The sequence below is a fragment of the Ambystoma mexicanum genome, chromosome 2p, assembly GCF_040938575.1.
Source record: "Ambystoma mexicanum isolate Mex_15411 chromosome 2p, UKY_AmexF1_1, whole genome shotgun sequence".
Classification (NCBI taxonomy): Eukaryota; Metazoa; Chordata; class Amphibia; order Caudata; family Ambystomatidae; genus Ambystoma; species Ambystoma mexicanum.
The window spans coordinates 1,473,248,774-1,473,537,131 of NC_090923.1; the positions used below are offsets into that span (position 1 = coordinate 1,473,248,774).

General features: G+C 47.6%; 1 protein-coding gene across 5 annotated transcripts; it reads left to right on the top strand.

Annotated features, from left to right (window-relative positions):
* Positions 1-15,764: 15,764 nt before the first annotated feature.
* LOC138567641 (zinc finger protein 182-like) lies at positions 15,765-234,344 on the top strand. Of its 5 annotated transcripts, XM_069646101.1 has the most exons (5): positions 15,775-15,903; positions 56,806-56,878; positions 147,233-147,390; positions 177,558-177,648; positions 231,374-234,344. In XM_069646101.1, exon 5 carries the CDS (start codon positions 231,790-231,792, stop codon positions 233,119-233,121), a length of 1,332 nt encoding a protein of 443 aa, XP_069502202.1. In that variant the 5' UTR covers positions 15,775-15,903; positions 56,806-56,878; positions 147,233-147,390; positions 177,558-177,648; positions 231,374-231,789; the 3' UTR covers positions 233,122-234,344. The 5 variants fall into 5 exon arrangements, with proteins under 5 accessions (XP_069502200.1, XP_069502201.1, XP_069502202.1 ...); XM_069646100.1 differs by lacking the exon at positions 56,806-56,878 and having other exon boundaries at positions 15,770-15,903; XM_069646103.1 differs by lacking the exon at positions 147,233-147,390.
* The last annotated feature ends 54,014 nt before the right edge of the window (positions 234,345-288,358 follow it).

Sequence of the window (288,358 nt, forward strand, 5' to 3'; positions counted from 1 at the left end):
TAACCCTCCTCTCCCCAGTGCTCCTCGTCCACTTCTTTCCCCCAGTGCTGTGGATTGCCCAGTGCACTAGCCACATGACTGGAACAGCCTGACTTCAGAGGCTTCCCCAGGGCAGCTTGACTGGGAAACCAGCTCACCGCCACGACAAAGGGCGCCTCCGTGGTGCACCTCCATCACCCATTTGCCTGTTCTCTCTTGGCGCCCTAGCCAGGCCCCCAAAAGCTGTCCGGAGACAACTCCAGAAAGGAATATTTTGGCAGAGTCACCACAAGGGAAGACACAGGAGGGGAACAAGTAACTCACAACAATGACAGCACGCCTTGTGGGGGGATCTAGATGGGAGCATAGAGAGAACCAGCAACAATGCCGCAGTTACCGGAATGCTTAACACCCAGAAGGGAGAAAAAAGGCACGTTTTTGAACACAGCACAATACAACACATCCAGATTCGACTTACCTTATCAGTCGCAGAAGGTCGATGGATGCAGGCTATGTGCTACCACGACAGACACTATATAAATGTCATATAGCCACTGTATACATTTCAGCTTTATTTTTTAGTATAGCCACTGAATTTAGCTGCATCTCCGAGTATAGTGTGATGAATCCCTCAATGTCGTCACTTCTCACCGGGAAAGGGATCTTCCCATGGGGCCAGGGAGGTGAGGCCGCTACCTGATAGTCCCCCTGGGGGTGCTACTCAGTGGGAGGATCCCATGGGTGGGGACCCCCTCTGTGGGAGGAGTGAAGACTGTCGAGGGAGAATGCGGTATACACACCATCATGCTGTTAGACATGAGGTATCCAGCTCTATATGTAGCACTCAGATAGCCCCATGCTCTCTATCTTCTCTTGCTTCCACTAATTTCCTTATACATAGTAATTGTGTTTATCAGGCAAATAACACTATGATGAGGAAGAGTGAAAGTACTGTCAGGAGTAAGAACAGGGCGATGCAGAGCCCTACGTGGATCCGATACAAGAATGCTAGCTATTGGAAGTTAGAAAGCAGTCAGCTAATAAACACGCACAAGCTTCCCCTATGGGGCCTGTCCTGCCCCAGAGCAGCTTCCCACCGGTGAGCCGAATGCCGAGGAGAGGTCCCTTGGCAGACCCGGCTGCCTGGAACAGAGAGGGGGAGAACCGCAAGGTGGGGAATCAACATGACTTACATGGTTGTGGGATCCGGGGTCCGGAGGCAGAAGCAAAGTTTCCCAAGTGGTCCAGGCAAGACCCAACGCGCGGAGAGAAACCAGCGTGATACAGCTGCCGAACACTGAACCAAGACTGCGAGAGCCCAGGGGAAGCTGTCTGGTGTTGCAGAGAAACAGAACCCTCGCAGACCAAGTACAAAGGTATGTGGAGGGGGACCGGGCAAGCACACAGATACCCCAGAGGCTGTGCTTGAGAGGAAGTGCACAGCCATCTTCCTTGTCTCAGTGGGACCAAAGAGAGACAAAAAAAGAGACTGAAAGTGAGGTTTGGCAGGTTAGTGAACCGGTCCTAGTTAAGACACATTACAAAATTGAAAAAGGGGTCTGTGACCCACAGAACAAGATGAGAAGTCCGGGGAAAGAGAACCTTTGGCATAAAGCATGAGAAGTCCAGGGGAAGAGAACCTTTGGCATAAAGCACAAGAAGTCCAGATGAAGAAAACATTTGGCATACGTTATGAGAAGACCAGGAGCAAAGAACCTTTGGCACAAGTTGCGAGAAGTCCAAAGGGAGAGACTCCTTAGCAAAAGTCACGGAAAGCCCAAGGGGGAAAGAAAGACCCCTTAGGCACAAATCACAAGAAGACCAGATGACGGGAATCATATCCTTTGGCAGAAGACAGAACTGTGATAAAGATAAAGAGACTATTGATAAAGAGAAGCTGAAGAACGCTTGTGGAAGGGAGACGCTCCGAAGAAGGAAGTCATCCTGTTCTAAGCAGGGTGTAGTTTAGTTATAAGTTTTCTGTTAAAGTGTAAGGGACGGAAATAGGTTTAGGACACAGGACAGTGGACTTTATACTTTTGACGGGCATTATGACATTATCCTTAGTTTTGGTTGAGGCAGGGAAAACCCTCTTAGTCATAGGGACAGGCAGGGTTCTTGCTCATTTTCAGTGCAATATAAGTCTATACCAACAAGCATGACACCTTTAAGTCCTGAGTCTACTTCTGCACCCTTACTATAGCCACTGTATAAAAAAAGTATCTGATTTTTAGTATAGCCACTGTGTTGAACATAGCTTCATTGAATTTAGCTGCACTTTAAATCTGCCACTGTGTTATTTCTAGTTGTCTTTGAATATAGCCCCTGCACTGAAGCTATCTGTAATTTGAGGGGAGCATCTGCTTTATTTCTAGCGGTGCTTGAACCACAGCACTGTGTTGAACCTAATTGCCACTGGGCTGCATTGGACCTAGCTGCATTCTGAGTGCAGTCACTGTTTAATTCTATCCGTACTTTAACTTCTCCAGTCCTACCTCGCTAGCAGTGCTTCGGAGTTCACTACTGTGTTACATCTAGTTGCATTCTCAGAATACCCATTGCATTGAACATCGCTGTACCCATACACTTGATTACAGCAGTGCCTCAAGCGTTGCCTCCTTCCCTAATCTAGCCTCCGAGGAGTACACTGATAGTGGGGCACCCCCTCCCCCCATTAGCCTTTCTAACCACCAGAGCAGAAGCAACATGCTATCCCCCATGAAAACCATCTCCCAGATCAGAGAGGCACTTTGGCGCACCAAAAATATGGCCAACTGCTCTGCGGACCCCTCCCCCCTGCAACCTCCACACATCCAGCCCTTGGGGAAGAACTGCCCACTCAGACACCACCCTCTGGCCCCTCAAAAACCTTAGCCCTAACCTTCCCATACTGCACTCTAACACCCTTGCGACCACCCTCCCCGACCCCTTCACTCTTCAGCCTTTGCATCCCTTAGCGCCACTCATGCTTCCCTTACCAACATACCTTCATTGGCTGCCCCGCTGACCTTCACACACACGCCACAGGTACCAAAGGACCCCCTCAAACACAGAATTTGAAACACTGGGACCCTCTCATCTCTGCGCACCCCTCCCTATCTCTTCCTTAGTTCGCTGTGTGCACCCCTCACCTACACCATTACGACTTCTGCCACCTCTCCCAACCCAGTGAAATCGATCTTCAACACTTCCTTCAACTTCTTCAGCACAAACACCCTTCAGCCCTCTCGACAATCCCCTGGAAACCAGCAACCCAGCTTCATGTAAGACCTTACACCCTTCTTCTTTCCAAACCCCTTTCATCAACAACCCCCTCCTGATGCCACACCTGCTTCCCCTCTTACACTCTCCCTTTACCCCCTCCCCCACTCCAATCCTCCTCCCTTGGAATTGTACATCACACGCCCTCCTTTCTGACCTTCAAAGAATACTCAGAGCCTCCCCATCCTGACATCAGAGACAGCTCACCCTCCCCTAAATACCTCTCTCCTTCTACTTACACCCTCTCTCCCATTCCCTGCACTCCCTACCCTCTCCCTTATTCACACTGCATCGCCCATTGGGGGCCCCACCAGGGGATCCCTTCCCTGCCCTCCACCACCACCACCACAAAGGCACTGCGTAGCCCGCCTTTCCGGGGGCAAACAACACCTGCCCCCGCTCCTTACTCTCATGCATCCTCATTAACACTAGATCTGTCACCAAAAAGCAACACAACATATACAACCTAATTTCCTCGGAAAGTCCAGACATCTCTTTCATCACAGAAACCTGTATCTCTGATGACTTCCGACCCATCGCACACAAGGCATTCCCCCCAGGCTGCACACTCATCGCCCATAACAGAAATTGCAGAGCAGGCGGGATCGTCATTCTCCATAAATCACACCTCTCCTTCTCACACTCTAAGCAACAAACCTGCAATGTAGAATGTGAATCCCTCCTTGTGAAATTTCTCATCAACCCATCTCTTACCCACAGCTTTTTACTCATCTACAGATCTCCCGGGAACTACCTCCTCCTCGACCCCAGTGCTGCATCCAATGCAGTAAAGAACCTGGGATGCACCATGGACACTGATCTGACACTCTCTCACCACATTAACTCTTTGCCCAAATCTTGCTATCTACACCTCTGCATTCTCAGACGTATCTTGTCTTACCTCTCGTAACCTCACAGAGTAACCGCGATCATAGCCATCATCCTCTTCAGCCTTGACTATACCAATTCCTGTTACCTGGGTGCCCCGCATATCAACGGAGAAAACTCCAACAGGTCCAAAACACTGCAGCTAGGTTCTTCCTGAACCTTTTTTCCAGAGAGCACATTACACCCACCCACCGTGTCCTCCACTGGCTCCCTGTTAGACGACGGGCCGCTTTCAAAGTCATGTGCATCACCCACCGTGCACTCCACAAGACAGGCCCAGAATACCTCCAACAGAAAGTACCCCATTACCAACACAACCAAAACCTTCCATCAGGCACCAAACCCATGCCTCACATTGGGTTATTCAAGCACCTCTCAGATAGGCCGGGGCAGCAATGAAACTGCAAATACAATGTACAGAGATCAGAGAAAATAAACTCCAGCAGACAACAGGACAGAATGCGCGCCAATTCTACAAAACCAGGAAACAAGCCAGAGAACACGGGTACATATTAAACTCCATGCTCATGAAAAATAAATGATGGCAAGGCCAACCACACATCTGCCATAAAAATAGAGCTATCCCCAATGACAAAAATTCAGTCTAGCTGGACACATATTGAACCTCAAGCATGCGCATACTATCGAGACGATCCTACAGCAGCCATCCACATGCCAGCTCGATATGGGTAGCTAGTAGAGACTTGGCCACCCATACCCTCCTTCGTATTGACCATAATTCATGTGGTGTCCCGAAGGGAACAGCGGGCCTAGGTGCACGAATGCCCTCTCCGCCCCGAACAGAGACACAAACACAGCATGTATGGTCTTCGATCCCGCTCGTGCGCTGCCCTGTGTGCGGACACGATGCTGTATTTATTGACATGGCGCAATGACGTACACCGTCTTCGCACTTTAAAGGAGACCACACCACAATGCACACACGTATTCTACAATCATCTGGCACATTTCTCATACCATGGACTTTAGTGCCCCAAGGGCATTCACCTACAGCATTTTGATTTAGCAACATTTGTAAATGGAAACCTTTTCATGAATCTGCATATACTCTGCAATATAAGTTATAAATGTTATCAGTAAGGGGGCGTGGCTTGTGTAAGGGTAGCCCAACTTACAGCGGTACCCCTTAATTATACAGGTACCCCTAATCACGCTCACACCAGAGTAAAGTACACCCCTCTAGGGAAGTAAGGCCAAGAGTTTATTTTACAAGGATAACAAATGTATTCTTTACAGAAATGAGGCTGGGGGCAAAGAACTCTGCTCCCTGAACAGCTTCTGTCCCTTCTTCTGTTCCTTGCTCCGCCAGACTGATGCTAGGCCGGAGGGTTTATACTCTTAGCTTGGCACTGGATATGGACATGGCTCCATCCAAAACCGTCCTTCTTCCCTACAAGGGGTGCTGCAAAGTGTTCCTTTCTTCATCATCTGCGATTTCTGTCAGCCATGCTACTTAACATATTGTCACCTTGCATAGACACACACTGCAGCCCTGCAGACTTTTATAAACCTTCAGGCCTAGCACCAGGAAAAACTAAACATTTCTATAACTAATTTTCATTCCTACTCCACTCATTGTACTCATATTTTTATGTGATCTTATAATTTCGTTTAAACCTTGTTTTCCATAATTCTGCATTGAGCATGTTAAAATCCCAATTTAGCATACATGGGTTTTTGACAGACAGCAGACAACTGGTGAGCCAATTTGTGTGCTCTGCCAGAGCTTAGCCTCAGTGATGCAACACCGCCTGAGCGCTGCGATCCATTTTTAGCGCAGACCACATTCCTTTTGTCAGAGAGCCTGCTTCCGTCGTGCATTGAGAAAAATTAAATAGGATTTAACATTTACCAATTTATTCAGCTAATAGTTATTTGCACCTTATATTTAAATAACTGCCTTATTTTAGTACCCACCCATATCTGTGTGTGGTGATTATTTTTGCATGAAAAAAATTTCTCAGTGCTCCTCCTTCCCCCTGGTCTCTTGTAGTGCCTAGAAACAGTCAAAAGAAGTCTTGCCTAATTCGAAAGCACTTGGGAATGAAGTAATGAGCCAGGTTCTTCCCAATACTTTGCAGCAATGCAGTAGGGACACTTTTTTCGGAACTCCTACAGATCCTGTGTGATCCTGGCCTGCAGCAGTGGCCTCAGTGTAAGCGTATCCCCTACAAACATATCACTAGCTGGGTGAACACCATTGGCATAATTGAGGAGAGGTAGAATGTTGACAGTGTGCCGGTTGCAGTAATATGGAAGTTTTTAAGAAGTGACTAGACCTGCCGCAGCAACAAGATGGCGGTTGCGAGGCTGTAGCCGAGGGTCGCAAAGAACAAAGCAGTCAAGGCCACGGTGGAAAGCGCAACACACCTACCGCGTCCCGGACCACGACTAAACCCATGGAGTGGCCCGGTGTACATGCGGGACGAGACAGCAGCCGTGGCACGTACCGCCACACAGAGCTGTGAAGAGAGGAGAAGCCCAGAAGTCGAGGGGGAACTAAACTGGCAGGGGCGATCAGTAAGGCTGCTGGAGGAGACACAGGTTGGACGGCGAGTCAGAGGCAGGAAGGTACATCTAAGGCACAAGTCGCCCATCACAGGGCAGAGAGAGTGAGAATTGGTATCTGTCATGATCCCTGCCCCTAACCCTCATAGGCAAGTCACTGGAGCCAGGCTACGATTCCCCATTATGGCCTTAAAGGTCTTGCCATCTCATCAAAGACTCTCCTGGAGTCAGTCCTGGCGCCTTTGGCTCCAGGATCATACTCAATGTGAGGATGACATGAGACATGGACTTGTTAATGAGCTTTTGTGCAACATTGAAGGGCCCACATAGCTCAGTTCCAAGAACTGTGCTATGCGGTCTAGTGTTTTCGGTGTGGTCAGGCCTTGGAATACCTGGGGCTATATAAGCCACGCCCAGGCAGAGGAACACGCTTTGCGTTACTCTGCGGTTAGCAGCGTGACGCTCACAGTGTTCAGCTCGGTCTCCTGGTTCCTTGCCTGCCTTCCTGGAGCCGCGTACCTGAAAGAACAAGAACATCTTTAGTACGACACTTACCTGTGAGTAGTATCCTGTTCGCAATCCATCGGTCACCCACAGCATCTCGGCACCGCATCCATCTCTGGAACACCACAACCTGGGAAGAAGAGAGCGAAAACAGCATTAGTAAGCGTTTCCATATTTTAATTTAGAAACAGCAAGAACCATCAGACGCTTACCTGAATTCGAGCCGCTCTTGGTCAGCATCCGTTCCGGAACCTCCCAACGACCTACAAAAGAGAAGAAACACAGGTTAGCAAATGAAAAGACAAGAAGGCTCCCCGTACTGTGCATTCACTCACCGCCTAGTGCTCTCTCGGTCAGCATCCATTCTGGGACATTAAAGCGGCCTACAAGAAAGAGGGGAGACACAGGTCAGCACAAGAACGAATAGCGCTGCGCATCGCGCATTCACTTAGTGCCTCGTGCTCAACCCCAATCAGCACGACAACACCAATAACCTCTTCCTATACCTAGAGTAAGAAACAGAGACATTATTAAGGGACAAGAGAAAGAAAGAAGGACAGATTATCAAGATTGTAAAAAAACAGCAAACCTACCTTAACGAACTGGAGTCACAGCAGGTCTGGACTCGAACAGGGTCCGCACCAGTGAAGCAACTAGGTCGTGACGCGCCCACACCAGTTACGCGCCCCTGCACTGAGAAGCAGGACGGAGAGCACATCATACAAAAAAGCAAGGTGAGGAGAAGGCTTAAGGGGAAGGTTTGGTTCTCAAGGGAGGCGGGAGCCAAGCAACAAGAGACAGTTAACGTTTAAATCCGATATTCCTGTATTAAAGGCCCAATCCTCGGCTGAACAAATTCCAAGGGAGGGGTTTGAGAGTGCAAGTGGTTCAACCAGGGCTGAGTGGCGTCCCCGTGGATATCAGGTGAGCGTTACAATATCACGCTGCGATAGCCCCAATGAACAGTTTCAGTGTGGCAGCCCCGGGCCCTTCCCCGACCGCCACACTCACCATTGGATTTCGGAAACCAGGAGGAGCGCAGCGGCGAGTGGCCCCAGCCCACACAAACAAGTGAGGGAACCCGCACCCGTGGAACAAACCGCTGAAGCGCACCATTCTAAGTAGTGAAACTGACATCAATGCAGACACGGCCAGGAGCAAGGGTGAAATGCGAGATACGCTTGAGGGCGATATGAGCATACTACAACAATACAATTAACGGTGGACTAATTCTGAATAAGCAGCAGAGCCACATAAGGCAATTCATCCCAGGGAGTAGGACGAGCAGCAAGTAAATACTGGCTATTGCAGTAAACGGGGACCAGGGAGGCACAAGGACTTGGCAGTGTGTGAGGACACAAGCACATAAGGCTGATACACGCAACCAGTATACAACAGCCTGGGGCAGAGCCAAAACAGTGGCATAAATACCAAGCTCAGAGCCAACAACTAGCCTCCATCAGAGAACGGAAACTCCAAAGAGGCCCCCAGTACTGACACACGTCCAGGAAAACACATGGTCAGGGGGAAACCTGCGTGCTGGGGCCAACCTACTGGTGGTAAAATACGACAGACAACATTGTGTGTAGGACACACGGGAGCACCATAATTACCTTCCGGAGTGGCATAATGCCACTAGTATTGCGGCAAGATAAGAGGTGCCACCAATAGCGAAACACATCAGAAGATCCTTGATGGCAGTTTTAGCCACCCACTAACACAGCACACAGCCCTCAGATGACACTAGCTGGTGCCAATTGGAAGAACTACAGGCAAGTGTGCAATTGACACAGAGCAAAACTATTGATTTCTGAATAACCACCCATGCCCACCAAAGCGCAAAAAAACAAGTCCGCCAGGTGCTCCCCCACGGCCCATAATAGCTAGGATACTTAATTACAAAGATAGACAGAAGATCCTTGAACACTTTCGCAAAAGCGGTACAATACAACAAGCATCGGCAAGTATCACTGCATATCCAGACTATACCTTACAGGTGCACAAACAAAGGATGCAAATCACAGCTGTCAAGAGGATGCTTCAAGGCGCAAACCTTAAGTACATGCTGCTATGTCCAGCGAGGCTGAAAGTGTTGAACAAGGGTAGGGCTTCTTTGACATCCCTGAGGACGCATGCACATGGATGGACACAGAAAAGTTGCCAACTGAAGACGTCCAACAGCAGTCAGGTAAAGGAGATACATGCTGAGAGGCCGGCTGCGATCCGCGGATGAGCGACCAGACAAGACTGGCAGATCACAAGGGACGCAGACCTTTGTACACAACACTGGCATGAATATTTAGGCACCACAGGAGCCGGCAGTGCGCACTCCACCCAAGGGCACGCTGCAGAGAAGTGTCCTTCCACTAAGTTTGGATTTGTTTTTGGATACCAACCGTTGAGTATCCGCCTGCCGCACCCCAGTCACTGGGACAGGTATCTGGGCAGGGGTAAGAAGCATGGATGCCTGAGCGCAATGAGGTGAGCTGGGCAATTGATGGGGATGGGGAGGGTACGGAAATTGGGGTAGTTGGTGGGGAGGTAGCCTATAGATCCACAAAGGGAATGTACACTATGCGCATCAGACTGTTGAAATATGTGAGACTGCTTATACGGGATGGTGGACCTTAGAATAGCCACATGGAACGTCAGGGGGCTCAATAGTTAAATTAAACGTAATAGAATAATGTCATATTTGAGACGCCAGAAAATTTATATTCCACTCCTCCAAGAGACACACCTCACAGAAGAAAGACAAATTGCCTTGGCTAGAAAGTGGAGTGGCACAACTCTAGAGTCACCATACTGCTCAGCATTTTCAAGAGGGGTGTTGACATGGGTGGTGCTGTCTTCTGTACCGTTTAAAGTCATTAGGACCCTAGAGGATGACGATGGTAGGATGTTGATCGTCCAAGTGCTTGTAGAATAAAGAGCTCTGTATCATTAATACATATGCACCGAATCACGATACTGCTGCCTATTTCCATTCGTTATACCGACAAATAGGCACATATAGGGATGGTACAGTAGTATTGGGGGGTGTTTTTAACTGCATGCTGAATTCAGACCTAGATAGATCAGATGAATAATCCATACATCCAGGTCTGCCAGCTAAAGCCTTGAATACGTTATTGCGAGCATTCAAATTGTCCGATGTATGGAACCGTAGAAATAGTCCCAGAGAATCCCTGCGTGTCAAGAGTTTTACCTGATAATGGAAAGTTCCCGTCCATAATGCATTATTTAATTGCACCTGAATCTACCATAAATATAAATAGCTTGTTTCATATCTCTGCCTCCACCAAGGGCTTCTCTTGCGGGTGTGTGGTTGTCAATAGGATTGGACATGCAAGTGCTCTCTGTGGGCTGTCCTAATGAGAATATGTATTTGCCCCAGGGAATGAAAAAGGGCCTGTTCCCCCTGCCATCCTGTTAAACTGTGTTACCTCACCCTGCTGTAGTTGTTGCCCACGTTGCCCCGGCCTGTCAGCCCCATTAGGGAACAATTTTTGACCCCCTCACCCAAATTGCTGTTGTCCCATTCCTTGAGACCCTTGGAATCCCTGCCCTGGAGGTTATGGCCCATAATTAAATCCCATCCCAGGCCTGTTCCTACACTCCCTTGTGAAATGCCCCCATCTAAATGCCCCAAAATAAAATAAATAAAAATCAAAAATCAATATCTCCCGCATACCAGCACTGTGATGTTCCCAATCCTCCTCCCCGGGGCCTATCCCTCCAAAGCCTTGTGCTCTTGTTCCTCGAAATCCTCCTCTTCCCCCTGGTCCTCCTTCATAATGCCACTGTGGCTTGGGGTACTGTCCCTCTCCACCCCATTGTCCCTGTCCTCCTTCGCCCCATAATGCCGCAATTGTGCCATTCACAATTTGTTGAGTGTCTCCTGTCCTTTCCCCCTGAGCCGGTTTTCGTCACTTGTGCTTGGACGACAACCTTATTTAGTTTCTTTTCCATTCGTTTTTGCCTTGTCTGTTTGCCACTTCTGGGCTGTCTCCCTGTCCAGCTAAAAAGATAGACATTTTGTCTAGCATGTTTCTGTTATGGGAGCCCTGCTCTGGCCAGCAGCAGGACATCCCCCTTCCTATGTTTCTACTATCTATTGTTTATTTATTCTATCACAGTACAGTGGCCGAACCCTATGCATGTGTTTTATTGGGGTTTCTTCTGCCATAATGTTGCGCACATCCATAATGCTTCACTTAGACCCTACTGCTATGATGCGTACGCTGCTACTTGTTACACAAAAATACAGATCAACCCACTTTTCCCCCACCCCCCTTATTCTTCTCCACTTTGATCCACATCTCGGATCCATGGCAGTTGCAGAAAGGCACCAGGCAGGGGTGCCTGTGGTCCCCCATGCTGTTTATACTGGCCTTTGAGCCGTTGGCAGTGTATCTTCGGAAGGAATACAAGGACGCAGGTATAGTTGAATGGGGCAGAAGTGATTTGAACGCACTATACACTGATGACATGCTATTATACCTGCTACACTCAGAAACAAACATACAGTACATCTTGGATGTGTTCGAGCATTATGCAGACTTATCTGGCATTACGATTAACGCACAGAAATCATGTTTGTTACCTCTACTGGCGTACAGGTGAAAATCTCCTAGCGCATTACCTGTGCTACCGATCAAAGGGGAGCTGGACACGTTCAGATACCTAGGGGTGGATTTTTCCATGACCCCAAGGCAGAGAACATTTACACAACACCCTGAAAGCAGTGGAGAAAGTAGAAAAGTCTATGGCATTCTGGGTTAGATTGCCACTCTTGCTGATGGGGAGAGGTGCGCTGTTTAAAATGGTGGTGCTCCCGAGGCTTCTCCGTTACTTTAGCAATGTCCCGTATGACATCCCCAAAGGCTTTTTTAATACGTTGGACACCATATGTCGTGCTTTCTTGTGGCACAACTAGAGATGCCGGGTGGAACTAACGAAATTGCAGAGACGGTACGAGCAGGGAGGAATAAGGGTGCCCACCTTTGAAGCGTATTTCATACCGAGCCAGCTACAATTTGTCAAAAACTGGCTTTCAGATGAGCAGACCCAGGACACCTCGATTGCTGCAGCCATCATGTACCCCATTTTATTTGAAGGAGGTGATATGGACAGGAGCACCGCGTGCCCCGAAACCCCTGCTGCTGCTGACGCTGGGTAAAATTATTTGGCACAGAGCCTGTCTCTTGTTCGTAAAACAGGCACCGTACTCCCCCAAGGTCCCATTAGTGACACTGAAGGCAGAGGAGGCACAACTCAAGTTGAACGTGAGGAAGTACTGGGAACCTATGTAGGTAGCGACAGTGGGGGACCTACTACGGGAAGGTAGACCGATGGACTTCAGCATACTCACCTCCGAAATAGGCATTCACGCAGGACAAAACATAACACACGCTGCACCCCTCACTAGATTAAAGCAAACGTGGCCTGAGACAGATGGATCGTGGCAGGAGGATGATATAATTGAAACACTACGATATTTCAGAGGGTGGACACACAGTGTCTAGAATATATGAGTTACTAATGTCACAGAAGGGGGATATGCTGATACAAACCAGGCGCAAGTGGGAGGCAGACCTATAAGAGCAACTATCAGATGCAGCCTGGGGTAGAATACTGGCCTATCACAAAAAGGTGTCTAGAAATGCAAAGCTCCAATTAATACAACTGTAGATAGTTCATAGGACATACCTAACTCTGAAGAAAATTGCAAAGTTTAACAAGGCAACAGAACAGACCTGCCCGAAATGCGGATCTGGTGCACATGTTTTGGGCTTGTACGAAGATCCGGGAATATTGGGAGGAAATAGCGCAAGCCTAAGCCAAGGGAGGTATAATTTTAGACACAAGTACTCTGGGGGACTGTATGCGTGGCATTTTTGCGTAACCGGAACAGGCTAAACATGTTAGTAAGCTGAAAGACCTAGCATACATAAGATACATACGAAACGTATGATAGCAATGGGGTGGAAATCACATAAGCGCCCTGGGTGCGACTATTGTGGAACGACCTACAAAAATGGATGCTGGCAGAAACCTCAGTATGGCAGGAAGCAGCCCGCCGAGGCCAAGGAGAACAAAACACAGTCCTTGACTCCTGGAGGCACACGGTGCAGGAGTTGATGGCTTCAGCATATAGTGGTACCTGTATAGAAATAAGTGTCCCGCACTATCAGTAGATTAAGGTGAACGCATATACCTAACGTTGATGTAAGATCCTCAAGAACCAAATAGATGACTTCAGCGACGCAGGCAAACCTGCCCTCTTACTACTTCTTGACCTATCCGCGGCCTTCGACCTGGTTGATCACAACACTCTCTGCCATCATCTCTCAACCGCAGGCAACTTCTCACCCAACGCCACAGCTTGGATCTTCTCCTTCCTTAGCGGGCGAGTAATGAAGGTTTTCTCAGACCAGGCCTGCACCCAACCACATCTAATCAAATGTGGAGTTCCTCAAGGGTCCTGCATTTCTCCCACATTGTACAACCTCTTCACAAGGTCCCTATTTATCTACCTAGACTCCATGGGCATCACGTACACCAATAACGCTGATGACAAGCAGATCCTCGTTCCTCTCTCGGGTGACTATGAAGCAGACCAAACAACCCTCAACACCATCTACGCCACCATCCAATCCTGGATGGCAGAAAACTGGCTCTGTTTGAACAGTGAAAAGACTGAACTCCTTATCATCGGCTCCCCGGGCACATTCAGAAAGTTGGGCTCTCAATACGACGCCTTTCTCATCGACAACACCCGCATTCCCACATCTCAGTCAGTCAAAACTCTGGGAATATACCTGGATTCAAACCTCACCATGACCAGACAGGTTAATGCAATATCATCAGCAGCTGCTTACCACTCAAAACTCATCATAGCCGTCAGACCGTTCCTAACACAACAAAACTCCCTCACCATCGCCAGAGCAATCATTGGATCTTGCCTCGACTATTGTAACGCGCTCCTTCTAGGCACATCAGTTAAGAACATCAGGAAACTACAAACAGTGCAAAACAATGCCCTCAGAGCAGCAACAGGCGTCTCCAGACGAGAGCATATCTCATCCACAAGGAAATCAGTCCACTGGCTTCCCGTTAAGGAACGTATCCTCTTTAAATCTTTGGCACTGACCCATAAATGCCTCCATGATACGGCACCACGGTACCTCTCTCAGAGATTCTCGGCGCCCCCCCTCGAACAGACCCACTCGTTCCAGTTACTCCAACCGCCTCGCCATCCCCAAAAGCCTCAAAGCCCGGGCAGGCGGCTCAAGCTTCCCGGTGCTAGGAGCCACCAACTGGAACCTACCCCCCACCCCCACAATCAGAAGCATCGAATCCCACACTGCCTTCAGAAAAGCAATCAAAACTAAACTGTTTGTATAACCTTACCTGGTATCTCACTGCTAGGCATTTGCTACCTGTAACCTTGGCATTGCATTTTTACCATTTGTACCTCACTGTAGACACTTGCTACATGTAACCCAGCAGTGCCGCCTACTTCTTGTAACTAAGTCACTTTCTTGAAACAGCGCCACGATGCCTCCGGGCTGCTAGGCGCTTTATAAATATAAATAAATAAATGTTAGAATAATGCATGTGGGATAGGCTGGGGAGAGGGAGGGAGGAGTTAAGGGGTGGAATATACATAGCTCTCAATTCACACGCTTTTGGCGGGTGTCACCCGCCTTGAAAACAGCTGACTCACCCGCCAAGCCTCCAGCACCCCCTATGTTTCAATGGGCCTCTCACCCGCCAAAACTAAAATCGGGTGTTTTCACCCGCCTTTGCAACACAAATGGTTGAGAGCTATGAATATACAGACTCATTCGACTGGACATTTTACGCAATGTATGTAAGAGTGTGTAAGTTACATATTGTTGCTAAAATAAATAAAAAAATGTTTAAAGAAATGCTATCAGTAAAATGTAGTTGTACTGTATTATCATACTTCATACAGTCAAGTGTAAAAAGTATGAATGAATCTATACACACACAAACACACACTACAATATTGTTACTATACTGTTTTGGAAAACATGTAAACAATACAATTGGACATTTTAGGCATTAGACAGTAACAGATTTTGTATGAAACTGTTCAGGGGACCACTACGGTGGTGAAAGAGTGCGGTATAAATATCCTTTAACATTAACATATTATAGAATATGATTTGTCGTCATACAGAAAAGGGACTAACATTGAAGCACTGCACATGACAGTGCACAAATGAAGTAGCTTTAAAAAAACAGACAGATTGCTTGCTGTAGCAAAGTGGTAGTTCAGTGGTTAAGGAAATCGGCAGGAGTTCGGGAACTCAGTTCGAGTACACGCAATGGATTTTCATATCAATTTTAAAACGATAGATCGAAGGATTGTTTTTTCTTTTATGACATTGTTTGGCATGTAGTGAGTGACATGCACATCTGAGTTTTTTTCTCAATTGTGAATTTATTTGGCATGGCATGTGACACGGCTGCCATGTTAGTAGTCATATGCAGTAGCAGTCACGTGTCATCTGCCATAGTCGGCTCTTACCCCTCCTGTCAATGTACGCGCATTCCCGGGGAGACGCACACTTGAGTAAAACCACACCCACTTGCCACGCTCACTAGAGAGACACTTCTCATCGGGCTGGCACAGAGCGACTCTGTCTGCAGGCTTTCGGTCCGGGCGACTCATTTGGCACTGGCACAACCTCCACAACGTTTTAGATGGTGAGGAAAGTTTTGGTGCTTAGACAGGCAAACTGGCAAACCTATTGTTATTGAGAAACACAACTTGTCGGGCATTTAGAAAATCAGAAAAAGAGGTGTTAATGTTCAACGTTTCAAAGGCTTTTGCGTTGCGCCATTTACAAAACAAATATTTTAATGCGGTACAGAATATGGCGGGGGTTTTTAATATCACGTTTTTTTGCAGCGCCTCGCGTACCTCTCAACACTTGAGTACCCAACTCCAGATGTTTTGACATGGTAGCCCGATAAGGTCAAATAGAATTTTTGCACATAACATGGCGGGCCGGGGTGCCGGTGTTATGTAATATGTGATACGCCATTCCTTTCTGGTATCCCACGGTCTTCGGCTGTGTTGGACCAGCCTTCTCATCGTTCCTGATTGGCTGCATTAAGCTAGAGCACCCCCTTTCCCTCCCTTCTCATTGCTGATTGGCTGCATTAAGCCTGTGCCGCTCCCTGCCCCCTTTCCCCAACCACCTCGTGAGTCTGAGCACCGGCCCCTCTTCCGAGCTGTCACAGACTAAAGCAGCAGATGACCGAGCTACCTCGTTGTATAGAAAAACACTGCATATTCTGGGAAAAGCGCACAATGATATACAGAAGCAGGATCATAGATGGTAACCATGCGAACCTTTTATTAACTGGGTGGCACTGTACACTTGACTGAGCACAAGCGCAGGAGGGGCTTAAGTCACAACATTCCATGCCAGGAGTATAAAATAAAAGAGAGGCAAACCCAACAAGACACACAATACATTATGTTAGGGAGAATTCTCTTATAAGGTTAATTTCCCAAACCTAGTGAGTCCCCCCAGCAGCTTTGCTGGATTTTTTGGGTTTGTTTTTTTTCTCCTGCTAAGAGTGAGACTCTTTTCCTCCCACTCTTAGGCATGATTTGAGGTATGTCTATGACTTTTTGTGTGCTTATGGGGTCTTTTACTCCCTAGGGTATCATCTGTTTTTTGTGTATGTGTTACACAGTGTAAAGATACAGGTGGGGGATGTATGTACTTCTGCTCTCTATATGGTAGAGGAGAGGCACAGAGGACCCCAGCCAAGATTCTCTATAAGGTAGCAATGGACGAGCAATCAAGGCCTAGCTTCTCAGGAGGTGATGCAGGATGGTTCTTAAGTACAGTGTAGTCCCCGAACCCCCACAAAGGAATGTCCACACACTGTATTACTGAAAACACAGTCTTTATATAATTAATATTCAAAGGTATGTACACGATCACAATAACACACTTTGTACTCGGAAATCAACAATGGTAAATATATGCAATTCTAAAGTGGTACCACCAATATTATCAGATCTCATTAAAGTGCATCAACTATACTGTTAGAATGTCACACAGATCAATAACAAGGACACCAGCAATAGAGATAGGGAAGAACGCAAGATGGTTGAAACAATAGGCAGATTTCTGGCCCCTACCACTAGACACAGTTCTGTGTGGAGATCCCCCCACCTGTGCAACCTGTAAAATAAAGATATATAGCACAAGCCCAGTCCATATATTGCTCAATAGTCTTGTTCTCTCCTATAATGTTTTTACCACCCCCCCCATGTACCTGGTGGAGTAGAGTTCTTTGAAGAAGCGTCGACGGATCCTTCTTGAGTGACTCCCTTTAAAGCAGGAGCCACGGATCGTCGAGAGGCGTCGAAGAAGGTGAACTTGGCGTCGACGGCGTCGATGAGAAGTTCGAGGGTGCCAAGACCACGACGTCGATCCAGGCGGTGCTTGTCAGCGACGACCTGCAAGGATGAGGTGTGCGGGGCACCTCGACGATTGTTTGTTCATAACCGGAAAGAGTTTCAGAAGAACTGTGGCCCAGCAAGGGCGTTGAGTCGTCGAAGTCTTTGTGGCCTTCAGGTGGCGGGAAACCCACCGGCGGATTCTCCTCAGCGCGTTGGTCGTCCTCGACTTTCTCCGGCGGGACAAAGCGGTCGATGTTGCAGACAAGGGAGTCCTTCGTTTCAAATGTTCTTAGGCAAAGGAGCGGGCGGCTCCGGTCGTCAGCGGCACAGCGTCAAGCGGTCCCTACGGCTGGGCAACACAACTTCGACAGGCCTCCAGCGGTTACACAAACCTGCAAACCCTGGTCGACGGCAGTAGACTTCGGCAGCGGCAAAGTCCGAGTGCTTTGCTTCGTTCTCCTCGGCAGTCTCGGGTCGGCAGCCTTTCGGGGTTCTGACTTCCAGGGAGCTTCGGCAAAGGTTAGCGGCCCTCGATGGTCCCTCGGAGCAGGGGGAGAGAGCGCCTTACCAGGTCCTCTCTCGGATCAGTCTTCGACGAATTCGGCAGCTTTCAGATCAGGTCGAAGCAAATGCAACAGCAAGTCTTCTTCTTCCAGCTGGGCGTCGAGGATCAGCAGTTCCAGTTACTCTTCAAGTGTAGACACAGCTTCTGAACAATTTCCAGTGATGAGAGGTCCCCTATCCTGTCTCTCATCCACACTGCTGGGTCACGCGCAGCAGCCAATCATACAGAAGGGCATTCATGCAGTCAGTCAGCCAATCAGGCACACAGTGCATTCAGGCCATCCTCCTCCCTCTCAGACACTCATAACAAGGAATGTGGATTGGGACAAGTACCCAGCCATTCAACACTACACACTGCATTCAGGCCAGTTTCGGGCAGGGCTGTCTCAGTCTTTGTCTCTCATACCAGAAACCAGACAGCCACAACAAGAAGTGCATATTTATTCACACACTCCATTCACCCAGGTCCCACCCACAGGGTGTACCCACAACATACAATCACTGGGAAGGCTCCAGCCAGTCTGGACTGGACTTCACAACAACACCGGTGTCCAGTCAATTGGTCGACAGACAAATGGTCGACACAATTTGGTCGAATTGCCATTTGGTCGACTGGTCAAAGGGTCGACATTCATTCCTTTTGGTTGAAATTGAGACAAGTATTCTTTTTTTGAAATAAACATTTCTTTATTTTAATTGTTTTGAAATAAACTTTTCTTTATTTAGGTATTGTTTATTTAGGTGATGTATTGTTTTTAATGTATTTGTCTATCAATTAAAACTTCTTATATTACTAAATAAATATTCTTTAAATAATATATTAAAACTTAATAAATAATTAAATTTAACAAACTGATTTTGTACATTGAAAAAAGTTTGTTGTACTGTATTTTGTTTTTCAACACTAGATGGTGTTATTGCACCATTTTTAAAATGTATAGTAACGTTAAATTGTTAAAAGTTTGAAACGTATGACGTGTTATGTGTTGTACATTGACGTGGACGCCATTTTTGAAGTTCCGTTTTTGCGTTCCGGATGCCTCTCGCTCGCGCTCCCCTTTTTCCGTGGATTTTTAAATGATTTTTTTCCTTCATGGATTTTTGGATGCATTTTATCGTGGATTTCTCCTGCGTGGATGCTCTTGGACTTTTGGGTGCATTTTATCCTGGATTTCGCCTGCGTCGATGCTCCGGAGCGAGTTTTGGATCGTTTTTCTTTGGATTATTTGTTCATGGATTTTGGTTTTTCGCTACTACGGATGGCTGGATGGCTTTTTTTAAAGGGTGGATTACTGTTTTTCCTGGATGGATTTTACTTTCTTGGACCTTTTTTTTGGCTTGGTGTACAATGTTTTTTGGGATTTGGGTTTTCTCTACCATGGATGGATTTTGGATGGAGCTGGCGTTTTTTTCTGGTGAGTTTTTTTTAAAATTTGTTATCAACATTTCAAATTGTAGGCTACCGTTTCTACAAATTGTAATGGTTCTGTGTTTTCAAAATTTTCGACAATGCTTGCAATTCTTTCTTCATAGTCTCTGTATTTTTTTTTGGTTGTTGGTCGGTTCTCCAGTGATAGTGTTTGGGATAGTTTTATTTCTTGTTTATTTTGTTCACTTTTGAGACTTTTGATAAAGTGCCATAGTGTTGGGTCGTTAGAGTTGAATTCTTTATTTATTTTGCTGTGCCAACCTTCTTGCACATTGTTTGTTCTCGGCCAGTTCTTTTTCACTGATTTATAGCAATTCCATATTTCAACCTCATTTTTTTCACTTTCGTCTTGTTCCATGTCTTGTAAGTTGCCCTATCCACGTGTTTTCCATATAGTCCATTAAATTACACAATTGTTCCTCATGATTGGTGTAGTAATCAGACGCAATCAAAGCGTCACAATATTTAATAACCATGTCCTCTTTCACAAATGCCAAAGCGTATAATCTCTATCTGGTGTTGAAATTCGGTGTCCTCTATGTACATTGTCCGTAATCCTAATTTTTTAATTTGTTTCCATATTGATTGACTAAAATGAAAAAAACATCCCTGAATATGAGTTTCTGTATACATTTTTGAAAATGCTTTTATTTGTCCCTGTTCAAAGTCCATGATTATTGTTTCTGATATTTTTTCCGGCAATGATTTGTGTATTAATTTGTATATACAGCTGGACATTTCTTCTGACTTTCTTGGCATTAAAACGAAAACTAGAGGTATCACTGTTGCATTTATTGTGCCATGTATGCTATAAAACTGTAGAAAAGGTGTAGGACAGGTTTTAAATGTTGCGTCTCCATGCCAAGTTTTAGAATTTCCCAAGTGTGTTATATTTTGAAAAGTAGTAAAAATTAACATTTTCTCACTCTTTATTTCTAATGATTTCCATAGAAATTGCTCTCCTTTTTCTGTTTTTTGTAATACTTCTGGTATAATCATGTTTAAATAATTTTGTGGTGCCATGGGTAAGTTTTCCTTTTGTTGTTTTTGCCTATTTATATTCCGTTGTTTTTGTATTCGGCATTTGCGCCGTTATATGTATTGGTAAACTTTCATATGCTTTGGCTACTAGCGAAGTTGATGCTTCATTTTTATTTATTTCCACATTTTCTTTCAACTCGTTAAGTGCTTTCTTTATCAAAACTGTCGTAGTGTCCGGCATATGGTTATGATCGCAAGTTAAACGTATGTTTTCTCCCTCCGTTATTGCTCTGCCGTTGCAGGCATTTTTTTTGTACTCCTTACACTTCCAATAGCTCTTTTCTTGTCGTGTGCATTCCTTGTTGTATATATATCCTTCATACGTTAATTGCGCTGCGTCTCTTTGCGATTTAATGAATTCAATTTTTTTCTAATCGATACGTATCTGAAATAGCACATTTTTAAAAATGAATCCACCCATTCGGTTATTATTTTTGGTAAATGAGTGTGCAGTTAAAGTTTTTTTTTCACTGAAATTATAATATGAAATTTCTAAATGGTTAAAAACGATCGAATCGTACTTTTGTTTCTGAGATAATTCGCATTTCTATAAAAAGATTTTTTTAAAAAAGATTGGAGGGTTGGGGGAGGAACCCCCCCCATTTCTAATATAAAACTGTGTGAACCACTCTTTCATTTGCTTATTTAGTGTTTTTCACTCACCTTTTTTTCAGTCACGTATACTCTTTTCACTTGCGTGTTTTGATCAGCTGCTCTCTCTGTCACTTTCCTGACGAATTGACAGTTTGTTTCTAACCGTCAGCTGTGATCATTGGTCTAATAGAAGGTGCTTTACTCTTTATTTAATGTCATCTCCTGCGACCTTTTTTTAATTCATGGTCATTTCAATTCGATTCCATTTCCTTTCGATCAAATGACCCGTGTATATTATGTATGTGTTTGTCGATCAATTGTCTTTCGATCTTTGTGTTTTGATCAAATCACCTGTTTACGTTTTCTTTATGGGTTGTCGACCATTTGTTTTTCGACTATTTGGTTTCGATCAATTTGTTTGTCGATCTTTTTTTTTGGCCATTTGACCTATAACAAACAACACCATATATGGAACTTCCCCCCAACAGCCAGTCAGGGGGAAGGGACACAGTCAGGGCTTCCCAGGACTTTAGGAAAACAAGGTAACAGGCAATAGAAAGCAAGAGGCCACAGGGGCCATCTTGTTTTCTATCAGGAATCAACTGATCCCAGTGGCAGGGCCTGGGTATCCCAAAATGGAGGATACTCAGAGCACCTGTCAAATTCAGCATGGAGCTGCCACCAGCCCATACCCTGCTCTGCGGGCCACCCACAGGTGCCCAAAAACATACACTAGGGGCACAGGGTTGTACCCCCCCACCCATGGGTGCCGTAAAGGTATCCCATGGGTCTGTTCAACAAACCAAAAGAGAGGGTGAGCTGCACCGCCAGGAGTCCCACATGAACTCCTCTGTGGAAAACACGACAGAACCCATGATAAAAAGGCAGTAAAGGACAAGGATACGGAGGCCCTGTCCCTCCGATGCATTTACAGCATCACACACAGCACCCTCAGTGCAGTAACACAGGGGTGTCATAGTGACCCCCAAACATAGACTCCATACCCTGGGACTGACTACTGTCTCCCAGGGCATGTAAAGTCACCATTGACTTTACTAGTCCAGTATTGTGAACAGAACCAGTACAAACCATCATATTGTGGAAGTACTGGAAGGGGTTAATTTGATTGCCCCTGGGTCTGTTTCCAATGGGACACTTTCCAGTCCCCCCTTGTCGAGTTTCTGGCTGGTGGCAGTAGTTACCACGCAAAATATTCCACCAGAATATTTCCTATGGGATTTTCACATTGATTTTAAACGCACCACTTTTTGGTGCAATGTTAAAGATACTGCCGGTTTATTTATTTAATATTAAATCAACGGTTGGGTCTTTTTGCCAGAACTCTTTTCTAAAATGGCGTTCGTGTCCGTCTCTGTAACTCCAACCAAGGTCGGGCCCTTTGTTCCACTTTTTGGCGGGCTTCTCCACAGAAGCCCTCCAACTGGTGCCACTCTGTCTGGGTTCCACATGTATGGGTGGGGGAATTGGCACCCTGGACTGTGTTGCCTTAGAAACTCAAGTCGCACTCTGTTCTGATTGGGCCAGTGGTGAGCCGCCCGGCTCACCACTTAGCATGTTTGAGTGACAGCTAGGCTGTTGAATGGGGGTTTTTCTGCATAAAAGCAGGGCTTTTGGGACTGGAACTTCAGAAGTCGCCACAGGACCTAAGAAATCCGAAGAGGGAAGAAGCTGAGCCATCTGCAACAACGACACCACCGGCGGAGCCCTGCTGCAACGACTTCACCACTTTCCCGCCGACAAGAGGAGATCTTCTGCTGGAAGAGTCTTCTTCCTCTGAGCTGGTAGGGATCAACCAGTTCGCCATTTCGCCTTCCAAGACGTCTCTTGGTCGAATCGCCTGTGCCAAGCACCCCGGCGACCGGATAGCCAAGTTTCACCACTGTGACCGCGAATACTAGGAACGCACCATTTCAGCGACAAACTCCGCGGCTGGTTTCTTCCCTGGGCAGTGCAACGACTCCAAGTTTCCTCCTCAACGAGATCCTCTCTTCCTCTGGTCGAAACCACGAACTGCACCCACTGCGAGGAACAACTGCCACCGCTGGAGCTTCCTCACTCTTTAAGGTACTGTGTTCGACCTGGCCTCCCTTTCTTCGGTTTGCCCAAGGTGACCCTTAAATCCTTGGCTTTCCAACTGGGTTGGCCCCCAGACCTTCTAACTTTGTCTTTTGAACCACCCCAACCGCTTTTGAATATTTCTACAAAGACTTGAATGCATTGCTAAACCGTGTGATCTTGGGCACATTTCACCTTACTCCATTCAAAGTGGGCCTGTCCTATGAACTTTGGCTCTACAGTATACCCTGCCTTCAGTAACTTGATTTTGTCTCTTAAAAGTGTTGGGAACTGTTTTATTTTTATGACCTGCCTTTTTCTCTCCCTTTAACCTAATTATTGGAGTGCCATCTAAGTTACGCCCTCACCTCTGTTTTGACAAAAAGTGGTGTTTTAACTTAGACTTGTCTAGTAATTGCTAAGGGAGGTGTAAATACTTTTCTGATTGTGTTGGAACTTGCTTTTGATTAGTAGTGCGAGTGTATTTTCTAAAGTGTGTGTTAAATAAATAATTATATACTTTTGATACAAAGCTCTGGTCAGTGTTTGCTTGTTCTACTTTGTTTTTGGCCCTATTGTGTATCCTCTCTATACTGCCTAACTCTTCTTGAGAGAAGTCTGACTGCTCAGCCACAGCTACCAGGTAAATCTGGGTGGTACAGACTGCTACCAATTGGGTTTACAGCTTACTCCTGTAGTTTTAATCGTTTTGCAGTGTTCCCTAAGGGAACTGCACAGGATTCTGCCTAACACTGGTGTACAGCGGTGGGATTTGTATTGAGGATACATTGTAGAGTGCTTCTAATACTTTAGTGCAACTAACCACAAAGCTTAGCACTAGAAAACGTTTATTTTTCTAACATGGAAACTTACAGCCAGGAGTCCCTTTCTGCAAAAACTGCTGATTGTTTAAAAGTCCTTTGTAGACATAAGGATCTTCCTGTAAAAGGCAAGAAAATGGGATTGTTAGAAAACCAAAGTCTGGGTAGTGGTTCAGAAGAGCCTACCTTCCCAGCAAATGTAACCAACAGTAATGGAGTTAACATGGATCAAAGTTTTGATAGTAATGTTATAGAGTTGGAAGAGGAAGGTGAGGCCAATGTAACTGTGCCCACTGGCCCTCTGCCCGCACTAGCACCTCAAGCTGTGTCTACTGGACCTTTGTCAGGTCCCACATTAAGCCCTGCATTCATTGAACTAGAAAAAATGAGACTTGAATTAGGGTTCAAAAGAATTAGTGCCCAATCTGAACAAAAGCACCAAGAACTAAGGCTCAGAGAAATGGAGCTCAAACATGAGCTAGAGATGAAGAAACGGTCTGTGGAAAATGCTTCTCTCCCCGGATCCTCTAGGAGTTCCAGTCCCAAAAGACCCTGGATGCCTAAAGAGATTGTGGATATGTATGAACCTAAATTGGATGTGTTGGGTAAGTTGAATTGGTTGGCTATGTTTGAGTATAATCATGGGCTCCAGGACATCACAGGGAATCAGTTGCTTCCTTGGTTGTTCTCTAGGCTCCCCCCAGTTGCATCTGATGTGGTAATGGAGTTGGGGGAGGTGGATAGGATGGACTATGAATGTGTGAAGCTAGCTTTAATAGCTAGATTTGGGAAGACCCCTTCCCAGTACCTTAAGAGGTTTAGGACCCTCAAAAAGCATGATGGTACCCCTTGGGCTACCTGGGTGAATGAAAGTTAGAAGAACTTAGAGGGATGGATTAAGGGTTACAGAGTGAACACTTATGAGGGAATGAGAAATCTTGTTATGTTGGAGTCAATTTATGATGCCTGCTCTCCTGAGCTCAGACAGCACTTGGCTGATTCAAAGGAAATATATCCTAGGAAGCTAGCTAAGGCTGCTGACTTGTGGGTTGCCAACAGGGCTACTCACACAGATTCAGGGGTCACTCAGAAAAAGGATGAGGGAAAGCAGCCACCAAAAGAGAATCCAGAGAATTCTAATACCTCCCATACCAAAGAGGGCCACAAACAACAAAATAACCAGGGTAAGCCACCAGGGAAACCCCATCAGGCTAGTGTACCCTCTGGTCCCCAACCAGAAGGAGGTCAGAACAAGCCACCATTCCAGAGAACATTTGGAATATGCTATGTCTGTAAGGCAACGGACCACCTCAAAGGAGATCCCAGATGTAAGGGTAGACCTACAGGGATCAGCACAGTCTCCTTAGACTTCACTCCTGAGGAGGAAGTACAAGTGGCTAGTGCTCACTTTGAAGTCTTTGCTGAAGACCCCTTGAGTCTTCAAGCAAGTGTATCATTAGAACCTATGGGTCTGGTTAGCAACCAGAATAGGGAAATCTATGACTCCCTACCAGCAAACTCTAAAATATATTACTTGGACAGTGTTCTTGTCAATGGCCAGGATACTCCTGCCAGGAGAGACAGTGGGGCCAGCAGAACAGTAGTGGATGAAAGCTTTTTCAAACCGGAGGATGTGGCTAAGGCACCCAAAGGTCCCACTAGAAATTCTGGAGGCCCTGTCCAGATGGTTCCTATTCTACCAGCCCTCATTCAGTGTAATAACATGACAGCGAGGATTCCTGTAGGTGTTAAGACTGAGGTGCCTGGGAGAGTCCTGTTGGGGAATGACCTAAGAACTTTAGGAGTAGTGTCCAGTACCCCCAGGCCTCCCAGTATGGAACAGCAGAACCTAACCAAATTGGCTAGAGAGGCCACCTTAAGGGACCACTCTAAGCCTGTGGGAACCTCTACAGAGAACCCCACTACAAGCCCTGGCGTTAGTGTGTTGACCTCTAACCCAGGCAAATTTCAGGCTAAAATGTTAGGGAAATGGGAGCCTGAACCAAGCTCCATCATTGTTCCCCCAGTTTTAGAGTCTCTGACTCCTCCTGCTTCTGAGGAAGAGGTGGATAGACGAACTGGACCCCAACTAGGCCTAAAAGAACTGGTAATTATCAGTGCTGGTGGAAAACCAGAAAAGAAAAGTCTAAGGCCAAAAACTTTCAGACTGTTGGATCTTCTACTGAAGACTCTAACTCAAATCCTAGTATTGGGAGGGAAACTCCTAAAGTAGGTGAGGTAAGATCTAAGAGGAATGGGAAGCAGGTGCATTGCCTAGCCCCAACCCCTCCAACCAAGAGGCCTGAGATCCAACCTGCTCCCAACAGAGAGGTGGTGAGAAACCTTGGAGGCCCCTCTAGATCTAAGGGAATCCTTTATAATGACCCCTTGAAAAAGCCTGAACACAGGTTCGGAAGTTGTACCAACTTCTGAGGGACTGGTCAACCAGATCCCCTATAGATTTAACAAGGAAGATGTTCCTCACAGGGTTTGGAGGTCATATAGCTTACAAAGGAAAACCTTTGATTTTTCCATTGAACACAGTTCAAGGTGTCACCACCAAAATGCTGATGGTCTCTCTAGGGTATTTGTAACCGACTACAGGTATGAGATTCATCCAGGAGTGGATTCAATCCTCCTGTCCCTTAGTCTGGGGGGGCGAGTGTTAGGGAGAATTCTCTTATAAGGCTAATTTCCCAAACCCAGTGAGTCCCCCAGCAGCTTTGCTGGATTTTTGGGGTTTGTGTTTTTCTCCTGCTAAGAGTGAGACTCTTTTCCTCCCACTCTTAGGCATGATTTGAGGTATGTCTCTGTACTTTTTGTGTGCTTATGGGCTATGGGGTCTTTTACTCCATAGGGTATCATCTGTTTTGTGTGTATGTGTTACACAGCACCCTCAGTGCAGTAACACAGGGGTGTCATAGTGACCCCCAAACATAGACTTCATACCCTGGGACTGACTACTGTCTCCCAGGGCATGGAAAGTCACCATTGACTTTACTAGTCCAAAATTGTGAACAGAACCAGTACAAACCATCATATTGTGGAAGTACTGGAAGGGGTTAATTGCCCCTGGGTCTGTTTGCAAGGGGGCACTATCCAGTCCTCTCTTGTCGAGTTTCTAGCTGGTGGCAGTGGTTACCACGCAAAATATTCCACCGAAATATTTCCTATGGGATTTTCCCATTGATTTTAAACGCACCACTTTTTGGTGCAATGTTAAAGATACTGCTGGTTTATTTATTAAAATTAAATCAACGGTTGGGTCTTTTTGCCAGAACTCTTTTCTAAAATGGCGTTCGTGTCCGTCTCTGTAACTCCAACCAAGGTCGGGCCCTTTGTTCCACTTTTTGGCGGGCTTCTCCACAGAAGCCCTCCAACTGGTGCCACTCTGTCTGGGTTCCCCAGGATGTGTGGGTGGGGTAATTGGCACCCTGGACTGCGTTGCCTTAGCAACTCAAGTCGCACTCTGTTCTGATTGGGCCAGTGGTGAGCCGCCCGGCTCACCACTTAGCATGTTTGAGTGACAGCTAGGCTGTTCAATAGGGGTTTTTCTGCATAAAAGCAGGCCTTTTGGGACTGGAACTTCAGAAGTCGCCACAGGACCTAAGAAATCCGAAGAGGGAAGAAGCTGAGCCATCTGCAACGACGAAACCACCGGTGGAGCCCTGCTGCAATGACCTCACCACTTTCCCGACGACAAGAGGATATCTTCTGCCTGAAGAGTCTTCTTCCTCTGAGCTGGTGGGATCAACTTGTTTGCCATTTCGCCTTCCAGGACGTCTCTTGGTCGAATTGCCCGTGCAAAGCACCCCGGCGGCCGGATAGCCAAGTTTCACCACTGTGACCGCGAATGCCAGGAACGCACCTTTTCACCGACGAGCTCCGTGGCTGGTTTCTTCCCTGGGCAGTGCAACGACTCCAAGTTTCCTCCTCGACGAGATCCTCTCTTCCCCTGGTCGAAACCACGAATTGCACCCGCTGCCAGGAACAACTGCCACCGCTGGAGCTTCCTCACTCTTTAAGGTACTGTGTTCTACCTGGCCTCCCTTTCTTCGGTTTGCCCAAGGTGACCCTTACATTCTTGGCTTTCCAACTGGGCTGGCCCCCAGACCTTCTAACTTTGTCTTTTGAACCGCCCCAATCTCTTTTGAACATTTCTACAAAGACTTGAATGCATTGCTAAACCGTGTGATCTTGGGCACATTTCGCCTTGCTCCATTCAAAGTGGGCCTGGCCTATGAACTTTGGCTCTACAGTATACCCTGCCTTTAGTAACTTGATTTTGTCTCTTGAAAGTGTTGGGAACTGTTTTATTTTTATGACCTGCCTTTTTCTCTCCCTTTAACCTAATTATTGGAGTGCCATCTAAGTTACGCCCTCACCTCTGTTTTGACAAAAAGTGGTGTTTTAACTTAGACTTGTCTAGTAATTGCTAAGGGAGGTGTAAATACTTTTCTGATTGTGTTGGAACTTGCTTTTGATTAGTAGTGCTAGTGTATTTTCTAAAGTGTCTGTTAAATAAATAATTACATACTTTTGATACAAATCTCTGGTCAGTGTTTGCTTATTCTACTGTGTTTTTAGCCCTATTCTGTAACCTCTGTATACTGCCTAACTCTCCTTGAGAGAAGTCTGACTGCCACAGCTACCACGTAAATCTGGGTGGTACAGACTGCTACCAATTGGGTTTACTGCTTACTCCTGTAGTCTTAATCTTTTTGCAGTGTTCCCTAAGGGAACTGCACAGGATTCTGCCTAACACATTATATAGCTACTTGGATGCGGACAAAAAGGTTTACTTTGGCTGCGTCCATTTTGACCCCATTAGACGGGCGGGGGCACAGCACCATTGTCCACCATTGTCCATTGGGGCCCTGGGAGACACAGTACGTTATATATTTACATATTACGGGGAGGTGGGCTTCAACTTGCCCTTTCTCTGAATCTATATGAAGCCCACTAGACTGGCAGGAGCACAGAATGAAGGGCACATAACTGTCAATTGGGAGACATACTTCGAGGGGTGACATTTTTATTACCCCTTGAACAGCATGTCCTTTGACCTCATGAAGGCAAAACTGTGCCGTGTTACCAGGGGCCACCTCTGCTCAGCAGTACCAGTCCTTGAATGGGTGTCTAGTCAAATGGTCGACAGGACAAATGGTCGAATTTTTTTTTAGTTATATATTTTTTTTAGGTTTTCGTTTAGGGAAAAAATGGGTTTTTAGCAAAAAAAAAGGGGGTTGGGTGAAATAACAACAAAAAAAAAAATTCGACCATTTGACCTGTCGACCTTTTGGTGTCGACCATTTGTCCTGTCGACCATTTAAATTCGACCAATTGACCTACAACCGATGTGATGTGGTGTCTAGTCAAATGGTCGACAGACAAATGGTCGACACAATTTGGTCCACAGGACAAATGGTCGAATTTTTTTTTAGTTATATATATTTTTTTAGGTTTTCGTTTAGGGAAAAAAAGTGGTTTTTAGCATAAAAAAGGGGGTTGGGGGGACCCCCCAAAAAAAGAAAAAAAATGTGAAAAAACAAAAAAAATTCGACCATTTGTCCTGTCGACCATTTAAATTCGACCAGTTGACCTACAACCCTTGAATGGCAGTAGTCCTGTCCACACAATGCCAGCAAGGTGTTGGAGCTGGCTGGTGGCAGCAACCGGGGGAGGCAATGAGCGCCTCCAGCAGGACTCTCAGCAGGGGAACAGTGACAAAATGACTGAGGCAGACCTGCTCCTGGTCCACCCTGTGCAGCAGGACTCGAGGATAAGCAAGGTCTAAGTGGTGATGGTGGGTATACTGACCTGCTACTGGTCCACGCTACGCAGTGGGGCCGCCAGGATGGGCAAGTCGATGGGCAATAATGCTCTGGACTCTCAGGCTGCATCAAACTTCCTTCAGGCAGGTCCTCGCTGGTATGTCCAGCGGTTGTCAGGCGGGCCTTGCAGTTGTGTTGGTCTTCGGTGAACGTGATAGTGAGATAGTGACAGCGGTCTATACCACTCCCCTCTTCTCCCCCAGGTTGGAGCAGTGTGCCAACCCTGCGGCAGCAGTCCTTGCCATGCCTCTCTCCCATAGGCAGGAGCAGCGTATGGTGCCTGAGCTGGCGGTCCTTGCCGCATCTCTCTCCCCCAGGCAGGAGCACACTACGGCAGCGATGGTCATGGCCGCGCCCATGTTGCCGGGCTGTGACTTCTTTGATGAGACAGCCCTCCACTTTCATTTGCAGCAGCCACTTTGTTCCCTACTTATTTGTAGAGATGCTCCGGGGTCTTTGGCAGCGCCAGCCCGCATGAGGCGGAACCTCGCTGGCGGCGCCGAAGGTTGTTGGCGTGTTTCCGACTCACGTTTATATATTTTCCTGTGTGTTTGCTGTGGCACGCACTGGGGACTCTTGTGGCGTGCGCCTGCTTCCTGTGGGACCTCGTCAGAATACTGATGGTTGTCGGGCTAGACACAACCAGCAACGCACACCACGAGGCGGGTGCATGCAGGGGCATGTTCCAGCATGAAAGGTTCAAACTCCTCTTCGCCAGTTGTTATGGCGGGCCAGGGGTGCCGGTCTGCGCTTGTAAAGGGCTCAGGTTACAGGCCCTCTGCCATGGCGATCTCGCTGGTGCAGCCCGCAATGATCTACAGAAGCAGGGTCATAGATGGTAATTGACTGGCGCACGGACGGCCGTGAGTACCTTTTATTAACTGAGTGACACGTGTGTGATGCTGGAATGCATTGGAGGGACAGGGCCTCCTTGTCCTGTACTGCCTTATCATGTGTGTTGTGTTGTCTTCTGCACAGGAGTCAATGTGGGACTTCTGGCGGTGCAGCTCTTCCTCTTTTTGGTTGTGGTGAACAGAGACCCTTGGGATACCCTTATGGCACCCAGGGGTGGGGCTACAACCCTTGGTGCCATAAGGGAATTTGACAGGTGCTCTGAGTATTCTCCATTTGGGATACCCAGGCCCTGCCATAGGAATCAGTTGATTCCTGATAGAAGGCAAGATGGCCCCTGTGGCCACTTGGTTTCTATGACCTGTTTCCTTGTTTTCCCAAAGACCTGGGGAGCCCTGTCTCTGTCCTTTCCCCTGACTGGCTGTTGGGTGGAAGAACCATATATGGTAGTGTGGGAAAGTCCAGGCTGGAGCCTTCCCAGTGACTGTATGTTGTGGGTACACCCTTTGGGTAGGACCAGGGTGAATGAAGTGTGTGACCAATATGCATTCCATGTTATGGGTTGTTAGGAAAGATTTCGTAATTGTAGGGAATTTTCCTTCCATGTGGCAACCCCTAAACTTTTTGCTATTGTTTTTAACCTTGTTCTTGACTTTGCCAGAGAAGTACAGCCTTCTGCTGCACTTCTCTGGGCTTTCGCTCCTTTCTTACGGGGAAACTGACATGCCCTTAAGACAGTCAGTACCGGGGAACGTGGTTTCCCGTAGTTTCTTTTATCGTGTCGCAGCTTTAGTGCAACACGACACAAGAGGGCACTGTAAGCTAAGTTACAGCTCTCTTGGGTCTCTAGCCTTCTACAGACCCTAGATACTCTTTTAGGATGGTATTTGATCGGTGCAAGTCATTCAGGGACTCGAATGGTGGCAGCGATCGTTTTGTTTATTTTGAGCTCCTTTTGGCGTTCTGAGCACGTTTTTGCCCTGAACCCAAAATGGTGGCCTGGCTCTCCAAAATGGCCAGACCACGAGGCTCCTTTGTCTTGTCCACTGACCGTCTTGCTCCCTTCACCTTCCCCAGGTCGGGCGACCCGGGGCCTTCCTTATTTGGGCATGTACTTTCCCGCGAAACGTGGTTGCTTTCGCGGGCTTCTACATGTCGTTTGTGTGCCTCCAGGGTGTGGGCTGGGATGTCTGGTCCCAATACACATCCTGGGTGCCAGAGAGTCTGGGGTGGTGTGAATGCCTGGGACCACCGTGGTCCGTGATTGGTCCACGTATGGTATGTGTTTTGATGAGCGGATCTCCCATTGGCTCCCCTCCGTTTTGGCGCGAAGGGAACCGTGGATAAGAGGGAGCTGGAAACACCACTACCAGGTCGATCTCCTGAGTTCTCACAAACGAAGGAATACAGGAGCCAAGTATCCTGCAACCCAGAGGCTGGACCGAGGAATCGCTGGTGACCCGCTGAAGGAATCCTCCTTTGCACTGCTGTCGTCCTGTGAAACCCTTTCCTCCTTGGATCGAACCAGAAGGCCTGTACTGGTGCTTCGACCTTTGGAATAGCAGGAACAGCTATTCCCGGCGACTTCATCATCTCCTGCCAAGTAAGCCTTCGGAAGTGTCTCTGGGCCATCCAGTTGACTGACCAGCTTACAAGGGAGTCCTGCTCTGTAACTGCCGCCAGGTTGTGTTGTATTTCGAGTCCTTGTCACTCTCCCACGCTTCGTACACTTGGCGTTCCCAAGTCTGAAGGGAGGAGTGTACATTTGGCTTGAATACACACGGCCGCTCCGTTGTCCTGCTGCGGCAACAAAACTGTGCTGGTTTCGTCGATTGGGACGTCTTTTTGCTCTACACGACTACAAGGCGTTCCCTGCTCTTCTGAACCTGCCAGCTGCTGAAACAAACGTGGAGAAGCCTGGGTCTGCTTGCTTCGGGGACCGGTGAGTAGTTTAGCTAGGATCTGGTCGCCCTCCTGCAGTATCCCATTGCTTTTCCCTGCTGCGTAAAAACAGCACCCTTTTGGCCGTACTCGCGCTCTGCTTCTGCAAGCTGTGGAGGCTGCGCTTGAGTTGCGGAACCTGTTCTCCTTCTGCTGTGCACTAACCCGAACTGCCTGACTTCCTCCGAAGAGCTTCCCCTTTTGCCCGTTGGCACCGGCGTGGCAGGTACTTTGAGCACAAGGCTCCACTCTTCGCAGGGCTCGGACTTCCATCTAGTTAGGTGCCTCTAAAGGCGAACTGAGTCTAAAGCGTTATCGCACTGCCTGTTTTCCTTCCCTGGCAGGTGGACTACATATTTCGTGCTTTAAACGCTTGCGACTGTGTATTTGTATGTATATTGTGTTGATTTGGTATGTGTTGGCTTAATACTGTGTTATTGTGATTTTCTCGCTACGGTCGTTGTTTTAAAGGCCTTAAAATAAATGTGTATCTATTTTTGATATAACAACTGTTTGGAGTAGTTTGTAAGCGCTCTTGCTTTGTGTGATCATTGCGGGCTTTCAGTCACCCTCACCCCTCTTGAGACCTAGTCTTGACCGCCGCGATCGCTACCTTGATTGGTCTGGCTTGTCCAGAGGTTACCCTGTTCCAAGTAATTAGGTTGGCCTTCTGAACTTCTGCGCCACCAGGACAGAGTTCAGAAATCCGTCTTAACATGGGTGTCTGGTTTCCGTGTGTTTGACACAATGAATGAGACAGCCCTGCCTGAAACTGACCGGAATGCAGTGTGGTGTGCTGAAAGGCTGGGTGCTTGCCCCAATCCACATTCCTTGTTATGGGTGTCTGGGTAGAAGTGAATGGCCTGAATGCACTGTGAGCCTGATTGACTGGGTGCTTGCCCCAATCCAAATTCCTTGTTATGGGTGTCTGGGTAGTATTGAATGGCCTGAATGGACTGTGAGCCTGATTGGCTGCCTGCATGAATCCCCTTCTGTCTGATTGGCTGACTGAGCTTGGCTCAGCAGTATGAATGAGGGACAGATGTTTATCTGGGGACATCTCACTTACCAATTTGTTCAGAAGCTGAAGTTTAAACTTGAAACTGCTGTTAAGAAGGATTTCTGAATTCTGACCTGGAGGGGCAGAGGTTCAGAAGGCCAGGCTAGTTTCTTAGAACAGGGTAACCTCTGGACAAGCCAGACCAATCAGGGTAGCTATGGCAGGCGGTCAAGACTAAGTCTCAAGCGGGGTGAGGGTGACTGAAAGACCTCAATGAGCATACAAAGCAAGGACACTTACCAATTACTCCAGAAAGGTGTTATATTAAAAATATATGCACATTTATTACAAGGCCTTTGTAAAATAGATATAGCAAAGAATCACAGTAACACTAGAATAAACCAATACATCAATATCAATACAATATATATACAAGTCCATTGGGGTCTAAGGGATTAAAAGCATGAAATATGTAGACCACCTAGATGGGAAGGAAAACAGGCAGTGCAAATAATATTTAGACCAAGTTCCACTCTGAGGATACACCTAACTTAAGAGGCAGTCCAAGCCCTACGAAGAGAGGAGCTTTATGCTCAATAGTACATGCACACACTTGTGCCAATTGACAAAATAGGGTCTCTTCAAGGGTCTCTAGCAGCTCAGGAAGGTGGATGAGGCGATGAAGAACATGTTCCCACTATTCAAACGGGACCTCCACTTGAGGGCAGAGGCAGGTGTAGAGTTCGGGATGGAGTTGCTATTTTACAATAGCTGTGGAAAGGAGAGGGGCCCTCAGGGGCCACTTCATGCGTAAAAAAGGGGCTCCATCGCTAGGGGCCACCGGTTTGGGTAAGGATTACTCCCCGGTCCCCGATGCAGGCAGACCCAAACCTCGCCAGTACAGTCCACTTCGCTGGCAGGTTCGAATGCAACAATCAGGACGTCTCGACACCGTGTAGTTCCCGAGATGCAGCGAGGATTCCCAAACGGGACAGTGGCGATTTGTCCGCTCAGGGTGGAAGAATAGGCCCAGTTCCACTGCAGCAGACTTCAGGGGCAAGGGGGTCACAAAAGCAGCAAACTTGCACAGGTCATTGCCACAGCAGGGCAACACGGCAACTGCGTTTACTCCGGTCCGGATACACTAGCCTCACTTCAGACCTGGGAACGCCAAGTGTACAAAATTCGGTGTGAGGGTGCCGTGGACATAGAGCTGGCAGTATGCCAAGTTTCGAGGGCCTCCTCGAAACGGCAGCAGTGACAGAGCAAGCGTCCCAGGTAAGCTGGTCAGCCCACTGGTTGGCCCAGGGACACTTCTGAAGAGGCTTACTTTCAGGGTTTGGTGAAGGTGCCGAGAATAGTTGGTCCCACTATTCCAATGGGTCGAAGCGCCTTCGCAGACCTTCTAGGACGACCAGATGCAGAGGGGTCTCACGGGACGACAGAGGGCTCAGGGTGCCAAACCTTCCAGCGGGTCCCCAGCGATTCCTTGACTCGGCTTCTGTTGCAGGATACTTGGCTCCTTATCCCTTGTTCCGTGTGAACTCAGGAAATCGACATGATAGTGGTGTTTTCAGCCTCCTCTTATCCAAAGTTCCCTTTGCGCCAACACGGAGAGGACCCAATGGGAGATCTGCTCACAAACACTCCCTCCATATGTGGACAAATCATGGACCACGGTGGTCCCAGGAATTCAAGACTCTCCAGACTCTCTGGCACCCAGGATGTGTATTGGGAACAGACATCCCAGCCCTCATCCTAGAGGCACACACACAAGGCATGCAGAAGCCTGCAAAAGCATTGGGTTTCGCGGGAAAGTGCATGACCAAACAAGGACTGACCCAGGTCGACTCGACCTGGGGAAGGTGAAGGGGCAAGATGGCCAAAGGACAGGACAAAGAACCTTGTGGCATGGCCATTTTGGAGCCAGGCCACCTATTCGTGCCAATCACAGTTAACACGGTTTAGCATGGCAAGAAAGGGTTAAAAATACATGTAAACGATAGCTGCCACCAGTCCTGTCCCTGACACATCTGCACAGTTCATATAAAGTCCAGCGAGAGTTTCTAGGGCCTTTGGAAAGACTAGAGACCCAAGTGCACTATAAGGTAAGTTACATGGTACACTTGTTACATGTTGCACAAAAGTTGCAACAGGAGGAAAGGACTAAGGGAAACAGTCTCCCAGTACTGACTGTCTTAAGGGCATGTCAGTTTCCCCATAAAAAGTGAGCGAAAGCCCAGAAGAGTGCAGCTGAGGGCTGTGCTTCAGTTTGGGGGTTGACACATGGAGGGAAAATTACATTCAAATATGAAATCTTTCCTAATAGCTGCTTATCCTTGAAGCCCAGTTGGAAGAAGGTTTACTGCTGCTTTCCGTCAACGAAATCTAAAAGCTGTCGAGTCTGTCAAGAACTGATCCAAGAGAGGACCTTGGTAAGAGACCTCTCCCCGAGCTACGAGGGAACTTCGTGCAGAAGCTGATCTTCATCGAGGCACCCTGGAAGCCAGTCCCGAAAGGCTGTCGACCGGGGACGGGGTCCACCGAGAAATCTTGAAGTAAAGCACCAGGACATCGAGGCCGTCAAAGTCCATAGTCATCGACCGGGGTTCGGAGGATTTCCGTATCCGCAGGAAGCCAGTCAAGTCATGTTGCCCAAAAACGGAGATAGCTTGTCGCTGTGCTGTTCGACGACTGGAGCCGCAACGCTCCACCTTGCCTAAGAAGATTGAACGAAGGGCTCCCTTGCCAACACTGCAGACCGCTTTGTCCCGCCGGAGAAAGTCAAGGTCATCGACGACCAAGGCGAATCCCCCGGTGGGTTTCCCGCCACCTGAAGTCAACAAAGATGCCGATGAGTGAAGATCCGAAATCCAACCATGGTCCAGTCCCGATCGTGACACCCGGCGCCCGCTGCCAGGCCTACGTTCTTCACTGAGTCCTCTTTGCGGCACCAAACTCTTTTCATCGAGGTGCTCCAGACGCCTCGTCTTTGCAGGGCATCCACGATTGATTGTCGACGAGCACTGTGAAGGTCGAAGCTGCTGTCTTGACAACAGTGTTCACATTTCTTCAAAAGAATCCCGACGCCCTGTGGCTCCTGCTTTAAAGGGAGTCCACTCATGAGGGATCCGTCGACGAGCCGTCAAAGAAACTCTTCTAACTCAGGTACATTGGGGTAGTTGAACATTTTAACCAGGAAACAAGACTATTTAAACATTAATGGACTGGGCTTGTTAATACTCTTTATTACAGGTTCGCAGGTGGGGGGATCCTCACACAGAACTGCGTCTTAGTAGCTAAAGTACTATTCTGACATTGTTTAACCCAACTTGTCTTCCTAACTATGTCCTATGCTGATCCACATTACTGTTTGATTTGTATGCCATTGGAACTGTCAGCAGTGGATGCATTTTGAAGGAATCAATAGCTAAGTGTGGTACCACATGAACATTGTATATATTTGCCATATTATAATTGCCAGAGTACAAAGTGTGTTATTAATTGATGTGTATATCTTGAAGTTTCTTTATATAAAGAACTGTGTTAGCACATATCATAGTGTGTGGACATTCCTTTGTGGGGGTTTGGGGACTACACTGTATTTAAGAACCAGCCTGCATCACTTCCTGAGAGTTTAAGCCTTGGTTGCTCGTCCACTGCTACCCTATAGAGAGCCTTGGTGTGGGTGCTCTGTGCTTCTACTCTGCCATATAGAGGACAGGAGTACAGATACCCCCCTCCAGTCTTTACAACATGTGCCACGTGTCACTGTACACATGACTGAGCACGAGCCCAGGAGGGGCTTAAGTTACAACAATAATCGTCTGAGGGTACAACTCCTGTGTCAGCAAGCTGGCTATGTCATGCTACAGCTAAGTGGTCAGTTTCGGTGCAATATAGCATGGCTGCTGTGACTCAACCGTTTTTACAGAGAGCATGAATTAGAATGCCATCTTGGCCAATGAAGAAACAGAGCCAGTAAATCAATGTACGACTTTTTGTTACATACATGTCGCATTCTAGTCGGAAGGTGCTTTTCCACAGCTGGATTTATTTATTTGCAGTCTGTGCTTTGATGGACTGGAGTTCCCATTATGAACCTAACACTATAAGTCCCAAAATAAAAGAAAAAACGGCTGGGAAGCACTTCATTGGGTCATGTTGGCAGGGATGTTATGGTGAGCTCAGACAGCATGCATTCATCTCCCTACCATATCTTGAACACTTCAACTGCTCCAGCTACAGTGGCCAACTTTGCAAAATGGTTTTGTTGGACACTTTAGACGTGGTAGCTTATCAGAAGGGCCCAGCATTGCGCATACAGTGTCATTCCCCCATCCACATTTTTGGTAACATTAGTGGCAGATGGCATTTTAACACATACACCACACACAAAAATAAAACTGTAGGACCATTATACATTGCGAACATTCATCTGTTATCTGTTAGAGCTCTCTCCAGACACTTTGGGGCAAAATGCACACAAACCTCCTAATTTGCATATGCGCTGACACCAACATAAGTGACTTCACAGAAAGGGCCCTGCAAGAAGCATTATCAGTCTTTGATACTTAAAGGCACCATGGGAAGTGGCTTTAGATAAGTTGCCATGAGTAAGTTGAGTGTCAAATAATGTGGAATGCATGACTGACACTATTATTACATATGAAGCAACTCTGTAATCATTAAACCACGAGTGTCATGAACCGTCGTCTGCGTCCCTTCTGGACTTCCTGGTCCCTGACCCATAGGGGATTGAATACAGTGATCCTTCCAACATGGCCGCTTGAAACGGAATGCTGCTGGCCAGTCTCTACGCTCCACGCTCTACGCTCTACAATACAGACACACCCCCGTGGCTCTGCGCGTCTCAACGCTACCACTTGCTGTAATTGGACGTGTGTTGCCGGAGTTCGCTCAGGGCTCTCTTCTGATTCCTCGTTCCCGGTTCCTTGAATCCCCCTTCCTTCCTCCCATTCCTCTACCTTATCTCCGATCTTCCAGGATTTTCTTCCGCGCTTGGGTCACGGCGTTCCGTGCCTCCGAGTGCGAACATCATTCCTTCCTGGTATCCACTCTGGACTTCTGAACGTTCCCGGAAGTTGGATAGCGAACCTCACGCTGGAATCCGAGGACTAGCGCTCTGGTTTGTACAAATCCCGCACCGTGAGAAAGAAGAAATCACAGAAGGTCGCAAGCAAACAACAAAAGCAGGTGAGAAGGGGAGAGACTTGTGACAGAAGATTGAGACGCCTAAAAAACGATACAGATACAGAGATGGAAGCCGCTGTTCAAGACCTCATGCGAGGCATGCAGGAACTAACCACGGAGGTACAGACCTTAAGGCTGAGAATGCTGCATTAAAACAGCTAGTTCTGTCACATGACTCTGCAACTATGGAAAGCGTGTTATTGGGAGGAGTAGTGGACAAATAAGATGGTTCTTCAAAGACTCTCCGTGCTTTCCTTGATTCATGTTTAGTGCACTTCACCTTCAAGCCCTACTACTTTTCCACTCCTAGAGCAAAGGTGGGCTTTATGATCTCACACCTCACTGGACATGCCCTGACCTGGGCGATCCCCCTAGTAAATTCGGGTGACGCCCCGCTGGATGATTATGATGGGTTTGTGGAAGCTCTAAAGGCCATGTTTGATCGCCCAGAACAGGTGTACAGTGCTCAAGAACGACTACTCGAATTTCAACAAGGATCCCAGGATATGCTCACCTATGTGACCCGTTTTAAAGAACTCGTGAAGGAAGCAGATTGGTCTCAAGAAGCCAGCTTCACCCTCTTCCGAAGAGGTCTGAATGAAGAAATAAAGGATGTGTTAGCTAGGGTAGCTCGCCCAAGCTCCTGCCAGTCTCTCATGGACCTTTCCTTGCAAATAGACTTCCGAATCCAAGAAAGAAGAGCAGAGAAAAAGAAGTCTAAATTGGCTTTCCTAAAGGCCGCCACAGAACACCCGTCTAGACCTGAGCCCACAGTTTCTCCAACCCCGGACCCAGAACCCATGCAACTGGGGGCCTTCCATGGACCCATTACCCCACAAGAAAGGATGTGACGGATTCACGCTGGTCTGTGCATGTATTGCGCCTCCGATAAACACCTCATGAGAGAATGCCCTATTGCTCCTCCACGGCGTTCGGGAAACGCCATCTCCCGATCCTAGACGCGGCACAGTTTTGGGAGAGAGATGTTTGCTCCACATCAATTTCATCCTTGAACTCTCCTGGACAAAATAATCTTGTGGTTCTACAGGCCTTTCTATCGCCTTCCAAGAAAGAATCTTACCCCATCCTGGCATTAGTAGATTGCAGAGCCATGGGCATATTCATAGATCATGATTGGGTCACTGCTCACAACATTCCACATGAAACTCGAGGAACTATGCAACCTGTAGAGGGTATTGATGGGAGTCTTCAGGACCCATAACCCTTCAGACTAAAGAGATCCTACTCTCTATAAACCACCATCACGAGAGGATCAAATTTGACATTATAAAATTAGCCCATTACCCAATGGTTCTGGGAATGCCCTGGTTACAAAAGCATAACCCCTACATCAATTGGGCAGCAGGCTCCTTGATCCTTGGTTCTGAACACTGTATGTCTCACTGCTTATCCCTAGATTCCTTACCAAAGTCTTCTGAAGACTCGCAAGAGAGTCAGTAAAATCCAATCACCGTCTCTAACATCATCCAGATTCCCAGGGCCTACCACTATCGACCGCTATAGTTCAAGCTCTCCCTCCTCACAGACCAGAGGATTGCTCCATCGATACTGAACCTTCAGCAGTGATTCCTTTCGGGAGGATGTTTATTTTATCAGAACCTGAAAAAAGGGCCCTCCGGGAATACCTGGATACTAACCTGGAAAATGGCACCATAATGACCATCTAAATCCCCAGCGGGTGCTTCGTTGTTTTTTGTTCCCAAGAAAGACACCAAGGAACTCAGACCATGTCTAGATTACGGTGGCCTTAACAAGTGCACTCTCAAGGACCGCTACCCGTTGTCTCTCATCTCGGATATCCTGGAAGCAGTCAGAGGTGCAGTAGTCTTCACAAAACTAGACCTAAGCGGTGCCTACCATCTCATTCGTATAAAGGAAGGTGACGAATTGAAAACAGCCTTTAGAACCCCCTTTGACCATTTTGAGTACCTGGTTATGCCCTTTGGACTTGCTAATGCCCCAGCGGTCTTCCAACGTTTTATGGACCAAGTGTTCTCTGATATGCTGGTCATCTTCGTCATTGTATATCTGGACGACATACTGATATACTCCAAGGACCATCTAAAACATGAAGAGCATGTGAAGGCAGTCTTACAACGTCTATGTGAACATAAGCTCCTGGCCAAGCCCGAGAAGTGCCTTTTCCATGTATCAACTGTTCACTACCTCGGATTTGTTCTCAGCCCAAAGGGAATTGGAATGGACTCCTCGAAGGTAGACTCCATTTTATCCTGGCCCGTTCCAACTACTGTAAAACAAATGCAATCCCTCCGCAATCCCTCCTGGGGCTTGCTAATTTCTATTGGAAATTTATACCAACTTTTTTTCGGAGATTGTGCATCCTATCGTTACATTGTTAAAGAAGGACACCCCCTCCCTGTGGACCTAAGCCCAAGATACGGCGTTCCAACGGTTGAAGTCGGCGTTCACACAAGCCCCCATTCTAGCTCAACCCGACATTGATCGATCCTTTCTTTTTGAAACTGATGCTTCCAACTACTCCATTGGGGCAGTCCTAAAACAAGAATTGGGTGACAAGTTAGAACACCCCATTGACTATCTTTCTCGCACCTTGACTCCCAGTGAAACTCATTACTCTGTTCTGGAAAAGGAATTACTAGCCATCCGTCAAGCCTTCACTGACTGGCGTCATCTCCTCCTGGGAGCCAAACACCCAGTGCAAGTTTGCACGGACCATCGGAATCTTCAAGTTCTACAATCTCTAGAATGTAGAAACAGTCGTCAAGCCCGTTGGGCCTTCTTTTTTGCTCAATACCAGTTTCAAATCCATCATGTCCCTGGAACACACAACATAATAGCCAATGCCTTATCCAGACGTCCTGCTTACGAACCCCTTGAAGATCGGACCTTTCCAAAGATGTTTCCCCACACAATATTTGTTGCCCAAGCACTTACCCTCCTGGAGAATATTCAAATTCAAACTCAATCCTCTGAAACCTGGAAGGAGTTTAATAGAAACAATTGATGGAATCTCAAAACAAAGGACGGATATCTATTCAAGGACAATCGGTTGGTCATTCCCACTCCTGGACTGAGACAAAAGATCACAAGCCTATGTCATGATACCTTTCATTCAGGACACCGTGGCATCACCAACACCCTCCATCTAATACAAAGACAGTTTTGGTGGCCGAAGATGAAGGATGATATCAGGATCCATATCCAGACATGTGCAGTCTGCAATCAGAACAAACATGATAATAAGAAACCAGCAGGTCTCCTGATCCAACCAGCAATACCAACAAGACCCTGGGAAATCATCGCCACAGATTTTATCGTGGAACTACCATCTTCCAGGGGCTACACAACTATCATGGTTACTATTGATTTGTTTACTCATATGGCTCATGTTACACCTTTATACAAACTGCCATCCTCATCTGAACTTGCCGGAATCTTCCTGGAACACATATTCCGGCTTCATGGGCTACCCTCCAAGATCATTTCAGACCGAGGACCCCAGTACATATCTCAGTTCTGGAAGCAATTATGTCGTATACTGGGAGTCCAACGTGCCTTGTCTTCTGGTTATCACCCACAGACCAATGGAGCCACTGAACGTGTAAACCAAACTCTGGAACAATACCTTTGTTGCTTCGCTACCAAGGTCCAAGATGATTGCTCACTCTTAATACCTGTGGCCGAATTCGCTTATAACAATTCGGATCATTCAGCTATCAAAATCAGTCCTTTCTTCTGTATTTGTATTTGTATTTTGTTTATTTATAAAGCGCAGCCAGGTGTAACGCTCACCTGACTCCCACGGAGGCGCTGGTTTAGACTGGGTTGCTGTGGCCTCTTCGAGCGTGATGCTCAGAACTCGGAACACCGACTGAACAGGACCCTCAAATCTTGCTTGTCTGGCCCGTAGGAATATCCTTCTGCAGATGAGAAAGGGGATTAACAGTCTGCAGAATAGTGTGCTTGCTCCCCCCCTTCTCCCCTTCGTTCTTCTCTAACTTCCTCCGAAATCCCCGGTTGAAGCTCACCTTATGGTTTGAAAGGATGAACTCTCCATCCTGCTTCTGGTGCAGGGGTGCGTGTTTGTCCAGTTACTTCACTGGTTTTCAGAATGGCGCTGGCAAAATCCACTTGACTTTTCCGAGCGGAACGCCGTAAGTATGAAGATTACAAAAGTTCAAGTGTTGAGCCTCCTTTTCTGTTGCCTTCCTAACCTGTGATCTGTCCTTTATTTCAGGTGCAGAATGAAGGCAATGCGTTGAGGGATTGAATTGCCGATGGTAAACTCAGGTGAGTTAGCGATGGGGGCGATCCCTCTTAATGTCTTTATATTCCCCCAGTAATGTCTTTTGTCCTTTCCCCATAGGGGCCGGGGTGCGGTACCTGCCAACGAAGCGGCGCGACCCGAAATGAGGAATGGTCCACCAACAGAAGACTGGTAAGTGTTATAGCGGAAAATTAGGCTTTGCTCATATGGTCCTTCTGCTCACCTTTTGTCTCTTCTTCTCACCCCTAGGCGCAGAGATGTGGCGACCGGTGCAGACAGTCGCGGTGGAGCCAGAAGAACTCCCGAGGACAGGTGAGTGAAGCGCGGCCCTGCAGCGAGCAACGCAGTGCTTTTAAATGAAAGTCTTTTCTCAGGAACGCTGGCGTGAAGGTTCCGGATGCAGGTAAGAAGTTTGATAAAATTCTTGGTTTTCACCTTTCTCTTCTCTTCTTTCCTTACAGGTGTTCCAGGATCGAGGTGGGCGTGGCTGGAGACCAGATGCAGGAGCAGACACGGTGAGCGTTCAGCTGCTTGGATGCAGAACAACGCGAAGCGTGAGCTACTATCTGGGCGTGGCTTAAATAGCCCCCAAAGTAGTTCCAGGTAAGTATCCTTCCCTGGCCACGCCCGAGTGGCAAAATAGTCCCAATGAAAAAATAGTCCCTTTCAGGTCTCAGGGAGGCCTGAATCTTGCAGCATGGTCTGCATCAGGTAAGTGCACAAAACACCTTCCTTTATGAGCCTGGCGCCAGGACTGATGTCCAACATGAGCCTGGCGCCAACGGCGCCAGGACAGAGTCCAAAGAGCCCCTATAAGGGGCCGCTGGGCTTTTACCCGGGGGCATGATGCCTGCTCCCGGGGGTGCTGGGCCTGGCCTGGTGCTCCGGGGGTAGGCATCATGACAGCACTCCCCCCCCCCCCCCCCCCAAGGCCCCTCCCAAGGTCGTTCCCTCTGGAGGTTTCGGTTTGTTTGGGAAATTCCGATGGAACCTTTTTACCAGCTGAGGTGCATGTACGTGGTCGCTGGGTTCCCAAGACCTTTCCTGAGGCCCGTACCCTTTCCAATCAATTAGATAGAAAAGTTTTGATTTTGAGATCTTAGAATCCAAAATGTTCTTCACCTCGAATTCAGGCTCCCCATCTATCTGGATTGGTTCTGGTGGCTTTATTAATCTGGTTCCTGGTTGCACTGGTTTCAAAAGTGACACATGAAAAACGGGGTGAATCCGCATGTTAGCTGGTAGATCGAGCTTGACTGCCAGTGGGTTAATTATAGCTTTGATTGAGTAAGGGCCCAAATACCTTGGATTAAAAGTTCGAGGTCCCTTGAGCAATAAGTGTTTGGTAGCCAAGCATACTTGATCCCCTATTTGGTATGGAGGCGCCTCACTCCGATGCAGGTACGCATTCTTTTTGTATTTCCCTTTCGCTTGTTGCAAATGTACAGTTGCATCCTTGAAGGCTTGAGTTATCGTTGAATGCAAATGGTCCACTGCGGGCATTTCAAGGCTCAGAGGTGAGTCCAGGTCTGAAGTACGAGGGTGATGTCCATATAGGGTATACAAGGGGCTTTGTCCAGTTCCAGAGTGTACCGAGTTATTGTATGCATATTCGGCCACCCATAAAATATCCTTCCAATTACCCTCCGATTGGTGCAACATACATCGTAGGTATTGTTCAAGGGTCTGGTTCGTTCTCTCCGACTGACCATCGGTCTGTGGGTGGTGGCTGGTTGAGAGTCTTACGTCGATTTGTGCCAGTTGACAACACTTTCTCCAAAAATGAGAAATAAACTGGCTTCCCCGGTCGGAGACTAGTATGGACGGGAATCCATGCAAACGGATGATATTTTTGAGGAATTCCTTGGCTAGGACAGAAGCTGAAGGTAATCCTTTCAACGGAATAAAATGGGCCATCTTGGAAAATCAATCCACCACAACCAGAATAGTATTGTATCCATTACAAGGGGGCAGGTCCGTGATAAAATCTAGTGACAAGGTGTGCCAAGGTGCTGGTGGAATGTCTGAAGGCTGAAGAAGACCGGCGGGTTTTGTCTTTTGGCCTTTGTTTTGGGCGCAAACTCCACAGGACATCACGAAAGATCTAATATCCTTTCACCAGGAAGGCCACCAGAATTGTCGTTTAATTTTTTCCTCTGTTTTGGCAATGCCAGGATGTCCTTCCATCAGGGTATCATGATGACGGGAAATAACCAGTTCTTGCAATTCCTTTTCTGGCAGAAATAAGCGTCCTTGGAAGTAAGGTAGGCCATCGTTGACCGAAAAGTAAGACCCCCTTTGGATCCAATCCTGCAAGGCTGTAGAGTCCAGGAGTTGTTTTACCCGTGCTTGAATGTCTTCAAGGGTTTGTAAAGAGATTATCCCCAAAATTCTTTGTTCGGGAATTATCGGCACAGGTTCTGAGTTTGTGTCTATTTCTCCCATTCGTATTCGGGATATCGCGTCCGCTTTGCCATTCTTACAGCCGGGGCGGTAAGTGATTACAAAATCGAACTCAGCAAAGAACAAAGCCCATCGGAGCTGACGTGACGATTGAGCCTTGGCAGTTTTTAAATATTGTAAGTTTTGGTGATCAGTGATCACGGTGATGGTATGCCTGGCGCCAAGAAGATAATGCCGCCAAGCCTTAAAGGCGGACTTAATGGCTAATAATTCCTTGTCGGTGATTGCATAATTTACCTCAGGCGGCGAGAACTTTCTGGACCAAAATGCTACGGGGTGCAGTTGGTTGGTTTCAGGGTCTCTCTGAGACAGGACAGCTCCCATGGCTAAGCTGGACGCGTCGGTTTCGACTATATATGGGAGATCGGGACGCGGGTGCTTCAAAATAGGTGCGGACGTGAATTTAGCTTTCAATTCCTGAAAGGCCTGTTCAGCTTCCTCGGTCCATTCGAAGCGTTTATTTTTTCGCAAGAGTGCAGTGATGGGTTGTACCACACATGAAAATTCCGGGATAAATCTGCGATAAAAATTAGCAAAACCAAGCATGCTTTGGACACCTTTCACCGAACTAGGTGATGGCCATTTGAGGATGGCATCCACTTTTCGTGAGTCCATTCGGACCCCTTTAAGTGTCAGGATGAATCCAAGAAACTCAACCTCGTTGGTATGGAAAACTCACTTTCCCAGCTTTGCAAACAGTTTGTGCTGGCGCAATTTCTCAAGGACGGCCCTGACATGCTTTCTGTGATCAGATTCCGAAGAGGAGTACACAAGAATGTCATCGATATATACGACAACACAAACATCGATGAGTTCCCGAAGGACATCGTTCATGAAGAATTGGAAGGCAGCAGGCGCGTTGCACAACCCGAAAGGCATCATCTGGTATTCGAATAATCCATATTTTGTACGGAAGGCCGTTTTCCATTCGTCGCCTTCTTTTACTCGCACCAGATAAGCCCCCCGGAGATCTAACTTGGTGTATACGCAAGCGTCCTTCACCTGGTCAAGGAGTTCAGGGATCAGAGGCAGAGGGTAACGGTTTTTAACAGTTATCTGGTTCAATGCGCGGTAGTCGATACAAGTTCTAAGGTCGCCTTCTTTTTTGGGCACGAAGAACAAAGCCGAGGGTGCCGGAGACTTTGACGGGCGAATGAAACCATTGGCTAGGTATTGATCTAAATATTGTCTCAAATGCAGATTCTCAGGTTCAGTAAGGGCATAAATCCTGCTACAAGGGGGTTGTGCACCGGGCACCAGATCGATTTGGCAATCGTACGATCTGTGGGGAGGTAACGTGTTGGCCTGTTCCTTTTTGGAAGACGTCCTGAAAGTCTTGGTAATCCGGAGATAGTTGCATGGAGACAGAGGTTACAGACGCTAGACTAATCTTCAGATTTTCTGGGTAGCAGGTTTGTGCACAATCCGGGAAGGTTATTCTCTTCGCTCGCCAATCAATTTGAGGATTATGTGTCTCTAACCAAGGGATTCCGAGAATAACCTGAAACTGTGGAGCCTTGATTACATCAAACACAACTGCCTCCCGATGGCCGTCCGGACCTATCAGTGTCACCTCAGCAGTGGAATGTGTTACCGGTCCAGAGGCAATTTCGGTTCCATCGACTGTGGTGATGACATCTTTGCTGGTTTTAGGACGCAGAGGGAGGTTAATCCTAGAGACCAATTCACGATCCACATAATTTCCTATAGCCCCACTATCGATGTATGCCTTTATTGCATGCAACCGCTTAGGCTGTTCCGGATCTACGAGGACCATTGGCACAATGAAATGCGAGGTCTGAGAGTTAGTTTTCAAGCTCGGCAAGTGGACCCCTACGCTTGTCGGGCATGGTCGTTTCCCGAAACAGAGTCTTCATGGTTTTTATCAGCGGCTCCTACCACCTTCTTGGGCGGTTTTGCCGGGCAATCTCGTAGAAAGTGTCCAGAGGACCCACAATAAAGACATAATTGCATCTGCCGTCTTCTTTCACGTTCATTTTGAGTTAAAGGTCCTTTAACCCCTCCGATTTGCATAGGCTCAGAGACATCAGCACCCTTGGGGTTAGCGTGGGTCTTGACCAACACCCGGGTCTCAAACTTGGACCGATCTGCTTTTCTGTTTTGAAGTCTGTGATCCAATTGGACCACTAAGTCTATATATTCTGTGCATTCTTGGGGCGGATTTCCAACTTGGGCCAGGACATCTTTAAGTTCTCCGCGTAGACCTCGATAAAATAACGTGATTCTTTTATCCTCTGGCCACCCAGTTTCCACAATTAGTCTATTAAAGGTTGCAATGTAGGTTAGGAGGTCCTGATTGCCCTGTCGCAGGGATAGGAGTTCGTCATCCAGAGCCTGCCCCTGAGAGTGTCGAGCAAATAACCTTTCCATGCTTGCTTGAAATCCTTGAAAATCACGGAGAATCGTCATCTTGAGTAACCAGTGGAACTGACCAATCGGCAGCACAGCCGCTGAGATATGACAATACAAAGGCTACCTTGGTCTGGTCATTAGGGAAGGCCCCAGGTCTGCATAGGAAGTGCAAACGACACTGATTCATGAATACGGCGAATCGTTTGGGATCCCCAGCAAAGCGTTCGGGTGGGGCCAGCGGCATGTTTTCATGTAGATTAATCTGCACAGGGTTACTGGGAACCACAGGAGCGGGGTTCCCCCCGGAACCGGGTAGAGGAGTGTGTCCAGCTTGACCTTGCAAAAACTGTCTAGCCAGGTCATCAGTTCTTTCCTTCGATACAATCACTTACCTCCTGAGAGCATTAGTCTCTTGACGAGCGGCGTGTACTTCGGCCCGTAATTCCCCCAGTAGTTGGGCCAACTGATCAGTCTCAGAAGTTTCCATAGCGCCTGGGTGGGAATTTGTAGGAAGGCTTCGCGTTCTGTAACGCTCACCTGACTCCCACGGAGGCGCTGGTCTAGTCTGGGTTGCTGTGGCCTCTTCGAGCGTGATGCGCAGAACTCGGAACACCGACTGAACATGACCCTCAAATCTTGCTTGTCTGGCCCGTAGGAATATCCTTCTGCAGATGAGAAAGGGGATTAACAGTCTGCAGAATAGTGTGCTTGCTCCCCCCTTCCCCCCTTCGTTCTTCTCTAACTTCCTCCGAAATCCCCGGTTGAAGCTCACCTTATGGTTTGAAAGGATGAACTCTCCATCCTGCTTCTGGTGCAGGGGCGCGTGTTTGTCCAGTTACTTCACTGGTTTTCAGAATGGCGCTGGCAAAATCCACTTGACTTTTCCAAGCGGAACGCCGTAAGTATGAAGATTACAAAAGTTCAAGTGTTGAGCCTTCTTTTCTGTTGCCTTCCTAACCTGTGATCTGTCCTTTATTTCAGGTGCAGAATGAAGGCGATGCGTTGAGGGATTGAATTGCCGATGGTAAACTCAGGTGAGTTAGCAATGGGGGTGATCCCTCTTAATGTCTTTATATTCCCCCAGTAATGTATTTTGTCCTTTCCCCATAGGGGCCGGGGTGCGGTACCTGCCAACGAAGCGGCACCGACCCGAAATGAGGAATGGTCCACCAACAGAAGACCGGTAAGTGTTATGGCGGAAAATTAGGCTTTCCTCATATGTTCCTTCTGCTCACCTTTTGTCTCTTCTTCTCTCCCCTAGGCGCAGAGATGTGGCGACCGGTGCAGACAGTCGCGGTGGAGCCAGAAGAACTCCCAAGGACAGGTGAGTGAAGCGCGGCCCTGCAGCGAGCAACGCAGTGCTTTTAAATGAAAGTCTTTTCTCAGGAACGCTGGCGTGAAGGTTCCGGATGCAGGTAAGAAGTTTGATAAAATTCTTGGTTTTCACCTTTCTCTTCTCTTCTTTCCTTACAGGTGTTCCAGGATCGAGGCGGGCGTGGCTGGAGACCAGATGCAGGAGCAGACACGGTGAGCGTTCAGCTGCTTGGATGCAGAACAACGTGAAGCGTGAGCTACTGTCTGGGCGTGGCTTAAATAGCCCCCAAAGTAGTTCCAGGTAAGTATCCTTCCCTGGCCACGCCCGAGTGGCAAATAGTCCCAATGAAAAAATAGTCCCTTTCAAGTCTCAGGGAGACCTGAATCTTGCAGCATGGTCTGCATCAGGTAAGTGCACAAAACACCTTCCTTTATGAGCAGGGCGCCTATGGCGCCAGGACTGATGTCCAACATGAGCCTGGCGCCAACGGCGCCAGGACAGAGTCCAAAGAGCCCCTATAAGGGGCCGCTGGGCTTTTACCCGGGGGCATGATGCCTGCTCCCGGGGGTGCTGGGCCTGGCCTGGTGCTCCGGGGGTAGGCATCATGACACCAGGACCAGGGGCATATGGGCGATTAAGTTTGGATCTGGTTACAGTTACATTTGAATGCGGTAAGCAAAGGTTACAATGGTTACAGTTGCAGATAAGTACAGACATTAGTAATACAGATACATACATACATGTTGCAGTTTTCATGTGGCAGGCAATGGAGGCTGCCGATAAAATATAGTATAAAATAAATTATTTACAGTACGTACAGTAGGCAGTCAGTAATTCAAGGATCTGGGAAGTTTAGGCTCTCATTGTGTCCAAGTCGTGAAGCCAACGCTTCGTGTTGCATTTCAATAGGTTAAAGGAAGGTTCAGACCTAAGGAGCGCGGGGAGTGTGTAGTCAAGGATTTCATCCTTCAGTTCTACCCTCTGTTCTCCCACACCCTACCCCAGTTCCTGTGGTAGATTCCTGGATTGAAACCCTTATTATGTACACAAAGAAGCAAAGGAACACTTAGAAAAGGCCCGAAGAGACGTTAAACATTATGCTGACTCCAAAAGACCTGGACCTTTCTACTCAGTAGGCGATAAAGTCTGGTTATCCTCAAAGCTCCTTCCTCGACATCTGCGCCCAAATAAATTGGCTCCCAGGTATTACGGGGCCTTTTCTATACAAGAAATCGTCAATCCAGTGGCCTTTCGACTCCAACTACCAGAATCATGGAAAAGGATCCATCCAGTGTTCCACACCTCACTGTTAAAACCGTATCTTCCGTCATCTCGAACAGCTCCAAAATCTACCCGTGATTGTCAATGACCAAGTCGAATACAAGGTTTTCAGAATCTGTGACTCTAGGTACCGACGTGGTCAACTACAGTATTTGGTCGAATGGAAAGGATACCCTCCCAGTGAGCGCACCTGGGAACCCATGTCAAACATGAATGCCCCCAGGCTGGTTCGAAGATACCATCTTATCCATCCGAGCAAGCCCGGAGGAGCTGGGCTTCAGAGGAGGCATACTGTCATGAACCGTCGTCTGCATCCCTTCTGGACTTCCTGGTCCCTGACCCATAGGGGATTGAATACAGTGATCCTTCCAACATGGCCGCTTGAAACGGAATGCTGCTGGCCAGTCTCTACGCTCCACGCTGTATGCTCTACCAAACAGACACGCCCCCGCGGCTCTGCGCGTCTCAACGCTACCGCTTGCTGTAGTCGGACATGTGTTGCCGGAGTTCGCTCGGGGCTCTCTTCTGATTCCTGGTTCCCAGTTCCTTGAATCCCCCTTCCTTCCAACCATTCCTCTACCTTACCTCTGATCTTCCTGGATTTTCTTCCGCGCTCGGGTCACGGCGTTCCGTGCCTCCGAGTGCGAACATCATTCCTTCCTGGTATCCACCCTGGACTTCTGAACGTTCCCGGAAGTTGGATAGCGAACCTCACGGTGGAATCCGAGGACCAGCGCTCGGGTTTGTACAAATCCCGGACCGTGAGACAGAAGACATCACAGAAGGTCGCAAGCAAACAACAAAAGCAGGTGAGAAGGGGAGAGACTTGTGACAACAAGTGAGGATTTCTTTTAAATAGTAGCTAATAATAATATGATGGCATACACTAACTATGCACTGTATCACTTAGAAGGATTCCAGAAAAGAATCAGTGGGGTTAAATGATTTTCCCAGGATCATACCCTTTGGTTAGGGGTAAAAACAGAATGTGGGCAATTTTAGCAGTTGTCCACATATCTTTCCAGGTTTAATTGATATAAATATTTCTTAAGGCTTTGTTTAAAGAAATGCCTTGAAAATAACGCACACAACATCATACACTAGCATATTGTAACAAACTAACCTTACACTATACAAATTGTCATGGAATTATGTTGAGAAATAAAAGTATGGCTTTAGTTGTATTTTATCCATACTGCATGGAAGGTCACAACAGCCAAAGTAATGTGAGACAAAACAAATCTCACTTTGATTTTAAAAACAGTCTTATTTCATACACAGAATGCTCCATTTCCCATCACCCCATTCACATTTATTAAGGGACAAATGTCCCTGCTAATAGTCCCTCCTCCCTCCATCACAGCCTAATTGCTCCCATTGCAATGATCTGTTGACACAGCAACGTGTTAAGCTGCTGCACCCAGGGAGAGCAATTCTGCTGCCCTGGGTTATCACACAGAAGTGTGAGCTCAGAGCAGAAAAGGCTTTCTTCAGACAGGGAAAAGGAAAGTCATGACTTTTTGCGTCCCGGAGAGGGTGCCTGGAAAACACGGGACAAAACCCCCAAAACAGGTAATCCAGCAAAATGCGGGACGGTTGGCCACCCTATCTCCAGCTCACCTCACTTTATGCATGTACACGTAACACATCTACCCTTACATGCACACATGTTATGTCGTGGAGGGCCACGTCCCGGTGCGGCCCCACTAATGCACAAATGAGACGCTGTAGCACTGTTAGTGTCTCAGGCTCTGACACTCACGATAACCCTTGGGGCGCGGACTGCCCCTTTTATTGTCTTAATGTGATGACGTGTTCCACCATCACTTTCTTAAAGGGGCATAAACCACACTCCTCCTTTTTCATAACCAAATAAACAACACATGATATACTTAACTCCACAACGGGTTGACATACCAACAATGATGGACCTCACTCTGGCCCTGCTCCTTGGGCCCCCCCTACACCTTCAACTGAAGCTAGAAACCTTGGAGTCCGCTTTGACTCCTCTCTATCCTTCCTCCCTTACACTCTGGACATTGCCAAGAATTCCAACTATCAGCTATTCCTTCTCAAAGGAATTCTACCCTTTCTCACTTTCCCTCCAGAGGCTTAATTTGACTCAAGCCCTGTTTCTCTCAAGACTTGACTACTGTAACAGCCATCTCCTGAATCTGCCTTCTTCCACTCTACGATCCCTTCAGCTTATCCAGAAGAGGGCATCAAGACTTATCCTTGGCCTTAAACCCAGGGACAGCATCTCTCCTGCACTAAAAGTCTTCACTGGCTCCTGGTTGCTGCAGGAATTACATTTGAATCCCTCTGCATCATCCACAAGGCTGTCTGGGCCAGAGGACCACGCTATCTCCAATCTTATCTCACTAAATACTCTCCCTCTAGACCACTTCGCTCCTCTGGCACCAACTCCTTGTGTGTAAAGCGTTTTTCTAAACAGAGTTGGCAGGGGGTCGCTCTCTTTCCTCTGCGGGCTCCCTCCTTTGTAATAGCCTCCCTCTCTCCCTGCGCCTTGAGCAGGATCTTCTTAAATTTTCCAGAAGCTCCTTAAGACTTTCCTCTTTTCCTCCTTCCCTCCTTCTCTCCTCTGCTAATCTCACAGGTGCTGTATTGGTGTCATTGGCCCTTATGCATCTTCAGGGCCTTGACGTCCCACACCAATTCTCCTCAGCTCCTGTCTTCCACAGCACTTTGCATCTGCACACCCTCCGCTCAGGAGACTTGCACTTACCCCTCCTGCGTCCCAGGCCGTGTAGCACTCGATCATTCCCAGCACTTCGTTCATGTGCCACCTGCGAGCTCGGACTTCCCATCATGTACCCCCTCTTCCTTCTTCCTTTCTGAACTTGCATGTTCTGAATACTCACAAGGCATAGTAGGTTTGTCCCTCCCCCTCTTCTCCCTCTGCTCTTAATATTGTGTTATAATTGTATTTCCCACCCTCCCGCCCTGCCTCATATGGCACGGTACCCCTGAAGTTTTAGAGGAATTTCTTCTCTGGCTCAATGCATGCAACTCTAATATACAGTTTACGATGTCATGGAGTCAAGTGAAATTTAACTTCCTTGACCTATCCATTTGGATTGATGAAGGATCACTGAAATGTACCGTTTTCAAGAAAACCACTGATCGTAATACATTGCTCCATTATTCAAGTCATCATCCTACCACTTTACGCAATAACTTACCATATGGACAATATTTATGCATACGACGCAACTGCACAGATACCCAGGATTATCAGGAACAAGCATTCAGACTCGATGATAGACTCAAGGCTAGAGGCTATCCTAAACATATAATTAGGAATGCACACAAGAGAGCAAGATGTACCCCACGGGAGACCCTCCTAGTACCTAAAATAAGGAAACAGCCAGAAAACAGTCTCATCTGTGTACACACATACAATAGACAGACTACCAAGATTAAGGCCACGATTAAGAAATTCTGGCCTCTTGTTCAAACAGTGCTACCTGATGAACCTACTCCACTGATGGCACTGAAAAGATCAAAAAATCAGAAAGAACACTTGACTTGAGCTGTTTTCAGCAGTCCGAGTGGGAGGAATACCCTATGGAATATGAGAACTATCCAGGGGCATTTCCCATGTGGCACCTGTAGTGTATGCAGGTACACCAAAAAATGCAGAGTTCTGAGACCAAAAAGAAAAACTGGATGTTTAAACATTTTTCAAATTGTAAAACACCCAATGTTTTATACTGTATTCAGTGCCCTTGTGGAAAAAGGTATGTCGGACAGACCAGCAGACCAGTCCACAAATGAATTATTATAGAACACAGGTCAAAAATCAGGTGCAAAACATTAACAGCACCAATGGTTGCACACTATGTCAGGAAGCAACACACACACGATGATATCTTCTGGTCTGAGGTGATCACTAACACTTCTAATATACGTGGCACACTGGACCACAAGGAGGGCTGGTGGATTCACCATTTGAACACGGAGAAGGACGGCCTAAATGAAATATATCTAGTGTTATGAATATACCATCTAGTGGCTTTTCTACCACTATGGGCCTCATTACACGGTAGGCGGTAAACCATGGCGCTATTAGCGCCATGGTTCATGCCGGTAATTTACCGGTACCGCCTTGGAGGAAAGGGGAATTACCGCCCTATTCCAAAGTTGGGAAGGCGGTAATTCCTCCTTCCTCCATTGCCCTTCCCCATTCCCATTTTTGCCCCATAGGGCATAATGGGAATGGGGAAGGCGCTAATTACGGTACCGCAAATTGCGGCACCGTAATTAGCTCCCTGGTCCCTTTGCGGGTTGAATTTTTAACGCCTGCAAAAAGCAGGCGTTAAATTCCCCAACCCGCAAAGGGACCTCGTAGTAAGGCGGTAAGAATTTACCGGTACCGGTAAAATACTGGTACCGGTAAACCCTTACCGCCTACCGTGTAATGAGGCCCTATCTCCTGTATATATCCTTCCCTCCTCCTCTTTGGGCAAAATTTTGCATGCTCACTGCATTTTTCCATTTGTCTGCATTGGTTTACATTGTTCCCATCCACTAGGCCACAATTACGGTCTAGTCTACCACTTTGCAGGGGGTTAGATTTTATCTCTGTTAGTGGTTAGTATGACAACTGGATTTAGTTATTTATTCCAGCTTGCGTTTGAGAACAGATTTGCCAGTTTGTCATTCATTACTACGTCTTCCCATTTGCTATTTCAGCATGACATTCTGGCAGGTTATCGCTGTTTTCACAGTGCTTCAAATATGGGTCTGCGCTTCTCTCACAACATGAGATTCACCTGGCTACACGGTTTACAAAATCTTATAATTTTTTTGTATTTATCACGATCTGAAGTATAGGATGTATGCTTCCGTGCCCGGATCAGTCCCCTTTCTATTTTTATCACATACACCTTGCTGGAGACTCTCTTTCTTTTTCCATCCGCGGCTTACTTGCTGTGACAGTCACCCCGCGGACAGTGGTTCTGCTAGGTGTTTGGGCGGCGCCACAACGCACAATTTGACGTTCCACCTTTTAGCAACACGACCATGGTGCTATAGCAACGCTCGCTATCCTCGGGTTTTCTATTACCAACACGCCAGCTGGGGACGCGTTCACGGCATTTTCACTGGCCCGCGAGGCACCGCTGCTTTTCCGTCTTCACGTGTAGTATACGGAGGAAACAACACTTATTTGGCTTTCAAGATGTAAGTGCCTTCCCGCATTTTGACCTTTATTTTATCTTCAATAGCGTAGCAGGCACGCACACCATATATGTCGTTTTAACGTATCAACGTGACTTTATTTCAAATCATGATCCCGTGGCTGTTGTAGCACTGGTTTCCGATTGATTTATTTATTAATTTTGTCTGCATCCACTCTATTTCTGTCAAATCGTGCATTATCAATGATGCCCCCGTTAGTACCTTCTCCATTTCTTCCCATGGTTTCTGCTTTTCTTTTACGTGTTCCTACTCCTGGCAATATTTGTTATTCGCTTTTTCTTTGGCTTTGCAAGCACCCTTTTTCTTGGCTGTTGAGGTACATCTGAGCCCAGAGGACATTGCTCTACGATCTGCAACAAGCATGATTTCATTATATCATGCCCCATAAACATCTTTGAATCCCCCCTTTCTCTAACGTGGACAAAGGGGGCCCCGTTGGGCTAGGACAGAGGGCAGTTTACACAATATCCTACTGCTGGACTTTTTTGACAACTATCCAGTTTTTTGGACTTATCCACCTAGTCCCAATCAGGTGCGGGTGAACTGTATTTCTTTACATTACTCATTTGTATCACTCACTCTCCTGGTGGGCGCAGGGCTCTTCATTAATCATTTTTAATTTTGTTCGTACAATCTTTTCAGCATTTTTAGTTCCTAGTTCACATAAAAAGACTGTATAATCTCTTACACTTCATGCAAACTCAGGCCTTCCTATCTATGGCTTACTGTTGTTTTGAAGCCTATCTGGCTCTTTTATATGGTCACTTTTAGCTCGATGTATTTATCTTAAGGAATTTTGAAGTCAGACTTACAGTCTGTTTGAACGAAAAACTTTTCCCATTCCTCTTTTTAATCTTTTGAAATTGTTATTTGTTTTGTATTTTATTGTAGTTGGAGTCGCTTACCTTTGGGTGTCTTTTGAAACCTTTTGTAAAGCTGCAGACCGGCTCCTTTATGTGCAAAGGTTAGTTTTTTGTTTGCTCACAGATTCTGCTCTAGTTTCTCGTTTTGTGCAGGGGTAGCCCTTTGAATGCTCTTTTGGGATCTCCTTTGAAATTGCAATTATTTTCATCAGGTTTTTGTACACTATCTAGTGGTGTTTTAATTTAGGTACATACATACTCATTAGCGGTTTATGTTTATATGCAGGGTCCTCGAAAAGAAATTTTTTTTGGGTCCTGAAGAAGGCTTTGGTCATCAAAATCTTAGACACCAGCCGAAATGTCAATCCATCTAATGAAGAAGTCGCCCAATATTCATATTGGTGGTCTAATACATGTATATAATAATATGATACTGTATTAGGATTTGTTATACTTCTTATATTGCCTGTAGTATAGGTCCTATTGACGTAGACCCGCAGTTAGATTTACATGTATGTTGGGCTGGCAAACGGTGGTCTTCAGTCCCACTCTTTGGTACAGTTTCAACTCTCTTAGAGTTCTTTAATTATGCAATCCATGTGATGAACTTATGATATTTCACAATCATTTCATGTTGGTGGGTGTACATGACTGTGTTCTTTTGTTCGTTTGATTTATTTTTGAACACGTATGTTATGTTTATTTTCCTCCACCGCCCCCTTTTCTTTGTGTGTACATTCTGGTTTTCAGTATTTAAAACTGATTTCATGTATCAATGTACGTATAATGATTAATCATTGATAACATGTCTATGTATGCAAAAATATTCGGATTAAATGCGAATATTGTTGTTTTAGAAAAAATTGCAATAGCAAAGACTGATTATTGATTTATTATTATTTTGTGTCAGCTATTTAATGGTTCAGACAATTGATATATCTCTGAAAAGTTTGTTATATAACCCAATTTAAATGTAGGTCTACAGTCTGTCCTGTTCTCTTTTGAAGGTAGAGGATGGGGCAATTGTCCACCTCAACCTTTTTTATTTCTTGTTTTGACTTTGAAGCATCTTTTTTGTAAGTTGCAGCTAGATGTTGGGAACTTCTCCTTGGTACATGAGTGGGCGCTTTGAAACAGTATATTCTTATTGTATAAGCGCTTAACAAGCAAACAATAAATAAATAAATGTGAACTGGTATATTGTTCTGGCCATGGGAGACCTACTTCAAAGTCCTGCAAGTAGCCTGACTGCCGGCAGCACTCCCGCATGGGGTAACGCATTTCTGCCTCATCAGCCGGACCTGGCACACCCATCAAGGCGCCTCCTCCTTGATCTGCTGGGCCATCCTCCTCTCTCGCTCGTCAGGGATTCTCCCTGATCCGACTCCTCACTGCCCATTCTTGGCCATTCGGCGGTGCCTTTGATTTCACCTCCCTGTTCACACTCAGCAAAGAAGACCTCGTTAACTTCCAAAAGAAACGCGGCTTTCTCGTGAACGTGGTTTGGCCACCCGAAACAGTAATCATGGACCCTTTTGCTTCTACAATGTTGAATGGGTGCGGTTCATGTGGGAGGGATAGTTTGCCTATAGTGTGTCTGGAATGGATCAAAATCTCATCCACCAGTTACAGAGGTTTGTCTTGCAGCCTTCTCCTTTCGTTCTCCCTCTCATTCGCCTTCTTCCTCCTACTGAATACTTCATCGTCGTCGATCACCCCGGGCTGTGAGGCATGTGGTCTGATATCAACCCTCTTGGACACCGTTGGAACATTGCTTCTGCTGGCAGCATGCCGGTTGAGCAATGGCGGTGGTGCAGTAATCCGACAGGAATTGGTACACTGCTTTTTTTTCACATTTGCCTTGCCCATGCTCAATCTGAAACACCTTGTTGAGCGTGCGCATCAACCTTTCAGCTTCCCCGTTCGCACTTGGCTGACAGGTGTCACCTTCCATTGTCGCACCCTGTGAGGGTGTAGGTACGCTGATAATCCCCCCACTTTGAAATGGCATTGTTGGTGCAGAGTTCAGTAGGGAGCATGTGGGTCGAAAAGATTTTCTCCAGCGTAGGGATCACGTCTTCCGGGAATGTGGACTCCACAAACTCCACTTCAGGATAGCGCAACCATTGATCCATGAGTACTAAGAAGTGTGTGTCGCCGCAGGTAGACCCAAAGTCCATGCGCACCACCTCCCACGTCAGGCAGCTCCGGTCCATGGTCTAAATGCGTGGCTCCTTCTGGTGGGGCATCGCTGCTTGGCATTATATGCAACTGCAAATAAACTCCTCTACTTTCTCTTAAGTCCTGGAAACCAGACCTTTAGGCGGAGACGCGCCTTGGTTTTGGCTACCGTTGGTGACCTTTATGGGCTAGCTCCAGCACACATGGTATTAAGCTCGCCGGGAGCACCATCTTCAACCCTCTTAGGACCAAACCGTCCTCCATGAATGTGAGTTCATCTTGTATGCGCCACATCTGATTGAGTGCGTAACGGGCCTCACATATGCATCAGTCTAGTTTCTCGAGCACCCTTTCCACTTGCCATTGTTTCTGGCAGTCTGCAATATGCAAAAAAATTTGTCTCCTGGCGATGGTTCTTTGATGTCTTCTATGGACATGGAGACGGGTGTCGCTGCTGTCGCGAGGCTGTGTAGAAACTCTTCTGTCTCCCCCTTTTCCAATCTCTTCATGCTGCCCCGAAAAAATGTAGGGTGTCGAGATAAATAATCAGCTGCATTGGCATTCCCTGGCCGCAACACCAATTCAATATCATACTCTTGGAGAGCGAGCATCCATTTCTGGATGCAAGCCAGTGGTTTGAAGGAGGATCCGGCCATTATTGAGATCAGGGCTTATGATCCGTGACGACTGTCATGGTCTTACCGAATACGTACAGATGGAAATGCTTGCAGCCCCATAGCACGGCCAGGGCCACTCTCTCTATCTGCGAGTACCTTTGTTCTGTCGCAGACAGGGCTGTGCTCGCTGTCATGGCCACTAACCAAGGGCCCTTATTTCCTCCTTCCAAAGGGTCCAAATTTACCCTGCCCTGATTCCTTTGGCACCAGGCACATAAGAAAGTGTGCTCTGCACACTTGGGGTCCAAGGCACGTGTATCCAGGCCGAGCGTGGCCATTAGAAAGCATTGGAAGGCACGTGCAATCATCTATGGGAGTGTCGAGGTGGGGCCACAAGGCGGAGCCAAAGGGGAGTGGCTATGGCTAGACTATTTAGGCCGGCCCCACTCGCATGTTGAGGCTTCGCGTTAATCTGCTGTATGCAGCGTAATGCTTACCACCATCTGAAGCTCTTACCTGTCTCCAGCTCTGCATCTTCTGATTCCAGCTTCACATCTTCGGCGCGCACCTACCTGATTCCAGCTGTACATCTTCAACTTGCACCTTACCTGGATCCAGCTATACCATTGCCCGGAGAGCATCCAATCTCGATCCGGCATTCCACAGCGCGCACCTTACCTGAAGCCAGCCATACCACCGCTTGAAGTACTACGAGTTTAACGCTAGTGTCTTCAGTGCGCACCTTACCTGTCTCCTCGAATCCATCTTCTGTTGGGCGCCTCTTCCTCACCTGTCGGAGTCTTCATTCACGCAGAAGTCTTCTTCTTGTCAGCCATCCTCGCGGGCCATCCTCGCGGCTCTTCCATCTCGCATCCGCGAACAGCTTCCCGGATAGCCGTTCTCCATCTTCTGACGCGAGGCCATCCCTGCAAGAAATAAAGACAGCACAAGGTTAGAAACCATATGAACATTTGAAGCTTGGCCGCGCAACACCTATGCTTTGCTTTTCATTTAGAAACACTACTTATCTTCTAGTGGGGTCTGCTCCATTCCTTTTTGACACTGCGTGGGTACACTGTCGTACTTAAGAATACGGACAATAATCATTGGGAAAGACTTTACAGAAGCATACGGACAATAATCATTGTTATCAACACTCGCCTCCCACAAGGATTGGTTGCAGCCGATCTGGGCCATTAAGCATACGGACCAGTGAAGCAACTGGGTCTGTCTATAGCGCTCCTGCTGAAGAGAAGCAGGACGGAGAGCTCACCTTTGCAAAATAACAGGTGTGAGCCTATGGGAAAACGCTTGCGCATCTCATTCTGGCACGAGGGGTTTGAGAGGGATCGCAATTCAGTCACAGCATTCTCACTGCCTCTTACTTTCCCCCAAGGGCATTGCCAGCAACCTGATCAGACCAAATCGCCGCAGCTGGGGGTAAAGCAAGATCCAGGGAAGACAAATCCAGGGAGGGTTCCACTATGTTCAAGGGTGGTGCATCTCCACGCACAGTTCTTCTTGGTTAGTGTTCGGATGGACTCGGACAGGGTGGCCAGGATCTTTATGATCCTGCTGCAATATGTAACCATCCCAAGAAAACTGCATATCTCGGACACGTTGTTGGGGACCCTTGCCTCCTGGATGTCTCTCACTTTTGCTGGGTCAGGAGAGATGCCTCCCTCCTGGAAGACAAAGCCGAAAAACTCTTATTTTCTTCTGTAGGAAAGAGTACTTGTGCTTGTACAGCCTCAACCACAGTTGCCGGATCCGCTTGAGGATGTTCCTTAGTCTGTCCAGGTGCTCCTGTTCAGATGTGGCAAACACCCGGATATCATCGCTGATGTTGATAGCGCCGCTAATCACTGCCAAGACCCCTGTGTTGGTTTTGGAAAACATCAGCGGCCGACAATATCCCGAAGTTCAGGCGCTTGTCTGGCGTATTCACAGGTACAGGGAAGTTGATTGCGGGATATAGGTGTCATGATCTCAGCTTCCAAAAGATCAGGACTTGCCCGACTCCCTTGGAAGCAGACCCATAACCCCGGTTCCGAGTGCCAGCCAGTCCCAATTGGGACCTTTTGGACCCTGTCCTGGCGCCAGTGGCACCAGGCTCATAAAGATGCCCAGTCCCAGCGCTGGAAGCGCCGGGCTCATAATGCTTGGGTGGACTTACCTGCAGCAGACCATGCTGCTTACTTACCTGCCAGTTGAACCCCGGATCCTCTTCTGTTTGGTACTACTTTTCCTGTTGGGTGGGGCAGGAGCCACTCCCTAGGTTCAGAACACTGGAACTCTTCTGGAAAGCAGGAACTCTTTTCTTACCTAGGCGTGGCTGTGGAAGGAGACACCTAAGCACTACATGAGGCTATTTAAACCACACCCGATGGATGAATCTTGCTTTGTGTTATTCTGCATTCTCTGCAGCAGAACGCTCATCGTGTCTTCTGCTTCTGATCCTGGGCCTAAGGAAACAAAGGCTTACTATCCTGGAATCCAGTCTTCAGCAGCACCTGTAAAGACAAAGAAAGAACAGGTTAGCACTACGGTCTTCAGTGGCAGCGCATCTCTTACCTGGTCCATCGGCTGTCACCAACGCCTCGCGCTGCATTCCGGCATCTGAAAGACAAAAGCTTACCAGCTCTTCGCACGCTCCGGAGGCCTTCGGCGCTGCATCCCGCATCTGAAAGACAAAAGAAGGTGCGTTTAAAGACATTGGGCAACTTTATTACTCACGTGCCATTACTCCTTCCCACGCCGAATCCAGTGGGTATTCCAGCACCCTTCAGCTTCTCTAAAGCTCCGAACTTGTACCTGCAAGATAAAAGGGACAGTTAGTGCGCATCGTGAAGCAGGCTACAAGCGCTTACCTACGTGCTTCCAGGCGCTTCTATTCCTCACGCAGGATCGATCCTCAACTCTCATCAGCCCGCCATCCGCCATCGCCGGAACTCTGCAAAACAAGAGATATCATTACAAAAGACTTTTAAGACATTTGAAGCGCCCAGAACTTACCGTTCGTGCAGTTAACGACGGACAGCAGTCCTCTGAGGTCAAGAGGCCTGCACCCTTATCCAGTGAAGGAACTGGTTACGGCACCCTGCCCCGAGGCAGATGGAGAGCTCGGCGTTCACTTACCTAAGACATCTTACTCTTCGAGTCAGACATACAGTGCACAGAGGTCCAGCCCAAAGAGCCAACCGTGTGTTACACATCACCTTTGAAGATACGGCATTCACCCAGTCAAGACCGGTGCCTCTGCGGGAATCAGGTGAGCGTTACAGAACACAAAGCCTACCACAAAACTCCCACCCAGGCGCTATGGAAACCTCGGATACCGACCAACTAGCCCAGTTACTTGGGGAACTAAGAGCAGAAGTGCATGCAGCCCGTCAGGAAACGAATGCTCTAAGAAGGGAACTGATTATTTCCAAGGAGCGAACAGACGATCTCGCTAGACAATTGCTACAGTCACAAGACGGACAAACTCCGTTACCCGCATCAGGGGCAAATCTTCCTTCAACATCCTCTACAAACCCAGTGCAGATCAACCTACCTGGGAATGTACCTCTGGCTCCGCCTGAACGATTTTCTGGTGACCCAAAGAGGTTTGCAGTATTCATTAATCAGTGCCGGTTGCACTTCTTATGCCGGCCAGCAGCCTTTCCAACTGATCAAGCTAAGGTAGCTTTCGTGCTTTCGTACCTTAGTGGCAATGCGGCAGACTGGTCGATCCCTCTAGTCAATCAAGATGATCCGGTTCTCCATGATTTTCAAGCTTTTCAGCTCAGTATGGAAAAACTGTTTGCAAGACATTCACAGGGGCAGGCCTTGGACAATGAGCTCCTTTCATTGCGACAGGGTAATGAAGACCTTTTGGCTTATATTGCGTCTTTCAACAGACTGATAGTGGAAACTCGATGGCCTGAGGACAAAAGGATTACGCTGTTTTATAGAGGTCTACGTGGAGAGCTCAAAGATGTGTTAGCCCAAGTAGTGAATCCCCCGCAAGACTGTTCGGACTATATTGACTTAGTCGTTCAAATTGACCACAGACTGCAGAACAGGAAGGCCGATCGTTCCAAGTTTGATGCTCGAGTATTTTCCAAACCACCAACTCCTACCAAAGTAGTAGACTCCGGGGAACCCATGCAAATAGGGGGCCTGAAAGGACCACTAACACAAAAGGAGCAGGAAAGGAGAAAACAGCTGCAATTATGCCTCTATTGCGGAAACTCGGGGCACTTTCTTCGAGACTGTCCGGTGAAACCAGCCAAGAAGGCAGTAGGAGCTGCAGTTACCAAAGTTACAAACTCTGAGCAGGGAAACGATCTCGCCCGACAAGAATAGAGGTCCTCTTGCCGAGCGTTAAAACCAGTTCCGTGACCTCGCATTTCGTGATACCTATGGTCCTCATTAGCCCTGAACATCCGGATCGATTACATGCGATTGAAGCTTACGTCGACAGCGGTGCCATTGGCAATTATGTGGATCATGAAATGGTTTTGAGGATGAATCTGACTCTTTGTCCAAAGGCTGTAAAGGACGTCATTACTACGGTGGATGGTACGGAGATAGCCTCCGGACCAGTAACGCATACCACCCAAGAAGTGACGCTAGTAAGTCAAGATGAACACCATGAGAAGATCGTGTTCGATGTGATCAAGGCCCCTCAGTTCCAGATTATTCTAGGAATTCCTTGGTTAGAGAAGCACAATCCTCAGATCGATTGGCGAGCAAGAACGGTTCAGTTTCCAGAATGTGTCTCTACTTGTCACCCTCGACCTGGTGTTGCACTGGCAGCAATTTCCTCGGAGGCTCCCCAGTTACCTCCTGAATACCTAGAATTCCAAGATGTTTTCCGGAAGGATCAGGCTAACTCTCTACCTCCTCATAGGTCTTATGACTGCCAGATAGACCTGATACCTGGATCTACTCCTCCTTGTAGTAGAATTTATGCCCTCACCGAGCCTGATATTCTTCACCTCCGACAATACCTGAATCAATACCTAGCGAATGGGTTTATTCGTCCTTCCAAGTCCCCTGCTTCCTCAGCTTTGTTCTTCGTTCCAAAAAAAGAAGGGGACCTTAGAACTTGTATAGATTATCGCGCCCTGAACCAGATCACCGTTAAGAATAGATATCCGTTACCTTTGATCCCTGAACTCCTGGACCAAGTCAGAAAAGCATGCATATATACAAAGCTGGATCTTAGAGGAGCCTACCACTTGGTACGAGTAAAAGAGGGCGATGAATGGAAGACGGCCTTCCGCACCAAGTATGGGCTATTTGAATATCAGGTCATGCCCTTCAGACTTTGCAATGCCCCGGCCGCCTTTCAATATTTTATGAACGATGTCCTCAGAGAGCTCATAGATGTGTCTGTTGTTGTTTACATTGACGACATCCTCGTTTATTCTTCATCGGAAACTGAACATCGGAAACACGTGAAAATGGTCCTCGAGAGATTGCGTCAACACAAACTTTTCGCTAAGTTGGAAAAATGTGTTTTCAACGTGATTGAAGTTGAATTCTTGGGATTCATATTATCACCTAGCGGAGTGCGTATGGATTCAAAGAAGGTCGATGCAATTCTCAAATGGCCATCGCCATCCTCCGTAAAAGGTGTTCAAAGCATGCTAGGCTTCGCTAACTTTTACCGCAGGTTTATCCCCAAATTCTCTCGAATAGTCCAGCCCATCACCGCCTTGTTAAAGAAAAACAAACGTTTTGAATGGTCTACCGAGGCGGAACAAGCTTTCCAGAATTTGAAGACTAGATTTATCTCTGCACCGATCTTAAAACATCCTCGCCCAGAACTCCCCTACATCATTGAAACTGATGCTTCGAGCCTTGCCATGGGGGCAGTTCTATCACAAAAGGACCCAGTAACCAATCAGTTGCATCCCATGGCATTTTGGTCCCGCAAATTCTCGCCTCCTGAAATCAATTACACTATTACTGATAAGGAACTTCTAGCTATCAAGTCCGCCTTTAAGGCTTGGCGGCATTATCTTCTGGGGGCCCGACACACCGTTACTGTGATTACAGATCACCGAAACCTGCAATATTTGAAAACCGCAAAAGCTCAATCCTCTAGGCAACTCCGTTGGGCACTATTCTTTGCCGAGTTTGACTTCATAATTACCTATCGACCTGGTACAAAAAACGGTAAAGCTGATGCCCTTTCTCGGATGGGAGTGGAAGAACATTTGATCAATCCTAAACCTGTACCTATCATTCCCGAACAAAGAATTCTAGGTGTAATCGCCACACAATCCATAGAGGAAGTTAAGGATAAAGCCAGGCTACTGGTAACTCCAGCAGACATACAGAATTGGCATCTGCAGGGAAAGGACTTTACGGTGAAGGACAACCTATTATATTTCCAAGAACGGTTATACCTGCCCAGCACAGATTTACAGAAAAAGGTAATCTCTTGTTATCACGATTCTTTAATGGAAGGACATCCCGGTATGACCAAGACCTCGGAAAAGATCAAGCGCTACTTCTGGTGGCCGTCTTGGAAAAAAGATATCAGAGACTTTATAATGTCCTGTGGAGTATGCGCCCAAAACAAGAGTCAAAAGGAAAAACCAGCCGGCCTCTTACGCCCTATTGACATCCCGCCTCGCCCTTGGCATACGCTTTCTATGGACTTCATCACCGATCTACCTCCATGCTCCGGATACAATACGATCCTAGTAATCGTGGACCTATTCTCCAAGATGGCGCATTTCATTCCACTCAAAGGCTTACCAACAGCAGCAACTCTGGCCTGAGAATTTCTCGAAAACATCGTCCGACTGCACGGTTTTCCTTCAGTTCTAATTTCGGATCGAGGTAGTCAATTTATTTCTCATTTTTGGCGAAGTTGCTGTCGGTCGGCTCAAATTGATGTGAGACTTTCGACCAGCCACCACCCTCAAACCGACGGACAAACCGAGAGGACCAATCAAACTCTGGAACAGTATTTGCGCTGCATGCTACAACAAACTGAAAAAACTTGGAAAGATATCCTTTGGATAGCCGAATATGCCTACAATAACTCTGTCCACTCGGGAACTGGGAAGACCCCGTTTTTTCTTTTATACGGTAGTCACCCTCGAACCTCGGAGATGGATCCATTCCAAGATCTTGGAACACCAGCAGTAGACCACCTGCATTCTACAATCACCCAAGCCTTTAAGGAAGCAGTTTCTCACCTTCAAAGGGCTAAAGAACAATACAAGAAAGGAGCAGACCAACATCGGAAGGAAGCCCCCCAATATCAAGTAGGAGATCAAGTCTGGTTATCCACCAAATATCTACCTCTAAAAGGACCACGCACATTCATCCCAAGATACCTTGGTCCCTATTCCATCACTACCATAGTAAATCCAGTAGCGGTCAAGTTGGACTTGCCCCCTCACATGAAGATACATCCGGTCTTCCACGTCTCTATTAAAACCCGTGCAACCTCAAACCCGACTAACTACATCTCCAAGACCTATTCTAGTTGATGGAGAACTCGAGTTTGAAGTCCAAAGCATCCTGGATTCCAAGATCTCCAAATCTAAACTATTTTACCTGATTGACTGGAAAGGCTACGGTCCCCAAGAAAGATCCTGGGAACCTGCAGAATATGTCCACGCGCCTCGTCTAATCAAAAGATTTCATCGAACATTTCCTAACAAGCCCAAACCCCCGGAGAAGCCCGGTTTGGGAGGGGCCTTGAGGGGGGGTGCTGTCATGATCTCTGCTTCCAAAAGATCAGGACTTGCCCGACTCCCTTGGAAGCAGACCCATAACCCCGGTTCCGAGTGCCAGCCAGTCCCAATTGGAACCTTTTGGACCCTGTCCTGGCGCCAGTGGCACCAGGCTCATAAAGATGCCCAGTCCCAGCGCTGGAAGCGCCGGGCTCATAATGCTTGGGTGGACTTACCTGCAGCAGACCATGCTGCTTACTTACCTGCCAGTTGAACCCCGGATCCTCTTCTGTTTGGGACTACTTTTCCTGTTGGGTGGGGCATGAGCCACTCCCTAGGTTCAGAACACTGGAACTCTACTGGAAAGCAGGAAGTCTTTTCTTACCTAGGCGAGGCCGTGGAAGGAGACACCTAAGCACTACAGGAGGCTATTTAAACCACACCCGATGGATGAATCTTGCTTTGCGTTATTCTGCATTCTCTGCAGCAGAACGCTCACCGTGTCTTCTGATCCTGTGCCTAAGGGAACAAAGGCTTACCATCCTGGAATCCAGTCTTCAGCAGCACCTTTAAAGACAAAGAAAGAACAGGTTAGCACTACGGTCTTCAGTGGCAGCGCATCTCTTACCTGGTCCATCGGCTGTCACCAACGCCTCGCGCTGCATTCCGGCATCTGAAAGACAAAAGCTTACCAGCTCTTCGCACGCTCCGGAGGCCTTCGGCGCTGCATCCCGCATCTGAAAGACAAAAGAAGGTGCGTTTAAAGACATTGGGCAACTTTATTACTCACGTGCCATTACTCCTTCCCACGCCGAATCCAGTGGGTATTCCAGCACCCTTCAGCTTCTCTAAAGCTCCGAACTTGTACCTGCAAGATAAAAGGGACAGTTAGTGCACATCGTGAAGCAGGCTACAAGCGCTTACCTACGTGCTTCCAGGCGCTTCTATTCCTCACGCGGGTTCGATCCTCAACTCTCATCAGCCCGCCATCCGCCATCGCCGGAACTCTGCAAAACAAGAGATATCATTACAAAAGACTTTTAAGACATTTGAAGCGCCCAGAACTTACCGTTCGTGCAGTTAACGACGGACAGCAGTCCTCTGAGGTCAAGAGGCCTGCACCCTTATCCAGTGAAGGAACTGGTTACGGCACCCTGCCCCGAGGCGGATGGAGAGCTCGGCGTTCACTTACGTAAGACATCTTACTCTTCGAGTCAGACATACAGTGCACAGAGGTCCAGCCCAAAGAGCCAACCGTGTGTTACACATCACCTTTGAAGATACGGCATTCACCCAGTCAAGACCGGCGCCTCTGCGGGAATCAGGTGAGCGTTACAATAGGCCTTTATGTGTGGTGAATGTTGTGATATAGGGATCCATTACTTGTTGGTGGTAGCCGGATCTGAGGTTGAGTTTTGAAAAGTACTTGGCACTTTGCAAATCTGCCAGGATGTCGTCTAGTGTCATTGTGATGTGCCTCTCCCTTCTGATGATGCGATTTAGAAGACACATGTCCACGTAGATACGGATTGACTCTGGCTGTTTGGGCTTTCTGGCAATGACTATCAGAGACACCCAGAGGGTTGGCCATTCCACTTCTTCAATTATGTCAATTTTTACTAGGTTGTCCAACTCTCGTTCTACTTTCTCCCACAGGTTGAAGAGAACACGCCTGTGTTTCAGCGCTATCGGCTGGACGGTCGAATTGATGTGGAGATGAATCAGAACCCGCAATCAACTCCCCTGTACCTGTGAATACGCCAGAGAAGCGGGTCAGTAGGGACTGGATGTTTTCCAGGTAGACGCCAAAGGCAAAGTTGACAATATGGAGTTCCTCTGCAGCGGCACAGCCTAGTAGCATTGCGCCACTCACTTTGGTAATGAAATACCTGGCTTTATGGTCACAACGTCATGCTGGACATGGGCCACAAAAACGCCCTCCAGTGGTCGTGGGTGCTTTCCACCAAAGTGTAGATGCAAACTTGCGTGTTCTTCAGGGGCAAGGCCTCCCTCAGCTTTCGGTAGTGATCATCTGCAGAGAAAACGGAAATTCAATGCCTCACTTCCAGGCAGCAGTGCCAATTAACCAATCCACTAACAATTTCAACTTTCTGCATACACGTCTCAAACTCTACCCAAACACAAGCCTACAACACAACAATCCGCACAAACTTCACTACACTGCAACAACAAAACAAGCCACACATAGACTCGCACAACAGCACACGCCGACAACCGACCGTAAAACACCCCAAGCCCAACCAACGGACCCACCGGGTTGAGGCCGCCAACAGCACATCACTGCTCTCTTCCACTTCTCCAGCTTACTCCCACTAACTCACCCCACCTTTTTTTAAGAGCCGCCAGAGCGCCAGGGGACCACTCCGGTGGTGATAGTGCACGGTACAAATATCTTTTAACATTAACATCTGCCATGATGCTCACTGACACCCCTGTGCCAATTAGCACAGGAATTGTTGATCCACAGATTTGGACCATGCACTTGAGCTGGTGCTTCCTGGACACTTGTAGTCTTTTCATGCTGGAGAAGAAGAGCACGTCTTCCTCATCATCTTCTTCTGGTTGGTCCATTTCACAAGGAGCCTGTTCGACCTGGGCGACCATGCGCGACGCTCTTTGGAACACCTGTCCTGTTGAGGCTTGTCCCCTGGATTGTGTGTGGATGGTGCTGGTGCACGGCAGACACTTTGAAAGTGATTCGAGATGCCGCATCTGCCACAGACATGGCCTTTCGCTGGGCAGTATTTTTAGAGTGAGGGAGGTCGTAGCCGCATTGGGGCATGGGGTAGCATAATTTCCCCGGAACTCTTTCTTGTTCCAGAAGGGTTTTCTGTCCGTCCTTCGGGTCCGTTGCCTCCCAAGAGAGAGCACAGGCATCCTTTAGCTTGACCGACTTCAGTGCAATGTACATCTCGTGCGAGCATCCTAGCTCATGGATGGGGGTTAGGGTAATGCCGGCTCGTGCAGTATCTGTCTCCTCATCTTTTTTGATGAACAACCTAGAATGAGCTGCTGTTGCACTCTGTGCTCATCATCGGGCCAGGCACATGTGAGTGCCATACGCCGCAGTCTATAATGGAAGACATCAAGGGATTCCCTTCCCTTTTGTGTGACTGACCTCATGAGAGAACTTTTATACTCTAGGTTCGCCATCGGCTTGAAGTACTCTTGTAGTGCATTTTTCGTAGCGTCAACCGTGCCGTCAATGCGTTGTCGGGTCTTGAAGATGTTGTGCACCGTGGGACCAGCCGAGTAAAGCATGATTGACGTTTTGGTGATGTCGTCGTCTTCACCCGTGGCTGCCAGGAACATCTCGAGACGCTTCACCCACGCGGTTCATCTTGGACCCATGGACACTGTGGCCCCCTCAACATCAAATTCTTGCAGCAGCCAGGGGAAACTTGTGGGCGTAGCACCGGGCCTCCAGCATTATTTGCCATATTACGTGTCCAGGGAGGGGGTGTTCTACACTGATAATTCTGCAAAGGAAGGCACAATTACATAAGTGCGGAACTTGAAGATGGCCCGACTCAGGGGTGGGTCAGCGTCACTCCTGCATTAATAGGGAACCCAAGTTGGGGCACACAAGCACTCGGGGCAGGAGCTGCAACCTCTCTGGTCTGTATGTTGCAGTGTCGTTATTTTCCTTTATTTTATATATATTCTTTTTATTTCACACGTACCTCGCACGTGGGGTGCTTTCAGGGTGGATATGAAGTCAGACTTTAGCCGGGCATAGGAGACTGGTTTCCAACGTCTCCTCCATCTGAACTTTTATCCTGTGTTTTCTACACTCATTGGCATGAAACATTTTTGCTCACAAACAAACTGCCAGTTAAAATGTACAAATGAATGCTTTACTTACCATGCCTTTTACTTTGGCCCTCATTACGACCCTGGCGGAGGACCATGGTGCAATTTGCACCATGGTCCATGGCGCAAAGCTGCCAACTCCGCCATGGGGGTTGGCGGACTTACCGCCCCATTCCGACCTTGGCGGGGCGGTAAGTCCCCAATCCCCATTTACCCTTCCCCATTCCCATTTTTGCCCCATAGGGTATAATGGGAGTGGGGAAGGCGTTAATTACGGCACCGTAAATTACGGTGGCGTAATTAACAACGAGTCCCGTAGCGCCATGGATTTTTCCGCCCGGAAAAACCAGGCGAAAAAAGCACCATGGCGCTACGGGAACTCGTAGTAAGGCGGAAAGGTACGCCATGCATTACGCTGGCGTAAACCCTTTTCCGCCAGGGTCGTAATGAGGCCCTTTGACTTTTACTTTCAGATTGATGTCATAGTGAATGTTTAACTATGCTTCTGTGTTCCACAATGCACATTATAGATTGTCATATATCAAAAAATGTACTAAAATGCTTTGCACAAAGAAAATAAGCATCAGCTAATCAATAAAAAGCTGCAATTGTGTATAAAAGAATTGGAATTTTGTACATGAATACTACATTAGAGATATCTGTTTGACAGCAGCAAGTATGCTGTTTCCTTCAACAGTTGCCCAAACTGCACGGGCACCCATAAGGGTCTAAAACCATTGTGCACTGAATTCACCCTGCGCACCCCTAAGATCCATAGAGGGTAGGACAACCCCCCTTGTTATAGCTTCAGGGTGGAGCCATCATTCATCTATCAGTTTGTTGCCCTTCACTCTGCGCAACGCGCTATTCTGGAGGTGTGTCTTCTTTTGAAAAGTTTCCTCGAGTCTGTGTACTCTCCTCGAGGGACTGTGCGTGTACAGAGTTCACCTTGTGAGGGCTTAAAGCCCAACACGATCCACAATTTCACCCGCGATAATCAGGGTGCCGGTGCAGCAGGCCACATGGAATGCCTGTGCAGCTTCTTACTCTTCCTCCGACGTCACACGGCAGCAGCTGACCATGATGGCAGGTCCCGGTGGCAGGCTGCGTCTACAGCGGGCTGTGCAGCGAGTGCTGCCGGTGACAGAGCGGGGTGTCGGCCGCACGCCGATGCGGCAACCCCCTCGTCACCAGTGTTATGTCGGGGAGGGCTACGTCCTGGTGCGGCCTCCCTGATGCAGAAATGAGATGCAGAGACACTGTTAGTGTCTCGGGCTCCGATGCTCACGATAACCTTTGTGGCGTGGACTGCCCCTTTTATTGCCTTCATGTGATAACGTGTTCTGCCATCACTTTGTTAAAGGGGCATACACCACAACACACACAATACACATTCCATGCATACTGACATGTTCATGAGCAGCAGTCACTACTTAGGCCACAAAGCTGCAGTGCGTTTTGAGTCCTATAGACATATAGGCCCTCATTACGACCTTGGCGGAGAACCATGGTGCAATTTGCACCATGGTCCATGGCGCTAAGCTGCCAACTCCGCCATGGTGGTTGGCGGACTTACCGCCCCATTCCGACCTTGGCGGGGCGGTAAGTCCCCAATCCCCATTTACCCTTCCCCATTCCCATTTTTGCCCCATAGGGTATAATGGGAGTGGGGAAGGCGTTAATTACGCCACCGTAAATTACGGTGGCGTAATTAACAACAAGGTCCCGTAGCGCCATGGTTTTTATCGCCTGCAAAAAGCAGGCGTAAAAATCACCATGGCGCTACGGGAACTCGTACTCAGGCGGAAAGGGGCGCCATGGTTTACGCCGGCGTAAACCCCTTTCCGCCAGGGTCGTAATGAGGGCCATAGTGTGTTAAAAATAATAAACTAAACACACCCTCTGCCCTTAACCACAAAATGTTTAATACTCACAATTCTGATGTAACCACCATAGGCTCATATAAGGTCCACCTTCCTCCGCTGCACAATATACACTGCTCTTTTTCCATGATAGTTGGTCAATGCTCCCGCCCACTAGTACCAGCTTCCTTTCCAAATCCATAGAATTATCCTCTGTACAGCTTGTATAATACTCGCTTCTTTGCAAACTTCAAAAATCCTATACTTCTCCACCTTGCTTCTGCAACCTTCAGAAAATCACGTTTGCTTTTACTTTCATGCAGCACTGGGCCTATTCAGTGGGCCTCGGACCACTTTATTAAGTTCAAAGGGAGTTAAAATTACAACGTCGCATAGAACAGCATAGGAAGATCAAGAACCAGGGGGTACGAAATTGAGGGGAGTGTTATATCCGCCTTGCGTCCCACCACGCGGTGACGCAAGGTGTCTAATAAAAGCCCCGCTCTGCGGAGGCAGTTCCGGGGTTTGGCATCGATCCAAGCATGTCTGCGCATCATTAGCTCCTGCCGGAGCTGCGCCAGCGAGGCCTTCCCAAGCGGGCCTGCTAATTCCTGTCTCCGGCTAATGCATACCTGTGACAGGATTTAACACTGGCGACGAGGGACGTGAGAACTACGGCACGTGTGCCAAAGCACTACAGCTGATCGTCACACTTAGCAACAGCGACATTTTTGGAAACCCTGTGGGGGGAGGGGGGACACGCAAAACCCCACCCACCCAAAATAAATATATATATATATTTTTTTTTTTTTGAGGGAATTCATCTTTCTTCACCGCGTGGCCACATAAACTCTTCCCTGATCCCCCGACAACGCTGGATCAGCACGAACAAGCAGCACAACGCTGGCTCAACGCCAAGAACCATCAACCCTGTGCAACAAGACCCCAGGAAGGGGAAGGCACTCAAGGTACGCCCTACACGTGAACACACAGACAAGGGAGACCACAAACCCCCGCAGGGTCACACCAAGGTGAGGCATCGGCCCCCGTACGTGGCAAAGTGAGGCCCAGCCATGGCGACCGGCACATCCACTTCCAGGCCCGGCACGCCTTCCAGACTGGCCGCAAACCTGTCGGTGTCCACGCCGCAAGCCCGCCCACCAAGTGGCTCTTCAGTAATGATCCATCCCTTTGATCCATACACTGATTCATCATCGGTTGGCCGAAGATGGCAACTATGGATTCAAAAATTTGAAATGCCAATGGAGTGTAAGGACATTACCACTGCGAAAAAAATGATATTGCACCTGTTGTTGAACGTGGGGGATGAAGTGCTACGTAATTTCAATTCTCTGACAATTGATGATGGCCTGGACATTTACCAGCAAGCGAAAGATGCCCTCACGGCCCATTTTCTCCCGCAGCTCAATCCAGATTACGAGACATTCATATTCTGTTCCACAATTCAGCTGGAAGAGGAGACATTAGATGCGTACCACACCAGACTAAGGAAGCTGGCGATATCGTGCGAATTCAGACATTGAGAAGGAGATCCGAAGACAGCTTATCAACGGTATCCAATCAGAGAAACTAAGAAGGATAGTACTGAGTGAGAAGGCCATTTTGCTCACCCGAATGCTTCAGCTGGGCCGCCAGAGGGAACTAGCTCACGCCAGAGTGGCACACATGGGCACAACTCTTCAAAAACTACAGCCAGCCCTCACAACAGCTATCATAGCCCAGATCACGAATCGCCAATCAACGAGGGATGAGACTGGCGGAAACTAAACGCACTCTAGATGGCAGTCTCGAACCCCGGGGCCCATGGAATGTGGATGGGGTGGAGGACCTCGCCACGGACGACGCAACTTCCCGGCACGGGACCACATGCGGCGCATGTGGCAGGAAGGACCACTATGCCAAGGTATGCCGATCGTCAGGCGCCCAACAACAAACACCGCAAACAACCCAAGAAAAGAGTGGGGGTAAGAAAAAGAAACAGGCCAGTGCCCGCAGAGTGGTGACCACGAACTCCTCCACGGAGGAGGAAGGTGATGACGCAGCAGGTGCCCAACAAGAGTCCGTGAATGACAAATGGAAGAAGGGCAGAAAAGTCTACCTGGTGTCTGCCCTTAACCATGGGAACACCACGCCAAGGAAGAAGCTCCGAAGACGTAAATGCCAAGTGGTAATCCAAAACCAGCAAGTATTAATGACCATAGACACCGGGGCATCTGTGAATATAATGCCAATTACCACATTTAGGACACTCCAGCCACAACCGGACCTAAAAACGACGGACACACTACTATTCGCATACGGGTGCAAGACCCCACTACCTGTGATTGGCAGATTCCGCACCACCATCAGCCACGGCGAAACCACATTACAATCCAAAATCTATGTGGTGAACGCGGGTATCGAATGCCTCCTGAGTGGAGATGCTGCAGAGGATTTAGGGCTGGTGAGTTTCATCGGCGAAGTGACAGACTCACAAGAGGTCGAGAGGGTCCTAGAAAAATACCCCAGCCTACTAAAAGGGATAGGTTGCCTAAAGGGGAAATCAATCAAGCTCCACATCGACGAATCGGTCCAACCAAGGGCAGTACGGCACAGAAGGACGCCTTTCCACGTGCGTGAACAGGTAGAACAGGAACTCGGGGCATTGGAGAAGGCTGGCATAATAGAAGAGGTGACGGGACCCACACCCTGGGTCTCCCCCATGGTAGTAACAAAAAAGCCAAAACAACCTGGCAAGGTTCGAATCTGCATAGACATGCACCTACCAAACGCTGCCATCAAGCGGGAGCGCCACATTACCCCGACACTGGACGAAATAGTGGCTGACCTCACAGGGTCCAAGATATTCTCCAAGGTGGACCTGAACGCGGGCTATCACCAGTTGAAGCTACACAGGGACTCCTGGTATATAACAACTTTCTCAACACACATTGGCCTGCGAAGGTACAAGCGCCTGAGTTTTGGAATCTCCTCGGCCACTGAGTTTTTCCAACAAATGATACAGGAAGTCATCCGCGGCATACCAGGGGTCCTAAATGTCAGTGACGACATCCTGATTCATGCCAGCAACAGAGAAGAACACATAAAAAGGCTTCACATGCTCCTCAACAGGCTAGAAGGCGCAGGACTAACCATTCACAAAGAAAAATGTGAATTCCTAAAGAACGAGATATCTTTTTTTGGCTATATCTTCAGCAGCACAGGCATCTCAGCGGACCCCTAGAAAGTCGCAGACATCCAAGCCGCTAACCCACCCACCACGCCAACTGAGGTGCGCAGCTTCTTGGGAATAGCCACTTACTGCGGGAGGTTCATCCCAAAACTGGCCACACTGTCAGAACCCCTTCGTGAACTCACCAAAACCAACACAAAATGGGAGTGGGGACATGCCTGCCAAGAAGCATTTGAGCACATAAAAGCATCACTGTCAGTGGACACCATGATGGCGTATTATGACACCACGCTCCCAACTGAACTGTATGTGGACGCTAGCCCAGTGGGCCTAGGGGCCATCCTCACACAAGTAACGAAGACGGGTGAACAGAGGCCGATTGCATATGCCTCCAGAGCGCTAACACTGATGGAGCAACGATATTCCCACATTGAAAAAGAGGCGATGGCTGTGCTATGGGGGTGCTGCCATTTCCACCTCTACCTGTTTGGCAGAAAATGTACAACCTACACGGACCACAAACCGTTGTTACCCATATTCATGGGCACGTCTTCTCACCCGCCGGCTAGGATCGCTAAATGGCTATTGCACCTCCAACAATACAACTTTGAGCTGGCATACCAGCCTGGCAGTGGGAACCCGGCGGACTTCCTGTCAAGGCACCCGAGAGCGGCAACACCCCAGGAAATCCATGGGGCAGAAGAGACAGAGGAGCATATCTGCCAGGTAGTACACACCATGAGGCCTCGGGCCATCAGCCTGGACGACATTGTGGATGAAACGCAAAAAGGACCCGTGTTGCAACTTGATAAAGGACACAATCATCTCGGGGCAAGGGAGGTAATTCCTGCGGAACACCCATAACAAGACGAGAGAGGCAAAGAACTTCCTCACGGGAACCTTCACGATCCGACAGGACCTCTCCATCACGGAACAAGGGCTACTACTCAGGGGAACCCGGATAATCATCCCACCAAGCTTCCAAGACAAAATAGTGGCATTAGCACATGAGGGCCACCAAGGGATGGTACGAACAAAAGCCCGAATCAGGCATCGGGTATGGTTTCCCCAGATAGACGACAAAGTCCAAAGGCTGATCAGCTCCTGCCTCCCATGCCAAATAACAGGGCCTCCACCCAACCCGTAGCCCATCCAATCGGCAGCTCGAGGGTCTGGCAGATGGGACGCGATAAGCATAGACTTTTGCAAACTTCAAGAAGGCATCTACCTACTGGTGGCCATAGACGACCACTCTCGGTACCCCGAGGTCGAGATTGTGAACTCCATGGCAGCGGAGGTGGTCATTCCCGCGATTGAAAAAATGTTCACGACGCACGGACTGCCGACGAGAATCAGGAGTGACAATGGCCCACCTTTCCAAGGGGAAGAGTTCAAACAATACCTCCAAGAGCTCACCATCCGGTACCACCACATTATGCCAAGATGGCCGCAGGCAAACGGTGATGTGGAACGATTTCTGAGGACACTCAACAAGGTCCTACGCCTGTCAAGGGTCAACGCTAGCCCCTGGCAAGTTGACCTTTATCGGTTCCTGCGAAACTACAGGGTCACACCGCACAGCACGACAGGCGTCCCGCCGGCAGACCTGATGTTTGGCACCATCATAAATTCCTCCATACCACATCACCCCAGCAGAAGCCCAGACACGATTGACAGCGAGCAAACAGAATCAAGAAGGACTGGAGCCAATGCACACATGAGTGCCAAGAGGCGTACCAAACAATCCAATCACCGAGTGGGCGATCAGGTGGTCATGATGCGGAATCCATCTAGATCCAAATTGGACACCCGCTATGAGGCAGCCCCGTGGACAATCGGCAAACGACAAGGAACAATGATAACCGTATAGAGAGGACAAAAACAAGTGACGAAAAATGCGTCATGGTTTAAGGCAGTGCCACGACAACTCTGGAAGACGGCGAGCGCCCCCAAGAGGAAGAGGATCATACACCGAGTGATGCGGAACCCGAGAACCCACAGGGCGGAGATTGTACAGACGAAGGAACCCAGGAACTGTTGAGTGAACCAGAAATGGGTGAGCCGGACATTGAAGGTGAGACACCCGAGGGGACAATGGGGCCCAGTTCCATGGGTGGGAGATATGGTTTGAGAACAGCCACCAGGCTTCCTGCCAGGCTCCGAGACTATGAGTGGTAGACAATCCCACAAGTAACTATAAGAGTGGGGGTAACCCGTTTGGTTTAAGAATTGAAAATGTATGTTATGTGTATTTGGTTCAAGTTAAAATAAAGGAGGAATGTTATTTCTGATGTTTGTTAATCTGCTTAGAATCACATGCTGTGCATAGGTCCGACATCCAGTGGTCACTGCGGAGTATTGCATTTTGTTTTTCGTAGTCGAAAAGGGGACGTCGACAAGGCGTGTCTGAAACACTATCCCTATAGTGACGTGCGTTGTACCCACAATCCCTCACGCGTCGAGGTCCCTCAGATTGTTTTTTTCCGCCCAGCTTCTGGTCGCCTTCACGCGGAGCTCCTCGAGAGACATTGCAACTCCTCGACCTTTGGTCGTTTTTTCTCTAATATTAATAATCCCTCCCTCGACGCAGTTGTAAGCTGTTCTCCGCCGAAAAGAATCTTCGACGGAGGGTCGAGCGGAAGAAATCCTTCGGCGCTGCCGAACACGTGGCCTGGCCTCGCAGGCCATATACAGTAGGGAGAGTGGGGTCGTGGGACATCTCTGGGTCTTTTCTGAGAATGCCTTTCCCTTTCCCCTTCCTTTCCCTTGGGGTGTTTATCGCGATTTATTGCCTCGGCTATGGAGAGGACACCGTTTAGGTTTTGCCCACTTTGTAAAGGCAAATTCACTTGGAAGGACAAGCACTCACGGTGTAACCGCTGCTTGCCCCTCGATCACAAGGAGGAAAGGTGCGCGGCTTGTCGGCTTCTTAAGCCTAAAACTCTAAAAGACCGAAGGGTTAAAAGGTGGGCGGCCTACGCGATGTCGAAGGCCGAAGGTTCACCCGCCGCTGCTACCACCGACAGTGACGAGGAACGCGATAACACGACCTCCGCTACGGAAGTCGAAACCCCCTCTAAGGAAAGGAGCGCTTACGCGCTTCGTCGTCTGTCCCCGGCCCCGACGGGCTCGGCTCACGCCCTGCTTATGGGGATGAACACCCCGGCGACACAGACGCACACAAAGATCCACATAAACACACAACCCACGGCTCTTCTTCGACTAAGTCGAAAAGACCTTCGGCGCCAAAGGAGACGCAGGTTCCACCGGCGGCCTCCTCGGACCGTTCGGGTTCGAAGCCCCTCTCGCAACCGCAGCCGCGACCTGCGACTGGGCTTTCGGCAAACAAGGGCGCTGCCACCAAACCATCGGCCGGTGCGCATCAACAGAAAGCGCAGACCGCCGTAGAGCGTTCGATACCCATAGCGTCGAAAACTCAAGCTTCCGCCGACAAACGAGTCGCCGACAAGCGAGTCGCCGATAGCTTAGCAAGGATCGCTGTAGCCGACGCCCAAAAGCGTACGCCGAAGATTTCGTCGAGCGTTACGCATAAGTTAAAGGATACGCCGAAAAAGCCCGAAGGGAAACAGGGACTACCCCCTTCAGGCAGGGAGTCTCCCGACACACCAGAAGGTTTTTCGGAGGGCGACGGGACACTTTCCTCGACGCTTTGGGAGAGGTCGAGCCATTTCGAGTTAGATAACCCTATGTTTCCCCCGCCAGACCGCTCTGGGGTACCCCATGAAACTATGGAAAGACTCCACCTCTGCATGGAGAGGATGGAAAAGTTCATGAGCACCCAGGCCTCTCAAACACACAAGAGGACCAGAGAAGGGCCTCAGGAGGACCCCAGGGCCAAAAATCCGAGGCTAGTCGATCCCCAGCAGGACACAGCCTCAGACTTCCAAGATGTATATGACCTCACTGGGGAGGAGCAAGACTTCGAGGAAGAAGATGATTTCATGGACAATGAAGAACAGAACCAGGAGGAATGTCTGGAAGACAGAACAGACATTATAGAAGAAGGCTTCGGGGTTAACCCAGAAGAGGGACCTTCACACCCCTGGCAATCACCATCAGTGTATTTCGACACTGATGTCCTAAACCTAACTCCTCCGGACAATTCTCCAGTTAGGAACACGTCTCCAATTGACGATCAGCCGACGTTCAATGCACTGTTGCGCAGAGCAGCAGCGCATTTCGAACTCGACACCGGGGAACTCTCTCCAGAATTGGACTTTGTAGAAAGAGTGATTAAGGAAAAACCCCCGGTCAGCCAGACCATTCCACTCCTCGCTTCAGTGAAGAGAAGGATCATACCTTCGCTGTCCACTCCCGCTATGATCAGAGGGGTCAATCCACGGATTGAAAAACTTTTCACTCCTTCACCCTCAGACCCCCTCTACATTAGGGGACATTCCATTCCTGATTCCCTAGTGGTTTCTAATACTAGAAAGAGGGCAGGGGTACCACTTTCCACCAGTGAGGCACCCCCTGACAAGGAGGGCAAGAGGCTATATGCCCTTGCAAAAAGAGTTACTTCCTCGGCTGCCTTCTCAGCAAGAATTGCCAACAACAATTCCTTGCTTGCAAGCTACGCAGACGCGCAGTGGGCCAAACTGCGAAAAGACGCCGAGGAAGCACCGGAGCCTTTACGTACGCGCCTACTGTCAACTATTGGCGAAGGAACCCAAGTGAACCAGAGCATTGTTAAAAACTCTCTGGACGCGGCAGAAACAGCAGGACGTTCCTTGGTACAAGGAATACTCCTAAAGCGCCATGTATGGCTGCGCAACTCAGGCTTTAAACCAGAGACACAGGCGTCTTTGATAAATAAACATGTCGAGGACGCTAACCTCTTCGGAAAAGCGGTAGATGAAGCCCTAGAGATGGCTAAAAAAGAGTTCGACACTATCAAGACTCTCGACCAGATCTCTAAGCCCACTACCAGGCGCGGCTATGGCAACAAACGCTTTTTTCGTGGCCAACGCCAACACCAACAACAAAATCAACATCAGCAATACCCTGCCACCAATTACCAAACCAATAGTGGGCAGTACAGCCAAAGAGGCCAACGCCGGGGCAAAGGGAGGGGTCGGGGATCCACCCCCAGAGGCTCCCAAGCCCCCAACAACTCCAAGTGACGCGAAGATTCGCGTCCCCTCCCATGCAACACCGGTCGGGGGCCGGATAACATCCTTTCTTCCTGCATGGGAGGAGATAACGTCAGACCGTTGGGTACTGTCCACCGTAGCCCACGGATACTGTATCGAATTCAACAGTTCCCCATCCTACAGACCCCTGAGGGGACGTCGCATGACACCGGAACATCTTGCCATCCTTCTCCAAGAAGTACAACAACTACTGGAAAAAGGAGCCATAGAGGTCGTGCCTCTATCTCAGGTAACGGAAGGTATTTATTCAGTGTACTTCCTTGTACCCAAAAAGGATCTAACCATGCGCCCTGTATTAGATCTGCGCCCAGCGAACAACTTTATCAAACCCCAAAAGTTTTGTATGGTAACCTTACAGGAAGTAATCCCACTGCTTTCTCAGGGAGATTACATGACAACATTGGACATGAAAGATGCATACTTTCATATTTTAATGTTGCCAGCGCACAGAAAATACCTCAGGTTCATGATAGAGGGCAAACACTACCAGTTCAAAGTGCTACCCTTCGGCATAGCATCAGCACCAAGGGTATTCACGAAGGTGCTGGCAGTGGCAGCGGCCCACCTGCGCAGGTTGTCCATCCCAGTTTACCCTTACCTCGACGACTGGCTCATAACAGGGGATTCTTACGAAACATGCTTCTCCAATACCCAAAACACAGTAGACCTTTAGTTCCAATTGGGCTTCTCCATCAACGAAAAGAAGTCCAGTTTAGACCCCAGTCAAATCAAACAATTCCTAGGGGCTCTAATTCAAACAAAGGACGGCCTCGTCTTCCCCTCCAAAGAGAGGGTCCAAAACATGCTGTTTCAAATCCCTCAATATGTAACCGGTCGAGAGGTGACGGTACGCAAAGCAATGCGCTTGCTAGGAATGATGGCGTTGTGTATTTATTTGGTACCTCACGCGCGCCTGCGCATGCGCCCAATGCAAGAGTGGCTCAACAGCCAGTGGTGTCAGGCCAGCGGACTATGGGAGGATCTAGTTGTGGTCTCGCAGGCCTTAGTTCTCTCGCTACGGTGGTGGACAAAGGAAAACATGGAAAAAGGGAACCCTTTGCCACACCCGCGGCGGAAGCCACTCTAACCACAGACGCATCCCTCACAGGATGGGGGGCGCACCTATCCCATCAGACTGCTCACGGAGTGTGGACTCCGAACGTAGCATCCAAACACATAAATCTACTGGAGCTACTAGCTGTGTTCAAGGCGCTAAGAGCCTTCCAGGAACACCTACAAGGCAAAACAGTAATGGTCCTTACAGACAGCACCACAGCCATGTACTACATCAACAAGCAAGGGGGCACCCACTCTCCAGGCCTGTCCAAGCTGGCCCAGAATATATGGAAGTGGGCTCTCAGACAGGACATGTTCCTACTATCACTACATGTACCCGGGGAACTCAATCTGCTAGCAGACAGTCTCAGCAGAGATTTCCCCCTGCCCAAAGAGTACGAATGGCGCCTGCACGAAGACATCGTCTTCGACGTCTTCACACAATGGGGATTCCCAGAAATAGACCTGTTCGCAACCCTGGAAAACTCACAATGCCTAAGTTACGCCTCCAGGTACCCCCAGAACCAATCCAAGGGGAACGGTCTGTCGATGCAATGGTCAGGGAAATTTGTTTACGCTTTTCCCCCGACTCCCCTTCTCAACAAAGTGGTGCACAAGATGCACCAGGAACAAGTGACCATGATACTAGTGGCCCCAATGTGGGCACGACAACCATGGTTCGCTCACTTGATGGAGATGTCTCTATCCCCACCAGTAAAACTCCCCTGCCCGTACAACATGCTGTCTCAGGACAAAGGCAGGACTCTGCATCCATGCCCCCAGAACATGAACTTAGCAGCTTGGCTCCTGAGATCATAGAGTTCGGACATCTACAACTCCCGCAAAGATGCATGGACATCCTCAGGGAAGCCCGAAAACCGAACACTCGCCACTGCTATTCTAGCAAGTGGAAAAGATTTGTCATCTGGTGCAGGAGTAAAAGCATCAACCCTATTGACTGCTCTCCCACACATGTGGTCCTATACCTGACCCACCTATTGGATTCAGGTCTAGTGTTTAACTCCATTAAAGTCCACCTAGCTGCACTTTCTGCATACACCACTTCCCAACTCAAAGTGTCGTGGTGGAGGATCCCTGTTATAAAGGCCTTCATGGAGGGAGTAAAGAGAATACACCCCCTGATAGCTGACCCAGCTCCCGGATGGGACCTTAATGTGGTACTTACCAGACTCATGGGCTCTCCATTCGAACCCATGCACAAAGCATCTCTTAAACACCTCACGCTTAAGACTGCTTTTTTAATAGCTATCACCTCCATCAGGAGAGTAAGTGAACTTCAGGCTCTTTCTATTCTAGACCCCTTCGTTACAGTTCACAAAGATAAAGTGGTTCTACGCACTCACCCTAGGTTTGCTCCGAAATTTATTTCTAAATTCCACGTAAACCAATCTATAGAACTACCAACGTTCTTTCAAAATCCTTCCAATTTGGGAGAAAGGACTCTGCACACACTAGATGTACGCAGAGCGGTCATGTTCTACATGGAAAGAACCAGACCACTGAGGAAGACTAATCAGTTCTTCGTCTCGGTGGCAGCAGGAAGAGAAGGAGATGCAGTTTCAAAATCCACTATTTCTAGATGGATTGTTCAATGCATCACTCTCTGCTATACTCTTGCTAAGAGAGAACTGCCCTTTAGGCCAAGAGCACACTCTACTCGAGGCACGGGGGCATCCATAGCATTCATTGCAAATGTTCCCCTTGAGTCCATCTGCAAAGCGGCTACCTGGAGTTCTGTGCACACCTTTACAAAACACTACTGTCTAGATACACACTCTAGATCTGACTCCCAGGTGGGACAGGCAGTATTACGACACCTTTTCTCTACTGTTCCTTCTCATAACCCACCGCCAACTCCGGGTACTGCTCGCTAGTCTATGCACAGCATGTGATTCTAAGCAGATTAACAAACATCAGAAGAGAATGCATTACTTACCGTAAAAGCATTTCTGATGATTGTATCTGCTTAGATTCACATGCGCCCGCCCTTCCTCCCCGCTCGGATGGAAGGAACATAGACTTCCTTTATATATCTCTCTCTTTTCTGTACTCACTCACGTCTAGAAGGCTCCCTCAGGGCAGAAAAATACAAACAGAGGGACCTCGACGCGTGAGGGATTGTGGGTACAACGCACGTCACTATAGGGATAGTGTTTCAGACACGCCTTGTCGACGTCCCCTTTTCGACTACGAAAAACAAAATGCAATACTCCGCAGTGACCACTGGATGTCGGACCTATGCACAGCATGTGAATCTAAGCAGATACAATCATCAGAAATGCTTTTACGGTAAGTAATGCATTCTCATCCGCCTTGCGTCCCGCTACGCGGTGACGCAAGGCGTCTAATAAAAGCCCTGCCCCCGCTCCACGGAGGCAGTTCCGGGCATGGCATCGATCCAAGCGTGTCTGCGTATCATTGGCTCCTGCCGGAGCTGCGCCAGCGAGGCCTTCCCACATGGGCCTGCTAATCCCTGTCTCCGGCTAATGCATAGCCGTGACAGGACTTAACAGGGAGGTGGGAGCTATTTAGCTCCTGCTTGCTGCTGAGAAGAGCCTGCTTACCCTGACACCAACAGCTACCAGCAGCCACTTTTGACTCCCCAGGCCAGGTGTTGCTGATCAAGCACACCTACGTGAACGTAACCCTCTGCATTTGGGACATTGTATACAAAATCAGGACAACTCTACACAACAGTTTAAGTATAGGGTCTCATAAATAATGGCCAAAATTATACATTTGCATCTTATGTGGAAGTTAGATTTATGGAACGCAGTTTGCTAGCTCCTCATTACCTAGTGGCAGCGTCTGGTCCCTAGTTAATGCTGGATACTGTAAGGAACTCACAGTGGCAACAGTAAAGACAGACACAAGTGATCACAGTTCAAGGGTGTTTATTGAACCTTATAATGGATGAGATAAACGCCTAATCTAAACCTAAATCTAAGATGGGAGCAAGCTATGACCATCAAATAATAATAAGGTAATCCTAGTGGCGTCTTGTCAAATAAAAAGGGCCTATACTAAGAAAAACCTATTGCCAATCCTTAGAAATAAATACAAAAAAGAGTGTGGGATAATGTTCGCCAGAAAGGAAAGACGTGTTCACAAAATGATAAATCAGCATGGTATGGCTGGGTCTCCCTTGCCCATGTTTTAAGCACGGGACAAGGTGGGACCTCTGAGTATAGCACACTCCTGGGCCTTGTCAGCACGAGGTTCACAGTTCAGTTCAATGATATAAAAAACCTTCATAGGTTAAGTCTCGTTCCAATCAAAGTCTCTTGCCTTAGAAGGCTTTCTGGTTCAAAACAACAAACAAACAAAAGTTCCTTAGGTAATCTTGTACCGTAGTCAATTGCTCTTCGCCCCTTGGGTCTCCCATCCTTCTTGCCACTTGGGCCTCCCTCCATCGGGTTCTCTATGGCCTTTTACTTCTAAACAATTTTCTCTGGTACATTTACTTGTCGTTTGGTGTTGGCTTTTCACCCTTGGATCCCCCTCTTCCGGGCTCAGACCGTTCTCGCCTGTTTGCCTCTTTTGGGTGATGATTCTTCACCCCTTGGTCCTCCTCTTCCGGGCTCACTCTTGTCGGCACACTGTTCACTGGTGTAATACTTTTGTTTTATTAACCATCTAACAAACAAAGGTTCTCTCAGTGGTCTTGTATTTCGGCCAATTGCTCTTCGCCCCTTGGATCTCCCTGTCCCGAGCTCGGATCCTCCTTGCACCTCGGGCCTTGTAACGCTTACCTGAACTCCGCAGGAGCGCCCTCGATGATTTTGGTGTTCACAATTCCTCACTAGATATGGTCAAGTAGATTCTGTAAAAACATGGAACGATGCCTTAATCTTACTACTGTGTTCACCTATTCACCTTGCAACAACATGGGCAGTACTGGAATAATTATTCTTGCAAAAAACATAGTAGGCTCACCTAAGCTTTTAGATTAGAGAGCTATCCATCCAGCTCTAATGTAGGGGCGCTTGTTCTGAAGAATGATGATGCTCTGGTGCGGAGGGGGAATCTTTTGAAAAGTATTTTAAGTCCAAATGCAGGAGCGTAATAACTTAGATATGATGAGTCTTGCATGAAAATATGGGAATGGAATGACTATGGAGTCTCTAGTGCAGGATCAACTTTTCTGTAATGAGTGGGACACTATAAAAGGTAATGGTATGGAAATAATTGGCCGTGAGTTTTAGGAATAGAAGGAAACCTTACTGAAATAACTCAAATGCCCCCTGTAAGAAATAACACAGACTACTGGTTATGTAATTTGAGTGAAACAAAATTAAACAAAAAATGTGAGGAGAACGGATGAATTCCCAATACTAAACTAGAAACAGAAGTGACTACTATATGTGCTACACAACTAATTCTAACAACGGAGCAACCACCACTAGCGGAAATAGCAACTCCATAATAAACAACTAGCAACCAACTGTACTTGTGTGAGCACTGGAAACTTGACTCTCCACACGAATCAGCCTGAGGGAAACTGTCTCCGTGACTGACAGGAATTAACGTGAGGAGAAATATCTTAAAAAACGGAACGGGAAACAGTAACTCGGAGGGCAAGGAAAGGGGAACTAAAATAGCTGGAAATAACTGGGAAGACAAAAGTAAATGGAAATTCTGTGACAGGGAATATGCTGAGGTGAACAAGGAGACCGTGGTAAGCGTTGCACTGCAGCTGCAGTCAACGAACGCAAAGCGCGGACCTCCAAGGGGGCGGGTCTAATAAGGGAGACTGAGCAGAATGCATAGATCTGCAAGGTTAGTTTTCCAAGGCACAAGCAGACGGCCATAATAGGGAACCAGGAAGTCCTATCTTAACAATGGGAAAAAACAGTCTCTACCTTATCTAAGCAGTTACCAATTCATGCCAAGCTAAAGACCACCCTATTCAAGGTTTTCTTTTGGGACTTTACACTTAGAGTCTTGCCCGTGGTCATGACAGGTCTCCCTCCATCGGGTTCAATACAGCCTTTCTTTAACACAGTTCATGTATTTCTAACACAGTTCATGTATTTCTCATTTCATCTGTTTTTTTTTTCCTTCTCCTAGCTTTCGTTCGGCATCCCTCCATCAGGTTCACACTTGCCTTTCTTTATAGTTTGCAACCTTGTCGGAAAGCAGAGTTCCCTTCCCCTAGCTTTCTCCTGACAATGGGTCATAGACTTTCGATTGTACAAGGGGTTTGACGTGACCCTTGTTGGACGACTCTGACGCTTCACACCACCCTTTCCTAGGGCCACCTGGATGACAGATCCCCGGGGACTAGTAAATTATACACCTTTGGGTTTCTCACAATACCCAGTAGCTGATTTTAGCTCCAGTTCATCCAATCTTAATTTTGATCCCTGCTGTGTCTGATTTGTACCAGGCAGGAGCAGATGAGGAGGTATTCCGTTTGGACGGGTTGAGTTTCAGTAAGTGGGTGGCTATCCAGGTGGTGATGGTAGAGTGTTTTGTGAGGGTGTTACGTTCTGAGGGATAGGAGTTCTTGAAGTATATTAGTGTATCTTCTGCGTATTGATGGACATGGATGATGTGTTAGCTAAGAATTTGTCCAAGGGTTCTGCCTATAGGTTTAACAGGAGGGGAGAATAGGAATGTCCGTGGGATATCCAGTACTTGACTGGAGTTGGATTTGATCAATAGTGGCATGGGGAAGAACTGTGTTCTATCAGTGAGGAAGAAGATCAATCACTCAAAAACGGTGTCTATAGTTTCAATCCTGGATGTTTAAGAGGATGGTGTGGTCACTGGTGTGGAAAGCGACTGGGAGGCCAAGGAGGACTGGAAGGGCTGTGTATCCCTTGTCAGGGATGTTGAGGGGGACGTTCAGGACATAAAGTGTTGCAGCCTTGGTACTGCGGCCGGATGGAAACCTGATTGGAATGGCTTGCGGAGGTTTTTTAGTAGTGATTTGTTGTTGCAGTTGGGATGTGGGAAAGCGTTGCATTAATATGGTGAAACATGGCAGGATTGTGGTGTGACTTATGTTCAGGGTGTGCAAAGGCAACAGATTGTCTCTTTAGTAGGGGGATTTATCATGTTTTTGATTGAGGGGTGGTGCCATGTGAGAGATGGGAGTTGATAAAGTTCACCCATTGTGGAGGCAGGGATGTGATGCAGTTAGATGCGGCCTGAGCTGTGCATGTGCATCAAGGAAGTGGGGTAGTTTTGTTTTGGCTGTGAGCGTAATAAGGGTGTTTTAGTCAATGTCCCATGTGTTGGAGGATTTGGGAGTAGGAAGTGGTGTTGTGCTCTGTGGAGGGCCTGTCTAATGTGCATTTCAGACTTAAAGTAGCCTATGAGGGAGTTGCATACAGATGTGGATTCGGGCTTGCTGGGGATGGAAGATGGTGCCAAGAAGGTGCTGCTGAATGACAAAGAACTGCAAAGACGGTGCTATTGACTGTTAACTACCCCTGCAGTCCATTTGTTGGGCCCTAGAGACTGGTTAGGTCATTTTGAACGTTTTTTGCTTGGAAGTACATATCCTTTTTCAAGAACATTGTTCCTTTTGCTTGCTTTTCACCCCTGATTCATTACCCAGAATACTGAATCTATTGTCTCTGATTATTCTGTGTTCTTTCCTCAGAGGTTGGTTTTGTGTAGTGTTTTTCTAGTATCTATCACACAGCCATGGTAGTGGCTGTGTAGTTATGGTTAAGTTGCTGTTTCCATAGGAAGAGCACTTTTTGGGCGGCTTATAACTTCGAATCTTCACCAATCTTTGCAAAAAAAGTATATGGCCCTCTTTGGTCCAGGGGGGGCAAAGTTATAGGGGGGTCCCAAAACTTCTGTTTTTCCCATAGACATAAAGCGTGCTTTTGTTAATTTGGTTTAAATCTGTCCAGTAGTTCTTTTTAAAATGACCAAAACGTAAGGCAACAAAATTAGTGATATCTATGTCCGCTTTGCGGACACACTTCCCTGTTCGCTCCGCGGACAGGACACGGATTGGCCAAGCGGCTTGCGTCATGTCCGTGGACATGTGACATGCTCGCCGATTGGCTGGGGTGAAGCGTGAAGTGCGTCAGATTTTTGGAGACGCCTGCCATCTTGGATTCTCGTCCGGTGTCCGCGGACATCGTGGCAAAACATATAAAAAAACACAACATTGCACTCATCAAACTGATCAAATCATGTTTGGGGAGGTGAGGGGTGGTGAGGATGGGATGGAATATGGCTGCAAGAAGCAAAAAAAGTGTTAAATAAAAAACATCCGAACACGAAGAAAGCACGTAGCGGTGTAGACCACGCTCACGCAGTAAAGCGCATGCGCACAACTACTTCACCCGCTCTTTGACATCTACCGCGCCAGTCAAAACGCACAGACACTTTCTTTTTCAAACTCGCACGCGCGCCTCATCCGAACACGGACACGCGTTGAAGAAAACATGCAGAAATGATGACCACGCACAGGAGTTAACGGAAAACACGTAGCGCTGTAGAAAACGCGTTGCTGCAAAGACTGCACACACGCAATGTAGATAACACATAGCTGCGAAGACCACGCATATGCGCTATAGATAACACGTAGCTGAGAAGACCATGTACACGCGTTGAATGAAGCACATAGCAGTGTATCTTTTTCAAACTCCCACACACGCTCTTAACAGATGAATCCGAGCTCACATGTGCCTCATCCGAACACACACACGCATTGAACAAAAACACGCAGAAATGATGACCATGCACAGGCATTAGCGGAAAACACGCAGCAGTGAAAACTGCACACACGCGCTGTGGAAAACACATTGCAGCGAAGAGCACGCACATGCGTTGTGGAAAACACGTAGCAGCGAAGAGCACGCACACGTGTTGTAGAAAACACATAGCTGCAAAGACCATGCACACGCGTTTCTGAGCTCACACGCGCCTTATCCGAACATGCTTTGAAGAAAACACGCAGAAATGATGACGGTGCACAGGAGTTAACGGAAAACACTTAGCTGTGAAGACCGCGCACCCGCGCTGTAGAAAACACGTAACAGCAAAGACTGTACACACGCGATGTAGATAACACGTAGCTGCAAAGAGCACGCACACGCGCTGTAGATAACACGTAGCTGAGAAGATCACGCACATGCATTGAATAAAGCACACACACACGTTGAAGGAAGCACGTAGCAGTGTATCTTTTTCACACTCGCACGCACGCTCTTAACAGATGAATCCGAGCTCATGCGTGCCTCATCCGAACATGCACACGCATTGAAGAAAAACACACAGAAATGATGACTGCGCACAGGCATTAACGGAAAACACGTAGCAGTGGAAAACACGTAGCTGCCAACACCACGCACATGCATTGTGGAAAACACGTAGCTGCGAAGACCGTGCACACGTGTTGTGAAGTGAAGAGGGGCCCTGTATGGAACCCCGCCTTCCCTTTACATGGTGGCCATCTTGGTAAAGGATTTTCATTCCTACACCGGGTTTGGGAAGAAACATTTTTTTTTAGCACCCCGGGTTCCCACTTTGGGAACCTAGGGTGCTAATGGTCTTCATCCATTTAAAAGGACGTTATGGTTAAGTTGCGCTAATAAAAACCTATGAAATTTAGTAAAAAACCTTTTTTGAAGGGACATTATGGTTAAATTGTGCTATTGTGCTACTAAAAACCTATGAAATTCAGTAAAAAAAACTTTGTTAAAGGGATGTTATGGTTAAGTTACGCTACTAAAAACCTATGAGCTACTAAAAACCTATGAAATTCAGTAAAAAAACTTTGTTAAAGGGACATTATGGTTAAGTTGCACTACTAAAAACCTATGAAATTCAGTAAAAAAACCTTTGTTAAACTGAAGTTATGGTTCCAAGTAAAACGGAAAAACCCTTGAAATTCGCCAGTTATGGTAAGCTAAGCAACCATAACTCGCGCCACCACCATGCACTGCTAAAACTAACACCCAGGACATCAAAGATGACATCACAAATATCATTGATATGGTTTGAGCCTCTTGGGAACTAGAATCTTGTCATGGTCAATGGGTGCGTTAGAGGTGATGAGCCTGGAGAATTTACAAGAAGGTCCAGTGTTTTCTCTACCCTGGATTCTTTATTTGTTTCAGTGTCCCATTTTTAAATCTAGTAAGAAGTTTAGCAATTAAAGCCAATGTGTGATCATTCTAGCTTAACTGCTAGGTTCACTTTGCCCTGGACAATGGAAATCTGTGCAAAATGGTGGGTGGCACATATGTCAATAAGGTAGGCAATCCTACTACTTGGCCAATAAAAAAATGTAAAAAATCAATGTGGCCCTGCTAAACATCAATGCAACTAAGTTATTTGTTTATTTATTTAATTAATTAAGTACTGTTTTGGACCATCAAAGGCTCCAAAGACCTTCTCTAGTTGGATCAAGAGAAGGATACATGAATTGGTTGTAATGTGACTCAAGGCATACATTAGTTTTCAAAAATTGATTTGCAGAGTTTGCTAATTAAATGCTTTTTGATTAGCAAACAGACCCATTTGATTAGCAATTTTGTACTGATATTGTTAATGGCACAAGATGTTATTTGTACCCATGACATGACATGAGCAAAAATACAGCAGTTATGCGTACCTCTGAAATAAGACATTAGTGATAGTAGTCAGGCCTTGCCAATTCTTTAAATTTCAGCTAGACCTGCAGGTCGGGTAACTTAGTTTACCTATTCAGTCTAAGAGAAATGCACTCAACCCATAGGAACGGAGGGCAACAAATTTAAAATGTGATTTCTGTCAAATGGTGCATGTTACTACAAACTCAGGTTATGTTTGGCACACTGCTGCCTCCCAGAGGCCAGCCATGCACAGTGAAACGTTTATTTGATATGTACCGCAAACAAAGATGTTAAATAAAAGTTTCAAACTTCAATTGTAAATGCTACTCGCCCATCATAAAATCTACTCGACTATGCGAGTGGGCGAAAAGACTTTGCGAGCCATGAATGAGTCTGTAAAATGTAAAAGGTAAGCTGCATGAATGGACACATAGATATGATCAAAAAGGCTCTGAAAACAGTTTGGACTGTTGTCTCCCACAGGTGGTAATATATAATGCAATCAAATAATACAATCATAAGCATAAAGCAAAGCGAGCTCTGGAGGCTAACTACAGTGTTTGGTATTGAAGTGGATCTGTAGATGTACATACTGGATGGAACTACTGAGCACTAATTTGCATAAGCATCTAGTTCGCTTTGTGTATTCATTATGTAAGAGGCACTGAGTAGCAGGTAGAGAACTGGGCAAACTAGGTGTAATATTGTAGTTTGTGGTCGTCTAACTTTCAGGGTACCTAGTATAAAGCAACAGGGTGATAATATATAATATCAAGGAGTATGGGTTCGCTCATGGTTTGAGCACCAGTTGCAAGCTGTATGCAACCTGCAGGTTACAGAACAAGGTTTGTCTTTGTCATCAAAAGCATTTGATTGTGATCATGTGTATTTTCAAAAGTGTTCACTCTCAATATGGTGCATCATTCCCAACAAAATGAAATATAGTGGACACTATGACATTTAGATACACTAAACTAACCATTGCTTTAAAGCATAGTGATGATGCAGTGTTTTACAGTATCAAGACTGTAATTATGCATTATGTAACAGCTTAATTTTTAGGAATGGAAGTGCATGACTATCTTTTAAAAAAAAATATATAAAGTTGACACATACATCTTTTTGCCAGACAGGATATAGAAAGCTTAATAAAAGTATCATCCTGATTACTTCTTGATTGCAATTATTTGAAAAAGAAATAAATTCCTGCCTCGCACTCTCACACAAGCCTTTGGCACGCACGAGTGGAGGAGACGATTACTGCTGCACTTTCTCTGCATTAGCACTTGAAGTGAACAGAGCAAAGAGGGTGAAGAGAGCACCGAGGGTAAGATGGGAATGCAGGGCGAGCTGCGCTTTCATTGAAGAGGGCAACTTAAATAGCTAACTTTGCTACACAAGTATCCATTTGATTAGCAAACCTACAGAATTGCATAGCAAATTGCTATCAACACTGCTTATTTTATGCCTTGTGACTACAAAGAGTACAAATCCCTATTAGGTATATGATGGAGAAATAACGAATCAGCAGCTTTAGGAGTCAGATAAGAGACATGGGATGTTATAATTGTGACAATATTAAAAGATTGAGGGAGGAAAAAGGAAACTGAAACAAAAGTATAAGAATAGGTCAAAAGCACACAGACAATGGGGTCTAGCCAAACATTTCCATAATGTCCGTCAGGTATTAAGGCCGACATTTAGTTACTAATTAATACTCAAAGATCTTAGTTGTTTCATATTAACCCTATTGGTGTGACAGTTTGGGAAAAGTATATGAAAGAAACCTAGTTCAGAAGATTACATTAAAACATGTCTAAGCTAATCTTTCTTTAGCTCTTCAGTTTTCTTCATTAATAAAGCAAGAAACCCACACAGTGCGAGAATCAAACACTGCTGTTGGCCTCCCATCAGGCCAGTCCACATGACGCCACTCACGATAGGAGTCCCAAGATGCTTATTTATTTTCTCCCCCAGTGCAGGACAGTTAGTCACTAGATGTTTAGTAATCTCCCTGACAGGACAGTTAATGCGAACCTACAAGTCTGGTTACCCAGATTCAAACTCCACTTGCTTGTTCTTTCGAGCGTAGGGATTTGGTTGAGTCTAAAACGTGCCCGCATTTTTGAACAGCTGAAGATAAGGATGTGTTTTGAAATCTCTTCCCTTTTTTGAGGAATTTGGCGTTTTCACCATACAAGATATAGGTACCCAACTGGTCTGTGGTTACTGCCCAATCATATTTTAAGAGCTTCTTCTTTACTGTGGCTGTGTTAATAGAGAACTCTCCTTTAGAGGATCCAATCACCAAGAGTGTTTTGGTCATCTGCGCCGTAAATTCTGTGATACTAGCACCTAACACTCTGGTCTGGTCTGTACCCCTACTCTGGTAAAGGGACATTTGTGGAAGATTTAATAGCTTAGCGAACTCAGCCAATTTCCATCACTTGGCTATAGTTGCCAGGGAGATTAGGCCAAGCTCATATCTAATGATTGAATTCGGGATTGAGTTTGCTAATCCCAATGTCTTTTTCCAGAGCATCCCTTGTACCGAGCTGAGGTATTCCCCCCCCAACTCACTTAGTGAGATCTAAGCCGTACAGCAAGGCAGGTTCGACACTTGACAAGTAGTACTGCACCAGGGGTTTTAGGGAGAAATGACACAACTGACAGTAGACCCCTTCATCTTTACCAACAGAGGGTGACATTTTTCCTTGATCATTTGTTTCCAGCCCTCCCCACAGCTCAAATTGGTAAGGTTGTATTCCAAATATCTCAAGGACTGAACCCTCTCTAGAGGGTTTCCTCCCAAGTGCTAAATCATGGTCTTAGGCCGCCTTTTGGTAGAAAAGATGATGACCTTAGATTTTTGACCATTCATCTTGAGATTTTTTTTCTACTGTGTAATTATAAAAAAAAGAGTTGACTTCCTCTGCAGCCCGATTGGTGTTAAATCAAACAGGACTATATAATCTGCAAAGGCAATCCAATCGAGGGATACAGAACCCAACTTGATTGAATTATTGGTACCTCCCTCCCAGACTTTTTTAAAGATCAGCCAAGTATAGATTGAACAGGGTTGGAGCCACGACACATCCCTGCCGCAAATGAACATAGGTAGCTCTAGGGTTTGTCGTGGCTCCTTGCATGCTCAGCCTCACCCTTAGTGTAGTATATGTATGCAATAGTGCCAGGAGCTGTACTAACCTAATTGGGATATTCATTGCTAGTAGTTTCTTCCACAACCTCCATCTGCTAACAGTGTAAAGGCATTTGACATGTCTATCAACGCCATATAGACTGTGCCCACTGCAAAGCTTTTTACAGATGTGACATTGTCGGGACGTTTAGAGTGGTCCCCATTCCTACTCAAAACCCTATCTGATATTGTGAAAACAGGTTTTGTGATGTATGTGCCTTACTGTCCCTTACAAGAATCACCATCATCAGGTGAGGATTCTGAGACCAGACCCAACAAGCCCAGATATCTTTTCACATGAGCAGCCCACTTTAAGGAGCCTTTCCCCTGCTGGGCCAAAACATCTGTGACTGCCTCTTTATATTTACAAAGGTGAGGATTAGACCAGAGGCGAGCCCACTGCTGATCCATCGCCGATTTGTCTAGCTTAGTTGACCCTCATCACTTTTGGGCAGAGAATATTTTGGGTTATGTAGTTAGCCCAATCTTGTGCCATGATGTCACACTCAGTACAGTCCTGCAGACCTTTAATGATTCCCCCCCATCTTTCTCCAGAAGGTAACACTGTTTTTCTGGATAGGGGATTTCACAACCTCCTGATTTTCTTTTATATGTATATCCTGACCAAGGCAGTTAAGGGTATGTTTATGCTTTTTTAACTAGTGGTTGTAGTGAATATTAGTCAGTGCGCCCTACCCATGTTGTTGTTAAAGACCTTATAGAATGAGTTCAATAAACTCCTTATAATCTAAGCAACAGAGCCTTTGCTGCATGGCTTCATAGAGACTGGTATCCACTAGCCAGTCAGTGGTAAACTAAATCGAAAAGCTGGGTTCCATGAAAGCCTCTGCGCATAGGTTTACTAAGTTCTAGTGCATCTACCGAATAAAAACCCAAGCAGTTAATCTTATAATCCAATTACTACTTTATTGTTAAAATGACATCAGTGTCTCATTGTGTACTCATTAGGGCCAACAATCTCCGCTAGGAGCCACTTGCATGCGTGTTGCCTTTACTTGGGCCTTTTCAAGGCACAGTTTTGATAATTCTTGCATTTTGAATATTTTGTATTATTCCAATGTCTATCTTACACGTTCCCTTAGTATTGCCCACATTTCATATTCAGCATAGTTTCAAAGATACATTCATTTAATCACATATTACATGTTCAAGTATAGGTTATGACAGAAACAATTGAATGCCTATGTTAGAGTTACTTGCTGAGTGGACAGGCTTGGTGGCTCTGATGTGGGAGAGGAATTGGAAGGAAATGGAAGGAAGGGGAGGATTGAAGTTCATCAGGTGAATCCATGTAATTACATAGATTAATTCCATCATTCTGGCTAGTCTTACCTTTGGATACAGTTATCTTATAGATTCAGCTAATTTTGAAAAATTTTTATCAAAATATTGAATTTATTAGGGGCATAAGGTCACAATGGATGTCTTATGGATTCAACTATTTTATTGAAGTTTGATCAATTAAGCTCTTATTGTTTTAATATATACAAGATTCGCACGGAATTGCTTCTGCACTGCACATTTCTTACTTGCTACAGAAAGTGATGCATCACATTGTCCCTGTTAAGACCCTCAGTTATTGGGTTATTCAACAAACTTGATATTTTGCTCATAAAATGCAAATAATCTAAATAATTTACCCAGTCACAAGATTTCTATCTCCAAATATGCCAAAAGTAAAAGCCCTTAATAAGGCTACTTATGTCTTCAAACTTTGTGTTTATACTCGTAAAATATAATACAATTATAGATATAATTGCATCATCCATGAAGATTATCTTCTCAAAATGAATACCCCATGTCAAAACATGGTAATGTCGGATCACGGAACAATGCGAACCATGATGACGTCATTACGCTCGCGCTATGCCGGCACACGCTGATAACAACTATATTTTCAGTTCTAAAGCTACCGCAACCCCGAACCGATTGTGGAGCAACGATACATTGAAAGAGGTCTATCGTAATTACGAAGGACACCAAACACACAGGTAATTACTACCCTAATGTAGAGATGAATGCTGAAGCAAGCTATTTGTAATTTTATATTGAGACAGGCATATTTGGGAGGACAACAAACTGCATAGTAGTCCAGAAATGACTGTAAACATACCTCGGATTACGTGTATTTAGGCTTAACAAATTATGGGACCTGGGGCCCATACCAAACAGACAACCAGGCTTTAAACCCTTTACAGTTTAGGAGCAGTATAAGCATTATGGCAGTTTTTAAAAAAACATATCTTTATTGATCGGTTCACATCATCAGCCACTCAGACCACCATAAGAAAACATACCATAAGACATATATTCATTAACAATTAACATGTTGCATATTCTCTACGATGATTGGGATGGGTTCATTGACCCACAAGAGCTGCTTCTCTCTGATCCCTAAAGATCTGTCGACGTCACAGACCAGTTCCCCTCTCTTATATGACCCCCTCAATTCAAAGCAGTGTCTCGGGTCAGCAAGTAGGCTGTTGGAGGATCCCAGATGTTTTTGGGTTTATTCTGGGGCCCGCAGAGCACTGCATAGTCCTTGTCCGTGTTACTTAGCCATATTAGACCTCTCAGCCATCTTGATGTTCCTGGCGGGGATGCATTTGACCACTTCAACTAACAACTCGGCTGAACTCTTTAAAATCTGCAAGGAACTGGCCAATCCTGCCGCAGTCTCTACCTCTCCTGTCCCTTCCCAGGCCCTCTGCACAGCACTGGCTTGTCACTTCATCTCTAAAACTCAGGACATCCTGTCCTCGCTCTCCTCATATCCCTCCCTCCCCCTACTCCCTGCTCTTCCTCTGGCCCTTCTGCAGCCACCTCTCCTCCCTCCTTCTCTGTCTTTCCCCTGTTCTCCGCTGACAAGGTTTCTAGACAAGTTCGATCTATGAAAGTCTCGTCGAAACAGGTTCACCCCTGTTCCTCCAAAACTATCAAGGACCACATCGACTCCCTGGCCCATGCCCTGGCTGACTTCTGCAATCACTCCTTCACCACTGGAGTCTTCCCAGCCCCCCCTGAAGCACTCCTTTGTGCACCCTCTTCTTGAGAAACCCTCTGCCGACCCCTCCTGCCCTGCTAACTATCGCCCAATTTCCATCACTCCCTTCCTGGGCATGCTCCTGGAGAAACTGGACATCTCCCAGCTTAATCTCCACACTGAATCAGTTGGTTGTCTTCATGACCATCAGTCTGGCTTCAGAGCTGCCAGATGCACAAACTGCTCTCCTGAACATCCGCGAAGACCTGCTTTCCAACCTTGACTCTAACACCCCTTGCATCCTCATCTTGCTTGATCTCTCTTCTGCCTTTGACACTGTCAACCAAGCTATCCTGCTCAACCGTCTCCATGATAACTTGGGTATCACTGGTCAGGCTCTGGCGTGGCTGACTTCTTTCCTCTCCGACCGACCCTCCCAAGTCCAACTTGGGTCCTCCCTCTCTGCTATCTTTTTCTCTACCTGTGGTGTCCCCCAGGGGTCTAATCTCTCTCCCTGGCTGTTCAACCAATACCTGGAACTCCTTGCCCACTGCATCGCTGCTCTCTGCCCCAACTTTCAGTGCTATGCGGATGACACCAAGCTCATCTTTAGGCTACCCTCGGCCTCCTCCTCTCCTTCCATCATCTCTGACTGTCTGCTGTCCATCCAGGAGTGGTGTGCGGCCAATGATATGATATGGCATTTGTAACGCGCCTATACACAAGTGTTTCAAGGCGCGAATGACCTCTGCCTTAATGCCAGTAAGACTGAGATTCTCCTCGTTGGCTCACGCACTCCCTCCTTCCCTGTAGCTCTCTGGCCAGCCTCTCTTGGCCCTCCCCCCTGCTCCCACCTGCAAGGCTAAAAACCTCAGGGTCATCTTTGACTCCACACTCTCTTTCTCTCCTCACATATCTAATGTCTCTAAGAAGTCGCACTACTAGCTGCACCTCCTCAGAGGTATTCTTCCTTTCCTCTCCTTCCCCTAGAAGCTCACTGTCTCCAGAGTTCTGGTTCTCTCCAGGCTGGACAACTGTAACACCTTTTTTCTAAATCTGCCTGCTTCTACTCTGTGCCCTCTGCAACCTATCCAGAGCAGGACTGCAAGTCTTGTCGTTGGCCTCAAGCCCAGGGATCGTATCTCTCCAGGACTGAAATCTCTGCACTGGCTCCCAGTGGCTGCGAGGATTAAGTTTAAAACCCTCTGCATCGTTCACAAGTTCTTCTGGGGCCTGGGTCCTCAATACCTTCAACTCTCTCTTACTAAATATCTTCCTTCTTGAGCTCTTCGCTCATCCGCCTCCAACTCCCTCAGGGTTAGTCGCTTCTCCAAGCAACAAGTTGGTGGTAGATCTCTTTCTTCGACTGTTGCCTCCCTCTGGAACAGCCTCCCTGCCTCCCTTAAACTTGAGGAGAACCATCTCCGGTTCCGGAAGCACCTCAAAACCTTTCTCTTTGCTTCTGCTTTTTCTCCTCCTCTCGTCTGCTGACCTCCTGGCTGTAACCGGAACTGCACTGGCTACCTGGATACCCTCTGACCTCGGGCCTAGGCCTTCCCCTGCCAGTGTCACACACCTGCACTGCCCGCCTAGCAACCCCTGCACTTGGGGACTGTTCTGTATCCCTACAGTCCTGATGATGCCCACACTTACCCATGCACTTGCTGGCCGTTTACTTAGTATTGTTATCATCTTTCTCATGTACCGCACTGCCCCTGACCCCTTCCCACAAACTTGCGCGATCTGAATCACACCTGGCCTAGTAGGATCGTTGTCCGTCCTCCCTTTGTTCCCTTCCCTTGCCTCGTCGCGCCTTGAAACACTTGTGTATAGGCGCGTTATAAATGCCATATCATATCATATCGTTCATCAGTATGCACCGTCTAGCAACTATCATGCATGCCATCAACAGTTTACAGTATCGCTTAGGTACCCCCGTAGACCATCCAAACATGCCACACGCCATTGTGCAGGGGATTGATAGCCCCAGCATTGTTGACATGATCTCTACCACCCCTTCCCAGTAGTCTCATAGCTTGTCACACTCCCATAGCATGTGGGCGATGCCTGCCGATTCTACATTGCACCTCGGGCACTTTGCCGGCTTGGTGTTGTCAAATTTGTGGACCTGAGCAGGGGAAATTCACGCCCTGTGTAAGGTTTTGAGTTGTATTAGCTGCAACCTGGAGCTGAGGGCACCCGTGTGTGTAACTCCACACAACGCCTTCCATTGTTTGTCGCTAAAGGCCACCCCGGTGTCCTCCTCCCACCTACTTTTGCATCGAAGGGGCTTGCGTTGTGTGTCTGCCAGGATAATTTTATAGATTGATGATAGCACTCCTCTGCAGTTCGGGGAGTTGCTAAGATACTGCAGTAACGGCGTTGTGTGTGGCATCTCAGGGAACGCCGGGAACCACTCTCTAAAAGCGGCTCGCATCCTAAAATATTGCATTCTTCGTTGGAGCCCGCTACCCATTCTATCAACGAATGTCTCTTGCGAGACAAACACCCCATCCGGATACATGTCTTCCAGCCGCTTGATCCCTGCCCCTTCCCAATCCCTTGCCAGGAATAAATCACAGGTCGGTGACAAAACATCTATATACCATGGTGCAATACCCGAATCAAAGGGATGTCCCACCGAGTCGTTTCATGGTCCTCCTCCATGCGTGTACTGTGCAAGCCACCAGGTCTATCTTGCATTTGTTGGCTACCCTCCCAGAAATTAACACTCCCTGTAGGGAGTGCGGCTTCACCGAGCCCCGTTCTATACGTACATGGGGTGCAGACAGCGCCCCCAGCATCCAGTACTGGGCGAACGATAACTGAGCTGCCAAAAAATAGGCTTCAATGTCCGGGGCTCCTATCCCCCCTTCCTCCCATGCCCGTGTGAGCACCTCCCATCTTATACGCAGGGTTTTGGGATACCAGGCCAGCCTAATTAGTTGAGCGTGCACTTCCTGGATGTAGCTCACCCCTGGCCATTCTGGTATGTTTTGGAACAATTAAAGGAGTTTAGGGACTACCACCATTTTGGCTACAGCTACCCTGCTCATGTGCGTAAGTGGTAATCTGCACCACCTGCCGACATTCCTCTTTCAGGTCTACAGGTATTTCAAGTGGTTGTCCCCTAGTAGTGAGTGGGCTTCCCCACTAACCTTTATTCCTAGATAAGTGACGGTGGACTGTTCCCATCCAAACCCTTCTGTGTTTAGTGGGCACGTAGTATTATTATTCAGGGGGAACAACAGGACTTAGTGCGGTTCAGTCTGAGTCCCAAGCTCCTCCAAAGTGTGCCACTTCTTGAGTTACTGGGGCCAGGTTCACCTCTGGGTTTTTGATATAGATCACAGCATCATCTGCATATAACTTTGTGGCCTCACGGCGGGAGAAAGCACCTTCACGGCGGGAGGATTCGAACGAAGGGGGATGTTGTTCTTGGTCATTAGGGTGACCAGGCCCTCCATTTTGGATTGGTCTGGTGCCGTGTGCTCGTAGCACGCTGGGGCTCCAAATGATAGAATGCTGGTGATTTTCTTGCTGAACAGCTGATCACGGGGCACTTGCAGCAGAGCTGGAAAGAGGAGTGAAACAACGCACATGACCCCGGCTGCAAAGTGAATACATAAGGCAGCCTTTGAGACCCCCACACAACAAGGGATTGCACACAAGCAGTATCCCATTTCTGCCAATTGCAGCACAAGCAGCTAGCCTTCTTAGCCACGGTAACGGATTTGTGGACAACAGCCATACTCGGCGCAGGGTCAGGAAGAGACCAGGACAGTAGCCCAAGTGTGCACACTTTGCGTTGTATGCCGCAGCAGACACGGCGGTTGGGTGGCTAAGGCATATGGGACATAAATAGCGACAGTGGTGGTATACGAGCCCCTACAGCTGGCACAAACAAGTGGAGCTCAGCTACAATTGTTATACAAATACCTATGCACAGGTACCCAAAGCAGGGGCTATGGGCGGAACGAGGACAGGACTGAGCACCAGGAATCCAGCAGGCTTGATGCCTCCTAAGTCAGCGAAGCTGAAATCAAGTCAACCTATGCTAGACGGCTTTGCCAAGGCTAAGCAACAGACTCCCGGTAGCGTAATGGAACCTACGCAGGAGAAAGGGTGCAAGACTATAGAGCTGCGTAAACAGATGATGCAGGCGATAGCAGACTTGAAAGCCTCCCTGGGCATGCAGATCGCCGTAGTGCAAGTAGACGTCAGACTGCTGCGCCCGGATGTGCAAAATTTAGCGGAGAGCACTGCCACCCTGGAGACCCAAGCGAAGGAGAACACGGGAGTGCTCCGCGAGATGCAGACAGATGTCCATATACTACAGCAGAAGGTCCGCCTCCTGGAAAACAGAGTGGAAGAAGCGGAAGGACTGTCACGAGACATAATATCCATATAGTAGGCTTGCCTGAAGGGGAGGAGGGCGCTGACCCCAAGTCTTATGTTGAGAAAATGCTACTTTAGGAGATTGGGCCTGGAAACCTCATGCAAGGTTTCACATTTGAAAGAGCACACAGAGCACTGACCAGACGCCCCCCTCCAGGAGCACCTCAGAGGCCAACCATCGCTAAGGTACTGAATTATAAGGACAGGGAGAAAATAATAGCATACTCCAGACAAGGGGGTGAATTGTAACGCTCACCTGATTCCCGCAGAGGCGCCGGTCTTGACTGGGTGAATGCCGTGTCTTCAAAGTTGATGTGTAACACACGGTTGGTTCCTCGGGCTGGACCTCTGTGCACTGTGTGTCTGACTCGGAGAGTAAGATGTCTTAGGTAGGTGAACGCCGAGCTCTCCATCTGCCTCGGGGGCAGGGTGCCGTAACCAGTTCCTTCACTGGATAAGGGTGCAGGCCTCTTGACCTCAGAGGACTGCTGTCCGTCGTTTACTGCACAAACGGTAAGTTCTGGGCACTTCAAATGTCTTAAAAGTCTTTAAGTGCGTAAGGCGTAGCTGCTGTGGAGCGGTGCCGAGGAGCACGTGAGTATGGCTTTTGACTTATGTAAAGTTCTTTTGTAATGATACCTCTTGTTTTGCAGGGTATCGGCGATGGCGGATGGCGGGCTGAAGAGAGTTGAGGATCGAACCCGCGTGAGGAATAGAAGCGCTTGGAAGCACGTAAGTGAGCGCTTGTTGCCTGCTTCACGATGCGCACTAACTGTCTCTTTTACCTTGCAGGTACAAGTTCGCAGCTTTAGAGAAGCTGAAGGGTGCTGGGATACCGCTGATTTCGGCGTGGGAAGGAGTGATGGCACGTGAGTAGTAAAGTTGCCTAATGTCTCTAAACGCACCTTCTTTTGTCTTTCAGATGCGGGATTGCAGCGCGAAGACCTCCGGAGCGTGCGAAGAGTCGGTAAGCCTTTGTCTTTCAGATGCAGGTATGCAGCGCGAGGCGTTGGTGACAGCCGTTGGACCAGGTAAGAGATGCGCTGCCACTGAAGACCGTAGTGCTAACCTGTTCTTTCTTTGTCTTTAAAGGTGCTGCTGAAGACTGGATTCCAGGATGGTAAGCCTTTGTTCCCTTAGGCACAGGATCAGAAGACACGGTGAGCGTTCTGCTGCAGAGAATGCAGAATAACGCAAAGCAAGATTCATCCATCGGGTGTGGTTTAAATAGCCTCCTGTAGTGCTTAGGTGTCTCCTTCCACGGCCTCGCCTAGGTAAGAAAAGAGTTCCTGCTTTCCAGTAGAGTTCCAGTGTTCTGAACCTAGGGAGTGGCTCCTGCCCCACCCAACAGGAAAAGTAGTCCCAAACAGAAGAGGATCAGGGGCTCAACTGGCAGGTAAGTAAGCAGCATGGTCTGCTGCAGGTAAGTCCACCCAAGCATTATGAGCCCGGCGCTTCCAGCGCTGGGACTGGGCATATTTATGAGCCTGGTGCCACTGGCGCCAGGACAGGGTCCAAAAGGTCCCAATTGGGACTGGCCGGCACCCGGAACCGGGGTTATGGGTCTGCTTCCAAGGGAGTTGGGTAAGTCCTGACCCCTTGGAAGCAGAGATCATGACAGCACCCCCCCTCAAGGCCCCTCCCAAACCGGGCTTCTCTGGGGGTTTGGGCTTGCTAGGAAATGTTCGATGAAATCTTTTGATTAGACGAGGCACGTGGACATGTTCTGCAGGTTCCCAGGACCTTTCTTGGGGGCCGTAACCTTTCCAGTCAATCAGGTAAAATAGTTTAGATTTGGAGATCTTAGAATCCAGGATACTTTTGACTTCAAACTCGAGTTCTCCATCAACTAGGATAGGTTTTGGAGATTTAGTTAGTCGGGTTTTAGGTTGCACGGGTTTTAGTAGAGAGACGTGGAAGACCGGGTGTATCTTCATGTGAGGGGGCAAGTCCAACTTGACCGCTACCGGATTTACTATGGTAGTGATTGAATAGGGACCAAGGTATCTTGGGTTGAATGTGCGTGGTCCTTTTAGAGGTAGATATTTGGTGGATAACCAGACTTGATCTCCTACTTGATATTGGGGGGCTTCCTTCCGATGTTGGTCTGCTCCTTTCTTGTATTGTTCTTTAGCCCTTTGAAGGTGAGAAACGGCTTCCTTAAAGGCTTGGGCGATAGTAGAATGCAGGTGGTCTACTGCTGGTGTTCCAAGATCTTGGAGTGGATCCAAATCCGAGGTTCGAGGGTGACTACCGTATAAAAGAAAGAACGGGGTCTTCCCGGTTCCCGAGTGGACAGAGTTATTGTAGGCATATTCGGCTATCCAAAGGATATCTTTCCAAGTTTTTTCAGTTTGTTGCAGCATGCAGCGTAAATACTGTTCCAGAGTTTAATTGGTCCTCTCGGTTTGTCCGTCGGTTTGGGGGTGGTGGCTGGTCGAAAGTCTCACATCAATTTGAGCCGACCGACAGCAACTTCGCCAAAAATGAGAAATAAATTGACTTCCTCGATCCGAAATTAGAACCGAAGGAAAACCGTGCAGTCGGACGATGTTTTCGAGAAATTCTCGGGCCAGAGTTGCTGCTGATGGTAAGCCTTTAAGTGGAATGAAGTGCGCCATCTTGGAGAGTAGGTCAACGATTAATAAGATCGTATTGTATCCGGAGCATGGAGGTAGATCGGTGATGAAGTCCATAGAAAGCGTATGCCAAGGGCGAGGTGGGATGTCAATAGGGCGTAAGAGGCCGGCTGGTTTTTCCTTTTGACTCTTGTTTTGGGCGCATACTCCACAGGCATTATAAAGTCTGATATCTTTTTTCCAAGACGGCCACCAGAAGTAGCGCTTGATCTTTTCCGAGGTTTTGGCCATACCGGGATGTCCTTCCATTAAAGAATCGTGATAACAGATTACCTTTTTCTGTAAATCTGTGCTGGGCAGGTATAACCGTCCTTGGAAATACAATAGATTGTCCTTCACCGTAAAGTCCTTTCCCTGCAGATGCCAATTCTGTATGTCTGCTGGAGTTACCAGTTGCCTGGCCTTATCCTTAACTTCTTCAATGGATTGTGTGAGGATTACACCCAGAATTCTTTGTTCGGGAATGATAGGTGCAGGTTTAGGATTGATCAAGTGTTCTTCCACTCCCATCCGAGAAAGGGCGTCCGCTTTACATTTTTCGTACCAGGTCGGTAGGTAATTATGAAGTCAAACTCGGCAAAGAATAGTGCCCAACGGAGTTGCCTAGAGGATTGAGCTTTCGCGGTTTTCAAATATTGCAGGTTACGGTGATCTGTGATCACAGTAACGGTGTGTCGGGCCCCCAGAAGATAATGCCGCCAAGCCTTAAAGGCGGACTTGATAGCCAGAAGTTCCTTATCAGTAATAGTGTAATTGATTTCAGGAGGCGAGAATTTGCGGGACCAAAATGCCACGGGATGCAACTGATTGGTTACTGGGTCCTTTTGTGATAAAACTGCTCCCATGGCAAGACTCGAAGCATCAGTTTCAACAATGTAGGGGAGTTCTGGGCGAGGATGTTTTAAGATCGGTGCAGAGATAAATTTAGTCTTCAAATTCTGGAAAGCTTGTTCCGCCTCGGTAGACCATTCAAAACGTTTGTTTTTCTTTAACAGGGTGGTGATGGGCTGGACTATTCGAGAGAATTCGGGGATAAACCTGCGGTAAAAGTTAGCGAAGCCTAACATGCTTTGAACACCTTTTACGGAGGATGGCGAAGGCCACTTGAGAATTGCATCGACCTTCTTTGAATCCATACGCACTCCGCTAGGTGATAATATGAATCCCAAGAATTCAACTTCAGTCACGTTGAAAACACATTTTTCCAATTTAGCGAAAAGTTTGTGTTGACGCAACCTCTCGAGGACCATTTTCACGTGTTTCCGATGTTCAGTTTCCGATGAAGAATAAACGAGGATGTCGTCAATATAGACAACAACACACACATCTATGAGCTCTCTGAGGACGTCGTTCATAAAATATTGAAAGGCGGCCGGGGCATTGCAAAGTCCGAAGGGCATGACCTGATATTCAAATAGCCCATACTTGGTGCGGAAGGCCGTCTTCCATTCATCGCCCTCTTTTACTCGTACCAAGTGGTAGGCTCCTCTAAGATCCAGCTTTGTATATATGCATGCTTTTCTGACTTGGTCCAGGAGTTCAGGGATCAAAGGTAACGGATATCTATTCTTAACGGTGATCTGGTTCAGGGCGCGATAATCTATACAAGTTCTAAGGTCCCCTTCTTTTTTTGGAACGAAGAACAAAGCTGAGGAAGCAGGGGACTTGGAAGGACGGATAAACCCATTCGCTAGGTATTGATCCAGGTATTGTCGGAGGTGAAGATTCTCAGGCTCGGTGAGGGCATAAATTCTACTACAAGGAGGGGTAGATCCAGGTATCAGGTCTATCTGACAGTCGTAAGACCTATGAGGAGGTAGAGAGTTAGCTTGATCCTTCCGGAAGATATCTTGGAATTCTAGGTATTCGGGAGGTAACTGGGGAACCTCCGAAGAAATTGCTGCCAGTGCAACATCAGATCGAGGGTAACAAATGGAGACACATTCTGGAAACTGAACCGTTCTTGCTCGCCAATCGATCTGAGGATTGTGCTTCTCTAACCAAGGAATTCCTAGAATAATCTGGAACTGAGGGGCCTTGATCACATCGAACACGATCTTCTCATAGTGTCCATCTTGACTTACTAACGTCACTTCTTGGGTGGTATGCGTTACTGTTCCGGAAGCTATCTCCGTACCATCCACCGTAGTAATGACGTCCTTTACAGCCTTTGGACAAAGAGTCAGATTCATCCTCAATACCATTTCATGATCCACATAATTGCCGATGGCACCGCTGTCGACGTAAGCTTCAATCGCATGTAATCGATCCGGATGTTCAGGGCTAATGAGGACCATAGGTATCACGAAATGCGAGGTCACGGAACTGGTTTTAACGCTCGGCAAGAGGACCTCTATTCTTGTCGGGCGAGGTTGTTTCCCTGCTCAGAGTTTGTGACCCTGGTAACTGCAGCTCCTACTGCCTTCTTGGCTGGTTTCACCGGACAGTCTCGAAGAAAGTGCCCGAGTTTCCGCAATAGAGGCATAATTGCAGCTGTTTTCTCCTTTCCTGCTCCTTTTGGGTTAGTGGTCCTTTCAGGCCCCCTATTTGCATGGGTTCCCCGGAGTCTGCTCCTTTGATAGGAGTTGGTGGTTTGGAAAACACTCGAGCATCAAACTTGGAACGATCGGCCTTCCTGTTCTGTAGCCTGTGGTCTATTTGAACGACTAAGTCAATATAGTCCGAGCAGTCTTGCGGGGGATTCACTACTTGGGCTAACACATCTTTGAGCTCTCCACGTAGACCTCTATAAAACAGCGTAATCCTTTTGTCCTCAGGCCATTGGGTTTCCACTATCAGTCTGTTGAAAGACGCAATATAAGCCAAAAGGTCTTGATTACCCTGTCGTAATGAAAGGAGCTCATTGTCCAAGGCCTGCCCCAGTGAATGTCTTGCGAACAGTTTTTCCATGCTGAGCTGAAAAGCTTGAAAATCATGGAGAACCGGATCATCCTGATTAACTAGAGGGATCGACCAATCTGCCGCACTGCCACTGAGGTACGAAAGCACGAAAGCTACCTTAGCTTGATCTGTTGGGAAGGCTGCTGGCCGGCATAAGAAGTGCAAGCGGCACTGATTAATGAATACTGCAAACCTTTTTGGGTCACCAGAAAATCGTTCGGGCGGAGCCAGAGGCACATTCCCGGGTAGGTTGATCTGCACTGGGTTCGTAGGGGATGTTGAAGGATGATTTGCCCCTGATGCGGGCAACTGAGTTTGTCCGGCTTGTGACTGTAGCAATTGTCTAGCGAGATCATCTGTTCGCTCCTTGGAAATAACCAGTTCCCTTCTTAGAGCATTCGTTTCCTGGCGGGCTGCATGCACTTCTGCTCTTAGTTCCCCATGTAACTGGGCTAGCTGGTCAGTATCTGAGGTTTCCATAGCGCCTGGGTGGGAGTTTTGCGGTGGGCTTTGCGTTCTGTAACGCTCACCTGATTCCCGCAGAGGCGCCGGTCTTGACTGGGTGAATGCCGTGTCTTCAAAGGCGATGTGTAACACACGGTTGGTTCCTCGGGCTGGACCTCTGTGCACTGTGTGTCTGACTCGGAGAGTAAGATGTCTTAGGTAGGTGAACGCCGAGCTCTCCATCTGCCTCGGGGGCAGGGTGCCGTAACCAGTTTCTTCACTGGATAAGGGTGCAGGCCTCTTGACCTCAGAGGACTGCTGTCCGTCGTTTACTGCACGAACGGTAAGTTCTGGGCACTTCAAATGTCTTAAAAGTCTTTAAGTGCGTAAGGCGTAGCTGCTGTGGAGCGGTGCCGAGGAGCACGTGAGTATGGCTTTTGACTTATGTAAAGTTCTTTTGTAATGATACCTCTTGTTTTGCAGGGTTCCGGCGATGGCGGATGCCGGGCTGAAGAGAGTTGAAGATCGAACCCGCGTGAGGAATAGAAGCGCTTGGAAGCACGTAAGTGAGCGCTTGTTGCCTGCTTCACGATGCGCACTAACTGTCTCTTTTACCTTGCAGGTACAAGTTCGGAGCTTTAGAGAAGCTGAAGGGTGCTGGGATACCCGCTGATTTCGGCGTGGGAAGGAGTGATGGCACGTGAGTAGTAAAGTTGCCCAATGTCTCTAAACGCACCTTCTTTTGTCTTTCAGATGCGGGAATGCAGCGCGAAGACCTCCGGAGCGTGCAAAGAGTCGGTAAGCCTTTGTCTTTCAGATGCAGGTATGCAGCGCGAGGCGTTGGTGACAGCCGCTGGACCAGGTAAGAGATGCGCTGCCACTGAAGACCGTAGTGCTAACCTGTTCTTTCTTTGTCTTTAAAGGTGCTGCTGAAGACTGGATTCCAGGATGGTAAGCCTTTGTTCCCTTAGGCACAGGATCAGAAGACACGGTGAGCGTTCTGCTGCAGAGAATGCAGAATAACGCAAAGCAAGATTCATCCATCGGGTGTGGTTTAAATAGCCTCCTGTAGTGCTTAGGTGTCTCCTTCCACGGCCTCGCCTAGGTAAGAAAAGAGTTCCTGCTTTCCAGAAGAGTTCCAGTGTTCTGAACCTAGGGAGTGGCTCCTGCCCCACCCAACAGGAAAAGTAGTCCCAAACAGAAGAGGATCAGGGGCTCAACTGGCAGGTAAGTAAGCAGCATGGTCTGCTGCAGGTAAGTCCACCCAAGCATTATGAGCCCGGCGCTTCCAGCGCTGGGACTGGGCATATTTATGAGCCTGGTGCCACTGGCGCCAGGACAGGGTCCAAAAGGTCCCAATTGGGACTGGCCGGCACCCGGAACCGGGGTTATGGGTCTGCTTCCAAGGGAGTTGGGTAAGTCCTGACCCTTTGGAAGCAGAGATCATGACATGAATTGAGAAGAGCTTCGTCAGATCTGGTGGTCTACCCTGACTATACTTTCCAAGTACAGAAAAACAGGGCGCAATTCTCAGCGGCCAAGTCGAGGCTCCGAGCGGCAGGCCTGAAGTATATGTTGATCTACCTTGCGCGGCTCAAAATCATACATAAAAACAAGTCCTGGTTCTTTGACCTCCCAGAGGACGCGCATGCATGGATGGACAGGGAGAAGATATGCGCTGTTGGTAAAGAGGGAGACGAAGCTGATGAGAGAGTAAAGGAAGTTCTATGCAACCAGTGACCAGGAGCATCTAGGATACTGGACTGGATCTAGGTGGGAGGCAGCGCCCCAGGGACTCTGATGCTGGGCAGACACTCTGAGGCAAGGGATCTTTTGCTGGAAGCTCGAGCCTCCCTGGAACAGACTATCTGCGCTTGCTAACTCTTTTCCTTTTTGGTACATGGCGGGGATTCGGCAAAGTATACCATGTTGAGGAAGTAGGTACTCACGGCTGCTGCCGCCACATCCCCTGAGTTCTTTTTATTCCTAGGGGAACTTGTTTCTGTGCCTATCCGCTGTGCACTAGCCTCAAGCAGGACAGCTTGGGGCGAACGGGAGGAGCGGACATGCCGGAGCAACGGGAACATAGCTGGGTATTTGGTTATGGTTGGGGAAGTTGGGAAGTTTTCTATGGGGAATGGGTTGCCTGCACGTATGTCAATAGAGGCTGTTAGCATAACATCTTTGTCTGGAACACCTCATAAGAAGAAAGTGGAGATGAATGTGAAATGGGAGCGGATTAGCCCGGGAGAGCGAGAGAAAAGCCAATGGCTGGATCTGCGTGTGTCCTCACATGGAATGTGAGGGGCTTGAACGCCTAAGTGAAAAGGAACAGGGCCTATTCGTACCATAGGAGATGCAAAGTGGACATAGCCATGCTGCAAGAAACTCACCTTACGGCGGAGAAGCAAACACTGTTGGCAAGGAAATGCTGGTGCAGGGGGGCGGGTCCTGGGTTCTACATATTCGGCTTACGCACGCGGAGCTCTAATATGGATTGCACTTTCAGTACCCTTTAAGGTAACCCATGTTAAAACGGATAATGAACAGGCGGATACATGTTTGATCAATATGTACGCCCCCAACCACGGGGCAGCTATGTTTTTCCAGACCCTGTACCCCAGTTTGGGCCCTTACAGGAATAGTAACATAATATGGGGAGGTGACTTTAATTGTACGCTAAACCCTCTCCTATACAGATCAGACACAAAATATACTAGACCGGCTCCGCCTGCTAGGCCCCTGCAGACACTTCTAGACTCCTTCGCCCTGGTGGATGCCTGGAGAGCCCTACAGGTGGATGCCAGACACTACTTGTGCTATTCGGCACCACATGTAGTGCACAAAACAATAGATTACTTTTTTACAGGCTGCGAATTAGCTCACCTTATCACAAGTGCATAGTACAAAGGTAGAGTGTTGTCGGATTATGCACTGCTTAGTCTGCAATGGCAGTATGTGCCCCTAGAGCTCCAATCCCTACGTGGCGGCTCAGAAGTGAGTCACTGCATGACCCCCCATTCTCTGATTGCATCAAAGACAGCATTACTGATTATGTTTTGCAAAATAAGGGAAGTGTCCTTAGTGAAGGGACCTTTTGGGAGGCACTGAAGGTAGTGATTAGAGGAATAGGCATAGCAGGGTCAAATGGTGTCCATGCAAGCATAAGCAGGGATTTGCCCTCCGCTGAAGAAAGCTTGAGACAATTAGAACAATCCCAAGAGTAGCTACAGGACAAGAATGCGAGGGTATTTGCGCTAAAACAGAAATGCATGGAATGTTGGGAGAGATTGGGTAAACACAGTTTTGCAAGATATACTGAGAGGCAACATGTAGAGGGGGATAAACCTGGCCGCCTGGTGGCATGGCTGTACAAAAAGGAGGATAAACATGGGCCCATACACTCAGTATAGACGAAACGGTGACTTGTATCATACCCAGCAGAGTGTCAATGACGCGTTCCTAGAATTTTACCAGAACCTTTATCGGGAGAGATCCCGGACACCAAGGGCCCATATAGTGGAAGCGCTGGGCGAGTAAACTCTTCTAGTGTTGAGTCAGGAGGCGCAAGATAGCTTAGAAGCACCTATCTCCCTAGAAGATATACTAAGCCAATGGGAAAGACACTGGGGTAAAATGGGCTCCCTAATGAATTTTATAAGGACTATGCCCAAAAATTGGCCCCTATTCGGATGAAAACAGTGATAAATAATTTGGTGCTGCCTGACCAAACAGGCTGTATACCAGGACGGAGTTATGTCCTGGAACTTGAGACGATTGTATCTTGTGATAGATAGCACAGCATTCTGGGACACACCGTGCGCCATAGCCACATTAGATGCAATTAAGGCGTTTGATTCAGTTAGATGGGACTTAATCTACGCAACTTTGCGCAGGATTGGTTTTGGGTAGAAGCATATCAAGTGGGTATGGTTAGTGTATAATAGACCGATGGCCAGGGTGAAAACGGGGAAACATATTGTCAAGACTGTCAGTAATATCTGCTTCTGAACCACTAAACCCTGCTGGATCCCCTTTCTCCTCGCCTGATTTTTCTGAAGAGGCCATGCACAGCATTTACCAATTCCTGGATCTGTTCTGCGGTTGCCTTGTTGGAGGTTACTGGGCATTGCAAACTGTCAGGGCTGAAATATCTGCTTCTGAACCACTAAACCATGTTAGATACCCTTCCTCCTCACCTGATTCTTCTGAAGAGGATTGTAGTTTCTTGCCCTTCTTTCTCCAATCCGACTTCTTCTTTGTGAAGCGATACGGCCTTCCTCGGATGGAAGCCACAATGTCGCCGTATAGGATATGGCAGACAATGGACCTCTGCACGAGAATGCCTCTGCAAGAGGAAAAAGCCGGTGGCAGAAAAAACCTCTTTTAGAGTTGGTCGTGTGTGGATGTCCGTAGAAAGGGTGAGCGGTGGAACAGGTGAGTGTTGATTTCCGTAGGAAGGGCGAGTGGTGGACCCGGTGACTCTCGTGGAACAGGAAGGCTGCGTGGTCTGAAGACCACTATCCAAGTAAGCGTGCAGTAGTAAAGGCTGCGTGGACAGAGGGATAGTACTCCAGGTAATCGTTATGCAGGTCCAAGGGAAGGGAGAAGTCAAAGAATGGTTGTTACGAGATCTTTGAACGAAGGTGGAAGGAAAGGTAGTGTACGCACCGGGAAGAGCAGAGACCGGCAGAATACCGCTAGAGGAAACAGAAAAGGAAAGGGTGAGGTGAGAAAAGAGCTAGCGGTTGCTGGAGGAGATGGCAGATAGCTAAAGAGAAGGAAACAAGCGGGCAGGAAGAACACAGAGAGCAACAGCGCGACGGAGCGAGATCTGTAAAGGGAACGAAGAGATAGCAAGGCACAGAACAAAGGCTAGGCAAAGGAAAGCCACAGGGGGAAAACAAAAGGGAAAGCTGCAAAGGCTGAAAGCGGAAAACTAGTGTCTCAGACCCAAAGCAAAGGTAACTTGCGGGTTGCAATGCGAAAGTGAAAGTAAGAGGCGGGACTAAGTACTGGAGAGAGAGAGAGGGAGGACCAAAAGACTAGTCAGACAAGTGGGCAGCGTGAACAACGTAATGGAGCATTCTAATGGCGGCGAAGCCTCCAAGTGTTCCATAAGTGCCAGGATGGCAATCGCATGACAGGATGCCCCCTTCCTAGTTGTGGTGCACCGGGTTTGCTTGGGTGCAAACGGTGGAACATGCGAAGCAGTCTGGGTGCGTGTACATGTGAAACAGGTTCCCAGCAGTCGTCAGAGTGGGAATATCCTTTCCAGTGTACCAAATACTCCATTATCTGAGTGACTTCGTATTCTGCTGGTGAGGTGTCCACGGGCAGCCGTGGGGAAAGAACAGAACGCTGGTACAGATCCCCTTGGAATTCTCTGAGCAATGAGGAATGAAACACCGGATGAATGCGTTTTAAGTGCTTGGGTAATTGCAGCCTATAGGCTAACGGGTTCATTTGTTTCAAAACAGGAAAGGGGCCCAGGAAGCGGGGCGACAACTTAGAGGGTCGCACCCAGCATGGCAGATACTTCGTAGAAAGCCAGACCAGTGTACCTTTGGACCAGTCAGGTGATTGTTGGTGATGAGGATTGGTTTGGGCTTGATAACAGGCTTGTCTGTCAAGTAGGCCTTCGCTGGCAATTTTGTGAGCCTCTGCTATGTTGGCTAGGATGTCATCTACTGATGGTACAGTAGTAGCTTTCAAATCTCTGGGTAAGATATTCGAAGGATGGAATCTGTAATTGCAGTAGAAAGGACTTAAACCGGTGGCCGTGTGCTTAGTGTTATTGTACGAAAACTCTGCAGTGGGTAGTAGAGACACACAATTGTCCTGTTAGTGGTTGGTAAAGCACCGCAGATACTGTTCCAGGGTGGTGTTTAAGCGCTCAGTTTGCCCATTGGTCTGCGGGTGGAACCCTGAGGACAATGTTCTCTCAATGTCCAACTTGTTGCATAAAGACTTCCAGTAGCGTGAAGTATACTGACTGCCCCTGTCTGAGACAATCTTAACTGGCAGTCCGTGCAGCTGGAAAATGTCTTTAGCAAATACGGCCGCCATGGTAAAAGCCGTAGGAACGCCTGGGAGGGGGGAAAAATTGGCCATCTTAGAAGTGACAGTGACCATGATGCAAGTGCAACCTTCTGAAGGGTGAAGATCTACGATGAAGTCTGTTGTGAGGTTACTCCACGGTCGTTTAGGGATCTGGTCTTGATGAAGTAACCCCAGAGGCCTTTGGGTGCAATGTTTGCTCCTACAACACGTAGGACACGTGGAGACGTATCTTCTGACCTCGGCAGAGAGACCCGGCCACCAAAACTGTCGCTGCAGGAGTTCCAAGGTGGAATCTATGCCCCTATGATCGGCGAGAGTGCTATTGTGACACCATTTGAGGGCAAACCGCCTAGAGGCAAAATCCGGGATATACAGACGGTCATTTAACAAACAATAGCCCGTCTCGCATGCAGAGTATCTTGAGAAGAAACCCGAGAATCGGTAGTAGCGTTTCCTGTAGCTTCTAGTATGGTCTGGAGAAAAGAAGAAACCTGGTACATGACCCTTTTTTGAGGAAGCATGTAATCTGGTTGGTGATCAGATGAGATGCCTGGCAAAGGAATCCAGGAGAGGGAATCGGCCAAGACGTTGTTATTACCAGGCAAGTATGTTATGTTAAAGTCATATTGAGCAAAAAATTAGGCCATCTGGCCTGCTGGGAGTTGACACATTCCATTTGTTTAAGTACTTTGAGGTTTTTGTGATCAGTTATCAGGAAAGGTGTACAGTTCCTTGCAGCAGATGGCGCCACTCCTCGCAGGCGATCTTCATGGCCAATAGCTCCTTTTCTATGACCGAGTAATTCAGTTCACTTGGGTTAAGGGTTCTCGAAAGGTAGGCCACCGGATGCTCCACTCCTTCATGCTCTTGTAGCAAGACTGCCCCAATAGCAGCTGCCGAAGCGTCTGTTTCCAGATGAAGGGAAGGTGCCGGTCTGTCTGGCGAAGGATCGGGGCAGAACAGAACAGCCTTTTTAAGTGGTTAAGTGCAACTTCAGCCCTGTTTGACCATGAAAATGGAGTAGCAGACTTTTTGAGGAGGGCTGTAATCGGAAGAACCAGGTCCGAGAACCGTGGTATGAACAGGCGGTAGAAGTTAGCTAGGCCCAAAAACCGCTGTACTTCCTTGACAGAGGTGGGAGATGGCCAGTTCAGTATCGCAGTCACCTTTTTTGGGATCCATTTCCACCCCATGCTCGGACAAGATGAAACCCAAAAATGGCACTGTGCATACCTCGAAAACACACTTCTCAGGATTGACCATCAAGTGATGTTCCTGGAGGCGTTGGAGGACCTGCTAAGGATGTCTCTGATGGTCTTGTAGGGACGATGAGAACACCAAGATGTCATCGAGGTAGACAATGACACTATGGCAGAGTAGGTCCGAAAAAATCTGGTCCATGAACTGCTGGAAAATAGCAGGAGCATTCACCAAGCCGAAATGCATCACCCGGTATTTGTAGTGTCCAAACAGGGTGCGCAAAGCGGTCTTCCATCTGTCCCCTCCTCGGACACATAGCAAGCGATAAGCCCGTCTCAGATCCAATGTGGAAAACAAAACTCCACCCTGTACAGCTTCCAGGATATCACGTATTAATGGCATAGGCTATCGGTCTCTGACCGTGACCCGATTGAGACCCCTGTAGTCAATACATGGTCTCAGCTCCTGTGTGTCTTTCTTGGGGATGCAAAATAGCGATGCTCCTGCCGGAGAACAGGAAGGCTGGATCAAACCGCTGTGAAGGTTGGCATTCAGATAGGTGCGGAGAGCTTCCTTTTCCTTGAGAGAAAGAAAGAACATGCAACCAAAGGGAATGAGGGCGTCAGGTAGCAGTTCAATGGCGCAGTCCCTGGGTTGGTGTGGGGGTAGCTCTTGATGGATCCTGATCCATGAAGACTTTGTTGAAACAGCCTAAATTGGTAGGTATCAGATGGACCCCCAGGGGCTTCGAGAAGGAGGAAGACGAGTCATCCATGGCCATCACTGTCTCGTAAGAACAACTGTTTAGACAGAATTTGCAGCACAATCCGGAGGTAAAGGCGATCTGGTTCTTTGACCAATCTATCGCTGGATTGTGCTTGCGTAGCCAAGACACTCCAAGAATTACCGGAAAGTGTGCAGCCCGTATGAGATCAAACTGGATTGACTCTGTGTGATGTAGTACTGTCATGCGCATCATGTCAGTGGAGTTGTTTATCAATCCGGAGCTAAGGGCGTTCCGTCGACGCCTTCAACCTTCTAGTCTTCTTCCTTCTCCACCTGTTTGATTTCCATCTTGTTGGCCCATAGGATTTCCATGAAACTGCCGGCTGCTCCGCAGTCTATGAGGGCAAGGGTATCTAAGGTCTTCCGGCCTACCAGCAACTGGATGGCCACCACCATCAACCAGTTATCCTCTGTAGGAATGGAAGAGGACACTGTCAAGAAAACATAGGGACTTAATGCAGTACATCAGAGACCCATCCCTGTTATTTCTGAGGTCGCCCGTTTCGCTGGTGACGAGGGGGCACCTCAGGACAGTCCCGAAGGAGGTGCAAGTTTGAGCCACAGTACATACAGAGGTTGTTGTCCTTCTGTCGCTTCCGTTCCTCCGGAGACAAAGGGCCTCTCGCGGCCCCGATCTGCACCGGTTCCTCTTTGGATATGTGAGGTGAGGAGGAGACGGGGATTGGAGACTCGGCTGAATTCATGGGAGAGCGTACCTTCCTTCTTACTGATCTTCGTTCCGAAAAAAAGGAAGTCGATCTGCAGTATGGTCGACAACAATTCGGAAAATGTTGCGGGACATGGTGAGCCGGCCTGAAAATGGTGATTTGCGCAGCTTTAGGCCACCCCGTGTCAGCAGCGATCCGTTTGAAGTGCGAAATGTAGGTTAGTAGATCTGAAGACCCCTGTCTGATGTCGAGTAGCTCTTCACTGGCTACCTGGGAGGATTCTTGTCTTTCAAAGTCCTGTTTAAACTGGGCCGTGAACGCCCCATAGTCTTGCAATAAGGGTTCTCCCCTGGTCACCATTGGAGTGGCCCACGCCAGGGCGTTGCCCGTCAAGTTTGACACCAGAAAGCCTATCCGTGCTTTATCCGAGGCATAAGTGTGGGGATGGAAAGTGAAGTAGACTATGCATGCCTCCATAAACTCCTTACATTTCTAGGGAGACCCATCATACTTGCCCGAGGCCAACGGCATGGGTGGTAAATCGGCATGTGGCTGTTCCCGCGTAGCTATCATCTGACGCAGGGTATTGTTCTCTGCCTTAGAGTCTGGACCTCCTGAGAAAGGCCATGCACAGCATTTACCAATTCCTGGATCTGTTCTGCGGTTGCCATGTTGGAGGTTACTGGGCATTGCAAACTGTCAGGGCTGAAATATCTGCTTCTGAACCACTAAACCATGTTAGATACCCTTCCTCCTCACCTGATTCTTCTGAAGAGGATTGTAGTTTCTTGCCCTTCTTTCTCCAATCCGACTTCTTCTTTGTGAAGCGATACGGCCTTCCTCGGATGGAAGCCACAATGTCGCCGTATAGGATATGGCAGACAATGGACCCCCGCTCGAGAATGCCTGTGCAAAAGGAAAAAGCCAGTGGCAGAAAAAGCCTCTTGTAGAGCTGGTCGTGTGTGGATGTCCGCAGGAAGGGTGAGCGGTGGAACAGGTGAGTGTTGATATCCGTAGGAAGGGCGAGTGGTGGACCCGGTGACTCTCGTGGAACAGGAAGGCTGCGTGGTCTGGAGACCACTATCCAAGTAAGCGTGCAGTAGTAAAGGCTGCGTGGACAGAGGGATAGTACTCCAGGTAATCGTTATGCAGGTCCAAGGGAAGGGAGAAGTCACAGAATGGTTGTTACAAGATCCTTGAACGAAGGTGGAAGGAAAGGCGGTGTATGCGCCGGGAAGAGCAGAGAGCGGCAGAATACCGCTAGAGGAAACAAAAATGAAAAGGAAAGGGTCAGGTGAGAAAAGAGCAAGCAGTTGCCGGAGGAGACGGCAGATAGCTAAAGAGAAGGCAACAAGCGGGCAGGAAGAACACAGAGAGCAACAGCGTGTTCCACAGGCAAAGGAAAGCCACAGGGGAAAAACAAAAGGGTGGAAAGCACCCAGAGGCTGAAAGTGGACAACTAGCATCTAAGACCCAAAGCAAAGGTAACTTGCGGGTTGCAACGTGAAAGTGAAAGTAAGAGGCGGGACTAAGTACTGGAGACCGAGAGCGAGGACCAAAAGACTAGTCAGTCAAGCGGGCAGCGTGAACAACGTAATGGAGCATTCTAATGGCGGCAAAGCCTCCAAGTGTTCCATAAGCGCCAGGATGGCAGGCGCATGACGCATATCTCTGAGCCATCTGAACTGGAGAAGGGGACAAGACAGAGTTGCCCGCTGTTGCCACAGTTCTATGTCCTAGCCATGGAACCTATTGCTCAGTATCTCAGGGTGGAATACACAGAGTCAGATATTGAAATAGACGGGACTAGGCATCTGATATCCCTGTATGCGGATGATACGCTGTTGTATATTCAGAACCCTCCAGATAATTTGGAATTGTTATTGGAAGCACTGGCACTCTTTGTGAAAAACTGTCAGGAATTACAATTAGCATGGACAAGTCGGCCTTGTTTCCCTTAGCGGGACTGCGCAGGTTAGACATAGGGGCAGTGCCGGTTCTTTCTCTACGATGGGAAGTGACCATGTTCAGGTATTTGGGAATCAATGTCTATCATGACCCTGCGGTGGAGCATGCACAGAACATGCTGAGGGCCTCGGAGGGTGTTAAGAGATCCATGAAGTTCTGGGCTAGACTGCCCCTTTCACTGATTGGAAGGGCAGCTCTGTTGAAGATGGTGGTACTGCCCTGGATGCTAAACTTTTTTGTAAATGTCACGTTCTACATACCTAGACTCTTTAAAACTTTGGATAGCATTTGTAGAGGTTTCCTGTGGCAAAATGGGCAGAATCGAATAGTGTTGTCACTATTGCACAGGCTGCATGCTGAGGGCAGCATCAAGGTTCTGCAGTTTGAACTATACCATGTAGCGGGGCAGGTACAGTTTGTGGTGGACTGGCTGGCAGATTACCGTACCCTGGAAACTTTGATGCTGCAGTCTACAGGGTCGCAGTACTACCTGAAAGAATTGGTGTGGATTAGGAAACCCCGGGGAGGCCACTGGCCGCATCCAGTGTTCCTAGGAGGGAAAATGTGGGACAGAGCTTTGGCGGCAATGGGCCTCACAGACCCAATTTCGGTGCAAATTACGCTGGTTTCGGTGGTAGCACTGTCAACACAAGACAGGAGGGGCATACGCTCTAAATGAGAAAATTGCAGAGTGTCCCCAAAAGGGGACCCGTTACATGATTTGTCTTTTGTACTCTTTTCAGAGCTGGCAGAACGCACTGGGCTACATAAAGGCCAATATCTGTTATATAGAACAATCGAGAGGGAGCTAGTACATAGATGGCCGGCATACAGTGAACTGATGGGAAGGCACGCAGTGGTTGATGTTCTATATGATATAGCTGAAGGAGACACACTATATCACAGCTATATGATCTTCTACTGATTAACGGCACCTTCCCCTCTCATGTCAAAGTGTAAATGGGAGGAAGATTTGGGAGTAGAGTTTACAGATGCACAATGGGGGCAGGTGCTAGGATACCACGAAGAGGGTAGTGGAACGCAAGACTACAGCTCATACAGCTGTTGGTGACGCATAGAGCATATATGACCCTTCAGAGGATCTTGTGGTTCCCAGGTGTATCGCGGGGGACGCTGGCATGTTGCATATGTTTTGGGCATGCCCTGTAGTGGGGCTATATTGGCAGGATGTGGCAGGCAGACTGCATAGGGGTGAAGGGTTGACCCTGGATGTGCTTTCCAAGGGAACATGCTTGCTGGGCCGCTTTCCATGCCCTATGGGCACAAAGCATGCCCATAAAATGAAGGATCTGGCATGTATCCTTGCCAAACGTAGAATAGCCATGGCATGGAAATCTACTCGTGGTCCGGTGATGGAAGTTGGTGGCGGGACCGGAGGCCATGGGCGATGGCAGAAACAGTGGCGTGGAAAAGGCTGGTATGGGGCAGTCAAGGCGAGGCCACAGTTGGCATTGCAGCATGGGAGGCCTGGTTAGATGCTCTGTTTGCGGAGGATGCCATAGAGGGTGGGAGGGCAGACTAAGCCCAGTGGCTCTAGGAGGAGTTCCATACGATATGGGTTTTCAGATCATTTATTTTTTTTCCTCTTTTTTGGCAGATATCATATGAGTGCTTAAGACATTTCGGAATGGGAATTGGGAGGGAGGGGAGGATTAAAAGGGAGGGAGTTAGTGGTAATGTTTAAGAAATGTTAATGCGACAGCTGTTGATCCTGTTTTTGTGATATGTTGTTGTTTGGCATATGTTGAAACCAATAAAATAAATTTAAAAAAACAAAAACAAAACGAAGAATTACAAAACTATGGATACTATTCTTAAAAAACACCAAGACAAGATCCAACTAAGGAAAGCATGTCAAACATCACGAGATGACGAGGACTACCGACAAGGCAGAGTTTATACTTTCCAACAAAAATATGATGACAGAAGAAAGCCAGCATCGCGCAATAGCACACCCAGAGTATCACCAACAAGCTCTAATACAGAGAGCGAGAATGAAACAACAAATAGGAACCAAATGGATACCATGGGACCGACCAAGTTGGTTTTTTTTAGAGCAAATAAAGCGCTATCATTGTGGCAACAGATTAAAAAATACAAAACAAGTAAGGCTTCAGGACCCACTGGTCCTAAATACACCATTGGTAAGACCAACACCAATGGTATGACCCACACCAGAGTATGTAGGAGAGGAGGAGGAAGAAGGGGGAGGAGGAGGAAACAAATCCGAGATGAGAACACGCTCGGAACACAGAAAGGAAACAGTGGAGCAGAGACAAACTTAGTATTCAACTTATCCACAAAATGACTGAATGATATTGAAATCAGTGGACTAAACAAGGGTTTATCTTTTGCACCCAGTATTGACCGAGACTATATCAATTTACAAATGGACACCTTCAAATTCATACGAAAGCTGAAATTGAAAACATTGTTTCGCAATTTAGAACCTATCGGGTAAGAGGAGATACGGGAAAATACGAAGAGCACATTATCTATACAAAATCTGACCAACACCAGATTACTTCTGTCGTTGGAAGACAATATAGAAGTACCTGAAACTGACTTGATCGACCAGTTGGGAATACATAGTATATACATGTATTAAGAGAAAGTCAGCTGAAACCAAAATCCAAATTCATCCCCATAATACAACAAGGGAATTGCATTGATGCTTTTCATAAGGCAGTGGCCAAGAAAATTGAACGAATAAGGGACAAACTTAATACCACCAGAAGAGGAATGAATAATAACCTGAGTGCCAGAGAGAAAATAGCTCTTAACAACTTGTAAGCAGATAAAGAAATAATTATCAAGGAGGCGGAAAAAGGAGGTTGCCTTGTAATTCTGAACACACCTGATTACCTCATGGTGGCAAATGATCGAGGATTCCGGAATGTTGGCCACGGAAGAAGCAGCTTAATCCTGCAGCTCATGGGGCCTCTCCTTCAAGATATATAATTGATAATAATGAACTCAAAGAAGAACATTGAAGTGGCAGAGAACCCAATCCCCAAGAAACCAAAGCAGTCCTCAGAGATGAGTGAGACTCCCAGCTCCCAGGACATCTATACTCTACTGTTGAAGGTGGCTCATGATGTTGATGAAGTTAAGACATCTATGGCTGAGCTTAACCTCAAAGTGTCCCAATTGGATAACAGGGTCACTGATTTGGGAAAGGCTCTATGTCCATGGGTACAGAAATTGCAGGTAGCTTCAGAGCCTATAACAATCTGAAGGAAGATCTACAAAAAGAGAAAGAGAAACGCTTGGAACTGGATTTAAAACTACGAGGTAGAAATCTGAGACTGGTGGCAATAGAAGAAAAGGCTGAGTCTGACAATATTGTCTCCTTTGTGCTTCAGATCTTTAGGGATTGCTTTAATTTTGAATCAGCTGTTATCAATGAAATTGACTCTGTTTGCAGAGTTGGGAAGATGTCAGGTTCAAGGGCTAAACAAATCCTAATTGCTTTTGTGAACACAAGGACAAAGGAAAACCTATTAAAAGTTGCCAGAATTAAAGGTAACACCAACTATAAAGGGAAACCAATATTTCTTTAACCGGATTACCCCAAAGAGACTCTGTCTCTTTGGGGTAAAGGATTTGGGCAGGGAACTGGAAATTAAATTATACCTGAACAGAGCTAACATCATGACTCTATGCCTGCCGGAGGGTGAGAAAACTACCTCTGAATCAAAAGAGGCACTGCAATGGTTAGAAATGATGACTCTGCCCACGGGGCAAGTATGATTTAATGGCTCCCGGTTCCTGGCTGATGTTTAGGATTTGAGTTTTTAATTTTTTCCATACTTTTTCTACATATGTTATCTTTATTGTTGGACAACAAATAGGTTGAAATTGCCATTAAAATGGAGCCAATCAGATCCGCCAGTTTAATGTTTCCTTCATTTGAATCATCACAACGCTATCTCAATAACTCTTTGTTATGATTATGATTCAGGGAAATGTTGCGTGCGATGCCCAGAGAAAAGGACCCTCAACGTGATCAACGTGCTCAAAATCAGCTGACCTGATGAGATCGGAAGTTCCGATACACGGAATTGCAGCTTGATTACTGTATGATCCGGTGCGGGTACCTGATAATGGCAGTGGGGATCGGATGATCTCTGAGCCTGAGGTAGAACTCCGGCGAACAGCTGACTGATACAACGAATCCTGACGATGTCATACGTAGCTCGGTTGATCCATGATGCCGTTGCATAGGTTATAAGGTAACCGAGTTGGGGTTTGGATGTTTCTTGTCACCAGTGATTAAGCGATTGGATGGCCTGTAATGGGATACCGTACGACAGCTGATTGATTGGATCGACGCTTTCGTATTCCATACGTAATCGCGGTGCATGACAGATGCGAACAGAGTTTGCGAGGCGATACATAATGCATGACGCCTTTTGAGGGTTGTTTTCAGCTCACGCAGTGATGATGGTGCAGCGATGAATAAGCACCCTTTAACTGGATTGCTCGACAAACGCACATAAACAGCTAAATATTGTGCAATATTCAGAAAATGGAAATACAACACTATTCAACAGGAAATGCTTGTGATTGACTATTCACAGGGATGTGCAGACAGTCAAATCCCTGCGCACCCAAACATGTAATCATAGTGCCTGCACTTAAAAAAAAAAAAGCTAGACGCTTTAGCTTTACATGATGCTCAGAAGCGAGAGCACTGTACCATGGCACTGTGGCCTGAAGATAAACTCAAAGCATTATTAATCAATCTGTTCTTCTGTAAAGCTCACCCCTAACCTCACTCAGCATTGCACACGTGGTGACAGCTAGGACCATTCGCTATCCCACCACTCCTCTTTGCCACCATGTGAGCGGGAATTTCCCCTGTGACTGCAGAAGACTAATTGGAGGGGGCCGTCACCACGAGTTGGTGACAGGCGTCTAACACCAATAGACAATTATTTTCAGCGAAAACATGAACCCCTCTATTCACCACAATTCATTAGAACAAACAAATCAGCACGCATTTACTTCAGTGAGGTCCCGATTGGGAATCAATTTTGGTTATGTCATGGTTCAGCTCTGACATTTGCAGTTGCAAGCCTCATTTACTACAGCGAGATACACTTGGAATCCACGCCCTCAGCTTAGACCCAAATAAGCAGACCTTATGGTTGCACAATGGGTTGTGACTCATGCTGTATTTTCTAAGAAAGGCTCGATTATTAATTTTGTTTTTCCTATCATTTCTCATGGATACAAATTCACACATGTGTTTCACTCTTAATGATACAGCCAAGATCAATGTGATATTTACAACATCTTGGATTGCCCATGCATTCACATATCATCACACTGCTTTAGCACACAGAAAACTGACATTAGAGAATGCATTAAAGCTTGCGAAGTAGTTAAGGTCCCCTGAAATCTCCTAACTCAGGGATATAATGATACCGTAATATAATTCTGACTGTTATGATATGTATTAACTTCAACTCGGACCAGTTTGATAGCTCAGTGAGTCAGATACTATTGCAGACAACTGGTTTCAATGTGCAACTCTAATATATTTTTGTCTTCATCCTTCATGCATTTATGATCAGCAACTTGAGTAATCAATTGCTGGTCAGAAGTGATGGATGTGAGTTTGGAAAGTGTTTGAATATGGAATTTCAAAGACTGCCTTTAAATGATAATAGGTCTCCTGCTTTTTCTAAATTTAGTATAACAGGGTATGGATTTTAGGACCATATATCTCTGGTTGGTGATGGGATAGGCTATGAAACACCTTCCTTTACCTTTTGAGAGCCTGACGTTATCCTGGCTGGCATAGACCTACTGTGATGGCAGTATCATGGATTAATGCATGACTAAACTAATTGTCCTTTTGGGTTTCACTTTGTGGGTTTGTTGAACTGGCCTGATACGTTGAATATATGGGGAGTGTTGATGTGATGTAATGAAACTGTCAGGATGCTTTTATTGATGATTGAGGCTTGATTCGATTATTAATAACTTGGCCGATAATATATTAACTTATTAAGATGTATTGATGAAGAAATATAACATTAATTGCAATATTAGAATATTAACCATCTTTGATAGCCTTGAGGAGTTTTTGTTTTTTCGACATTAATTACATGACGTGATTAATTGTATGCTTAATAGGACATGTATAGCATTTGTTTATGAATGGTCTGCTGTAAGTATCTATACTTCATCACCTACTTGAGTCATGAACATCAGGCATGTAATAATTGCTGTAAATCGGGAGAAATTATTGTGGGATTATATAGGGAAGTCCGATGCACAATTCGGAAGTTGCCGTCAGTTAATGTTTAATAGGTCCAACTATATCTGTTTGGTTTAGCTGTCTGCTCATTAACTTGAAGGTCACATAATGCTACAAGTCACTACTAATCCATCTTTTAGTGAGAAGCTATTGTTTTCATGTAATACTGTTCATGCTGCTACTACTTCAAACATTAATCTAAAGCGATGTTAGATCTTGATTACTTCTGACCGATGCTTAGGGAATCACATATTGGTAACAGAACTGATAGAAGTGTAGATATTCATCATTTACTTTGCAAAGTGGACAATGGGGATCAAAGAAAGTATAAGAGCTGTTAGTTCATTAATTTGTCCCAGTCTGGGCTAATATTTTAAAGGAATATCAAATAGAGTTGATACAATTGAGTTGGGTTTAATGACCCAAGTGTATTAGGATGTGTGTTAGAGATGAAACTTCATCTGATTGGTCTTAGGGGGGTTAATTTAAATTAAGGGTTGTTCCATCTATAGTTATCAGACAACAACAACTTTTGATTTGGTCCCTTAGTCCTTGGTACTACACTACCGGTGATACTTTTTTAATCATACTGCTAGTTGTGGGAGTAAGGCGAATGTTGTCTATGAATGAACTATATTATTTCAATATCTGATGGTGATTGACCTTTAGTTATTTAGACGTAGTAGTTGGGTATGTTTTGATTGCCAGCTAGGAACAAACTGAGGGAGATACGTGAAATGTAACTATTTTCAATGATATACGAGTTCAATAGTTATTTAGGAGAGGAGCCTGGAGTATAGGATCTTTTAGAATGTTAACTTTGTTAACAAGTGGAAGTTGCAGCGAATAGCTGGCATTTTCGTAAGAGGGTGGGTTACAGGTTTTTTTTAATTTTTCTCATAACACAGATACTAGTAAATTTCCATGATGGTTGGGAGAAGAGAGATAAGATGAGGAAAACAGGAGATGAAATTTGTGTGGTGACCTGGAATGTAAATGGAATCAGTAATCAATTGAAAAAGAAAAAAATCTTAATTATTTGGACGACGTGAAAGTTGACATTTGTTTCCTACAGGAGACTCATTTGATGCAAGATGAAATAGCCAATCTAAAAAAAGAATGGGTTGGAAAGGTATATGGTTCCTCGTTTAATTCGAGGTCAAGCGGTGTTGCGATTTTAATACGCAAAAACGCGCCACTACGAATATTGCAAGAACGTTCTGACAAAGAGGGCAGAATAATTGCTTTGTTGGTGAATATTCAAGGTGAAATTATGACATTATGCAACATCTATGCACCATCAGTAGATGATGGTTCGTTCTTTAGGTGGGTGGCTGAAATAATACAAGATTTGAAAACTTCTAATGTATTATTGTGTGGAGCTTTTAACTATGTTTTGGATCCTAATGTGGATAAGAGTAAGTGCAGATCGCAGCAAATAGAAACAACCATTACACGTCACTTCAAGCTCTGCTTGAGGAGCATCATCTAAAAGATAATTGGAGATTAGAGCATCCAACTATAAGGGAATACAGTTTCTACTCAAGTGCACATGATACCTTTTCAAGATTGGATATGTTACTAACGGCAGGTAAAATTACGGAAAATTATAAAACCGGGAAGATTGGAAACATACTACTAACAGACCATGCGCCGGTAGAAATGTATCTGAGTCTAGTTTTGAATTCAAATGAACTTTTACATGAAGAATGAATACATCGATCCTGAATGATGAGAAGATTCTGGAGAAAATAGTCTCTGAGGCTGAGCACTTTGTTGAAGAAAATCATACCGTGGAAGTAAAGACCGTGTGGGACGCATTCAAATGTACTATGAGAGGGTTGTTATTGAGTTTATCTAATGGAAAAAAAAAAGTATGGATAAGATAGAGCAACATTTAGATCAACAGATCAAGAGTATTTCTCGAGAGATGATGAATGGTCCAAAGCACTCAGAGAAAATAAAGGAACTGCAGAACTTGAAAACTAAAATGAATAAGATACTAACAGAAAGAGCTGAACGAAGTATGTATCACTTGAAGTGCTCCTACTTTGAGAAAGGGGAAAAATGTGATCGATGGTTGGCGCAGCATTTGAGGAAAATGGATTCAGACACGCGCGCCGACTCTGCCAGCATTCAAAAGTTCGGGCGCGATGAAGCCTGAAAGCGAGACTTGGCATTCCTGCTGTTGCCAGGCAACGCTTGTTTCTTTAATCAGAAACATGTGCAGGCAGGCGGAAGAGCCGGCCACATCCAAGGCCACTATAAGGCCCTGTTCGCCTCAGGATCCTTTGCCCTTGACATTAGCTGCGATGGTCGGCGAAATCTACAGGTAACTTCTCTTACCATTGCCACGAGCGCGCATGTACTATTATCACGCCAACCAGCACTATTAGCTTGGTGGCAATCACTCGGCAGAAACAGTGGACGTCTCTCTAACACCTACCTTCCCCTGTGACCACTTAAGACACAGCGCCTGCACTGTAATCTTTTGCCTGATGATTAAACGTCACTGCTTGATCAGCAAAATCTATCGGCATACTTCCGGCATAATACAACGACCACTACCGAACAAACTCACCACTACTGATGGTCCCTTGCATCATATTACAGCCTGCATATTTTGCTGCCTACATTTGACTGTCTGCTGCCCACTATCGATTGTACCTGCCTAGAACCACCCTAGCCCAGCCTTCAGATTCTACTTACCTATGCTATGATCGAATTAGCCTATCTTGTTGCCTAGACCCACCCAGGCTCTCTTCTTGATTGTAACTACGGTTGCTATTATTGAACCAGCCTACCTTGTGCCTAGACCCAACCAGGTCCTCTGCTTGATTGTAACTACTGTTGCTATTATTGAACCAGCCTATCGTGTGCCTAGACCCACCCAGGCCTTCTGCTTGATTGTAACTATGGTTGCTATTATTGAACCAGCCTATCCTGTGGCTAGACCTACCCTTTGCTTGAATGATTGTTTGATTACCTCTTCAATTGCTGAACCAGCCTATCTAGGAGGTGCTTCGATACCCAATACTGTTTACTGAGATAACCTATTACCCAGACTATGATTCAACTGCATGTACCTCAAGCACTGTAACTGATCCCTGTACTACCTGGTATATCCATGATTTGCCCATGATGTCACTCTGCCCACACCCTTAATGTACACACTAACAAGCTGCCACATCATGATCCGCATGCTCCGCATTATCCCACTGCTACTCACCATCTCCAGGTTTGACACGAGATTATTCAACCTTGCCCAGGTGGAGTACCAGTGGTACCCCAACCAGAGCTCTTCCACAGCCCTCAATCCCACAATCAAGGCCACCCCCTTCTTACCCGCACTGAGCACCTTCAGCCAGGATTCAAGAATCAGGCCCACATTATTCCTACCAAATTTACACCCTTCCTCATCCTGGAACAGTAAAGGCACCCCCCCCCCCATCCCTGCTACTGCCAAAAATACACCTAACCTCACAGCAGGTATACCTACCACTTGCCCCGACACCACTGTCAGAAACACCCAGACTAAGAACTAGGCTTCATACTCGCTGTAGCTGACTAACCAAACACAACCTTAAGGCTACCAGTTAACCGCCCACAGAATGCACAGACCTAAAACCAACTCACAAAAGACCTCACGTCAATCTGAAAGAGTCCTCAGCCAACACAAACCCTGCCTCACTCAGAAGCGGCCCATAAACGAGCTTTAATAAACACCAGGTCACTTGTAGCCCATGCGACTGAGATTGCAGACATCATTCTGTCAAACAATCTTGACTTTCTTGCAGTAACGGAAACCTGGCTGCATGCTGCAGCAGGCCCATCACTTGCCCTAGCAGTCCCCGACAACTACTCTATTCTCAGAGCTGATAGACCTATCTCCAGAGGAGGAGGTACTGCCATCATCTTTAGATCCACGCTAGACATGAGAATAGCCACCTCTACTTTCACCTCATGCAAACTCCTATCAGTTAAATTCCAAACATCGCCTAAAAGTACTATCACCATCCACATAATATACAGGCCTCCAGGTCCCATAGTATCATTCGAGGAAGACATCACGTCATTAGTGGCTGACACCCAACCTACCCACGAGAAAGGTAGGACACTCGATTGGATAGCAGACCTAAACTGCAATATCACAATAAAGGAGTCATCACCCCAATTGTGGACTGACCACTACCTCCTCTCCTTTGAGCTCAACATTAAAAATCTAGAGAAGAAAAAAAGCCCAGCTGCACCACCATGTCTCACTAGAAACATACCCAACATCACAGCTGAGGCTCTAGTAATCCCTACACTCAATGCTCTACCCCTCACTAATGACACAAACCTGCTTGTAGACACATACAATGAATCCCTGGCCAAAACCATAGATACTATCGCCCCACTAAAGATGCGCAGTGGGAAGCCAAGAGCACATCTGAATTCTGGTTTACCCCCGAACTAAAAATGCTACGCACAGAAAACAGGAAACTTGAAATGCTCTGGAAAAACACCCCTCTTCAGAGAATAAAACCAACCTGGCAAAATATCACAGCCACATAGAAAAGCGAGATCATCTGCACCAAAAGAGAGACCTTCAATGATAGAATAAACCAAGCAGGCTCCAGTACCAAAGAATTGTTCAACATTTTAAGAGAGTTGGAAAATCCTAACCCACCCGCTGACACTTGCCTTAAGCATAAACCCTGGTGCACCAGCATCCAAAATGCTCTCACCAACAAAATCATAAGTCTTCAGACCAAAATAGCCAACAAACGGCACCAACTAACCGCCCACAGTCCAATTAGTCCCACTACTTCCACCTCCTCGCATCAAACTTCAGGCTTTGAATTCACCAACGTATCAGTACCAGAGGTACAAAAAATGATAGCCTCACTGAAACTCTCTAATTGCCAGGGTGACAGTTGTCCAGCACAGATCATAAAAGATGCGGCCAGAGACTTGGCCCCATTTACCACCAAATTAATCAACTCATCTTTCTCTAGCAACTCTGTACCATGCATATTTGCAAATCCAATACTATCTTGAGACAAACAATCTATTAGGAACACGACAATCTGGTTTCAGACCCCAACATGGAACGGAAACTGCCCTTGACCTCAAAAGCCAGATTGGCGAACTAAAAGACAAAGGAAGAGTGACCATTATACTCCTCCTAGACCTATCGGCGGCCTTTGACCTGGTCGACCACAGGGTGCTTTGTGATCACCTCGCCTCGGCTGCTCACTTTTCGAGTTCCGCCATCACTTGGATTCAGTCATTCCTCAACAACAGGACCAATACGCGTCTTCTCACCCTCTGCAGCGGCCAACCCTATACCTATACGTGCCACAAGGCTCATGCATCTCGCCTACTTTGTATAATATCTTTACAAAATCACTATTCGATAAATTGGACCTTCTGGGTGTCACCTACACCAATTACGCAGATGACACCCGGATACTTCTACCCCTATCAGGCATCTATGACACAGATGTATCTCAGATTAATTAAATCTACACCATCATTCAGGCATGGATGGCCCTCTGTGGCCTCTGCCTGAATGATAAGACTGAAATCCTCTTGGTTGGTTCAACTACCAACCTAAAGAAACTCACCCCAAACTACACCTGCATAAGCATAGATGGGAACAACATACCCATTGCCAAAGATGTAAAAACTCTAGGTTTTTACCTCAACGCCAACTCCAATCTAATCAAACATGTGAATATGACTGCCTCAGCCACCGCCTACACTGGCAAGCTGATCAGGGCGTGCAGACCCCTACTGTCATCTAACAGTTGCCTTACACTAGCCAGAGCACTCGTACAGTCCAAATTGGACTACTGTAATGGTCTCTACTTATGCGCCAATAAGTCCATACTCAACAAACTGCAGATACTGCAGAACAATGCGCTCAGAGCCGCCCTAAACCTACCCAGAAGAGAACACATCTCAGCACCAGAAAACTTTGCAAATGGCTCTCCATGCAAGAACAGATTGACCTGAAAACTCTCTGCCTTACCCACAAAGCGCTAAACCACCTAGCCCCACCTTATCTCACTGACAAATTCACTCTGAGATCCTCCATCCGCACTACGAGGTCCACCAACACCTCCTGCCTAGTGGTACCTAGATACAACCTTAAAAAAGCAGGTGGCTCCAGCTTCCCGGCCCTGGCCTCCCAACTATGGAACACGCTCCCACTGGACATCAAATCCATCCAAGTATTCAAAAAATTCAGAAGTAGTGTTATCACCTGGCTACTCTATAAGAACTAACCCAATCTTCTCTCTCAGCTATCTACCTCGGACTAGTCGGTAATTGTACCTTCCCGTCCATATACGTATGCTTTCATTTCTCATTTATGACTGTATTCATGCTTGTCTATTGCATTAACTGAATTCCTGCCCTGTATCATGTGTCGTATGTACTATTCTGTATGAACTGTAACATGTAACCATCTTCTTATTCACTAGCGCCCAGATACCGCTGGGTCAGGCGTGCTATACAAGTAAAATAAGCAAACAAACAAACAAGATAGAGCTATTACTTCGATTTGTGGTCCCGATGATTTAATTACGTTCAAACCCAGAGACTTTAATGACATTTTTAAGAATTACAACAAATTAGTATACTGCAATGAACAAACAGTATCAGGAGTAGGTGAGCATTTTATTGGGGAGCTTGAGATCCCAACGATTGAGACAGAACATATACATCTGGAGGAAGATTTGAAGATTGATGAATTAAGGAGATCAATCAGCAAACTAAATTCTGGAAAGATACCTGGGCCGGATGGCCTACCAGCTGAATTATACAAGATCCTTCCAAATTTAGTCCTAATGTTAATGAAAGATATGTTTGAATCATCACTTAAGGATGGCCAATTGCTGCAAACGACTAGACATGCTATGATTTCAGTATTTTAAAAGAAAGGGAAAGATGAGACTCAACCATTGAGTTACCGCCCAATTAGTTTAATAAACACTGATAACAAAGTTTTGTCCAAAATTTTAGCTATGTGGTTAGAAACTCTGCTTCCAAAACTGATTAATGAAAATCAATCTGGTTTTATTAAAAAAAGACATAGGGCCTCATTCCGAGTAGGGCGCAAAGGGATACCGGGCACCGTTAAGGACACTGGTGCCGGTAATCCCTTTGCGCCCTATTCTGAGGTCCCTTAGCGGGTCCCGTCCTTAACACCTGGTTTTACCAGGTGTTATAGACGGGGCCCGTTAAGGGACTTCAGAGCTAATAACGGTACCGCAATTTGCGGTACCGTTATTAGCGCCTTCCCCCTTCCCATTGAGACCTATGGGGGCTGAAATGGGAATGGGGAATGGCTTTTTCAATGGGGATTTACCGGTCCCGCAAAGGTCGGATAGACTGGTGAGTCCCAATTGGACGAGGGCGGACTCAGTACTGGTATTGGAGGTAGTCATGGTGCTAATAGCGCCATGATTACCTCCAAACTCAGAATGAGGCCCATAGACTTCAAGCTGTATGCGAAGACTTATTCAAACAATATGACAAGGCGCAGAGTCAGTTGAAGATATTGCTGTATGGTCCTTAGATGCTGAACAGGCGTTTCACTCTGTTAACTGGAACTATCTATATACTGTGCTATACAAAACGGATCTAGGAGAGAGATTTATATCATGGATTAAATTATTGTATCCAAAGCCAACTGCTGATATTAACACAAATGGATTAAGATCTGACATATTTAAACTAGAAAGAGGTACTAGGCTGGGATGCCCTCTGTCCCCACTCTTATTTGTTATTGCAATAGAGCCATTGGCCATTGCAATTAGGCATGAAAAAAGTTTAAGTTGGGGTGTGGAACAGAAGCTCTGGTTTTATGCCGACGACTTGTTGTTGGTCTTAAAAGATTTAGAACATTCACTACCTATCTTAATGGAAATTTTGTCTAGCTTCAATGTAACATCAGGATATAAAGTGAATTGGACGAAATCGGAAGTTATGTCTTTGACGATTACCTGTAATAAACAGTGGGTTACTTTGTTGGGCTTTAAATGGTGTCCGGATAGGATGAGATTCTTAGGCATATGGTTAACACCAAAAATCGAGGAAATGGTGCATGAACATTTAAAAGAAGTATGTGAAGGATTAAGACTGGATCTGGAGAGATGGAAGGTGCTAAACCTATCCTTATGGGGGAAGTAAACGCCTTAAAAATGAACTTGCCCCCTAAAATTAACTTTGTACTTGGTATGCTACAGTTGAAAATTGGCCCACGGTATTGGAAAAAGTTTGATAGGCTCATGCAGAGCTTTATATGGGACAACAAACCTCTGAGATTAAAACTTTGGAAGCTGCAATTGCCAATTGAAAAGGGTGGCTTTGGGGTCCCGAACTTTCGTGCATACCATTTGGCGTTCATGGCACAATTTTTTGTTCCTTTTCTAGAAAATAATCCAAATGATTGGGTGATAGCTGAAGCCGGCTTTGCAGGGCCATGGATGCCCAGGTCAGTTTTAACCACAACGTCAAAACCAGGGAGTATGACTAATCCCATAGCTGAATTTTTAAGATGTTCCTGAAAGAACTATGAGGTTTGTTGGGTGCCGATGCTCTAAAAGCCAAAGATCTTTCAATTAGGGCAAACGCTCGGATTAAAGAAAATGGGAAGACATTGTTTTGGCCAGAATGGTTTTTGGGAGGGCTTAGATGGATTGGTGACTTGCAGAATGGAGGGAAATGGCTCACGACTAATGAAGTAAAGAGTAAAAATAGGATATACATAACTTTTCAACCATGGACTATAGGAGACTGAAAAAGGCTATTGGCGAGGTAGATTTTGATGATGGGCTACATGTTGACATTTTTTCTGTTAATATCGTAAAGAGTAGTGGAGGTTTGGCAAGCATAATCTATAAACTCATTGGCCCTCATTACGACCCTGGCGGAAAGGGGAAAACGATGGCGGAAATGCAATACCGCCATCGAATAGCGCTCGGTGCGACTATGACCCGTCACCGCAAAGTACGAAGCCATTAGCGACACCGTAGTGAACGCCAACGCTAACTGCACCAAGCACGCGCGCGCGCGCCATGCCAAACCGCAAACACCACCATGGCGCAAGGGTACGCCAATTCCGACCCTAGCGGACATGTACCTAACGCCATCAGGCATGGCGTAATGTACCATTCCGCCATGGCGAGAAGTACGGCATCGCGAATCAACCGTAAACGGGCCCACTGAGTGCCTGTACACCGCTCCCTGCCCACAAAGTACAACTCCCCGTAGGTGCAATGAAGTCACAATGCAACCATTGAAATGTACAAGTCACCCATGCATGGCAACGAACAAAAGAAACACAAGAGGGGCCAATGGGAGCTGCAGGGCACAGATGGCACGAATACAGAAGCCATCCCAATGGACATGACCACAGTCCCCCACCAAGAAACGCACGCAAACACAGGCACCTGTGACCAGCAATATTCCGAAAATCACATCATTCCACCAGTCCACCTGGCTGACCGGCATCTGTTACACAAAACCCAATCCCCCGCCCCTGAGCATGACAACATTCAAACAGTCATATTGGCAGCCCCCATCCCTGACCTCACTGGGCTTCGTAGGCAAACGCGCCCAGCACAGTACCACGCAACTAAACCCCGAAGCTGGAACCCAATGCAGATCTCCTCACAATACATCGCCCCCCAAATAGGCATATGCCACATCACTTGCAAAGAAAAACGCTACACGGGCCAAATCAGAATAGAAATTTTATGCACATCAAAGTCACCAAGCCCATACAGCCATCAGGCCATGAACTCCAAAACACTAATCACCATTGTGGGCTGCATCCGCAAGAAATGACCAGCCACTACCTGTGTGTCGCCCTGTTCCCCCATGGTACACAGAGCCACATTCACGTACGAAAAGGCAACATGGAAGCGCACAGAACCGCAGGGCCGACCCAATGGGGAGGCACTAGTCCAGCTGAAAGGCCGAAATGTTGCTCCGAGCCACCAGTACTGCGTAAGGGCATGTGGGCCATTGGCGATCGTCCCATAAGATCGTAATGCTGCTCCACTGATTAACACGAAGCAGCAGGTGTCGGGAGTAAAAGCCATCTGCAGGAGTGGCATACAGATGGCAGTGGCAAAAGGGGAGGAGATACCTGTCAACCAAAAGAAAAGAACAAGAACAGAATGGCCATCAGAACTACATTCGAACAACTCACTTCAATGATCACACGAAATCCACAGCCATATGCATGCTAGCCCACTCAAAAGGATCATCACCACCCCAAAACCACTTGCGACTCATAACCATCTATATCGAGGTGCAAACACCATCACAAACGAGTGTACCTGTGCATGCGTCTGTCAAAACAGAATCCATCAGATGGGAATGTTAACGTGCATGGACACAAGTGTCTGAGGGCGCGTCGAGACAGGGAGGGCTCAACAAGGCCAGATAGACGATGGTCCCACTATGGCAGCCCTGCATCACATAGCGTAGGGGAGGCGGATAGATCCCAAGAAGCCCTGTACATGGCAAACTCTGTATCAAATCACCTGCCCATGCATCCATTCATCATTCCCTCATCCCGGGATCAAAACGCCTGAATAATTACTCACATAACATTAGAAACATCCATTGAGTCTGTGCGTTATGCAGCCTGCTAAATCCACAGTGCCCCAGCCCGTAATTCCAGTGTTGTGAAGTAACATGTATTTGGGAACGGCCGGCCTCATCGCCCACGTAGCTATTGCGCATCCCAAACTATTCATATCAATCATTGCTCCCTCGCCATGGGCCCTGTCTCAAGGACATTGAACAATAGAACGTTACATTTGCAGTCAGACCTGTGGGCATCTCCTCGCCGCTAGCTGGAAACCGAAAGCGCCGCCCTTCGAATTCCTCATTTGCAACATCACGTCGAAAAGGCATCTGTGGCCGTTTGAAATCACTAATTATTCCATCGAGTGCGGCTGTGTGTGAAAATGGCAACTGCCTTCACCCACAAATGGGACGCCCCGCCCGTCGTTGCAACTCGGTACAGTGATGCATGAGGGCCCACCGTTACTCGAGTACTACGTTCCACTGACCCTTCACAAGTCTGTTCGCGACTGCACAGATAGTATGGGAAACAATGGGACCACAGCAGAATGAACATATCAACCAATCTTACACGGCCATCGGGTACAAATACATGATTGCAATAGCAAGATACCATTCCCCGAATTGCAGCGTTGTGCGCGGGACGTGCTCGGCCAAAGGGGAGAGCAGTTTGCACAGGTGGAATTAATCACCACAGGTGGAGGCCATACAGCCTGGAAACACATAAATTGCACAGCCAGTCTCCTCCCACAACCACACCGAAATGCTACCGGCAGGACTCGCGATGTTGGCCCTGGGGGACCTGATAGCACTGCAAGTGCTCCGACTCCAAGAAGAAGACGAACACCAACTACAACCAGCCGCACGGAGGAGACGCAGGAGGAGGAGGAGGCCAAGGCAGGGCCAGCAAGGCCCACCAGCACAGCCACTACCACCACGCAGGCAGCCCGCAATACCACGCCTCCGAGCACATCCGTTCAACCTCACTGATGAGCAGATCCACACCCTCTACCGTCTGGACCGGGACACCATAGCCGCCATTGTGGACATGACACAGGCTGACCTTGTCAGCATGATAGATAGCCCAACCGCCATCCCACCCCTACTGAAGGTGGTGTCTGTACTACACTTCCTGGCCACAGGCACCTACCAGCACACAGTCGGACAGTTGCATGGCATTTCTCAGCCACTGTTCTCACGGACACTATTGCAAGTGCTCGATGCCCTCCTGCAGCACGCAGACGACTACATCTCTCTACCACGCTCGGAGCAGGAAATTACCAACACAAAAGTGGGATTCCATGCACTTGCCGGCATACCGGGTTGCATTGGTGCCATCGACTGCACCCATGTTGAATTGGTCGTCCCACATGCCATGGAGGCCCAGTACCGCAACCGAAAACAATTTCATTCCCTGAATGTACAAATGGTGTGTGACTCCAACAGGATCATTACACATTGTTGTGCCCGATTCCCTGGATCAACCCATGATTCTATGGTCTTGAGGAACTCTACAATACCACGCTACATGGAGCGACACGCAGGGAACAGATCCTGGCTACTCGGTGAGTCTCATTACATGCATGATGATGTGGGGTATGTGAATTGGCAATGACCTGGCAGGAAGGGGGGGGGGGTGTGCGTACGTATCAATGGCATTCCACATCATACGTTTCTCGTCCACATACAGGTGATGCTGGATATCCACTGAAGAGATGGCTCCTCACACCAGTCCGGAACCCACGGGACCAGCATGAGGAGGACTACAACCATGCCCACTCACGTACCCGTGTAGTCATAGAACAGGCATTCGGCCTACTGAAGGGCCGTTTCCGCTGCCTCAGCAGGTCTGGCGGGGCACTCCTGTACCGCCATGAGAAGGTTGCAAAGATGGTCATGGCATGTGTCATGCTCCACAACATGTGCGTACGTAGAAATGTGCCCATGCCCCCTGACGCAGAACTGCAAGCACCTGATGATGGTCATGATGAGGGTGGGGATGTGGCAGCACCTCATGGAGTCTGCGAGGCACCGGAGGCCCGTGACATTCGTCAGCATCTCATTGATGTATGCTTCTAGCACTCACGCCTGGTGGCTGATACATGGACACGGGACTCGTGGCACTGCGTGTGTCTGGGACATGCACAATATGGACTCTACGCCTATGATGGCCTAGTACACAAAGATCAATGTCCACACATCTCATTGGTTTATCGTGCACTTTTTATGGCATATGTGATGTCATGTTGAACACCCTATCGACCCGCCACCCAAGTGAGCCCAACACACCCCCTCCACCCTCCTACCTCCCCCCCGAACACCAGTGTCCAAAGATGCTCATTGTCAGTGGGCTGTCGCTATTGCAAGCCCCCTCTGCGGGTATCAGGGGCACCCCTGCCTGTGGAGCGCAGGTTCCTTCCAGATCTACGTTGGGGGCTGCCCTGGACGGAACTTGCAACGGATGATGTGTCTGCCTGCTCACGTCCATGCATGTCCCTAAGGGTTTGCGAGAGCTCAGTGAGCACACGGCGCACTGCGGCAAGTTCGGCACATACGTCTTTGGACGTCGCATGCAGTTCCCCCCTCAGGCTCTCGGTGCTTCTCTCAATTTGTGCCCTTAGCGTCTCTGTACCTCTCTCCATTTCTGCCCTAAGTGTCTCAGTTGATGTTTCTATGTCTGCCTTAGTGCCCCCACATTCATCGGCATGGTCCTTGAGGAGTGTGGCCAGTTGCTGCTGTTGTTCGATCAACTGGTCGAGGGACTGTTGCCTCTGCTGGGCCATGGCCATTTGCGGGGGTGTCACAGAGGGGCTGTTGTCCTCATGTTGCCTTGCCACAGGGCTTGTGGGTGCCCCTGCGTGGTATCCTCATGTTCTACGGGATGGGACAGACAGGGGGATTGGGACAGGTCATGGATGGATCTGACTTCGGCATCCCCGTTTTCTGTGTCGGAGCATGCTGCCATCAATGGGGTGTCACCTATGGTGCTGCTGCCACCAGAGGCAGTGCCTTCTGTGGCATCCATTGGGGGGACCTGTGGTGGTGGTGTTGTGGGCATGCTGGCTGCTGGGGTGCCTGTTGATGTTCCCTCCTCTGTGCTGCCACCTGATTTGTGCTGCTGCCGTGTCTTGATGCGTGCAGCTGAGGTGGAGGGTCTTTGGCCGTTGGTCTTGGCCCTCTTTGCAGGTGTGCTGGTAGGGGTGTCCTGTAGCTCGTCGTTTGGATCGGACCCTGTGGTGGAGTAAAGGAGGGCGAGGGTTATTGATGGGTCTGTGGGAATTGGAATGGCATTGTATCACATGCTTTGGGGTGGTACCTGAGGGTGATTTGGGTCGGGGCCTTGGAGGTGCTTTGATTTGTGTGTGGAGTGAGGGTGCAGTTGTTTGGCAGCCTGCAGTTAGGGTGTGCCTGCTGCACGTGTAGTGCGTGTATTAGGGGTTTTTAATTATTTATGTATTTATTGTGGGTTTTAACGTGCGCTATCAGGCCGATGTGTGTGGACGTTCTCCTGGACATGTGTTTCTGTTGCACTATGTGGACGCATGGTACTTCACATGGATGGACTGTGTGGATTTGGCATTGTTTTATCTGGCCCACCTACCTGAATCTTCGGATGTCTGCACTCCTTTCTCCATCCCTCCGACTCCCTCTATGCTCTCCATTCCGATGGTGGAGGCACAGATTTCTTCCCAGGGGGTCAACTTGATGGGTGATTCAGGACCTCCCCCGGTGGCTGTGGCAATGTTGCGGTTGGCAGAGAGTATGCTGCGGACGCGTATCCGCAGGTCGTCCCATCGCTTGCGGCATTGCTGTGGGGTGCGGGGTGCGGTCCCCACCGCACTTACCCGCTGTGCCACCAGAGCCCATATGGCCTTCTTGTTTGCAAGTGCCGTCCTGGTCATTTGCGTGCAGAAGACGACGGCAGCATTCTCCTGGAGGGTCTCTGTTAGCACGGTGAGTTCCTCACGGGAGAAGTGGACCTGCTGCTTGCGGTCGCACGCTTTCTTCGCTACTTTTCCCATTTTTCTTGGTTTCGCTAGGGTGGTTGACGGGTTGGGGTGTGTTTCAGGGTAGTGATTTTAGTGGTTGTGTGGTTTTAGTGTTTTTATAGGTGTACGCCGGGATGTTTCCCGTTCCGGGCCCATGTTTTAACTTCCGTTTCCGTATATTTCCGGTCACCGTACTTTCCGGTAGGCGCACACTGCGGTGACCGCTGAGAGGGGTGGCGGTATTGCACCTAGGGCGCCGTACGGCGGCGGTGTGGGCCGTTTTGGGGTCATTTCCGCCATCGCAGACTTTGCACTTCCGCCGTGGCGTGGTGCTCGTGCCCGATGGGTCGGAATGGGCCGCACTTTGCTCCTTCGTGCAATGGCGGAAACGCTATTTACGCTGTGGCGCTCCGGTCAGTCGCTTTCCGCCAGGGTCGTAATGAGGGCCATTGTCTCAGGATATAAGGAGAATGATCAATTGCGAGTGAATAAGAATAATAGACTTGATTGTGAAATTTCTTCAGAACAATGGTTGGCTGTCTGCAGTAATGTTAATCTGTGTTCGATTAGTTTGTGTGAAAGGTCCAGCCAAATCAACATTTTAAATGGAGTCTATTGGACCCCAGAACGTTTATATAAAAGAGGTTTTTCATATAAGAGGTTTTTCATATACAAATGAATATTGGGGACGTGTTCATCAGACTGGTTCAATGGAACATATGTTGTGGGAATGTGGGAGAGTGCGTGATTTTTGGCTGAGTATTTGCGAAATATCAGACGAGATACTGGGGAGGAAAATTGATTATGACTTCAAAACATTGATCTTGGGTGGAGATGAGTTATTGGATGATCTGACCACATGCCAAAAGAAATGGCTATTTAGAGGTGCTACTGTAGGAAAGAAAATTATTTTGAGAGGATGGAAATCAAGAGTGCCCCCAAATGTCGAGGATTGGATTCATGAAATGCTCAAATTAGCTGATATGGAGAGGGTGATCTATAAGAGAGTTAAAAAAAATCTAATTTTGAAAAGATTTGGGGGAAATTCACAGATTCATATTAGTCTCTGTTATGATGTACAGGGTGGGTTGGGAGGGGCTGGGTTGCATATAGTTTTGGTTAATGTACATTGTTGAATATTGTTTCCATTGATCCATCATATACCAATTGTAACTTTGATTTTGATTAGAATTTAAGTATACTCCTGTATTCGCTGATCGTTATTGTTTATGTTTATAAAATGAAAAATTAAGAATTAAAAAAAAAAAAAGTTGGCAAATGCAAATGATCATCTGGCCACTCCTGGATGCTACAAAGAAGTACAGAAGAGCTTCATAACCAATAGTATTAAATATCTACAGAAAACAATCAGCAAATGGCACAGCAAACTGCTGATTAATGATAAAGAAAAGTCTTTCATGATAATCAACAAACCAAGAGTTCCGACAATTTATTTTCTGCCGAACATACATAAAGACTACTACACTGAGCTCCCAGAAGTGAGACCAATTGTTAGTGGAATCGGGTGGCAACTGAAAATGTATCCAAATGTATTGATAAGATTATTAGACCAGAGGTATATAAACTAGACTCGTACACCCGAGACACCATGCATATACTAGAAAACCTGAGCAAAGTGGAATGGAATAATGATTACATGTTGGTAACTATCGATGTAAAAGAACTGTATAACAGTATAGATCACAATCTGGCATTTCAAACCATAGACTTTATGTATCAAGATGGCTCCGCTTCACATTATGCATTCATACAATTGATAAAAGAACTATTGGATTTTGTATTAAAGAACAATGTATTCCTGTTTAATGACACACTATACCAACAGATAAAGGGCATAGCAATGGGCACATGCTTTGCACCATCTATGGGCAATCTGTTCGTTGGTGAATTTGAGAGCAAACATGCCTGTAAACATCCAATACTGTCTGACAAAATTGCAACTGGCAACAATACATTGATGATATTTTTATTATATGGAATGGTACTGAGACGGAAATTAATGAATTTTGTAAATACTTCAACAATAACACCTTTGGGTTACAATTCACTATCGAAATGAGCAGGACTGAGGTGACTTTCCTCGACCTATGTGGACAGTGGAAAACTACAGACCAGAACATACTGCAAAAAGACTGACGTTAATGCTACCTTACAGGCGAATAGTTGTCACCTCAAGAGTACAATTCAGAACATCTGGTTCTGACACTGGTCTGTCTGGCCGTGTACTCGATTGGTTCGTGGCCTTCCTGGCTGATCGTTCCCAATTAGTCTCTATTCCGCCTTTTTGTTCTAGTCCTGTCTCACTGTCCTGTGGGTCCCTCAGGCGTCTGCACTGTCCCCCATTCTGTTTAATGTTTATATCGGGTCTCTCTTGCTTCTCATTCTGTCTCACGGGTTCCGTTATTATTCTTATGCGGACGATACCCAAATTCTGGTTCGCTTTGACCTTACTCAAGCCAACACGGCTGTACGGCTGAGAAAGTGTCTTGAAGATCTGGAAGCTTGGATGAGAACCAATTGGTTAACATTGAATGGCAGTAAAACTGAGGTTCTGGTAGTTGGGACTACCTCCCCCCTTTGGTTCTGGACTGCAGAGTTCTGGCCCTCTTCCCTTGGTCCTCTCCCCGTGCCAGTCTCGTCTGTTAAGAACCCAGGGGTCAGAATCTCGACATCCTTAGCCATGGACGAGCAGGTAGCAGAGGTTTGTAAAACTGGGCATTTTAAGCTCTGGATTCTGCGGAAGGTTCTTCCATTTATCCCAGCAGAGTATCAGGCTCCGGTGGTGGCGACGTTGGTTTTGACTGGGCTCGATTGCTGTAACTCACTCTACTTGGCTCAACCTCGTTACCTTCTAAATCGGTTGAAGCTACTCCAAAATGCAGCTGCCAGAGCTATTCTTCGGCCACCTTTTGGTGCTCACATGTCCCCCCTGCTAATGAAACTTCACTGGCTTCCTGTTGAAAGCTGCATTTTTCTTTTAAGGCCATGTGTATTGTACATCAGGCTTTTTACGGCCGTGTGGCGGAATATCTGCAGGAGAAATTTGTACCCTACGCTCCTACACGCTTGTTGCGCTCTCGATCTGCCCTTTTAGTGGCGGTTACTCGGATTCGACTCTCACAGACAGGCAGGCATGTATTCTCGGTAGCTGCCGCCAAGGCCTGGAACGATCTGCCTTTTACCTTGCGTGGGAGTAAGGATCATCTTACTTTCTGCCGGCTGTTGAAAACACTCTTATTTTAGTCTGTACTTAAACATGTTAATCCTCCCTCTCAATCAGCGCCAAGAAGCCTTCGGGTGTATGTGCGCTCAATAAATTCCCTTAACATAACATAACATCCCCATCGGAGAATTGACCAGAGCTAGAAGAAATTGCAGTCAGGACACCACATATGGGACTGAATGCAGACACATTGAGGAACGTTTTACATCACAAGGATAGCCCAAGGAATGCATAAACAAGGCTAGATCTAAAGTAGATAGCAAACAACGGGGGGAGCACCTCAAACCACAAAACAAGGACAGAGCCAAAGACAAAGATAAATTAAGAATTATAACTCAAATCACAGGGGACAACAAAACAGTATGAAAGATTTTCCCAAAAAACTGCCACCTGTTACAATTAGATCCGGACTTTAATAACTGAATCTCTGAGAAACCAAACATAGTTTATACAAAAGTGCCAACACTACGAACGGAACTAAGCCCAAGCTTCAAGAAGACAGCCAAACCCCAACACCAAATTAACATCTTCACTGGCAAACCAATTAAGGGATTTTACAAATGCACCATTTGTAGCATGTGCAGACATGCCTTATATAATATCCAAACCTACAGAACTGCTAATGGTAGAAATGTGAAAATAAAAGAATTCATAATTTGTAGAACAACATTTGTGATCTATGTAATGATATGTGTATGCAATAAAAAGTATGTTGGGAGTACAATACGTATATTAAGAGTAAGTATCAGGGAGCACCTTGGGAACCTTACTACGCCAGGAAGTAACTCTGTCCAGGCAGACAGAGTTACTGGATCAAGGTGCACCAAAAAGACAAGAAGCAGGACATTCAATTCTTCGGAGCAAAACATAGGGCCTCATCATGACTTCAGCGGTAACCCTTAAATCCGGCGGTAGCGCTATTACCGCCGGATTTAAGGGTCCGCCGAATCAGGGCGTCGGCGGATTTCGCCCCAGCTCTGAGCTGGGGGAAATCCGCCGAAAATTTGTGCTATTACCGCCGGCGGGAAATCCGCCAGAGGTATTAGCGCGAAGATTCCCCATTGAGCCCAATGGGGAATGGGGCATTCCCGAATGGGCACAGGGGGGAATGGGGACTTACATTACCACCGAACTCGTGATCTGGCGCTATTAGCGCCGGGGAGTTCGGTGGTAGGGCTAATACCGCCCACGCTAATAGCGTTACCGTTACCGCCCAAGTCGTGATGAGGCCCATAGAATTGGATGCAAGACTGGGGGACAGAGAAAAAGCCCTACGCCAATAAGAATGCAAGCTGATGCGCAATCTAAGATTAATCACTGAGGGTCTTACCAGGGACTATGAGATGCATCACTTTCTGTAGAAAGTAAAACATGCACAGTGGATAAGCAATTCTGTGGGAATCTGGTATAGATTCAAACAATAAGAGCTTAATTGATCCAACTTCAATAGAATAGTTGAATCTATAAGACATCCATTGTGACCTTAAGCCCCTAATAAATTCAATATTTCGATACATTTTTTTCTAAATTAGCTGAATCTATAAGATACCTGCATGTGACCATATGACACTAATATGGATATCTAAATTTAAAGACTCACTGAAACCAGAACATGGGGTACCTCAGTACTTTAATTAAAAGACGGGAGGATAGCTCTGTTGCAATGCGCGGGTCTTGGAAGCAAGACCACGCTGAGCAAACAAAGGTTCGAATCCCGGACCTGCGCTTGAAAAAAACAAACTGAGTGTGTTATAAATTAAACTAGCGCCTAGATACCTACGGGTTATGTGCGCTGTAAATAAATGCAAAAAATAAATCAAATCAAAATAAATAAAAGCAATTACACACCTATTGAGGCAATTAGGCTGGAGATGGGACTATTTATCTCTCTACCCTGATTAACTTGAATAGAGCAAAGCTCTATCTTAAGATCATGTTCTCTCCTCCAGATTAATTCCTGACAATACTTCGCTCACAGCTGCAGAAAGGTACCAGTGTGGTGATGACTAAATTCAAAACCATAAACAAGGATTTCTTTAGGAAGTTGTGCTGGACACCGAGGTGGGAATACGGTGAAGGTGCAATGCTGAAATCCTTGAAAAACGCAGCTGAGAAGCTAGATTGGGTTAAAGTTTGTATTTTAACTATAAGGAGCCACAAGAATATCTAAAGCTCCTCCTATCTTTGGTAAAGCGTCAGCTGTTTATGAATATTAGACTAAACCGCCTTGATGTACTAGAAATCAGAGGGGTCTGGACTGGAAGCCCTGCCTATGAAAGAACTTGCCGAATCTGCTGTAATAAGCTAGAAATAGAGACAGCCAGACATGTACTCACCAACTGCCCTATGATGAGACCTATCTTTGCTCAGTATTACTCTACATTTGTAGAAGATCTTGATGACATAACCTATGAGTATTTCTGGTTAGGCTGTTTGTCTGGTTATACCCGTAATAAGATCATTGCCATAACACAAGTATGGAAATGTGCAAACAGGCAACTGCGAAAATTTGAAAATGATGTGAAATTACTGGAGGAACTAAGTAAAAGCTGATGCTTCTAACTCTCTTTTTGGGTGCATTAGACAGACTATTTTGTTGGATTATAGGCTCTATATGTGTATATTATCCCTCATGCTTTGATTGATGCTAAATGTCCCTTTTTTATTCTGATTGGATTGCTTTTTATATGAATTGATTTGTGATTGGATTATTTTTAATGATATGTAAATGTCCTTATTCTGCTTCCGATGTTCTTCTTTTTTCATATCCTCTGTATTTTTAGTTCAAAAAGCAATTTTCTGTCTTATAAGGATTAAGTATGTAATAATTTTCTTTATTTTATTATCCTAAGAATGTGTTAAAGTTTTCTTTTAAACTGTATACACAATAAATAAAAATAAATAAATAAAATCAGTCAAGAGACCTGTATCTTTAAATATGCTACAGGCTCAAGCCCGGAATGAGGCTTCAACAGCTTTTTACAAACTTGATATTGTGCTCATAAAATACAAATAATATAAATAATTTACCCAGTCTCGAGATTTATATCTCCAAATATGCCAAAAGTAAAAGCCCTTAATAAGGCTACTTATGTCTCTGAGCGTTATGTTTATACTCATAAAATATAATACAATTATCGATATAATTGCATCATACATGAAGATTATCTTCTCAACGTGAATCCCCCATGTCAAAACATGGTAATGTCGGATCACGGAACATTGCGACCCGTGATGACGTCATTATGCTCACGCTTTGCCGGCACACGCTGATGACAACTATATTTTCAGTTCCAAAGCTATAGCAGCCCGGAACTGACCGAGGATCACCGATACATTGAAAGAAGTCGATGGTAATTAAGAAGGACACCAAATACACAGGTAATTACTAACCTAATGTAGAGTTGAATCCTGAAGCAAGCCATTTGCAATTTTAAATTGAGACAGGCATATTTGGGAGGACAATCAACTGCATAGTAGTCCAGAATTGCAGTAGCCTTCTGGTTAATGATGACTGTATACATACCTCGGATTATGTGTATTTGGGCTTAGCAAGTTATGGACCTGGGGCCCATATCAAACAGACAACCGGGCTTTAAACCCTTTATAGCTTATGAGCAGTATTAGCATCATTGCAGATCGTGCTGGCGCGGCAACCAACAGTTAACATGCATTGTTCTTAAAATGATCCACTACCACGGATGCAACCGCACTTCAATAATGGTTTTGAGAACTAACATAGACCATACATTGAATGATATATGAGCGTACGAACGGATGGACTGATAGACTGGGGCAATTCAATATGATATTGAATTGCCCCAGTCTATGCAATTGGCTTTCATACTAATTCAAGTCTGATTCTGTTTCAGACTGAGGACCACCAAACTAAATAAATAACAACCAACCAACCAGTGAAACTTAAGACCAACCGCAGAAGGTTGACTACATTATACGATCTCTAGGATTACAAGGGGAAACTCAGAGAAGGGTTTCACTGCACCATTTCGAACTTACCGTACATCCAAAGGTAAGACTAGCCAGAATGATGGAATTAATCTATGTAATTACATTGATTCAACAGACTAACTTCAATCCTCCCCTTCCTTCCATTTCCTTAAAATTCCTCTCCGAAGGCAGAACCACCAAGCTTGTCCAATCAGCAATTAACTCTGATAAGGGATTGAATTGTTTCTGTTATAAGCAATACTTGAACATGTAATATGTGATGAAATTAATGTATCTTTGAAACTATGCTGAAAATATAATGTGGGCAATACTTAGGGAACGTGTAAGATAGACATTGGAATAATACAAAATATTCAAAGTGTAAGAATTATCAAAAGTGTGCCTTGAAAAAGCCCAAGAAAGGGCGAAATGCATGCACGTGCCTCCTAGCGGAAATTGATGACACTAATAAATACATAACGAGACACTGTTGTCATTTTAACAAAACAGTAGTAATTTCATTATAAGATTAACTGCCCAGGTTTTTATTCGGTAGAAGCACTCGAACTTAGTAAACCTATGCGCAAACGCTTTCATGGAACCCGCCCTTTCGATTATGTTTATGCTTTGCTAGGATCTGCCTCTGGGCCTTTTGGAATGCCAGTCCAGCATTGTTTTTTTAAGAGTGATTTTAATTGCCGCCCTCTTATCCTGCTTCGCCTCCCTAACCCTGTTGTCATAGGGATGGTAATGTGGTTAATTCCCCATCTTTGGCCCTTGGTCGAGAGAAGTTTCATGCATTCCAGTAAACTTAGATTGTAATTGTTAGCATTAATCCTAACACCCTTAATTTCCTTCTTAAGCATCTAGTTTTCCCATATAGTCATGAAGGTTCTGCACGCTTTCACATTCCACTTAACTGCCAAACCACCCCTTACCTATGTAATAAATGCTACATCATGTTCCAGATGGAATGTGGAGTTAGGCAGATGCATGGTGAGAATTAAAGGAAAGTGGTTGCTACCAAGGGCATCCCCCCTCAGCAGGGGTTCACATAAACAGTCTAAGTCAGTAGATAGATAGAAGTGATCGACCCAGGACTTCTTAGACCCCCTACTCAAGGTGTAAAATGCATTTAGGTCTGGTTCCCCTGGCAAGCAAACTTGTAGGTCTCACGTTGCAAGATATTGGTCCCATACAGCCCGATGCTGTGCAGATAGGGAGGTGGTCCTATTTGCAATCTGGGACCCTCTTGTAGATTGTGTTTGGACACAGGCAGCGTTTAGGTCCCCGGCCACAATGAGGAACTCATTGCTACCCCTTCCCGACCAATCTGTGAACAGGAGATCTAGTTCCTGCTGTAGATCCACAAGTTTGTTGCTTGCTTGGTTCCTGTATACGTTCACGATCAACACATTTGCTGTTAGATATTAATTGCCATCAAGTCTTTTGACCTAGTCTTTATCTCAAATGGGTGCAATCCCAATTTAGGTCAATAGAAATGGAGTGTTCACCTGTAGGTCGTCCCTTTGAACCTCTAGATGCTGGCTTGCAGTAGGTATGGTAACTTTGTCGCGCCTTGAAACACTTGTGTATAGGTGCGTTATAAATGCCATATCATATCATATAAAGGTGTTAAAGGCCATGGTTTCTTGTAGAAGTATCACACTTGCCGTCTTTAGGTCGATTCCAGAGTTCCCACGTAGCTTGTGGAAACTGAACATATTCCAGGACATCACTTTCAGGGGGCCTCCCTCAAAGACTCGTCTGCTTAGCCTTGGTTTTCTTGAACATCACAATTGTGGCTTCAAGCCAGGACCAGTCCTCTAGTTCCAATTTTACTGCAGCTGAACTCCCAGGTTTGCTTGTTATAGCTATTTCGAGGGGTTGTGCTAATGATACAGGGAACAAGTAGGCTTTGACATTCTCTTGTGCGTTTGGTTGTCCAACTGGTAGCTGAGGGATTTAAGGGCTTCTCGATTATTCCACACAGTTTGTGCGATTAAATTGGAGACATAATAACAGACTGACCTCTCTGTGCCTTTTTTAGGAAAGGCAACCCTTTGGGTGTCGTCTGATCTTAAGGCCCGTAGCTGGGAAATGGCCTGAAATCCATGGTTCATTTGGCCCCTGTTTATGTGGCGTCAAATGCATATTTTTGAATTGGTTTGCCAGTTCATTATTGTTCCTTGAAAGATCTCAGATTCCGGTATCTGCACAATAGAGCTCTGCAACTGCTGCAATTGACTAGTAGAGATCCGGACCCCCATGTCTAGATTCAGTTCGACCACCAGAGAAGAAGCCAAGCTCGTCAGCACGGCAGAAGTTCCAGGCTCGTTTTCAGGGTTGTTGGAAGTAGAAGTGTTTTGAGAGGGCTTGATGTCAGTGTTAAGAGCCTCAGGAATTTTTAAAAATAGCGTTATTTTAGGTTGCTTTTTCTTAGTAGTAGTTTTATTTAGGCCTGATTGACTGTCAGTTTTGCGAGCAAGTGAATTCCCATACGCAGTGGGCAGTTAATGTATGGCTGGGGCTGGGGATCTCGCAATATAAAGGAGTCAACTTCACTTACCCTGGTTTGAGTATCCCAAAGCCGCTCTGTTTAGTCGCTGGACCCCTGATGCCACGCCGGTTGTGTGGTTTTTCACTGGCAACCCCGCGGTGAAATTGTACTTTCCGGGCAAGGAGTTTTTAACGCAAGCCAGACTTTTTTCCTGTCCTTGTCCTTCTTGCCCAACTGGCCAGACTGCAACACTCCTCACACACTCTCTGCGAATCGCTCCGTGAGACGCTGGGGGTTTTTGAAGGCAGCTCCTTCTTCGAAAATGAAAGCAGTACACAGACTATGGATCTCCTACTGCCAGACTGCAACACTCCTCGCACACTCCATTTGTGTGAAAGACATTTGATCGGATCAAGTGGGGTTACCTATTCAAGGTCTTGAAGAAAATAGCTTTTGATGATGACTTCTTAGTATAGATCAAATTGCTGTATACAGAACCCACAGCCGCTGTGTCGACAAATGGCCTCTGCTCGGAAGTCATAAGATTGAAGAAAGGAACTCGACAATGATGCCCCCTATCGCCAATATTATTCATGTTGGCGATGGAACCGTTGGCATTGGCCATTTGAGGTGATGAGAGAATTGTTGGAGTTAACTAATGAGGTGTATGTCAAAAACTGTGGCTGTATTCTAATGACTTGCTGTTGGTCCTGAGAGACCTGACCAATTCCTTACCAACTTTAATGGTCAGATAGAAAGCTTCAGAGACTTGTCCAGATATAAGATTAATTGGTCCAAATCTGAGGCAATGCCAGTGTCAAAGTTTTGCTTGAAGACAGATTTGGCCGCCTTGGGATTCCATTGGTGTCCGCACAACATGAAATATTTGGGCATATGGCTAACTTGTGCCGTGGACAAAATTATGGTTGAAAACATGATGATGGTGATATCGAACCTGAGGTTGAATTTGGAAAGATGGAAGCTACTCAAATTGCTGCTCTGGGGAAAGGTTAAGATGAACAGTGCACCCAATATTAACTATGCCCTCAGTATGATCCCTTTGTTTCCTGTGAAAACTGCATGAGGTGATATTGGTAGGCTCATGCAGGATTTTCTCTGGGATAATAAACTGCCACGCTTCAAGCTTTGGCAGCTTCAACTGCCAGTGGACAGGGGTGGATTGGGAGTGCGTGATTTTCAAGCAAATCACCTGGCATACGCTGTTAGACATATTGTATTCCTGAGACCTGACCAGATATCTGGGCCTGTGAGGAGTATAATAATAATTTTGTCAATGAAAGCCAACCGGAGCTCTAATTCCTCCACACTGACAGACTACCTGAGACCGACCTGGAAGAAGCTCTCTTTCTTTTGGTGGTGATCCCCATCAGCATTTAGATTCTTCTATTTCGTTTAATCCTGCTGTTATGGATGGGAAGAAAATGCTGTTCTGACCTGATTGGTTTCTAGGAGACGTCCAGTGTATTGGAGACCTTATGGTTAATGGGAATTGGCTTACATTTAATCAATTGAAGCGAGTGAAAAATATACCTAATTGTACAAGCCAAGAGTATCGTGCTCTTAAGAGAATTGTCTCAGAACTGGGGGATTTGTGTTAAAACAATTTAGATGAGGTAGTTTTGAGAACTGACACATTTCTTTTTCTTTCCTCGGCACAAAGCCATTTAGAACAAAGATAGTTCATCATATAAAATACAATCAATTCATCAATCAATATAGACCGTTTTAGAACAAATAAAAACCTTACAAAATATGTCAACAAGATACATTTTAAAACAATATAAATTTCATCAACACAGCGATTGGCATGGTACAGCATTAAAACATGATAAAATGTGATCAGTACAGTTCGAATTACAAGTTTCGATTTGGAGAGTATTAATCACAGCCCATGTATTAATCAAATATACCCCAAATTCTTGCACACATTTTCTTTTAACTTAGTTTTTATTGTTTTCATAGTTATAACTCCTTAACCCTCCCTTCTCCCTTCTTCTTAAAATAAAAACTATGAAACATTGAGTGTAGTTCCCATTCGCATTACAAAAGAAAATCAAAGTGTGTATCTGCCCTGGCTAGGTTACCTGGGGTGTGCGACACTTCTGGCCCCTAAATCTTAAAGTCATCACAGAAACATTGCATGCATCCTTCCAACACTGGGTCTTGCAAGCTAAACCAAATGAGTTCCTCTGGATAGCACCTGTACCTTCATATTCTAATGCTTCTCTTTGTAGGTTACTGTCCCTTACCGTCTTCCAAGGCCACCCTGACATAGTCTGCTCCCTCTGCCCTCTCCGACCTTTCGCTCTGTGAGCTCTGCACTGGTTCCCTGGCTTCAAACATGTCCTGTATATGCATATTCCAGGCCAGCACATCTTCGCTCCCTTCCCCTTGGACCCTATCTGCTGCCCTATGCCACGCCGCTGTCTCTGCCATCGCTCACCTTCTTAAATCCTCCTACCAAGCCTCAACACTGGGGCCCCTGGCCGATTTTCAGGCCATTGCTATGCGCCGCTTTGCCAATGTGCAAATAAGATCCTTCATTTTCACCAGATATTTCATCTGTCTATTGTGTCCCCCTCTGCCTGGCCCCCGTGAGAACATATCTAATAAACAAGCTTCGGGTGGCCATCCATTCATGTCTACTCCACCCTTTGCTACTCTATCCTCTACCGCTGCTTCGAATATTTGCATAATGGTGCAGGTCCAAAACACATGGAGCATACCTGCCTCCTCCGCTGAACATCTAGGATAGCCCTGTTTATCTGCTCCTAGAATTTGCAACATCCTGTGCAGTGTCTTATGTCTGATGTGCCACATATAGTTGAATCAACTTGAACCTGGCATTTCTTGACATCAATTTCGTGTAAAGAAGTATGTTGCCCCATTCCCCATCAGGGATACCCTCTCCAGGTCCCTTTCCCACCTAGCTTGTGTCTGCGTCGGTCCCCGCTTTCGATTACTCATTAATAAATCATACAGTCTAAAAACGACATGGCCTCCCTTCGTAACATAATACATGGTTTCCAACGTACTATTGCCTCTATTCCAGTCCGTGCTTCTGCCCATCTCCCCACAATCAGCCCAACCACACTCATGTGCGTCAGAAACTGCCCCCACAAAATTCCATTGTCCCTGCATATATCCTCAAAATTCTTCAACCTTCCTCCTTTCATCATGTCTCCCACAGTAGCCACTCCCTTTTCCTCCCATTGGGTTCAGACCGTCCCCCTCATTGCCCGGTGTCTATTCAGTATCGCTGCCAAGGGGATGTTTGGGGAGTAGAGGTCTTCATTTCCCGTCAATTTCCAGACTTTCCTGCATATTTTCCTGCCATGCGTTACCAGATACAGTGTCTCCCATAGACTCCTTTCATCCACCCATAGTATTTCTTTCAAATAATAAGGTACCACCCACGGTTGCAGAAGTTCTGTATCTAATGCGAGCACACCCGCCAGCCACCCAATGACAAATTGTAGCTGTCCCGCCACATAGTATGCTTCAAAATTGGGTACTCATATCCCACCCTCAGGAATATTCCCCTTGCAGTGTGCCCAGTGCTATTCTGTTTCTCTTGCCCGCCCATAGAAATTCCCTAATAACGCTGTGCCCTTTACAAAAGAATGGCGCTGGAACGTTGCACGGGACGTTAACCAATAGCCTGAGCAGTCCCACTATCTTAATCAGCGCTGCCCTGCCTGCCAAAGAGAGCAGCAACTTCTTCCAAAATAGCATTCATTTTACAAGTCCCCTCAAGGCCTTTTGCATATTATATGTATGAGTGTCCACAGGGTCATGCCATATGTTAGTTCCCAGGTATCTAAACGACTGTGGTGACCATCTCACACCACGTTCCAGCAGCTGATTACCCTCCAGGCCCCTCAGGGCTCCCAATATGAACAGGCAGGATTTCTCCCAGCTGATCTTAATTTCCAAAGGTTCAGCATACTTGTCCAGCACCTCCTAATATATATGGAAGTTTCTCCTCAATCCGATCGGTATATCATCCTCCATATTCTGTGCGTAAATACTGCTTTTCCTAAGTTCCCAGCTGCCAGAAATGTTTCCCCATTCGTACCCTAGCTAGTGGAGCCGTGTAGATCACCCATACCCATTGTAGGAAGGCTGGTCCTATGCCAAAGCGCCTCAGTGTAGCATATAGCCAGTTCCACTTGACTGAATCAAACGCTTTGATCGCTTCCAGTGAAGCCACAGCGCATTCCTCCGGCATGCAGTTAGTACAGTCAAAAGTATGGTGTAATCTCCTTAGGTACCAAGAGGAGTTTCTCCCCGGGTCATACCACGCTTGATCTGGGTGCACTAGATCATCTATCACTCTCTTCAGCCTGTGCGCCAGTATTGACATAAGGATTTTGCAATCTGTGTTTATCATGGAGAGGGGTCTATTTGATCTGCATTCCAAAAGTGTTTTGCCGGGTTTCAGAATCGGCACAATGATAGATTCTCTTAGGCTTTGTGGCAGCATACCTTTCTCATACGCTTCAGCGTACATTTCTAATAATTTGGGTGCCAGTGTCCCTGCATATTCCCTATTAAATTTCCCAGGTAGCCCATCTGCCCCAGGTGTTTTCCCCATGCAGTGAAATGACATGCCTTATCCACTGTATCGTAATACCTGCATCTCCATATGCCTTGATAACCTCTTGTATTACCTCAACTGTCAGTGGAGCATCTAACAGCTCTGACTGCTCCTGATTTAGGCTTGGCAAGGCGAGCTGTGCCAACGTTTCATCAATGTCTGTGTTATCTACTTCCTTTTCTTGACCATATAGAGGCTTGTACTAGCAAACGTCTCATTCACCCCTGTTTGTGTCCTTTGTGTCTCTCCCCCGCCATCTCTGATTGCACAGACCATTTCCCTCTTATCCTCGCCGCGGCACAACCAAGCCAGCATTCTTCCAGGTTTATCCCTGTCTGCATGCAGCCTTTCCATATATTTTGCATAGTCAAACCTACCCAGTCTTCCCCACTGCGCTATACATGGTTGCCTCAATTTTATCAGCGCTCCCCCTGCTCCTTGTCCTCGGCCTGTTTACGCTCCTCCTCCGCTATTTGTCTCTCCATACTCGAAAGGTCTTCCAGTATACCTTTCCTTACCCCGCATATCCGTCCCATTACCTCTCCCCTCATTACAACCTTAAAGGCTTCCCATTGTATCCCTGCACTATCCACACTTCCCTCATTGTTCTCGAAGAAACCCTCTACGCTGTCCGCCACCTGGTCCCGGAACATTCCATCTTGTAGCGTCTCTGTACGCATCCTCCATACTGAGATCGGGCGTTGATACCAGAGCCCCTGCCACTCCGCTACCAAGGCGGCATGGTCTGACAGGACCATAAGTAAATATTTAGAACCCATGAACTCCCCAAGTGTTTCCCGCCTCGTAAAGAGGTAGTCAATGCGCATGTGTACGCCATGTGGGGCTGAATAGTGCAAATACCCTCGCATTTGTCCATGTTCTGACCTCCAGACATCACCAAGCGACTTGGCTGGGGGGGCTGGGGTCTTATGTTTCCCATCTGACCTATCGACCATAGGGTTCAGCGTACACTTGGGTAAAGTGAGTTAAAGAAGTGTCTTGCATCATGGTTGGGCGCATATGTGCTGACTATACACACTTCTCGGTTTTCCAAAAACCTATACACCAGGGCCATCCTCCCTTCGTCATCGGTTCTCGTCTTTAGAATTTTAAGAGGAACTGTGGGTGCCACCCAAGCATGCATCCATCAACACCCCTCCAAATTTACTTGCCAGCGTGCCCTGTTTTTCAGCTGCAAGGTGGTTTTCTTGCTGCAGCGCTATGCCCATTTTCTTCCTTCGTAAATATGGATGCACCCTCAGTCTTTTAATATTGCTGTTCAACCCCCGTACATTCCAGGTCACAATTTTAACCCCTCCTGCCATCGTCATCTAATAACCCTGCCTCCCGCAGTCCCACCGGCATTACTCCCTCCACCCCTCCCCCTGCACCCAGTGTACCCGCATCAGAGAAAACCATCACAAGAATGTTTCAGAACTCACTTGTACATTCCTTCTTGAATTCCTAGAACCCCTTCCCAACATTAACCCAAAACATATATGAAAGGACGTGTTCCCCTCTCAAACAAAAAAACAATGGTCCAACAGCTAATGGCATGTTCAGTCCTGTCCGCTTCTCACGTTCCCGCCTCCGTCCACAGGCAACGTGCAACAGTGAGTGCAGTGCAGCTGGCACTCTAAATAAGACTGTCTATGTGTGTGCTGGCTACGCAAGCTGTCTGAGGAGTTTGAGTAACCCCTCTGGTCCCAGTTCCTGGGAGACGTCCTGCTCCTTGAATCCAGATTCCACCCCCTTCGCGGCAGGCTCCTTACTCTTTCATCGTGCGCATAGCATCACTGCTATTCAGGGAGCTTTCCTGTCCGGGATGGGTGCTATCCCCTCTCTGTTCATCTAATCTTGCGCCTCCGTCGTGGTAAAAAAAAAGTGTCTTGACCTTGTACACAACTCTAAGTTTGGTGGGGTAAATAAGCATATACTTCAGTTGAGCTTGTCGTAGCCTCTCTTTTACCGGGCCATCTTGCGCCGTGTTCCTTTGTACTTGCAAGGAGTAGTCCGAGAATATTGCCAACTTCGAGGACGCCCTCCGGATTATTGGCCTGGGTGGTGCTCCCGGCGGGGGTCTCCTGACAAGACACCTATGCGCCTTCTCTACTGTGAATCCTTGTGTTAATGTCTCCAACCCAACCTCTTGCAATAGCAAATTCTCCATGTACTCCGTGGTGTTCGGTCCTTCTTCTCCTTCCAGCAGGCCTAGGATGCGTATATTGTTCCTCCTTGCCCGTCCCTCTACATCCGCCACTCTTCGCTCGAGGAGTTTCATCCTGTGCCCCAGCTATGTTACATTGACCATAGTGCTGTCTATGTTTGTGTTGTTCTCTTGTACTTGGACCTCCCCTGTGCCCAGCCTATCAGCTATGGAGCGAACCTCCTGCCGTAGTAAGCCCATGTCAACCACGACAGTATCTATCTTGGTTTCCAGAGAGGCGTTTAACGTTGCAATGGCGGCTAAAATCGGTCCCTCATTCTGTTGTGGCCCTTGGGTGATATCCTCCCACTCACCATCTCCCCTGCAGCTGGGGTGCCTCCATTATCATCTGTTTGCCTTTTCCTCTGTTTTGCTTCCCCGACATGTATGCTCTCCCCTATGCACCGCTGACACACTCTTCTGTCTTAGCACACGTCCTCTGTTCCAGGGTTTATCCCGCTGCGCTTCACCAACCGTAATGTCAGCTGAATGGGAGCGCAGTACACAGGGAGTGCCCTATCACAGTGTCTAAGGGTTTTGAGCGCAGCCCTGGGCTGTGGAGCAAGGTAGGGTTTTCTCACACTCTTTCTGTAATATAGCGCACACTTTCCCAGAATATTTTACCATGCCATGCACACCTAGGCCTCCCCACCTCGTACTGCGTTTTTGTCAGTACCTGTTTCCTGTAGCTCGTGGTTGGAGAGCCTCTGCTGCGCGTGATTACCAATCCCAGCTTTCTGCTGTCACCCTGCACGCTCGGGCTCTCAGTCAGATGCCCTCTTGACACTCTGGTGAAGAGAGGGGATATGGGGTCGGCACCACTTTGGTACTTCAAATATGCTGCCACTCAGATGCAAAAATTCTAGAAAGCTTGGAGGCGTCCGTCAGTAAAACGAATGTACTCTACATCAGAAAAACAAACTCCAAGAAAAGGTGTCCGGTGAAATTATCACCAGACCTAAGGACGCCAATGGGTGCAGTGAAAACTACTGGATATTGTAAACATTAATGCTGGCGTACAACAAATTAAATAAACCCATGATGATGTGGGTGAAGTATTCTCTTTATTTATTTATTTTTTACATTTGTAGAGCGCTCTACAGCCCACGGGCATTGAGGCGCTTAAAACTGATCGTAAGAAGGCATATGTAAGGGTTACAAGAAGCCGCCCAGCAAGTAGTCTTGAAATTACAGGTTACAAACAAGTTGGTACATACATTAGCAAAAGTAAACATACAGAATGTTTAGGATTTACACGTAGGGCCTGCAGGTTTACACAAAGAGCTTGGTTTTGATGGCCTTACGAAAGGCACCATGGGATTCAATTTGCCTAAGGTGTGGTGGTAGGGCGTTCCAGTGGTTGGCAGACATGGTGGGGAAGCTGGTGCCACCAGCATGTGCTTTGTTAGTTTTGGGAACAGTAATCATGTTGGCATATGCTGTTCTGGCTGGCCTAGTGGTGCAGGGTTTGGCGATCCTTTGGACAAGGTAAGGTGTGGCCATGTAATGGAGGCACTTGTGCGTCAGGGCAAGGGTTTTGAAGATGATTCTTTCCTTGACTGGGAGCCAGTGGACTTGTTTTCTGAGACCTGAGATATGGTCACTGCATGAGATGCCGCTGGCGGCCCTAAGGGCATTGTTGTGAACCAATTGTAGTTTAGCAAGGTTTTTCCCTGATGTTCCTATGAGTAGGGCATTGCAGTAGTCAGACCTTGAGCCAATTATTGCCTTGGCGATAGTGAGGCAGTTCTGTTGGGAGAGATACGGCCTCACAGCATTGAGCAGTTTAGAGTGGTAGGTTGAGGCGGATGCTATGGCATTGACTTGCCTGTCCATAGTCAGGTTCTGAAACCGGTAAACACCAAGGGTTTTGACTGTTTGAGAGACTAGGATAGAAATGTTATCAATGGTGAAGGAGCTGTATTGCTTGTCCAGCCTGCCCAGGGTGGACGGGGATCCAATAAGCCGAAGTTCGGTTTTCTCAGTATTGAGGGATAGCCAGTTTTCTGCCATCCAAGATTGGATAGTGGCGTAGATAGAGTTGAGGGTGTTAAGGTCGGACGTGTAGCCACCCGAGAGGGGGATGAGCACCTGAGTGTCATCAGCATAGTTAGTGTATGAGATGCCCAGGGCGTCCAGAATTTTGAAGAGGGGCCTCGTGAAGAGATTGTAGAGGGTGGGGCAATGCAGGAGCCCTGTGTCATGATGCCTACCCCCTGAGCACCAGGCCAGGCCCAGCACCCCCGGGAGCAGGCATCACGCCCCCGGGTAAAAGCCCAGCGGCTCTTTATAGGGGCTCTTTGGACTCTGTCCTGGCGCCGTTGGCGCCAGGCTATGTTGGACATCAGTCCTGGCGCCATAGGCGCCAGGCTCATATGGGGAAGTGTTTGGGTGCACTTACCTGAAGCAGACCATGCTGCACACTCACCTGATGCAGACCATGCTGCATGAAGAACCAAGCCAAATGAGGCTTAGGAGGGACTATTTTTCTGAAGGAACTATTTTGTTACTTGGGTGGGGCTGTGGAAGAACACTCACCTGGAACTTCTTCCAAGGCTATTTAAGCCACGCCCGGACAGCCACACGTGCTTCGCCTTGTTCTGCATCCCAGCCGCTGAACGCTCACCGTGTCTGCTCCTGCACCTGGACTCCAGCCACGCCCGCCTCGAACCTGGAACACCTGCAAGGAAAGAAGAGAAGAGAAAGGTGAAAACCAAGAACTTATTCAACCTTCTTACCTGCATCCGGAATCTTCACGCCAGCATTCCTGAAAGAAGACTTCCATTTAAAAGCACCGCGAGACGCCCCCGGCTCCATCGCGGCTCTCAGCACCGGTCGCCACATCTCTGCACCTAGGGGAGAGAAGAAGAGACAAAAGGTGAGCAAGGGAACACAGGAGGAAAGCCGAATTTTCAGCCATATTACTTACCGGCTTCTCTTGGTGAACCATTCCACATCTCGGGTCGGCGCCGCATCTTTGGCAGGTACCGCACCCCGGCCCCTATGGGGAAAGGACAAAAGACATTACTGGGGAATTATAAAGACATTTAGAGGGGTCGCCCTCAGCACTAACTCACCAGATTTTACCACCGGCAATTTAACCCCTCAACGCATCGCCTTTGTTCTGCACCTGAAATAAAGGACAGATCACAGGTTAGGAAAAACAACATAAAAGGAGGCTCACACTTGAACTTTTGCATCTTCATACTTACGGCGTATCGCTCAGAAAAGTCAAGTGGATTTGCCAGCGCCATTCTGAAAACCAGTGAAGTAACTGGACGAACGCGCGCCCCTGCACCAGAAGAAGGATGGAGAGTTCATCCTTCCAAACCATAAGGTGAGCTTAAACCGGGGGTTTGGAGGAAGTCAGAGAAGAACGAAAGGGGAAGGGGGGAGCAAGCACACTATTCAGCAGACAGTTAATCCCCTTTCTCATCTGCAGAAGGATATTCCTACACGCCAGACAAGCAAGATTTGGGGGTCCTGTTCAATCGGTGGTCCGAATTCTGCGCATCACGCTTGAAGAGGCCACAGCAACCCAGACCAGACCAGCGCCTCCGTGGGAGCCAGGTGAGCGTTACACCCTGTGGGACGCCGCATTGGATGAGGCTGGGATTGGCAGAGGCTGTGTCGGAGAAAACCTTCATTACTCTTTCTTGCAGAAAGGAGGTTATCCATTTACAGGCCCTGGGGGAGGAATTCGCTGCAGTGACGAGATGGTGGCATAGGGTCTTGTGGTCAACAAGGTCAAAGGCAGCAGATAGGTCCAGAAGGAGAAGTAGTGCCAGTTTGACTGCATCTCTAAGATCGTCCATCTGATTTTTAGGGTCAAGGAAGGCCGTTTCGGTACCATGTTGAGGCCCGAAGCCGGATTGCCAAGCCCTAGAAGGTGGTTGTCCTCCAGGAACCTTTGCACTTGCAGGTAAGCTGCTTTGTCCAAAGTTTTTAGTAGGAATGGGACAGTGATGATAGGTCTGTAATTCCCTGGGACCGATTGGTCTAGGGCAGGTTTTTTGAGGAGTGGTCGGACCCACGCTTCTTTGAGTACAGCTGGGACGTGGCCAGACTGGAAGGATGCGTTGATGAAGGCGGTGATAAAAGGCGCAAGGGAGATTGCACAGTCCTTGATGACCTGTGCAGGGCATGCGTTCCCTTTGCAGTTGGACGGTTTGATAGACGTGAGGAGGGCAATGACTTCAGACTCAGTCATGTCCTTAAATTCAAAAAGGCGGGGTTGGTTGGTGTCTGTGGCTGGTGAAGATGAGCTGTGGCTGTTGGCTATGATATTGATAAGAGCCCTTTGGTGGGCCAGGATTTTGGAGTGCAGGGTGTCCAGTTTTTCGAGCATGGCCGAATGACTTTTGTTACACCAAGCCTCGTCTTTAACAAAAGCGGGAGGAGGGGAGGTGGGGGTCTGGAGCTCTCTGAAAATGGCAAAAATGTCTTTAGTGGCGGTTTTGGCGTTGGCTATCCTTGTGTTAAAGGATAGGGCTTTGGCCTTGATAATGGCTGTCTTATATTCATTAGACAGTGCGTTGAAAGCAGCTTTAGTGGAATCTTTAGGGTTGTTCTTCCAAGAACGATGTGCAGCTCTCTTCTTTGAACGCAACTGTAGGAGCTTCTGGGTAAACCAGGCGTTCGGATGTTTGACTTTCTTTGCTTTTTTGAGGGTTAGTGGAGCTATCGTGTCTATGGCTAGAGGGATGCTCTTTTTAAAGTCATTAGCAAGAACAGTGGGGTCATTGCTAAAGGGGGGGAGCAGCGCAGGCACCAGAAGGTGTGGAGTGAGATTTTCCCTGGTGAGCAATTTTGAGCTTCTCGAGAGTGCGGCAGGAAGAGGAACACCCGACATGGGGGGTCCTTTGGAGGTGTTAATGTCAAATATAATGCTGTGGTGGTCAGACCACTGAATGGGAGCGATCTCTTTGATATTTAGTGAGCAGTTGTGGTGGGAGACCCAGTCTAACGTGCGGCCTTTGGCGTGAGTGGGGGCGGTGATTGCCTGGGAAAATCCAAGAGTGTAGAGGGCCTTGTGTAAGGCAGTGGCGTTGTGGTCACTGGGTTCGTTTAGGCCAAGGTTGAGATCTCCTAGGAGGATGACTTTAGAGGTCTTCTTAAGGTTGTCTGAAAGTGAATGGATTAGGGCTTCATGGAAGTTTGAGCTGGACTCGGGAGGGCGATAGACAATGTGGAAGGCAATAGTACAGTTAGGTGATAGATTGAGCTCAAGTAGAAGGTAATCAGAGCTCGAGCACAGGTCCCCTTGGACTCTCCTGATTGAGAGTGTCTCCCTTGTGATGGCAGCAACTCCACCACCTCTGTGGGAAGTACGATCCTGTCTATAGATGGAGAATCCCTCAGGAATGGCAAGGGATAGGGCAGGGCCTGATGCTTCGTTTAGCCAAGTTTCACAAAGGAAGAGGATGTCTAATTTGTTTTTGACTATGAGGTCGTGCACATCCAAGGCGTGTGCCAGTAGGGACCGGGAGTTGATTAGGGCACATAGCAGTGGAGAGTCAGTCGTGTTCCGAGTGTCACAGATATTGGTGATGCTGGGCAGTGCAGTCACATTTAATGCAGCATTAGTACAGGGTGCAATCACATTTAAGGCAGCATTAGCACAGGGTGCAATCACATTTAAGGCAGCACTAGCACAGGGTGCAGTCACATTTAAGGCAGCATTAGCACAGGGTGCAATGACATTTAAGGCAGCCTTAGCACAGGGTGCAGTCACATTTAAGGCAGTGTTAGGCATGGTACACTGTGTGTCTCGCATGACAGAGCATGGGTTGCAGTCATGGGTGGTAATGCTCGGAGGATGGGGAATGAAAGGGACATGTCCAGTTTTGGATAGTCTGCGGTGGTACCTCCAGGCTCGGGTCCTACGGTGTGTGTCATTAGGACGTATGGCAAGGGTAAACGGAGCCTTAGCAGGCATTAGGTGTGACATTTTTCATTTTTCATTAGTGCTGTAGAGGCCCTTTGCTAAAGCATTTTCGGACAGTCTGTCCTCCTTCAGGGCTCTATGAATACATAATTATTACAACAGTGTTTCAGTTTTACATGTTCATTGTCTAACAAATCTTCAGGCAAACTACTGTCAAAATGCAATCACAAATAACGGTGTGTACCTGGGGTTAAAAGATGGTGGTGGACGTTGCAATCCCTGGACGTCTAGAGAAAAGCTGTAAGCAGGTTGGGTTGGCTATAGACAGGGGGTTCACGAGGTCATATTTGCACCGTCCCTGTAACCCAATAAACTGTGTTGATGACAAGGAGCATATTTCCTCTGTGTGTCTAATCTCCTTTCTTGAGCCTCTGTGGAGCCCATCCGCAAAGCAGGTTATTTGTTGTGATAAAGAAAATGATCAGGTACACGAAGCCACTGGGTCTGTTAAGTCTTGGAAGCTTTCTTGTAAACTGCGTAAGATGTTGTAAGATGCCAACAGCCACGGGGTCTTGTCCCCCGCTATTAATACTAGTTTTAGATAATGAGATCTCAGGACACTTGTGTTTGGGCACAAAAACAAGAAGTGATGGATAGTTTACTCTTATAAATTACATAAAGGGCACATGCCAGATCCTTGTCTTTTCCAAGATTCATTAAACAAGGCCAACCTCAAAGTGCCCATTCTGAAATAAAGATAAAGCATACGAGCATACAGGGGGTTCAAGCACATTGAGGTATGCTTCAAATCCAAACTCCAGTTTATTTTCTTGGTATCCAGAATCTAACGTCAGCAATTGACAGGCACCAGTCATATTCTGTCTGGTCCAGATTATTATGGCTTTTTTGACTCAGTTGAAGGCTGCCTTATTGATGTTTTCTGTACGCAGCCAAAGTTCTTGCTCATTTAAGTATTATAAGACTTTTTTAACATGAGTGGCTCAAGGGAGTCTTTTCCTCCAGCCCTACTTAATAAATGAGACGGACATTGCAATAAGATTCAAGGCCAGGAGTGTTAAGATGGATTTCTAAACTCTGACCTGGTGGGCAGAAGTTTAGGAGGCCACCCTCGGTTTAGTAAAACAGGGGAACCTTCTGGACTAACCAGACCAATCTCGGTAGCTTGGCAGGCGGTCAAGACTAACTCTCACGAGGTATAGGAAGAGGATGGGAACCCCGTCTGTAATGGCGCTGAATTTCAAAAATTATCACAAGGTAAGGTAGTGTGTCGAGCACGAGCAAATGATGAGTCGTACTACTTGGTTTTAAGTGCATTGTTGGTTTAATTGGCATAACGTTGCCACAGTAGAGCACATGTAGTGCCAATCACATGAGAAAGCTGACACGTGTTTCGACCATAGGGTCTTTATCAAGGCTGTGTTGTTGTGGCATAGTGAATGTGCCATATTGGTGGTGTGGTGAGTGGCGAGTTGCCTTGAGTAGCAATGTGAGTTGTGACATAGTACATTGCCAGGTGAAATGAGGACAAACATATGTCAGTTGAACAGTATAGTGACGCGAGGTAAGTGCAATGTGACAGCTTCATACTTGTGAAAGTGGGAACAGTATACATTTGTAATATTCAAGGTAGATCTGGCCCAAATGGGGACAAAATGATAGCAGACAGAGGGTGCACCAAGGGGCGAAGGGAGAAAGAGAGAGAAAATGGTTGTTAGATATGGTTTCGCTCCATGCTGTTAGGTATTGGTAAGGTATGGGGAATGTTCTTACCGTGTTAGGTAATGCTGATATATATTCCCGGGTTGAGGAGACTGGATATCAACTAAGGAGAAGGAGGAATGACTGTGTTAAGAGTGGGGGGGGCTGGGAATGATCTGGCGCAGAATAGCTGGCGCATAGTGCCGATGTGAGGTTTGTGGCCTGCGCCCCCCTAGGAGGTGGTCTCATGGTAAGGGGGTGGTGATCCTATATGTTTAAGGTGGATACCCTGAGGTGGACACCCTTGATTGCTGTGTCAGTGTGTAGCAGGATCCGCCCTATCGGAAAGGGTGCCAGGTAGCATGAACGGGTGCTAGCTGGTGAGGCTAGCATGGTAGTGGGTGGAGCAGGACGTAGGGATGCCGTCAAGCGGTTGGAACTTCAGGTATGCCCTGGAGTAACCTTAGCTAGCCCAGTGGGTTTTTATTGGCCCGTTAGAATATAGCATGCCTGAGGTAACATGAGAACATTATTTAGTCTCGGGAGGATAGTTCAAGGACAACGTGTTCGTCTTGGACGCAAGACGACACAGAGCAACACAGGTTCGATCCCCGGGTCCGCGCTTAGAAACCTCTGGGTATTAAGCGCGTTATAAATAACCTATCATATTAATTAAGGATGGTAGTGATGGTGCGAGCCAGGGGGCAGACCCCGTGTGTTGGGTCTGGCGCAATGCATGTGGGAATATACCGTGCCTGTGGTGGCATGAAAATATGTATGAGGGCGGTGATGATGGTGCACGTCGGGGGCACGACCCCGTGTGTTGGCCTGGCGCAAAGCATGTGAGGGGCAGGGGGGACCGCGCTGTGATAACAAGCAATGATGATGACGACGCTGTGATGAGGAGCAAGGAGCATGATTGGGATTAGGGGGACAATGGGTATGTGCCGCGGGGTCGTGCGTGAGTGTGGCAGCGGCTATCGTGGGTGGCTGGTAGGTGTGCCATGTCTGAGAGCATGGTGGGGAGAGGGGAGCTTACCTGCAAGGCCGGCGAGGCCTCTGGAAACGAGATGAGCAGTCACAGTGATCTTTCAATCCCAGCCGCAATCTTACTATCCTTAATATAAGGTATCTGAGTGTCGATTGGCCGGTCGAAAGATGGACTCTGATTGGATGCTGGGTGGCCATAGGAAAATCAATGCAGGCAGATTCAGTGTGTGGTGGAAGCATTGTGGCACATATTAACAAGCCTTATTAAGGTGAAGCTTTGAGTTATGACCAAGTAATGCTGGGCATATTGCGCTGGAATGTGTATAGTTAGGGGCTGGAGTTGATGTCTGTAGTTGAGCCTTGTGGCCATAGGATTAGCACTCAAGGCAGATTCTCTGTGTGTAGGGTGCAAGGTGGCGCATATTAGCACACATTATTATGGTGGAGCGTGTTATGAACCAAGCAACGCTGGGCACATATCGCTGGAGAGTATATGTGTTATGGGCTAGAGACAATTAACAATTTGGAGTCAGTTGCGAAGGTGGCGCATAGGGTGATTGCATGATATCTACTGCAGGAGTAGTTCTAATTAGGGAGGGCAGTGAGGGGGGATTTGGAAGGGGCCGGCGCTCTATCCGTGAGGATTATATCAATTAATGGGATTAGTGGGGATCCTTGTTTCACAGATATAACAGCACTCACATATGGTTTCCGAAGTACTTGGACATTTGTGAGGGATATCTGTCTAGTCATAGTAAACACTGAGGTTGCCAAAGCCAGTTTCAGAGAACAACACTTTCGGAGAAAAACATTTAGTTTGTGATCAGAGTTAAGGCCTTGGCAAACACTTCTGTATTTACAGATGAGCTTTGCCTCCCGTTGACATAGTCTGAGTTCCCTGTTACCTCCTCTGGGATTGCATTTGATAAGTTCCAGTCCCACAAATCTGATGACCTTTTTCTTTTCAAGTTGATGGTTTTCCTGCCAATGTCTTGGGAGGATAGCTCAGGGGCAATGCGCTCCCCTTGGAAGCAAGACGACACAGAGCAACACAGGATCCCAAGAAACCTCTGGGTATTAAGCTCAGACCCGGGTTATTAAGCAAGTTATAAATAACCTATCATATCATATATAAATCTAAAGCCGACGGAAATCTTTCGTCCTGTGAGTTTAGTAGGCCCAGGTATTCTCTGATCCTGGTTCTCTGTTCTCTGATAATAGTGCCGATATATTTCAGATTACAGGTACAGGTAATCACATATGACATGCATTACTCACCGTAAAAGCATTTCTGATGATTGTATCTGCTTAGATTCACATGCTGTGCATATGGTCCGACATCCAGTGGTAACCGCAGAGTATTGCATCTTGTCTTTCGAGGACCGAAAGGGGACGTCGGCATAGGCATGTCTGTAATACTATCCCTATCGTGACGTGTGTAGTACCCAAAATCCCTCACGCGCCGAGGTCCCTCTGATTGTATTTTTTCTGCCATGAGGGAGCCCTAGGCTATAGTGAGTGAGTACATAAGGGAGAAGTAGTAAGAAGACTATGTTCCTTCCACCCGGAGCGGGGAGGCAGGGAGGGCGCATGTGAATCTAAGCAGATACAATCATCAGAAATGCTTTTACGGTAAGTAATGCATGTCTACTGATGCTTGTTAATCTGCTTAGAATCAAATGCTGTGCATAGACTAGCGAGCAGTACCCGGAGTTGGAGGTGGGTTGTGAGAAGGAACAGTAGAGAACAAATGTCTTAGTACTGCTTGTCCCACCTGAGAATCAGACCTAGAATGAGTTTCTAGGCAATAGTGTTTTGTAAAGGTGTGTACAGAACTCAAGGTTGCCACTTTCCAAATGGACTCTAGGGGAACATTTGCAATGAATGCTATGGATGCCCCAGTGCCTCGAGTAGAGTGTGCTCTAGGCTTGAAGGGCAGTTCTCTCTTTGCAAGAGTGTAACATAGTGTGATGCATTTGACAATCCACCTTGAGATCGCTGATTTAGAGACAGGATCCCCTTCTCTACCAGCTGCCACTGAAACAAAGAATTGTTTAGTCTTCCTCAGTGATTTAGTTCTTTCCATGTAAAACATGACTGCCCTGCGCACGTCTAGTGTGTGAAGGCTTCCTTTGGCCATGTTAGTAGGTTTCTGGAAGAACATGGGTAGTTCGATTGACTGGTTCAAATGGAACTTTGAAATAAATTTCGGCGCAAACCTGGGATGTGTGCGCAGAACTACCTTATCTTTGTGGACTGTAACAAAGGGGTCTAAAACAGAAAGAGCCTGTAGTTCGCTAACCCTTCTGATAGAAGTGGTAGCCATTAGGAGGGCTGTCTTATAAGTCAGATCTTTCAGACTTGCTTTATGCATAGGCTCAAAGGGAGCTCCCATGAGCCTGGTCAAAACCACATTCAGATCCCACCCAGGGGCTGGATGAGAGATGGGAGGATAAATCCTCTTAACCCCTTCCATAAAGGCTTTAATTACTGGTATCCACCACGATAGTTTTTGCTGTGATGTGGTGTAGGCTGACAGCGCAGCCAGATGAACCTTTAGGGAATTGAAGACTAACCCAGAGTCCAACAGATGGGTTAGATGCAACACAATGTGTGAGGGTGAGCAATCGATGGGATGGACGCCCTTGGAATTGCACCAGATGAAAAAACGTTTCCATTTGCTAGCATAGCAATAACGTGTATTAGGCTTTCTCGCTTCCCTGAGTATGTCCATGCATCTCTGAGGGAGTTGCAGGTGTCCAAACTCTATGATCTCAGGAGCAAGGCTGCTAAGTTCAGAGTTTGTGGGTGGAGGGTCTCTTCTCTGTCCCGAGACAACATGTTGTACGGGTTTGACTGGTGGGGAGAGGGACATCTCCATCAGGTGAGCGAACCAGGGTTGGCGGGCCCACATGGGGGCCACCAGTATCATGGTAACTGGTTCCTGGTGCATCTTGTGCACTATCTTTTTGAGAAGGGGAGTCGGGGGGGGGGGGGAAACGCGTAGACAAATTTCCCCAACCAAGTTATCCAGAGACCGTTCCCCTTGGATCGTTTCTGGGGGTACCTGGAGGTGTAGTCTTGGCATTGGGCGTTCTCCTGAGTAGCGAACAGGTCGATCTCCGAGAAACCCCATTCTGCGAAGACGTTGGACACAATGTCTTCGTGCAGCCGCCATTCCTATTCTTCTGGTAGAAGAAAATCTCTGCTGAGTACGTCTGACAGAAGATTGAGTTCCCACTGGAACATGTTGGGACAACAAAAACATCTTGTGTCTGAGAGCCCATATCCAAATGTTCTGGGACAGCCTGGATAGCCCTGGAAAGTGAGTGCTCCCCTGTTTGTTCAGGTAATACATTGCTGTAGTGCTTTCGGTTAGGATCAGCACTGTCTTCCCTTGCAGTTGCCCCTGAAAGGGTTTCAATGCTTTGAACACCGCTAGTAGCTCCAGTAAGTTTATATGATTGGATGCTACCGGAGGGGACCACACTCCGTGTGCTGTCTGCTGTAGCAGGTGATCCCCCCCCACCTCGTGAGAAATGCGCCTGTTGTAAGAGTGGGTTCCACTGCAGGGGTGGTGAAGGTCTTCCCCTTCAAGAGGTTTTCTCTTGACCACCACTGCAGACAGAGAACGAGGGCTGGCGAGACAACTAACAGATCTTCCCATTGTCTGCTGGCCTGACACCACTGGCTGTTGAGCCACTCTTGCATGGGACGCATTCGCAGCCGCGCGTGGGGAACCAAGTATATGCATGACGCTATCATCCCTAGCAAACGCATAGCTTTGCGTACCGTCACCTCCCGACTGGCTACATATTGAGGAACACGAGGGAGCATGTTCTGAACCCTCTCGCTGGAGGGGAAGACAAGGCTGTCTTCCGTCCGAATTAGCACTCCCAGAAATTGTTTTCCTTGGCTGTGGACTAAGCTGGATTTCTTTTCGTTGATTGAAAAACCCAGGCTGAAGAGGAGATCTACTGGTTTTTGGGTGTTCGAAAAACAAGCGTCGAGCGAGTACCCCGTAATGAGCCAGTCGTCGAGGTAAGGATAAACCGGGACTGATAGTCTGCGCAGGTGTGCTGCTGCCACTGCCAGGACTTTGGTAAACACCCTTGGCGCTGAGGCGATGCCGAAGGGGAGTACTTTGAACTAGTAGTGTTTGTCCTGAATCATAAACCTTAGGTATTTTCTGTGCGCTGGCAACATTGAAAAATGAAAGTATGCCTCTTTCATATCCAATGTTGCCATGAAGTCCCCCTGTTTCAGCAATGGGATCACCTCCTGTAGTGTTACCATGCGGAACTTCTGGGGCTTTATGAACTTGTTCACTGGCCACAGGTCTAGAACAGGACGCATGGTGAGATCCTTTTTGGGTACAAGGAAGTACACTGAATAGATACCCTTGTTTACCTGAAGAATCGGGACGGCTTCTATGGCATCCTTTCCCAGCAGAGCTTCCACCTCTTGGATCAGGATCTGCAGATGGTCCAGTGAAAGGCGTCGTGATCGCGGCGGTCTGAACTGTGGAGGTCGGGCGAATTCCACACAATAACCGTGGGCGACCGTCTTTAAGACCCACTGGTCTGAAGTTATCCCCTCCCATGCCTTGAGGAAAGATGTTAATCGCCCCCTGACCGGGGAGACATGGGAGGGGACCTGAACTTGGTGGTCATTTCTGACCAGAGGCTGAGGCTCCTCTGGGATTGGGGACCCTGCCTCTACCCTTGCCACGTTTCTGACTCCTTTGGGGGTAGTAGGTAGGGCTTCCGGATGTTTGACTGGTGTTGAAGTTACCCGTGACGTAGTTGTTCTGACCGGCACGGGCTTTCCCTCGAAAGGACCGGTGAGAAATATTACCCCTCTGGGAGGAGGGTTTCTGTGTAATCTGGTGCAAGGACCTTATAGTCTCGTGCTCCTTCTTGGCCGTCTCCAACGCTTCATCCACTGCTTTCCCGAAGAGGTTAGTTTCTTCAATGGGTTTATTAATAAGAGAGGCCTGAGTCTCAGGCCTGAAGCCCGATGTCCGCAGCCATGCGTGTCTTTTTAGAAGAGTGCCTTGCACAAGAGACCTGCCTGCTGTTTCTGCAGTGTCCAGGGTGTTCTTGACCACATTTTGATTAACCAGTTTTCCTTCCGCAACAATGACGAGAAGCTTTGTTCTGGCTGGCTCTGGAACCTCCTGAAGGCTTTCTTGGAGCAGGTTGCATTGGGCATCAGCGTAGCTTGCTAATAGCGTAGTATTATTAGCAATCCGAATGGTGTATGCAGCTGCTGAAGTGACACGTTTGCCCAGGGCATACAACCTCTTAGAGTCCTTGTCCGGTGGTGATCCTCCCGTGGTAAGGGGTAACTCTGCCCTCTTTCGAGTGGTAGTCACGACCAGTGAGTCCGGGATGGCGTGCCCTTTGATATACAGAGGATCGGTCGGAGAAGGTCAAAATCATTTTTCGACTCTTGTGTTCACTGCCCGTGTCTGAGCAGGTGTAACCAAAGATGGGGCTACCCGCTTCCGAACAGAGTTAAGGAGGGGGGTGGATTGACTCGCTAGAGGTTTTTCTTTGATAATACCCTCCACGAAATCCTGCTCCGGTCCCGCCTCTCGGGTGGCAATCTTGAAGAATTCTGCTGCTTTTTTAAAATGGAGTTGGAAGCCATTTGGTCATCCACAGGGGAGGCCTGGCAAGCCGGAGTGGAGGGAGGAGAATCCAGGATTACAATATCAGCATCCTGATCTTGTGTCCAAGGGTTTTCATCTTCCTGCCGGGTCTCCTCCCAGTTGTCTGTCGTGTCCTGTTTGTCCTCCTCATAGCTTTCGAGAAAGGACGCTTCCTCTTCCTCATTATAGATATCTCTATAAGTATCAAGTCTTCTTGTTGGGAAACCTGAGACTGATCTACCTGAACTTGAAGGTTAGGGTCTACCCGTGATTTTTTTGTGGGCAGATGATCTGAAGAGGCGATAATCTGCTCCAGCCGATCCATACAACCCTCAAACTTTTCTGTAGTCCATTGAGAGGACCCGAACGGACCGGCACGAGAAGTGACATTCTCCGCCCTTTGGCGTCGACGGGAACTTCTAAGGGTGTCGGAGAGTGTCTCTTGACTATCTACGTAAGTCCCATCGGAATCAGGAACATAATCCACCAAAAACCTTTCCGCGGATTGACCCATAATCTTTGGCGGGACCGGGATAAGACCCACCGCCGCCGCGATCCTTCCAATGCTACTTTGAATAGACGCTGAATCGTCGAGAGACAAAAAGAAAGACCGTCCCTGCCACTAGGAGGTTTAGCGGACGGGTTTCTGTGGAGAGGCCTAGTCGTATCTTTTGGGCCTATAGGGGCCTTGGGACTCGTCGAAGTGTCGGGCTCCCGACTTTCGACATGTGTAAGATTAGGAGTAGCGCCGTTAGTCTTTTTTGTTTGCCCAGTCGCCATGCGCTGCTGCGAATGGGTAGAAGGCCTTGGATTTCGGCTGCCTCGTTAGCGCTTTTGCCTTTTTTGATGCAACCGTCGAAATTGGCATAGGGGTTGTGTGCTTAGTGTTGCGGTGCGATTGTACACCCCTGTCGCCGGGTGTGGTCCCTGTAGCAAGACCAAAGTCGAGCATGGAAGGGTCGGGGACGGCCGTGGCATACCTAGAAGTGTCCGCCTCAAGGTCTATAACATCCGCGTTGGACGTTTGGTCATCCGAAGTACCCCCGTCACTTTCGCCTGGTGTGGCGGTGGGGGAGAGAGGCTCCACGCGTGACATGCCGTACGCGGCCCACCGCTTTACATGGCGCTCCGTTAGGGTTTTGGGCCGAAGGAGTTTGCACGCTGCACACCGCTTCTTGTCATGCTCTAGAGGGAGACAGGCGTTACACGTCCTGTGATCGTCCTTCCAAGGATATCTGACCCTACACTTAGGGCAGAATCTAAAGGGAGTCCTTTCCATAGCAAAAGGGAAGGATGACTTGACCAAAAGGGAAAAGAGGGGAAAGGAGGAAAGACCTAAACAATATGGCCACCCCGACCCCACTCTCCCTACTGTATAGATCAGCCAGAGGGCCCGACCACGTGGACAATCCGGCCGCCGGATCTTAGGCGCCGAATCCACAGCCGTAGCCAATTCTCCTGTAGTCTTTGTCGAGGTTGTAGTGATTGGCGAATGACTTAACGGGGAATAAACCGGCAATTCGGTAAGATAAACAATGTCTCTAGTAAGAGCTCTGCTATAGGGCGACCACTTATCTGGGCGGAAAAAAACAATCTGAGGGACCTCGGCGCGTGAGAGATTTTGGGTACTACACACGTCGCGATAGGGATAGTGTTACAGACACGCCTATGCCGACGTCCCCTTTCGGTCCCCGAAAGACAAGATGCAATACTCTGCGGTTACCACTGGATGTCGGACCATATGCACAGCATGTGAATCTAAGCAGATTAACAAGCATCAGAAATGACAAATTTGGATTTGCAATTTATAAATTGGGTGAGTTCGTGGCATTGGGTCTCGCTAAAGTAGATAGACTAAGCATTCAGCGCATGAGGCCCATGATGTAAGTTCCACATTTGTGGAAACCCGCAGCTTTTGTTGATGTGAGCCAATTTAAGTTCTCTGTTTTGGAAGGGGGTGCGGTGTATGATGGGCTGAGCATGGTACCTAGTGTTGGCGCTTTGGTGTGTGAGATTTGGGGCCTGGCCGGTATCCATTGTTGGATGTCCGAGTCAATGCTTAGAAGGTGCCAGTTTTTGCTGAGTATTCTCTGCACCTGGTGACAGTCTTGATAAAACCTGGTCACATATCATGACATTTTTCTGTGGTTCAGAACTGGCTTTCGGAGTCAGTAGCGTTTTCGGAGCCCTGTTGGTTGCCATTGTGATTTCTAATTCAATCGCCCTCTCCATGTATCCTCTCACTGAGAATCTATTTTGTAATAGATTGCATTCCGCTTGGAACGCCTGCTTCGTACTGAAGTTTCTGTTGGCTCTTATAAATTCCCCTCTTGGGATATTGTCTATCACAATTCTGCAGTGGCAACTTGTTGCAAACAGGACCTAATTAACTTCGGTAGGATTTGTGTAGATGGTAGTTTTCAGTCCTTTGTTATTCACAGTGATTTTGATGTCTAAGAAGTCAATGGTGTGATCACTATGTGACTCTGTTAGTTCGATCCCAAACTGATTGTGTTTTAGGTATTCCTTATAGGTCTCAAGTTGGTCTGATGTGCCTGACCATATCATCAAAACATCATCGATTTATCGGTACCATTTATGGATCAGGTTGTTGAAGTCTGTATTGGAGAAAGCATGGACCTGTTCATATTGGTTCATAAAAAGGTTTACCATTGCTGCTCCTCATCACAGCGCGGTCATCATAGCTCCTTATAACAGCGCGGTCACCCCCTGCCCCTCACACACTTTGCACCAGGCCCACGCACGGGGTCCTGCCTCGATGCGCACCATTATCACTGCCCTCATGCATATTTTCATGCCACCACCGACACGGTATATTCTCACAACGCATTGCGCCAGACCCAACACATGGGGTCTGCCCCCTGACGCGCACCATCACTACCCATGCTCAAATAAGGAAAACCCGGGTTATTGGACCTGGGTGAAGGCAAGGGACAAAATGGCAATGGGACAGAGCAAAAGACTTAGTGGCTCAGCCATTTTCGGACCTAGCGACAGTCTTGAACCAAACGTGGTAAACGCAATGTGATTTAGTAAAAAGAAGTAAAACGCATATTAAAAGCAACTGCTGCCACCAGTTTGTCCCAGGCACACTTGTACAATCACCAAAAAGTCCTTCGAGGGTGTCTAGGGCCATAAAACAAAAAGGACCCCAGCGCACGGTACTGAAAGGTACTTTGTGTACTGTTAAAGAGTTGTCAAGAAATGGCAACATAGTCAAAGACTAAGGGAAACATAGTTTCCCAGTACTGATATTCTGAAGGATGTATCGGTTTCCCCATAAAAAGTGAGAAAAAGCCTAGGGGAGCACAGCTGAAGGCTGGGCTCCACTGATAAAAAGTCAGGATAGGATAGCCAAACAAAAGGTTTGGGGGGTCCACAACTGGAGGGAAAATTACACATAAATGAAATCTTTCATAACAAGGGGTACACCGGAGTCGAACACAATATAGGGCTGGCTTCATACAAAGAATAACATAAATGGGACAAAGGTCAACCTCCAGGTGCAAGAGGGCATTAGGAGATCCAGGGGCCAACATAAACAAGCTCTTCAAAAACGCTTTCCACTACACATAAACCAGTTATATTAGCGTAGCCTCAAAGTTCTGCCCCGTAAATAGCAGCAGTAACAGCTTTTTTCCTGTATAGCTCTAATGCAGGGGCAACAGCATGTCTTCCATGTCGATAAAAAAAAAAGGTACCCTCCTCCCCCACTATACATGCTTTCTCCACCTGGGGTGTCCATTGGCCATTCTCGTGGAACCTTATACACAAATAATCATAAAACCTAACCTGCTCCAGCCCATGATCAGCAATTCTAATGTCAATATTCTGGTATTTCACAAATTTGGGTTTGACGACGATGGATTTCGTTTTATTAATTTTATTTATTTATTATTTGCATTTTTAAAGCGCTCACACAGCCCGTGGGCATCGAGGCTCTGTTACAGGAATATGTCTTTTAGTTGCGTATTTATCACGTGCTTAATACCCATAGGTTTCTAAGCGCGGACCCGGGGATTGAACCTGTGTTGCTTCGTGTCGTCTTGTTTCCAAGGCGAGCACGTTGCCACTGAGCTATCCTCCGGGGACAACTAATGTTGAGAGTTAGTCTTAAATCCCTGCACCTCTTCACGACTGACGCCAAAGCTGTCCTCAATCCCCTGTGGCGATGCTGCTAACAGTACGGCGTAGTCCGCAAATTTAAAGACTGCAGGTGGTGTCTGTACACCTTCTCTCTATATGGTAGAGGAGAGTTGCAGAGGACCCCAGCCAAGATTCTCTATTACAGTAGCAATGGACGAACAGTCAAGGCCTAGCTTCTCCGGAGGTGATGCGGGCTGGTTCTTAAGTACAGTGTAGTCCCCAAGCACCCACAAAGTAATGCCCACACACTGTATTAGTGAAAACAGTCTTTATATAATTAAGGTTCACGGTTATATACACAATCACAATAACTCACTTTGTGCTCAGTTAATCTACAATGGCAAATATATACAGTTCTAAGTGGTACTACAATTATTATCAGATTTCATTAAAGTGCATCAACTGGGCGCTGGTCAAATGTCACACAAATCAATTAATAAAGGTAACCAACAATAGGCATAGAAGAACAATCGGCAGAATACTGGCCCCTACCACTAGACACCGTTCTGTGTGGAGATCCCCCAACCTGGGCAACCTGTAAAATAAAGGTATACTACAAGCCCAATCCATATATTGTTCAATTAGTCTTATTTCTTTCTACAGTGTTTCTACCACCCCAATGTACGTGGAATAGCAGAGTCCCTCGAGGAGGCGTCGATGGATCCTTCTTGAGTGACTCCCTTTAAAGCAGGAGCCACGGGTCGTCGATGGGCCTCGGAGAAGGTGAACTTGGCGTCGATGATCCTCGATGAAAGGTTTGATGGCGTTGAGGAAGTAGCTTCGGTCCTGGCGGTGCTCATCGACGACGAGTTGAAGACGTCCTGCGAGGATGTGGCGTGCAGGGCACCTCGATGTCGATAGTGGAGGACCGCAAAGAGTCTATGAAGAACTTTGGCCCAGCAAGGGCGTCGAGTCGTCCAGCGTCTCTGCAGTCTTTCGGTGATGGGAAACCCACCGGCGGATTCTCCTTGGCGCGTCAATGGCCTCGACTTTCTCCGGCGGGACAAAGTGGTCGGCGGTGCTGGCGAGAGATTCCTTCAATTTGAATGTCTTAACCAATGGAGCGTTGCGGCTCCGGTCGTCGATGGCACAGCATCAAGCGCTCTCTGCTTCTGGGCAATGCGGCTTCGACAGGCCTCCAGCAGTTATAGCAAACCTGCGAACCCTGGTCGACGACTGTGGACGGAATGTCCGGTGCTTTTCTTCGTTCGCCTGTCGATGGTCTGACTTCCAGAGAGCTTCGGCGAAGGTTAGCGGTGCTCGATGGTCCCATGGAGCTCGGGAAGAGGCCGCCTAACCATGTCCTCTCTCGGATCAGTCCTCGGTGACAGCTTTCGGATCAGGTCGAAGCAAATACAGCAGGAAATCTTCTTCCAGCTGGGCTTCAAGGATAAGCTTCAAGTATCAACTTCAGCTTCTGAATGATTTCTAGCAGTGAAAGGCCCCCAGATATACTAGTTGATCTCCCATTCATTCTGCTGGGTTACACTCAGGCAACCAATCACTCAGAAGGGCAGTTAGTCAGCCAATCAGGCATACAGTGCATTCAGGCCATTCTCCTCCCTCTCAGACACTCACAACAAGGAATGTGTATTGGGACATGTACCCAGCCATTCAACACTACACACTGCATTCATACCAGTTTCTGGCAGGGCTCAGTCATTGTATTTCATACCAGAAACCAGAATCCACAACAAGAAGTGCATATTGGTCACACACTCCATTCACCCAGGTCCAACCCACAGGGTGTACCCACAACATACAGTCACTGGGAAGGCTCCATCCAGTCTGGCCTGGACTTCACTACAATACAATATATGGAACTTCCACCCAACAGCCAGTCAGGGGGAAGGGACAGAGTCAGGGCTTCCCAGGTCTTTGGGAAAACAAGGTAACAGGCAATAGAAAGCAGGAGGCCACAGGGGCCATCTTGTTTCCTATCAGGAATCAGCTGATTCCAATGGCAGGGCCTGGGTAGCCCCAAAATGGAGGATACTCAGAGCACCTGTCAAATTCAGCATGGAGTTGCCACCAGCCCATACCCTGCTCCGTGGGCCACACACAGGTGCCCAACAACATACACTAGGGGCACAGGATTGTAGCCCCACCCATGGGTGCCATAAGGGTATCCTATGGGTCTGTACACCTAAACAAAAATAGGAAGTCCCACATGGACTCCTGGGCAGAACACAATACAGAACACAAATGAAAAAGGACTACAGGACAAGGACAGGGAGGCCCTGTCCCTCCAATGCATTTCCAGCATCACAGCAATGAAAAGTGCTGGATACCAATTTCTCTTGCTTTGAACATTTCTCAGTTATTTCGAAAAGGAAGTAGTGGGGATCATGAACAACAGCAGAGTTAACTACGATAAAGACCACTTGTGTACCACATATTGTAGCAAAACATGTTTTGGTAATTTTGTTACTTTTGATGACATGGGTTACTATTGGCAGTGCTCTAATCATGATTACCGTCTTTTTTATTATTGTTTTGATAGCAATCCATTCTGTCATCAAAGTACATATTAAGTGCTGAAGCCACAGGAAGAAGGGAGGGAGATGCAAAATATATTTCTGTGAGAGGAGATGGTGAGTACACACTCTGTTTATAATCTAGCCTTATTTGATTATTTTTGAACGTGCAATACATTGGCATAATTTCCATAAAATCATAGAGGTGGCAAATTAGGGAGGCACTGAATTACTTTGTTTCTAACTCGATGTTATATAAAACATAATTCACAATATAATATTATTTATAGCAACACCCCCCTGAAAAACTGAGAATCAATTCCTGTCATATTAAAGGAATGGGCACCCCTCCCACTGTTTCTCCAGAAATCCTCTGTGCACCCGCTTCACACCTCATAGTGATCTATTGTAAACATGTTTTCTATGCAGCATCATTTACATTTGCATGCCCTAAACTCTGTGACTAAGCCTTGTTCGCCATGTCCACCTTGTGGTACGGGACAATGAGACTCGGGAAAATTAACTTCGACTGTTGTCTTGGCACAGACCCTACCATACGTCCCTGCAGTTCATGAATGCAGACAGCAGATGAAAACAGTTTCTAAATGTATTTATGCCTTGATGTCTCAGTGGGAAGGTGGAAGACGCTTTTAACTCAAAAGCATGTCAACAGAACTTTTGTCAGTTCCTTATTAGAGTCCCCCCGCCCCCAAAATATCACTCCTCAAATACATCAGTTAAACAACAATTGACAGGTTTGGACACGTAACAAGAGCAGTAAAACAACAAGTTAGATCTATTAATCTCATATACTTGTTCATACATGTTTATGGGTTTCAAACCATAAAGTGTCTGCACTATTTCTAGAATGTATGCACCATACCAGTTTCACATTTTCTGAAACAAAAAGTCTATATTGACAAACTTGCGTTTTGCCCCCACCCTTATGTCATAGCAAACCAACAAGCGCCAGTGAGGGTCTGCTGGTGCAGTCAAGCCCATCATCGAGGACAATGCAGCACATATATTAGACATATATTTTGAAAGCAATGGTCATGACCAGAGCATATCGGTTCCATGTGATAATGTCCCTGCAAAAATGTCGCCTGGCAAAAAAGTCACCAAAAAATTGCCGTTTTTTGCAGAGACGTTATTACATTGAACATGCGAGGAACAACCCTGCAACCTTCCAAAGCACATTTTATTTTCTCAAGGGGAGCAGGGGACACCTCTGCAACACCCGCTCCCCTTGACCCCATATATATGGTCACCACAACCTTTTCCCGGCGACATTATGTATGGTGACCATATATATGGGGATAATATTACCGGATACCAGCATATCTAGATGTGCAGCCCCAGGGGATCTGCATCGAGGGCAGCAATCGTCTATATTTCCGTAGAACTTTAATAACATCATTGGTGTATGTGCAATCTAGATGTCCATTTCTGAATGCTTTTTTCATAGATGCACAACATATATAATGTTTTATCTTGTCTTGTATTGAAAAAAAGTAACATGAATGTATAAGGAAGTTGTTTTATGTGGATTACGTGGGGAGGGTTGAAATTCTCGGCATCAGGTGCCCAGAAGCCCGACATGACATCAAGCACATCAAGGAAGGCTTTGGGCACCTAATGCCTGGGACTTTCACCCAACGGGTGCTTAGTCTATCTTAGTAAAATTGTACTGATTAGATTGATATGATAATAACAAAGCTCTGATTTATTTTGTTTACAACTGCTAGCGCTTTATCAGCGGGTCTGCACTGGGGAAAACGTTGTTGCGTGATTGAATCGCTGTGTTGTGTGGTTTGAATGCATTTTCCAGCAAACCTAGTAGCTTGGGCTACTTATTTTTGATGAGACGCAACAGCACCGGTGCATCTTCAAATAGCCGGTCTTTGCTGGTCCGTTCTGGACACACTGAGCAATGACCGCCACCAGCTTTATTCCTGCTGTGCCTTGAATACGTGATCAAGTAGCTTCTGTACCTCATAGTTTCTTTATTTCTTGCCCTTGTTCCTATACTGCTAGTGCCACCATGCACCCCCTTAATCCTGGAGTTTTGGCTGCAATATTATTATTGATGGTCTGTGAAGGCTTCATGAAGCAAGACACAGACAACAGATCCAAAGTTCAAATAAAATGTTTTATTTACTCAAATGTCAGGATAGTTAAAGGCCTAACCTGCCCTATCTTAAGGTGGGATTTCCCTACCTAAAGAAACTAACCAATACTCGCCCTCACAACTAAAGCTAAACAATGTGCAGGGATATCATCAATAAAAGAAATAGTGTTCCAAAGTTCTGAGCCTCTTCCAGCCCCTGGCGTACTTATCAGCTCCCCTTTGCCAAGTTCAAGGCAGTTCCACAAAACCTTGGGGTTCCCTTACCCAAGTTCAAGACAGTTCCACAAAACTTTGGGATTCCTTTCCCCAAGTTCAAGACAGTTCCACAGAAACTTGGGGTTCCCTTCCCCAAGTGCAAAACAGTTCCAGTTGTACTTGTGCCCACTCCTTCAATATTCAGAAGCAGCTCCACGCCTCCTTTAGGCTCTTTCGGGTTTCTTTCTAAGAAAAGAAATAATTTAAAACTCTTATTATTGTCTTTTCTGTCGTAGAAAAAGATAACAAAACGTGCCGTCTGCATAGCAGGGTGATGGCTTCATAAAACAGCAAGACCCCCCCTCCAACATCACTTGCAGTGTAGTGGTACAATACATTCTTCCTCTCTTAACAATTGTCCATATGCTGTTAAGTGTGGCCAGTGTTTCTGCTACCGATTCGCTGAGCTAGATCAATGCATTAATCCAATGATGGGAGGAGGATGTGAGGTGGTTTCAGTTGTCCTCCCCATCCTGGCGATTTTGTGTTATGAGGTAATGTGTATATGGTCCCCATATGTCTTTGGGTTTAGACTGTGGTTGCGCAAGCCGCCCATATTTTGTCTCCATTTTGTTGCAGCATAGGATTTCTGTCTGCCATTGCTTCACCTTGGGGACTTGAGTGTTACCCCACACCAGTGCCACCCGTCTTTTAGCTAACAGCAATAATAGCCCAGCTAACTTCCTGGCATGCTTCGGGACATGTTTGGTGTACCCCCAATAGTGCTGTCAGTGGTTTCTGCTGCATGTCCTCCCCACTATTCCACTTAGCGCCTCGAAGACCTGTGACCAAAACTGTCAGACCCTCAGGCAACCCCATGCCATGTGTAAGATCTTTACAGTCCAGAGTAGTCCCCGAAGGTCACCATGTCCATCATGACAGGGCCCAGGTTTTGCTCTGGGTCCTAGATATAAAGCACCATGTTGTCTGTGTAAAGAGCTGTAAAGAGCTGTGACCACCCTGTCTCTCTTACTATTATGGCCCACCCCTCCTGGTCTCTGCTCTGGGCAATTAGTCAAAACCCTACAGAGTTTCGCAGCATTATACACAACCCTTGGGAGTGCGTGGAGTATGAGGAAAAATAGCGATGACAGCCCCATCTCTGCTCGAATTTCGCCTCCCTGCCAGGGGTTAGGTGAGTCTCTTGCAGAAATGCTATGTCCACATGGTGTCGCTGCATATATAAAACAATTTTGTGACATTTAGACGGGCAGTTCAGGGCCCTGATGTATCATGTCATCCTATTCAGTGAGTTTTCCATTTTATGTTTACAAGTGTTTGGGCATTCCAAACATTCCACAATGCGGAACCAGTAGTAACACTTAATTCTCATGACCAGTGAGATTATGTAGCACCAACGACCTCTGAAGGTTACTAACATCCCAACCCATTCCCCTCCCCTACACCCACCCCCCACCAGCAACCCCAACCTACCAGTTACCACCCTCCCTCCTCCTCTTCCCAACAAACAAATGCTCTTTCATGGAGGGCGCTGGGGCAACCAGCCACCCTGACAGCCCCATTTAGCTACAGTGTTCTGCCTGCCCATTCCGTGGCTTGTTTCTCGTCTTATTGGTATATATTTTCCATGGTTTCATTCCTTAAGGAGGGTCTCCGCCGTGCTCATTGATCTCCCCGCAGTATGGCGCCCTTGGTAGCAGCTCCAAAAACCTATTAGCCTCCTCTGGGGTGTGAAAGAACTGCACTCGGCCATTGTGTTCCACTCGTAGTTTAGCTGGGAATAACATTGCATACTTGCGACAACGCCGACACGTTTGCCTTCACACGTAAGCTCCTCTCCCACTTCACTTTCTTCTTGGATCCCGCCAGCAGCTCTGCTCTCGCTCCATGGTCGCTGTCAGTCACCGTTTTTCTTTCTTCTGTGTCCACAGCTCTGGCTGCTGACCTCCGCCAGTTGAGGCTTCCCCACCTGTGGTCTTCTGCGGCCCACCTGGCCCTTGGTTTCACAGCTTCCTGGGGTCATCTGCCAGCGTCTTGGTTCTCCTGCAGGACCCACCACAGCTTCCTCCTTCGCTAAAAGGTTTCCTTGCTGATCCCTTTTCGCTGCTGGTCTCCTCCCCTCTGAGGAAGAGTGAGGTTGATTTTCAGGAGAGAAAGGGGGATACCATGTCTCGCTGTGGGTATCCTCTCCCCAATTTCCAGGGACCCTACACCTGGCTTTCTTCTTACCTCTCCAATCGTTCCTACACTGTCGCCTGGGGTGGCCGCACCTCACCCTGCATCCCCTTGGACTACGGTGTCCCAAAGTCTCAGTACTAGGCCCTTTTCTATTCTCTCTTTATACCTCCCTTCTCGCTCCCGTCATCTCTTCCTTCGGCATTCCCCACCACTTCTACGCTGATGACACCCAACTCTTTCTCTCCTTCTCCTCTTTCACTCCTGATCTTCATCACTCACTATCTTCCTGCCTTACAGCTATAAAAAACTGGATGTCATCCCATTAACTCTCCCTTAACACAGACAAAATGGAAGTCCTCTTCTTTCCTTCTAACACTCTTTCCCCTAGCCCTCCTCCTTCTATCCACAGTCCCCCTTCCTATCTCCCCATCTCACCTATGTTCGCAATCTTGGTATCCACTTTGACTCCTCCCTTTTCTTCTTCCACCACATTTCTCTCACCTCTCGTTCCTGTCCTTACCATCTCTACAACATCTGCAAGATCCGGTCCTCCCGCACCTCCACGCTTCTAAACTCTTAATCTCTTCCCTCATCTTCTCGCGTCTCTTCTACTGTTCCTCTCTCTTCTTTGGACTCCCTGCCTCTCATCTGACCCCCTTCAAATCCATCTACCACTCCTCCATACGTACTCTCTGCCTCTGCGGCCCTCGCAACTCTATTTCCTCCTCACTCTCTCAACTCGGCTGGCTTCCCTTCCCCTCCCAACTTAAATTTCAATTTCTCTGTTTGGTCTTTAAATCTCTCCATGACCTTGCTCCTCCCTATCTCTCTTCTCCTCTCCTTCTAAACTCCCTCTCGCCGCTCCGCTGACCTCTTTCTACTTACTGTACCCCCGTTTCCTTGTGCTGCTTCTCGCTTCTGTTCCTTTCAGCTCCTGGACCCCCTACATTGGAACTCTTTACCTCTCTCTATCCGCTCCACCCCCACATACACATTCACCTCCTTGAAAGCTCTTCTTCTCCACTCCCCGCTTGACCTCCTACCTTCTCTCCTCCCTTCTCCCTTGTCCCCATACCTCCCCTTCCCTTTCTCTCACATCCACTTGACCTTATATCACATAATTGATCACATAACTGAATCTTGTTCTCCTTCCCTTCTCTACCCCCTCTCCCTTCCTTCTCACTTTTCCCTCATCTCCAATATCCAAGGAAACTGTTCTACATATTGTTACGCTGGTTTGTCTCATGATTGTTAACTTGCTTCTTCCATTATTGTATCTTGTTGTTTTATTGTAAAGCGCTTTGGATTAAAGTGCTATATAAACTTAATAAACATAACATAACCTAGTTAATCCTCCCTCACTTCTCTAACTCCAGGGCCAGGATCAAACAACGATGGCTTTTCCCTGGCCACCTGAGTAGAGGATCCAAGGAGAGTAGGTTTGAGGATACCCTCTGGTTTATCACAAGTCCTGTCGCCATTTGCACTATTGACTCACCTCGCCCCAAGCATCGCTGATATGCTGACATCTTGGCCAAGTAGGAAAACAGTGAATGTTCCACAATCGGATGCGCTGCCAGCTCACATACATTATGCATCTATATGAATATCCACTTATAATTGTCCGCAAAGATGTCATTTAAATAAAGTCTGAACCTACTATGAGACGGACGTGTGCGGACGACAGTTTAATTATGTAATGCTATTCAAGGCAGGCTGAATCACAGAATGACAAATGCACCAGGATTGTTCTAATGATTCAACAATGCAGGACACCGACTCTATTTAAATGACATCTTTGCGCACAATGATAAGTGGATATTCATCAGTAAGACTTTTCATCTGAGTTTTGCCTTGAAAAAGACCTGTGGAGGTCGAAACACGTGTTGGCATACGACTCTGTCATCTTGGTATACAAATCTGGTGTTGAATCATGGACTATGAATATAATTAAAATCTATCCACGTTTCAATCAATATATGTTTAATGCTATAGATGCATAACGTATGTGAGCTGGCAGCGCATCCGATTGTGGAACATTCACTGTTTTCCTTGCATTGTTAAGTGGGTTTGAGGTGCCTACTTGTTCCCCCCGGATGCTGCAGCTAGTTCTGTTTGTTTGAGGAAGGATCTTGTTTAAATACACAAGCTTAAGTGCTTCCAAATACCTGGCACACCTCGGTTATACTGTATCTTGGCCATGCATCATGTACTAGCTGATACACCGCCTCCCAAGGATTCTCGTGCCAATTAAGCTATTCACATTAAGTTGAAGAACTCTCTTCCCACAGGTCGATCCAGGATTAATATTGTGTTCCCTGAAAACAATATGCCAGTGAGTATTATGCCATCTACCCACTCACCATCAGTAGTCCTTAGCCTCTTTTTGGGTGCTTTCTTGGAAGATGTGTCTTCAGATTTGGGGAGTGGCAATTTGGATATTGTCCTGATGATCATTTTACTGGACAATGTTCCGGACCCTATTTCAGTGGGAACTCATGCTATGCATGTCATTCCCCCTCTTATTGGGGATAGCAAGGAAACACGTGGTCCGAATTTTTTGGTACTGGGACGTCCATCCTGCAATTCGTCCTCCTTAATACCAGATCTCTGGTGCAACATGCTCCTGAAATATCAGATATGATACTTACTATGAATCTGGATTGTCTATTTCTGTTTGAGACATGATTACATGGGATCAACCACACGTGCAGCTCTACTTGCCACTCCTCAGTGGAGTAACGTTGCTGAAAATGTTGGGGGGGACATGTCATCTGAAAAAAAAATGCCCCATTCAAATGAATGGGGACAAAATCGTGTGCCATGAAAGTTGGGGGGACAAACACCCCTGCCCCCCCCCTAAAATTACGCCCATGCCACTCCTCCAGGCTTTAAGATCTTTAGAGCCGATCGCAGCAGTGCTAGAGGCGGGGGTGTTGCCATAATTGCACGCGATTCATGGAAATGGCACTTATCTAATATAGATGTGCTGGATAGCTGTGAGTGCCTACATCTTAAGCTCAGTGTCAACCCTAATACCACTGTGGCGGCTCTCATTGTTCTCTATAGACCACTGCAAAACGCTGTGTTTTGAAGAACACATTTTGTCACTCCTTAGGGACCTATTGAAGACCTCTTCATATGTGCTGGTTCTTGGCGATTTTCATCACTGGGCATTTTCAACTCTGACCTGGAAGCTAGTGCTGTATTGTCCGCTTTCTCTGCTATGGGCCTTAACCAGCACAAGGAAGTTCCCCACATAGGGACAGTAATATCTTGGATTGGGTGCTTAGTCACAATCTTAGGATGTCCCCCCGCCCATTTGTACCACTTTTCCCAGGGCACAGTGCTCCAGATAAGATTTTGGAAGTGGGAGTATTTTACTCTGTATTTCTGAAAGTTGGGAGTAAAATGATTTTTAGGGAGTAAAAACATGAGTCCCGTCCCCCATAGGAGTATTTTTATAAACAGGTATATGTTCAACTGTAAAACAGAATTACTTTAGTGAGAAATGCTTCTTTTCACAAAGTTATTCATGCATATTAAAAGATACACTTATTTATTTATTTACTTGTTGTGCATTTGTTACGGCACTTATACAGCAAGTAAATTGTATTTCAAAGCGCCCACAGGGAAACAGGGAGGAAACATGGGATTGAAAACAATTAAAACAATGAAGAATAGAATTGACCTACTAGGTCTTGTGAGCATTCAGAATGTGCAAGTGCAGAGAGAGGAGAGGGGAAGAGGGAGTGGGGGTAAGTGCTAGGAGTGCCCGTGCTCATGAGTGAGCAGCAGATGTAAGTGCCCAGTGTAGGAAGTGCTAGGGAGTAGGTAAGCAGTCAATAAATAGGTAAGTGCAGGCCTACATTGGCATAGGCCAGTGAGTGCCAAGGCAAGTGCTCGGAGCGGGTAGAGGCTTAAGGTGATTGAGTGTGGGGGGCCAGGGCCCAGAAGGACACTTAAGGGCCCTGGTCACCAATCTCAGCAACTGTGGGATTAGCAGAGGAGAGAGGAAGGGAAGGAGGAGGTGAAAAGGAAAGTCTTGAGCTTCCGGAATGTGAGGAGATCCGGTTCAAGGGGAAGAGGGTAGGAGGCTGTTCCATAAGAGGGAGCCAGCTGAGGAAAGTCATTGGCTGCTAGCCTTCTGTTAAGCCAATCGCCTGACACACAGAGAGTTGATACCAGAGGAACGTAAGGGTCTAAAGGGAGAGTATATAGTAAGAGCAAGTTGTCGATATCGTGGTTCCCAGCGCAAGACAGCCTTATGGATGATACAGAGGGATTTGAATTTGATCCTTGCAGCAACCGGGACCCAGTGGAGAGTTTTTAGGGCTGGACAGATGTGGTCCCTGGGCTTGATGCCAAGGATAACACTTGCTGCCCTATTCTGGATTAGCGGAAGAGGGTAGATTCAGGAAAAGGCTATTGCAATAGTCTAGCCCAGAGAGAACTAGAGCTCTGGAGACATTGAGCTTCTGTGGAAAAGTGAGAAAAGGGAGAATTCCTTTGTTAAGGAAGATCTGAAAGTGGGACTTCTTGGCAAGGTCCTGAATGTGAGGGAGGAAGGAAAGAGAGGTGTCAAAGAGGTTTCTGTCTTCGGAAAAAGGAGATAGGGGAGACCCCAAAGAGGATGGCCAGAGTGAGGGGAAGAAAGAGGGAGCAGGAGTCTCAGCAGGAAGGATGTCAGTCTTGCTGGCATTCAGGTAGAGATCGTTGGAAGTGTACCAGGACTGGATGGCAGATAGGCAGTCCGGAATGATGGAAGAAGTAAGGAGAGGGTCAGAGGAAAGTTTGAAGAAGAGTTGTGTGTCATCTGCGTAACACTGGAAGTTAGGGGAGAAGGTGGACATGAGGTGTGCCAGTGGAGCAAGGTAAGTGTTAAAGAGCCAGGGAGAGAGGTTAGTGCCCTGGGGGACATTGCAGGTAGAGAAAGAGATAGTGGAGGAGAACGTGCCCAGATTAACCTGGCACGGACGGTCACTGAGGAAGGAGGTCAGCCAGTCCAGTGCCAGCTCCGAGATACGCAGGGTATCATGGAGCCGTTTTATGAGGATGGAGTGGTTGACCATGTCAAAAGCAGAGAAGAGAATGAGGACCGCCGGAGAGTTAGAATCCAGAGATGCAAGCAGTTCTTCACAGGTGTTCAGAAGAGCAGTTTCCGTGCCTCTGAATGCTTCGAATCCAGATTGATGGTCATGGAGGAACCAACAAGTTCAGTGTGTGAGGTAAGTTGGTGGAAGGATAGCTTCTCCAGAAGTTTCCAGAGGAAGGGGGTGATAGATATAGGGCGGTAGTTGGCTGGACAAGTGGGGTATGCTGAAGGTTTTTTCAGGACGGGGTGCACAAGGGAGTGTTAGGGAGAATTCTCTCTTTAGGCTGAATTTCCTAACCTAGTGAGTCCCCCAGGAGCTTTGCTGGATTTCTGGAGTTTGTTTTTTTCTCCTGCCAAGAGTGAGTCTCTTTTTCTCCCACTCTTGGACATGATTTATGGTGTTCCTTTGACTGGTAATGTGTTTTATGGGCTATGGGGTCCTTTACTCCATAGGGTCTCATGTGTTTTTACTATGTGTGTTACACAGCACCCTCCGTGCAGTAACACAGGGGTGTCATAGTGACACCCCACCATTGACTCCATACCCTGGGACTGACTACTGTCTCCCAGGGCATGTAAAGTCACCATTGGCTTTACTAGTCCCAAATTATTAACAGAAACCAGTACAAACCATCATATTGTGGACGTACTGGTCGGGGCAATTCGATTGCCCTGGGGTCTGTTAGTCGAGGGGGCACGTCCCCGTCCACCCTGATCGGGTTTTGGCTGGTGGCAGTGGAAACTACTTTTTATATTCGCCCGCAAATATTTCCCTATGGGATTTTCCTATTGTTCGAGGCTACCAACTTTAATTATTTAATTCTCATAGCCTCGAACATACCGCCGGTTTATTTAATTAATATTAATTCGCCGGTTGGTATTTTTTGCCAGGACTCGATTCTAAAATGGCGTTTGTGTTCTCTTCTGTGACTCCAACCCAAGTCGAGCCCTTTGTTGCACTTTTTGGCGGGCTTCTCAACAGAAGCCTCCAAAAGTGGTGCCACTCTGTCTGGGTACCACAGGGGGGGTGGGAGGGGGTTTAGGCATCCTGGACTGAGTTACCTTGGTAACTCAAGTCGCACTCTTGTGTGATTGGCCCAAGTGGTGAGCCGGCCGGCTCACCACTTAGCATGTTTGATTGACAGCTAGAATGAGTGAATTGGGGTGTGCTGCATAAAAGCAGGGTTTTGGGGACTGGAACTTCAGAAGTTGCCACAGGACCTGAGAATCCGACGAGGGAGAAGCTGAGCCGACCTACCACGATGACACCACCGGTGGAGCCCTGCGGAACTGACTCACCACTTCCCGACGACAGAGAAGATCTCCCGGCTGGAGAGGCTTCTTCCCCTGACTGGTGGGCACAACCAGTTTACCTTCTTCGCTTCGCACCCCAGCCCGGCTTGTGGTCGATTGCCCGTGCCAAGCACCCCGGCAACCGGATAGCCACTTACCACTGGACCGCGAACTAAAGGACCGCTCCTTTTACCTGAGAACCCCGTGGCTGGTTTCTTCCCTGGCAGTGCAACGGACTCCTGTCTTCCTCCCCGACGAGATCCTCTCTTCCCCCGGACGAAGCACCGACTTGCATCCGCTGCCAGGAACAACTGCCCCCGCTGGAGTATTCTCACCACTTTAAGGTACCGTGTCCACCAGGCCTCCCTTTCTAAAGATTGCTACAAGGTAATAATAACCCCTTAACCTTCTGGACTGGGCTGGCCGCCTTGACCTTCTAACTGGTCCCTTTCTTTTGGTCCAACTCTTTTTGAACCTTTGCAAGACTCTTGTGCACTGCAACCGTGTGACCTTGGACACATTTTGTTTGATCCTCTTAAAGTGGATCCGGCCTAGTGAACTCTAACTTCACGGTTTTACTTTGCCTTCGTCTCTTGTTGTGTTCTTGTAAAAGTGTTGGGATCTGTTTCACTTTATTCTCTGCTTTTCTCTCCCTTTTAAAACGAATTATTAGAGTGCCATCTGCGTTAAGCGCTCACCGCTGTCTGAAAATTGTGGGGCTTTACTTAAGACTTGTCTAATATTCTTCTAAGGGAGTGTATATCTTTTAGTGACTGTGTTTTTGAATTGCTTACTATTAGTGCCTGTGTGTTTTTCTAGATGTGGTTTTAAATAAATAATTATATCTCTTTTACACCAAGCCCTGGTCAGTGTTTACTTGCTCTACCGTGTTCTTTTGACCTATTGTGAATACTCTGTATACTGCCTAACTCTTATTGAAGGAAGTCTGACTGCTCAGCCACAGCTACCAAGTGAATCTGTGTGGTACAGACTGCTACCAAGTGGGTTTACTGCCAAACACCTGTAGTCTTAAATCTTTTGCAGTGGTCCCAGAGGGAACTGCACAGGTTTCTGCCTAACAGGGAGTGCTTGAGAGAGGAGGCGAAGGATCCAGTTGAAAAAGAGTGGTTGCAGTAATCAGCAAGTGCAGGGGCAAGAGAGCCAATATTGTCCTTAATGATTCTGGGGGAGCAGGGGGAGACCTGTTTGAAGGAGACCTTCATGGAGCGGACAACTCTGGAGACCTCAGCAGGTGTGATAGGGGAGAAGGAGGAGAGAAAGGAAGGAGGATGGGAGGCTAAAGGAGGCAAGGAAAGGAGGCAAGGGGGAGAGGGTTGCAGGGGTGCTCAGGATGTTCTGAGGTTTAGTAGTAAAGTTTGTGGCCAATGCATTGCACAGGGTTTGGGAGGGAAGGGGTGAGCTGGAGACAGCGGAAGGGTTGTCTAGTTCCCTGCAGATTTAAAGAGTTCCGCCGTGTGGTTGGATGCACCAGAGACACACGCCTGGATGTTGGCCCTTTTCTTGGCGCGGATGAAAAGTCTGTATTGTCTTTGGAGCAGACAACAAGCCAGTTTGTCAGAGTGTGAGCCAGAGGTCTACCACTTCTGTTTCACAGCTCTGCACTTGCGTTTCAGGGCTGCACGTTCAGAGTCGTACCTGGTATTACGCTTAGAGGCAGGTTTCAGGTGGATTTTCATGACTGGGGCAAGAATGTCCTGCGTGTTAGTAATGGCCAGATGGAGATTGCTGAGAGCAGAGTCAGTAGTAGAGTCTGCGGTGGGGGAAGAGAGGGGAATGAAGGTGGATGCGAAGGCAGCAGCTGACACTTGTTTCATCGAGCAGATGTTCATCAACGAGGTTGACACGACTTGAGGAGGTGTGGTCAGAGGGCCGAGAGGACCCATGTGAGAGGAGAGGATAGGGTGGTCTGACCAGGAGAGAGGGGTAATCAGTGGGGAGGAGAGTGGAATATCTGAGTGGAAGAGGACATCAAGAGTGTGTCCAGCCGAGTGGGTTGGATCAGAAGGGAGAATGGAGAGAGTGAGGTGCAAAGGTCAGGGAAGAGAGTGGGTGCCGTGATAGAGGAGTTCAGATGCATGTTGAAATCGCCCAAGATAAGGAGTTTAGAGGTGGTTGTGAGAAGCGAGAAGCAGAAATCGGCCAATTCGGAGAGGAACAGGGTGGTTGAGCCAGCTGGCCTGTATATAGTGGCAATGGTCAGAGAGGAGGAGGGAGAGATAACCACCCTGCAAATCAGGCTCTCAAAGGAAGAGTAAGGCTGGGTGGGTATGAGGGAGGAAGGGACCCACTCGTGGGAAAATCAAGGCAACCCCCCTGCCAGCACAGTTAGGGGGGGGCTTGGATATGATCTTGTAGCCATCAGGGAGAAGGGAGTCAAAAACAGTGACTGAGCTGGCATTGAACCACTTCTCAGTAAGAGCGAGGATGTCAAGGTCAATGTCTTCAAGAAGTCAGCAGAGTGTTTGATGGCTGAGCGAGCATGGAGTGTGGCTAGATGACCTCCATAATTATAGTCGTTTAATTCCGTGGTACTGCACGAACTACTGTTCGAAACACATCGATGGATCAGTTTAGGTGAAGATAGGGGATCAAGATCCTAGATGTCCATTTCCCATTTTTTTATTGGGAGTATTTTTGCTCCCAATCTTTATTATTTGGCAGTGTTTGCCTATTTTTAGGCAGTAAAGGTGGCCGATGCACCCCTTTATATGTAGTGCTGCCTGGACAGACCATTTTCTTATTTCCTTTGATCTTTTGCTGCCTAGTGCACCTTATCGAGTTAACTGCTAACCTAGACCTACCTAGAGAGTACGCAATTTAAGTAAGGTTACTCCTGAAGCCTTTGCTAACCGTTCCATACCATTCCTTTTGAGCCAGTCTCCTTCCCAGGATACTGAGGCATTAGTGATACAATTTCAGAAGATCACATCTACAATAATTGATACCCTTGCACCAGAAAAAATGAAAACTGTAAAAACCGAAGTTGACAACAAAACTTGTTATAGCTATATTATATTGCACAGAAAACTAAAAAGGTCCTGTTAACAATCATGGCATAAGTGTTCTCCAGCATGGGGTCTGGCATGGATTCACATGCTCATGAATATTCCCCGTCGTCAGGCTGGGAATCCTCGGTAAAGAGAAAATCAGTATCAGTTTCGTTGCTGATCTATCTTTCTTAGTAGTAACCAATCACTGATCTCTGGGTCATACTCTCCCCAGCCAATGACTGCCCTCTCCCTAAGCCCCGCCCCTGTCAGCCATCCTCAGATTTTTACCGCACGTTCAAGTGTTGGGAGTCCTCGTGCTATAGCTCTCGAGCTTTACTGCGTTTTGCGCTTTTTCAAAGAGATTTATCTCATTTTTCGGTTTAATCGAGCCTCAAGCTCCACCGTTTCTACTTCCGATCAACGGGGACCCATTTCGGATTTATCTACGCCCCTCAAGGCTGAAGTTTTCGTCGAGTTACTCTTCTTGGAGGATTCCAGAAGTGTCTGAGGCCTACCTCGCGGACGAGAAGAACATGGCCCAGGAGAAGGGAAGCTCGACTCCCGGCAAACTGTTCAGGATCTGCCCTGGATGCAACCTACAAAATGTGTTCAAGGAGGACGAGCATTCGAAATGCCTTTACTGCCTACACAAGGACAAAACGCACGTGGAGAAGGACTGTGCGTTTTGCATGAACATGTCGGATCGGACTATGAGGGATCGTCGGACCCGTCTCCAACTGGCTGGAAGGCAAGAGCCCAGTAGGCGAGAAGAAGTCTGAGCGGTCTTCTAAGTCCTGTGAGGGCACCCCGGTGAGAAGGGCCCAACAGAAGGCAAAGCACCGCGAGTCCGCAGGCACCGGGAGCGCCGAACGGTCGGGCTCCTCGGCTGCCAGGCAGGGCGCACCTTCACCGACGCCATCAACCACGAGCCAACGCTCTGGCTCGGGGAAGAGAAAACCCGAGAACCCGGCTAAGCTTCTGGAGAGGCCCCGGTCGATCTCGAAGGAACCGGCCGAGGGGGAGCGAGGCGGTGACCCTCCCCCTAAGGTGAAGGCCTCAAGCGCGCCCAAGGTGGTGAAGGCCTTGATTCACCCGGCTAAGGCCTCTATCGAGGGAGTCGCTGCGGCCCTGGCGAAGCCTGTGGAGGCTATCCCAGTGGAGGCGACCTCTGGGCCCAGAGTTTCCCTGCCTCCCCAGAGGGAATCCTCTTTTAAGCCCATCGAGAAGACCCCCGTGATGACCCCGGTGGAATAAGAGGAGGTGGGCCGGTGGCCGTTACGGACACGGACACAACCTCCGAGAAGGAACTGACCGAGAATTTGGAAGAGGCCCGGTCCCACGGGAAGAATTCAGACGAGGGGGCCGACGAGAGCGAGGGTGGCAACGACGACGAGGTTCCCGTGGATGAGGAGCAACCGTCGTGCCTGTCGCAGCCTGAGCCGCAGGACAACTCGGCGGCCATTTTGATGGCAATCCAAGCCAGCCTTATGCACGGACATAAGGACGAGACTGCCCCTACCGCCGACGGACGGCCCAGCTGAACCGGGTCCGTCGGGAAGCCCTCCAAACAAGAGGAGGAGAATTCACCCAGTGCCCCTTCAGCCCTCTCGGCCTTCTCAGCCTTTGTCGCCTTTCCCGGTCCCGAGGGACGACACGGGAACAGACACGGCCACGACCGGGATGGATGACGACGGTTGTGACGACGGGACTGACCTCCCGTCTCCGATTCCTCGGGCGTCCCCGCCCGACGAGATTGGCTCCTTCCATGCCATGATTGCCAGGGCATCCAAGCTTTTTCAGCTCTGCCCCGAAGAGAAGAAGGATGGCTTCCTCTACCAACGGCGCAAGGCCAAGAGGAAGACGGTCCTCGCGGTGCCGTTGCTGGATGACATCTGGGACGAGGGACTTACCCTCCTCAAGAACCAGTCCACGACACCTGCCAAGAGGGACCGGTACGAGAAGAAGTACCGGGTCCCCGACGCCGTCCCGTTGTGCCTTAGGGAACAGCCGACCCCGGATTCGGTCGTCTCAGCAGCGGCCAAGAAGAAAGCGGGGGGGGGCATCGGCTTCATCTTCAAATTCCCCACCGGATGGCGAGGGAAAGAAGCTTGACGCCATGGGACGACGAGTCATCTCGACGGCAGCGACTACGATTAAGGCGGCCAACGCCCTAGCGATTCTGGCCCGCTACGACAGGGAATTGTGGTACAAGATCGCCCCCCTGTTGGACTTCCTCCCGGACGACAAGAGGGCAGAGGCCCTGGCGATCCTACAGGGGGGTGAGGTGAGTGTCGGACCACGCCATAACTGTGGCCACTGACATTGCCGACACTGGTTTCCGCCAGTTGGGCAACAGTGTTTGCCTTCGATGGCGGGGGTGGCTCAAGGCGACAGATTTCCGCCAGGACGTGCAAGCCAAGGTTTTGGACATGCCCTTCGACGGGAACAATCTGTTTGGAAAAGACAGTGGATGAGTCGCTGCAGGCCATCAAGACTGACACGGAGACGGCTCGGGCCTTGGGAGTTCTGCAGCAACGGCGGCCACCCTTTCGGAACTCCGGAGGCAAGCAAGGTGCCTCCAAAGGATTCGGTGGCGGCTCCTCGACCTACTGTCAGGCGGCCCGCTCCTCGTCGCAAGAAGCCTACAGGGGACGAGGCAAGTCAGGTGGATCTTGCCGTCGTCGCCAGGGAGGCCAAGGAGGCAAGGCTGCTTCCAAGCAAGACTGAACCGGCTGTTGCATCGGGCCCCCACCGAAGCACCCCGGTAGGAGGCCGGCTGGCGAAGTTCGTCAGTGTGTGGGAGTCCATCTCCACCGACCGTTGGGTGCTGGATGCCCTGGCCCACGGGCACACTCTGTAATTTCTAAAGAAGTGCCCCCGAATTCCTCCAGTGGCCAGGAAGGAAAACCACATCCCTCAACTGCTGTTAGAGGTAAGGGCGATGCTCAAGAAAGGAGCCATCGAGCTCGTCCCAAAGAGGCTCCGGAGTATACTCAAGATACTTCCTCGTCAGGAAGAAGACAAGAGGTTGGCATCCCATCCTGGACTTGCGTCGGCTAAACAAATACATCAAGGCACAGAAGTTCCGGATGGTCACCCTCCAGCACGTGCCGGGCCAGCTGGAGGAAGGCGACTTCCTATTGTCATCGGATTTGGAGGATGCGTACTTTCACATCCCCATCCTAAAAGGACACCGAAAGTTTCTCAGGTTCATAGTCCAAGGGCGGCACTACCAGTTCAAGGCCCTCCCGTTCGGATTGAAGTCGGCGCCCAGGGTGTTCACCAAGTGCCTAGCACCAGTGGGGGCGCGGGTGCGCCTGTAGGGGATCCACGTCTACCCCTATCTGGACGACTGGCTCATCCGAGCAGGGACAAGGGAACTCGCCGTCGAACACACAGCAAAGACCGTCCGGCTGCTCACAGACCTGGGATTCTCCATCAACTTCCCCAAATCCCACCTGGTTCTCGATACAGTGACGCGATTGGCCTCGCCGTCGGAGGAAAGAACGCAGGCCATCCTGGGCAAGGTACAGCGTCTGCTGGCCACGGACGTGGCCAGAGTGAGGTCCATCAAGTCCCTTCTCGGGATGATGTCCTCTTGCATCTATCTGGTGCGCCTGTGCAGGCTTCAGATGCGCCCTCTCCAGGAGTTCCTCTACACCCGTTGGATGCAAGCGACGGGCAGCTTCGAGGACAAGATCTCGCTCAACAAAGTATTCCGGCAAGTAATTTGATGGTGCGGCACCCGCGCGCATCTCGCGGCGGGCTCAACCCCAGCATACCAGGTGACGGTGACGACGGATGCCTCCCTGGAGGGGTGGGGAGCGCACACCAGAGATCTTCACGCGAGAGGCCTGTGGCTCCCAGAGGAGAGGCCGCTCCACATCAACATACTGGAGCTCTGAGCAGTGTTCTGGGCCCTAAAGTCATTCCTCCCGTCCCTCAAGGGCAAGGTGGTGAGGATCTTTACTGACAACACCACCACGATCCAAAAGCAGGGAGGAACGAGATCCCCAGCCCTGTCCAAGGAAGCCCTGGATCTGTGGCACTGGGCCGTTGCCCAGGGGATGTTTCTGGTACCTTTTCATCTAGCAGGGATAACAAACACCATCGCCGACTCACTCAGCAGGGAGCTGCGCTCGTGCCACGAGTGGGAACTATGCCAGGATTAAGTGGATCAACTCTTCCGGCGATGGGGCAAACCCCAAATCGACCTGTTCGTGAGGGCGACGAACTCCAAGTGCCAGAGGTTCGCCAGCAGGTTCCGCCAGCCGAGGAGCGTGGGCGATGCTTTCTTGTTCCCCTGGGACGGCCTGTTCCTGTATGCGTTCCCTCCGTTGCTGTTGCTGCTCAGGCTCATCAGCCAACTCAAGAGGTCCTGGTACAGGATGATCCTCGTTGCACCGAGGTGGCCGAGACAGATATGGTTCCTGGACCTTCTGGACTTGTCAGCGTCCCCACCAGTCAAACTGTCGACGGACACAGATCTTGTCTCCAGAGAAGGAGGCGCCATTCTTCATCACGACCCGGAGTTGCTGAACTTGCAGGCCTGCCTCCTGCAGCACTAGAGTTTGGAGGGTACGATATCCTGGCTGACTGCACAGAGGTTCTTGCAAAGGCCAAAGCGTCCTCAACTCTTAAGTGCTACGGACACAAGTGGAAGAGGTTCTCTGTCTGGTGCCGTGCACAGAAGATTAACCCTCTACGGATTACAGCCCCTCAAGTGCTACCATACTTACTGTTGCTGGCTGTTAGGAAGAATTCTCTGTTTAGGCTGAATTTCCTAACCTAGTGAGTCCCCCAGCAGCTTTGCTGGATTTTTTGGGGTTTATTTTTTTTCTCCTGCCAAGAGTGAGACTCTTTTACCCTCACTCTTGGACATGACTTGAGAGTGTTTTCTGTGACTTGCTATGGGCTAGGGGGTAATTTTCCCCATAGGCCATCATTGGTTTTTAAATGTGTGTTACACAGCACCCTCAGTGCAGTAGCACAGGGGTGTCCTAGAGACCCCCAAACATAGACTCCACACCCTGGGACTGACTACTGTCTCCCTGGGTCTGTAAAGTTACCATTGACTTTACTAGTCTTAATTTAGGAACTTAACCAGTACAAACCATCTTACTGTGGAAGTACTGGTAGGGGCAATTAGATTGCCCCTGGGTCTGTTGTCGAGGGGGTACTGTCCCGTCCCCCCTCGCCGAGTTCTGGCTGGTGGCAGTGGATACCACGGAAATATTCCACCGGAATATTTCCCAATGGGATTGCCCATTGTTTTTGATGCACCACTTTTTGGTGCAATGTTAAAGATACCGCCGGTTTATTTATTTAATATAAATTCACCGGTTGGGACTTTTTGCCGGAACTCGCCGCCAAAATGGCGTCTAGGTTCACTTCAGTAACCCTGAACCCGAGTCGAGCCTTTGTTCCACTTTTGGCGGGCTTCTGCACAGAAGCCCTCCAAAGTGGTGCCATTCTGTCTGGGTACCACAGGGGGTGTGGGAGGGGGTTTAGGCACCCTGGACTGAGTTGCCTTGCCAACTCATGTCGCACTCTAGTGTGATTGGCCCAAGTGGTGAGCCACCCCGCTCACCACTTAGCATGTTTGAGTGACAGCTAGGCTGTATGAATGGGGGTTTGCTGCATAAAAGCAGGGTTTTTGGGACTGGTTCTTCAGAAGTCGCCACAGGACCTAAGAAGCCGAAGAGGGAGAAGCCGAGCCGACCTGCCAAGACGACACCACCGGTGAAGCCCTGCAGAACCGTCTCACCACTTTTCCCGACGACAGAGGAGATCTCCCGCCGGAGAGTCTTCTTCCCTTAACTGGTGGGGACAACCAGTTGCTGCCTTCTTTTCGCCGTCCCGAAGCATCTCGTGGCCGCCTTGCCTGTGCCAAGCACCCTGGCAACCGGGATACCACTTTTTACCTCAACCGCGAAAGAGGGGTAAAAATCCTTTGTGACCGGAAAACTCCACGGCTGGCCTCATCCCTGGTAGTGCAACGACCTGCAGCTTTCCTCTACGTCGAGATCACCTCTTCCTCGAGACGACGCCGCGACTTGCACCCACTACCAGGAACGACTACCACCGCTGGAGGAATCTTTCCACTTTTAAAGGTACTGTGTTCCGCCCGGCCTCCCTTGCCACCGATTGTACGGGGTAGATTTAGCCCTCGTCTCTCGAACCTGGGTAGGTCTGGGTCACCCTAACTAAACTTTTCAGAACCGTAGTAAAACCTTTTTTTCTCACCTGCAAAGACTTGTGACATTGTGTGATCTTGGGCACATTTTTCGCCTGGCTCCCTCTAAAGCGGGCCCCGAACTAATTCTCCTTGTTCCACCATTGACTGTCTTTGCTAACCTTATGTGAAAAGTGTTTTACCTTACTGCTCTCTTTATTTCTGCCTTTTCCCTCCCTTTTGGTAATACTTGTTGGAGTACCATCTAACGTTAAGCGCTCACCTCTGGTTGGAAATAAGTGGGGTTAACTTAGAATTGTCCAACAAATGATTAGGGATGTACATATGAGTAATAGTAACTGTGCTTGACTTGCTTACCTTTTCTAATGTGCTAGTGTAATTTATGAGTGTACCTTTAATAAATAAGTTTATACTTTTACACCTAGCTCTGGTCAGTGTTTGCTTGTGCTACTGGGTCTCCGTACCTATTGTGTATCCTCTGTATACTGCCTAACTCTTCTTGAGGGAAGTCTGACTGCTCAGCCACAGCTACCACAGTGAATCTGTGCGGTGCGGACTGCTACCAAGTGGGTTTACTGCCAACACCTGTAGTCTTAAATCTTTTGCAGTGGTCCCAGAGGGAACTGCACAGGTTTCTGCCTAACACTGGCCAAAGCTGGACTAGCTCATGCTTCCATCAAGATACATCTGGCAGCGATTTCCCGATACACCAGAACATCAGGACGGTCGTCCCTGTGGTCTCATCGCCTGGTGAAGGAGTTTATGAAAGGACTGTTTAGATCGTTCCCGCCGGTGAAGGCTCCAGCCCCGGCGTGGGAGCTCAGCGTGGTGGTGACCAGGCTCATGGGCCCGCCATTCGAGCCCTTGCCTTCGGCTCTGTTGAAGTTCCTGTCGTGGAAGACAGCGTTCCTTGTGGCCATCACCTCTGCACGACGTGTGGGAGAGATTCAGGCCCTATCCTGCAAGCCTCCATACTTAACTTTCCACGAGACGAGGGTAGTGCTGAGGACACACCCCTACTTAATGCCCAAGGGGCCGTCGCACTTCCATCTCAACAAGCCCTTTGTAGTTACCAGTCATTTTCTCTTTGCCTTCGTCGCCGGCCGAGAGGACTTTGCACTCGCTGGATGTAGCTAGAGCGCTGAAGTTCTATGTGGACCGAACAAAGAGTTTTCGGAAGACATCACAGCTGTTTGTGAACTTTGGACCTGTGAACCAAGGGAGGGCTCTCTCGAAAGCTTCCATTTCCAGATGGCTCTCCGGCTGCATCATGCACTGTCATTGGTTGGCAAACCGACCGTTGCCGAGCCGTCCGAGAGCCCATTTGACCAGAGCGATCACTGCTACCACAGCGTTCTTGTCTGGTGTGCCCCTGCTGGACATCTGCAGGGCTGCTACGTGGAAGTCGACGCACACCTTCACGAGATTCTACTGCGTCGACCGGGATTCCAGGGAAGAGTCCAGAGTCGGCCAGGCAGTGCTGCGCAACCTGTCTGCTTAAGGTGAGCCTGGTGAGGAGGTAAGAGATGCTTAATGTTGAGTTTTATGTAATGCTTAATGTTGAGCCCTGCCACCTCCCGTGGTTGTGCATGTGTGTACTGCTATGTATTCTTATATTCATGAGCATGTGAATCCATGCCAGACCCCATGCTGGAGAAAGAACAAGTTACTTACCTGTAACTGTTGTTTTCCAGCATGGGTCTGGCATGGATTCACATGCGAACCCTCCCTCCTTCCCCTCCGTGGCTCTTCACTTGGTCATACTGCCACTTTACGTGCTACCAAATCTGAGGATGGCTGCCAGGGGCGGGGCTTAGGGAGAGGGCAGTCATTGGCTGGGGACTGTATGACCCAGTGATTGGTGGTTTATAGTCATAATCTCGAATACAAATATGTCGAAAGTCATAATGTCGAAAAAATAAAGTCGAAAACAAAAATGTCGAATTTCTTTTTTTTTGTTGATTTTTATTCGAAATGGGGGGGTTCCCCCCCAACCCCCCTTTTTTAATTTTTTTTTTATGTTTTACCCCTTTTTTTACCACCGGAACCCCAAAAAAACATGTAAATTAAAAAAAAAAACAATTCGACATTTTTGTTTTCGACATTATTGCTTCGACATTATTGTAATTCGACATTTTGTTTTCGATATAATGACTGGACACCGTGATTGGTTACTACTAAGAAAGACAGATCAGAAACGAAACTAATACTGATTTTTTCTTTACCGAGGATTCCCAGCCTGACGACGGTGAATATTCATGAGCATGTGAATCCATGCCAGACCCATGCTGGAGAACAACAGTTACAGGTAAGTAACTTGTTCCTTACTCACCCACCCGCACAGTGGTTGGTACTCACCCACCCGAGCGGCGGAGAGGACTTTTGCAGACACCGGATTGTGGCACTGGCGAGCCGAGATTACCAGAAATCAAGGCCTCCTCAACTTGAGGGAACTCTATGATCTGCCCCACAATTGTGGATACAGAACAGACAGAGAGGTGGATCACATAAAAGAGCAGGGAACAAGCACACCGCTATAGGACCATGCTGTAAGCAAAAAAGAAAAACGGATCAATAACAAGCAGTGTTGACACAAGTGTAAATACACTGTTCCTCTTGCCACAATTACCTTTTCCTCTTGCTTGGATTTGCAGAGGTTTCGGTCACCTACAATAGTAATCACAATATGGTGTCTTTGGTTTCCCCACTAAGAAAAGGACGTAAGCACTATCAGTAAGGATGTGGAAAATGGTCATACCAGTCTTAGTATAAGGGTTGAAGTCAAAGGAGTTTAGGAGTCCAGAGAACAACAACAGGAATAAAATAACAAACAGGGAGGTTAGTGGGGTTATTGTAACACGGGTGGCACAAGGGTCGCACTACGGCCGGGTTGGTGTACTGTAAGAGCAGAGCATCCCGGTGTGCACATCTGAAGAAACTCTGCAATGGTAATGCAGGTATCTGTATGTATGGTTTTACAGGAGGCCGGGGTGAAAGACTGAATACTCGTTGGGAGGAGTGTGGTCTTGTTGCAGTAGGGAGCATTGTTCCCCAGTCAAGGAGAAAGGAAACAGAGTCTGTGTGCAAGCGGGAGTAAGACGAGGAAATGCCAACAACACGAAATGATGGTACCTGTAAGTGGAACTTGGAAATCCTGGAAAGCGGCACCAACAAGGAGGCGAGAAGCACTTTCTGCTGGGCGAGGGAGTCCGTGAAGCTCGCAAGGTTCGGCAACTGGAGGAATTAAACGAGGACCAGACGCCAGGCAAAGGAAGTCTGTGAAGCACGCAAGGTTCAGCAACAGGAGATCAAAGAAGTACCAGATGTCAGGCAAAGGCAGCTCAATAATGGGTAATCAGAATGGTCGAAAACAGGATACAAAGTGGCTCAAAGAAATGTAGCAAGTAACGCTTACAAACAGAACCGGCGTATAATGGGACAGCCGCTACTTAACGCGTTTGGGGCGTGGCCCGCAAGTACTCATGGCATTCGATGCCACGTGATTTGCTCCACACGTCAGGAGCCTAGCAACAGCTTTTCTCATCCGAAAGGATGCTGGTGAACATTTCCATGGCAACAGCCACCTTCTCAGGAACGGGGCAGCCAGGTGATGACCTGTGTTGAAATGGGGCAATGAACGCCGAACACAACGGGGATCAAGAGAACCCTGAATCGTAACAATAAGGATCCTTGTGTCGACACTAAACTTGCCTATCAGCTGGCAGCTGATGCCTATAAAAAAGAGATTATACCAGTAGCAGAATAGCAAGTGCTAAATCAGGTCCCAAGGAATTGTTCTCCATTTTCAGAGAGCTTGAGGGTACCATACAAACTGACAGAGTTCACATGAGTGATAGATTAGCTAGGGTGATATTTGCCCTGCAAGCATTATTAAGGGGTCTATTAGCTGTCTTGCCCCACTAATCACCTGTATAGTTAACTCATCTTTTTCAACCCCTAGTGTGCCCATGAGTCTTAAGGAAGTCTGGGTGTCCCCTTTACTTAAGAATGCAAAAACAAGGGAGGTCCTGGGAGTCCCTCTGCCACACATTAGTCCTGGTTACGAGAGACTTACCCAGAGACTTTAGCTCACTATCTTTCACAGAGGAGAAATATCTAAAACATATCAGTCTTTGTCTTTGTCCTGCCCTAGTGCAGTCCAGCACCAAAATGCTAAGCAATTCACTATTCTTAGAGAGGCACAGCTCCACCCTACTGATGAGGTCCAACCAGACCGAAACACGTGTCTGGGGTTGCTGTTGGTACTCGTGTTCAGAGGAGAATTGCTTAGCATTGTGGTGCTGGACTGCCCTAGGGCAGGACAAAGACTGATAAGTTTTAGATATTTGATATTTCTCCTCTGTGAAAGATAGTGAGCTAAAGACTCTGGGTAAGTCTCTCGTAAACAGGACTAATGTCTGGCAGAGGGACTCCCAGGACCTCCCTTGTTTTTGCATATTTAAGTATCTTTTGGTCTCACCCTGAGTTACTAGGGAATTCCAGACGTGGACACCTTGCTCACTATTCTTAGAGAGGCACAGTTCCACCCTACTGATGAGGTCCAACCAGACCGAAGCACGTGTCTGGGGTTGCTGTTGGTACTCTTGTTCAGAGGAAAATTGCCTAGCATTTCGGTGCTGGACTGCCCCAGGGCAGGACAAAGTCTGATATGTTTTGGATATTTCTCCTCTGTGAAAGATAGTGAGCTAAAGAATCTGGGTAAGGCTCTCGTAACCAGGACTAATGTCTGGCAGAGGGACTCCCAGGACCCCTCTTGTTAATTTGCCCTTTACTTAAGAAGGCAATGCTTGACCCTGGGGTTATGGGCAACTACCGTCCCATAACCAACGCCCCTTTTCTTCTAAAAAAAAGAAAAGGACAGGACGGCTTGCCTGCAGCTCCAGGAACACATGAAAACTACTGCCTCCTGGGACCACTGCAATCGGGCATCAGGAAATCTCATGGGACTGAGACGGCATTGATTGACCTCTGGGCAAACCTCACTGAGATCGTAGAAAGGGGTTGACTGCATTACTCATGTTACTTGATCTTTCCACAGCTTTTGATCTCGTTAACCACTCACTATTACTACTTTAACCACCGTTCTGATTCAGCCATAGCATGGTTTTGCTCCTTTCTTGGGCCAAGAACCTGCTGGGTGGTATAAAGAACTCATGATGGCAACAGTAAAGACAGACCCAAGTGATCACAGTTCAAGGCTGTTTATTAAACTGTATATGAAGGTTGGAAAAATGCCTAATCTAAACCTAAATGTAAGATGGCAGCAAGCTACAACCATCAAATAATAAAAAGGCAGTCCTAGTGGCGTTTTGTCAAATAAAAGGGCTTATACTAAGAAAAAACTATTGCCAATCTTTACGCTAAATACAAACAAAGAGTGTGGGATAAAGTTCACAAGAAAGAAAGAAGTGTTCATAAATGATAACTCAAGATGTATTAGCCGGAGGACTCCCTTCCCCACGTTTTGAGCACGGGATAAGGTGGTATTCCGAAGCACAGCACACGCTCCAGTTTTCCCAGCACAAGACAACAGTTCCGCTCTCAGCTACAAGGACCTTTGGTGGTTAAGTCTCTTTTCTACAAAAAGTCTCTTGCCTCCGAGGACCTGGTGTCTTCCAAAATAATAAACAAAAGTTCCTCTCCGTAAGTACGTTGGGTGATGACCTTTCACCCTTGTATCCCCCTCTTCTGGGCTCAGATCCACAAAAAGTTCTCTGCGATATCAGGACCTTCGGTGGGTAAATCTCTTGCTTCCGAGGGGCTGATATGTTCAAACTAAGAAACAAAAGTTCTTTTCCAATTGCTTTTGGGCTGATGCTTCTTCACCCCTGGTTCCTCATCTTCTGGGCGCAGACTCTTCTCTGTCGGGTTCACTACAGCCTTACTAACAAAATCTCATCTGTGACATTCACGAATCTTAATGTTGTTTTGAACAGTTCACTGTGGACATCCCTCTGCCGGGTTCACTGTTGTCAGCACTTTTTTTATCGGGACTTTTAACTTCGCCCCCCCTCGCCCCTCTTTATCAGCATTCCTCCGTCGGGTTCACTCTTGCACATTTGGTCAATCACACAATTGCTTGAACAGTTCTTACGATGCAGGATTCACTTCCCTTAGCTTCACAATCATCTGTCGGACAAAGGCTTTTGACTGTACAGAGGATTTTACTAGACCTGTGTATGACCACTTTCACCCCTTTCTCGCCTTTCCCAAGGCCTTCAGGTAACGGTAGGTTCAACCATAGGGTAATCGCCCAGAGTTGCCCCCAGTGAGCCCCCTTGTGGTGCCTAACTCCTCTGTAGCTGATTTTCCCCTCTAACATTAATACTTCTTTGTATTTCTTCAGTTAGCTGGTTGCTGCTTTTGTTCAACACAGTTCCGATTCTTTTCGGCTCTCCCCTCGAATCACCGGCTTTGATGAACCGCTTGGCTTTTCTTGTCTCTGGAGTGAAGGCCGGTACCACAGTGGCAAGCGTCTCTCCCTGGCTGGGTTATTAGCGGAGGAGGGGCCTGTGTACCATTGAAATCTGCTGCAACACACTCTGGCTATTGTTCGTGGTTTTACGATTCCTTCCATGGAGTATTCACGGGCCTGGCTCTGAAAGGGCAAGGTCGCTTCTCTCCTTGTCACCCTCTCGGTTCACTACGTCTTTCTCCTCCTCTGTGCTGTGATTTTGCCCTCTCCTCGTGCGGTCTTCCTTGCTTGTATTGAGCTCTCATACTCCACCTTTTATCCCTGTGGGGAAGGGAAAGGGCCGTCGGGTGTATGTGATTCTGGTCAATTGCCTGACTTTGCCTGACCCTTATGGTGGGACATGTCAGGTAAACGACTCTGGTGTTTGTCCGTCGTCTTCGTGGTGTGCAAAAGTGTTCGTGTTGGAAAAGGGGGGTATAGTGTTTGACTATCCTACGGGGTAGGAGTGGGAAATGGTGTTATAAGAAGGGGGATACTGCGTTTTACCGGTTGGTGTCCCACTTCCACTCCCGAGGACACCCATCCATGTGATCCTCCCACACTGGTCCACCCCCAGGAACTGGATCCAATAGCGATGGCTGTGCCCTGGCCACCTGGATGACAGATCCCCAGGGATTAGTAAGTCAGAAATCTTCAGGTTTCTCACAGTGGCGGCTGCAGACTTTAAGGCACCACCTGCCTCTGTGACTGCAGGGATGATTTTTGTCCCCTGCACTTTTCAGTCTGTATACCCGCCCTTTTCTTTATCTGCTGGACGTGGCAGGTGTAAAATACGCCACCTACGCGGACGACACCCAGCTGATTTTTTTTAAATTCACTGGCTATTATGTCACTGACTCCTTAGCAATAAATCATGTTTACTCACTAGCACAGACCTGGATGGCCGTTAGCTCCTTGTCCTTAAATGACTGCAAAACAGGCTGTAATATTGCAGTGCCATCATCTGTCAAGACACTGGGAGTCGTTCTGGACTCATCTATCTATGATTCGCACCCAGGGAGGGTGAGCTAACCAATCACATGGCTGCAACAGCGGCGAGAATACACAATCCCCATCAGCTGTTCCAGCCACCCGAGGCACTTCCCCGGTTGGCGCTTTTTTTTCTAATGTGGGGAGTAAACAGTGAGCCTCTCCCTGTTGCCTTCCCATCTCCCAATCACTCGATTTGCCTTCCACCCCCCCCCCCCCCCGTACCTGCAGGACCGGAGCCTTCCACTCTGGCCCTGAACTCCTCCCGTCTGGCCACCGCCTTTGAAATAGAAAAGGGACTAGGTCCCTTTTCAGATGACAGCGGCCATTTTGAAACATGTTTTCCATGGCTGCTGTCATCTGAAAAGGGACCTAGTCCCTTTTCCATTTCAATGGTAGTGGCCATTTAAAAAAAAAAAACATTCTCTATGACGGGAGATGAGCTTGCGCTGAACTGAACTCCTGTCGGAAGAGAGAAAAAGAGAAAACTATCTGCACCCCGTTAAATCCAGGGGTGCGAATAGTTGTTACTCCCCAGCTGGGGTGGCGGACATGGGCGTTAACGTGCCACAGCTTGAGCAGAGGCTCTCGCTTCGCTGGGACCTACCAAAGCTTGGGCTGGCGCCAGTTAAAGCACATGTCCGCCCCCAGCCGGGGCATGAAAGCTATAAGGAACATGTTGTACACCTAAGATCTACCTCTGCAAATATGACTAAGCCAATCAAGCAGATTATCTTTCTTCTAACAACTTGACCTATCTTGCCGGTGCTCTGATTAACACCAACATTGATTACTGCAATGGCCTTTTGCTTGGAACATCCAAAGCTAATTTTAAATCACTACAGATCATTCAGAATGGAGCAGTCAGAGCTGTAAAAGGTCTCAAAAGGATGGCACATGTCGGCGAGGCCAGGAGGGAGCTCCATTGGCTACTGGTGTGCCACAGAATCTCCCATAAAATCCTGTCTTTGATGCAAAAATGCCATAGTGGTAATGCTCCTGGTTATCTTACGAGGCATATACATGAAACTGTTATGTCCAGAGCACTTATATCCAATGGTGGTAATAGACTGCAGCAGGCACATCATATTAAAGAATTTTGGTGGGACAAGATTTGATGTTCAGAGTTCTGACATTTCTTCTTGCTGTTGATGCTTTTTATGTTTGTCTATTTATTTGTGGGCAGAGAGGCCTGAGACAGAGTTCCACGTAATAAGAAATAAAAATAAATAAATGAATAAGACTTTTAGCACAAATTAGAGGCGGCGTTCGCACTGCATCATGCAGCTATGGTAATATGGCTGCGCTGGACACCGCCATGGATGAGTGGGTGTGCAACGACTTGTGGATGGCTATTGCATGCTCTAAGCTGTTGATAGGCAGACGAGGAGCCAGAGGCAGAAGGTAGGCGGGGAAAGGTGCAAATACTGAGGAATAAAGCCTGAAAAGTTTTTTAGCAGATGAAAAGCATAATTGCACCGGTGCCAGAGCTTAGCACGTTTCAATAGCTTTGTTATTGAATAGACCCTTACGTCAAATTCTCTCCATAATGAATCTCTGGCTAGCCCCCAACCATGCATTCATGTGCTTCAAGCACCTCCTACCTAACTGTCTTTTCAAATTACTGTGGAGACTACCGCCATATAATTGTTTTGTTCACGTTAAAACCTTTGATTAATTCATATACACAACTTTACCTGTCACAGGGGCTGGAAAGGGTGAGTCTGCCTTGCCAGCAATTAGAACACTGATCTGGCAATAGTGGTATAGATGGGATTTAGGTTGAGGGGCAAGTTCCTCCCTCTTTTCATCCAGGGCCAAACCTCCACTTTTACATGCAAAGAGGAAAGTTTTGCAGGCCGCTGTTCATAAGTTATACTTCCCAGCGTGCAGATAAATGAGCATTCTTAAAATTGACACAAATAATTTCAGTCAAAATAAGACAGAAAAACAGGCAAAAGGATCCAAAACCGCCACCAGCCACAAGGATATCTACTCCTTTCATGGCAGGTGCAAGGATTTTTGCTACGCATGGCAAAATTTTATTTTTACCCTCAATACAGAGCTCATGTATCCTGAATGTACCCTTCCCCTCCACCCTTCACATGCATCTCCTGCCAAACACATTCACAAGCTGTCATTTTGCCATGTTTATTGTCATAACAAGGTAAAATTAAATCAATGGGCCTCATTAGAAGTTTGCCGGTCTGGAAATAACGGTGCCGGTAAGCTTACTGGCACCGTTGTTTCCAGACCGGCAAACTACGAGTCTGCTGGCGGGTTCCGTTCCGCCCACCAGGTCTGACGCTGGCAGGTAGAACGGCACCTGCCAGCAGACTTTCATGAAAGCACCGGCATTGTTATTGACGGTGCCGGGGCTTCTATGGTTCCCATTCCAATGGAGTCCTATGGGACTCCACGGGAATGGGGATCAACATTTTACCGGCGCCTCACACACTGGCCCCTGTTGGCTTTTCCAGCACAGTGTCCGCCAGACTCATAATTAGGGCCAATATCTTTTACCATACAATGTATAACATACAGGCACGATTAGAAACCATGACCAAAATCGGGCAACATTAGGAATACACCTATCTGTCAGAATAGTAAACATCTATGATATCTGGCATAATTGGAAAGAATGATGATCAGGGATCCTCATTCCACAAAACTTGTCCTTCCACCTTACACACACACATCTATGTGAGCCAGGTTTCTGGGCCACTTTAGGTAACTTTAATGAGATACAGTAGAAATCTATTTACAGTTTGTCAGAGGGAGGTTATCACTTTCTTCCACCAACCCACTGGGCCTCATTACAAGTTTGCCAGTCCAGAAACAACAGTACCGGTAAGCTTGCCGGTACCGTTGTTTCCGGACCAGCAAACTATGAGTTATGCGAGCGGGTGCCTTTCAGTCTGCCAGGTCTGACCTGGGTCTGCCTGGGGCTTTAATACACAAGTGTTTCAGAGCGCGAATGCCCCGGTAATTGCCCACTGCCGGGTGCCGCAATATTCATGACTTCGGCACGGCTACCGCCAGGGTCATAATGACCCCCTCCGTCTCTTAATAAGCACTTGCCCCCAATTTAGAGGTGGAGCTGCTGTTGGCTTTCCATGCCATATCTCTGCCTCTGCCCTACTCCAACCACATCCATGCCGCCTTGTGTAAGTGGCGGAAACTTCTGCTCGAATCAATAAATGTAAGACGTGTGGGTGGCTGCCAGTAGCTTCCCAGCTGCCATCTCTAGCTTAAGATGGTGATATCCTCCATACAGTCATCGGGGATGGAAAAGAAGTACTCTACTTAGTTGTGGATTCACAGCAGAGGGGAGGGAATTCTTTTGACGTCTCAGAGATCTGGGAGAATATGATATATGATAAGTCATTTATAACGCACCTGTACAAAAGTGTTTTTAGGCGGGATAAGACATGGGAGGGAAGACGGAGGGAGGATAAGACAAACGATCTTACTAGGCCTTGTGTCATTCAGATCGTGCAAGTGTGAGAATGAGAAGTGCAAGTGCAAGGGAGAGGTGTGGGGGAAACAGGGCAGCAATTCTCTGAGTAAGTGCAAGGGGAACAAGGGACTGTAGGGTTACAGTTACAGCCCCTAAGTGCGTGGTAGGCCCAGAGGCAGTTCTTGGGTGACTGATCTAGAAAGTGCCTGGTAGCCAAGCAACCAGTTGGTACAGCAGATAGGTAGATCAGGTAAGGTCAGCAGGGGAGGGAGAGAGAGAAAGCAGAGGAGAAGAGGAAAGGCTTGAGCTGCTTCCGGAACTTCAAGTGGTCCGGCTCAAGTTTGAGAGAAGCAGGGAGGCCATTCCAGAGGGAGGCACCTGCAGAGGAGAGAGATCTACCCCCCACTGTCTGCCTGCGGAAGCATCTAACCCTTAGAGAGTTGGAGGTAGCTGAGCAAAGGGCTCGAGAAGGAAGGTATTTTGGAAGAGAGTGTTGGATGTAGTGTGGGCCCTGGCCCCAGAAAGCCTTGTGGACAATGCACAGGGTCTTGAACTTGATCCTTGTAGCTACGGGGGGGCAGTGGAGAGATTTCAGGGCTGGAGAGATAAAGTCCATGGGCTTGAGGCCAAGGATAAGTCTTGCAGTCCTGTTCTGGATTAGTTGCAGAGGGTGGAGAGTAGAGGGAGGCAGATTGAGAAAGAGGCTGTTGCAGTAGTCCAGCTTAGAGAGAACCAGGGATCTGGAGATGTGAGCTTCTGGGGGAAAGTGAGAAAGGGAAGAGTCCCTTTGAGGAGGTGCAGCTGGTAGTGGGATTTCTTGGCGATGTCCAAAATGTGAGGAGAGAAAGAGAGAGTGGAGTTGAAGATGACAGGTGATAACAGGAGTGGAATGGCCTCTGCAATAGGCCGCTGTTAGTGCCGGATACAAAAATAGGGTTGTGGCCCTGCTTCCCGGCCTGGCAACCGGAAAGGAGTGGAGACATGGGGAAGCTCTGCTTCCACCAAATTTCCTAAACAGTCGCTTAAGTGCATGCTCCTGCTGAGAGTTTTAAAAAATGTTACGCCCCCAATGTTCTTTGCAATGTACCATTTCACACACACTGCCTAAAAAAGCCCCCATTGGTACTACTTGGTTTGTTGTATAAATTCATTGTTGTTTTTAGTGAATGTGGGCCACACTGTTTCCTGTTATTGCTTTTCTTCAAGCGTGGTGGTCGCTGGCCTCCCCCCACTTCTCCCTCCTCACCCAGCAGATTGCTCTGAGCACCGGATGTTTTCAGAGGGCCATCCCCTGCAGGTGAGCCCTTTTGGGCGACGGCACGCACTGTGGTACGTTTGTTTCACTGTAAATGACATGCAGCAGCAGAAGACCGCCAGGAAACATTGTGCTACAAATCTATTTTCTACCTGCTGTTTATTTCACTAACAACACGTGTGGGCTGGCTTACTCGGTTTACTTTCACCCTTTGAAAATGGCCGCCCTCATCCTCGGCACTGGAGTGCTGCTGAGAGTTGCCATGGAACCCGAATCACAAGGCTCATGATTGGCTTGCTTTGGGTGTAATTGGGCTACTGGGAGCCGGCAGACACACCATAGACGGTGCCACTGCAAGTTTCATTTGCAAAGAACAGACACAGCTTGAGCGCTGGCTGTATGCAGCATGACAGGTCCCATGCATATGGGAGATTTGCTTTCACATAACCCTCTCCCCGAATCGGCAGCTCTTACCAGTTACCAATGGGCTGGGTAGAGGGGGTGCACTGTGTAAACTTGCCTGCTTTCTGCACTCTATCTTGTCAAAATCTCGCTGCTGGTCTTACTTCTCGTATCAGATTGGAAGGCCATGTGAAAACATGGAGTGCTGCGTTGGCCCACACACGCAATTTCTATCTACCTCACACTCTAGCTCCCTTGCTGAAAGGGGGCTTTGGCTATTAACAAACGTGAAAAAGCCTCACTCCCAAGTCCGGCCAGTATGCCCGCTAGCCAATATCACTCTGTATTAGGTGGATGGAAGCTAAGACTACTTGGCAATTTGGCTGGAGCATGGCTATTAGGAGTGCAAATGCACTGGAAGCAAAGTGCCATTGCCGTCCCATATGTTCAATGTCATCCCCACTAGCCTGTCAGTTGCTCCAGTCCTGCTTATAAGTGACCTCAATTAGTGGGATCAGACCTTATTCATCATCAAATTACCAGTATTCTACAATGACCTTCCTTCCAAAATGTCCATCAGTTTTAGGTTTTCACGTTGCTTTATGTTGGGCCAGCATTTTAACATCAGCGAGCCCACAGAAAACCTTGGGCGGTTGAGGGCTATATATTTACCTTCAGCATACACATATTCACAGCCAGAGTGCTTATCTTAGTTTTATAGAATGTGCTGTATTAACATACACTAGCCTACGCTGCCACGACATGACCAGTATAGTTAGGGATTGCTTTGAAAGTTTAAACAGAAAATTGCAAATTGATTGGGTAGCTTTCCTTTTTAACTTTGAAAGAAATGCTGGATAATGCATAGAGATATGAATTCACCCAGGTACAAACAACTGCAACTTGTAAGTAGCGAGCGTGCCTAAAATAAAGTTTATTTGGTTCTGCAGCAGTTTTAAAATTGCATGAATAATTATACTTCCACTTGATGCAACACACCAAATGTGGGGTCAGTACCCAGAGGCAGCCCTTTCAGCAGAGCCTAAAGAATTGTAGGTGGTTAATGCAAATGAAAATGTTTAAGAAAATACGTTCTGCAAGCACTGCACACTTTGCCATATTCTGAGATCATGTGGAAAAGACCATTCAACTCCTTGTTGCTGAACTTGTATGAGACCCTTTTGCCCACCCTATCAACCTCCTGCTACTCTTTGTGATGCGTCTACTTTAGCTGTCCAATGCTCTGCCTCCATATGTTCCAGGAGGCGGAATCTGCCATGACTCTGACCTCCCTGGGGTGAGTGACCTGGTCCTGCAGTGTTGATTTATCAATACGTTTTTCTTCCGGGCCTCTGTATTTTTATTTGAACCAGACAATGAGCTATTCAGCCTGAAAACAGGCTTCAATAGTCAATAGCTCTGCTTCTGGTTCCATGTGATACTATCCCCGCAATAATGTCGACATACAAGAATGGTGCAGTTTTTTTGCAGCGATATTATCACATAGAACCTGCGGGGGACACCCCTGCGACCCCGACATTTTTTTTAAATGGAGCAGGATCCACCCACCGCTGCCATTTACCCCATGCCTCTAAATAATGTTGCCTATGCCGTTTCCCGGCGACTATATGTATGGAGACATTATTTATGGGAATAACATTACCTGATACCCTGCTTCTACTACCAAGTTAATGACTCCTCAACACATGAGCACTGTAGTTTTCAGGGGGGTATCATGAACCCACTATAGCTCAGATTGTTTCGCGTCTCTTTGGTAATTCATGATAACAGAGGGATACATCCTGCTGTTTGGTGCCCTCTGCTAGCCACCAGCATAGGCAGCCGTTTAGTTTGCCTAGTGCTTGCACCTGTCCTGACTCCATTACACAAAACACATTTGAATCACCTATTTCTGAGTCTTCCACAGATGGAAATAGAGCACACAGAGGATTAAAGAGAACTGTGTTTTATTGGCCAGTAGTTCCCATCCCTGACTGCAGGATGCCAGATGTTCATTTTACAATGTATGCATGCAGATAGTGCCTGCACACCCTACACGTTTGCACACAAAGCACTGTTGGATAAAGTAAATCGCAAAAATAAATGTAGTTCATTATTAACTAGATAATCATATATCGGACCCCAGCATGCTGTTCCAACTGGGAATGTGTTGAAAAGGCTTTTAAAACCTTTACTGGTGTATTTGTATAGTTTCTGCTCATTATTATATAACTAAGGCTCTTGCAAGTGTCAAGCAAGGACTATAAATCAATATTTCAAAGAAGGTAGCAGGCGCGCCTCTCCAGAAAGAACATGGCATGATAACCTGTTCTGAGATGAGAGTTTGCAGCACACGCTTTTTGCTCACTGTACCTTTCACAGATGGGAAATAACCATTTGCATATCAGTCTTTGTCCCGCCCACATGGGCAGTGCAGCACCACAATGCTATGGCAATTCCTCTCTGAACAAGAGTACCAAAAGCAACCCCATGCACGTGTTTCGGCCTTGTTGGGCCTCATCAGTGAGGTGAAGTTTTGTCTCTCTGAGCACGTATGTTCCATCGGACACAAATCTACTGAGAAATTGATGTCTAGAATTTCTCGTTCCCACACACTCCATCATCAGATGTTTGATTGATTGGTTTTCAGGCTTGGTGCATGACTGACAGAGGCTAACTGCAGAGGCTCCCAGACCTCTTCTCGTCAATATTTCCCCAGTGTGTAAGATGTTCAGTCTCAGTCTGAAAAACATGTTCCTTGTTCTCCAGTCTGGACATTTTATTAGGTATTTACTGAGGAAACCCAGTTTCCTTTACACTCTTTGTAGGGGATCTGGATATGACCCTGATCTTATTTTCTCAATGGTCCTAATCCAGTCCATTTCCTCCCATTTCTTTTGGCCTTTAATGGTTTTTCCTCCAGCAGTTTTGAGTCTATATTCGCCCACTCCTGCCATTCCTTTGCCAGTGAGTCAAGTCTTTCCAACTGGAGAGAATTACCAGCCTCCAGATGTTTTCTCATATCTGTATAAAGGGATTGGTCTTGTGATGACATAATGCGGTAGTGCAAGATCACCAATTTCCACTCTGCTTGGGATTTTAATGATTTTAGGCCCAGTTCGAATCTGATATTGTCCATCGATAGACTCATTGGTAGTCCCAAGGCATGTTTCCACACCAGGCCTTCCCATTTTTGCCAGGATGTGTTCCACAATTGAGGTTTGGCTTCTAGCCCATATAATAGAACAGGAACGATTTTAGCCTGATAAAACTTGAGAATAGGTATGAATGAAAATGTACTATATTTCCAAAGGATTTTTTTCATCTGAGCTGCAAGGGGTTTTATTTTTATCTCAAGGTCAGACTCTGCTTTACTTGCCTGGCAATACTATTTTTGTATTCCTTTGCCTAAATACCAACACCCTTGATTTATTAGGATTCAGGGAGAGCCCGTTTTCAGCTGCATAGTTGTGAATACCATTTAGTAGGTGTTGTAACCCGATGGCTGTTTTATCTAAAACTACCACATCATCGGCATAAGCCAGCCAATGTATTTTCTTACCATTTAGGGAAGGACTGGCCAACGCCGCGGATGCCAGAAACTCCCCCGTATCCGAAATATACAGGTTAAAGAATAGCGGGTTCCCAAGACAACCCTGTCTGACCCCACAGTTGACTCTCAGGGGTTCTGACAGATGACCCTCTGCATCTAATCTCACCCTGATGTCATTCTCCTTATGGAATTCTATAAGCATTGCCAGGAGCCCCTCTGGGATGCCTTTAGCTCTTAATTTCATCCACAACCTTCCCCTGTCCACTTGGTCAAAGGCCCTGGAGAAATCTACCCAGGCACCATAGAGTTGTTCACCTCCCTTCCCATAGGTTTTTTCACTCAGAAGATTTAATGCTATGCCATTCACTGCCGTTGAGAGACCCCTCCTAAACCCAGTTTGACAATGTGAGAGCATTCTGGCTTTTCTTTCCCAGACTTCCAGTTCCCCCAGCAAGATTTTCATAAAAATCTTGCTGTCAATATCCAGCAATGCGATGGGACGATAGTTTTTCGCCGCCTCCATGTCGCCCCCCTTGAATAATGGGATAACTGTAGCAGTGCGCCATGATAAAGGTAATTGTTTCAGAGCCAAAATTTCCCTAAAATGCCAGTTAAGCAGTCTTGCCCATAACGCTGGATTTCTCTTCAGGACTTGATAATTCAGCCCATTAGGCCCTGCTGCCTTCGAGGATGAAGCCTTCATAATGATGTCTTCGATATCCGGTATGTTAAAATCGAGCCACCATTCTGCCTTGATGTTATAGTCGCGAACTGTTCTTGCTGTTTGACCAAAGACTGATTTTAAATATTTGATCCACTCACCCTTGGGTACCAGGTGGCACAATTGGATAGTTTTTTCTTATTTGCACCCCTTGTTCCCTTTTACTGATGGAAGAATCTTTTTTTATGGACCTCAATCTACCATTTAGATCTTTTTTCTTAGTCATCGTTTCTTCTTCATACACGTGCCGGTGGATATGTGTAGGCCCACCCCCTCCTAGCTTCGGAGGGCAAATTTGCCAAATGAATTTAATAAAGCCTGATGGGGAGCAGTTCTCTCTTTGTACTTCTTCTGGTATTACAGAAAGCCTTTCATTTAAATCAGCTCCCCCAGCCTTATATTTTATTAGGCGAACTTTGCCTTTCCAAGCTATTAGCTTCTGAGACATCCTGGGCAGAGTTTCTGCTGAGATTTCTGGGAAGAAGAGTTCCAACCTAAGATGGTCACTATCTCCCCCCTCTTTTATGTTCAGGTTTACTTTCTGTTCAAAGAGACCACCAGAAAGAAAAAGGTAGTCCAAAATTGAGGCAGACGTGTCCTGGATCCTAGTTGGATTAAAAGGTACATTGCCTGGAAGACACCCATTAGACATTTTCAGACCCCAGTCATTCAACCACTCTACCTACATTTGACCATTTTTTTGGTTCTTTTCCCCACAGATATTCTCTGACTCCTTGGGAGATCAATGCATTGTGTGTTCAGGTCACCCCCTAAAATTATATCCGCCCCTGGGAAGGCAGATTTCATATCACCCAATGCCTTGGCTAGCACATCAAGAAATACCAGGAGCGTCATATCAGACGGATTCCAGTAGATATTGCAGAAAATCATTGTTCTATCACTCGCCCCATTTCTAAATGTAGCCTTGCACATTTGTAGCCCTTGAGATATCCCTTCAGAGGTGACAACATCCTTGAATTTTGAGTTTTTAAAGGTAATAAGCAGCCCCCCACTCAGCCTCTCTCTGGCTTTCTGTACTGCACTTTGAGCCACAATTGAGTACCCTTCAGCTACTATGGGGTTTACAAGCCAAGTCTCCTGCAACATTATAACATCTCCCACGTCAAACAAATAGTTCTTTATGGCCCTTGAGGTACAGTTATTGGGCCCCCGTGTGTTCCGACAAATAATTCTCAGCCCCTTGTTTTCAAAGATGCTGGGATCCTAGACCCAGCTTCTGAAAAACCTCAGTTAGAATACTTGGCAGAAGGGCTAAGGTATTATCCTTATTGGAAACACTTGTCTGTTCACATGTGGCTTTAGGCCTCTCGGTGGTGGTTTGCAAATTGGTGACCCCCTCTTGGAAATGTACATTCTTTCCAGCTACCACATTCCGTGGCTGCAGTAGTTTTGGTTGGCTTTTTAGAACCAATAAGTCCAAGATCCGTAAGTCCGATTTTGCGTCTTCAATTGCCTTGAACACATCCCTAGATGCACAGCCCAGAGGGTTGTTAGGATCAGGGAATCTAACCGGTTCTATGTCTTTACTGTTAATTAGAAACAGACACGGTACCTTTTTTAAAAGAGAAAGTATGGTCCCACGGTTTAGACATTTTGCCTGCTTTTTGGCAGTTAAGGAGAGCCAAATAATTGGCATCGTGAAGAGTGAATCCGTGGAAGTTTTTTCCTCCCTCTGTGGGGACATTTGTTCCAGATTTCCAGTGATCACCTGAAGTGAGCTTGCAATTCCTGCCAATACTCTTGATTTTTCTGGGACAAGGGCCAAGTCTCCCCGACACCTAAATTTACCTTCGCCCAGTTTTATTTCTATTGCCGGGGATGCAGATTTCTTCTGATTTTGCTCTGTCGGTTTTTTCAGAAAAATTGGGGCGATCTTTACATTGGTTTTTGTTTCGATTGTGGCCCCGCCCTTAACCGGGGATGATTTCGACCCTGATTTTTGTTTTACTTTAAGAAAAATGGGTGCTAGCTTAACAACCTTCTTCAAATTAGATGAGGCAGGTGCCACTTCCTGTTTGTTCAGAGTCTTATCTGTTTGTGAGACTCTTGATGTCCCACTCGGTGTGGCCTTGATTTTATTGAGGCCAGTTTTCTTTCCGTCTTCCTGGGCATCCTGGAGGGCTCTTCGCTGGTTATTCTTCATCTTCGCACCCTCGCTTTTTCCCTGTGGACTTTTCACTGAATCAAGTTCAGTAATTTCTTGGTCATCCTCAGCTACCGCTGGATGGGAAAAACCAGCTTTCTTCGCAGGTAAGTTAGTGTCTGGCTTCTTATGTTTTACTTTCAATTGTTTCTTTGATTATTTTTTCCCATTTTTTGCCAGCGTCTTTTTCTTTGAGTCTTTTCACCCTTCTTGCTTCCCTTTTTCGATTTTTTTTTCCCCCCAAGGTTTGCACTTTGGGGACAAGCTGCTGAAGTCTCCTTGCCTTGAGAGTCCGACTGAATGCTAGAGATGACTGGGGACAGTTTTCCAGCTGTATCTTCTTCTTGAGACCCTTCTACCGCATTGGCCAGTCTCCGAAACTCTTCCAGAATCGACTCCGACAACGGCGTGTCATCCATTTGTTGACTATCCACCTCTAGTTGCTCCGACGACGTCCGTTCCAATTGATTTTTATTTAACTATTGGAGTTGGGACAGCAAAGCATGGTTTAGAGATCTGTCAATCTCTTCCGATTTATTTTTTGCTGCCCAAGACCTTTGAAGAGCTGAGATGTCCAGCCCTTGTTTAACTGACTCTAGTTGTATTTTATGCAGTTTCGACAGCACATTTATATTGATGACATTACAGCAACCCACTACTGCCCCGTCAAGAGCTGCCACCTCCTTCGTCATTTCCATTAGCGAGCCAGATTGAAGTTGCACCTCAGTTTTCAAAAGTTCACAAACGGACACTAACGAGTTCAAAACATAATTGAGTGCACTCAATGTATTGTCATTAGACTGGACCCTTTTTTCGGTATTTTCCCCCTCGGGGACACTTGGGTCTAGGACTGATGGTACTTCTACTACTGCTTCCTGCGATGGACCAGCAAGCTCTAGGTTAGTATCTGGACCAGACAAGTTAATATTATTTAGCATTTGATCACTTGTGTCCAGGTCCAGGACAGGCCTGGCAGACTCGTTAGACCCTTTATGGTTTCTAATAGGGCTTGAGGATGTGTCCATATCTTTATTCATTTCTGATACATACAACTGTTTCCTTTCTCCAAAGTGTTCATCAATCTTTTTTTTAAATTTTGGTTGTAGTTATTGTAAATTCGAGTCCCTTTTTCCAGTTTTCCGCCAAAATAGATTCTGCTTCCTGCCCACCAAAAGTTCTTACTGGTGTAGTAAGGGGGGACAAAGATGGATCTGCATGCACTTGTACCCGAAGTTGTTGAACCCCCCATTGCGGGGACAGTGTAACGCTCACCTGATTCCCACGGAGGCGCGGGTCTTGGCAGGAAGGTGTCTGTGACTCGAAAAGTGATGTGCAGGACTCGATTGGCTTCTGGGGTCGAACCTCTTCGCACTGTGTGTCGAACTCGAAGAGTGAGGTTTCTTAGATAGGTGAATGCTGGGCTCTCCATCTGCGTCTGGTGCAGGGTGCCATTGCCAGTTCCTTCACTGGTGAAACATTGGCCTCTTGAATTCAGAGGATGGTTACCGTCGTTATCTGCACGAGCTGTGAGTTTCTGGACACCTTTTGTCTTTATAGTCTTTAAATGCGTGGCACGTTAATATTGAAGACTCTGTATAATGCTTTTCCCTTATGTATTGCAGGACTCTTGGGATGGAAGATGGAGTGAAGCGCCTGGAAATTCGTAAGTATGGCAAGCGCTTTAACTGTCTCTTTCCTTGCAGCTTAGTTCGTGTTAAAGAGACGCCGGAGTATTCGCAGGCGTTTTATTGCGACGAGCGTTATGGGCGTGAGTAAATACCTGCTTAATGTCTTTTTCTTTTGTCATTCAGATGTTGGTTTGCAGCGCCGGAGTCAGCGGAATGCTTGTAAGTTTTAACTATACTTTGTCTTCACAGGCGGCGATGCAGAATGAAGAAATCCGGAATTCACGGCGTGCCGGTAAGTATAACAATGCTTTTGTCTTTACAGGCGAAGGTGCAGCGTGAAGACACGGCCGCTGCTGATGGATCAGGTGAGAAAGCACTGTGTGTAAAGTTTGTCTTGCTAACCTGTTGTTTCTTGTCTTTTGCAGGTGCTGATGTTGACTGGATACAGGAATGGTAAGTATGATTCTTGCAGGTTCAGGATCGAAAGAGGAAAGGCTGGAACAGACTCGGTGAGCGTTCTGCTGTAGATGCAGAATAACGCGAAGCACGTTTCATCTATCGGGTGTGGTTTAAATAGCTTTGGAGTGATGAGGCGTCTTCTTCCACGGCCCCGCCTAGGTAAGAAAAGAGTTCCAGTTTCCAGAAGTGTTCCAGTGCTGTATCCAGGGAGTGGAGCTGCCCCACCCAGGTAAGAAAGTAGTTCCTGTTCACAGAGGGCTTCTAAGTGGCTGGTAAGTAAGCAGCATGGTCTGCTGCAGGTAAGTCCACCCAAGCACTTTCACACCAATTATGAGCCCGGCGCTTCCAGTGCCGGGACCGATGGTTTTGATGAGCCTGGTGCCACCGGCGCCAGGACAGGGTCCAAAAGGTCCCAGTAGGGACCGGCTGGTGCCTAGGATTAGGGTTAGGGGCCTGCTTCCAAGGACGTTGGGCTGGTCCTGGCTCCTTGGAAACAGTGATCATGACAGCACCCCCCCCTCAAGGCCCCTCCTAAGCGTGTCTTCTCCGGGGGTTTTGGCTTGTTGGGGTGATTCAGATGGAATTTCTTGACCAGACGAGGTGCGTGGACATATTCTGAGGGTTCCCAAGACCTCTCCTGGGGGCCGTATCCTTTCCAATCAACCAGATAATATAACTTAGATTTGGAGATTTTGGAGTCTAGGATGTTCTTCACTTCGAATTCAAGTTCTCCATCTACTAAAACCGGTTCTGGAAGTTCAGTCAGTCGGGTTTCTGGTTGTACTGGTTTTAATAAGGAGACATGGAATACTGGATGTATTTTCATATGCGTAGGTAATTCCAATTTGACAGCCACCGGATTAATTATGGCAGATATGAGATAGGGTCCAAGGTATCTCGGGATGAAGGTGCGGGGTCCTTTTAGAGGCAGGTGCTTAGTGGATAACCAGACCTGATCTCCTACAGCATAGTGAGGGGCCTCTTTACGGTGTCGATCTGCTCCTTTTTTTAATTGAGCTTTAGCTCTTTGCAGATGGGCAGTGGCTTCCTTAAAAGCACGGGTGATCTCCGAGTGCAAGTGATCCACAGCAGGTGCTTCAAATTCTTGGGGAGGATCCAGGTTGGAGGTTCTAGGATGGTGTCCGTATAATAGGAAAAAAGGAGTCTTCCCGGTTCCAGAATGAGTCGAATTGTTGTAAGCGTATTCAGCGATCCAAAGAATATCCTTCCAGGGGTTTTCAGTTTGTTGGAGCATGCAACGTAGATATTGTTCTAGTGTCTGATTTGTCCTTTCGGTTTGTCCGTCATTTTGGGGATGGTGACTGGTCGAAAGTCTTACATCAATTTGGGCTAGACGACAGCAACTGCGCCAGAAGTGGGAGATGAATTGACTTCCCCTATCGGAGACTAAAACCGAGGGAAAACCGTGTAAGCGAACGATGTTTTCCAAGAATTCTCGGGCCAATACTGAGGCTGAAGGTAGACCCTTCAGGGGAATGAAGTGAGCCATCTTGGAGAATAGATCCACGACTACTAAAATGGTAGTATACCCCGAGCATGGAGGTAAGTCCGTGATAAAATCCATGGACAAGGTATGCCATGGACAGGGAGGGATGTCTAGTGGCTGTAATAGGCTGGCTGGTTTCTGCTTCTGACTTTTATTCTGGGCACACACACCGCAGGAGATTACAAAGTCTCTAATATCCTTTTTCCATGATGGCCACCAGAAATGTCTTTTAATCTTTTCCATGGTTTTGGTAATGCCAGGGTGACCCTCCATTAGAGAGTCGTGATAACAGGAGATTACTTGTTTTTGCAGTTTCTCACAGGGCAAGTGCAATCGTCCTCGGAAATATGGTAGGTCTTGATCCACTGAGAATTCTTTTCCATTTAATTGCCAGTCCTGCAAATCGGCCGGAGTTAGGAGTGATTTAACCGTGGTCTTGATGTCTTCAAAAGATTGAGTGCTGACCAAACCCAAAATCCTTTGTTCTGGGATTATGGGTATTGGTTCTGGATTGGTCAAATGTTCATCTACTCCCTTCCGGGAGAGGGCATCTGCTTTTCCGTTCTTACTGCCTGGTCGATAAGTAATTATAAAGTCAAATTCAGCCAGAAACAGAGCCCAGCGAAGCTGTCTGGAAGACTGAGCTTTGGCCGTCTTTAGATATTGTAAATTGCGGTGATCAGTCATTACGGTGACTTTGTGTCTGGCTCCTAAAAGATAATGCCGCCATGCTTTAAAGGCCGATCTGATAGCTAAAAGTTCCTTGTCTGTAATTGAATAGTTGATCTCGGGAGCCGAAAACTTGCGGGACCAAAAGGCTACAGGGTGTAACTGGTGTGTGACCGGATCTCTTTGTGATAAAACTGCCCCCATAGCAAGACTAGAAGCATCCGTTTCCATGATGTAGGGGAGTTCTGGGCGAGGATGTTTTAGAACAGGTGCAGAAATGAATTTAGCTTTTAAGTCCTGAAAAGCTTGTTCTGCTTCAGAAGACCACTCAAAACGTTTGTTCTTTTTTAACAGAGCGGTGATGGGCTGGACTATCCGAGAAAATTCAGGAATAAATCTGCGGTAAAAGTTAGCGAAGCCTAACATGCTTTGAACTCCTTTTACAGAGGTTGGTGATGGCCACTTGATGATTGCATCGACTTTCTTTGAATCCATATGGACTCCGTTAGGTGACAATATGAATCCCAGGAACTCGACTTCAGTTACGTTGAAAACGCATTTTTCAAGCTTAGCAAAAAGATTATGTTGACGCAATCTCTCGAGAACCTTTTTAACGTGTCTCTGGTGTTCCTCTTCGGATGATGAATAGACAAGGATGTCATCAATGTAGACAACAACACACACGTCTATGAGTTCTCTAAGGACATCGTTCATAAAATATTGGAAAGCGGCAGGAGCGTTACAAAGTCCAAAGGGCATCACTTGATATTCGAATAGCCCGTACTTGGTGCGGAAGGCCGTTTTCCATTCATCGCCCTCTTTTATCCGTACCAAGTGGTAGGCTCCTCTGAGATCCAATTTTGTATATATACATGCGTCTTTGACTTGGTCCAGGAGTTCAGGGATCAAAGGTAACGGGTATCTGTTTTTTAACGGTGATTTGATTCAGGGCGCGATAATCTATGCAAGTCCTAAGGTCTCCTTCCTTTTTCGGAACGAAAAACAAAGCCGATGAAGCTGGAGATTTTGAAGGACGGATAAACCCGTTAGCTAGGTATTGGTCCAAATATTGTCTGAGGTGAAGATTCTCTGGCTCGGTGAGGGCATAAATCCTGCTGCAAGGAGGAGTTGTTCCGGGTATCAAATCTATTTGACAGTCGTAAGACCTATGAGGAGGCAGGGTGTTAGCTTGATCCTTCCGGAAGACGTCTTGGAATTCCAGGTATTCGGGAGCTAATTTGGGAACCTCCTCCGAAGAGATTGCCGCCAGTGAAACATCAGGCCTAGGATAACAAGTGGTAAAACATTCTGGAAACTGAACCGTCTTTGCTCGCCAATCGATCTGAGGATTGTGCTTCTCTAACCAAGGGATTCCCGAATGATCTGGAACTGAGGAGCCTTGATCACATCAAACACGATTCTCTCCCGGTGTTCATCTTGACTCACTAGCGTCACTTCTTGGGTGGCATGCGTTACTGGTCCGGAGGCTATCTCCGTGCCATCCACAGTAGTAATGACGTCTTTTACAGCCTTAGGGACAAGGGGTAGATTCATCCTTGATACCATTTCACGGTCCACATAATTACCGATTGCTCCACTGTCGATGTAACCTTCAATTGCATGCAAACGATCCGGACGTTCAGGACTAATGAGGATCATGGGTACCACGAAATGCGAGGTCACGGGACAGATCTTAACGCTCGGCAAGAGGACCTCTACTCTTGTCGGGCTAGGTCATTTCCCTGCTCAGAATTTGTGATACAGGTATCCGCGGCTCCTACAGCCTTCTTAGCTGGTTTCACTGGACAGTCCCGAAGAAAGTGTCCTGAGTTTCCGCAATAGAGGCATAATTGCAGCTGCCTTCTTCTTTCCCGCTCTTTCTGGGTTAAAGGTCCTTTCATGCCCCCTATTTGCATGGGTTCCACCGTGTCACCTCCCCTAGTAGAGGTTTGTGGTTTAGAAAACACTCGGGTATCAAATTTGGAACGATCTGCCTTCCTGTTCTGTAGTCTGTGGTCCAATTGGACAACTAAGTCAATATAGTCTGAGCATTCTTGTGGAGGATTCATAACTTGAGCTAACACATCCTTGAGCTCTCCACGCAGGCCTCTGTAGAAAAGCGTTATTCTCTTATCCTCGGGCCATTGAGTTTCCACTATAAGTCTGTTGAATGAGGCTATATAAGTCAAGAGGTCTTGATTACCCTGTCGTAATGAAAGAAGTTCATTGTCCAAGGCCTGCCCTTGTGCATGTCTTGCGAACAGTTTCTCCATGCTGGACTGGAAGGCCTGGAAATCATGTAAAACCGGATCATCCTGGGTGACTAAAGGGATCGACCAATCTGCGGCGCTACCACTGAGATAAGAAAGCACGAAAGCCACCTTGGTCTGGTCTGTTGGGAAAGCAGCTGGTCGACATAAGAAGTGTAAGCGGCACCGGTTGATGAACACCGCAAATTTCTTTGGATCACCAGAAAAGCGTTCGGGCGGAGCCAAGGGCACATTACCGGGCAGATTGATTTGCACTGGATTTAAAGATGATGCAGAAGGATAACTTCCTCCTGGAGCGGGCAAAGGTGTCTGTCCTGCCTGCGTTTGTAGCAACTGCCTAGCGAGGTCCTCAGTTCGCTCCTTGGAAATTATCAGTTCTCTTCTTAGAGAGTTCGTTTCCTGACGAGCTGCATGTACTTCTGCTCTTAATTCTCCGAGCAACTGGGCTAGTTGATCAGTGTCTGAGGTTTCCATTGCGCCTGGGTAGGAGTTTTGTGGTGGGCTTCGCGTTCTGTAACGCTCACCTGATTCCCACGGAGGCGCGGGTCTTGGCAGGAAGGTGTCTGTGACTCGAAAAGTGATGTGCAGGACTCGATTGGCTTCTGGGGTCGAACCTCTTCGCACTGTGTGTCGAACTCGAAGAGTGAGGTTTCTTAGATAGGTGAATGCTGGGCTCTCCATCTGCGTCTGGTGCAGGGTGCCGTTGCCAGTTCCTTCACTGGTGAAACATTGGCCTCTTGAATTCAGAGGATGGTTACCGTCGTTATCTGCACGAGCGGTGAGTTTCTGGACACCTTTTGTCTTTATAGTCTTTAAATGCGTGGCACGTTAATATTGAAGACTCTGTATAATGCTTTTCCCTTATGTATTGCAGGACTCTTGGGATGGAAGATGGAGTGAAGCGCCTGGAAATTCGTAAGTATGGCAAGCGCTCTAACTGTCTCTTTCCTTGCAGCTTAGTTCGTGTTAAAGAGACGCCGGAGTATTCGCAGGCGTTTTATTGCGACGAGCGTTATGGGCGTGAGTAAATACCTGCTTAATGTCCTTTTCTTTTGTCTTTCAGATGTTGGTTTGCAGCGCCGGAGTCAGCGGAATGCTAGTAAGTTTTAACTATACTTTGTCTTCACAGGCGGCGATGCAGAATGAAGAAATCCGGAATTCACGTCGTGCCGGTAAGTATAACAATGCTTTTGTCTTTGCAGGCGAAGGTGCAGCGTGAAGACACGGCCACTACTGATGGATCAGGTGAGAAAGCACTGTGTGTAAAGTTTGTCTTGCTAACCTGTTGTTTCTGGTCTTTTGCAGGTGCTGATGTTGACTGGATACAGGAATGGTAAGTATAATTCTTGCAGGTTCAGGATCGAAAGAGGAAAGGCTGGAACAGACTCGGTGAGTGTTCTGCTGCAGATGCAGAATAACGCGAAACACGTTTCATCTATCGGGTGTGGTTTAAATAGCCTTGGAGTGATGAGGCGTCTTCTTCCACGGCCCCGCCTAGGTAAGAAAAGAGTTCCAGTTTCCAGAAGAGTTCCAGTGCTGTATCCAGGGAGTGGAGCTGCCCCACCCAGGTCAGAAAGTAGTTCCTGTTCACAGAGGGCTTCTAAGTGGCTGGTAAGTAAGCAGCATGGTCTGCTGCAGGTAAGTCCACCCAAGCACTTTCACACCAATTATGAGCCCGGCGCTTCCAGTGCCGGGACCGATGGTTTTGATGAGCCTGGTGCCACCGGCGCCAGGACAGGGTCCAAAAGGTCCCAGTAGGGACCGGCTGGTGCCTAGGATTAGGGTTAGGGGCCTGCTTCCAAGGACGTTGGGCTGGTCCTGGCTCCTTGGAAACAGTGATCATGACAGCCAGGGCCTTCTCGTTTACTTCTAAAGGCCCCCTCATGCCATGGTTAGCGGACTGCTGGCCATTTTTGGCTCCTCCCATTCTGGGGCTCTCGGGTCATCGCCCTATTTGATACCAACTATGGACAATTCCAAACAGGCCTTACTCACAAAATCGAACCCCTCTGGCCTCCCACACGGGACTTTAAAGAGATATAAGCCTGTGTGGCTCAAAGACTCGAAAGCCAAAAGCCCACAGTCGCAACACAAGTATCAAACCGGCACTTCCGTGCACAAAGGCAGCCTTTAAATTATTTCCTTATTTTCCTTCGCACAGGGTTCCCAGCCACCAGGGGCTTGAACAGCTCAAAGGCAACAAGCCCACAGTCACCGTACAAATCACAAGCACACAGACCCCGTGCACTCAAACAGTAGTAGACAGTGAGGAATTATTTAAAGTGCTAGATGACCTCTACTGTCTCCACTGCCAGGTATCAATAGGCTGGGTTAGCAGGCGGGGCTGGCCTGGGTTAACAGACCAGGCTGTGTTTAACCCTGGTGTGACAGCCCCAGTAGCAACAGCAATAGCCCACACAATCAGTTTAATCTATTGCTCAAAACAGTTTTCTTTTTGCAATTTGCCGTGTATAACCCACAGCAGGTTAAGTAGTACAATAACTCAGTAACTCATTTGCCCGCAATGACCAGACTATGGAACTTGGCTCAGGACTTGGCACAGTTTCCACGCGGTTTTCCTGAGCGTTTGAGAGGTTTTATGAGGTTATAATGAGCGTAACCACCCCTCACCTCACCTCTCTTAAAAAGCTTTGAGCAATGGGCACAGGCAGCTCTGGCGGTGTATTTTATTATTTGGAGCGCTAGTGTAGACCCAACTCCAGCTCCAACACTCAGCACACGGCACCGACTCAAGTGACCAGCCAAAGGAATCTCATGGGCTAACTGCAAGAACTGTGGTCTGTTCTCTTGGGGTACTACAAGTCGTTTGTTGTCCCCAGGTGCAGACTCGGTTGGTTCACTGTAGAAGAGGCCATGTTCCCAGTGTAACCTATATTTCCCAGGCTCTTCTCCTTCAGCCTGAGCATCTGCCTGGTGGCGAAGACCTTCCCGAGTTGGACATTCTCTCTGTCCCTTACTGAAGGCTGCCGTGTTGGGTCCACCTTCTGTCAGTAAAGACTGCAGCTCAGGATGGTCAACAGGATCCAGATCTCCAATGAGTTCCTGGCCTTCCACTAGCTCTTCTTCAGAGTCTAGTTCAACCACACAGGGTTGTACCTCCCTCTCAGCCTCAGCTGGAGGGGGAGTTACTGGTGTAACTTTGGACAACCTAGGGGAAGTCCTTGTTGGCTGCACTGGAGTGCTGGCTGTGAGGTTCTTTTTAGAAGTTTTAGGTTTCCCCTTTTCTTGTAGTTTCTTAGAGACAGCAGCTGACATCTCCAGAGGAGCAGGAGTGATCTCTTTCTTCATCATCTCCTTGGGAGTACCTCTCATGGTTCTCTCCCTTGCAGGTCTGGTGAGCTCCTGTAACCTTTTACTAGGAGGTCTGGGGGTGTGTGACACTACTCCAAGAGTTTTCAAGTCATTACCCAGCAGAGCCCTTCCTGGCACCTCACTTTGTATGCTGACGGGTATCTTCACAGTCATGTCATTACACTGGATGAGAACTGGTAATTGGGGAAGCATCTGCACAGGCCCTCCAGCTAACTTAGTGAAGCGTCTGGGTGCCTTAGCAACATCCTCAGCCTGAAAAAACGATTTGTCCACCACAGTTATGCTGGCCCCAGTGTCCCTGATGGCAGGAGTCTCCTGACCATTCACCTGGACACTGTCCTTATAATACTCTTTAGTATTATCTGGGATAGAATTATATACATCTAAGATCTGTTGTTCCCACAGACCCAGAGACACTAAAGAAACACTGGCTGAGACTCCAATGGGTTCATCAGCCAGTTATAGCAAGCTTCCACTTGCCATTTGTACTTCCTCCTCTGGAGCGAAGGCTAAGGAGACAAGCTGGACCCCTGAAGGTTTACCCTTACATCTGGGATCTCCTTTCACATGGTGAGTAGAGCCACAAACAAAGCATTTACCAAATGCTTTCTGGAATGGTGGCTTGTTCTGACCTCCTTCTGGTTTGGCACCAGGAGGTACACTAGCCTGATTTGGTTTCCCTGGTGGCTTACCCTTTTGGTTCTGTTTGGGGCCCTCTTTGGAATTGGAATTATTAGAATTCTCTTTGGAGTCCTTTTTTGGCTGTTTTCCCTCATCCTTTTTCTGAGTAGCCCCAGAATCCTTGTGAGTGGCCCTGTTGGCAACCCAGAAGTCAGCAGCCTTAGCTAACTTCCTGGAATCGAATTCCTTTGAATCAGCCAAGTGCTGTCTGAGCTCAGGAGAGCAGGCATCATAAATTGACTCCAACATTACAAGATTCTTCATTCCTTCATAAGTGTTAACTCTGTAACCCTTAATCCATCCCTCTAAGTTTTTCAAACTTTCACTCACCCAGGTAGCCCAAGGGATACCATCATGCTTTTTGAGGGTCCTAAACCTCTTAAGGTACTGGGAAGGGGTCTTCCCAAATCTAGCTATCAAAGCTAGCTTCACACATTCATAATCCTTCTTATCCACCTCCCCCAACTCCATTACCACATCAGTTGCAACAGGGGGAAGCCTAGAGAACAACCAGGGAAGTAACTCATTCCATGTGATGTCCTGGAGCCCATGATTATACTCAAACATTTTTAACCAATCCAACACATCCAATCTAGGTTCATACATACCCACTAATTCTTTAGGCATCCGGGGTCTTTTGGGACTGGAACTCCTAGAAGAACCAGAGGAGAGAGAAGCATTTTCCACAGACAACTTTTTCATTTCTAATTCGTGATTAAGCTCTTTTTATCTGAGTCTTAACCCAGCTTGCTTCTGCTCAGCCTGGGCATTCATTCCTCTGAACTCTAGCTCTTGGTTTCTTTCAGATTGAGCAATAAAACGTTTGTACTCTAATTCAAGCTTCATTCTTTCAAGTTCAAAATAAGCAGGGTTACATGTAGGACCTGGTATAGGCCCAGTAGGCACAGTAGGTAAGGCAGACAGAGGCTCAGAGTGGCTAACTTCATTAGGTTCACTTTCCTCTTCTGACTCATTCTCAAGACTTTGATTCAGATCAATACCATCACTGTTTTCTACATTTGCTGGGGGGGGGGGGGTAGATTCCTCTGTACCACCCAGACTTTGGTTTTCTAACAATCTTTCTATAAGTTCCATTTTCTTGCCCTTCTCAGAGAGATTCTTATGTCTACACAATACTTTTAAGCAATCAGCAGTTTTGGCAGACAATGATTCTAGGGTATAACCCTCCATAGCAGACATAGTTAGAAAATCAGCTTTTTAGTGCTAAACTCTGTGGTTAGTTGTCCTAAAGTGTTCAACAAGCACTCTAAAGTGTATACTCAATACAAATCCCACCGCTGTACACCAGTGTTAGGCAGAAACCTGTGCAGTTCCCTCTGGGACCACTGCAAAAGATTTAAGACTACAGGTGTTTGGCAGTAAACCCACTTTGGAGCAGTCTGTACCACACAGATTCACTTGGTAGCTGTGGCTGAGCAGTCAGACTTCCCTCAAGAAGAGTTAGGCAGTATACAGAGTATTCACAATAGGTCAAGAGCACACAATAGAACAAGTAAACACTGACCAGGGCTTGGTGTAAAAGAGATATAATTATTTATTTAAAACCACATCTAGAAAAACACAGGCACTAATAGTAAGCAATTCAAAAACACGGTCACTAAAAGATATACACTCCCTTAAAAGAATATTAGACAAGTCTTAAGTAAAGCCCCACTTATTTTCAGACAGCGGTGAGCGCTTAACCTAGATGGCACTCTAACAATTCAGTTTAAAAGGGAGAGAAAGGCAGAGCATAAATTGAAACAGATCCCAACACTTTCAAAAGAACACAGCAAGAGAGGAAGGCAGAATCAAACCGTGAAGTTAGAGTTCAGAAAGCCGGATCCACTTTAAGAGGATCTGAACGAAATGTGTCCAAGGTCACACGGTTGAAAAGTGCACAAGAGTCTCGAAAAGTTTCAGAAAGAAGTTGGACCAAAAGAAAGGGACCAGTTAGAGGGTCAAGGCGGCCAGCCCAGTCCAGAAGGTTAAGGAGTTATTATTACCTTGTTGCAATCTTTAGAAAGGGAGGCCTCGCGGACACGGTATCTTAAAGTGGTGAGAACGCTCCAGCGGGGGCAGTTGTTCCTGGCAGCGGATGCAAGTCGGTGCTTCGTCCGGGGGAAGAGAGGATCTTGCCGTGGAGGAAGACAGGAGTCCATTGCACTGCCAGGGAAGAAACCAGCCGCAGAGTTTCTCAGGTACAAGGAGCGGTCCGTTGATTCGCAGTTCAGTGGTGAGTGGCTATCCGGCCGCCGGGGTGCTTGGCACGGGCAGTTCGACCACAAACCGGGCTGGGGTGCGAAGAAAGAAAGGTAAACTGGTTGTGCCCACCAGTCAGAGGAAGAAGCCTCTCCAGCCGGGAGATCTTCTCTGTCGTCGGGAAGTGGTGAGTCGGTTCCGCAGGGCTCCACCGGTGGTGTCGTCGTGGTAGGTCGGCTCAGCTTCTCCCTCGTCGGATTCTCAGGTCCTGTGGCGACTTCTGAAATTCCAGTCCCCAAAGCCCTGCTTTTATGCAGCACACCCCCATTCACTCAGCCTAGCGGCCAATCAAACATGCTAAGTGGTGAGCCGGCCGGCTCACCACTTGGGCCAATCACACAAGAGTGCGACTTGAGTTACCAAGGTAACTCAGTCCAGGGTGCCTAAACCCCCTCACACACCCCCTGTGGTACCCAGACAGAGTGGCACCACTTTTGGAGGCTTCTGTGGAGAAGCCCGCCAAAAAGTGCAACAAAGGGCTCGACATGGGTTGGAGTCACAGAAGAGAACACAAACGCCATTTTAGAATCGAGCAAAAAATACCAACCGGAGAATTAATATTAATTAAATAAACCGGCGTTATGTTCGAGGCTAGGAAAATTAAATAATTAAAGTTGGTAGCCTCGAACAATGGGAAAATCCCATAGGGAAATATTCGCGGTCGAATATAAAAAGTAGTTTCCACTGCCACCAGCCAAAACTCGATCAGGGGGGACGGAGACGTGCCCCCTCGACTAACAGACCCCGGGGCAATTGAATTGCCCCAACCAGTACGTCCACAATATGATGGTTTGTACTGGTTTCTGTTAATAATTTGGGACTAGTAAAGCCAATGGTGACTTTACATGCCCTGGGAGACAGTAGTCAGTCCCAGGGTATGGAGTCTATGGTGGGGTGTCACTATGACACCCCTGTGTTACTGCACGGAGGGTGCTGTGTAACACACATAGTAAAAACACATGAGACCCTATGGAGTAAAGGACCCCATAGCCCATAAAACACCTTACCAGTCAAAGGAATACCATAAATCATGTCTAAGAGTGGGAGAAAAAGAGTCTCACTCTTGGCAGGAGGAAAAAAACAAACTCCAGGAATCCAGCAAAGCTGCTGGGGGACTCACTAGGTTAGGAAATTCAGCCTAAAGAGAGAATTCTCCCTAACACCGACTTCCGACTCCAGCCGCGGCCCCTGCTCCTGCTCTTGCACCGCCCTCTCGCTCACGACCTCGCATCCTCACTTCTCGCTCTCGCTCCTCGCTGCTTGCTACTGCAAGCCTGCCCGTCCTTCATTAGAGGAAAGGACCCGGAGAATCGTCAAGAAGCACCAGGATAGCAGGATACTCGCTCTCTACTGCTCTCTCTCACATACGCACTGCAGTTCTCTTTGGCCGCTTCCGACAATTCATTCTCCGGATTTCAGAAATGTATTAATGTGGGAGCATATACTTTGTACTGTGGTTTGATTTTTTGTGAAGGTTTATGATAAACCAACACAGTTAATATAAAATACGTATATGTTGATAGCTCACACATTTAGCCTTTATCTCTGGAGCATGCCTGTACTTCCCACAATCATAGGAGAACATACTCAACCCTTCAACCTTCCAAAGCTGCTAAGCTAAGTACAATTACATTTTATTTTACTATAGCTGTCATGTATACGTCTGGGGGCACTGTATGTAAAGTATTGCTAAATATTTTACTTTTAGTAGGTTGAGCAGTCTCTCCTAAAATACAGCACATGATGCAAGACCATTATACACTCAATATTAAGAATTGTACAAACGGCTACAGTGTAATGTATTCTTCATGTGAGTGTAGGTGCATTTGTGGTTTTGTTGGTTTTAATTTACATATAGAAAGCTAATATGTAATTCTTTTTTTATTTCAATAGGTGAGTGATGCCCAACCAGGAGAAAAACAGTCTACATTCAGTTTAACTGCCTTCAAAAATAAAACTTTAGTTGATGGCAAAAATAATGGGTTTCTGGGTCAATGAGAAGAAAACCACTCTCCATACAAGCTGTCAAGAGAAAGTTATTGTGTACCTTTAGTGGGGAAACCAATATGAGGAGAAAACCTACTAAACATCAGCAGGATTTCAGTGCTTCATTGCATTTCAGTTAATAACAAATGGCCCATAATATGCACACCATTATCATAATTAAATGACACAAGTTACAATTCTGGCAGACTGAAATGAAAACTCTTTGTACTAGATGTAAGTGCAGCCGGTGAATTACTTATATCATCAATATATTGATTGTAAGACACGTTTATCTAAAAAGTGATTTTGTCAAATACCACTGAATGTCAGTGTACTGTATTAGAGAATCCCTTCAGTCTTATGGAGATTTAACTGTGCATAAAATAACATGTAAAGGTAGAAAACATTCTAAACCCATTGAGTATAAGAAAAGCTTAAATAGTAAGGGAATACCTTTTGCCCATATGAAACCCAATCAATGCACTGTATGTGGAAGAAGCTTTAGTCAAAAGGGATATCTTACTACTCATAAAAGAACACATACAGGTGAAAAACCATTTCAGTGCACTGAATGTGAGAAAAGCTTCAGTCGAAAGGGAACTCTTGCTCTTCACAAGAGAACCCATACAGGTGAGAAACCGTATAATTGTATTGAGTGTTGTAAACGTTTTACATACAAGGCATGTCTTATAATTCACCAGAGAAGACATACAGGTAAAAATTCATTTCATTGCACTGAATGTGAGAAAAGATTCACTTTGAAGCAAAGCCTCATTATCCACGAAAGAACACATACGGGTGAGAAACCCTTTGCATGCACTGCATGTGATAAAAGCTTCAGTGAGAAGAAAGCACTTATTATCCATGGAAGAAAACATACAGGTGAAAAACCGTACCACTGTAGTGAATGTAATAAAAGCTACAGAGAGAAGAGAACACTTATTATCCATGAGCGAACACATACAGGTGAGAAACGTCATCACTGCACCGAATGTGGGAAAGGCTTTGGTTATAAGAACTGCCTTACAGCTCACCAACAAACACATACTGGTGAAAAACCCCATCAATGCACTGAATGTTTAAAAAGCTTCAGTCAAAAAGGAGCACTTGTGATCCATGAGAGAACCCATACTGGTGAAAAACCCTATAGTTGCACTGAGTGTGGCAAGAGCTTCAGTGAGAAGAGAAAACTTATGATACATGTGAGAACACATACAGGTGAAAAACCTCACAAGTGTACTGAATGTAACAAAAGCTTCAGTCGAAAGGAAAAACTTCATATCCATGAGAGAATACACACAGGTGAAAAGCCTTATAGATGTAAGGAGTGTGGTAAAAACCTACGTTATAGGCTAAATCTTATTCTACATGAGAGAACACATACAGGCGAGAAACTGTTTCAATGCACTGAATGCAGGAAATGTTTCCGTGAGAAAGGAAAACTTGTTATCCACCAAAGATTGCATACAGGCGACAAACCTTACCATTGTGTGGAATGCGGAAAATCTTTCAATGAGAAGCAAAATCTTAATTTTCATGTGAGAACCCATACTGGCGAAACTCCGTATCAATGTTCTGAATGTGGGAAGAGCTTTTTCCGTAAGGGCCATCTTACGAGACACCAGAGAAAACATACAAGTGATAAAAACTACTAAAATCATATTAAAATAGGGGTTGTCTTTGGCTATTGCACAAAGGAAAGGTTCATCACCAGTTGACATCCACTGGAAATATACACCTGGAGGGAATCATTCAGTATGAAACAATGGAGGAAGAGGGGTATTGGCAAAACGTTGGAAAAGATAAGCGGGAAGGGAAATGCTAAACCAATGCAAGAAAATGATAGGAATTTATGCTAAATGTGGTCCTTAAAGGCTTTTGAACAGCACAAAACATAATGCAATCTATAAACCACCTTGCCATTACAGTGCTAGCAGACTATGTGAAAGGCTTCTAAAATATCCAAACAGTTTGATCCACGAACACAAATATTTGCGTAAGAACCCACCCATTCAAATTAAAACTGTGTAGACAAGAATTACATAATTCAAGTGTGAAAAGATGTTTTAACCTTCTAAAATTTGACAACACCTTGGGGACAACCATCAGAGGTCTACAGGAATATCCAACATTAAAGGAACTCAGTGTACAGAAACTTCATATATGAGGAAAGAATGGCAAATGGCATTTACATCTTTCAACTTTTTCTTTTTGTAAGGTTGAAGGAATGCCTGGATATGCCATGTATGCAGAAAGAAGCCACAAAAGATGTGAAATCAGAAAGCTAGCAGGACCTATAGAAAAGAAAAAAGATTGGCTAGACCACAAGTATAATGGAATGTGCAAGACAGTACCCCAATATCCTCGTGTTTATTAGGAACTATCACAGAACTGGTTGTAAATAGGAGGATTAAAAACTTGATAACCCAGATTAGGAGTAATGGTCCGCTCTGAAGCTGGCAGTTCGACACAGCAAATGTGTCTGCTGTATTCCTAGATATTTATTCCATACAGGATTTTAGTTCCAGACTACATCCAGCACCATGCACCAGAAAAAATGCAAGAAATGTATGATGTTGTAATCATGTGGAGTATGTGACGATGGATAAAATAATCTCCATTTTGGTTTCCAATCATAGGTCAGGCCATTGCATGGAGTGACGGAAGATCTAGAAATACCAGGCAAAAACAAGTACAATTGAGACAATAAACTGTCACTGGTTATTAGAATCTTAAGACTGTGGTTCTGTGCATACAAAAGCACATCAAAGTTGTCTTATGTTATTGTTATGTTATTGTTATGCTGGCACTAAAGGATTCAGCAGTGGACAAACACTGGGAGAATAAGCAATAAATGATCTTTATATATAAAGCTGAATGAAGGTATTTGTGTCTGTTTGTCCGGCTATACAAATCTACACAGTTAAACCCACGTCTACCAACTTTTGCATGGATTCCTCTTTTGTCAGGGGCAAGATTGTAGTCTTAGTTTGGATGCAAAAACTTTATATGCAAAACAATTTGGGGAAAAAACAAAAAATGTTTTAAAAAATGTATCGCGCCACTCCAAATATGGGAAATAGCAAGGTTACAGTTTACTAAGTTTATTCACAAGAAGAGAACACAATCAATGAAAACATTTTTTGGGGAAAAAATACATTACTTTTAATTTTAAGCAAGACTTGCTGACATGAGGACAAGAGCAACATTCTCCAGGGCACATGAGACACCAGAGGAAACTGACGCAAGACTTGCCAGCAAGAAGACAAAAGCAACATCCTCCAGGGCGCATGAGACACCACTCGATCAGGACATGGGCCACACTGGATACCCCAGCTATAAAACATACACAAGGCTATAGCAGATCCTGATGTGCATGTCAGCTACAGACCTGTGCAACGCTGGGTGGTACTACTATTGAAGATAATTATGAATATCGTGTACTCCATTAGTCAACTTAGAAACATTAGTGATCTGAGGATTATTCATGCATGAATAAGTAAACCATCATTATGATCATGAAACCTTTTTGCAGTATTGTTTGCATGCAGAAATTAAATCAAGAGTTAGCAAAGTGTGGAAAAGGTGCATGGATATAATGTGGTGTATATTACGTAGAGTGGAGCTTATAAGGTAACATTTTGCGAACTCATTGGGACTATATGAATTACCTAAAAAGGCTAGGTTAGGTGCAGGGTTGTACAAATTAACTAGGGAGTTATTTAATAATAATAGTTATTTAAATACTAGAGTTATTTCATGCAAAACATTAACCTGCCATGCCCTGTCCCAAGAATTAGGGGGATTCCTATCATGTTTCTTTTGACCGTTGTGAGAATTACTACCACCACAATGAACATAGGAAAAGGCATCTTATTATCTATAATGTACTACATGGTAACAATGCATGGTAGCAAACTAAACAGTAGTTAAATGATTATGGTTTATGGATAACATTTGTTTTTATCTTGGTTGGTAATATGTCAACTTTCAAATTTACTGCTAGTACAAACTGTCACGATATGCAAACAGGGGCGTTGTCCACCACGTCGCATGTTTGCTGGGCATGCATGGTGGCCGCGTACCTGGCGGTTACCATGGTACCGCGGTTACCATGGTGGCTTATGCAGCGGCAGGCATGCATAGGCAGGCCCTTTGGCGTCCCATTGCCTGGGCAACGACGCCGGACGAAATGACACATGACGGTGTCCGAAGCCTATTTCCGCTTCGTTCGTCCTCACAGCGACACTTCTGATTGAAGTTGCTTCGATACCTTTTTGTTCCGCATTGAAGACTTTGTTTTGCTTCCTGTTAGCAACATGGAATTGTTTCACGGATTGCCCTTGCTTGATCCTTTGGTTTTGCTGAACTTTATTCCTCCTGACCTCAAAACGCTTATAGGATTGTCGTTTGCCAACTCCCTGCTTGCTTTGTAGAAATCCAACTCCTCGGCCCCTGAATGTGAAACAGATTCACCTGTCTCATACTTGCCTACAGTGAGTTCTTCTGCCGTTCTGTATGCTTTGCTGTCAGTCTCTGCAATTGCTAATTACAGAGCATTCTAAAGACTGTTCCCACCTGTTCTCATTTCCTTGTCTTCACTGACATACTCTGGGACTCTTGCACCATTAAACACCGGATTAGACTATTCTTGCGACACTTTACACTAAGGAACTCCGGATTGGATTGTACTGGGATATTCTAGGATTCACCTGTAAAGACTGGTAGGGGGTGTCTGTACTTCCGCTCTCTATATGGTGGAGGAGAGGCACAGAAGACCCCAGCCAAGATTCTCTATTACGGTAGCAATGGACGAGCAATCAAGGCCTAGCTTCTCAGGAGATGATGCAGGCTCGTTCTTAAGTACAGTGTAGTCCCCGAACCCCCATAAAGGAATGTCCACAAACTGTATTACTGAAAACACAGTCTTTATATAATTAATATTCAAAGGTCACAATAACGCACTTTGTACTCGGAAGTCAATAATGATAAATGTCTACAATTCTAAAGTGGTACCACCAATGTTATCAAATCTCATTAAAGTGCATCAACTGTACGGTTAAAATGTCACACAGATCAATAACGAGGAAACCAGCAATAGAGATAGGAAGGAACGCAAGGTGGTTGAAACAATAGGCAGAATTCTGACCCCTACCACTAGGCACAGTTCTGTGTGGAGATCCCCCCACCTGGGCAACCTGTAAAATAAAGATATATAACACAAGCCCAGTCCACGTAATGTTCAATAGTCTTATTTCCTCCTATTAAGGTTTTACCCCCCCCCCCCAATGTACCTGGTGGAGTACAGTTCTCCGACGATGCGTCAACCGATCCTTCTTGAGTGCCTCCCTTTCAGGCAAGAGCCACGGATCGTCGAGAGGCGTCGGGGAACTTGGCGTTCGGTGTCGGGGAATCGACGGCCCTTCTTGAGTGCCCTCCCTTTAAGGTAGGAGTCACGGGTCGTCGAACGTCCGACGGTGAACAGGGTGAACTACGGCAGAGAAGTGGCAGCTTCGTTCCTAGCGGTGCTCGTCGACGACAGAGCGTTGGTGTCCTGCAAGGAAGAGGCGTGCGGGGCACCTCAGTGACGATAGTTCTGGACCGCAAAGAGATGATGAAGAACTGTGGCCCAGCAAGGGCGTCGAGTCGTCGGCGTCTCTGTGGTCTTTAGGTGGCGGGAAACCCACCGGTGGATGCTCCTCTGCGCGTCGACCGTCAGGCCTTCTCCAGCGGGAGACAAGCGGGTGACGATGCAGACGAGAGCGTCCGATGATCAATTGAAGTTCTTAGGCAAACGGGAGCACGGCGGCTCTGGTCAGCGACGGCGGTCGTCGACAGTGGCGGACAACAGTCCGAGTGCTTCTCCTTGGAGTTCCGCAGCAGTCCCGTATCGGGTCAGCAGCCTGTCGAAAGTCTGTCTACCAGGGAGCATTGGCAAAGATCAGCTGTGCACGATGGCCCCTCGTAGCTCGGGAAGAGGGCGCCTTACCAGGTCCTCTCTGGTTCAGTCCTTGGAGGCACAGCAGCTTTCAGATTGTGAAGGAGAGCAACAGCAATTCTTCTCGTCCAGCAGGGCTTCAAGGTCAAACTTCAGTTACTCCAGTTACTCGTCGTAGTGGACTTCAGCTTCTGAACACGATTCCTAGCAGTGAGAGGTCCCCAGATATACTGTTTATCTCCCATTCATTCCGCTGGTTCACACTCAAGCATCCAATCACGACTACGGGCATTCATGCAGGCAGGCAGCCAATCAGGCACACAAGGTATTCAGGCCATTCACTTCTCTCCAAACACTCACAACAAGTTATGTGTATTGGGACAAGTACCGAGCCATTCAACACTCCAAGCTGCATTCATACCGGTTTCGGGCAGGGCTGTCTCAGTCATTGTGTTAACCACCAGATACTAGACATCCACAACACAGAATGCATATTCGTCACACACTCTATTCACCCAGGTCCAACCCACAGGAGGTACCCACAACATACATCACCGGGAAGGCTCCAGCTAGTCTGGCCGGGCCTTCACAACAACACCATATATGGTATTTCCACCCAACAGCCAGTCAGGGGGAAGGGACAGAGTCAGGGCTTACCAGGACTTTGGGAAAACAAGGTAATGGGTAATAGAAAGCAAGAGGCCACCGGGGTCATCTTGTTTTCCATCAGGAAATAACTGATCTCAATGGCAGGGCCGGGGTATCCCAAAATGGAGGATACTTCCGCGCACCTGTCAAATTCAGCATGGAATTGCCACCAGCCCATACCCTGCTCTGTGGGCCACCCACAGGTGCCCAAAAACATACACTAGGGGTACAGGGTTGTACCCCCACCCATGGGTGCCATAAGGGTATCCCACGTGTCTGTTCATCAAACCAAAAGAAAGAGAACTGCACCGCCTGGAGTCCCCCATGAACTCCTGCGCGGAAAACACGACAGAACACACGATAAAAAGCAGTAAAGGACAAGGATACGGAGGCCCTGTCCCTCCGATGCATTTCCAGCATCACAGTCGCTCCCCCAGACTGAGGTGGAGGGTGCCTAATCTCCCACGGGATAGACACCCTCATCCAGACGGTCAACATACCTTCTGGAAAGGCCATCTGCATTATCGTGACTTTTCCCTGGTCTGTGCTCTATGGTGAAGTCTAGCCCTTGCAGGCTAATGGACCACCTGAGCAGTTTCGGGTTTTCACCCTTCATCTGCATAAGCCACTTCAGGGGCTTATGATCTGTTTGGACCTTGAAGGTAGACCCCGCAAGGTAGGGCCTAAAATGCCTAAGGCTCCAAACTATACTAAAACATTCCTTTTCAACAGTAGCCCACCTAAGTTCTCTACCCTTGAGTTGTCTACTGATGAATATGATAGGATGTTCTCTCCCTTTGTCATCTAACTGGGACAAGACAGCTCCAAATCCGGTGTCGCAGGCATCCGTCTGGACGATAAAGGGTCGGCTGTAGTCAGGCGCACACAACACGGGTGCCCGGCACAGACTTTCTTTCAAGCCATCAAAGGCCCTCTGACAGTCTTCAGTCTATTGACCTTCCTAGGCTGCTTGGGTGAAGTCAGAGCTGTCATTGGTGCAGCTATGGTTCCATAGTCCGCCATGAAATTGTGATAGTACCCGGTGAGGCCCAAAAACGCTCTCACCTGGGTTTGAGTAGTGGGAGTCTCCTAGTCCTGTACATCCTGTACCTTACTGTGGAGAGGTTGGATTTGACCCCCTCCTACCGCATGACCAGGAATCGTGACTTTCCACTGAGCTATCTGGCACTTGGTGGCCTTGATAGTGAGGTTAGCCCTTTTTAAGGCCTGCAACACTCTACACAGATGTGTCAAGTGCTTTTCCCAAGTGGAACTGTAGACGGCAATGTCGTCTAAATAAGCCACACAAAAGGCTTCCAGCCCACTGAGAGCATGATTGACCAATCTCTGGAAGGTGGCAGGGGCATTCTTCAACCCAAAAGGCATGACCCTAAACTGGTAGAGTCCCTCTGGTGTTGAGAACGCCGTCTTTTCCTTGGCATGGTCCGTCAGAGCTATTTGCCAATAGCCTGAGGTTGAGGTCAAAGGTGCTCACAAATGTGGCAGCACCTATGGTGTCCACGAGCTCATCAGCCCTGGGCAATGGGTGCGCGTCAGTTTTGGTGACGGCATTGACTCCTAGGTAGTCCACACAGAACCTCCAATCCTTGGTACCTGCCTGGGAACTTGCCTTGGGGACAAGGACCACGGGACTGGACCAGGGACTGGTTGAGGGTTCAATAACACCCAGATCCAACATCTTGGCGACCTCAGTCTGGATGTGGTTCTTAACCGTATCCGACATTCGGTAGCTCCTGCTTTTGACAGGCACTCTGTCACCAGTGTCAATCTCGTGTTTAAACCACGGGGTAAGGCCTGGCGCCAGCGAAAACAGAGAGGCATACTGCTGGAGCAAAGTCCTGCAGGCCCTCTGCTGCTCGGTTGTCAAATCTGGAGAGAGCTGCACTCCCTCCACTGAGCCATCCTGAGGGTTGCTATGCAGCAATTCAGGAAGGGGCTCACTCTCATCCTCTTCTTGCTCTGAAGCTAGCAAGAGACATGAGACTTCTGCTCGCCTGTGGAAAGGCTTGAGCCTATTGACATGGAATACCTGAGGGGCTACCCCTGGGATTCTCATGTCAACCAGATAAATGACCTTGCCCATCTTGGAGATTATCCTGAAGGGTCCAGTCCATTTATCTGCCAATGCCCGAGGCTTGGTAGGCTCCATCACGAGGACCTCCTGTCCCGGAGTCCAATCCACTTGCAATGCTTTAAGGTCATGCCAGTATTTGTTCAATTCCTGGCTGGCCTTGAGATTCGCCGTTGCTTGACCCATCATCTGTGTCATCCTCCGTCTGAGGCCTAACACATAGTCCCCCACTTGCTTGGCAGGACCAGGAGGGGTGGCTTCCAAACCTTCTCTGATCAAGGCGAGGGGCCCCCTCACGGGATGTCCAAAGAGTAACTCAAAGGGGCTGAAACCAATGCCCTCTTGAGGTACCTCTCGGTAAGCAAACAGCAGGCATGGCAGGAGGAGATCCCATTTCCTCCTTAGGGGCTCTTCCAAAGCACCTAGCATGCCCTTGAGAGTTTTATTAAATCTCTCAACCAGACCATTGGTCTAGGATAGTAAGAAGTGGAGAACTTGTAGATTACCCTGCACTCTTTCCACATGGTTTTCATGTAACTAGACATGAAGTTGGATCCTCGTTCAGAGACAACCTCTTTGGGGAATCCAACATGGGTGAAAATGCCCAGGAGGGCCCGGGCAACCACCTTGGCAGTAACAGTCAGAAGGGGTATAGCCTCAGGGTACCTGGTGGCATGATCTACCAAAACCAGGATGAACCGATGTCCACCTGACGTGGGAGGGTCAAGGGGACCGACGATGTCGATGCCCACCCTCTGAAACGGTGTGCCAACCACTGGCAATGGCGGCAGTGGGGCAATGACACTGCCTCCAGTTTTGCCAGACAACTAACAAGTTGGGCAGGTCCTGCAGTGGGACTCCACTTCTACTCCCATTCGAGGCCAGTAGAAATGGGCAGAGAGCCTCTGCTTAGTCTTCTTGGTACCAAGATGACCAGCCAAGGGCACCTCATGCGCCAACTGCAGTAAGAAGGGCCTGTAAACCTGGGGTACCACCAACCTCTTGAGGGCACCAGGTTCAGGCTTAGTGGGCTCACTAACAAGGAGCTCACCCTCCCAATAAATCCGGAAAGTCCTAGGCACTTCTCCTTGTGCCTGGGACAGGGCCTGTTTCCTCAGACCCTCGAGAAAGGGACACTCTCTCTGTCCTTTACAGAAGTCTGCCCAGGAGGGTCCCCCTTCAGCTAACAAGCATTGAAGATCGGGATGATCCTCCGGGTTGAGAACCTCTCCCACAGGAGTCTTCTGGCTCTTCTCCCACAGGAGTTGAGACAGGGTTTACCACAGGACCCAGCCCGTCCGGAGCATGGATCCCAATGGGTGCTGTAGGAACAGCAGGAAGAGAAGGAGCTCCCTCCACAGAGGTGGCCTTCTTGCTCTTCCTTCGTCTTGCCTTTGGCCGCGCATTCGGCTCGGGTACCTGACTCACAGCCAGACCCGGCATCACCTGTGACCTAGTGACCGCAGCAGCAGTCATGGGAAGACCATCCACGATCAATCCCAACTTGACTAGATCGTTACCTAACAGAATGTTAGCAGGGACGTTGTCCTGAACCAGGACAGGAAGCTTTGCTGTCTTGTCTCCAATTACGAGTGTGACTCGGGCTACAGGCGATAATTTGGGAGGCCCACCAGCTAACCTGGTGGTTCTCAGAGGAGCATCTACATAGTCCTCTGGCTTGAGCAGGGTCCTGTCCACCACTGTCATGCTTGCCCCAGTGTCTCTCAAACCAGTAGAAGGCTGGCCATTCAGGAGGACACTTCTCAAAAATCTACGGGTGTTCTGTGGGATAGTCGCCAGGACTTCCGCGTACTGGTGCCAGGCCCCAAGGGACACTAAGGAAATCTCTACGGGAGCACCAAATGTGATCCCTGTAGAGGAGGGGAGGACAGTGGCCTCCACCTCAGACATGGGGTAAGGGTAGGTCAGGCTGACAGCCTGTACTCCGAGTGCCTTACCTTTACACTTGGGAGTCACCCTTTTTGTGATCCAGAGCTCCACAGTCCCAACAAGTGCCGGGAGTGCGGGGTACGGTACTGGAACCACCGGGAGCCTGCTTTGCAGCAGGTGGACCACTACTCTTATTCCCACCCACAGATGACTTATCCCCACTAGATTTTTGGGTCTTAGGAGAGGAGGGTTTAGGTTTATTCGACTCTGACTGCTTTTGGGACTCCTCAGCTTTCTGAGAGGCCCCCTTTTCTTTGTCCTTGTTCTTCCCACTGGAGTCCTTAGGGGACACCCGGTGGGAGACCCACTTGTCAGCCAACCTAGCCAGCTTAAAGGGATCCAAGATGTTCTGGTCAGCAACATACTGACGCAGCTCTGGTGAACAGGCTTCCGAAAAATGCTAAAAAAACAACAGGTGGGACAATTCAACAAAAGTTTTCACCTTGTAACCATCAATCCACCCCATCATATTCATGTGCGCAGCACTCACCCAGTCAACCCAAGACACATTTTCTCTTTTCTTAAAATCCCTGGACCTTTTAAGGTATTGGGTAGGCGTCTTGCCAAACTTGGCAATCAAAGCAGATTTCATACACTCATACTGACCCCTTTCTTCCACACTCAGCTTCAGAATACAGTCATATCCAGTTTGAGGCACTCTGCTTAGCAAACACTTAGCCCAATCTCTTTTGTCAACATCATGAATTGCACAAGCCATTTCAAAAGCTTCAATCCATTGGAGGATATCAGAACCCTCCGAAAACACACCAACCAAATCCTTCATAAATTTAGTCGCTGGGGACCTGACACTCTCACTGGGTTTCGCTGAAGTCTCCACTCGAGCTTTCTCTAGCTGGATTCTCTGACATTCAGTGTCCTTGTCTTTGAGTTCAAGATCCCTATTCTTGAGTTCAACTTGTTGCGCCAGCTCCTCTTTCTTAAGCTCAGCATCTATTTCCAACTTGCGATATTCAAAGGCCAATTTTATCCTTAATAACTCAAGTTCCAAGGAATTTCTGGGGCTCGGAACAGAGGCAGCAGGAATGGCGGCATTCCCAGAAACAGATTCAGTAGAAACCCCAGGGGCAGATTCCTCATTGGTTGCATTCCCCCCTTCATCAAGAGTTTCACCTTCGGTCTTGTAGTCCACCAGGGCAGCTATCAGCTCAGCCCTAGACTTATCCACAAAGTCTAACTCCCTGGCTTCACAAGCACTCTGGAGAGCCTCTAAGCTCATCCGAGTCAATTTACCATTCGCAATAGACTCCATTGCTTGTAATGCAGTTATTTTGTACACACCCAACCTTAATCAAATAAAGTGCAGATATTTTGTAAGTGGCACGGTTATACACTAATTCTTAAAACCATAAGCATCCCACCGCTGCCACCAGTGTTAAGACTGGTAGGGGGCGGCTGTACTTCCGCTCTCTATATGGTAGAGGAGAGGCACAGAAGACCCCAGCCAAGATTCTCTATTACGGTAGCAATGGACGAGCAATCGAGGCCTAGCTTCTCAGGAGGTGATGCAGGCTGGTTCTTAAGTACAGTGTAGTCCCCGAACCCCCCCAAAGGAATGTCCACACACTGTATTACTGAAAACACAGTCTTTATATAATTAATATTCAAAGGTATGTACACGATCACAATAACGCACTTTGTACTCGGAAGTCAATAATGATAAATATATACAATTCTAAAGTGGTACCATCAATGTTATCAAATCTCATTAAAGTGCATCAACTGTACGGTTAAAATGTCACACAGATCAATAACGAGGAAACCAGCAATAGAGATAGGAAGGAACGCAAGGTGGTTGAAACAATAGGCAGAATTCTGACCCATACCACTAGGCACAGTTCGGTGTGGAGATCCCCCCACCTGGGCAACCTGTAAAATAAAGATATATAACACAAGCCCAGTCCATGTAATGTTCAATAGTCTTATTTCCTCCTATTAAGGTTTTACCCCCCCCCCCAATGTACCTGGTGGAGTAGAGTTCTCTGACGATGCGTCGACCGATCCTTCTTGAGTGCCTCCCTTTGAGGCGGGAGCCACGGATCGTCGAGAGGCGTCGGGGAACTTGGCGTTCGGTGTCGGGGAATCGACGGCCCTTCTTGAGTGCCCTCCCTTTAAGGCAGGAGTCACGGGTCGTCGAACGTCCGACGGTGAACAGGGTGAACTACGGCAGGGAAGTGGCAGCTTCGTTCCTAGCAGTGCTCGTCGACGACAGAGCGTTGGCGTCCTGCAAGGAAGAGGCGTGCGGGGCACCTCGTGACGATAGGTCTGGACTGCAAAGAGATGACGAAGAACTGTGGCCCAGCAAGGGCGTCGAGTCGTCGGCGTCTCTGTGGTCTTTAGGTGGCGGGAAACCCACCGGTGGATGCTCCTCGGCGCATCGATGGTCAGGCCTTCTCCAGCGGGAGACAAGCGGGTGACGATGCAGACGAGAGCGTCCGATGATCAATTGAAGTTCTTAGGCAAACGGGAGCACGGCGGCTCCGGTCAGCGACGGCTGTCGTCGACAGTGGCGGACAACAGTCCGAGTGCTTCTCATTGGAGTTCCGCAGCAGTCCCCGTATCGGGTCGGCAGCCTGTCGAAGGTCTGTCTACCAGGGAGCGTTGGCAAAGATCAGCTGTGCACGATGGTCCCTTGTAGCTCGGGAAGAGGGCGCCTAACCAGGTCCTCTATGGGTCAGTCCTTGGAGGCACAGCAGCTTTCAGATTGTGAAGGAGAGCAACAGCAATTCTTCTCGTCCAGCAGGGCTTCAAGGTCAAACTTCAGTTACTCGTCGTAGTGGACTTCAGCTTCTGAACACGATTCCTAGCAGTGAGAGGTCCCCAGATATACTGTTGATCTCCCATTCATTCCGCTGGTTCACACTCAAGCATCCAATCACGACTACGGGCATTCATGCAGGCAGGCAGCCAATCAGGCACACAAGGTATTCAGGCCATTCACTTCTCTCCAAACACTCACAACAAGTTATGTGTATTGGGACAAGTACCGAGCCATTCAACACTCCAAGCTGCATTCATACCGGTTTCGGGCAGGGCTGTCTCAGTCATTGTGTTAACCACCAGATACTAGACATCCACAACACAGAATGCATATTCGTCACACACTCTATTCACCCAGGTCCAACCCACAGGAGGTACCCACAACATACATCACCGGGAAGGCTCCAGCTAGTCTGGCCGGGCCTTCACAACAACACCATATATGGTATTTCCACCCAACAGCCAGTCAGGGGGAAGGGACAGAGTCAGGGCTTACCAGGACTTTGGGAAAACAAGGTAATGGGTAATAGAAAGCAAGAGGCCACCGGGGTCATCTTGTTTTCCATCAGGAAATAACTGATCTCAATGGCAGGGCCGGGGTATCCCAAAATGGAGGATAATTCCGCGCACCTGTCAAATTCAGCATGGAATTGCCACCAGCCCATACCCTGCTCTGTGGGCCACCCACAGGTGCCCAAAAACATACACTAGGGGTACAGGGTTGTACCCCCACCCATGGGTGCCATAAGGGTATCCCACGTGTCTGTTCATCAAACCAAAAGAAAGAGAACTGCACCGCCTGGAGTCCCCCATGAACTCCTGCGCGGAAAACACGACAGAACACACGATAAAAAGCAGTAAAGGACAAGGATACGGAGGCCCTGTCCCTCCGATGCATTTCCAGCATCACAGTCGCTCCCCCAGACTGAGGTGGAGGGTGCCTAATCTCCCACGGGATAGACACCCTCATCCAGACGGTCAACATACCTTCTGGAAAGGCCATCTGCATTATCGTGACTTTTCCCTGGTCTGTGCTCTATGGTGAAGTCTAGCCCTTGCAGGCTAATGGACCACCTGAGCAGTTTCGGGTTTTCACCCTTCATCTGCATAAGCCACTTCAGGGGCTTATGATCTGTTTGGACCTTGAAGGTAGACCCCGCAAGGTAGGGCCTAAAATGCCTAAGGCTCCAAACTATACTAAAACATTCCTTTTCAACAGTAGCCCACCTAAGTTCTCTACCCTTGAGTTGTCTACTGATGAATATGATAGGATGTTCTCTCCCTTTGTCATCTAACTGGGACAAGACAGCTCCAAATCCGGTGTCGCAGGCATCCGTCTGGACGATAAAGGGTCGGCTGTAGTCAGGCGCACACAACACGGGTGCCCGGCACAGACTTTCTTTCAAGCCATCAAAGGCCCTCTGACAGTCTTCAGTCTATTGACCTTCCTAGGCTGCTTGGGTGAAGTCAGAGCTGTCATTGGTGCAGCTATGGTTCCATAGTCCGCCATGAAATTGTGATAGTACCCGGTGAGGCCCAAAAACGCTCTCACCTGGGTTTGAGTAGTGGGAGTCTCCTAGTCCTGTACATCCTGTACCTTACTGTGGAGAGGTTGGATTTGACCCCCTCCTACCGCATGACCAGGAATCGTGACTTTCCACTGAGCTATCTGGCACTTGGTGGCCTTGATAGTGAGGTTAGCCCTTTTTAAGGCCTGCAACACTCTACCCAGATGTGTCAAGTGCTTTTCCCAAGTGGAACTGTAGACGGCAATGTCGTCTAAATAAGCCACACAAAAGGCTTCCAGCCCACTGAGAGCATGATTGACCAATCTCTGGAAGGTGGCAGGGGCATTCTTCAACCCAAAAGGCATGACCCTAAACTGGTAGAGTCCCTCTGGTGTTGAGAACGCCATCTTTTCCTTGGCATGGTCCGTCAGAGCTATTTGCCAATAGCCTGAGGTTGAGGTCAAAGGTGCTCACAAATGTGGCAGCACCTATGGTGTCCACGAGCTCATCAGCCCTGGGCAATGGGTGCGCGTCAGTTTTGGTGACGGCATTGACTCCTAGGTAGTCCACACAGAACCTCCAATCCTTGGTACCTGCCTGGGAACTTGCCTTGGGGACAAGGACCACGGGACTGGACCAGGGACTGGTTGAGGGTTCAATAACACCCAGATCCAACATCTTGGCGACCTCAGCCTGGATGTGGTTCTTAACCGTATCCGACATTCGGTAGCTCCTGCTTTTGACAGGCACTCTGTCACCAGTGTCAATCTCGTGTTTACACCACGGGGTAAGGCCTGGCGCCAGCGAAAACAGAGAGGCATACTGCTGGAGCAAAGTCCTGCAGGCCCTCTGCTGCTCGGTTGTCAAATCTGGAGAGAGCTGCACTCCCTCCACTGAGCCATCCTGAGGGTTGCTATGCAGCAATTCAGGAAGGGGCTCACTCTCATCCTCTTCTTGCTCTGAAGCTAGCAAGAGACATGAGACTTCTGCTCGCCTGTGGAAAGGCTTGAGCCTATTGACATGGAATACCTGAGGGGCTACCCCTGGGATTCTCATGTCAACCAGATAAATGACCTTGCCCATCTTGGAGATTATCCTGAAGGGTCCAGTCCATTTATCTGCCAATGCCCGAGGCTTGGTAGGCTCCATCACGAGGACCTCCTGTCCCGGAGTCCAATCCACTTGCAATGCTTTAAGGTCATGCCAGTATTTGTTCAATTCCTGGCTGGCCTTGAGATTCGCCGTTGCTTGACCCATCATCTGTGTCATCCTCCGTCTGAGGCCTAACACATAGTCCCCCACTTGCTTGGCAGGACCAGGAGGGGTGGCTTCCAAACCTTCTCTGATCAAGGCGAGGGGCCCCCTCACGGGATGTCCAAAGAGTAACTCAAAGGGGCTGAAACCAATGCCCTCTTGAGGTACCTCTCGGTAAGCAAACAGCAGGCATGGCAGGAGGAGATCCCATTTCCTCCTTAGGGGCTCTTCCAAAGCACCTAGCATGCCCTTGAGAGTTTTATTAAATCTCTCAACCAGACCATTGGTCTAGGATAGTAAGAAGTGGAGAACTTGTAGATTACCCTGCACTCTTTCCACATGGTTTTCATGTAACTAGACATGAAGTTGGATCCTCGTTCAGAGACAACCTCTTTGGGGAATCCAACATGGGTGAAAATGCCCAGGAGGGCCCGGGCAACCACCTTGGCAGTAACAGTCAGAAGGGGTATAGCCTCAGGGTACCTGGTGGCATGATCTACCAAAACCAGGATGAACCGATGTCCACCTGACGTGGGAGGGTCAAGGGGACCGACGATGTCGATGCCCACCCTCTGAAACGGTGTGCCAACCACTGGCAATGGCGGCAGTGGGGCGATGACACTGCCTCCAGTTTTGCCAGACAACTAACAAGTTGGGCAGGTCCTGCAGTGGGACTCCACTTCTACTCCCATTCGAGGCCAGTAGAAATGGGCAGAGAGCCTCTGCTTAGTCTTCTTGGTACCAAGATGACCAGCCAAGGGCACCTCATGCGCCAACTGCAGTAAGAAGGGCCTGTAAACCTGGGGTACCACCAACCTCTTGAGGGCACCAGGTTCACGCTTAGTGGGCTTACTAACAAGGAGCTCACCCTCCCAATAAATCCGGAAAGTCCTAGGCACTTCTCCTTGTGCCTGGGACAGGGCCTGTTTCCTCAGACCCTCGAGAAAGGGACACTCTCTCTGTCCTTTACAGAAGTCTGCCCAGGAGGGTCCCCCTTCAGCTAACAAGCATTGAAGATCGGGATGATCCTCCGGGTTGAGAACCTCTCCCACAGGAGAGTCTTCTGGCTCTTCTCCCACAGGAGTTGAGACAGGGTTTACCACAGGACCCAGCCCGTCCGGAGCATGGATCCCAATGGGTGCTGTAGGAACAGCAGGAAGAGAAGGAGCTCCCTCCACAGAGGTGGCCTTCTTGCTCTTCCTTCGTCTTGCCTTTGGCCGCGCATTCGGCTCGGGTACCTGACTCACAGCCAGACCCGGCATCACCTGTGACCTAGTGACCGCAGCAGCAGTCATGGGAAGACCATCCACGATCAATCCCAACTTGACTAGATCGTTACCTAACAGAATGTTAGCAGGGACGTTGTCCTGAACCAGGACAGGAAGCTTTGCTGTCTTGTCTCCAATTACGAGTGTGACTCGGGCTACAGGCGATAATTTGGGAGGCCCACCAGCTAACCTGGTGGTTCTCAGAGGAGCATCTACATAGTCCTCTGGCTTGAGCAGGGTCCTGTCCACCACTGTCATGCTTGCCCCAGTGTCTCTCAAACCAGTAGAAGGCTGGCCATTCAGGAGGACACTTCTCAAAAATCTACGGGTGTTCTGTGGGATAGTCGCCAGGACTTCCGCGTACTGGTGCCAGGCCCCAAGGGACACTAAGGAAATCTCTACGGGAGCACCAAATGTGATCCCTGTAGAGGAGGGGAGGACAGTGGCCTCCACCTCAGACATGGGGTAAGGGTAGGTCAGGCTGACAGCCTGTACTCCGAGTGCCTTACCTTTACACTTGGGAGTCACCCTTTTTGTGATCCAGAGCTCCACAGTCCCAACAAGTGCCGGGAGTGCGGGGTACGGTACTGGAACCACCGGGAGCCTGCTTTGCAGCAGGTGGACCACTACTCTTATTCCCACCCACAGATGACTTATCCCCACTAGATTTTTGGGTCTTAGGAGAGGAGGGTTTAGGTTTATTCGACTCTGACTGCTTTTGGGACTCCTCAGCTTTCTGAGAGGCCCCCTTTTCTTTGTCCTTGTTCTTCCCACTGGAGTCCTTAGGGGACACCCGGTGGGAGACCCACTTGTCAGCCAACCTAGCCAGCTTAAAGGGATCCAAGATGTTCTGGTCAGCAACATACTGACGCAGCTCTGGTGAACAGGCTTCCGAAAAATGCTAAAAAAACAACAGGTGGGACAATTCAACAAAAGTTTTCACCTTGTAACCATCAATCCACCCCATCATATTCATGTGCGCAGCACTCACCCAGTCAACCCAAGACACATTCTCTCTTTTCTTAAAATCCCTGGACCTTTTAAGGTATTGGGTAGGCGTCTTGCCAAACTTGGCAATCAAAGCAGATTTCATACACTCATACTGACCCCTTTCTTCCACACTCAGCTTCAGAATACAGTCATATCCAGTTTGAGGCACTCTGCTTAGCAAACACTTAGCCCAATCTCTTTTGTCAACATCATGAATTGCACAAGCCATTTCAAAAGCTTCAATCCATTGGAGGATATCAGAACCCTCCGAAAACACACCAACCAAATCCTTCATAAATTTAGTCGCTGGGGACCTGACACTCTCACTGGGTTTCGCTGAAGTCTCCACTCGAGCTTTCTCTAGCTGGATTCTCTGACATTCAGTGTCCTTGTCTTTGAGTTCAAGATCCCTATTCTTGAGTTCAACTTGTTGCGCCAGCTCCTCTTTCTTAAGCTCAGCATCTATTTCCAACTTGCGATATTCAAAGGCCAATTTTATCCTTAATAACTCAAGTTCCAAGGAATTGCTGGGGCTCGGAACAGAGGCAGCAGGAATGGCGGCATTCCCAGAAACAGATTCAGTAGAAACCCCAGGGGCAGATTCCTCATTGGTTGCATTCCCCCCTTCATCAAGAGTTTCACCTTCGGTCTTGTAGTCCACCAGGGCAGCTATCAGCTCAGCCCTAGACTTATCCACAAAGTCTAACTCCCTGGCTTCACAAGCACTCTGGAGAGCCTCTAAGCTCATCCGAGTCAATTTACCATTCGCAATAGACTCCATTGCTTGTAATGCAGTTATTTTGTACACACCCAACCTTAATCAAATAAAGTGCAGATATTTTGTAAGTGGCACGGTTATACACTAATTCTTAAAACCATAAGCATCCCACCGCTGCCACCAGTGTAAAGACTGGTAGGGGGTGGCTGTACTTCCGCTCTCTATATGGTAGAGGAGAGGCACAGAAGACCCCAGCCAAGAATCTCTATTACGGTAGCAATGGACGAGCAATCAAGGCCTAGCTTCTCAGGAGGTGATGCAGGCTGGTTCTTAAGTACAGTGTAGTCCCCGAACCCCCCCAAAGGAATGTCCACACACTGTATTACTGAAAACACAGTCTTTATATAATTAATATTCAAAGGTATGTACACGATCACAATAACGCACTTTGTACTCGGAAGTCAATAATGATAAATATATACAATTCTAAAGTGGTACCATCAATGTTATCAAATCTCATTAAAGTGCATCAACTGTACGGTTAAAATGTCACACAGATCAATAACGAGGAAACCAGCAATAGAGATAGGAAGGAACGCAAGGTGGTTGAAACAATAGGCAGAATTCTGACCCATACCACTAGGCACAGTTCGGTGTGGAGATCCCCCCACCTGGGCAACCTGTAAAATAAAGATATATAACACAAGCCCAGTCCATGTAATGTTCAATAGTCTTATTTCCTCCTATTAAGGTTTTACCCCCCCCCCCCCCAATGTACCTGGTGGAGTAGAGTTCTCTGACGATGCGTCGACCGATCCTTCTTGAGTGCCTCCCTTTGAGGCGGGAGCCACGGATCGTCGAGAGGCGTCGGGGAACTTGGCGTTCGGTGTCGGGGAATCGACGGCCCTTCTTGAGTGCCCTCCCTTTAAGGCAGGAGTCACGGGTCGTCGAACGTCCGACGGTGAACAGGGTGAACTACGGCAGGGAAGTGGCAGCTTCGTTCCTAGCAGTGCTCGTCGACGACAGAGCGTTGGCGTCCTGCAAGGAAGAGGCGTGCGGGGCACCTCGTGACGATAGGTCTGGACTGCAAAGAGATGACGAAGAACTGTGGCCCAGCAAGGGCGTCGAGTCGTCGGCGTCTCTGTGGTCTTTAGGTGGCGGGAAACCCACCGGTGGATGCTCCTCGGCGCATCGATGGTCAGGCCTTCTCCAGCGGGAGACAAGCGGGTGACGATGCAGACGAGAGCGTCCGATGATCAATTGAAGTTCTTAGGCAAACGGGAGCACGGCGGCTCCGGTCAGCGACGGCTGTCGTCGACAGTGGCGGACAACAGTCCGAGTGCTTCTCATTGGAGTTCCGCAGCAGTCCCCGTATCGGGTCGGCAGCCTGTCGAAGGTCTGTCTACCAGGGAGCGTTGGCAAAGATCAGCTGTGCACGATGGTCCCTTGTAGCTCGGGAAGAGGGCGCCTAACCAGGTCCTCTATGGGTCAGTCCTTGGAGGCACAGCAGCTTTCAGATTGTGAAGGAGAGCAACAGCAATTCTTCTCGTCCAGCAGGGCTTCAAGGTCAAACTTCAGTTACTCGTCGTAGTGGACTTCAGCTTCTGAACACGATTCCTAGCAGTGAGAGGTCCCCAGATATACTGTTGATCTCCCATTCATTCCGCTGGGTCACCCTCAAGCATCCAATCACGACTACGGGCATTCATGCAGGCAGGTAGCCAATCAGGCACACGAGGTATTCAGGCCATTCACTTCTCTCCAGACACTCACAACAAGTTATGTGTATTGGGACAAGTACCGAGCCATTCAACACTCCATGCTGCACTCATACTGGTTTCGGGCAGGGCTGTCTCAGTCATTGTGTTAACCACCAGATACTAGACATCCACAACACAGAATGCATATTCATCACACACTCTATTCACCCAGGTCCCACCCACAGGAGGTACCCACAACATACATCACCGGGAAGGCTCCAGCTAGTCTGGCCGGTCCTTCACAAAAACACCATATATGGTATTTCCACCCAACAGCCAGTCAGGGGGAAGGGACAGAGTCAGGGCTTCCCAGGACTTTGGGAAAACAAGGTAATGGATAATAGAAAGCAAGAGGCCACCGGGGCCATCTTGTTTTCCATCAGGAATCAACTGATCCCAATGGCAGGGCCGGGGTATCCCAAAATGGAGGATACTTCCGCGCACCTGTCAAATTTAGCATGGAGCTGCCACCAGCCCATACCCTGCTCTGCGGGCCACCCACAGGTGCCCAAAAACATACACTAGGGGTACAGGGTTGTACCCCGATCCATGGGTGCCATAAGGGTATCCCACGGGTCCGTTCACCAAACCAAAAGAAAGAGAACTGCACCGCCTGGAGTCCCGCATGAACTCCTGCGCGGAAAACACGACAGAACACACGATAAGGACAAGGATACGGAGGCCCTGTCCCTCAGATGCATTTCCAGCATCACATCACCCCCTTGTGGATTTGGACGGTATGCAGTATTCCATCACCAAGGATTGTTTCCCCCTGAACTTTAGTGCGTCCTCGTTTCGTTCGGGATAGGTCCTACTAACACCCTAACCTTATCTCATTCAGTCATACCTCTGGTGCTGGCTCCCTCGCTCATCTGCAAGATCCTGATCTATTCCTTGTCCTGTACATGTCTGGAATAGGAGTGTGTTTATCTAAGGTTAGTGTTATATATCAGCTTTCCTTTTATCTTGCCCTTCCTCCCTCCCTTGCTTGACACATACTCTTTCTCTTCCTTCCAGCCTGGCGTGTACTGACAGTACCTAGCTCTATCATTTGAGCCGTTGTGGTACCCGTATATCATACGTGTAGCTCAGTGTCTCAAAGGAAAGGTCACCCTCTATTGAGAAGACCCTTCTTGGGTTCAAGTCGTGTTCTGGGGGTATCAGTCAGATCCCAGGTGGCCTGACCAATTGTACGTGAGTAAGACAGAATAAGAAGCCATGGAAACCGCTGACACACTGGCTAATTTGCTACAATTAGTAGCTGATTTTAGGACCGATATGACCACGGCTCTCCGCCACAAGATCGATAACTTGTATGACAATCCTCCCCATGGTGCTGACTTTGCGGGGGCTCCCGCAGCTTCTGCACCTGTTTACCCTGCTCTGGCACAGAACCCTGTTCCTGTACTAATGTCTACACAGTTTCAGTTGGCACCACCGGAACGGCTTCAGGGTGACCCGAAATCGTACTGTACCTTTATTAACCAATGCAAGCTACACTTTTTGTGTTGCACGCTTCTTTTTCTGATTCCACTACCAAGGCAACCTTTGTTCTCGCTTACTTTGCGGACACCGCCGCAGCATGGGCCAATCCTTTGCTTGAATCCAACAGTTACCTCTTATGTGATTGTGATGCTCTGATCACCTCCATGAATAGAGTCTTCGATGCCTGTTAAAAGACCAAGGCGACTGACCTTGAGTTTCTAGGTTTGAAGCAGAGTTCTCTGCCATTATTGACCTATTTAGCCAAGTTCAACCAGTTGGCCGCGGTGACAGGGTGGCCGGATGAAAAGAAAGCAGCAGTCTTTTATAAGGGACTATGTGGCATTCCCAGAAACCTATTCCTCCAAATCGACGCCTGCAAGGCTAAAAGACGTGGTGAAAAAAGAGCTGCCTTACCCGCAGATCATAGATCCGACGTCTCCAAATCCTCTGTCAGTGGTACAGAACCCATGCAGATAGGGGTCCTTTGAGGTCCTTTGTCCACCACTGAGAGAGAGCATAGACAAAAGAAAACCCTCTGCTTGTACTGCGCCTCACCTGAGCATTTTCTTCGGGACTGCCCTAAGAAACCTGCAAGGAAATAGGGAAATGCCAGAACTCGACTGGAAAGAGGGGTCCTGCAGCTGAGTAACAAAATATTGGACTCCCAGCCCCTTGCTCATCACGCTTTGATCTGTGTCCCGGGTGTGCTTCAGTTGTCAACTCACGCCCTCTTGCAAACTCAGGCTATCATTGATATGATATGATATGGCATTTATAACGCACCTATACATGTGTTTCAAGGCGCGATGAGGCAAGGGAGGGAGACAAAGGGAGGACAGACAACGATCCTACAAGGCCAGGTGTCATTCAGATTGCACAAGTGCAGGGGGAGGGGGCAGGGACAGTGCAGTACATGGGAAAAAATTATAACAATAAGTAAGTAACGGCCAACAAGTGGCAAGGGTGAGTGCATACATCAGGTGTCAAGGGCTGGTAGGGGGACTGTAGGGATACAGATACAGTCCCCAAGTGCAGGGGTTGCCAGGTGGGCAGTGCAGGTGTGTGACGCTGGCTGGGGAAGGACCTGGGCCCGGAATCAGAGGGTGTCCAGGTAGCCAGTGCAGTTACGTTTACAGCCAGGAGGTCAGCAGAGGAGAAGAGGTTGAAAAGGCAGAAGCAAAGAGAAAGGTTTTGAGGTGCCTTCGGAACCCGAGATGGTTCTCCTCAAGTTTAAGGGAGGCTGTTCCAGAGGGAGGCACCAGCCGAAGAAAGAGATCGACCACCAACTCGTTGCTTGGAGAAGCGACTGACCCTGAAGGAGTTGGAGGCGGATGAGCGAAGAGCTTGAGAAGAAAGATATTTAGGAAGAGAGAGTTGAAGGTATTGAGGCCCCAGGCCCCAGAAGGTCTTGTGGACAATGCAGAGGGTTTTTAACTTAATCCTTGCAGCCACTGGGAGCCAGTGCAGAGATTTCAGTCCTGGACAGATATTATCCCTGGGCTTGAGGCCAAGGACAAGTCTCGCAGTCCTGTTCTGGATAAGTTGCAGAGGGCGGAGAGTAGAGGCAGGCAGATTTAGAAAGAGGCTGTTGCAGTAGTCCAGCCTAGAGAGAACCAGAGCTCTGGGAAGGAGAGGGAAGGAAGAATACCTCTGAGGAGGTGCAGCTGGTAGTGTGACTAAGGGACATCAGAGATGTGAGGAGAGAAGGAGAGTGTGGAGTCGAAGATGACCCTGAGGTTTTTAGCCTTGCAGGTGGGAGCAGGAGGAGGGCCAAGAGAGGCTGGCCATAGAGATACAAGGAAGGAGGGAGCGGGTGTGCTTGATGAGGAGAATCTCAGTCTTACTGGCATTAAGGCAGAGGTCATTGGCAGCACACCACTCCTGGATAGCAGACAGACAAACAAAATTAATGGGAATGCCTGATATCGCAATTGGTCCTGCAGGCTGTCAACTGTGAAACAATATATATTGGACCAATCGGGGAGGGGGGTGACCTCTTCTGCTAATGTGTGGTCTTTTTACAAATATCGACTAGTAATTCAGTTAGTTCAAAACATAAAATCAGATTTATTGTGTCATACACATTTTTTTAAACATAAAAAAACAATATACATTCTACAAAGAAAATCTTTTTTGTTTTTACAATTTAAATATATATTGTGTTTTTGAAAGAAAAATCAATATATTCAAAACCCACAATTTTGAGACCAGGCTCACCTATCACAATACACTACCACTCATTCGCTCTCATTCTTCATTCCGTTCATACTTCCTATGATCTCAATCTAACACTCTATGGTTAGATATGACCACTATGCTGTTATGGTTTTACTGGGTTCAGATCTATTGCTCAGTAAATCCATCTGTGTAGGAATTACTCTCACAGATTCCAAATGTCTACACGTGTTTCGGTTGTTCTCATAACCACTCTTGGGGTCTTCTTAATGTAGCAACCTTCTTCAGGACAAACCGACAGCAAAGCTTCTGTGTGCTGTCTGTTCAGGTAGGGTAAGCCCAGGTCTCTAAAAAACAATTAAAAACACTCTCAATTCTGTATCACCCCTGTCGTTACTTCATAGTATAATTAATATCTGCATCGACTCTTTATTCGTCATGATCTGACTCACCTGCACTTATCAATCGGCGCAGATGGTTCAGATATTGGCATCAGTCCATTTTGCTCTATGGGTCCTTGTTTCCCCACAATAGCACAACCTGAATATAGACAATACCCCAGTTATCGGCTATTCAGCAAATCATCTTGATTGAAAAACATTCAATCATGCAGTTATCTCATATGCACCTACTTGGAAATCTGTGCTTTTGTTCTAAGCATGGCCCTTTTCTCCAAAGTCTGCAATTGGTGCTTCCAATTCTGACACTTGCAACTAGTTTGGGTCCAGTTACCTATAAAGAGGTGTAACATACTAGTTTGAATGTATATGAGAATAAAAAAATATATAACAAAGTGTGTCAAATGTTTACTATGACTCCCTTTTTAAGCTCCACCTCTTTAGTGTAAGGTCCAGAGGATTCCCACTTGGAATGTATGGTGTAATCCCATTCTAGAATGCTAATGGTCTCTCTTAGTGATTCGTTTGCCAAAGATACACTTAGCTTCTGTGGGATTCAATTCCATGTCACATCTTTTACATGGCTAGAGATATAATAAAGTGATATAGTGGGCACTCTTAATATAAATACACCGTGGTCCCAGGCACTACACGAGCACCCCAGCTTCCCACTCATGGCACGTGTATTCTGCACGTTGTTAAATAGATATATTAATATGTCCTGCTGTTGTTTAAAAGTCAAGACCTCTGTTACATGTTATCGTGCCAGGCATTCTTTTAAATTGCCATGCGGCGTATTACACTTGTTTGCACTGCACAATCACATGCTGGCCTCTCGGGACCTTGCACTCATCCCGCGGCTAAGTACCGCCTATCTAGTACATCCAACACTCGAATCCTATCTCGCGGGGCATGTATTGAATTGGGAATGGAAATAGCAGACAGACAGTCAGAGATGAGGGAAGCCATGGGTAATTACATTGATATAGGATATGCCCATCAAATATGTACCCCCACCATACCCAAACCACAACTCAAATTAGTCAACGCTTTAGATGGTACTGCTTTGCTCTCAGGCCTTGTCACGGAGCAAACACAGCCTGTTTCTATGTCCATTGGTTCTGGTCACCAGGAAAAAATCTCGTTTGATCCATATCGGCTCCACAATGCAAGTTGATATTGGGTATACCATGGCTAAAAGCTCACAACCCTCTTGTTGATTGGGAGACACAGGAAGTTACCTTCTTGCCTGATCATTGCAACACCAACTGCTTCAACTCATGTGTTGATGTCCCTAAGACCCTTAGTGTGGCTATCCTTGATTCCGTCTCTCTGATTGGAGCTGTGTCCAGTACTCCCACCATGGGCCTACCCAAGGAGTACAATGTGTTTTCTGGTGTCTTCAACAAGGGAAGAGCTGAACAATTGCCACCGCATCGCAGATATCATTGCCCTATTGACCTGCTCCCAGGGTCGAAGATCCCCACAGGTCGCATCTATTCCCTGACTGTCAAGGAAGATCAGATATTAAAACAATACCTTGCTAAGGCGCTCACTACTGTGTTCATACAACCCTCTAAATCCCCTTCCTGTGCACCCCTTATTTTTTGTACCCAAGAAAGAAGGAGATTTGAGGGCTTGTATCAACTATAGGTCACTCAACGCAGTGACCATCAAGAATCGGTATCCTCTACCCCTCATCTCAGTGCTGTTGGACCAGTTAGGTTCTTCCAGAATCTTCACTAAGTTGGATTTGAGAGGGGCCTACAACTTGGTGCGTATCTGCAAAGGTGATGAGTGGAAAACCGCATTCAAGATGCGGTACGGGTTGTTTGAGTATATGGTCATGTCATTTGAACTCTGTAACGCTGCGGCAACCTTCCAACGTTTTGTGAACAATGTTTTCCATGACATGTTAGACCACTATATGGTTGTTTATGTAGACGACATACTGGTCTATTCCGATTCCTATGAGAACCACGTAAAACATGTTTGTTCGGTCCTCCAGAGGATGCGGGATAATCACCTCTACGCTAAAGCTGAAAAATGTATTTTTCACGCTAACAGAGTTTTTGGGTTATGATATCACCGATAAGGGGGTACAAATTAACCACTCTAAGGTGAAGGCCATCTTAAACTGGCCTGTCCCATCCTCTTTGAAAGCACTGCAATCTTTCATTGGTTTTGCCAACTTTTACAGGCGGGTTATTCATGCTTTCACAGCTATACTGGCACCCCTCACCGCTCTGACCAGCCCCAAAGTACCCTTTACCTGGAATGATACCGCCAAGGAGGCATTCGATACCCTCGAAATGGCCTTTACAACTGCACCTTTCTGTAAAATCCTGATTCGCAGCGGCTGTTTCAGGTGGAAGCAGATGCTTCTACTGTCGCATTAGGTGCGTCCTTTCCCAACGGTGCCCAAGTACGGGAGAAACACATCCGAAGGCTTATTATTCCCGTAAACTTACTCCTGCCGAGAGCAACTACTCGGTGATGGATCAGGAACTGCTGGTGATCGAAGATGCCTTTTCTGAGTGGAGGCACCATTTAATGGGGGCTTTCCATCCTGTCACCGTGTTTACTGACACCGCAACCTTCCAGCCCTAATGTCCTTGAAGTGTCTCAACGCTAGGCAAGCTCATTGGCAAACCTTTTCCTCAATATTTGATTTTACCATCACCTATAGACCAGCGGCCCAACACACCAAATCTGACACCTTGTCGCGATTAGGCGGACTCAGGCCGTCCTCAGATAATGATACCACGATCTTGCTACCACAACACGTGGTTTCTGTTTGTACCCTGGAAACACACTAAGAGACAAGCTATGGCAGTGGGTCCATTCGAACACCAGTCTCTTAGACGAATTAGATTTAACCATTCCATGATATCCCCTACGTCTATCAGCAGAAATTTATGCCCAATGAAGAGACACGCCTGTCTGCGCTCCATTGGTGTCATGATTCCCTGCTTGCCATTTATCCTGGCCGACAAAAGCCTCTTGAATTACTGCGCAGATGGTGTTGGTGGCACATGTTGCGGGATGTAATAGACTAAGTTAAGACATGTTCGATATGTGCTCAATGTAAAGGCCAAACAGGCAAACCAATGGGCCTCTTGTGTCCCCTTCCTATCCCGCTTAAACCATGGTACATGATCTTGATGGACTTCATTGTAGAACTTCCACCTGTCTCGACCTACGACTCCATATGGGTAATAGTTGACTATTTCACCAAATTGGCTATCTTTGTTCCATGTGTTACATGTGTGGGTATTCCATCTGCCCCCTTGTTAGCCGAGCTATACGTCAAAAATGTCTTCGTTTCTTCAGTTTGCCTTCTATTATCGTTACTGATAGGGGTCCTCAATTTACCTTGCATTTTTGGAAAAACTTAACATCGCCCTTTGGAATAGAGGACAGATTCTCCAGCGTCTATCACCCACAAACCGATGGACAGACAGAGCACTTAAACGCTACATTGGAACAATATCTCTATTGCCTCTGCCTACAATAACAAACCGATTGGCTTTCTTTGTTGGCAACAGCCGAGTTTGCTTACAACAACTCAAATAATTCCTCCATTGGTTCCTCTCCCTTCTTTGCCCTATACGGCCAGTATCCTAGGTCCATTCCCTTGGAACCGTCTCTTCAGTTGGAGAATCCGGCAGTTCCTGCATGTATTCGTGATCTGACCACTGTCCAAGCCAATGTTCGAGCCCATTTAGAGCAGCTCAAATCCAGGCAAAAAGGTCGGCCAATGCTCACTGTCTAGCTGCTCCTCCCTATCAAATCGGTTCTAAGGTATGGTTATCTACAAGAAACCTACACATACCGTGAAAACGCAAACTCCTTCCATGATATATCGGTCCCTACCAGTGTTCCCTCTAATTATTTTTCCCTAAGTGCGGAAAAGATTAGCCTTCGTGCGCACATTATTTTCCATGTGCGCAACTGAATATCGATGTAGGCCACTTTGTGAGAATGCATAGTTGGTGAGATACCATCTCCGAAGGGTTTGGAAGGATATGTCCCCTTCCCAACTACCGCAATTCTTTACAAATCAGTGTAAAAGAAGCATCTTGCAACTCTTTTTCCAGACATATAGCTTAAAACATACCAAATGTACTCCTGTGCCTAGAGAAAAACGTGTATGCACAAAAAAGTTTTGCATGGTCCGGATAAACAATAGGTTTAGTTATGGCTATTCATTTGTCAACACTGCTCAGAGACAATTCAGAAAGTGTTTAAAGCCATTGGGAAAAAACTTTATTACAAAAAACAAGTATCGCTAATCACTGATGTGGTTGTAAAAAAAATCAGACATTATGACATTTTTGCAAAAATAATAATTGCAACTGGAAGAAATGCGTCAGAAAACATGCCAATAGGTGTTCATGTGACCCTTTAATGGCGTAATTCAAGGGCCAGGAGAAAATGCCTCTCATAATTTATGTAAGGATGATAATTGCATCAGAATAACTGCCCCACAGAATATGATGATCAGAATTCATGGGCCTCTGCTTACTAGCCACACATGTTGTTCTGTGAGTTGTAACAACATTTACTCAAAGCCAGTTTTATGGCTGGGAGGCATATACTATTTTACTCCCTAAAAACAGGGCAATGTGCTCAACAAAAACGGGAAACCACAAACATATAGGAATCTACCCCCTGCTTCTAACCACAAAGTTCCCCTGATCTATTTTCGAATCAGTGACCAGCAGAGCAGTGTCATTGGTAGAAACTCGAATATCACTGCCCGATCTCAAGAGGAATTTCAGGGGCAAATGACATTTGAATAAGCATGAAATATCCCTACTGGCAAAGCCAATTACTTTCTTACTCCATGAAAAATCTTTTGATTTCAAGTATGGAGTAAAATCGTATCAGAGCCCTGATTGTAACACTGACATCAAAGTGTAATTACAGGGCACATAATACAGCCTATAGTTTTGCACACCTTTGATCACCACAGCCTAGACAAAAAATAAACAAGAGAGTTACTGTCATGATCTCTGCTTCCAAAAGGTCAGGGTTTTCCCAACTCCCTTGGAAGCAGATCCATAACCTAGGTTCCGAGTGCCAACCAGTCGCAATTGGGACCTTTTGGACCCAGTCCTGGCGCCAGTGGCACCAGGCTCATAAATATGCCCAGTCCCAGCGCTGGAAGCGCCGGGCTCATAATGCTTGGGTGGACTTACCTGCAGCAGACCATGCTGCTTACTTGCCTGCCAGTTGAGCCTCTGATCCTCTTCTGTTTGGGTGGGGCAGGAGCCACTCCCTAGATTCAGAACACTGGAACTCTTCTGGAAAGCAGGAACTCTTTTCTTACCTAGGCGTGGCTGTGGAAGGAGACACCTAAGCACTACAGGAGGCTATTTAAACCACACCCGATGGATGAATCTTGCTTTGCGTTATTCTGCATCCTCTGCAGCAGAACGCTCATCGTGTCTTCTGCATCTGATCCTGGGCCTAAGGAAAAAGGCTTACTATCCTGAATCCAGTCTTCAGCAACACCTATAAAGACAAGAAAGAACAGGTTAGCATTACGGTCTTCAGTGACAGCTCTTCACTTACCTGGTCCATCGGCTGTCACCAACGCCTCACGCTGCATTCCGGCATCTGAAAGACAAAGGCTTACCTACTCTTCGTGCGCTCCGGAGGTCTTCACACTGCATTCCGGCATCTGAAAGACAAAAGCTTACCAACTCTTCGCACGCTCCGGAGGCCTTCGGCGCTGCATCCCGCATCTGAAAGACAAAACAAGGTGCGTTTAAAGACATTGGGGAACTTTAATACTCACGTGCCATTACTCCTTGCCACATCTAACCCAGTGGGTATTCCGGCACCCTGCAGCCGCTCCGAACTTGTACCTGCAAAATAAAAAGACAGTTAGAGCGCATCGTGAAGCAGACAACAAGCGCTTACTTAGGTGCTTCCAGGCGCTTCTATTCATCACACGGGCTCCATCTTCAACTCACTTCAGCCCGTCATCCGCCATCGCCGGAACCCTGCAAAACAAGAAACATCATTACTAAAGACTTTAAAGACATTAGAATTACTCGAAACTTACCGTTCGTGCAGTAAACGACGGACAGCAGTCCTCTGAAGTCAAGAGGCCTGCTCCCCTTATCCAGTGAAGAAACTGGTTACAGCACCCTGCCCCGAGGCAGATGGAGAGCACGGCGTTCCCTTACCTAAGGTAAGAGCGTTAACCTTTGGGGTTCTACAGGAGAAGAGAAAGGGAAGAAGAGAGAGACATTCAATAACCCAGTTCCTTAATCCCATATTTTCTATCTGCAGACATCTTACCCTTCAAGTCAGACATACAGTGCACAGAGGTCCAGCCCAAAGAGCTAGCCGTGTGTTACACATCACCTTTGCAGATATGGTATACGCCCAGTCAAGACCGGCGCCTCTACGGGAATCAGGTGAGCGTTACAGAACGCAAAGCCTACCACAAAACTCCCGTCCAGGCGCTATGGAAACCTCGGATACAGACCAGCTAGCCCAGTTACTTGGGGAACTAAGGGCAGAAGTGCATGCAGCCCGTCAGGAAACGAACGCTCTAAGAAGGGAACTGATTGTTTCCAAGGAGCGAACAGATGATCTCGCTAGACAATTGCTACAGTCACAAGCCGGACAGACCCCGTTACCCGCATCTGGGGGAAATCTTCCTTCTACATCCTCTATGAATCCAGTGCAGATCAACCTACCTGGGAATGTACCTCTGGCTCCGCCCGAACGATTTTCTGGTGACCCAAAGAGGTTTGCAGTATTTATCAATCAGTGCCGGTTGCATTTCTTATGCCGGCCAGCAGCCTTTCCAACTGATCAAGCTAAAGTAGCTTTCGTGCTTTCGTACCTTAGTGGCAATGCGGCAGACTGGTCGATCCCTCTATGAAAATCAAGATGATCCGGTCCTCCATGATTTTCAAGCTTTTCAGCTCAGTATGGAAAAACTGTTCGCAAGACATTCACAGGGGCAGGCCTTGGACAATGAGCTTCTTTCGTTGCGACAAGGTAATCAAGACCTTTTGGCTTATATTGCGTCTTTCAACAGACTGATAGTGGAAACTCAATGGCCTGAGGACAAAAGGATTACGCTGTTTTATAGAGGTCTACGTGGAGAGCTCAAAGATGTGTTAGCCCAAGTAGTGAATCCCCCACAAGATTGTTCGGACTATATAGACTTAGTCGTTCAAATAGATCACAGACTGCAGAACAGGAAGGCCGATCGTTCCAAGTTTGATGCTCGAGTATTTTCCAAACCGCCAACTCCTTCCAAAGGAGTAGACCCCGGGGAACCCATGCAAATAGGGGGTCTGAAAGGTCCTCTAACACAAAAGGAGCGGGAAAGGAGAAAACAGTTGCAATTATGCCTCTATTGCGGAAACTCAGGGCACTTTCTTCGAGACTGTCCGGTGAAACCTGCCAAGAAGGCAGTAGGAGCTGCAGTTACCAAAGTTACAAACTCTGAGCAGGGAAACGACCTCGCCCGACAAGAATAGAGGTCCTCTTGCCGAGCGTGAAAACCAGTTCCGTGACCTCGCATTTCGTGATACCTATGGTCCTCATTAGCCCTGATAATCCGGATCGATTGCATGCAATTGAAGCTTACGTCGACAGCGGTGCCATCGGCAATTATGTGGATCATGAAATGGTTTTGAGGATGAATCTAACTCTTTGTCCCAAGGCTGTAAAGGACGTCATTACTACGGTGGATGGTACGGAGATAGCCTCCGGGCCAGTAACGCATACCACTCAAGAGGTGACGCTAGTAAGTCAAGATGGACACCAAGAGAAGATCGTGTTCGATGTGATCAAGGCCCCTCAGTTTCAGATTATTCTAGGAATACCTTGGTTAGAGAAACACAATCCTCTGATCGATTGGCGAGCAAGAACGGTCCAGTTTCCAGAATGTATCTCTACTTGTCACCCTCCACCTGGTGTTGCACTGGCAGCAATTTCTTCAGAGACTCCCCAGTTACCTCCCGAATACCTAGAATACCAAGATGTTTTCCGGAAGGATCAGGCTAACTCTCTACCTCCTCATAGGTCTTATGACTGCCAGATAGACCTGATACCTGGATCTACTCCTCCTTGTAGTAGAATTTATGCCCTCACCGAGCCTGAGAACCTTCACCTTCGACAATACCTGGATCAATACCTGGCAAATGGGTTTATTCGTCCTTCCAAGTCCCCTGCTTCTTCAGCTTTGTTCTTCGTTCCAAAAAAGGAAGGAGACCTTAGAACTTGTATAGATTATCGCTCCCTGAACCAGATCACCGTTAAGAATAGATATCCGTTACCTTTGATCCCTGAACTCCTGGACCAAGTCAGAAAAGCATGCATATATACAAAGCTGGATCTTAGAGGAGCTTACCACTTGGTACGAGTAAAAGAGGGCAATGAATGGAAGACGGCCTTCCGCACCAAGTATGGACTATTTGAATATCAGGTCATGCCCTTCGGACTTTGCAATGCCCCGGCCGCCTTTCAATATTTTATGAACGATGTCCTCAGAGAGCTCATAGATGTGTGTGTTGTTGTTTACATTGACGACATCCTCGTTTATTCTTCATCGGAATCTGAACATCGGAAACACGTGAAAATGGTCCTCGAAAGATTGTGTCAACACAAACTTTTCGCTAAGTTGGAAAAATGTGTTTTCAACGTGACTGAAGTTGAATTCTTGGGATTCATATTATCACCTGGCGGAGTGCGTATGGATTCAAAGAAGGTCCATGCACTTCTCAAATGGCCATCACCATCCTCCGTAAAAGGTGTGCAAAGCATGTTAGGCTTCGCTAACTTTTACCGCAGGTTTATCCCCGAATTCTCTCGAATAGTCCAGCCCATCACTGCCTTGTTAAAGAAAAACAAACGTTTTGAATGGTCTACCGAGGCGGAACAAGCTTTCCAGGATTTGAAGACTAAATTTATCTCTGCACCAATCTTAAAACACCCTTGCCCCGAACTCCCCTACATCGTGGAAACTGATGCTTCAAGCCTTGCCATGGGGGCAGTTCTATCACAAAAGGACCCGGTAACCAATCAGTTGCATCCCGTGGCATTTTGGTCCCGCAAATTCTCGCCTCCTGAAATCAATTACACGATTACTGACAAGGAACTTCTGGCTATCAAGTCTGCCTTTAAGGCTTGGCGGCATTATCTGCTGGGGGCCCGACACACCGTTACTGTGATTACGGATCACCGAAACCTGCAATATTTGAAAACCGCAAAAGCCCAATCCTCTAGACAACTCCGTTGGGCATTATTCTTTGCCGAGTTTGACTTCATAATTACCTATCGACCTGGTACAAAGAACGGTAAAGCTGATGCCCTTTCTCGGATGGGAGTGGAAGAACACTTGATCAACCCTAAACCTGTACCAATCATTCCCGAACAAAGAATTCTGGGTGTAATCGCCACAGAATCCATAGAGGAAGTTAAGGATAAGGCCAGGCAACTTGTAACTCCAGCAGACATACAGAATTGGCATCTGCAGGGAAAGGACTTTGCAGTAAAGGACAACTTATTGTATTTCCAAGAACGATTATACCTACCCAGCACAGATTTACAGAAAAAAGTAATCTCTTGTTATCACGATTCTTTAATGGAAGGACATCCCGGTATGGCCAAGACCTCAGAAAAGATCAAGCGCTACTTCTGGTGGCCGTCTTGGAAAAAAGATATCAGAGACTTTATAATGTCCTGTGGAGTATGCGCCCAAAACAAGAGTCAAAAGGAAAGACCAGCAGGCCTCTTACGCCCTATTGACATTCCACCTCGCCCTTGGCATACGCTTTCTATGGACTTCATCACCGATCTACCTCCATGCTCCGGATACAATACGATTCTAGTAATCGTGGACTTATTCTCCAAGATGGCGCATTTCATTCCGCTCAAAGGCTTGCCAACAGCAGCAACTCTGGCCCGAGAATTTCTCGAAAACATTGTCCGACTGCACGGTTTTCCTTCGGCTCTAATTTCGGATCGAGGTAGTCAATTTATTTCTCATTTTTGGCGAAGTTGCTGTCGGTCGGCTCAAATTGATGTGAGACTATCGACCAGTCACCACCCTCAGACCGACGGACAAACCGAGAGGACCAATCAAACTCTGGAACAGTATTTACGCTGCATGCTGCAACAAACTGAAAAAACTTGGAAAGACATCCTTTGGATAGCCGAATATGCCTACAATAACTCTGTCCATTCGGGAACTGGGAAAACCCCGTTTTTTCTTTTGTACGGCAGTCACCCTCGAACCTCGGAGTTGGATCCCCTCCAAGATCTTGAAACACCAGCAGTAGACTACCTGCATTCTACAATCACCCAAGCCTTTAAGGAAGCTGTTTCTCACCTTCAAAGGGCTAAAGAACAATTCAAGAAAGGAGCAGATCAACATCGGAAGGAAGCCCCTCAATATCAAGTAGGGGATCAAGTCTGGTTTTCCACCAAATAGCTACCTCTAAAAGGGCCACGCACATTCAACCCAAGATACCTTGGTCCTTATTCCATCACTACCATAGTAAACCCAGTAGCGGTCAAGTTGGACTTGCCCCCGCACATGAAGATACATCCGGTCTTCCACGTCTCTCTATTAAAACCCGTGCAACCTCAAACCCGACTAACTAAATCTCCAAAACCTATCCTAGTTGATGGAGAACTCGAGTTTGAAGTCAAAAGCATTCTGGACTCCAAGATCTCCAAATCTAAACTATTTTACCTAATTGACTGGAAAGGCTACGGCCCCCAAGAGAGATCCTGGGAACCTGCTGAATATGTCCACGCTCCTCGCCTAATCAAAAGATTTCACCGAACATTTCCTGACAAGCCAAAACCCCCGGAGAAGCCCGGTTTGGGAGGGGCCTTGAGGGGGGGTACTGTCATGATCTCTGCTTCCAAAAGGTCAGGGTTTTCCCAACTCCCTTGGAAGCAGATCCATAACCTAGGTTCCGAGTGCCAACCAGTCCCAATTGGGACCTTTTGGACCCAGTCCTGGCGCCAGTGGCACCAGGCTCATAAATATGCCCAGTCCCAGCGCTGGAAGCGCCGGGCTCATAATGCTTGGGTGGACTTACCTGCAGCAGACCATGCTGCTTACTTGCCTGCCAGTTGAGCCTCTGATCCTCTTCTGTTTGGAACTACTTTTCCTGTTGGGTGGGGCAGGAGCCACTCCCTAGATTCAGAACACTGCAACTCTTCTGGAAAGCAGGAACTCTTTTCTTACCTAGGCGTGGCTGTGGAAGGAGACACCTAAGCACTACAGGAGGCTATTTAAACCACACCCGATGGATGAATCTTGCTTTGCGTTATTCTGCATCCTCTGCAGCAGAACGCTCATCGTGTCTTCTGCATCTGATCCTGGGCCTAAGGAAAAAGGCTTACCATCCTGAATCCAGTCTTCAGCAACACCTATAAAGACAAGAAAGAACAGGTTAGCATTACGGTCTTCAGTGACAGCTCTTCACTTACCTGGTCCATCGGCTGTCACCAACGCCTCGCGCTGCATTCCGGCATCTGAAAGACAAAGGCTTACCTACTCTTCGTGCGCTCCGGAGGTCTTCACACTGCATTCCGGCATCTGAAAGACAAAAGCTTACCAACTCTTCGCACGCTCCGGAGGCCTTCGGCGCTGCATCCCGCATCTGAAAGACAAAACAAGGTGCGTTTAAAAACATTGGGGAACTTTAATACTCACGTGCCATTACTCCTTTCCACATCTAACCCAGTGGGTATTCCGGCACCCTGCAGCCGCTCCGAACTTGTACCTGCAAAATAAAAAGACAGTTAGAGCGCATCGTGAAGCAGACAACAAGCGCTTACTTACGTGCTTCCAGGCGCTTCTATTCATCACACGGGCTCCATCTTCAACTCACTTCAGCCCGTCATCCGCCATCGCCGGAACCCTGCAAAACAAGAAACATCATTACTAAAGACTTTAAAGACATAAGAATTACTCGAAACTTACCGTTCGTGCAGTAAATGATGGACAGCAGTCCTCTGAAGTCAAGAGGCCTGCTCCCCTTATCCAGTGAAGAAACTGGTTACAACACCCTGCCCCGAGGCAGATGGAGAGCACGGCGTTCCCTTACCTAAGGTGAGAGCGTTAACCTTTGGGGTTCTACAGGAGAAGAGAAAGGGAAGAAGAGAGAGACATTCAATAACCCAGTTCCTTAATCCATATTTTCTATCTGCAGACATCTTACCCTTCAAGTCAGACATACAGTGCACAGAGGTCCAGCCCAAAGAGCCAGCCGTGTGTTACACATCACCTTTGCAGATACGGTATACGCCAAGTCAAGACCGGCGCCTCTACGGGAATCAGGTGAGCGTTACAGTTACTGAGGTTTCTTCTGGCACCCTGTTGTAGAAAATCACATATATTTGCCCTTTCAGTCAATAGCAGCAATGCTAACTGTTACAACATATAGAGCACCTTCTTCTTTAACTACGCACCCCTCTTTTGAAATTCACTGTTATCAGTTGAACAAGATGCATGGGGATGCTAGGAGCAATAAATGCAAACCCATTAATATATTGAAAAGTCGTCAGCAGCTGAGCATAGAAAGAAATAGAAGGTGCAGTTTCCTAGGCTATTACTATTGTTTCCTATACTTTAGCAAACACAAATTTCCTTCACTGTACTGCCAAAACTTCTGATTTGTTGTTTGAAAGTTTCCAATTCGTTGTTCACCACAAAGGGGTATTCTCCTGTTCTCTTCCACCCGTTCCCCTCCCGGGCTTCTGTGCTAGTCTCCAATATTAGTTGACAGGGTTCTGTAAAAAGTGAGGGATTGTAGAAGTAAAACTCTAACTCAGATATTTGCATACCCACAATACTTTGCAAGCAAATCCAATTTAAAGCCTCATGATGATGATATGTGCGGTTTAGTAAAATGTCATAAATCTGCACGTGCACAATTACTATGAAGTGCATAAAAGATTGTTTGCAACATACCTCACCTTTCAATTGTTGAGTAGGTTTCGACAAGTGCTCAGTGAAACCATTTTTGTATATCAACGAGTTAACATAACTTGTTAAGGTCTATCCCCCATGGAACTCTGAACACTTTGAAAGGTTGAAGATTGTGTGAAAAGCATTCTTGTTATCTGAATATTGTTTCCCTAATTTTATATATGATTAAGGCCAAGCAGAGTCCATACCAATTATCCCTTTCAGGCCAAGTAAATGATATTTCAATGTTGCTCTCCACTCATATAGTAATGTTAGCAATGCTAAACTAGGAGACGCTGGGCATGACATTTGCCTACTCAAAATACTTAGAGGGCAAATTAATATTTGAGTTTTATAATGTTCTCACATGCAATGGGGCTCTTCAAAGTGCTTGTGTGACATATGTACAAAGAATAGGAAGCATGGGATGAGGTTAAATATCCTAGTAGCCTGCTTACTTACAGCCAGTACTAGATATTTGAGCTGATACTCGGGTTATATAATGTGGGTAATGCTTTTGCTAAGGCACAATGAGTAACAGAAATGCTTGTGCTTGAACGTCATTCATATTATAACATAAACCAACACTTGTATCTAAGTCTGGTAACCTTTTACTGAGCTATAGTAGGCAGAGTCAAGGTTGTCTGGTAATATCTGCATGCGGAATGGGGCGGAGTCCAAGCCATACGGTATAAGTGTGGCAGAGTCAAGAATAGGATCCTCGTTGGGGAGGAATGATAATTTAGTTAATATGTGCAGGCATATCTAAGTTATATCTTCTGTTCATGGAGCCACTTTTTCATATTCATTTTTAACCGTGTGCGGGTGTATTCTATTTTTAGAGATTTTACGTTTTTAAGGTCAAGCTTGCATAATAGGGCTACGTAAATCAGTTAGGCCAGAATATCAAGAATAGTTAGTATAATTTAGCTTCATTTTGAGAGAAAGCAAATATTAGGTACCTGCTGTGGCTTGTGCATTATTAAATCTTATTTGATTATTTGAATAGGTGGGAATTGTCTTTGTGCGCTGCTAAAATTCTTCTGAGCGGCACCCAGAAGGAAGCTGGGCAAGTGCACATGTGCACAGCTTAGAGGGAACATTGGTCTCTACTCCATCCTTCATGTAATGAATCCTGTTGCCGTCCGTTTGGACCTACCAGCACATTGGCGAATACATCCTGTGTTCCATGTATCCTCGTTGAAACCCTGCTCCCCAACTACCCGTTTACCAGTGCGACCTGTCCCGATTGACGTACTTGGTTCCAATGAATAAGAAGTCCAGGCTATCCTTGATACCAAACTGAGAAAGGTGAAAATTGTATTATTTTGTAGACTGGAAGGTCTACATTCCTGAAGATAGATCCTGAGAACCTGTGGAAAATATTCATACCCCACGTCTTCTAGCCCATTTCCATGCCTCTCGGGGAGGGGGGTGGTCCTTGAGGGGGGGATACTGTCACGATATGCAAACGGTGGCGTTATCCACCACGTTGCATGGTTCCTGGGCGTGCATGGTGGCCACGTACTTGGCGGTTACCATGGCGCCTTATGCAGTGCTAGGCACGCATAGGCAGCCCCTTCGGCGTCCTGTTGCCTTGGCAACAACGGCAGACGAAGTGACACGTGACGGCGTCCAAAGCCTATTTCCGCTTCGTTCATATTCACTGCGGCACTTCTGATTGAAGTTGCTTTGATACCTTTCTGTCCACATTGAAGACTTTGTTTTGCATTCTGTTACCGACCTGGAATTGTTTCACGGTTTGCCCTTGCTTGCTCCTCTGGTTTTGCTGAACGTTATTCCTCCTGACCTCGGATCTCTTATAGGATTGTCGTTTGCCAACTCCCTGCTTGCTTTGTAGAAGTCTGGCTCCTCGACCTCAGAACGCGAAACGGATTGCTGCTACCTGCCTCATACTTGCCTACGGTGAGGTTTGGACGCTATGCAGTATTCACATCACAAAGGATTGTTTCCCCTGAACTTTAGTGCATCCTCGTTTCATTAGGGATAGGTCCTACTAACACACTAACCTTATCCCATTCCGTCCTACCTGCGATGCTGGCTCCCTCGCTCATCTGCAAGATCCTGATCTGTTCCTTGTCCTGTACACGTCTGGAATCAGAGTGTGTTTATCTAAGGTTAGTGTTATATCTCAGTGTTCCTTTTATTCTGCCCTTCGTACCTTCCTTGCTTGACACATACTCTTTCACTTCTTTCCAGCCTGGCGTGTACTGACAGTACCTTGCTCTTTCATTTGAGCCGCTGTGTTACCCGTATATCCTTGGTGTAGCATGGTGTCTCAAAGGAAAGGTCGCCCTCTATTGAGGAGACCCTTCTTGGGTTCAAGTCGTGTTCTGGCGTTATCAGTTGGATCCCAGGTGGCCTGATCAATTGTACGGGAGTACGACACAAACTTCATATTAAATTTGAAGTAATTTATAGTGATGCATAACTTGTATCCGCAAACTTCAAAGTACAGCAACCTGATGGGAAAGATCAATGCACCATAAACCAATAACAACTTATGTAAATTTCAGTCAGGAAATGCACACCACGCTGAACCCAAGTAGAGGGCGTACAATAAAAATCACATGTAAATAATCTGAACACTAACAATCTCCATTAAGTATATTGGATCTTACAAAACAATTTAAAACACTTTAAAGCTGACATTTATAATGCTTGATTATTTGCAAGAAATGTTTCACTACACAACATACAGAGTAAGCAGCGTGCATGTTGCAGGGGCTGTTAGGCTTATACAACCTGTGTAGAAAGAGAAGGTAAAAGTCTTACACAACATTTATATCAGGAGACGTAAGCTTGGACCTGATGAATAGTAGGGGTGGAGGAATGGGGTAAGAGCAATGTAGGCGAGCCGGCTGCTAGTCAGCTGGGAAATTCACATTCAACAAAAATGGCATACAGCTGCCGAGAGAGATGAATGGAGGCATATGTCGACTGAGAGATTTTCATATGTTTAGCTACTCCTACCAAAACTAAATCACTTGTGTGAATGTAAATTTTGGAAATTAATCACAGAATCAGAATGTTTTTATGTTGGGGTTATCTGGGACGGGTGGCAATTAATAGACCTCCTACCCTGACCCCGTTATTTTCTTTATATTAGCAAAACATCATAGATTATTTTGTATAACTTTTTTTTAAAATCCTGCCGATGTTCCCCATTCGAATCAGATGGGGGCATGTTTTATTGACATAAGTGAGAGTTCAGGTAATTATCCAAATGTAGCATGCTTAACCCAATGGGTATTCTTTCCACCATTTTCGTATAAGACAAACCGTTATGATTCACAAGCTAAGCAATAACTCAATGTCTTACTTCAAATGCACTTGTTGGACTAGGAATGTATTTTCATTGAGCAGTGTCAATCTTGGATAATGTGATTAGTGCATTAAAATCATTCATAAATTCACTAACCGCGTTTGTGGTGACATTTTTGATTTGCCCATTTTGTGCATCTCAGCATTACCAATTGGAGTATAACGGAGAGGGCGGAAATGAATCAGATTCTAGAAAAATTGGCAAACGCAAACTATTTATTGGCAGAAAGGGGTCTTTTTTCACAACAAAAATATCGGGAGACTGGTAACAGAAGGAGTAGGTCACTAGTGAATAGACTGAAGGGTATGCATGGAGGGACCTTTGTTCGGGGAATTAAAGATGAGAATGAACAATTAGTGTGGAAGAATAATGATATTTGCTCAAGTTTCAGAAACTACTACAGAATGTTATATACAGAAGAAGAATCAATAGTCAGACAAGATTTGGAAAGTCTATTTGAAAATATTCCTATTAAAAGATTGTCACTTGATGATAATAATATGTTAGAAGCAGACATTGGAATTGATGAGGTTCTATTGGCAATTGGGCAATTGCAATTAGGGAAATCTCCGGGTTTAGATGGATTACCCATTGAGTTCTAAAGGAAATATGATACTTTTGTGGCTCTGATATTGTGTGATTTGTTTAATTCTTTTTTAAAAGGGGAAGATCTGTGTCAATCAATGACCGAGACCATAATTACTGTGATACCTAAAGAAGGAAGCGATAGTAAAAAATGTAAGCATTATAGTCTTATCTCTCTGTTAAACGTGGATGTCAAACTTTTTACAAAGGTATTGGCAAATAGATTGGGTGGTTGCATTGGGAAAATCATCCATGAGTCCCAAGTAGGATTCATGAGGGGTAGATCGGTTATGACAACATAAGGACATTGGTAGACATAATAAGTCTTTATAGTAATGAACGTGTCAATGCTGTCTTGGTCTTCATGGATGCTGAGAAGGCATTTGACAGAGTGAACTTTCTAGAATTTACTATGGAGAAAATGGGATTTGGGCATAGGTTCAGAGGGATGGTTTGTTGTTTTCAAAGCTCAGCAACGGCGTGTGTTTAGGTCAATAGTGAAATGTCTGAAGCTTTTAGTCTTAGCAGAGGTACAAGACAGGGATGTCCTTTATCACCTTTTTAATTTAATATCGCTCTGGAGCCCATGGTAGCATTGATATGTAATGAACAGAGACTAAATGGCCTGAACTTTGGGACAAAAGAAGTTAAAGTACTCTCTTATGCGGATGATATGGCAGTGGTGCTCTCAGATCCTGAGAGGGGTAGTATGGTTCTTAAGGAGATACTTGAAAAAGTGGGCACATTTTCAGGTTATAAAATCAATTGGGATAAAACAGAGGTGTTCCCACTCTCAACGACAGTTAGAAGAGGGGATTTTGCAGGGTGGAATTGTAGGTGTCAGCGAGGTATGTGAAATATTTGGGGAGCTTTCTGATCAAAGATGTGTGGAAAATGGTTCAGTTTAATTTAACTGAATTATTGGACACACTTAGGAGAGATATTAGAAAATGGTCAAGATTGGATTTAGGGATCTGGGCAAATATTAATACAATTAAAATGTCACTTCTACCTAAGATCTCATATGTTATGCAATCGCTTCCTCTTAGTTTTTCTAAAAAAAATAGCTTAAAGAAATTGATCAGGTTTTTCAGGATTTTCTTTGGGGTGAGAAGAAGGCTCCAAAGATTCCAAAATACATTTTGCAATGGGACACTAAGGAAGGGGGGTTTGGATATCCAAATTTGGAAAAGTATTATAGGGATTTTGTTTTGAAGAAAGCAGCCCAGTATGCGAAGGGAGAGATAGAAGAAGAACCAGTCTGGTTAACTATAGAAAGGGATGCCTTGTCGCCATTTAAATTGGAAAATATCTTCTCAATGGGGAAATTACCTAGAGGATCTACTAAGTTACCAACTGCTAAGGTGACTAAAGACTCAATGTTATGGTGGATACCTAACTTTGATGGCAATGTATTTTTGAATCATAATTCTTCAATTTGGTATAATCCTGCCTTGCAAATAGGTCATAAGTTTTGTTCTGGTGAAGTTGGATTTCAAAGGGGGTGTTGACATTGGGTGATTTACTGCGGGATGGGAGCTTATTGTCTTTTGAGGAACTTCAAAGAGTGTTTCATTTAAGTGGAAAAAAAAGGAATAGATATAGGGAATTGGAAAGTCTTCCGATCCAGGTTTTTGGTATGATGACTATGCCACTTGAGAAGGAGCCTGTGGGTTGGACCATGTTTCGCTTATCGCCACGTAATGTATCTACATATCTAATTTATGCGGGAGAGTGATTCAGTGTTAGAGTCTTGGAACAACTTGAAACAGAAATGGGAGGTAGATTTAGGTTGTGCAGTCAGTGATGATGCCTGGAAATGTGTGGCAGGTTGGATGCAATACTAAAATGGATCTTAAGTTACGACTTGTCCATCAGAAGGTTCTGGGGCGATTATAATGGACACCAGTGCGAAAGTGTGATTTGGGATTAATTACAGAAGATTTTTGTTGGGGATGTGGGAAAGAGAAGGGGACGTTGTGGCATTGTCCAAGAGTGTTGACTTTTTGGCGAGAGTTGCTAGATAGATTGGATATCACTTTGTCAATTTCATTTCCAAGAGAGCCTTTTCAGGTTTTGTTATTGGCAAAATGTGGATGTTGTTTGAAGGCTCGTTTGTATGGACATTGGATAGATAAAGTATTAGGGATATCAGTAAAACAGATCATGAAGGTGTTGAAGTCTGGAAAATAACCAACAGCGGAGGTCTGGATTAATGATATGATTGTATTGTCTGAATTTGAATTAGTGATGTTTAAGAAGCAGGGTAAAGAGGGAAACTATTGGCCCTTATGGAAGTCTTTCATTGATTTGTATGGTAGTGAGGTACAAGATGAAGAACGTGATGAAGAAGGCATTTTAGTAGGGTGAATAGTGTTATTTGTAGATTTGTAATTTGTGTGTTCGTGTTTATTGTGTCTTTTTGTTCTGTCTTCTTGTCTATATGTTAAGGGAAGTAGTAACATTTGATGCAACTATGTTGTTTTTGCAATGAGCTTTATTTACTCAATGGTTAAATAATTTACAGGCCGATTAATGGAATTAATGTGCGCCGAAAATTCCGGCGCAGAGGTGCCAAAAACGTGCGATTCGCAGTAAAAGTGCAAAAATCGCAGTGCAACTGCGAAAATCGCAGGGAAACCAGCGCACATCGATACATGGAAGTCCGTGCACGAGAAAAATATTGGATGTGCGCTGAAAAAGTGCGCAGCGCACGCCGGCGCACAGGCCATCCAACGCCGTGCGCCACGGCCGCTGCGAAATCGCACATAGCGCGGCGCACATTACAAAAGTAGGCGGAACACAGGGCGTAACACTCGGAATGGGGAACAACGCGTGAAAATATGGGCAAAATGTGCGCTAACAAAAAACACCCATATACAGCTATGATGAATGATCCATACTGTGGCCCTCTAGGACAAATGAGGTGCAAAGGGGTACCGACAAACACGGACACCCGCTGTGTGAAAAATAGCGTGTGCGTGTATTACGGGGTTCGCGGGAAGTTCCAGACGCGATTGGCCTGGGCACGTGTATTCCGGGGTGCGCGGGAATTTCCACACGGGAATTTGCAGGGTATGTGTATTTCGGTGTGCGCGTGAAGTTCCACACGCAATTTCAGCAGGGTACGTGTACTCCGGGTGCGCGGGAAATTCCACACGAGAATTGGCCGTGTGGGTCCTCCCAGCTGTTCCCTCCACACCCTCCACGGCCCCTGCAGGCGGCCCACACCACAGGGGACTACCCTGCACCCCTGCACATGTCCCGCAGGCAGCCCATCCACCACGGGCATGCCCCCCAGCCAACCCACATGTCACCTTGCACCACTGCCCACCAATGCAAGTCTCCCAGCACCCGCACCCCCCAGCATCCAGGGACACCCTCCACCAGGCCCCCACTCCCGTCTCCCAGCACCCACACCCCCCAGCACTGTAGGGCACCCTCCACCAGGCCCCCACTCCTGTCTCCCTGCACCCCCCAGCAGTGCAGGGCACCCTCCACCAGGCCCCCACTCCTGTCCCCCCTGCACCCCCACCCCCCAGCACTATAGGGCACCCTCCACCAGGCCCCCACTCCTGTCTCCCAGCACCCCCACCCCCCAGCACTGTAGGGCACCCTCCAGCAGGCCCCCACTCCTGTCCCCCTGCACCCCCACCCCCTGCATCCAGGGGCACCCTCCACCAGGCCCCCACTCCTGTCTCCCTTCACCCCCACCCCCCAGCATCCAGGGGCACCCTCCACCATGCCCCCACTCCTGTCTCCCTGCACCCCCACCCCCCAGCAGTGCAGGGCACCCTCCACCAGGCCCCCACTCCTGTCTCCCAGCACCCCCACCCCCCAGCACTGTAGGGCACCCTCCACCAGGCCTCCACTCATGTCCAACTCATTCCCCCTGCACCCCCACCCCCCACCAGTCAGGGGCACCTGCCAGCAGGTCCAACCCATGTCCCCCTGCACCCCCACCCCCCTGCATCCAGGGGAACCCTCCACCAGGCCCCCACTCATGTCCCCCTGCACCCCCACCCCCTGCATCCAGGGGCACCCTCCACCAGGCCCCCACTCCTGTCTCCCAGCACCCCCATCCCCCAGCACTGTAGGGCACCCTCCACCAGGTCCCCACTCCTGTCTCCCAGCACCCCCACCCCCCAGCACTGTAGGGCACCCTCCACCAGGCCCCCACTCCTGTCTCCCAGCACCCCCAGCACTGTAGGGCACCCTCCACCAGGCCCCCACTCCTGTCCCCCTGCACCCCCAACCCCCTGCATCCAGGGGCACCCTCCACCAGGCCCCCACTCATGTCCCCCTGCACCCCCACCCCCCTGCATCCAGGGGCACCCTCCACCAGGCCCCCACTCCTGTCTCCCAGCACCCCCACCCCCCAGCACTGTAGGTCACCCTCCACCAGGCCCCCACTCCTGTCCCCCTGCACCCGCACCCCTCAGCACTGTAGGGCACCCTCCACCAGGCCCCCACTCCTGTCTCCCAGCACCCCCACCCCCCAGCACTGTAGGGCACCCTCCACCAGGCCCCCACTCATGTCCAACTCATGTCCCCCTGCACCCCCACCCCCCACCAGTCAGGGGCACCTGCCAGCAGGCCCCCACTCATGTCCAACACATGTCCCCCTACACCCCCACCCCCCTGCATCCAGGGGCACCCTCCACCAGGCCCCCACTCCTGTCTCCCAGCACCCCCACCCCCAGCACTGTAGGGCACCCTCCACCAAGCCCCCACTCATGTCCCCCTGCACCCCCACCCCCCAGCACTGTAGGGTACCCTCCGCCAGGCCCCCACTCCTGTCTCCCTGCACCCCCCAGCAGTGCGATTTGCCAGGGTACGTGTATTCCAGGGGTGCGCGGGTAGTCTTACACGCAATTTCATCAGGGTATGTGTATTATGGGTCCGCGTGAACTTCCACACGCGATATCAGCAGGGTATGTGTATTACGGGGTTCGCGGGAAGTTCCACACGCGATTGCCCTGGGTACGTGTATTTTCACACGCAAATTTGCAGGGTACTTGTATTTCAGGGGTGGGCGGGAATATTTACTCGCGACTGGGCCTGGGAGAGCGTGTTACGTGTATTCCTGTGGTGGGCGGGAAGATTCGCACGGTCGCCTACAACGCGCAAAAAAAAAAGGTCCAATCCGGAAACACGTATGCCAGCATGAAGCAGGCGTACGTCCCGCGCAGCATAAAAGAGTGCGCAAACAACAAACAAGCTCAGACGCCAGGATGAATATACCGTTCCTAGTAGCAGTGGCCGTGGGATACCACAGGAGGAGGAGAAGGATAGTCAGGGCCAGAATCTTCACACCCAGAACCAGCCTATTTGGTATGCCTGATGACCAGGTGTATGGGAGGTACAGGTTTCCGCCACACATAATACTCGACCTGGTCAGTGAGTGGGAGGATGAACTCACATCACCCACCCTGTGCTCCCAAGCACTCAGCCCCCTGGAGAAGGTCCTCAATGTACTGCACTTCTTGGCTACGGGATCATTTCAGCCGACAAGTGCCATAGTGGGGGGGGTGTCACAGGCCACGCAGTCACGGAGCCTACACCAGGTGTTGGCCATCATCACTGCACGCCCATCAGTCCGCAGGCACATATACCTGCCCAGAACACCTGCAGAAAGGCAGGCTGTCAGCCAGTATTTCTACAGGGTGGCACAATTCCCCAAAGTGCTAGGTGCCATTGATTGCACCCATGTGGCTCTACGTTCCCCCAGGGCATCTGAGCACATCTACAGAAACCGCAAGCACTGGCATTCCATCAACGTCCAGGTAGTATGTGATTCCAAGGGAATCATCACCTCAGTATATGCCAACTATCCAGGGTCCACCCACGACAGCTTCATTTACAGGATGTCAACCCTAAACCGGGACATGGAAGCTGGGCGGCATGGCGATGCATGGCTGCTTGGTGAGTATAAATGCCACAGCACACGCATGCATGACAGATACAGAGTAATGTCAATACCCCACTAATGATCCCCATCACCACCTCCCCAGGGGACAGTGCCTACCCTCTGAGCACCCACATGATGACGCCAATTTGGAACCGCATCACGCCTCCAGAGGTAAGATACAACACAGCCCATATTGCAACACGGGGCATAGTGGAGCGCACATTCAGAGAGCTCAAGTCACGCTTTCGCTCCCTTGACCGTTCTGGCGGGCAGCTGTTATACGCTCCCCCAGTAGTGTGCAGGATCATAGTGGCAGCATGTGTCCTGCACAATGTTGCAACACGCCGGGGCCTGGCTGTGGACATGGTGGTGCCCCCACATCCCCAACCACATGCATGCACGCTGCGCATGGGAGGGGAAAGGGCACGGTGTGAGGCAGCCCGTACGCAGCTGGTGGCTAATTACTTCACATAGAAATCACACCCCTGCGGAGTGCACACAGCCCTGGCACATACCATCTGACAATCAATGATGACTCAATCTGACAATTATGATGAATTAAGGGACAGTCAACTGTCAGAACCATAGCAGCCTGAGATTGTTCATCTGGAAGTGTCACAATGTGGGCATCCCTACCTACACAAACACCACCAATGCAGTGTCATCAAAAGACACACTTCCATGCAGCAAAAATGAATACCCACTTGCAAAATACAACATGAGAACAGTGCCATGTCACCCAACCCCTCCCCGGCACGGCCACACAACACACCATGGCATGTCATGCTATGTGAGAGCAAACAAAGTAATCCCCACAACATGACCCAAGTGTCACCAACTACAGTGTCCCTAATGGAGACTGGACACAAATGAAATGCTCACAGTAATGCAGGACCAACAACACACATCACCAAATACTTACCAATAATACTAATCACCTACACAACCTCCAACCTACCATAAACATGACAGTACAGACTTAAATAATTGGTAGCCTCACTACCTGATAATGCCAGCACTTCGAACACTTCCAACTGTACAGTATTAGCACCACGCAAAAGTGTAGGTGCACTGCTTACAACATGGACTCCATTTCCAAAGTAGACCGCCTTGTGAAGACATGACAAATGGACCTGCAAATTAGGAGGATGAGATGGATGCAGAGGCACATATCAATACACCATGCAGTGTACAATACAACAACAATATGCACTAGGAATGTATACACAGTATTGACTACAGACTGCCCACACATCAAATGGGAGTCCAACGTCACTGTGTAAGTCAATGTCACTTGGGCACACCCTTTGCAAGCCCATGGAAACGGGAAGCAGGAGGGGTGTGTGTCACACAAACCCAAGCATCTGACCCAAATACAGGACAAGCCTGCATGTGCCCAGCCACAATACAGCGTATGCCCACGGGAGCCACACAAGGCAACACACTGTCCAAAAAATCAAAAATCAAAAAACAAAAATCAAAAATGGCCATGAATGGGCGTGGGGGAGGCTACCCAGGAGGTCCGAGGACAGGGTGCACACCAAAACCCACCTGTGTGGATCTTGCGGAAAAAAAAACACCTCCATGGGCTCATGGCCTGCACGGCTACCCTATTGTGGGAGAATCGCTGCTGTCGCTCTCCTCACCCTCTGCAGCTGCATCAGGAGGTGGTGGCACTATGGGAGGCAGCCCACGCAAAGCCCTAGTCTGGTCCTCCATGGCTGCAAGCATGCGGGTGTGGAAGGTCTGGTTCTGGAGGATAATTGTGCGGAGATCCCCATGCAACAACTCACGGGATGCCCGGACCTCCTCCCTAGTTGCCTGCATCTCAGCTGAGAGCGTACGTGTGAGCCGCTCCAGCTGCTGGTCTGCCCTCGTGTTAGCTGAAGCCTCAAGATCAACCAGAGTTACCCTGAGCTGACGGAGTTCCACCCTCAGGGCTTTCCTGTGGCCCTGGGACTCAATAGAAATGGCTTCCCGCAGAGTCTCCAGTGCCGCCCGCCTGTCCCTGTTGGACGCTAACATGTCCTCCCTGTGTGACTGGCTAATGGAGTCTGTTGCCTGCTGTAGTTGTTCAATCAACCTTTCTTGGGGGACAATGGAAGTGGCCACCCTATCCATGGCCTGAGCCATCATCTCAGTTGATGCTGCCTGTTGGTTTGCCATACCGTATATGGATTGCTGCCATGCGGTATTGTCAGGTGGCGTACGGCCACCGCGTCGGCGGGCACCACACCTGTCTGGGGCAAGGCGAACTGCGCCTTGCTGTGCCGGCACTGCCTGAAGCTGCAGGACTGCATTCCCCCTCTGATCTTCTGGCCCAGGAACAGGATCAGATGTAGCGGAGTGTGACCCTGCATCCGTAACCACCAAAGGCGGACCTACCAACACTGACATCCCCATTGAGGGTTCTACCCCTGGTGCAGGTGGGTTGGACAGTACAGAATCCCTCCCAGAAACACTTACCTGCGACTGCACGTAGGTCTCATCATCCGAATCAACACCTGAATAGAGCTCAGGGGAGTGCACCCAGAGACACCCCTAGAGATGATGGTCTGCAGCAAGTGTGGGTTCTCACCCACCACCACACCACGTCCCTCACTGGTGCCCGGTCGGGCCTGAGACCCCTCCTGGATCTGCACCATCTCCACAACCCCAGCAGTATCAAGTGCGTCATCCCCTGCAAAGACATGAAAGAAAAGAAATGGGAACAGGCATTAGCACCATGACACACAATTAGGGCTGAGAAGCAACAGAAACAGTACTTCATTGACACATGACCCACATGACTATAACCCTCCCATGCATGCACTGGCACTGCGTGTGAAGGGGAGGAAAATGGCACACATTGATGACACCAAGATGGAAGACCAACACATTTGCTGCATGTTGGCTGACAGTGCCATCACACATTGGCCTGTGGTTGGTATGTCCAATACACATACATAACACATGCCATCAGACAGATGGCATGTACCCTAGCCATGTCACACATGTGACAATAGGACTGAGAAATGCCTAGTGAAAGTGGTGGAATGCAGACAATCAGCCTGAATGAACACAGAATAATATGCAACTATGTTGTGGCAAGATGACACTTCAAGGGCAACTGGCGTGAGGTTGGGCTGAATGTCTACTGTTGCCAGAAGGGATACTGCAACACCCAAATCCTGGTGCGCAGAATGTATTGGATGAAGCACATGGGTGACCCAAACCACTCAGGCACACCCCCCCCACCTGGCACTCAATCAGAAGCACTCACACACACACCATGCGCATGGATGACACACATGCATGTGCACTCGACGGACAATGCCTCGTAATCTGGCAGGTCTCCCACGCCTTGGATCTGTTCCTCTGTGACGTAGGTCCCAGCAACATACTCATGTGGAGTGAGTTCTATGTCCTCTGCTGGAGATGCACCTCGATTCACTAGAGTTGCGGCATGACTTGAGGCCAGCTTTTTCTTTGCCCTGCGCTTCAGGTCATTCCAGCGCTTGTAGCAATCATTAGCTGTGTGCCTCACGAATCCAAGGGCACTTATGAGTTCCGCAATGGTCTGCCAGTATGCCTGACGTTGTGCAGGTGTGGTCTTGCATCCTGCAGTAATCCCCATTTCACTGTCATGTGCGGACACATGCTCCACAAGTGCATCAAGTTCGGCCTGATTGAAGCTGGGCTTCCTTGGTGGGCCGGACTGTGTAGCCGTGTCTGGGGCATCAGCCTGTACTGGACGAGCACTCTTCCTCTTCCGCTTGGAAGGTGGTGGTGATACTGAGTGTCCTACGCCGCTCTGGACACTAGGGGCAGGTGCCCCGGTGGACTGTGGACCAGGAGTGTGGGAATGAACACTCACCATGGGACTTGGTGCAGGCATTAGCTGAAGTGTGATGTAGTCAGGGGGAACGTCAGCAGGATGGACTAGAACCGACACTGTCCTGGCTGGGAGACTCAGAGCTGGGGTGGATGGAGCCGCAGCTGCCCCTGCAGCCTCCCCACCATGCCTACTCGGGGCAGCAGATGACATAGCTGCCCCTGATCCACGTGGGCTGGTGACACCAACGTGCACCGCCACATGTGGCCTAGACCTGCTGACCTGGAAGTCAGCCATGGAGTCACCCTGTGCCAGGTCTGGTGCCACAATGGGCTGGTCCAACAAGGGCTGAGCAGGGATGGTGTCAGCCACGTTACCCTCAACCAGGGGGGGTGGGCATGGGTGTCCCTGACTGGTCACCCACACATGGGGGGCTAGGGGCACCCTGCAACTCCCGGCCACGTCCCCTACCGTATCCACCACGGCCATCTCTTGTGGCTCGTCCACCTTTGCCACCCTTACCGCGTGCTCGCCTCCCAACCATGGCACTGATGTAGTTGTGCGTATGGGAGTTGCAGTAAACTATTGTCCTCGGCAATTGGGAGTCAAAGGGGTAGGGTACTAGATGGAAGTCGTACCCTAGTACTCTAGCAAGGCTGTATGTGACCCCTGGGGGAAGATGACCCCTGTGACCATCCCTGCTGGAACCGAAGACTCCCGACTGGGATTCCATCGCTCCACAGACCAGCCCCAGGACCCAGTTGCCCACCCAGTCCTGCCTCTCGGGTTGTCATGTCAGGCACTGCAACATCTGGCACCGCTGACAACCCCCGGCCAGAGAGGCAGAGGGGCACCAGCTTCACTGCCACCGAAGTTGGTGTCCTGGTGGAGAAAGTCCTGGGGCAGTATGATGCCCTCTTCGGAAGTTTGCGCGCCGACAAGGAAGGACGGACTCGGATCTGGACGGACATCGTGACTGCCATCAACGCGGAGGGGGTGGCAGTCCGACTATTCCATCATGTCAAGAAGCGCTGGGAGGACTTCAGGTCCAGGACCCTCAACAAGGCCCGGCGCCTCTTGAAGGCAGCGGATGCTAAGGGGCGCTGGGGCCACTTGTCGGAAGATCAGATGAGGGTCCTGGAACGCATATCCCCAGCGCTCCACGTCCAGGTCCTTGAGAGGCAGACCCGTCTGGAGTCGAGCGTTAGGTGTACAAGCATCATGATTGTGAGCTGTGCGTGTGGTGATGTGCCAGTAGTGTGCAGGTTGAACATGTGTTTTTATGGGGCAATGCACAGGCACTCGAAAAAGGGAGATAATGTGCACGCAACCCCTCCTAGACCACGTGCGTGGACAAATAAACCTGCACTACGCTGTGGCACCCAGAAACACAAACATGAACGTATGCGTGTCACACGCAGCCTAGACTGACCTCTGAAGGGGTAGGCAACACACGGGGCAAGCACAGATGTCAAATACGTGCGTGACTCACCGTCTGCCAGGAAATAACGCGTGAAAAATACGCACGTTGGCAACACCCCCGCCAAAAGTAGAATTGTACGCTGTCTGAGGAGACAGGACAACAGGAGAAGTGAACGCTGTTTGAGGAAACAGGCCCAGGAAAAAGACAAAAGGAGAAAAAGCTGTCAGAGGTAACAGAAAGTACGAACTTGGAACGCCGTGAAGTAAATCACGTGTGAACCGACAAGAGGTACAGATTTCACCCACTCGCTCTCTACGAAAAGCACGTACAAGGAAATGGCGTTCTACACGTACCTTTTAAACATGCCCACACGTCCAGCATCACTTCCGCGTGTACGTGCTAAGGCCCCATCCTCCAATTACACGAGCTGACACTCTGAGGCTGGCACTCTGATGTGCAGTCATTGGACATCTAACATGCACCCGTGTACAGGGAAACGCATACACGCTGGTGGCCTTTGGGTCAATGAATTTGCGTACGTGTGCTGACGCGCTTAGGCCCTTTCCTCGAATTACACGCAGACGTGCTGGATTTTCACGTGCCAAATCACTCCGCATCAAGCTGGCCACGCGTAAGCACACGGAAGACCACGCTCCTGCCCAGAAGGCCAAATTACTGCCCCCCCCAGAGCCCCGAGCACGCTCCCACCTGCCATCTGCTGCTGCCTGATTGCCTGCTGCCCACGTGCCCTGCCATTTGCTGCCTGCACATCAGCCAGGGGTGCTGTTGCTGTGACCATCCCTGCTGGAACCGAAGACTCCCGACTGGGATTCCATCGCTCCACAGACCAGCCCCAGGACCCAGTTGCCCACCCAGTCCTGCCTCTCGGGTTGTCATGTCAGGCACTGCAACATCTGGCACCACTGACAACCCCCGGCCAGAGAGGCAGAGGGGCACCAGCTTCACTGCCACCAAAGTTGGTGTCCTGGTGGAGAAAGTCCTGGGGCAGTATGATGCCCTCTTCGGAAGTTTGCGCGCCGACAAGGAAGGACGGACTCGGATCTGGACGGACATCGTGACTGCCATCAACGCGGAGGGGGTGGCAGTCCGACTATTCCATCATGTCAAGAAGCGCTGGGAGGACTTCAGGTCCAGGACCCTCAACAAGGCCCGGCGCCTCTTGAAAGCAGCGGATGCTAAGGGGCGCTGGGGCCACTTGTCGGAAGATCAGATGAGGGTCCTGGAACGCATATCCCCAGCGCTCCACGTCCAGGTCCTTGAGAGGCAGACCCGTCTGGAGTCGAGCGGTAGGTGTACATGCATCATGATTGTGAGCTGTGCGTATGGTGATGTGCCAGTAGTGTGCAGGTTGAACATGTGTTTTTATGGGGCCAAGTATGGGGGGGTCTACAGGGCCGTGAGGCTAACACATGCGAGGGCTATCATGTGTGAGACATGGATGGTGCTTGTGTGTGTAGGCTTGCATGCCAAATGCAGTTGTGTGGGCACACATGTTTGGATGAATGTGTATGTAAGTAGGCATGTTCGTGATGTCACACATGGATGTTGTTTTCAGCTGCATGTATCAGCACTGTGTACATGTGAATGTGTGTGTATTTGACAAGGGTGCAACAGTGATGCATGTGACGGCGGGATGTGGAAGCCTGATTGGCAGATGTGACATGGATGCCAATCTGAACACTGCAACAGTTGGCAGAGGTGTACACATGCGTGCAAGTGTGGTGGTGTGTGTGCATGTGTAGTGTACTCCCTGTGTTGCATGTGATGTCTGGCTCACCTTTGCCTGTTCATGCTGTTGTATGTGTATGGATGGTGTTGGCTGTTCCGATATGGCTGTGGTATGGCTCATGTGTGCGAGTTGAAATGACATGTGTGTTGGCGATTGTGATGCCATGTCTGAGGTTTGCAAATGCCACTCATGTACAACTGTCATGTGTGTATGTGTCCATTGTACAGTACCCTGATGCCTGTGTTTTATTTCTCCCTGTCTGCAGCGTCAACTGATGAAGAGGGCGGAGAAGGTGCTGTGGAGCACAGCGGCGGAGATCGTACCGCCAGCCGGAGACGCAAGGCCCGGCTCCCCTCCCAGGTTGTGATCTCGTCGGGGAGTGAGGAGTCTGGTGCAGCGTCCCAGGCCGCAGCTGCCGGGGGGAGGTCCAAGAGGCGGAGGTCAGAGTTGGACTCATCGGCAGCAGAAGGGGCAGCTGGGACCCCAAAATTGCCCAACGGGGGAAGATGGCACGGAGTCATCCAGGTTGGTGGGGGGTTTGGTGGAGGAGGAGGCCGTGCAAGCGACAGAGACGGGGTCTGGAGGTGGGGATTCCACTGGTGCTAGTGGTGCAGTGCAGGACCAGAGACAGGAGGCAGCACAGGTCGCCGCGGAGGTGCCTGTGTGCAATCCTGTCCCTGATCCTGTCGCTGCATCATCTTGCACCAGCAGGGATGCCTATGTCCAGACCCGTTTTCAGGCAGGAGATGAGCTCACAACAACTGACCTTCCTCTGCCTGCGGACGTGGCTATCCAGGTACGGGTTGAGCCTGTCCTGACTGGTGTGGCGTTGCGTCAACGGGCCATGCGAGGTGACCTGCAGTCTTTTCATGAGGAGACTGCACGTCATCTCGAATGGCTCGTTGACCGCGTCGGCCTACTGGGACAGGTCACCCAGGCCGGATTCCTCTGTTTGCTGCAGCTTGCTCCGACCCCCTCCTCAACGGAACACCCTATGCGCCAGTCGTCCTCCGTGCCATCTTCCCACCCATTTGTCACCTGGGTGCCCTGTGGAGCTGCCTCTGACGGTGCCGCCAGGCTGGTGGAGGAGGAATCCCTGCCACAGTCGGGAGGCGGACGTCCAGCAGGGGTGGCCACATCAACGACTGCACCCCAGCCGGTGGAGGATGTGCAGGCAGCAGGAGCCAGGGCACAGGCACAGCAGCAGCAGCAACGAGGTGGGAGCCATGATGGCTCGGGGCCTTCGACATCGGAGGGGCAGGCATCGGCCGGAGGGCAGGAGGATCCAGGACGGGAAGTGTCTTCCGTGTGGCAGCGGTTGGGCCACGCCATAGATGCGGAGCGGCAGCGGGCGGAAGAGGCACGGCTCACGATGGTCAGGACGGAGAACTCCATGCAGAGGGCCCTGAGGCGGGCCGAGTGCCTCGAGGCAATCCACAGGGAGTTGGAGGTGACCATGTCGTCGGCCCTGCGGACCCTCGGGGCCATGGAGGAGGACCGCCTCCGGGACATTGAGCATGATTTCGATTATGCCCTGGCCCGGAACATCCCGAAGTGAGCCGTCGGACTGGCCCGCTGCCCTTGTAAATAGTTCTGTAGTTAGTGTTAGGTTTCCTTTGCTTTTTTATATTTTTTGGACCTTTTGGACAATGGACCACATTTTTGTATATAGTTTTTTTAATTAGGTAGTGTTATTAGATAGGTTTCATTTCTTCTGTTGGGATCATGGACTCTGATTTGTTTATCTGTATATAGTTGACTGTTGGGATTTTTTTTTAAAAATTTGATTTTACCCATGGAGCCTTTCCTTTGGATTATGATTTGTGGTTTTACATTATTTTACGGACATGCTGCTTTTTGTTTTAAATTCCCATTTTCCTTTGTTTATTTTTGATTCCATATATGTTGCTTTTAATACATATTTTTTCATCATACTTCAATGTGTAGTATCATCTCATTGGTTTCATGCATGTCATGAATTGGTTTTTGACATTCACTGACACCCATTGTGTGTATGTGAGGGACATGTTTTCATTTACATACTTGCCATTGGGGTTGTATCATGTAATTGGCATTTCTAAGTGGGTGGATGCTATACTTGGGTGGCTGTTTGGCATGTGGAGGCTGCCCATAA

Coding starts and splice junctions, on each gene's coding strand:
- LOC138567641 (XM_069646099.1), top strand. CDS start 231,790: ATGTCAGTGTACTGTATTAGAGAATCCCTTCAGTCTTATGGAGATTTA.